At 39.7% G+C, this 288,358-nt stretch overlaps 6 protein-coding genes across 13 annotated transcripts; 4 read left to right on the plus strand and 2 right to left on the minus strand.

Moving 5' to 3' along the window:
- The first annotated feature begins 3,003 nt into the window (after window positions 1–3,003).
- Window positions 3,004–4,032, plus strand: LOC128745995 (uncharacterized). The gene has a single exon (XM_053843049.1). The coding sequence runs from the start codon at window positions 3,004–3,006 to the stop codon at window positions 4,030–4,032; it is 1,029 nt and encodes a 342-aa protein (XP_053699024.1).
- Window positions 4,033–24,374: 20,342 nt separating this feature from the next.
- Window positions 24,375–108,936, minus strand: LOC128732805 (uncharacterized). Of its 5 annotated transcripts, none has more exons than XM_053826213.1 (9): window positions 108,490–108,936; window positions 81,691–82,409; window positions 45,247–45,370; window positions 42,414–42,549; window positions 39,295–42,344; window positions 39,144–39,237; window positions 30,904–31,179; window positions 26,859–27,192; window positions 24,375–26,660 (listed from the first exon to the last, which is right to left on the minus strand). In XM_053826213.1, exons 2-9 carry the CDS (start codon window positions 82,386–82,388, stop codon window positions 26,303–26,305), a joined length of 5,070 nt encoding a protein of 1,689 aa, XP_053682188.1. In that variant the 5' UTR covers window positions 82,389–82,409; window positions 108,490–108,936; the 3' UTR covers window positions 24,375–26,302. The 5 variants fall into 5 exon arrangements, with proteins under 5 accessions (XP_053682188.1, XP_053682181.1, XP_053682196.1 ...); XM_053826206.1 differs by having other exon boundaries at window positions 108,317–108,936; XM_053826221.1 differs by lacking the exon at window positions 108,490–108,936 and having other exon boundaries at window positions 81,691–82,219; window positions 82,269–82,352.
- Window positions 108,937–117,008: 8,072 nt separating this feature from the next.
- On the plus strand, window positions 117,009–117,707 carry LOC128745996 (uncharacterized). The gene has a single exon (XM_053843051.1). It carries the CDS (start codon window positions 117,009–117,011, stop codon window positions 117,705–117,707), a length of 699 nt encoding a protein of 232 aa, XP_053699026.1.
- A 12,201-nt stretch (window positions 117,708–129,908) lies between these two features.
- Window positions 129,909–143,055, minus strand: LOC128739149 (dnaJ homolog subfamily A member 1). 4 transcript variants are annotated; one of them, XM_053834583.1, is made up of 4 exons: window positions 142,959–143,055; window positions 141,604–141,941; window positions 138,471–139,260; window positions 129,909–130,836 (listed from the first exon to the last, which is right to left on the minus strand). In XM_053834583.1, exons 2-4 carry the CDS (start codon window positions 141,906–141,908, stop codon window positions 130,720–130,722), a joined length of 1,212 nt encoding a protein of 403 aa, XP_053690558.1. In that variant the 5' UTR covers window positions 141,909–141,941; window positions 142,959–143,055; the 3' UTR covers window positions 129,909–130,719. The 4 variants fall into 4 exon arrangements, with proteins under 4 accessions (XP_053690558.1, XP_053690566.1, XP_053690551.1 ...); XM_053834591.1 differs by lacking the exon at window positions 142,959–143,055 and adding an exon at window positions 142,678–142,884; XM_053834576.1 differs by lacking the exon at window positions 142,959–143,055 and adding an exon at window positions 142,644–142,884.
- Window positions 143,056–162,101: 19,046 nt separating this feature from the next.
- LOC128735315 (uncharacterized) lies at window positions 162,102–235,795 on the plus strand. Its single transcript, XM_053829806.1, has 10 exons — window positions 162,102–162,439; window positions 172,558–172,657; window positions 196,274–196,320; window positions 197,256–197,660; window positions 204,994–205,149; window positions 205,211–205,339; window positions 205,398–205,692; window positions 205,748–205,978; window positions 206,038–206,129; window positions 235,148–235,795. The coding sequence occupies exons 2-10, from the start codon at window positions 172,558–172,560 to the stop codon at window positions 235,178–235,180; spliced, it is 1,488 nt and encodes a 495-aa protein (XP_053685781.1). The 5' UTR covers window positions 162,102–162,439; the 3' UTR covers window positions 235,181–235,795.
- Window positions 235,796–252,474: 16,679 nt separating this feature from the next.
- LOC128745201 (protein AAR2 homolog) lies at window positions 252,475–253,740 on the plus strand. Its single transcript, XM_053842222.1, has 2 exons — window positions 252,475–252,927; window positions 252,990–253,740. The coding sequence occupies exons 1-2, from the start codon at window positions 252,584–252,586 to the stop codon at window positions 253,738–253,740; spliced, it is 1,095 nt and encodes a 364-aa protein (XP_053698197.1). The 5' UTR covers window positions 252,475–252,583.
- The last annotated feature ends 34,618 nt before the right edge of the window (window positions 253,741–288,358 follow it).

The raw sequence follows: 288,358 nt of genomic DNA on the forward strand, positions 1-288,358 counted from the left end.
AAGTCGTCGCACGAACCATAGGGGTCGGATTCTGCTTGAAGCTCTGGCAAAGCTTAACGTAGATCTGGCCAACGTCGGCAACACAAGTACCTCCAGTAGGAACGGTGCGGAGTCTATCATCGACGTGACTTTCGGCAGTCCTGGTCTGATAGGAGACTGGCGGGTAGATAATGGCTACACTCACAGTGACCACCAGGCGGTCCGCTATGGTGTCGGTCAGATAACGAGGCGGCAGGCGGCGAGTAGGGCCAACACTCCAACCACCCGTGGATGGAAGACATCATACTTCGATCCCGAAGTATTTGTGGAAGCGATCCGGAGAGAGTGCGGTGATCGCGGTATGCCCGATCCGAACGCTGATCATTTGGTTGAGGTACTGTCGCGAGCATGTGACGCTACCATGCCTAGGAAAGGTCGTCCTAGGTATGGCAGGTCACCTGCTTACTGGTGGACAGATGAAATTGCGGAACTCCGCGGAGCGTGCTTTCGTGCGAGGAGAATTATGCAAAGAGCTCGTTCGGATGAAAGCAGGGCTGAATGTCGAGTAGCACTCGTTGCTGCACGCGCAGCGCTTAAGAGCGGGATAAAAGCTAGTAAACGAGACTGCTTTGAAAGGTTATGTGCTAGTGCCAATGCGAACCCGTGGGGTGATGCCTACAGAGTCGTAATGGCAAAGACCAAGGGTGTGATGGCGCCCGCTGAGCAATCGCCAGAGATGCTGGAGCGGATCATCGAGGGCCTCTTTCCGCGCCACGAGCCAAGGCCCTGGCCCCAGGCCGCTGAGTCGTCCCACGGCCGACGTTCCAGTATCACAGACCATAGCGTAGGATGGTCGGCCTCCCAGCCGAACATCCAAAGTAACGTGGGCGACGGCGGTTTGGAGGTCGGGGAGGAAGTGACGGTTACGAACGAGGAACTCATTGATATCGCTAAATCCCTAAAGGTGAGCAAGGCACCGGGGCCAGACGGTATCCCGAATATGGCCATTAAAGCGGCTATTTTAGAGGCTCCCGAATTATTCGGGGCAGTAATGAATAGATGCCTGGAAGCTGGCCACTTCCCGGACAGATGGAAGCGACAGAACCTGGTCCTATTGCCGAAGCCGGGAAAACCTCCGGGTGTCCCCTCGTCATATAGGCCGATCTGTCTACTCGATACTGCCGGCAAGGTGCTGGAGAGAGTTATCCTTAACAGACTCGTACAGTACACGGAGGGTACAAACGGTCTGTCAAGGAACCAATTCGGCTTCCGAAAATGCAAATCTACGGTGGATGCCATCTTGTCTGTCACTAAGACAGCCGAGGTGGCAATCCAGCCCAAGAGGACAGGTATTCGTTATTGCGCAGTTGTCACGCTCGACGTGAGAAATGCGTTTAATAGCGCTAGCTGGGACTCCATAGCCAGCTCGCTTCGGAACGTCCAAGTGCCGGTGTCGCTGTACAGAATTCTGGAAAATTATTTCCAGAATCGTGTGCTATGCTACAACACGGAGGATGGTCAGAAATGCGTTCCAATCACCTCAGGGGTTCCGCAAGGTTCCATACTGGGCCCGGTGTTGTGGAACGTCATGTATGACGAGGTGTTGAAGCTAAAGTTTCCGGTAGGGGTGGCGATTGTCGGCTTTGCGGACGATATCACCTTGGAAGTCTACGGTGAATCTATCAGAGAGGTTGAGTTGACGGCTGCTCACTCTATAAGCATTGTTGAAGATTGGATGCGATCCAGGAAACTGGACCTAGCGCATCAAAAAACGGAGGTTATCGTGGTTAACAACCGCAAGTCGGTGCAGCAAGCAAATATCAGTGTCGGGGACTGCACTATTTCGTCAACGCGGTTCTTAAAACTCCTTGGAGTCATGGTCGACGACAAGCTCAAGTTCGGGAGCCACGTCGACTATGCCTGCAAGAAGGCTTCCACAGCTATTTCGGCATTGTCTCGTATGATGTCTAATAGCTCTGCGGTATATGGCAGCAAGCGAAGGCTTTTAGCCAACGTGGTCCAGTCCATACTCAGGTATGGCGGGCCGGTGTGGTCATCGGCGTTAGGTACCAAAAGCTATCTAGCCAAGCTGGAAAGCACCTATCGTCTCATGTGCTTAAGAGTGGCGAATGCGTACCGCACAGTTTCACATGACGCAATCTGCGTCTTAGCGGGTATGATGCCTATTGGTATCATCATCAGCGAGGACGTAGAGTGCTTCAACCAACGTGGAACTAGAGGCATACGGAGTACCACAAGATCGGCCTCGATGATCACATGGCAGCGGGCATGGTCTGATTCCACAAAAGGCCGGTGGATACATAGACTTATCCCGGAACTATCCGGATGGGTCAACAGGCGTCATGGCAAAGTCAACTTCCACCTGACACAGATTCTGTCAGGGCATGGTTGTTTTAGACAGTACCTGCACAAATTTGGGCATGCGGAGTCCCCCGAGTGTCCTGAATGCGCGGACGTTGAGGAAACTGCAGAACATGCTTTCTTCATATGCCCTCGTTTCGAGGGCGCGAGAAGCAACATGATGGCAGTTAGCGGACAGGACACTACTCCGGATAACTTAGTCCAAAGGATGTGTTCTAGCTCGGACGTCTGGGGTGCGGTCAATGCGGCTGCTACCCAGATCGTACTTGAGCTACAAAATCGTTGGAAAGCCGATCAACGGCGAATAAACAGCCTAACTACCATAGTCCAGTAGTTATCTAAGAGCGTGCGTTAAGCACAATAGCCCCTCCCTGAAGTAATACCGATAAGATGGTTCCAGGGGGGATTGAGGCTGGAGACTCGAGTAGGGTTTTAGTGGGTCTGGATCTCCACGATCTTCACGGGATGCCAAACCCCACTCCCTGAGCTGTCTTTTCAGGTGTCTGATAGCAGATTTCCCTACTCGTTACAAAAAAAAAAAAAAAACACACACACACCCACACACACACACACACACACACACACACACACACACACACACACACACACACACACACACACACACATGATGTGTGTCACATGATGGAGGTGACCCAGATTAATCTCAATCATTGCGACATAGCACAACAACTGTTGTGGCAGTCGACAACGGAGTCGTTGTGCGACGTCGTGATAATTGCAGAGCCGTACCGAATTCCTCCCGGTAACGGTAACTGGGCAGCTGATAAAGCAGCAATGGCTGCAATACACGTAATGGGCAGTATCCCCATTGAGGAGGTGATTTCCAGTTCGTATGAAGGTTTCGTGATTCTCAAAATCCAGGGAATCTACGTATGCAGCTGTTACGCACCCCCAAGATGGACCATGCAGCAGTTCCACCAGATGCTTGACGCGCTGACCGAAAAGCTCATTGGGCGAAGGCCGATCATCGTCGCGGGAGACTTTAACGCTTGGACTGTGGAGTGGGGGAGCAGATGCACCAACGCCAGAGGATACAGTCGGTTAGAAGCCCTGGCTAAGATGGAAATTGCACTGTTCAACGAAGGTACCGTTAGCACCTTCCGTAAAGACGGCCGCGAATCCATCATTGATGTCACTTTTGGCAGTCCATCCCTGATGTCGAACATAAATTGGAGGGTCTACGAAGGATATACCCATAGCGATCACCAGGCGATTAAATTTAGTATCGGCCGACAAAATCCGGCGATAAGACAGAGAGCCAGAACCTACGAGCGGAAGTGGAAGACGACGGCCTTTGCCAGGGATCTTTTCGTCGAGGCGCTCCGGGTGGACAGTGGAAGATCGATCCTGAATGAGAACGAGTTGACAGATATATTGGTCAGGGCATGTGATGCTACCATGCCCAGAAAACAGGAACCGAGAAAAGAGCGGCAACCGGCTTATTGGTGGAATGCAGCAATTAGTAACCATCGTGCTAGTTGTCTCAGAGCCAGAAGACGCGTCCAAAGAGCCAGAACTGAAGCAGATCGGGAAGAACGTAGCGCGGTATTTAGAGTGGCCAGGGCTGCATTGAAACGGGAGATAAAACTAAGTAAACGCAACTGCTTCAAGGAGCTGTGCCGAGATTGCCATTCGTTATGGCAAAAGTAAAAGGTCCTGTGACAATTAGGGAGTTGTGTCCGAATGAGCTGAAGGTTATCGTGGAGGGACTTTTTCCGACGCACGCCCCTACGATGTGGCCAACAATATCGTACGGTCCAGAAGAGAGGGCTAGCGCTGATGGTCTGCAAGTCTCAATCGATGAAATAGTAGCAGTGGCAAGACAGCTAAAAATGAAGAAGGCCCCTGGTCCTGATGGGATTCCTAATGTGGCTCTTAAGGCAGCAATACAAGCGTTCCCGGATTTGTTCAGGACCGTGCTGCAGAAATGCTTAGAAGATGGTAGCTTCCCGGACCGATGGAAGATCCAGAAGCTAGTGCTGTTGCCGAAGCCAGGGAAGCCTGCGGGGGATCCAGCGTCATACAGACCGATATGTCTACTGGATACATGCGGGAAACTCCTGGAGCGGATAATCCTGAATAGGCTTACGAGGTATACAGAAGGTGAACACGGTCTGTCAAACATGCAGTTTGGGTTCCGAAAAGGGAAGTCCACGGTGGATGCAATTCGGACAGTGATCGAGCGAGCCGAGAAGTCGTCAAAACAGAGGCGAAGAGGAGATCGTTTTTGTGCCGTTGTAACGATCGACGTAAAAAACGCCTTTAACAGCGCCAGTTGGGAGGCCATTGCCGAATCGCTGCATAGAATGCATGTCCCGGGATATCTATGCAGAATACTGAGGAGTTACTTCAGGAATCGGACGATTGTTTACGAGACCGCCGAGGGGCGCAAGACGATGAACATTACGTGTGGAGTCCCACACGGCTCCTTCCTTGGCCCAACGCTCTGGAACGGGATGTACAACGGTGTACTGTCTCTGAAGCTGCCTAGAGGCGCGGTGATCGTCGGCTTTGCAGATGACATCGTGCTATCGGTGACAGGCGAGTCACTGGAGGTAGAAATGCTGGTGACAGAGGCGATTAGAACCATCGAGAACTGGATGCATGGTGCAAAGCTACAAATCGCCCACCATAAAACGGAGGTTCTGCTGGTTAGCAACTGTAAGGCTGTGCAACATGCAGTCGTCACCGTCGAAGAGCACATTATTACTTCAACGCGCGCGGTCAAGCATCTGGGAGTAATGATAGACGGCCGGTTGAACTTCAACTGCCACGTCGACTATGCTTGCGAGAAGGCGGCGAAGGCTATCAATGCGATAGCCAGAATCATGCCGAATTGTTACGGGCCGAGTAGTAGTAAGCGGAGACTGCTGGCTAGTGTGCCATCATCGATACTGCGGTATGGAGGTCCAGCCTGGATCGCAGCACTACGATCGAAGCGGAATCGCGTGAAGCTGAATAGTACCTTCCGACTCATGGCTGTAAGAGTTGCCAGTGCATATAGAACAATATCGTCGGAGGCAGTATGTGTTATCGCTGGAATGATCCCCATCAGCATCATGCTCGTGGAAGATAACGACTGCTACGGACGAAGAAACATCAAAGGAGCGCGGCAGCTGGCGAGAGAAGAGTCGCTGAGCAAATGGCAGCAAGAGTGGGATAGGGCCGAGAATGGTAGATGGACGCACCGACTCATACCGGTTCTGTCAACCTGGTTGAACAGGAAACATGGAGAAGTCGGGTTCCACTTAACGCAGTTTCTCTCGGGTCACGGTTGCTTCAGGCAATACCTGCACCGGTTCGGGCACGCTGCGACACCATTCTGCCCGGAATGCAGAGACGGTAGAAACACCACAGCATGTGGTCTTTGGATGTCCTCGATTTGCCGCGATACGAAGGGAGATACTGCCCCTGACGGTGGAGAAAATAGTACGCGAAATGTGTCGGGAGGAGAGCGTGTGGAATGCCGTCACCGGCGTTGTAGCACAGATTATGTTGCAACTGCAACGACAGTCGAGAGACGACCAGCGAACTAACAAAATCCCGATTAGCAGACAATCTTGACAGACGCATCGGTGGAGTGACGAGCGTGACGGAGCAAACTAGGCTTGGACAGAAACACTACGAGGGCGGCCGTGAGAGGATAGATATTATGTTGGTCGCTATTCCTGGATCGGTTCGCGTCTTGATAAATGAAGTGATAGTGTGTTGGCGAAATAGACGGAGTAGTGCTGAGCCCAACAAGAAACCCTGCGAGTGTGGTCGTGAGGAGATGGAAGTCATGACGGTCGCCATCTCTGGATCGGTACACGTCTCGACAGGTGCAAGGAAAGTGGAAGGTGAAAGAGCATGTAGTAGCATCAAGGAGGCCAATACAAAGATACGACCGGCGTGAGAATGTGTCGATAAAAGTCGCGGATTAAATTGCTACAAAAGTGAAGTTCACTCGTTTTTACACCACCGAAAATCGTTCCATCGCGATCCGGAGAGTCCGTATTATTTCGGGTCATGTTATCCCGTTTGTGCGATCGAAAACAATTTGTTTATTGCTGATCGAAATTGTGCCTTCACTAGACTGCTATTTCTTTATCGCTATTGCGCTATTGTCCCGCATAACACCAACAGACGAGACTCACTCACTAGTGCCTCACACACGCGCATAGAATCTGTGGATTTTCACTGTTCCATCTCACACACGAGACACGAGACACGACACAATGTCGAGCGTTCAACGTACACCGCCAGCTGCTGGTGCTAGCACAAATACTCCGTTGACAAACAAACGACTGCGGACTGACGAATGTGATGCAAATGCTTATCCGATCACACTAGAAGGTATGTTGCGGACGATGATGCAGCAATTTTCGGAAACGAGACAGCTGATCGATACGGTACGAACTGAAATTAGGGATGTCAACAGCAAAATTGACTCCGTTAAAGCTGATTTGATGGATGAAATTAAATTGGTAAAAAACGAATGTGCAGTGAAATTTCAGCAACATGACAATGCACTTGATCAGCTTAACGCAAGGGTGGAGAGTATGACGCAACAGTTTGGAGCTTTACAAAATCGAAACGAGCTCATTGTAAGCGGAATTCCTTTTAAAAACGGTGAAAATTTACATTCGACGTTAGAGGCAATAGGACGACATCTAGCAGTGAACGACACGGCCACCACGTTGGCGCAAATCAGGCGTTTGAAATCCGGCAACAAATCGGACAGCGATGGGCTAATCGTTGTGGAATTTCCGCTGAAGACCACAAGGGACGAGTTCTACAGTGCATACTTGCGGAAACGAGACCTTAAGCTACGACACATTGGACTGGACTCAGATCGTCGTGTGTACATCAACGAGAACCTCTCCATCGAAACGCGTAAACTCAAATCGGCTGCACTTCATCGAAAGAAGGCGGGAAAGCTGGTATCAGTTTACACTAAACAAGGTGTCGTCTACGTCAAGATTGAAGCTGGTGGACCACCCATAGCCATTCAGTCCGAGAATGAGCTGGATAAATATTCGTAACTATGTACATTCGTTCATTTTTGTAGTAATGTTTAAGTAGTATTTTTTGTATTCTTGTGAGTTGACTAGAAGATTGTATGTTAAACATTTTTAATTCCCGTTCCACCATAATTATGCAGCCCTCTAGAAATTGCTTCCCATACTATATTTGATGCCTCCCTCTTTTAACCACACCTCAACGAACATTCCTAGAGCAGTGCTGAACGCTGTTCTATCACCTGGGAAGCTGAACATCTGTCACGGAAATTCCCAAAGCCTTTGTGCACGTAACTGTAGTAAGCTTGATGAGGTTCGAGACATCTTATGGGACTCTAAGGTTGAAATTGCGTGTTTCCCCAAGTAGCACTTGTAACTAATCATAAAAATAAAAAAATACAAAAAGGTTGCACAGCAGTTACATTTAGGATACTTGTAACGAGTTAGGTTACATAAAATTAAAAATAGTTACTTTTTAGTTTTCTAGTGACAAAAATCTCAAAAAGTTACCAGGTAGTTACCAAATGACCAAATTGAAACCTTTTTTTCGAACTGTCAACAACTTGGTCGTCGCAAAACAGTCACCTTTCAGTTACGAGTTACCAAATAGTTATCAAGTGACACAAATGAAACCTTTTTCCAAACTGTCATCAACTTGCTGGTCGCAAAACAGTTAATTTTCCGTTACGAGCAGTTACGAAGTCAAAAAAAGTCGGCTAGTAACATTTTCGCAACAATTTGTTCACTGTTCCTTGTAAACACAACGGATTAAGGAAAAACTAGACCTGAAGAATATTGCTAATGGTAAAGATAAACAATTGGTACACGGGTTGTGAAATGCTCTTGTAAATGCGTTTATTTACTTAATTGATGGTACTTGGAATCTTCTCCGCCCAGACATTGGTATTAAGTAAACAAATGATGATTATTCTCAAACGTCAAAACGATCAAGTTACATCGAAACGAAACCGGCAATGAAAATAGGTTACAGTGTAACTTAGAAATGACGACATAAGAAATAAGTGACTACAACAGATTTAATATTGGTTACCGTATAACCGATACCGTAACCAGGTCGAAGGCTAAGGTTACGTACAACTAGAATGTAACTGAAATGTAACCTTGTAGCATGATCATCATTCTACAATTTTTACGCATCATACGCCACTCACGCTCACTGTCCAAAACTGCAGAAATCACGTTTAGTCCGACGCTTGTATTTAAATATCTCCGTCGCGTTCAAAATTCAGCGCTTTTCAAAAACTTATCCACTGTTTCCGTCTCACCAAAGCCGAATCGTGCAAAAGAAGGGAAGCGCGATTGAACCGACATGCGAAAGAACGGGATGATACCACTAAACCTTTAGAAAGACACGAACGTTGAAGAGTCGTTTTCTAAAGAAAACGTACTTCCGTGAAAAGAATTTGAATCCCTACTATTTTATCTGAGGATTTCCAAATTTCTGCCCTTTCATTTCGATCCAGATCGTGGAAGAGACTAGTGGTATTTTAGTAGTTACGCGTGCGTTATTTTGTAAGTTGATTCAAATGTGAGAAAGTTTAACGGTCGATTTGTAACAAAGTTCCTTTTTTTTGCTGTTAGGTAGAAGTATTAGCTAGTGCGGTCGAAAGCTTAGGCAGTGCGGTCCTTCGTCTACGGACGATTTTTCGTGTGTTGTGTGACAGACAAGAAGGTAAGATAATTTAAAAAAGGTGTGTGATGGTAAAAATACTTAAAGGCGTCGACAGCCGATCGACGGCTTCTTTTGTCAGATTTTCTTTTGCTGCGACCGTTTCCTGCCAACCCGCTTCTAGCGACGCCTAAGCGGTACCACCACTTCACGACGACCTCGAAAAGCAGCGCTAAGCAAACCACGCGCTTCGCTTTCTTCTGGCAACGCTCAACCATCGCTAGTGCAACGGCTAAACACTGCCGCGCCGTCATCGTAGCATCACGTTTCCGAACGACGCTGTTCGACGCCATCGCAGATCTTGTTCGGCGCCATCGCAACGACGCCATCATTGCAACGGCCGACGCCGTGCTTGTCATCAGTTACAGCCAAAAAACAACTGACCGATCAGCTGATCGGACCGTGAGTAGACAAACGTGCACGTAAAACCTAAAATCCACACACACGCCTTTTCAAATTTTACCGCTCGAAGAACGAGCTCGAAAACAAACGAGTAGACATTTGTGCCGTTCTGTGACTATTACCAGAACGAGCCGACAAAGACCGCACTGTAGGAAAGAGGGAAAGAGATAACCAGGGTTAGGTCTATTAATAGAACTGAAGACGTCGATAAAGAAGGCCGAATTAAATAAACCCTCGTTGTTGATTGTATAGCGGTATTTTATCTGTAACCCTCGATACTCCCTAAGTTATAAGTCGCCCCTGAGAACATTTCTCACATTCGCGTCCGATTTTGAATTTCACTTTGTTTTTTTTACTCCGCTTGGCTGGCGGGAAGCAGCCACACTATTACTCTGAAGCGAGAAGGAGAGAAGGATAGGGAGATCTTTGCCGGTGATGATAACATTATACTTATAGGTTCTGTCTTCTTTGAACCGGTAAGGCGGTCGTTGTCTTCGCTGAAGGTAATAGTGGCACCATCTGGACGCGGGTAGATTAACGTTCCAGGTGTGCAAATCAACCGTTCCTTTGCGCGATTCGGGACCCATTTTCCACAACCTGCCCTGAGGTTAGGTTTCGTGCCGGGCAACCTTAACCGAGCGAGTGGTCCTCTTTCAGAGGTGGCGCTTAAGCCACTCGTCTTAAACGGCCTGAAGAGCTCTGGTGAACGGAAGATAACTCGCGGGCAAGCCGCCCACGTTATATTGGCGCCCAACGTTTAAAGGCTGAAATTTTGAATTTTTTAGTCAGATATTTTTCCTACATTTTTTTGGCGCATATTTGACATAGTTTTTTTTTCTTTTGAAAGGAAACAAACTGGAGATAATTTCGGATTGTTTCATTTCATGAATTTAGATTTAGATAAATTATATATATATAATCTATTATTATTACTTCTATACTTAAATTTGAATACACGTCGACTGTTGATTTCTGAATTTAACATCTACTACACTATATTATTTAATTTTTACATTACATTATTATACTTATAAGTTTTCAAACACATTTCAAACATTATTTATAGTTTTCATTTTTGGTCAACACCATAGTATAATCTAAAATTAGTGTGAACGGTGATCTAGCGTAAGGGAATATCTAGAACAATTATCCGGCTAAATTTTCAACATGGCTATGAAATTTCCATACGCGAATCATTTGACGAACGAAGAGGTAGATTATGAACTGGTGTTGCGAAATCAGTTGGAGGAGAGGCAAAAAGAGTTGCCAAGCAAAATGCGATTGTTGCGAAGGCTGTTTAAGGAAGACAATAAATCGGGAAGAGAGTATCTTTCTCCTTACCAGTTCGAAACGGAAGTAGATCTGATAATCAATCGGGTCGATCAAATTGAACGCCTTCTTCAAGACGCTGCACACCCAACTTTGCTGTCTCGTTTGAGACATTATTTCCTCCGAGTACAGAGGAACGTGGCAGCAAACGAAGGTGGCGAAAAGGGCCGTCAACAATTGTTGAGGAGAATCGAACAGCTGTTACAAACAACAGCTAGTAAATTACCTCCTTCAGAAACCGAAGAAGAAAGCACCTCGAACGAATTAGCCAGAGCAGAGGGGGTTGATATCGCGGAAGGTGGGGATACCACTAAAGGAAACGCGAAAAATAAATCGTTAGGAGCAATTCCAAAAAGCATCCAAACACCTGCCAAGAAGATTGCCCCGGTCGATTCGAATGTAACAGAACCTTCGTATGAAGAAATGAGAAACCGCGTGTTCGAGCTCGAGAAGCTATTAAAACAATTGCAGATGTCAGTACCAAAAAGTATATCCGGTTTCGACGCTCCGCCTCGGGTAGGGAGTGAGCCAGGTTTTCAAAACGAACCAGATGGGTTAGACGCACAATTCCGTGTGCGAAATCGAAATTCACGAGTTCACTTGCAAAGTTATGGGGTTCAACAACAAAATTTGGAGCAGAATCGACAAACAAGCAGAGTGGCGAGGCAGGCCCAGGAGTTTAGCGACAGCGATTCAGAAGAAGAGCAACGACAGGTATCAAGAGGTTGGCGAAGAACAGATGGAAGGCATAGCTTAAACGTAAACGAGGGTAGGCGTGAATCGTGGGGTTCTAATTCCAGTTACCAACGAGAGCGAGAGTCTAGACACTACCGGAGAATAGAGCACTGGAAATTATTCTTCTCGGGAGACACGAAGTCCGTATCTGTCGAAAACTTTCTCTACAAACTCAAGAAGATTGCTAGAAGAGAAGGGGTATCGGACAGTAATTTGCTTAGGGATATTCACCTTGTCCTAGAAGGACAGGCTTCGGATTGGTTCTTTACATATGTCGATGAATTCGAGCACTGGGATGATTTCGAAGAACGGATCCGATACCGGTTTGGAAATCCAAACCAGGACCAGGGAATAAGACAAAAGATTCAGGATCGGAAACAGCTAAGAGGTGAACCGTTTATTGCGTTTGTGACGGACATAGAGAGGCTAAACAAAATGCTCTCTAGGCCACTTTCCCGCAGAAGGAAATTCGAAGTAGTGTGGGACAATATGCGGCAACATTACCGTTCAAAAATCGCGACCATCTCCGTTCGAGACTTGGACCACCTGGTGCGGTTGAACCACGGGATAGATGCCGCCGACCCGAACCTCCAACAGTTTCCTGACTCTCGTAATCAACACCGCAACATCCACCATGTCGAGTGTGAAGATTCCGACGAAGAAAGGGACAGTCCGGAAGAAATAGGTGCAATTAGGTTAAGAGCGGACGAACCGAACCGACAGCGGATAGAAACGAGACCGGAACGACAAAATTTAGAGAGGACAGAACAAAACCGTCAAAGCTTGTGCTGGAATTGTAAAAGAGCAGGGCACAATTGGCGGGATTGTCGCGAACCGAAAAAAATCTTCTGTTACGGCTGCGGCGAACTGGGACAAACAATTCGCTCTTGTACAAAATGCGGTATGCGAGGTGGGAGACAGTCGCAGTACAACCAGGGAAACCGGTAAAGGGGTGCACGATTGGGAACACAATCATCCCTATCTCTAAAAACGTTCCCGATGTACAAAAATACGACCCAGTCGACCAGATACATACAATCAAAATAGAAACAAGAAACTGTCCCTATCTGTCCGTAAAAGTCTTTGACAATGAATTTACAGCCCTTCTAGATTCAGGTGCCGGTATTAGCGTAATAAATTCGTTGGAGCTCGCCGAAAAATACGGGTTGAAGCTTCAACCAACAAGATTAAAAGTCAGCACGGCGGATAACACTCAGTACAAATGTTTGGGATACCTCAATATACCGTATACTTTTAAGGGAATAACAAGAGTAGTCCCTACAGTTGTCGTCCCTGAAATCTCGAAGCCGATACTAGGATGTAATTTCTGGAAAAGCTTCGGAATTCAACCAATGGTAAACTTGGGCCGAGGACCAGAACCCGTTGGACAGTTTGAGGTAGTCAATGAGCTCATTGCATTTACGTTGGAACCGGTGGGATACTTGCCACAACTGCCAACGTCCGAAGACACGTCTTTGGACATACCGACGTTCGATATACCGGAAAAAGCACAAATACCAACGGAAGAGTCCCTCGAGGTGGAACACGTGTTGACAAGCGATGAGCGAAAGGAATTGTTGGGAGTCATAAAGCATTTTGAATTCACCTGCAGCGAAAAACTGGGCAGAACAAATATGATCGAGCACGAAATTGTATTGAAAGAGGGAGCGAAGCCAAAAAACCAACCAACATACCGCTGTTCGCCTAGCATTCAGAAGGAAGTGGATGCGGAAATAGAACGCTATAAACAGATGGGCGTGATTGAAGAATGCTACAGCGAATGGACTAATCCGTTAGTTCCGGTCCGGAAGTCGAACGGAAAGATCAGAGTTTGCTTGGACTCGAGGAGGTTGAACGCAATGACGGTTAAAGACACGTATCCAATTCGAAACATGTTAGAAATTTTCGGAAGGCTGGAGCACGCAAAATACTTCTCGATCATAGACCTGAAAGACGCCTATTTTCAAATACCACTGAAAAAAGAATGTCGGAACTTGACAGCGTTTCGAACATCAAAAGGGCTTTACAGGTTCAAAGTCTGCCCGTTCGGCGTAACAAATGCACCGTTTACCATGTGCCGCTTAATGGATAAGGCTATTGGATTCGACTTAATGCCGTCGGTGTTTGTTTACCTAGACGACATCGTTATAGCAACAAAGACGCTAGAAGAACACCTCAGGTTATTAAAGGTAGTTTCTGAAAGGTTACGGAAGGCAAACCTAACGGTGTCCCTGGAAAAATCTAAGTTCTGCCGCAAACAGATAAAGTATCTAGGATACTTGCTGACAGAACAGGGTGTCGCAATTGACGGTTCCCGAATTGCACCGATTCTCGATTACGCACGACCGAAAAACGTGAAGGATGTCCGTCGGCTGCTAGGCTTGGCAGGCTTCTACCAACGGTTCATTAAGAACTATAGCCGCATAACCGTTCCAATAACGGACCTGCTTAAAAAAGCTAAGAAGTTCGAGTGGACAGAGGAAGCCGAACAAGCGTTCACCGAATTGAAGTCGGTTTTAACATCAGCACCGATTCTGGCAAACCCGGATTTCGAAAAGCCATTTACCATAGAATCGGATGCTTCTGACACAGCGGTTGGAGCGGCATTGGTCCAGGAACTCGACGGAGAAACGAGAGTGATTGCCTACTTCAGTAAGAAATTGAGCAGGACACAGCGGGCATATTCAAGTGTCGAAAAGGAATGCCTTGGAGTGTTGCTCGCAATTGAAAATTTCCGGCACTACGTAGAAGGTTCGCGGTTCAAAGTGGTCACTGACGCACGGAGCCTCTTGTGGCTGTTTACCATCGGAGTGGAGTCTGGCAACTCAAAACTCCTTCGATGGGCGCTCAAGATCCAGTCTTATGACATCCAGTTGGAGTACAGAAAAGGAAGCTGTAACATAACGGCCGACTGTTTGTCAAGGTCAATCAACCTACTCGATCTAACATCCCAGGACATCGACTACGAAGAACTGGCCGAAAAAATCAAAGCAGAGCCAGCGAAGTTTCCCGATTATCAAATAACAGACGGTGTTATCTACCGGTACGTGAAAAGCGAGACGTTGGTGGATGATCCACGATTTCGATGGAAAATGTACCCCCGAGTTGAAGAACGATCGCCAATCATCAGAACTGAGCACGAGATTGCACATCTCGGAGCGGAAAAGACCCTACAAGCGCTAAAGCGTCGTTACACATGGCCAGGTATGGCAGAGGACGTGAAAAAGCTATGTCGAGAATGTCTGAAGTGCCAAACCTCGAAAGCCGGCAATGTCAATACACTTCCGCCAATGGGAATACAGAAAGAGTTCGTTGAATACCCGTGGCAATTTGTTACGTTGGATTATGTCGGTCCGCTCCCGGCGTCCGGGAAAGGTCGTCACACCTGCTTGTTAGTCGCAACGGACGTGTTCAGTAAATTTGTGTTGATCCAACCATTCAGAGAAGCGAAAGCGAACTCGTTAGTAGATTTCGTGAAAAACATGATATTTCTCTTGTTCGGCGTACCAGAAGTCGTACTAACAGACAACGGTACGCAATTCACGTCGAAAATATTCCGCGAATTGCTAACCGAGTTCAATGTAAACCATTGGCTTACTCCAGCCTATCACCCACAAGTGAATAACACGGAGCGTGTAAACCGGGTAATAACAACAGCCATCCGAGCAACGATTAAGCAACACAAGGATTGGGCTGACGATTTGCAAACGATTGCCTGTGCAATTCGAAACGCAGTACACGAATCGACCAAATATACACCGCAATTTGTTGTCTTCGGTAGGGAAAGGGTGTCGGATGGCCAGGAATATGCGAAAATGCGCGACCAGGTCAGAAACAACGTTTCACCAGCGGAAGTAGAGGGAAGGAGGAAGAAACTCTTCGAGGAAATAAAAAGCCAGTTGACGAAAGCCTATGAGCGTCATAAGAAGCAGTACAATTTGCGATCGAACCCCGATTGTCCAACTTACTCAGTTGGCGAATCTGTTTTAAAACGAACTTTCGAACTGTCGGACAAAGCAAAAGGTTTTTGTGCAAAGTTAGCGCCGAAATTTGAACTCGCCGTAGTTAGGAAAATATTAGGAAAACACTGCTACGAGCTTGAGGATACAAATGGAAAGCGACTAGGCGTCTTCTATGGGAATCACCTAAAGAAGGCAAACTTGCCTAAGAATTAACAATTTTTACAGCTATGTAGTCCTACGGGATAACCAAATGTGTAGGCATATGAAAACACCTTTGGGATTAAATCCAACCAGTTTTACAGCTATGAATCTTGATGAGTGACAAACGAGACAACCATTGAATTAAAAAAAAAAAAAATCTTCGAGGTCAACTTTCCTCATTTTCCAAATGACCAACTAAATTTGTTCAAGCTATGGCAACTCTACGGAGAAACACAAGGAAAATTTATGTGAGGGACCAATAAAAAAATTTCCAATATTCACACTGGTCATTGGCTCGATTTGAAGTTGATTGTACAGTCAAGAAAGGGAAGAGGAAATACCTGGCCAAAGAACTCAGACACGAAGCATAAGAAGGAGCCTGGGCGATGACCTGTATTAGTAGTGATACCATGAATGAAGCGAGCCCAAAGGTGATGATCTCGCGCTTGAAACAGTAAATGTTCTGGTTCGACTAAAGGATTTCCTCGCCGAACGTTCGAACATTGTACAACGACCAAAAATTTAACCAATTCCCAACCTCACATGTGGGAAATTGGCAGAGTACATCAGCAATGCACACTTCGGGAGAAGCAACAACGGGAAATATCCAAACAAAATACCAAAAAGGGCAAAGAACCTAACCAAAAAGAGACCTTCAAGATCCTACCTGATCCACTGTATATATGTACATATGTAAATAGTTAGATTAGTCGCGCCTATCATCTTATTTCTATGTTAGTCTTAAGCTAGGGTTAATCAATAGTTCGTAAGTTACCAAATTTTCATTTTTTTTCCTCCTCGTAGTTGTTGCTTAGTTTCCATATAGCATCCTTATTTAGTACTTTAGTCCTTTCATTGATATTTTTCATAATAATTTTCCATTTTTTGCATGCCATTATAGTTTTAAATTTATTCAGTAAGATTATCCAGTCCGTCATCAAGTATAGTAGAGACTTCTAAAAATAGATAGGAAAAAGTAAAGTGAGAATCTTCATTACCGACAAGTGCGGATTGTTGACATCCGTTTTCTGCCCTTTTTCACCGCATCTGAAAAAGAAAAATAGTTCAAATTAACAAAACGATAAAACGATACATATTAAATAATACTTCCCGCAATAATTTTGATCCAAGCAGCAACACAATTCCTCATAAATCGCAAAATTCCACCAGGAAAACAAATTTCACCGTCCACCTTCATTAAAATATTTTTCTATTTTGACGTTTTCGTCATTCTTTTGATCTCGTGTAGTTGGCAACGCTGACAGTATGGAAGGGAGAATATCGATATATCGATTTTCTCATCATGAATATCGAGGGGTACTGTAAAGTCAGTTTGAAATATTTCAAGGAAATATTTCCTGCTTAATTTTTTTGAATTAGATTTGCGTTTATTTAAAACAGAATTTCGGAAATAATTTCTGGAGTATTTTGATAAACCAAATCGGGATTAATGTGAAAAATGAACACGATCAGGATCTCGGAATTTATTCGGGGAGGATTGGTGGTCAGAATTCACAAGTTTTGAGAATTTAATGTGGAGAACGTACATGATCGTTTGGTCGGAATTCATTCTGATGTGATCATGATTCGAAGACCCATAAGTTTAAGTATTTTACGAATTGTTGTACAGGTGTTCGGAAATGATACCGGATAAGTAAACAATTCCAGTTGTTACTTTAGTACCTTTCGAAATTATTGTGAGAATTGGGGTTGGGGAAGCTTGCCATCTACTGTAGAGATTTCATAGTACCATAGCCTGGATAAACTACGTAAAATGTAACCCTACAAAAATTTGATTAAAATTGTTCCAATTTTAATCAAATTTTTGTACAGTTAGTGGGGGATGATGTAGCATGATCATCATTCTACAATTTTTACGCATCATACGCCACTCACGCTCACTGTCCAAAACTGCAGAAATCACGTTTAGTCCGACGCTTGTATTTAAATATCTCCGTCGCGTTCAAAATTCAGCGCTTTTCAAAAACTTATCCACTGTTTCCGTCTCACCAAAGCCGAATCGTGCAAAAGAAGGGAAGCGCGATTGAACCGACATGCGAAAGAACGGGATGATACCACTAAACCTTTAGAAAGACACGAACGTTGAAGAGTCGTTTTCTAAAGAAAACGTACTTCCGTGAAAAGAATTTGAATCCCTACTATTTTATCTGAGGATTTCCAAATTTCTGCCCTTTCATTTCGATCCAGATCGTGGAAGAGACTAGTGGTATTTTAGTAGTTACGCGTGCGTTATTTTGTAAGTTGATTCAAATGTGAGAAAGTTTAACGGTCGATTTGTAACAAAGTTCCTTTTTTTTGCTGTTAGGTAGAAGTATTAGCTAGTGCGGTCGAAAGCTTAGGCAGTGCGGTCCTTCGTCTACGGACGATTTTTCGTGTGTTGTGTGACAGACAAGAAGGTAAGATAATTTAAAAAAGGTGTGTGATGGTAAAAATACTTAAAGGCGTCGACAGCCGATCGACGGCTTCTTTTGTCAGATTTTCTTTTGCTGCGACCGTTTCCTGCCAACCCGCTTCTAGCGACGCCTAAGCGGTACCACCACTTCACGACGACCTCGAAAAGCAGCGCTAAGCAAACCACGCGCTTCGCTTTCTTCTGGCAACGCTCAACCATCGCTAGTGCAACGGCTAAACACTGCCGCGCCGTCATCGTAGCATCACGTTTCCGAACGACGCTGTTCGACGCCATCGCAGATCTTGTTCGGCGCCATCGCAACGACGCCATCATTGCAACGGCCGACGCCGTGCTTGTCATCAGTTACAGCCAAAAAACAACTGACCGATCAGCTGATCGGACCGTGAGTAGACAAACGTGCACGTAAAACCTAAAATCCACACACACGCCTTTTCAAATTTTACCGCTCGAAGAACGAGCTCGAAAACAAACGAGTAGACATTTGTGCCGTTCTGTGACTATTACCAGAACGAGCCGACAAAGACCGCACTGTAGGAAAGAGGGAAAGAGATAACCAGGGTTAGGTCTATTAATAGAACTGAAGACGTCGATAAAGAAGGCCGAATTAAATAAACCCTCGTTGTTGATTGTATAGCGGTATTTTATCTGTAACCCTCGATACTCCCTAAGTTATAAGTCGCCCCTGAGAACATTTCTCACATTCGCGTCCGATTTTGAATTTCACTTTGTTTTTTTTACTCCGCTTGGCTGGCGGGAAGCAGCCACACTATTACTCTGAAGCGAGAAGGAGAGAAGGATAGGGAGATCTTTGCCGGTGATGATAACATTATACTTATAGGTTCTGTCTTCTTTGAACCGGTAAGGCGGTCGTTGTCTTCGCTGAAGGTAATAGTGGCACCATCTGGACGCGGGTAGATTAACGTTCCAGGTGTGCAAATCAACCGTTCCTTTGCGCGATTCGGGACCCATTTTCCACAACCTGCCCTGAGGTTAGGTTTCGTGCCGGGCAACCTTAACCGAGCGAGTGGTCCTCTTTCAGAGGTGGCGCTTAAGCCACTCGTCTTAAACGGCCTGAAGAGCTCTGGTGAACGGAAGATAACTCGCGGGCAAGCCGCCCACGTTATAACCTTCTATGATTAACACTGGTGGTAACTGTTTTATTCAAACTGAAACTATTCTTTGATATTAAATTAACACTTTCTTTTCACAACAATCACTAAAAAATACCTTTTCCCGATATCAACAATGTGAACAATGAACAATGGCTGCTTAAAATCATTTCATGCAATATGCCGAAAACGATACAAAACTTCAAGGACGATGGTGTAGTAGTTAGAACCAAAGGCAAAATGGCTATGAATTTTACTGTGATAGAAGTGATAGCGAAAACAACTTTTTTTTAATGGTTTCTAGGTGAATGCTCCACTAATTCATTATTGCTAAGAATAAATATAAAAAATCAAAAAATTAAAATTTAAATTTTTATATTTGATTTACAAAACATCAATTTTTCAAAGAAGTAAGTAACGAAAAGCGCTCTTATTTATAAGAGCGCGTGAATTTTTCAAAGCTAGAATCATGCATTTCACCATAAATTTGAAACTGCATTAAAATTTGTGTTGAAATAATAATTTATACACTCTTCTATATTCAACAGTTAAATTTACTGCTTGACGTTGACAGCCATAGATTGAAATAATAAACCTGCTACATTTTCGCTATGCAATAAAAGTTACAAGATAACTAATTTGCCACCAATTGAAAGTCAATTTACAGTTTATGTGTAACTTCAATAGTAACCATTTTGTAACTATACATGTTACATATTGGTTATTGAGTAACTGTTAATGCAACCAGATTTAGTTACATAAGTTGCGCTATTTCGGTTACACAACTGTTATATTTTAGGTTACTGTAACCGAAGTTTAACATTTAAATTTGTCGCATATCAGCCGCTGCGACTCAATTGTGACAACGTGTGCTACTTGGGTCACTGAATCTTGGCTTAATTCGAAGATAAGCGATCGCAGCATCGGTGTTACAGGCTATCGTGTTGTGAGGAATGACAGAACATATAAGCGTGGGGGAGGTATCGCGGTTTACTACAGGGAGTATTTAACCTGTTCTAAAGTTTTTGGCACAACGCTTGCAGAAGATGCAACGGATAAAACTGAATGTCTGGCATTGGAGTTTCGAGTGGCGGGTCGGAAAATTCTACTGATAGTCATCTACAATCCTCCGGAAAACGACTGCTCGTCTTTCCTGGAGGAAAAGTTGTCTAATCTTGCTGTACGCTACGACAATATCTTTCTGGTGGGGGATTTAAACACTAACATACTTCAGCCTAGTAGCAAACGTGCGCTTTTCAAATCGGTGCTCAGTACCTTTTCTTTGACATCCGTTAGTGAAGAACCAACATTTTTCTATGATGGAGGATGCTCGCAGCTCGATCTTTTCCTAACCACTAGAAACGAGAAGGTCTTGCGATTCGGACAAGTCAGCTTTCCTGCACTGTCACAGCACGATTTAATTTTTGCGTCATTGGACTTTGACATCTCACCACCCTCCAGCCTGTGTTTTTACCGAGACTACGTCAACTTCGATGCTTATGTCCTGGAAAACGAAATTTTGGCCATCCCCTGGAACCGGTTCTATGCGATGGAAAACCCGAGCGACTACCTGGATTTTTTCAATGCGCATATCAAAAGAGTGCATGAAACATGCATTCCTCTTCGTGTCAGTACCAGTCGCCGTAGGAACAACCCTTGGTTTTCTGATAGCGTTCGTCAGAGCTTGCTCGAGCGTGACTTGGCGTACAAGGACTGGTTGCAAGCTCCAACACATTTGAAGGACGTGAAGCGGCAGCGATACAAAGCGCTGAGGAATCGTGCTAACACGAAAATCGCGCAAGCCAAACAGCAGTATCTGCATCGTTTTCTAGACAGCAGAGCTTCATCGAAAACCCTATGGCAGCGAGTGAAGAGTCTTGGAGTTGGCAAGGATAAACAGCATAGTCCCTGCGAGTTCGATCCAGATGAAGTGAATCGTACCTTCTTAGCTAACTTCACGAACAGTACTCACCGCAGACCAACACCAGAGAGTTCAGCACCAGCATCGTTGCACAGTTTCTCCTTTCAGCAAGTACATTACTGGGAAGTCGTGAACGCTATCTGGGACATTAAGTCTAACGCCGTTGGGATGGACGATTTACCAATTAATTTTGTGAAGATCATCTTACCGTTAGTTGTGCAGCACATTACATATTTATTTAATATGTTTATCGAACGGTCCACCTTTCCTGACTCCTGGAAACACGCGAAAGTCATACCGCTGAAGAAAAAAGCGCACCTGAACGATATCACTAATCTAAGACCAATAAGCATCCTCTGCGCGTTGTCAAAAGTGTTTGAGAAGCTTCTCAAGCAGCAAATGACATCTTACATAGAAGACAGTGGCTTACTGACGGACTACCAGGCTGGTTTCCGCAAAGGACAGAGCATCAAAACCGCAGTTCTAAGAGTGTACGATGATCTAGGAGCCATTGTTGATAAGAAAGGTGCTGGTATACTGTTGATGCTCGATTTTTCGAAGGCCTTCGAATGATGATCTCGAACGTGTTGCGGATTGGTCACGACGGAATAAACTCTTTGTGAATCCTGCTAAGAGCAAAGCACTATTCATCACAAGCAGACGTCGAAGAGCTGGAAGTATCGTTTCACCAGTACCTGGACTTCTTCTCGATGGTTAGAGTATCCCGTGGTCAGAAAGCGCCAGCAACCTGGGATTTATTTTTCAATGCGATCTGCAGTGGGATGGCTTGATAACACAACAATGTGGTAAAATCTATGCTAGCCTCCGAACGCTTTACTGTTGTACTTCCTCTGCATCGACTGCCGTTAAGCTGACGCTTTTTAAATCCTTGATCCTGCCGCATTTTCTATTTGGCGATGTGCTCCTCATCCGGCCCAGTGCAAGCTCCTTCGATCGATTACGTGTGGCACTAAACTGCTGTGTGAGATACGTGTATGGACTGAGCCGCTACGATCACGTGAGCCACCTGCAACAGAGCCTCATTGGATGTCCGATAAAAAACTTCTACGCTCATAGATCGTGCGTCTTTCTGTGGAATCTGCTAAAAACTCAGGCCCCCAGTATTCTTCATCAGAAACTGATCCAAACTCGTGGACGCCGATTGCAAAACCTTGTGGTACCAGCCAACAACACTGCATGTTACGCTGCTTCACTGTTCGTTCGAGGTGTGGTAAGCTGGAACTCGCTACCGCCCGAAGTAAAACGTTCATCGTCGGAGGCAATATTCAAGAGAGGCTGCACTCGAACTCGACGGAGCAGTGCTTAGCCTAACAAGAAACGCTGCGAGGATGGCCGTGAGGAGATGGAAGTCATGACGGTCGCCATCTTTGAATCGGTACACGTCTCAACAGCTGCAAGGAAAGTGGACGGTGAAGGAGAATGTAGTAGCAACAAGAATGGCAGAACCCTGCGAGGGTGAATGTGAAGGAGTGGACGTTATGACGGTCATCTCCGGATCGGGGTGTACAGACACAGCCTCCTCCCGAAGTAATACTTAACGGTAGTCCTGGGGGGTTAAGGGCAGACGCTCGTGAGGTTTTTAGTGGGTTAGAGTCCCACACTGTGCCACGTGATGTAGCAATATATCATTAGTGTGCCTGGCATTGAGCGTTTCCTCACGAAAAAAAAAGCACACACACACACACACACACACACACACACACACACACACACGCACACACACACACACACACACACACACACACACACACACACACACACACACACACACACACACACACACACACACACACACACACACACACACACACACACACACACACACACACACACACACACACACACACACACACACACACACACACACACACACACACACACACACACACACACACACACACACACACACACACACACACACACACACACACACACACACACACACACACACACACACACACACACACACACACACACACACACACACACACACACACACACACACACACACACACACACACACACACACACACACACACACACACACACACACACACACACACACACACACACACACACACACACACACACACACACACACACACACACACACACACACACACACACACACACACACACACACACACACACACACACACACACACACACACACACACACACACACACACACACACACACACACACACACACACACACACACACACACACACACACACACACACACACACACACACACACACACACACACACACACACACACACACACACACACACACACACACACACACACACACACACACACACACACACACACACACACACACACACACACACACACACACACACACACACACACACACACACACACACACGAAATCGAGCGATCTGCAGTTCCAGGTACCAAGACTCCATACCATGTCCTCAACCCTTAAATGTGCACGCTGAAAAAATTCATTTAAAAAGAAAACTTACTTATCTAAAGGCGGTAAACATAGTTTACTTTGGGGATGTTTTTCACTATATTGTTTTAAAACAACATTGCTCATTTAAGGGTTAATTCGTCGCCTTTGTCCATGCCGAATGTTCCGAGTAACAGAGAGCTACATAGTTGAGAATCTTCACAGACTGTGAGAGATAGAAGACGATGTCGGTTATATTGTTATTCAAAGGCGCACTCATCCAAAATAAACTTGTGCTACTGTTTTAGCTTGGTGTATTGTTATTCTGCATTGAATTTTGTTTTAAATGTAAGCCAAAAGCCCCCCCCCGCTGGCTTCGTGGCTGATGACGACTGACTTGTTAGAACAGTATTGTACCTCGAAACCAACTGAGCAGGCTTTATCCAATAATATTTTGGTTGAATAGTTGATTATGAGGCTGGTGCGTAACGCCTGCCCAAAATACATAAATCACCCTACCCGCAGTAAAAGTTTGCCGTACAACGCCCGGGACATACATGCAAAATGTTCATATCAGTGTCAGTGTCCAAAACTAACTTATAGTTTTCAAAAGGATAGTCGAACTTTATTTAGAATTAATGATTATAAAACTAAAATATAGTTATTTCACTTCATTTTATTTCAACAACACTTCAGAAAATTAACTGGACTGGGTTTAAAACAATAAATAATTTAGGATTTGTACAAAAAATGTTAAATAGTACGAAAACAAACCTTTACGTTTAGTTTATTATGTCTAATTACTTCCAGCTCGAATCTATAATATCTAAGCAACAAATAAAGGTGAAACAAATAATTAGCCAAAAACACATTTCATAACTTACAAGTATTATCTTATTTTACTAATTTAGAACCTACTTCAATAATTTAGATAACATACTTTCAATTTTCTTTCTTTTTATACACATGGGAGCTATTTTATGGCTGTAGCTCAAAACCAACACTAGTTTTGCAACACTTATAGTATAGGTGACATTTTAATCGAATTTATCCTTTCTCTCAATCACAACTGACGCGCTGCACGAATGCTTCTACAAAAAGACTGAAATCTAATAAATTGATCAACAACGTCTCATCTTAATAGCATTTGCTTTTAGAAATTGGTTTTACCAAATAATATAATCACACATCATTGTAAAATGTAAATTTGTATATGGAAAATATGGAAATATGAACGAAATAAACTGAAAACAGTGGTCGGCAAAATTATTTACATGCAGTCGGATACACGAAAAAAGATGAGTGTCGAGAAATTGTAACGATTCTGAGCCGGTATTACGTAAAGAGAATTGATAAACTAATCGCTATTTCCTTTCATCTCTAATAAATCAAAACAAAAACCGGCTTAGTCACATTTAAACAGATAGTGGCGTACTAATGTGTAGAACTATTAATACCAAGTTTTAGAATTGCATTAAAACGAATGTTTTTAGTTATGAAATGCTGCGAATCGCAAATTCCACAGCGCCTGGTGCGAAATTACCATCCTCCTAATAAAAATAGCTACTTTGTAAGAATAAGACCGTATAATCATATTTTATTAATTAATGCAAATAATAACCATTTTGTGAAAAAACTGAATACGTTGAGAACTAAAGCTTTGAGAAACTGTGTGTGCAAACAAAGTTGTTACCTAAACTTGATTTGAAAAAGCCGAATGGATGCATATACTGATGACCATTGATTATACAAATTCTGTTTCATCAATTTTTGATTATCAAAACCTATATACTTTGAATGATTCGCTTCATAAAACAATTTACTTATTAATAACAAACTTTCTTATAAATGTTCCAAATATACCCTTTTTATTTATAGATTACATTTGAATTACATCTCGTAGACTTCACAGACAACAGTCAGTGCAGTAGCTAGAGTATGATGGTCTCGAATTAAGAATGAAGCTAAATCAAAGATTCAAAACAACGAGCCAATGAAAAAACTTGAATTCGAAAAATTGTGGAAGAGAAACAAATTGAAAATTTCACAAGCTTGTTAAGCACTGGCAAGGAAACATTTTTGCTATCAATAGCTCAGAACGTTTTAAGCCAAAGTTCGGCGTATGTGACTCTCTATAAAATTTAAACCCGGGTATATCTTTCAGTTATGCTTCAACGGGCATTTCTTAACCATGAACTTTTAGCACGGCATGCCGCCAATTCCTAAATTTATTGAATTGGTAATTGTATATTATAGCGAACATATATGGGATTGTACCCCTTGTATAGCTCAACATTTATGGGCCATTATTAATCGTGGCGTTATTTGCTACGCGTTGATATATCCTTTAAAACATCGACATAATACATAGGTTGTTGTAAAATGGCAGAATCCAGCTAAAATACGATATAATGCTGTAAAAAGTTTTCGAGATGAGTAATCTTCACTTATTCTGGTTTATTGTCAGTCGGATGTTCATTCAGTTGTGTAAAATCACCTTTGGGCGCATTTTGAACTCGATATTTAAAATATTCAATTCAATTTCAAGAATTTGCTCTAAAAGTTATGGTCACGTATTTATACTTTCCTGTATAAAGTAGATAGGGTTGAGTGAAAACTGAAATACAGATGACAGCACTTTCAGCAACCTTCTGCTTGCAAACAAGGTTGTATCATAGGGCTTTCTAATCGCATGCCTATTTCATTCTAGCACGACTCACTGAAGTATTACTAGAACTAGTAACGCTTGTCGACGATGAAGTTGTTTCCGTAGCTATAGGTGGTGCTGGAGCAATTTTCACAAGCTTCGCTTTTGGCCCCCGATTTGCTTTGAGTGGCCGGCTGCATGTTGGAAGTGTAGATCCATTTCCGTTTCCACTAGCCACAATAGCATTGCTACTTGTAGGTGATACTTTAATGGTTTCAGTTTTTGTCGCAACTGAATCCGATATTGTTGCACTACCCGCGAAAGCAGAAGGTATTACAGTGGCTCGGTCAAGCTCCATCATTGCTTCTTGGATCGCACGTTCTAGTTGAGGATTTAATTTTCGTCCCCTAGGAAAAAGAAATAGTATTAGTTTTACCAATCTAATTCGCATATCCTTCAACTGGCTACTAAAGGTTCAACGGAAACTGGAAGTTTTATACGAAAATCTAAATAACTATAAGCTCTGAGAAACTAGTGTGCATCTAACTAAGTTTAACTATTGTCGCGGCCAAAATTTGCTGTCTTAAGTACTACTGTTTTCTCACTTTCTAGCATCCTTCTGGGCCCGATGGTGAGCCTCAAGACCATCTGATAAGCTTTTCAATCCACTGACAGCTACCAGCTCCGCGAGAGGCCGACCACCAAACCAGCGAACCCAGACACAATCGATTGGAACCGTAGTAGTTTGTCCATCTCCTGACGGTGGCTCTATTACCTTTCCAGGCCATGCCGGAAAACACCGGACGGCTCCCCAGACCAGCTCACCGACGTTAAATGTTTTTGTCGATGATCCGATACCACTCTGGACGACGGGAGATGTTACCGCTTTTTGGCTTGTATTGGCTGCACTTTCATGCACCGAAACTTTCGTTGTGGATTCTAACGTATGAAACATGAAATTTTATTTTCTTCATCACTATGGATGCGGAAATTTGTTAATACTGTAAAATCGGTTAGTGCCACAACACACTGTACAAAAGTGAATAATAACATGAACAAATGGATATGCTAATGAAGCCTCTTGCACCACCGGTAAATTCCAAGCACCTAACTGTAATTCCAGAACGTCTTTTCGTACAAGATTGGAAGCCATAACAATAAACAGAATTAACCGATATTTTAAGAAAATTGATACAATAGTAAATAGCATAAGTAAATATGAAAAACATGATTTTACATAACGCCGAAGTTCAGCCATCCTTAGCTTTTAAATACTTTTATCACAGTGCATCTCTGCTCATCACAGCTCATCGGCTATTGTTCACAGTTCTGATAACTCTGATTTTTTTCAACCGGTTTTTTTTCTCGAATGGCTTACCATGACCAAGTTTCAATAAATAAATGACGAGATGTATGTTACTACCTATCAAAAAGATTTTATAGATGCGATAAGCGTGTACCTCACACGCTTGCTGATCAATGGGTCTAGCTCTGTGTAAATTGTTTTCAGTTAGATTGCAATTCATTGTCGATTTGAACATAGAATTCTCGCATAACTTTTCAAAAGGACCTAAGTAACAATGAGATTCTCTATGAACTTTTTCTCTTACGCATGCCACGGCGATGCAAATGTGCTTTAAACCATCACCTTCGCATGAGTCGCTTGCTAGCGATACACGCGTTAAGAAAATTTAATATAATATCAACAATATCAAATCACAAACGCCCGCATCCTCTCCGATGATTTTAATCTCCCCTCTCAGGGTGCCACCAAAAACACTCCATCAAGAAGACTGGCAACTTTGCCAAAAGTCGAGAGAGATAGTAACAGCAATGTTATCTACCGAGTTAAAGTTGAACTGACACATACTACTGTTTTACCTAACTCACTGTGAATATACGTGTTAATATTGAAATAAAACGTAACCATAAGTTTCATTCATTTAAAACGCGTATGTAGCTAATATCGATAACAAACGATTTTTTATAAGTTGTGCTTTTGTTATTGCATTTAACTTGGAAAATGTTGCATAAGTAACAATTCAGTTTCACAATACGATTATTACGTACTACTGGCACTTGAAATATAACGTTTAAGTAGGTTATTTTTAGAGATCAAAATTAACAATATTTTCGATACAAGGGCGATATTTTTCGAAACCTTTCGAACCAACACGATCCCGCGAACACAATGCATATTCGCATTAAGTCAGGTAACACAGTAGTCTGTGCGAATTAGAATATGGATGTACACAAACACATACGCAATGCATTGCCACACTCGCACACATCTTTTCCCACCAATACCAATATATACACACAATTTCAACTTTTGTCGGGAGGGGTGCGCCGTTGCTTCTGTTGCTTGTCAGTTATATGGGCGCGAGAAAGAGATGCCAGTCTACTTGATGGAATGTTTTTGGTGCCACAGAGTGCATGTCGCTAGATCGTAGTCCTACTTCTGGGGGAAAAGAGCTGAGCATACAACTGCAGCAAGAAAACTCGCGTCGCGTTGCCGGTTGTTTGCGCTGGTGGTGCCCTCAGTTAATGTCATTCTCATTACTGATGTCACCGTGGAGATCTCCATTGATTTGTTGGTCAATCTCCAATTCGGCACTAACCTTTCAAAAGGGCGTAACTGCAAACACAAACCGTGTGAGAGTTATTTTCTACTGCACTAGGATAAAGAAGGAAACCCTCACTCGATCTGTTTACATTTTTAGGTAACGCCCATTCGGAAAATTGGTGCCGAATTGATTCCTCATGCAAAGTAACAGGGTATATTAACAGAACCTATTTTTTTATTTACGACTGAACGGTTGGTGACGAGACAAAATACTTCATCGGATTTTATCACCCCATCGACATCTCTATATCGAGCTGCAGTAAACGTCAGCGACAGCATGTCCGGGGCTCAAAATTTGACAGCGGGCCCAAATCAGACTGCTGGCAGTTGAGTGAAACGCAGTGCTGAATTGCTATCTCATTTTCGCACACACGAGATGTTGGCGGCGAGAACATGGTTGTCTGCCAGGGGCTTGGATTTTATCGACTTTTTGTTCTGGCGACCCTTACCCTTGCCGACCTTTTGTCTTGTTGATCCTGCCATAACACCAACTCCAAACTTTGGACTATCAAACGTGCAAAACCAACACCAAAATGTACCTATTGTTTTTTTATTTGTTAGTTTTCTATAAAAAAAAAATCAATGTAGAGTGACTACGCAATGCAGGCAATCGATTGTGTTAGATTCACTTTGTAATCACTAACTAATTCACCCTATAATCTAGTAAACAGCTCCTATAAAAAGCAAAGTAAACCACCAGCATTGGAAAGCAAAGTATGCCACTGTCTTTAATGACGCAGGCGCAGCACAAAAAAAAGATAATATATGAATAAATGGGCTTGTGTAAACATGTATATGAACAATACAGGTGCCTATGTTATATTGATAAGTTGCTTATTTAACAGAATACAAATATTAACATAAAAAACACGTCACTTAATTGCCCTAATGGCTTCCGAATATAAAATGTATTCTGGCATCAAAAACAAATAAAAGTGAAACTAAAACGAATTCGCTGACTGTTGAAGCGTGCTCAAAGAAATCGGGGTAAATTTTGAAGAAAACGGATTCCTTATATTTTCGGTTTATATATAAACATATGCAATAAAGAGGCCTAAGCATCAAATATCCTTTCGATTATTAAAACCGTATCGCGAAGGAATATAACAAGGTACAACAAAACTCGGCAATAACGTGAAATGTATCGTCATACATGCAACAGAATATTTATTAAAATAGTCAACGTTTCTGCAAAGATTACCTCTAGGATACCGAACAATTCGCTATATTCAGCAGGTGTTATATGAGGTTCAAAAGCTGGTTATATCAGAACAATTATGCAACAGCAATGCAACATACTAATGAAAAATTCAGTAATTTCACCCAATAACTAATAATTCGCGTTAATAGAATTTATCCGCTTTTTTACAGCGCCTGGACCTCAACAAAAACGAATTCGCATTACGATGAAAAATTTATTACTATAAATATAAAAAAGTTCAAATACTCAAAATAACTTTTAAATAATTCACGATCCTTGGGTTTTCTTTAGACATCTACTACAGAACATACGAACATCATAATATTTCTAAGAACTTGGGCATAAAAAATTGTTTATGTCACGTAAATGTACTAACATTGTTTAACAAAAATAGATAGGCAGTTCATCTATTAGAAGCAGTTTCATTCTCGATACAATCTATTGAGAATATTTAGCGCATATGATATCTCGTCTTGCCTGCTAACCTCATCTGTAGAATGTGGCCCTGAGTCTGTCGGTGCTGCGACTGCTGTTGTTGCTGCTGGTGGTATGGCTGACTTCCTTTTGTAACCCCGTAGCAAAAATAAAAATGGGTTAACTCTTACATCACAAATTTGTGAGTACGGAAATTTCATCCGGCCGCGTAGCTTTATTTGGATAGCAAAGTATGGCACTAAGCATAAACATGCAAAAAGTGATTACAAATAATGGGTAAAACTAGAACTATGAGTGAAAAAGTGAAATAAAGGCAATAAGTGTATTAACACCAACAATCTCACAGATCGAAAATCAATACAAAAAAGTGATCAAATATAATACTTACCATGGGAATCAGGTTGGATGCTATGAGTTGATGTAGCTCCATGTATTATCGTTGGTTGATGACTGCTGTTATGATGACGAGTTGGTTGCTGTAAAGCAGTTTGATTCGGATATGACAAGGTATTGCTATTGTTACTAATAACGGTTGTGGAGCTACCAGCGTTTCCATTGTTGCAACTATCACCCACGGCATTATGAACTTGTGATTGTTGTGGATGTGATTGCATACGTCTGATTTTCGAAGACTTGTAAACGGTACGTTGGTATGGTGAGATACCTTTAATAGATAACATATGAATTATTCACACCATGCTAGCTATTTGAACCTATTTGCTACACATAAAAACGTTCAATATCTTTTCTCGCGATGATTTTTTGACGTAGGATTACGTCTTTCAGAAAGGTAGCTGGTATAAGGTGTCATTCCAAAAAATCTTTCTCGAAAAGTGGTCAGGTTTTGAACGCTAATAGCTTAGTGGTTTCCCGAACGATTTTCAATATTCTTACACCAATCGATTGGAAAATTTTCTAAGATTGGACCCAAATGAAGAAAAGTACGGATTCTTGATGTTGAAATATTGAAAATAATGAACATATGTTTTACCAGAATTTTCGCTTCGTGATTGGTTGGAAGATTCTTTACGATGATCCAAACCTATACCAATTTGATATCTGTGCTTGGAAGGAAGCCAAAACAAGTGACAAAGTTTCCTCATTTCAAGATTTCTTAACACCGCGATTAAACCTAGACCATTTTGATGTCCTTGCTTGGGAAGTACGCCAGAAAAAATGACAAAGCTCTCTCGTGCCTACAGATTTCTTACGAACGTGATTAAACCTAGTCCAATTTGATGTCTGTGTTAGGGAAGTGTGCCAGAAAAAATGACACAAGTTCGTTGTCTCAATAGATCGCAAATTATTTACTGCAAGACGATTGAATCTAGGCGAATTTGATATCTGTGTTGGAAAAATGTGCTACAGCTGTAGTGTTCGGTTATAATATGACTCTGTATGAATACGCATGCTTGCCGTTTCATTAGAAGTGTGGTTAAAAGATGTGCTATTGATAAAATAGGATTGAATAATTGGTAAAATCCCTTCTACGTGGGGAACCATGAGTAATAAAAACAATCTTTAATTTCTGTAAGGTAACAGGAAAGCAATAGTTTGTGTTCTTGATTTTGTTAAATTGTTTCCAAATGCACATAGAAATAACTCTGAAATCTTTTGAGGATTGAACGTATGCAATGTTACTACTTTGATAAATGTTACATACCACGCTTGTAGCATGTATATATGTTGCATATAGCATGTATACATGAAGAATCGAATGATTACAAGCATGGATACATGCTACTATCACCACAAAGAGACTTACATAGTCCTACGTCACCTATATATGGGGTCGTGTCTTGTACTTTTTGACATATAACTGCATCTTATGGAAAAGCAGGATGTTGCTCTTAAAAATCTAATAATGCGAGTATCCCGAAAAGTGGTTGGGTTTTAAAGATTCCATTTCTTGACAGATTAGTAAATAATTTCTGATGGAATTCTTCTACGAATCAATTGGCATAGAAAACAAGATGGCATTTCAGTTGCTAAATAGGGAAAATTAATAATAAATACGAAGGTTCAGCTTCTAATCATAGTCGAAACATAAATACGTGAATTGGTTACTGTGTATTAACAACATCATTAACAGCACAGCAGCTTGCACTCCCCACCCCACCCACTGAACAAAAGTCGAAGTGGAAATCCGAACGATTCGACGATCAAAAATGGTGGTCGCTTTTATTTTTCTTTTGGGAAGGTTTTCGCATGGAAGGGAATAACAGCAATATAAGCAGAACACTCGCTGCCTATCATATAGCGGCTTCCACATGCTTTCGTGTGCATTCGTATGCGTTCGTGTATTTTCGTGAAAAAAAGTGATTCGCCACCGCCAGGTTCGCTAGTCTATACCTATAAAGAAGGATTTCTGTCTGTCTGTCTGTCTGTCCGTATGTTCCTTATAGAATCAAAAACTACTGAACCAATCGGCATGAAAATATGCATGTAGAGGTTTTTTGGGGCCAGGAAAGGTTTTTAGTGATGGTTAGAAACCCCTCCCCCCACTAAGAGGGGGGGCTCCATACAAATGAAACACAAATTTCTGCATAACTCGAGAACTAATCAAGCAAATAGAACAAAATTTGGCATGTGGGTGTTTTCGGTGACAAGAATTTATTCTATGGTAAATTGAGACCCCTCCCCTCTTTATAAGGAGAATTATAACTCCTCTCCTCTTTAAAAGGGGTGGCTTCCATACAAATTTCCTCATAACTCGAGAACTAATCAAGCAAATGGAACCAAATTTGGCATGTGAAGGTTTTCGAGGGCAAGAATATTTTCTATAGTAAATTAGGACCCCTCCCCACTTTAGGAGGGGGGGCTCCTGTACCAAAGAAACACAATTTTCCTCATAACTCGAGAAGTAATTAAGCAAATGGAACCAAATTTGGCATGTGGGTGTTTTTGGAGACAAAAATTTTTTCTATGATAAATTGGGACCCCTCCCCGTTTTAGGAGGGGGGGATCCTATACACATGAAATACAAATTTCCTCATAACTGAAGAACTAATCAAGCAAATGGAACAAAAATTGGCATGTGAAAATTTTCGAGGGCAAGAATATTTTCTATGGTAAATGAGGACCCCTCCCCACTTTAAGAGGGGGGGCTCCTATATAAACGAAATACAAATTTCCTCATAACTCGAGAACTAATCAAGCAAATGGAACCAAATTTGGCACATGGGTGTTTTTGGAGACAAAAATTTTTTCTATGATGAATTGGGACCCCTACCCACTTTAGGAGGGGGGGAGCTCCTATACAAATGAAATTCAAATTTCCTCATAACTCGAGAACTAATCAAGCAAATGGAACCAAATTTGACATGTAAGTGGTTTTGGACGCAAGATTTTTTGCTATGGTGAATTGAGACCCCTCTCTTCTTTAGAAAGCGAGTTATGGCCCATCTCCCCTTTACGAGGGTGAGCTTAAATACAAATGAAATTCAAATTTCCTTAAAGCTTGAGAACTAATCAAGCAAATGGAACCAAATTTGGCATGTGGGAGATTTTGGAGTCTTGAATTTATTTTACGATAGTTAGAGACCTCTCACCCCTGTGGTAGGGGGATATGGACTCTCATACAAATAAAACAGAAATTTTTGCGAAACTCAAAAACTAATCGAACTCGAGAAATTCGAGACTCTTCCATAAAACATTAGTCAATACAAGACCACAAAAACTATCTATAGTAACACTAGATCATTCAGGACGAGACGGTCGCGAGTGTTGCCGGTGACCCGCCGTCGGAAGCGCCGCCCACTGGGGGGCTTGCAAAACTCGAGATTGTGACAAAGATCATCCGAGATTCATGATTTATGTACAACACAGGTTAATTTGTGGCAATACGAAGTTTGTCGGGTCAGCTAGTATCTGTATAAAGTAGCATGTACGTGTTTGGATTTCAACCTTTACTTCAGTTCTGTGCCCCACCTCCAGATGTGGCTCCCGCGAATAGACAAAACAGACTATAAAATGCGACGGAAAGAACATGGGAAAGTAACTATTTCGACAATAAAGACTAAACGCGTTATGCTCGAAAAAAGGTACAAGTCTTGTTGTGTGCGCTCCGATCCGCTAACAGAACAAGTATGTATACAAACCAATGTGCATATAATAAACAAGATGACACAGTTATCTATAGTTCAGTTATGTATCGTTGTTTAGTATATCCCTTTAAGCCTGAGCCCACACAGCTGTGTTGGTGAGACATGACTACTTTTAAATTTTTTTCGTATGCTTTCTAAACGTCAAACTTGTACCTATATGGCACACATCTCTTGAGTAAACTTCATTACTCGTAGAAAACATAAAAAATAGCAGCAAAGAAGTTTTCTTTTGTGATTGGATTAATTATTGTCTAATCTGCGAAATCTTGTGAAAACAGCAAAAAGTTTTATCTGTCGTATTTTCTTATTGGATCCGTATTTGGAAATTGCTTAGATAAAAAATATTTGTGATAAGTATTTCTGACCGATTTAATTAAAAATTCACGGGAAATAACTTTTACAACTTACTTATGCACATTGTTTCACTTACCTACACAATTGTGTAGGTTCGGCCTTATTGTATACTTACTCTAACCTTTACGTTCGCCCCGCGACTTCAAAAATTATGGCACTTGCCGTTATACTTTGGTGAAAATATATATTAGCAAATTTTGGTACCATTATCCTGGATTCCAGATCGTAGTGAGATTATTTTTTCTCGTCATAAGGCTTATACAAATTTGAAAAAAAGTTTATGTCACCCCCCCCTTCAAAAATTTTCGAAATTTGAAGGGGCGAAAAAATAAAGTGCAATAATGTTGCATTCTGTAATGGTGACCAGATTTTTACAATTCAACAAGTTTACATCTCTAAATTACCCAATTCGTGCAAAGTTGAAGTAATTATCCCGTTAGTCTCGATCAACTATCCTACACCATCTATGCTTTCTGATTCTTGCTACAAGTCACAGGCGACTATTGTGCTTAACCTTTAAGTTCCGACGCCGACAATTGGGGTGCTTGGAATTAGACTTTTGGCTCCATTTATTTTAAATTTTGTTCCATTTTAATTCAACTTGCTTCAAAAGAACCGAATTAGATTGAGGCATCAATCAACTAAACAATGTATTAGTGAAATTTGCTACCACTTTTGACGGAGATATTCCGAATGGCTGTGGGATTATATTTTGCTGTCTTATGTAGTAGATAAGATTAAAATAGAAATACAACAAATTACACACTCCGGAACATCAGATTTCGGTGTTTTCGGGGCTCCAAATTGATCGTTTTATTCCGTAATGTCCTTGTACCTACCCTAATTTTGGATGTAAGGGACGAAAAACTTAAAAATACAATTTTTTACCATGCATTGGACGCATGCAGAAAGGATGTCACTGAACGGTTAGAAACTTTTCTGACTATTGTCATGTTGTGATTATCATTGGGATCGACTGCGGCCCCGACCATTACATCAAATCAAGTCATGTTAAGTTATATTGCTTTTTTACTGAGCTTTATTATGGAAATGTACGAAGGTGGAATTAAATTGGAATAACACTTTCATTGCTAGGCAGTCGAAACAGTTTATCTCTCCAAACATTTCAATAGTTCGCAAAATCCTAGAGCTTTCGAAGAAAGATCTAAACATTTATACTGATCTTATAACAGGACATTGTCCAAACCGCTATCATCTGAAGCTTATGGGGAAACTACAAGGTGATATACGTCGATTCTGTGGCACAGAAAAAAAGACTCGGAACACCTGTTATGCCGATGTCCGGCATTTTTCAATTAAAGATCAAGGTTCTTCGACAGAGGGCTGTTAGAAGCCCTGATATTTGGAAAACAACTCCCAGCACAGTACTGCACTGCATCCGAAGTGCAGCACCGGACTGAACAAATGCTATTAGTCAAACAATGACAATCGATTCTGATAGCGGTGCGTTTGCATCCTTAATATATCAAATATAGACACGTTATTGTTGAGAACCAGCATCAGCTGAAGAATGGGCTGATATTCATATGACTAAAAGGTTGACCAAGTAACAAGCGGTTTCAAACGTGAATGGTGTCAGAGATTTTTTTTCTTAAAAAATGTCAGTAGCATAGCACATGCGTTCCAAGTAAAAAAGTTTTAGGAATTTAAATTGCCATTTTTACGAGAAGATCAGATTCCGATACTATTTCGTGGTTACCGAGTTCTGAACTAGTAAGTGACACAGATTTGGATTATTCTAAAATACAAGGTGGTAACTAACCGAGTGACATGCAAGTAAAAAACAAAATTCAAATGGAGATCAAGTTACACGCTTATGGCTCTCTAAGGTGATCCTGTAGCACTCCACTATTTTCAAGTTGATTCATCTCTGCCGGAATACTTACTTTATTTGTAGGGAATTTTTTTTTTAAAGTTGTTTTGGTTTGAACTAAAATTTAAGTACTGTACAACTTTTTAGTATTGAGCTTTTATTAATCAGGAAAAATATACACTGGTTTCTTCTCCTTTGTTTAGTTATTGAAGGTTCGATTTTATTATTTTTTTCTTGCCCCCCCCCCCTTGAACAATATTTCGAGACCAGGACATAAACTTTTTTCCAAATTTGTATAAGCCTAAGTAACAGATGAATAACACGAAATCTGCTACTGCCATTTCATTTTGGGTCATTAAGAATGCATGTATAATCATATAGCGCACTGGTTCATGCTCCACACTACGGAACTTTCGTTTAAAGTACTATCAGAATCCAAAATTGGTCATTTATAAGTTGTAAAATAATAAAAAAATATGTCAAATGGGGTGTTCAACCACGGGATTTTCTAAGACAAATTCTTGGATACACATTTGGATGTATTTTGAGCAAATCTGGACATTCCGGAATATGTGTTGTATTAAGGTTAGTAAAAATTTTGCCCATAAAAAATTCCGTATACTTCCATAACTACTTCACGTTCCGCTGCTTCAGAAGCTGAAGTCTATGAGCCTCGAAGGGACCGAAACGATTACAATAAACAGAGATGGTAGTACAGTTAGTAATCAGTGGACAATCATGGGTCATACACAGTTGTGAGTTATTTTAGCTTTAACTTACGATTTATGTTTGATATTATGCTTATGGATTGACAAAATTATTATTCATAGGTAGCACCACAGAGAACAGACATCCATTCAGGAACAAATTTTTCAGGAATTCTTGGATAAAATTTCAAATTTAAAACACGTAATATGCTAGCGTCACCCTACCACCACTACAGTTTCCCAACTAAATGATTCTTTTGATTTGCACACTGACAATCTTTGGCTCCTCTGGCGCTAGTATGTATATGGACTAAAAGTGTGACACTAGCGCCAGAAGTTAGCTGTTATGAGTTTATTGTAGAATTTTATGCGTCCTTAGCGACACCATCACTATAGTTTCCCAACTAACTTGGCAAAAGCTTTATCCAAGTGGGGACCTTTTGCTTGGATGTCTGTTCTCTGTGGTAGCACTATTAATTTGGTCAAACAATAAATTGTATACAAACATAAATCGCCAGTTAAAATTAAAATGACTCACAATTGTGTGTGACCCCTGATTGTGTACTGACTGTATTTAGTAAGCCAAATTGAAACGCGAAGAAAGCGCGGAACATGTTTCTAGACAAAGACGAAAACTTTGTCATCGTTGAATGGTTAGATTCAACTAAAGTTGTCATAGCGTCCACAAGTCTACATACTGAGTGAGTTGTGTTGTAAAGTGATCTCACTTAATGAGTTAAGTTGTAAAACGAGGGTCTAAACAGTGTGTTGACGTGTCCTATCCATCTACTATCACAAATTATAATTCTTATATCGGGTGAGATTTTCAAGAATAGACTGTAAAACTAAAGCGCATTATCATATTGTATGTTTAATCAAAGTTTAACTAAGGTAATGTACCTTAATTATATAATTTTGAATAAATAAATAAAATCCCAAGCAGTTTGGAGTTGTTTGGCGAGTTTCATTCTGGAACCTAATATGTATTTAAGACAGAAATTACATAGTTACTATTCGATTTTATTAGGCATCGCAGTTACACAGGTTAGTCTGTGGTATAAGGTTGGTATAAGATAAGGCCGCTATATTTGGCAAGTATTTATTGCAATGTGTAGAATATATTGGTTTCGTTATCTTGAGAGATAAATAAAATTTATTTTGATCGCAAAACCAAAAACATTATAACTAAAACCTTCCGTTCTTAAAGGGATATCAGAGACGAGCCAGTGATCATTCTATTCCCACATAAAAGAGCCTAACGGTTGCTTTGATGGTCCGTCATAGCAAAAGTAAAAGATGACCTGGGTTTCCCCTTCATTTAGTTTTTAGCATTCAAAACCAGCCGTTTTAGACTTTTTGGAATAATCCCTTCTTTCCCGTAAGATGTAGATCTACGTCAAAACTTAACGAGCAGAGTTTAACATCTGTCAAATATATAAATAAATAAATGAAACTTCCTTTGCATAGAGTATTGTGGCGAACATAAGCATGTTAAAAAATTTGCACCACAAATCTATTCTAAAATATAGTAAACAAGCTAGTGGCATTATAGGTCTAAAGACTATAATGTCGTACATTGGAAAGTGTGCGAGTTACAATCGAAAAGAACAAAGTGGACGTGACTTACTTTCTTGTTCAACGTATTCAGTTAAATCCGATGGTGAATGTGTTCCTTCAGTAACAAGATCAGGTTCAGAGCTAGACACGCACTGTACCATAGCCTAAAAAGTTATTTGACGATTAGAATTGTTTAAGAAACAATCGTAATAAGGGCATACCACGTTGACACTGTCTGCGCTTCCGACGCTCTTCTCACTGGATGCGCAATCAGGACTATTTGGACTGTGTGTAGTCGTGTCTGGCGGTGAAGTTGTTCCAGAAAGGTAAACTGAAAGATTTTTCTGTACCATTGCTGGCGGTTGCGGTGTTGATGGCAAAGAAAGGCTTTCATTCGTACTACTTGCTGTGCTACTACTGTCGGTACTCGTATTCATTGTAGCCGCTATCTGTACCGATTGTTGCTGCACAATGTGTTGTTGTGGTTGTTGTACGATCGTTGTATTCTGCTGAACAAAAGAAGCTGCAGGTCCAGCCTGCTGCTGTTGAGGTACCATAATATTTACTGGGCCTCCATACAATTGCGGTCCCATGGGACTAACTTGACCATTGTTATTCATTATATACTGCTGGCCAGTATTAGCCGAGAGGAAGCTTTTCTGTTGGTGAGGACTTTGTGCTCGGATTAGCATACCTTGAGGAGTGGTTATAATACTGCCACAAGGTGACGCTACGTTTTGGATTTGAACCAATGTGGTGTCGGGAGCCATTACAAACCCAGTTGGAAGCAGTACCTGCTGACTAATGATGTTATAAGGCTGAGTGATAATCTGACCATTTTGCAAAAGAATTTGCTGCTGCTGCTGCGCTGGTTGTTGTGTAGCTTTCTGTGGTAAAATTGTTAGGCCAGAAATTCCAGGGTTCAACTGATAACCCTGAGTTTGATATTGCGGAGCTAGCTGCAACATAGTTCCGGATTGGTTAACCGCTTGTATCGTTTGCGACTGTTGCTGTGTTTGTTGTGATTGCTGATGTTGTTGAGATACAATTACATGTCCTGTCTGCGGCTGAAGCAGAAGATTGTTTGGCGAAATTATTTGGCCAGTGTTAGACGATCCGTTGCTTTTTCGCTTTTTCGCTCTCCGTTTAGAATCCGGAGAGATGAGTATTTGCCGCTGCGGGTTCTGTATATAGGAAGTTGTCGAGCCATCTTGATTGACTATTTGATTGACTATTGTGTCACCGGTCATAGAATTATAATTTGGTTGCTGAATTACGATACTGTTCGTAGGTAAACTATTCAACACAACTTGTTGATTCATCACACCCCCGGTGCTGCTCTGCTGATTGTTAGGCATCAGCGGATTAACGCTGGATTGATTGGTAATTATACCAGGATTCGCCGCGCTTGATATTATTTTAGATCCGATGCTTGCTCCTGCGGCGGCGGTCGACAGCACGTTACCTGAATGAATAACTTGCGGATTGTTGGAAGTCAGCATTTGCTGCCCACCGTTAGATTGTATTACATTTCCATTATTCAATATCACAGTCGATTGCATGTTATTTGGGGAGTTGATCAAAAAGCTGGGATTTGCATTAGGTGAAGTATGATGAATGATGTTCGCTTGTTGTTGACTAATGTTTTGCGTAAGTCCACTATTATTAGTAACAAATTGATTAGCAGTGACGGCACTACTGCCAGGAGCAGTAGTACCTGCCGAAGCGGCAGTCATATTTACGTATTGAGTTCCATTCCCGCCGGTCACTAACGTTTGCTGAGGAATAAGCACATTTTGCGCTAGTGCAGCACCAGTACCGGTATTGTTGAGATTGTTGCCTGCAACAATCTGACTGGAGCTTTTGTTTGAATGTGATGACATTACAAGAATCTGTCCACTAGAGGTCATCAGCACCTGTTGGGGTTGACTAATTGTTTGTGAAGCTTGTTGTTGGTTGAAATTAAGTAAATTTTGTGCTCCGGTTGAACCAGTGTTTTGTAGAGAGACTTTTTCAGATTTAACATATCTTGCTCCGAGATTAACTGAAGGAGTTTCATATTCATGTTCTCTAATCACACTTTTACCTATTTTTCCCGCATGAGTACTAGTAACCGTTACTGGCCTACTGCTAGCCTGCACCGACGTTATAGTGTTACGTGGTGCCGATGAAATAGAGGCAAGGGCAACGCCACTATTTCGAGACATCTGATTCTTTTGAGGGCTAACGCTATATGAAGGACTCTGAACAAGATTCCGAGTAGAATAAACTTCAGGAGATCCTGAACGTAAGCCACAAGTGTTTACTTGAAGTAATGGACTCCGATTAGGCGCATCCTTTAGGTCAGGAGTACTTGAAGACGTGGACGTAACATCCGGGGTACGACTGGTAGTAAACTTTACGCTACTTGATTGAAGTGGTGACGTTTCAGCAACAGTCACGAAACGAACACTACCTTTAGTAGGATCTCTCTCTTCTGTGTTTTGCTGATGTTGTTGCAACAATTGCAGCTGTTCGTTATGTTGGCGTACGAGCTGATTTTGCCGCTGTAGTTGGTGTTGAAATTGTAACTGCTGCTGAAGTTTCATATGACTAATATCACAGTTTTGCTGTACCTGGACTATTCCACTTGTTATGTGAGTTACTGCTTGATCGGAAATAGTCATTGTTGTTGTACAACTTCGCTCTGCAGACTCTGCTGATTCCACTAACTCACTGCTCAAGGAGCCGCTGACTGCTTTTAGTTGTGGGCTCTCCTGAGACGACGATGATCCATCCGGACTGTGTAGAGTAGAAATCGAACTGTGCAAAATCGCAGTTTGCTGATTCAAATAACCTGTAGGATCGTCCTTGAAATTCGGCCGCTTTTTACTAGCTGCTTTTAATTTATCGTTGTCGAACGGCGTACACAAACTGGTTGAATTTGGAGGCTCATTTGTTATTCTAATATTTTTGACTTTCTGCTCGTTTTGATTTACGCTTTGTACGGAAGTTTTGACTGGCACTAGACTTGAAGAACACTGCACCTGGCGTTGATTGGACAACACCGAGGTTGTTGAAGAAGAGGGTACGTGTTTACGCCAGGGCGGAGTTTTTGAGAGTGGTAAACCTTTTATTTCTCGGTCCTGTTGCTTATTTTGAGATGATAACGAAATTTCTTCGCTTATCGCATCTGCCGAATCCGTTCCTACAATTTTTTGACCAGATTGAACATTATTAGAAAACATAAACTCAGCTTCCTCGGTAACAAGTTGAGCTCCATGACTGGCACCTACAAAAAATAATGGAGTAATTAAAGTAATACAGCCAATTCGAAAAGAAAGAGTAAACACAAAAATACCTGGTTTGGGAATGCTTCCTTTCTCAATCAACTTCTTTCCGCGTCGAACTAGTGATATCTTTTCTACATATCGAGAATGATGCAGACAAAAGTTGTGAGATATGTTGCTTTTTCCATCCAGTGACAGATTAGGAACCTTGAAAAAGAAAGATTTTATTAAGTAAAAACTTAAGTTAAGTGGTTTGGTTTGCCTAGATAGATGAGACGCGAGATTTTGTGCATAGTAAATGGATCGAGACTTGACCTTACGAATTTCGTGACCTTAAACACAAACATGCATCACAGAACCCAGCATGTTCTACTAATTCTATTTGCGACAACAGAAGTAGACATCGACTCATACAAATTGTAAAAATAAAAAATAAGAAAACTTATCCAATTTAATTCTACTATGTGTATTTTATTCACGACAGATACGTATTTCGCCTACGACTTGCAGGCTTCCTCAGTGTCTGTCTTCGAACTGAGGAAGCCTGCAAGTCGTAGGCGAAATACGTATCTGTTGTGAATAAAATACACATAGTAGAATTAAATTGGATAAGTTTTCTTATTTTTTATTTTTAGGTTTCGTATTCTACTAAGACGCTCCAAAAACTTCAGTCATACAAATTGTGTTCATCGTCTACAATTGTCGTCGATACTTGTTCCACAAAGCTCCAAGCGGCACGGCCCAATTTAATATCTTTTTCTATAATTCTTGCATAATGAGTTTGCCCGTCATAATCTTTGGAGCCAAGTGGATCGAATAACTTCGATATATCCGAGAGAATTGTTCGTTTGGTCGGTACTCCGGCAATCGACATAACTTCGAAACTGAATACGTCTTCATTGGGTTGCCTTATTAACCCTAGGGTTTTAGTTCCACTTTCCTTGTTCAATAGTACCTTTTGCTCCAGCCTATCTTCCGGAATCCAGCCAACTTCTGAGCATAGCAACTTGTTGCCTTTTCAACTATCGTGATTCCTCTAGTGTATCAGTACCAAATAAAACATCGTCGACGTATACTGATTTCTCGTCAACTTCTGCTGCGAGTGGGTACTGTTCTGCTTTATCTTCACACTTCCAAAAACCGAGCGCTGTCAGTACTATAGGTAACTGCCGTCAACTGATAAACACCGATTTTATCCTCGATACTATATCTCTAAAGAATCTGCTGGAAACGTCAATCTTTCTTGCGTACTAAAATTTGTCGAAACATTTTCGAAACAACGGATGTGACCACTACCTTGTATGTTCGAAAAAGAAGCAGCGCGTCGACGAGCCGAGGTTGGTTCCACCATTAGTTGATCATTGAGCGATTTTCCATTACTAGTTTTAGCCGAAGCATCGAACACCACCCTGAGTTGCGTCACACTACTGTCTTGCTTTTTCGATTGCAACTCTACTGGGTTGAACGTACCATCTTGTTCCATTTGGTGCAGGTCGATAAACTTCTGCATGAACTGCTTTAATCGGCGTAAAGTTTCTGATCCTTCGTGAGTGTCGCCTCTAAAAGAAGGAATCTACGGTGAGCCATATGTCTTGAGTCTCCCAGGGTCAATTTCAATGTTTCTGAACGGTAGCACTACAATATACCGACTAGTAATATCATGGCTGTGGTGATCTACCGCGGCTCGCTCTTTGACGGGCCAACTATTTTCGGAACCGTAATTTTCGATACACCAGAATTTCAAAACTTTTCAAATTTTCAAACTAAATAAAATCCTTGGCCTGATAGGAAATCAAGCACGATGTCCTATCGTAAGAGCTTCTCGGCTGATCAGATAGCCACAGAGCCTTGTGGACCACCTGGTTTTGAAACGTTGTGCTAATTGATGCATTTTTATAGCCTCTACCTGTTTTGAAAGCGTGCTTTTTGTACTTAGAATTAAAAAGGTTGATAAAATCAAAGAAATTTAAAAATTATACTGTTGTATTAATTCAAAACCAGTGACATAATAAAATGAGAAGACATTTTTTATTGCAGGTTGATTACTTTCTAAAAATTCACAACACAAAATGCAGAATTTCAGCACTTTAAGCAATTTTTCGTATTGCACATTTAAATCCCCTTCGCAAAGAATTCAAACGCATTCAAATAAGTGCATCACATGCAACCTCAGTCCCTCAATGTCCTCGCCACAATTAAAAGGGGTGCCAAAGCGATAAAGCAGGTTCAAACGTTGCCTTCTGCGATAAGGTTTGAATTCGTAAATAATTAACTACCTTTTTCTCCGGAAGTCAATATGGCCTAGCTACAAACCTAAGCTTGCATATGCAAACATAACCAAGTTATTCTGCAACCTCAGTAAGCGACGGCTGTGTGTGTAAGTGATGCAAAAAATGCCAAGATCTCACACCCCAACTTATGGCCAATTCAAACAAAATCATACGGTACACCCCATGTCCTCGCCTGGTCCTTATAGTAGCATGCGGTAATTATCGCTACCCCTTAGGCAAGTCTATCTAAAAGAATATTGCACCAGTTTACTCTGTTTCGTGCCCGACACCAACCATTAACTAGAACAGTTGGTTGAGTTGTCGGGTAACGATAAACTTGATCACTTGCAGGGTGGTACTTAAAAATCAATTATGTTTTACTTGTATAAGTGATTACTCACAATGGGTGATTTTAATGGTATAATTGATAGGATAACGCAAAATATTCGCATGAGTCGAACGGGAGTACCTATTACTCCCGAGTTGGTTTCTTGGGTTATTTGACGATTCAGCTGCGATTTAACTATTTATTGACGTTTACCTATGAAAAAGTTTGTAAATTTAAGTGGTGTAAAGCAATAGCATGTCTTAGTCTTGAAAACCACAAACCCAATAAAAAAATTCGTCTACTCACCTGAGAGTCAAACTCGAAAAATACTTCAGGACGAAAAGGACATGGCAGACCACATTTGCAAGTACCGCCTGTTAACAAATAGTCTTTGACCTGATTGAAGTTTCGCAGTGGAACACCGGATGGGCTGAAATATTTAAAACATTAAATGTTGAGAATATGAATAAAAATAGAATATGTCTCGAAAAACATGTCAAAAGGTCCAATGTGCAAACGACAGATTCTCTTTGTTACGCTTGTCCCGCTGATGCAAAAGCACTTTTGTGCATTAGTTTAGCACAAAACGGTTGCTGGCGTTTTTCTTTAAGAAAAATAGGGTTGAAATGCGTTTGTGCCACCGTGGAAAGCATAAGAGACGAGACGCAAAGAGAATCTTTCATTTGGATTTTTTGACATGTGGAACCAAATTAGAATTTATCAGCTGTATTTTATCTGAATGCTTGTAGAAGATGATTAGTATATCAGACTAAAACACGAAGCAGAGAAGATTGCGTTGAAGGTAACTACGTCTAAAACGAAATATATAGACCAACCTTGTGTTTTAGTCTAGACCTTGAAATGCGGTCAAGCATATACATATTAATATTTTTTGAAACGGTCGTTCTACAATTGATGAAGGGATGGTAGGGAAAACTAATGGCAATTTTTTTGGAATGGAGGGGAAAGCGAAAAGGTGTGAATGGGGGGGGGGCTATTAGTAGCTACGCTTAACGTCCTACCTTTTGTCCAATGCTGGAAGGTGCATGGGTCGAACCAAGCTATAATCTGAAATTATAATCGAATTCAAACCCACAACACCCGCCAGGGCATGTGACTCGCTGGTACCTATGTACCTTTGAACTGCAGAGGCGCTGGACAAAAGGAAACTGCACAACCCACTTATTAAGGTTGCGACGTATCTGGTTGCGTTATTTTTAGACACAAATTGTGGCTCTTCCTCCGTCTACTGTAGAAACCTTTCCGTTCTTTCCCTCAATTCCAGAAAATTTTCATTACTTCCCCTACCGACCCTTCATTAATTGAAGAACCACCGTTTCAAAAAAATATGTTGGCGAGTGAGACCGAACGCGACACGAGCCGCTTAGGAAGTACCGTGGTAATCAATGGGGATGAGTTCGAGGTAGTCGACGAATTCGCTCACTGGCAGCAGAGGATAACAATACCAGCCGTGAGATTAAAAGGCCTAGCGGAAGTCGTGCCTCCATTTACGGACGAACAATCTGAGCCTCCGTACAAAAAGCACATTGTAAACGCTAATTATGCCGCTTGTCCTTTACGGGCATGAAACGTGGATACTGCTAGACCTGCAAACACTCGCAGTTTTCGGACGGCGGGTGCTAAGAACGGTGTATGGAGGCGAACAATCAACCACGAATTCGCGCGCCTCTACGACGAATCCACTATTCATAAAGTGCAATAATGGCATAAGGTAGACGGACACGTTGGGCAGAACATGTTACTAGAATGCCAGGCAACTATCCTACAAGAAGGGTTTCGCATCAAATCCGGAAGGAACACGACGTAGAAGGGCAGAGCGAACAAGGTGGAAAGACCAGGTGGAGCGAGGTTTGGCGAACACTGGGTGCCGCGGAACTGGAGATCAGCTGCTATGGACCGAATTCAATGGAGGTGTTACGTTACGCAGGTGTTGTCATAAGACGTAAGACCAACTAAGTAAGTAAGTCTCGAGCTAGTCTCATGATGGCCGGATGCCTAGAAATTGTTACCGATCACTTTCAAATAGATCGGTACAATGAAGGAGTTTTTCAGTTTAGTGTTTAGTTTTAAGTTTGTAAATATTTTGCTTTATTTGTTTGATTGGCTCTTCATTATTGTTGTTAGTATATTAAATGTTTTGCTATTGAAATTTTGTTATTTTTTTGTTTAATATAGTTTTAAGTCATTACTAACACACAAAAAAACCGCTAGATCCCGGCACGCCCCTGGGAGCTCTCAACCGGTTCGGCTATCTGCAGACGCAATGAAACTGTGATAGCGCGCCCCTGTATCCGGTTTGAAGAGGGAGGAGGGAGATAGACAGCGGGAGGGAGAAAGGTCGAAGATGGAAAAGCAAAAAAGGAGAAGACAGTCGAGCTCGAACCATGCGATTGACTACGTCCAGCGTCAGACAGCTAAAAAGTTAAAACGCTGTAGTAGTTTCCGAAAGTGCAATTTTTCGGACAGCAAAAGTGCTGAATATTGCTAAGAAAGTTTAAAGCCAACCGTCAAAGGTTTGACTTTTATACCTGGCAAACCGTTGGTGATCGCACGCTAAAGCGGTCGAAGCAGAACATCGCCAGCTCTATGGCGAAATCGGCTAGCGAATTAACGGATGCCACGAGGAGTATCGTGGGTCAATGTGACAGTTGTGGACGACAACCAACGAAAGAAGACGCCACCAATTCCGGACGAAGAGAACGTAAGACAATTCTGAACGATCCGGAAAACGGAAGGCAGCGCTACCCACCTTGGCCGTTATACCCGGAGATTGTAAGAACCAAGGTAAACCGCAGCCTCGTGGTAGTATGTCATCGGGTCAACGCTTGGAGATTCGACCGTGAAGCGGTCGTGGTACGTACCCTCTCTCTCTCCTATCATCACTCTGCATGTCGTCGGTGGGCCCCAACGCGTCGTGATCGGTACCGCAACGAAAATGTTAAAAATCCAGAATAAATAGTTAGAATGGAATTCTATTTTTAAGCTTAAAGAGCCGATCCCTTTTCGTCTGAATACTCTTTCGTAGTTCCGCTTTGCTGATTGAGACGGTAAGTAGTCGAATGTGCTGAGTCCCCCGAACACGCTACGACTCTGAGGAGATAGAGTGAGCTAGCAGGGCAGTGTGAGCTTTCTCATACTTACAAAATGTCATACGGATAATTGTTATAAAGTAAATTATCAACCAACGGGAGAATCCGTCAGAATCTTCCGAAATCTATATACAGTGAGAATGAATTTGGCATGGTTCGATTTTTCCACGGTTCGATTTAGGCATGCCTCGATTTTGGTAACAAAAGTATCCGTTTTTGGCAACACTAAATATTTCACTTCCAAAAATATGCCTAAATATCTTTCAGTTTCCGAAATAACGAAAAAGTGATGCCCTGTGTTCATGAAAGTTTGCGGTTATAGCATGTTTCGAACAATAATATTTTTATTGCCGTAGGACTACGTCTGACCGCAGGCTGCCAAAAACTTATTTGCACCGGACAGATAGCTCTTGGCGGACCTTTTAAACCTTTTTTTTTGGTTGCAATCGTTGATTAATAATATTTAGTCAATTTCTGAAACATTTATAAACAATTTTTTCATATCGAAAAAGGGTCTCGATTTGGCAACATAGGCGACACGCATTTGTTGCCAAATTCGAAATCCTACTGTATGTAAAAGTGAGCGTGAATTTATTTGTATGTTCCACCATAACTCCAGAACGCCTTGACCGATCTCCACCAAACTTGGCATACATATTTCTTGATATATGGGAATCAGCACTGGGGGACTGATAAGAGGGGGTGTTCATAACAGGGAAAGGGGGGGGGCATAACTCCGAAATGCCTGGACGGTTCTTCACCAAACTTGGCATACATGTTCCTTGATATAAGAGAATCAGTACTAAGGAGGTTGACAAAGGGGGGGGGGGGTTCAAAACTGGGGGGAAGCCCTAACTCCGAAACGCCTGGACGGTTCTTCATCAAACTTGGCACGCATGTTCCTTGACATAAGAGGATCAAAATTGAAGGAGTTGACAACACGGGGGGTTCATAACAGGGGGGGAGTCGTAACAGGGGGGGTCGTAAAAGGGGGGAGGTCCTAATTCCGAAGCGCCTGGACGCTTCTTCATCAAACTTGGCACATATGTTCTATGACATAAAGGACTCAGAACATAAGGAGTTGACATAAGGGGGGGCGTCAAAACAGGGGAGAGGCCCTAACTCCGAAACGCCTGAACGGTTCTTCATCAACCTTGGCACACATGTTCCTTGACATAAAGGAAACAGAATTGAAGGGGATGACAAAAGGGGGGGAGTTTCATAACAATGGGGGATATTATAGTGATTTTCATAGAGCAAACCAATGCATAATTAGCTACGTGACTGAAGAGGGAGCTCACTGGGAAAGAATCGACAAGTAGAGGGACGAAGAACGTGAGTATGAATGTATGTTCCGCCATAGCTCCGGAACTTCTGGATTGTTCTTCATCAAACGTCGTTTGTCAAACACATGTTTTTTAGCATAAGAGAATCAGCGCAAGGGGGCTTATAAAAGAGGGAGACGGTATCTTATCAAGAGAAGAGAATGGTTCAAATGGATAAAGGGGTGCGTTACTTTTGCAATTGGAATGATAGCAGTTGTACAAGTTGCTGGATTTATGAAAGGGGGAATAGGGTGGTCAATAACAAGAGGGAGGTTCAAAAACGTAAAAAAGGCTTTGTGTCGATTAATAGGGATTACCGAGAAGAACACAGATTTACAACTGGCTGGGGGATAACATGAGGGGAACTGATAAAGGAAGTCAAAACATAAAAAAGGGTTTTGTTTCTTGCATTATGAGAATTTTCGTTACAATACCAGATGTGCAAATGACTGAGAGGCAAAGAGGCCCTGAGTAAGAACGGGTAATCAGCTAATAAGTTAAGAAAGCGTGATGCCTTTTGCGTCTGCCACAGTGGCAACGTGTAAAATGAGACGAATGTTCGAGTTTTCCCCTTAACGGCCGAGTGCACGTGTATTATTCAATATTATCGTTAATATCATTCTCGTCATGCTCGATTAGACTTAATTCACTGTAACCAGTAATCAGCAGACGTAGGGGGAAGTCGCAGGTTTGCTGTATTAAAGTTGAATAAAGTTCTATTCACATACATTTTTTGTTGAGGGGGCTGGTAATGTGGAATGCATGCAAAAATGTACTCTATTTACAAAGCATATCGATAGGTTGACATTTTTGCTGATATTTTTTACTGCAATTTTTTCTGATTTTTTCTACGTTTTGCATTGCTTAACTATAGTCTAATTTTACATATGAATCAAAGATATAGCAATTCTAGATGAAGTAACAGTATATTTTGCTGATTACTTTACTGTCCAGTTAAAGAAGACAGGTTGGTGTCCGACCATAGAGGCCACGACACAGTTTCAAAAAATTAAGTTTTTTCTTCAAAATCTTTTATTTTCATGTCAAATTTAAACTGTTTCGAACAAATAACTTTATCAATTATTCAGAAGCATTGCATCTTTTATTCATTAAAAACATTTGCAACTGTGCAACTGCGCTTGTATGAAATTTACTCGATTCTCTTTGTTTTAATAGTTGAACCGTTTGACAGTTCTCATTTGTTTACCTTTTGAAACAAAGAAGTCATAATTGGGACACCATAATATCTTGCAATTTATTATTGTTCCATGCTTTTCGAATATTTTTATCAATCTTTGTTTTTGAGAAATCTTAGTGCCCGACCATAGAGGCTGTCCGGCCATAGATGACTCCCCCTATTAAATATTGTGTTAAATACTGACAAATAATAAATAAGTGCTAATTAACTTTTCAAATGCGTACACGTGCTTAAAATCCAAACTATTTCTGAGAAGCTGAACCTCAGGTCTCATAAATTAATTTTTATATAATACTTAATTGCTCAATCAAATATGGGCATTTGTACGAACGTAAACGCAACGAAAAATTCTTTGGTAGCTACCTAACGCAAATGTGATACAGGATATTTTGTTGTTTATGCCATTTTCGCTTTTCAGATAGTAATTATCATCATTGAATGTTTATCTGGCCAAAAAATAAAGCGGGTAATAATACCGGACAATGTGCATTTTCCAATCTCTGTGCAGTCTCGATGCTGTTTGTACTTCAAACCCATTATTACAGCGTCTTCCTCTTTGTTTCTTTTGGAATTTGCTAGTAGATTGTCTTGCTGTGATATTTGAAGCTTTTGACAGAAAACGTTCGAATTGTTACTAACTTTGATCAAAAATGTAGAATTAGAGAACCTCAACAAGTTTCACGTATCTGACTAATCAAGAATTCTAATTTAATACTAAATCATTCAGTAAAATAGTAAACAAATATAATATGCTTTACCTCTGGATTTCAAAACCTGAAGTTTCCACAAAACTGATCAGTTAAAACGAAATACTGCAAAATGATCAATGCAGTACTTTCCCTCTTTGTTTCCATTGCCGATAAATGAATTGAGCGTGCTGTAGTGAAACAGGTATCTCCAGCCATGTAGGAAGAATTTCAAGTTTCTACACATAATAAATATGTTTTTTCGGCATGACAACGGAGTATTATTTGGCCTAATTTAAAATCATAAAAGCAAAGCCTGGGGCATAACGGTATTTAGACATTACCCTTCTTTATCGACAGACTACGCAGCCGACTGTTAGAGTACAGGACAGCTACGGGGCTAGTGCAACAATCCTACTGACTCTAACTCTATCTATTATAATTATTTGCTCGATCGTGCTCGAGATTCAAAATTAGTCTATGTTTATGTTAAACTGATCAAACATCCCGGGTTCTTCAGGACGGTCCCTTCTTTTGTCTTTTAGTCAATTTTCGGGTAACTTTTCAAATAGACCTATGTGACAATGAGAGATTCTCTTCGCGTCTCCTCTCTTCGTTTTTTACGGCGATACTAATGCATTTTAACATATCAGCTTTGCATGAATCGGTTACCGGAGCCACCAGTTAGCTAAATGTTTTGAACATTTTCTTTTCTAGGCATTTATATAGCCATGAAAAGCGGAAGAGAGGAGACGCGAAGAGAATCTCTCACTGTCACATAGGTCAATTTGAAAAATTACCCGAGAATTGTTCATCTGTTTTCGTTCCAAATATACCCATAACGCAAAAAACAAAACCCGTGTTTATCATTAAGACGTTACAATCCCTTCCCCCCTTTCCTTGGTCCCACAGCCATATGTACATGTTTTCTTTCCGGAAATCCCTATAAGGAAAGAATAAAAAACCCTTTTTTATGTTAACCCTTTCTCTTGTCATTGGCCAACTCTCCCCCATTCCACAGTGGTCAAATTTTGAAAAAACGCGGACATTAGCAATTGGCTAAAAAATGCGCAATTTTCTGCAATTTTCTGAAGCTAAATTTTTTTTTGAAATTATTTAAAAAAACAAAAGTTCGTATCACCCTAATAGGTGAATTCACGGTCACCCTAATAGTGCAGAAAGATGCGCTATATTTTATTATTAAACTTCTCCGAAGACACCACCCTTGAAAAGTTACGCATTTTTTACCCAATTGCTAATGTCCGCATTTTTTATAAATTTGACCACTGTGCATTCCAGACCTCACCGTCTTGCACATCTGTCATTTGTTGCCACAATAAATTTGAATGCTAGTTGCAGTGATTTCGTCTACTATAAACAAATAAATGAGAGACACTGTTCAAAAGCAAAGCTAAACCATCTTCGAAGAATATGCTCAAAAGCGCGTCGCGCACTAACCACAGCTCACGTACCATCCAAGAGACATTTATTAAATAACAAATCTCTCCACTTTTACCTAAAGTAAAAGCATGTTTTCTTACTTTGATCCAATATAACCTTTGCTATTGAAAAAATCGAATCGTCTCGGTTGCTAATTTTATATCAATGTTCTACAAATAAACATTCACTCCGAATAAAATCGAACGTGGATAGGTTAGAACCTGAGTCAACTATAAATACTGTTTAAAGAAATAAGAATATATCTACCAAAAATTTTCGGATGGGTAGATAAAATCGGTAAACCAATGTAATGAAATAAAATTGCCTCAAAACAACTCACCGTTTTATCTAAGAATCCACTCCTGTTAAACATTACAAAGAAAAAATTACCCAATGGTTAAAGAAATGCTAATTTACAACCGATAATTTACAACCGATTAGATTTGTTCAAAATAAACCAATGATTATTAGGTTGTAAAAGTACATCGATTTGAGCTCCTTACTTAAAACTTAATAATTTTGCGGTTAGAAAATAATTATGCTTTTATGATGCAAGAAGCCTATACCAAGCTGGTATAGTACACTGGATAGAAAACACGGTCAGTTGTGATATGTATGCCAAGTACGAGTTACCTATACAAACCAGCGATTTTATAAACCCTCCTATTCCAGGAGAAGGGGCATCATAAAAACATCAAAAAGGCAAATAGCGAAAGAGAAATCGCTAATAATCGGAGGTTACAACAAGCAGTGTAGCGTAAAGTTTAAGCACAAGCACTGAACCTTGGTATTTTGCCTTTAACAGTGTCGATCTGTTGGACGGTCTCCTTGTTGTCGCTTGATTATTGTTGTTGTTATTACTACTGTTGCTAAAACACGTTTCAGTGACCGAAAACGATCGGAACAAGTCTACATTAACGATACAAACGACGAAATCACGTTGCTGTTATACAGAGAGAATGGCACACGTGTCATTCAAGCGGCAATGAAATATTCACCTTATCAATATGATTGAATTAAGGGCCCAGGCATTTAAAAAAAACTGTTACTGAGAATTGTGAATAAAATTTTGAAAAATAAATATCATAAAATTTATTATATTATACACAACGCAACTGCTCCTCTTACACTCTATAATTTTATTCCACGTTTTATCAGAGGAATTGTCAATTTTGTTATCTGATGCTAGTATATTAATATAAAACTTCAACTGATTGCATTAACAAAGAGGGTATGTTGCTGCTTCGTCGTAATTGCCTATGCCCGTCCAATTCAACACAAATTAATAAAAATATCAGCGTTTTTATGACACACAATACAAAATTAGTTATTCCTCAATATTTTAGTTTGTTGACTATCATACGTGATCAATCAAAGCGAGCTGAGATCTATTTAAATGCTTTTTCTCAATAAACAATTACTAGCAGCCAAATTACCTACATTTTTTCATGCGACGAAGAAGAAAATGTCGGCTAATTGTTTCAATTTCCGTCATTCATAAAATGAAAATAACTAACGCAACGTGTTGTGCTTATTCTGCAGCCAGGAAAAGCCAGGAAACAGAATGACATTGGTCATGCCGTTCTACACAAAAACTTGCCCGCTAATTTCGTATACGTTGTTGTATTTAGTTCAGTGTTGTGTTTTAGTTCAGACGATGAAAAATGTTGATGGACGGATTTTAAAACGGTACGACGAATTTAAGAAATAAAGTCAGTTGCGTAATTTCAATAAAATGCTTTAATAATCTTTAATAATCGCTTTTTAGCGAATTCAAAGTGCACGGATTGGAAGATAAATGTGGTTGAATCAAATCAACACAAGAACTTTTAGAGTATTCATTATATCCATCCAAGAAATGATGAAAATTGGAGTGGCTTTACTTACTACAACGGGAATTAGAAATAAACTCTACATTCTTGATTTAATTTAGTAAAAATCTTGCAAACCTGCATCACCAAATATAACAGTGTAAATGCAAACGGTTTGAAGTAGAACAAGTGTAGAGCATCTTAATCTGATACAATATAGAATCTAAAAATAGACAAAACTTTTCACTTTGATTCTAGTATTTATCTATTATTCTAACAGATACGCGTTTTCCTTTCGACTTGAAGACTTCATCAGTGTCTGTTTGGTCAGAATCAGCCAGAATAATAAATAAATAGAATTAAAAGGGAAAGATGCACCCTTCCCTATCGAAGAACTTATTTTAAGTCGTTCTACTAAGTCATGATCGGACTGAATTATTATTTCTGTTTCACTAATGAAACCTTTAGTTTAGTTTGGATCTGAATTTAAGCTCGAATTAGTGAGACGTGTAAAAAATCATGATCAGTGAGCAAAATCAAAATATTTAACATTTTGTGTCCCAAAAACATATTCTAAAAATATGTGCTAAGTATTTTGTGCCAAAGAATTTGCTTTTACAAATTATTTTAAAGTGAATATTTTGGATACGAATCATTTCCGTGTGAATATTTTGTGAATTTATGATAAAAGTACAACTACATGAAAAAAAATTTACTCGTATTTGAGATCCAACCATAATAAAATTGACTCTTGAGCAAATATTTTGAACATTAGCAGTAAGATGAGTTTCATGACTTTAAAATGACATTCAATATCTTTCATTAAATAAATAATAATAATAAATAATTACATAATTCACCTCATATCATACTGCTTTATATATTGGTCACTTTTGAGGGGGGAGGGGGGGGGGGGTGAAAGTAAATTTTGTTGCGACCATTTCCAGGTGATTTTCAAATTAAATTTGCTACATGGCATCACAGTATAATCAATATATATAGAATGCCAATGTCGCTGGTGTTTCATGGATATTTTGGTGGCAAACATGTTGCCGGTTCGTGTCTTGGATACGGGAACAACATTGTCAAATTGCCCAATAGAAAATTTTCCTGCCGACGAAATACCCCAAAACGACCAAATCGGGTGATATATCCTACGTGATTTACAGAAAATCAAAAGGATTTTTTATTGGGTTGCCTTTTTAGTTTGACAATCAGATTCCCGTTTCGAATCAATCACTCACACATATGCGCATACAAAGTAAATACATAATATTCAAATGTGTGATGTTTACCACGCGCACTGCAGCGACACTGGTATTCTATATATATTGATTCTACTGGCATCACATAGTAACGAGAGACTAAAATCTAAAAAAATATGACAATCGAATTGTTTGCTAACCCCACTATTTCACTATTTTTTATATAACATTCCTATTGGGAACAATGGGACAAGCAGACATGTTTTTTTTTTTAATTTTTTTTTTTTATGTTAAATCATAAATTGATCCTTATGAATTTACTGTAAATGAATTCTGAAGTGTAAAATTATGCCTATAAGGTACCCCGGGGAAAATGGGACCTAAAAATTGCATAGTTAGAGTTTATTCGACTGTGTAATCTCCACCTATGATAATTTTAAAATTCTAGCGGCACAGAAACTCTTCAGTGGTATCACTTCGAAGGTTTAATTACAAAGAAGGACTATCGCTTTACATAAAATGAATCTGAAGAGAATTTTTCAAAATCATGGCGATAGGTCCCTGGTAAATAGGGCAAGTGGGACCTATATTCAAATTTGATTAAAAAGCTTAATATAACAGAAAAATGTGCATGTTATTAAACAGCAACGTGTAGGCATTGAAAAAAGTAACCAATAACAATGTTTTCACTAATGGTTCATCCAAAAATCCCGTAACAAAATTAGATCACTATCAAAACACAACGGGCAACTTTGTTGTTATTATTATGAAACACAATTCGTGAGCAATTACGCAGTAATGCAATATTGTAACGCTAGGTAGTTGAGCATGTAGTTGTATCCAGTTCTTGCCAGACGTAATTTATGTTTAACCATTCTTTAATAGCTTAAAAATACGATTATGATCTGTTTGTTCTGCCATGCCCAAAACGATAGAGCTGCTAGTGAAACTATCATAAGAAAGAGTTATGTTATAACAACCATAACCATAACCATAATTGTTTGACATCTAGTTGCAGATTTACTTAATTATGTCTACTCTGTCTTCCCAGAGTCAATTAACATCGTTTATGAATCTTCAAACAGTTTGCTCCCTCATAAGCCATGTTAATGGACTTTCTTTTTGGGTTCTCTTGGTTTAGTCCTTTTCGGTTTTATTTTAAAGCTTTACTGATATATATATATTATATAATCTTTACCTATAAAAATAGATTTCTGTCTGTCTGTCTGTCCGTATGTTCCTTATAGAATCGAAAACTACTGAACCGGTCGGTGTGAAAATTTGCATGTAGGGGTTTTTGGGGCTGGGGAAGGTTCTCTCGATGACAAAAAACCCCTCCCCCCACTCAGAGGGGGGGCTCCCATACAAATCTATACCTATAAAAATGAATTTCTGTTTGTCTGCCCGAATGTTCCTTATAGAATCGAAAACTACTGAACCGATCGGCGCGAAAATTTGCATATAGGGGTTTTTGGGGCCAAGGAAGGTTCTTATGATAGCTAGAGACCCCTCCCCCTACTAAGAAGGGGGGAGGGGGCTCCCATACAAATAAATTTCTGCATAACTCGAGAACTAATCAAGCAAATCGAACAAAATTTTACATGTGGGTGTTTTTGGAGACAAGAATTTTTTCTATGGTGAATTGAGACCCCTCCCCTCTTTAGGAGGGGAATAATGACCCCTCTCCCTTTTAAGAGGTGGGGCTTTCATACAAATGAAATACAAATTTCCTCATAACTCGAGAACTAATCAAGCAAATGGAACCAAATTTTGCATATGGGGGATTTTGGAGGCAGGAATTTTTATAATGATGGTTTGAAACCCCTCACCCCTGTGATGGGGGGATAAGGACTCTCATACAAATAAAACAGAAATTTTTGCGTAAATCAAAAACTAATCGAACTCGAGAAATTTTAGACTCTTTCATAAAACATTTATTAATAACAAGACCACCAAAAACTATCAATAGTAACATTAGATAATTTAGACGGCCACAGGCCACGAGTGTTGCCGGCGACCTGCCATCGGAAGCGCCGGCCACTGCGAGGGGCAGTCCCCCGTAGAGATCACCTCTATCTAGGTTTATTTATTTTCCTAGATCTACTGACCTCTATTACTTTCCTTCAGTTGGGTCACCCCTGCAAGATGGTACTTTATACGAAAAGATTTTCCGTGAAATGGTATTCGGCGAAATGGTTTGTAATGATGGCGAATATTTAAATGCTATCCGCTTTATTTTATTATGCTAAGCAATGAGGGGAGTTGTTTTCTACTTTACTGTGAGGAAAATTTGTATATTAAAACACTCATGAACTCCCCAGAAACTTGCAAAACTCAAGATTGTGACAAAGGTCATCCGAGATTCACAATTTATGTACAACACAGTTTAATTTGTGGCAATACGAAGTTTGTCGGGTCAGCTAGTCTTATATATAAAAATGGATTTCTGTCGGGATATTCCTCATAGAATCAAAAAATACTGAACTAATCGACGTGAAAATTTGCATGTAGAGGTTTTTGGGGCCAGGAAAGGTTTTAGTGATGGTTAGAGACCCCTCCGCCCACTAAGAGGGAGGGCTCCCATAAATAATTTCTGCTTAACTCGAGAACTAATCAAGCAAATAGAACAAAATTTGGCATGTGGGTTTTATTTGGTGACAAGAATTTATTCTTTGGTAAATTGAGACGCCTCCCCTCTTTAGAAGGGGAATTATGACTCCTGTCCCCTTTAAGAGGGGGGGGCTTACATACAAATGAAATGCAACTTTCCTCATAACTCGAGAACTAATCAAACAAATGGAACCAAATTTGGCATGTGGGTGTTTTTGGAGACAAAATTTTTTTCTATGATGAATTGAGACCCCTCCCCACTTTAGGAGGGGGGGCTCCCACACAGATGAAATACAAATTTCCTCATAAATCGAGAGCTAATCAGGCAAATGGAACCAAATTTGGCATGTGAAAGTTTTCGAGGGCAAGAATATTTTCTATGGTGAATTACGACCCCTACCCACTTTAAGAGGGGAGGCTCCTATACAAACGAAATACAAATTTCCTCATAACTCGAGGACTAATCAAGCAAATGGAACCAAATTTGGCATGTGGAGGTTTTAGGAGGCAAAAATATTTTCTATGGTGAATTAGGACCCTTCCCCACTTTAAGAGGGGTGGCTCCTATACAAATGAAATACAAATTTCCTCATAATTCGAGAACTAATCAAGCAAATGGAACCATATTTGGCATGGGGGTGTTTTTGGAGGCAACCATTTTTTCTATGATGAATTAGGACCCCTTACCTTTTTAGGAGGGAAATACAACGAAATACAAATTTCCTCATAACTCTAGAACTAATCAAGCAAATGGAACCAAATTTAGCATGTGGGTGTTTTTGAAGGCTAGAATATTTTCTATGGTGAATTAGGACCCCTATCCATTTTAGGAGGGGGGCTCCTATACAAATGATAATACAAATTTCCTCATAACTCGAGAATTAATCAATCAAATGGAACCAAATTGGACACGTAAGTAGTTTTGGAGGCAAGATTTTTTTCTATGGTGAATTGAGACCCCTCTCCTCTTTAGAAAGCGAGTTATGACCCATCTGCCCTTTAAGAGGGTGGGCTTCCATACAAATGAAATGCAAATTTCCTCTTATTTCGAGAACTAATCAAGCAAATGGAACCAAATTTGGCATGTGGGAGTTTTAGATGGCAGAAATTTTTTCTATGGTGAATTATGACCCCTCCCCTTTTTAAAAGGGGGGCTCCCATATAAATTAAATACAAATTTTCTTATAACTTGAGTACTAATCAAGCAAATGGAACCAAATTTGGCATGTGGGGCTTTTAGGGGGCAGATTTTTTTCTATGATGCATTAAGACCCCTCCCCTGTTTAGGAGGGGGGGCTCCCATACAAATGAAATTCAAATTTCCTTATAACTTGAGAACTAATCAAGCAAATGGAACCAAATTTGGCGAATTTATTTTATGATAGTTAGAAACCTCTCACCCCTGTGGTAGGGGGATATGGACTCTCATACAAATAAAACAGAATTTTTTGCGAAACTCAAAAACTAATCGAACTCGAGAAATTCGAGACTCTTCCATAAAACATTAGTCAATAACAAGACCACAAAAACTATCTATAGTAACACTAGATCATTCAGGACGAGACGGCCGCGAGTGTTGCCGGCTACCCGCCGTCGGAGGTGCCGCCCACTGGGGGGAGGCAACTCCCCGCAGAAATCACTACTATCTAGGTTTATTTGTTTTCCTAGGTCTACCTGGATTTCCTGAAACGAGCGACAGCGAGTAAGGAGAGGAGCACGAAATGGTACTTCCCACAAAAAAAATTCCGTGAAATGGTACATTCCGCTTAAGGTTTTTCGCAAAATGATATTCGGCGAAATGTACAATCATGGCGAATATTACTATCCGCTTTCTGGCTATGCAATGAGGGGACAGGGGAGTTGTTTTCTACTTTAGTGTGAGGGAAAATTGCAAACTTGTATATTAAACTACCCGTTCCTGATAACTAATGGCTGGTAAACGGCTGAATAATGCGTACCGTCGGTGCCTTGTGCACGTGTAGGCATAAAATAGACCCTACAGTGGTTCATAGCCTCTTATTCAGCAACTCCTATTCCTACCGCCTCGTGGTACCAGCCGGGATACGAGCAACTTTGGTGGAGATCGGGTAACCAACCCCGGTGGAAGCCAAGGTCGTATGCTGACAGGAAAGGAGGGCTCTTTCGAGCTTCGTTGGCCCTCCGGCGAAACAGGGGGTTGGTGTAGCAGGCTTTGCAAGCCGTCACCACGAAAAATATTAAAGCATGGAACGAAGAACAAATATATTCTTACTGGAACAATCGGAATAGACCCACGCGACGAAAAAGGACTATGGATTGGAAACTCGGGACGTGGAACTGCCGATCTCTCAACTTCCAAGGGAGCACTCGAGTGCTCTCCGACGTATTGAAGAGCCGCAAGTTCGACGTCGTAGCGCTGCAGGAGGTGTGCTGGAAGAGCTCAACGGTACGTACGTTCAGAGATGGGCATACCATCTACCAGAGCTGCGGCAACACACACGAGCTGGGTACAGCTTTCATAGTGATGGGCGAGATGCGGAAACGGGTGATTGGGTGGTGGCCAATCAATCCTCGAATGTGCAGGTTGAGAATCAAGGGCCGATTCTTCAACATAAGCATCATCAACGTGCACAGCCCTCACCTCAGAAGTACCGATGACGACAAGGATGAATTCTACGCGCAGTTGGAGAGTGAATACGACCGCTGCCCAAAACATGATATCAAGATCGTCATCGGGGATTTCAATGCTCAGGTCGGCCAGGAGGAGGAATACAAACCGGTGATTGGAAGGTTCAGTGCACACCAGCGAACCAATGAAATGGGCCTAAGACTTATCGACTTTGCCGCCTCCAAGAATATGGCCGTACGTAGTACCTTTTTCCAGCACAGAATCCACCATAAGTACACCTGGAGGTCACCAAATCAGACAGAATCACAGATCGACCACGTTTTGATCGACAGTCGGCACTTCTCAGACATTATCGACGTCAGATCCTATCGAAGCGCTAACGTTGACTCGGACCACTACCTAGTGATGGTTAAGATGCGCCCAAGACTCTCCGTTGTGAACAACATTCGGTACCGACGCCAGCCTCGGTTAGATCTCGCGCGGCTGAAGCAGCCAGACGTCGCCGCAAACTACGCGCATTCACTCGAAGCTGCACTGCCGGAAGAGGACGAGCTAGACGAAGCCCCTCTCGAGGACTGTTGGAACATTATCAAAACAGCCATCAGCAGTGTAGCGGAGAGCTCCATCGGGCATGTGGCCCGGAATCAGCGGAACGATTGGTTTGACGATGAATGTAGGAGGGTGATGGATGAGGAGAACGCTGCGCGGGCGGCCAAGATGCGCAGTGCCACACGTCAGAACGTGGAAAGACACAAACAGAAGAAGATGCAGCGAAACCAAATCTTTCGGGAGAAAAAGCGCAACCTGGAAGAGCAGGAATATGCAGAGTTGGAGCGGCTGCATCGTTCTCAGGAAACGCGGAAGTTCTACCAGGAACTGAACGGATCCCGCAAAGGCTTTGTGCCGCGAGCCGAAATGTGTCGGGATAAGACTGGCAGTATTCTGACGGACGACCGTGAGGTGACGGATAGGTGGAAGCAGCACTTCGACGAACACCTGAATGGCGCCCAGGCGGAAAACCATGGCGGCGGGGAAAGCGATTTCGACGGTGCAGCAAACGGGGAAGAGGTGCCAGCCCCAACGATAGGCGAAGTTAAGGAGGCCATCATGCAGCTAAAGAACAACAAGTCAGCTGGAAAAGATGGCATCGGAGCGGAGCTTATTAAAATGGGACCAGAAAAGCTGGCCGTTTGTCTACACCGACTAATTGTTAGAATTTGGGATACGGAACAGCTACCGGAGGAGTGGAAAGATGGGGTTATCTGCCCGATCTACAAAAAGGGCGACAAGTTGGACTGTGAGAACTATCGAGCGATCACCGTTCTCAATGCCGCTTATAAAGTGCTGTCCCAAATCATTTTCCGCCGTCTATCACCAATTGCGAATAGATTTGTGGAAACTTATCAAGCCGGCTTCGTCGAAGGTCGGTCTACAACGGATCAAATATTTACACTGCGGCAAATCCTCCAAAAGGGCCGTGAATACAGAGTTCCCACGCATCATTTATTCGTTGACTTCAAAGCCGCATATGATACCATCGACCGGAAAGAGCTATGGAAAATCATGGACGAGAACAGCTTCCCCAGGAAGCTCATCAAACTGATTAAATCTACGATGGATGGTACGCAGTGCTGTGTTCGGATTTCGGGTGGATTGTCAAGTTCATTCGAATCACACAGAGGGCTTCGTCAAGGTGATGGTCTTTCATGCCTGTTGTTCAACATAGCGCTACAAGGTGTTATGAACCGAGCGGATATCAACACGCGGGGCACGATATTCAACAAATCTAGTCAATTCGTCTGCTTTGCCGATGACATGGATATTATCGGCAGAACATCTGTGGCGGTGGCTGAAAAGTACACCAGACTAAAGCGCGAAGCAGAAAAGATTGGGTTAAAGGTAAATACGTCTAAAACAAAGTACATGCTGGCCAGCGGAACCGAGGCCGAACGACACCGCTTGGGCAGTAGTATATTGATCGACGGCGATGAGTTTGAGGTAGTCGATGAATTTGTCTACCTTGGCTCACTGGTAACGGCGGACAATGATACCAGCCGTGAGATTCGGAGGCGTATTATCAGCGGAAGTCGTGCTTACTATGGGCTCCACAAGCAATTGCGGTCGAGCAGACTAAGTCCCCGTACAAAGTGCACCCTGTACAAGACGCTTATTAGACCGGTTGTTCTCTACGGGCATGAAACATGGACAATGCTCGAGGAGGACCTGCGAGTGCTCGGAGTTTTCGAACGACGAGTGCTAAGAACGATCTTCGGCGGCGTACAGGAGAACGGAGTATGGAGGCGGAGGATGAACCATGAACTCGCACAGCTCTATGGCGAACCCAGTATCCAGAAGGTGGCTAAAGCTGGACGGATGCGATGGGCAGGGCATGTTGCAAGAATGCCGGACAACTACCCTGCAAAGATGGTGTTCGCCTCAAATCCGGTAGGAACAAGACGACCAGGAGCGCAGCGAGCAAGATGGTTAGACCAGGTGGAGCGAGATCTGGCGGAGAGTACTCGGTGTCCGAGGAATTGGAGAGCGGTAGCCCTCAACCGAGTTACATGGAGAAATTTTGTTCAACAGGCTTTGTCTTAGGACGGCAAGCCACCTAAGTAAGTAAGTCCTGATAACTAATAAGCATTAACATAAGCAGCAAATCAGCGTATCTGGCATTTTATAATGCACGTTGTTGTATATTAGCTTTTTGACTGCATAGGTGTTGTACATTGGCATCCAAAATTGTATTCAAATTCTTCGTGTCGGTAATTAGCTGTAAATTAGCATTGTCAGCACTATAAGAAGATTACCAGTAAAGTAGCTGTATATTTTGCCAAAATGGCATTTAAGTAGCATTTAAGACGACTTAAATGCTTATTGGCCTACATTTGAATAGCATTAGTGATGCTTATTGGTTACCTGGGATGCTTTCATAGTTACGTAACTGCCAAAATGAATCATCTAAGGTTGAACTCCTCAGAAACTTGCAAAACTCGAGATTGTGACAAAGATCATTCGAGATTAATGATTTATGTACAACACAGGTTAATTTGTGGCAATACGAAGTTTATCGGGTCAGCTAGTTGAAATATAAAATTTTCGAAAGCATATCTAAAAACCTGTTTTAATCCACCTAGTGGTGAAAGGAACCTTTGTTATACGGTCTTACTTGCTATATGAGATAGAAATCGACACGTCTTCGGAACAAAATTCATCTATTGGTTAACGATGCATGGTGCGTTGGTTTACATAAAAATTTTTGAAATTGAATAAGTTCACGAAATTTGAATAAAATAGGAGCACTTATAAATTTTGATAGATTCTTTTTTCAAGAAATTGCTGAGTAAGTTGTTCCTAATATGAGTAAGTGCAAGTAAAAGTAACTTGTAAAAGGAAATAATATTCTAATATAATATAATCTTTAACATATACATTGCGTAGTAAAGGTCTTTTAAATGCCATATTGTTATAAAGTTACAAATCATGGTTTAACTAACGTATGTTCTTCAATAAACTTGTTATGAGCAAAATGTTAGAATTATTCAATGCATTAATACTTTAATTTGTTAGGAAAATAGATATGCTGATCGGCTTATGCTGAAGCCGACATCACAGAAACGAAGCAAGCAGCATGTGAAGTCCGCAATTGATCTCAACTGGAACTTTTTCTCGTTTCTTCATATGGAAAAATGGGTCTGTATGCAGCGGAATTATCAGTAAATGTAAAAGATTTAAAATGTATCCGTCTGTTGGTAGTCAAGTAATTCGAGGTCAAAATTGGGGTATTTTTTATAATCAAAGTTCTACAGTTCCTAAACAAGCAAACAGAGCTATACTATATTCAGCAAAGTTGTGTATTTTTACTATTTGTACAACTTTGTAATACATGAACCAGTCATACAATAATTACAAAAAGAGCTAAAGTAGAAACACTGATTTTACAAATTCATTTACAATCAATAAAATTTTTCCATCTTCGCTGAAGACATAGAAGGTTGCTGTCTTCAGCAAAATTTCTTGTAATAAAATGCTCTAAAACTTTGCAGAACACATCAATGCGTAGTATTGAAACTGAAGACAAATAATTTTTTTATTTCACTTTTTGGGGGATTAATCAAAATTTAAATTCTACCAGACGATAGAGCTTTCAATTTCAAGAGACTTTTCCAAAGGTTCGATAAACCTAAGACCAAGTTTTCCCAGGCAAAACTATAGTGCGCACGTTTTTTTTTGGTTTTGGGCTATTGTGCGCGCGAATAAACCGTGTTACAAAAGTTGGCGCGAGTGTTCGAGGGTTAATATCTTTTGACCGGCAAAACCAATTCTTATGAAATTTCGCAGATACATTCGCAGTATCAAAACCTTTCGTTTGATACTAAAATAATTGAAACTTGATACATTATCTTAGTCAAAATTATTATAAATTATTGTTAATTTTGATGTGTTGTACACGATTGTCCATAACTTTCAAATTAAACGTCCAATCAAAAAACAAATCAATAGTGATCTATTAGGCTATATTGACTTTCAAATGAGACTAATAGCACAAAAATCGGTTTAGCCATCTCTGAGAAACAGGCGATAATTATTACCTTGTCAAAACAGGTTTTTTAAGGTTAACTTTTAAACTACTTGTCTGTTCTCAATAAAACTTCTTGACAATTTTTATATTATAGCAACAGCTTTCATTTGGTACTAAGATCATTGAAATCGGTTGTCTAGTTCCGGAGAAAATCGTGCCTGGTAGTTTTCACATTTTTACTCATAACTTTTAAACAAAAAGTCGGACCATGAAACAACACAATAGTGATACACTAGGCAATAGTACCTTCCAAACAAAAGTAAAATCGAACAAATTGGTTCAGCCATCTCCGAGAAACAGGGGATAGAAAATGAAGCGCACACACACATACATACATACACACACACACAGACATTGCTCAATTCGTCGAACCTTATCGATTGGTATATGTGACTTGGCCCTCCGGGCCTTAAATCAACTTTGTGTTTTTCGACCAATTTTTAAACCTTTGTTATAGTATAACAAAGGTAATAACAAAGGTAAAAATGTGTTAAGATAGGAAGTTTCGTTCTGAAACACTTTATTTATATTAGGTCCCACTTGCCCTGGGTGCTTTGCAGTGCCGCCATTATTCCGAACCATATATTTAATGCCGTTTGCCAAATTATACAACTAGTTTTTAGGTGTAACTTTTCCGGCGACCAAACTAGCATTTATAGAAAGGTGCACACAACTTGCAACGCCAATTGAAACTGACGCCCTAATTAAAAGTTCAATTTTGGAGTTTTGAAAGACAATTGTAATTACACTACAATTTTAATGTATACGTTGGAGTTGTATCTTACATTTCTAGAAAGGTTCAGATGGAGAAAATGAGATTGAAGAGAATTATCAGCGTCGTTCCCACTTACCCCGTATTTCCACTTGCCCGGGGTACCTTATATGAATATATATGTAGATGTGAAAATAATCGGAATTTTGTATTTGTTTTTGTATTTGTATTTGTATTGGTATTTAAATATAGGCTATGAGCCCGTTATCCTTTCTTATGATTAATTTACAAACAATTATTGGACAAATTCTTCATATAGAAACAAGTTGCATATTAAATAAAAATAGAATCACTAAAGCACTTGTCCTCTGTAGTATAACCTAAGCTTATTTTTAATGGTATTTGAGCTCATGTCAACGGTTATAATATGCTGAAGTTCGTTAAAGGCGTGCATGAAACGGGAAGTGGGTTCGTGCTGTGAGTAGTGCCTAGAACGAAACGGTGGATCGAAGATTCTACGTCGTCGAAGTGTAACTGGGCTATTGTTGAAAATTAATCTCATGGTCAATGGTTGGCTAACAAAGAGTATGTTCGTGAAGAACACGATATCTGCTATCTTATGTCTCAAGTGTACCGTGTCAATGTCCACCAAAGAACAGAGGTCATGGTAAGGTGGTAGCTCTTCTCCGTTCCATCCAAGATTCTTGAGAGCAAACCTTACAAATCTCTTCTGGATTCTCACGATGCGTTGAATATGCGTTACATACATACGGAATTTTCAATCATACCCAACAATAATGTACCTATCCTTTATACACACAATCAACAGCACGACCTCTAAACTATTCTTTATAACCAAAAAATATGGTTTAAATTTAATTCAAATCTGTGTCTCAGTATTGCATACTCGTTGTCTTACTCTTCCCACCTATTAGAGAACAGTGAAACAAAAAAACATCTTCACATTCAACCACAAATAACTACCTATAGCTTATAACCAAAACGACTGAAACTTTTTTTTCAGACAACTAGAAGAATATACCATTCAAATGGATTGAAGAGTTCGTTGATAGCTATCATAAAAAAGTATCTCACTGTAGACGTCTCTCCCCTATATCAGCCAAAATAAGATCAAATATTGATGTGAAGTTATTCAACTTTCATAACGTATTTATTTTGCCTTTCACCGCTCAGGAAATGTTTTACTTTTTTGATAAAAAAACTCAAGATGTTGGAATTTTCATCATGAATAAAGCAAAGTGGCTTAAGAGTTGTATTAGTTGCAAACCATTATGTTTGAAGATAGTGGAACACGCACAACAGCTTTTGAGCAGTATCGCTATCCGATACAATTTGCTCGATAATCGTGGAAATTTCACTAATCACTAATTGCAAACTGAAAATAAACAGTCACTAACATATCGCAACAACTTGCATTGTAATCTCTCACTGTATAAATTATTATTTATTTGTATATATTACACGGCTTTTCTTAATTAAACTAAGATCAAAACCAATTATAATGGATAAAATGCTTTACAGTTTATTAATTTTAAAATAAACAGCGGCACTTCATTTGGAATTATGGATCAGTAACAATTCGGCTAGTCTGAGTATTAATTATAAAGTGTAATTAGCGTTTCTCGATTGGTCGATTAGCGAATTAACGGTGCCCAACACTGCTTTTTAGTATGCTTTATAGTTTGTTTTAGGGATCGTTGCACTAGCCTCGTAATTGTTTTGAACTCTAACAACCGGTAGTTAAGTCTGTCGATAAAGAAGGGCCAAGTCTTCGAAAGACGTTGAAGCCCAAAGCTTTACGTTGTAGTTTATTTTGATTGATTAAATAGAAATTAGTTTTAATAATTGCAAATAAAACTTTGATTTACATTCATTCCAAAGGCCCGATTTTCAATATTTTGTTGCATAGCTCTAAGCAGTAATTTTCCAATGATAATCCATTGTACAGTGGCCCCCCATTCGTTTGAACGATTCCTCATGCGAACTAACGGGGTTAGCTTTTAATTTGAACAACTGGTAACCCTAAATATGCTGCAGCTTGTGTGAACTGGCCGCCCTGTTCTTTGTTATTGTTTTGGTGGTTTGATTCAGTTGGCAGTTGCAAGCAGCGAATATTTCATTCTCCGATCAGATTTCTACCATAATCGTTGGGAAAACGCATTGTGAAACAGATTGAACACGCTAGATCAGTACAAACAAATTGTGTTTATGTGCATTGTCTGCATAAGCAAATGATGTCATATTGAGAATGACATTCGAACCATTTTTAATTTGCACGTCGTGCAAACCAACGGGGTTCAAATTAAAAAGTGTTCAGATTAAAAACGGTCAAACGAACGGGGGTCCACGTTACATTGCTTATCATTAGGGCTGCCTAACCGGTAGTACCGGTAGTACCGAAACCGGTAATACCGGCCAATTTTTGGATACCGAAATACCGGTTTTGGAAAAGCAAAAAACCGGTATTTCCGGTATTTTCTAATCTGCTTGGTTTTTTCCAATTCCTTATTCGTATAAGAACTAAATTTGATAAATGAAAATATACTCTTAGAAAAACCACTTGGTGTTAATGCCGACGAGATTCTTCGACTACTAACAATGAAGAGAGTGAAATTGTGGGTCAAATAATTATAGCTCTTGAACTCGTTTAAAGTACAGTAACTTTGCTGTAAAAATGATTTATTGTATGAGCCAGACGTGCGTTTCAATTTATTTTTGAACAACTTGATATTCAAAAGCCACCAAGCTATTCGAAGCTCTCAAATAACGAATTTAGGAAACAAGATCAGGGCCCAGAAGCGTCACTTACAATAGTAAATTGTTATTCAACAATGAAGTAATGAAGCTTCAGTTTCAACAGAAGCAGCGCCGCTTCGTTTCAAAACTGGCTTCAATCAGCGTCATCGAAACGATTTTCACTTCATCATGACGACCGGTTTTAAAGTTTCATTTATATTTCTCTATCAAATAGTCAGAAAAAGGTCAGCCTAGACTTTGAATGCAATTGAATTGATTTTGAGTAACATTTCCTACAATTTAACGCATATTATGATTAATCTACACAACATCGACAAATGGTGCCTGACTGTCAATCGTCGTCATTTGACATAGTCAGTAGCTTCAGCTGAAACTCGCTTGAAACGTTCTGTTCAACAAATGAAACAAGTCGCTTCAGTATGAAGCGAAGGTAAGGGAAAGTTAGCTTCATTTATTTGTTTCGACGATGCCGGATTCTGATCAGAATACGGGGATCTTTGCGCTTTTTGAGCATTCTTACCATCAAAGGATCTGCCAGTAAAGAATTTGGCATATTTTTCAAGTCTTTTGAGTGATACAATGATTAAACAAGGAGATGAAATCTGCATCTCACTATCTTCGAATAGTGGGATTGGTAACAAAGAAGAGAAGATATTTGTGAACGATGATGAAGAGGATGACGTTATGCAGGAGTTCCGGTTTGGGGATAGAGAAAAAATTGTTGAGAGGCTGTAGGAGACCGGGGTATTAATTATGCTGGAAGCTACAAGATATTTTGTAAATAATTAAAGGCGGGTTTCCCTACTATAAATTTGAAGAAATGGAAGGAAAATTCCTGATGTGCTTAGAGCCGTTCGCCAGACATCGATGAAAGCGGAAGTTTTTTCAATTGTTTGAAGTGTTGGCAATAAAATTCGTTCTAGTAAAGGAACTAAATCGCCAAGAGTATTATATCTGCTTAAATTATACTTTTCTAAGCCACAATACTGAAGCTAAAGTTTCAAAAAGAAAAGATTTACTGAAAAACATCGACATTTCTCTTGATTTCGAATAATCTGCCAATACCGGTTTTTTACCGGTATTACCGGTATTTTCTACGCCAATACCGAAATACCGGTTTTCACCAAAAGCGCCCAATACCGACAGCCCTACTTATCATCATTATTGATATTGATACTTATATAGCATTACAGCAAATAGGGTTTTTTTCTAATTCCTGTCGTAGTAAGTAAGGGGCCATACATATACCACGTGGACAGCTTAGAGGGGAGTGGGGGTTATGAAAATGTCCACGCTTGTCCACGGAAGGGAGGAGGGGGTACGGAAAATGTTCATGTGGACAAGTTTTTTTTCATGCAATAGAAGTTAGAAACAGCAATATAGAATTAATTGTCCATATTAGCATTAACCATTGATCAGTGATTGTTTTTAAGTTCAAATAAAGTTTTATATTCTGATGAGGTTCACGTAAACACATGAACCGAGCACGAGAACACGTACTGTCATAAATCCTGTTGAAAAAATTAAGCCTGCGTTAGTACACAGTTGTTGATTGCCTAGCCTGACATTTACCGATGATACCGAGTAAATTGACTACATTGCACAGTGGTCCAGAAACGAAAGTTAAGTGGAAACTTACTTTTGCGGCTAAGCGTTTTATAATAGCTCCCTACAATGTTCAGCAAAGTTGTCCAACTCTAAAAGACAATTAATGCGAAATCAACGACTAAGTTCCAGTTTGGCTTGTAAACACATAATCCATAATAACTTTTTATAAGAAAGAGATAGAAGGATAATTTCTTCGACAAAGTTGTAGCTAAAGATTATATAAGTAACTTTGCCAAAGACATAGTAGGCGTATTTTTAGGCGTTTCTAACTTACAGGGTGTTTTACAACAAGACCTCTCAAAAATCACTTTTTCGCTGATTTCTTCAAATGCAGTGGTTTTATTGCATCATAATGTTTTACAAAGTTGGTTATCTTATCAAAAGACATATTTTTGTAGAACATTGTATGTTGAAAACTCATACGTATAACGAGTTCTAACGTTTTTCCTGTGTTTTTTTAGTCTTTTTTGGAATAGAATATCTCAAAAAGGGGCAAACGAAAAAAATCAAACTTGGCCGTTTCTGAAAGCTTGGAGTTTTATCTCAAGCATATGTGAAAATAAAAAACTGGTTTTTTCTCTAACTCGAGTAATTTCAATTTAATTATTTCATGTTTGACCATTTTCTACTATGCAGTATTTTCCAATATCTTCTTGAAGACGATTAAAGTCAACATGTCAATAGTAAAAAAGAAATTTGTCGTATCTTGACACAATTTCTTCTGATTGTCACGTAAAATAGTCTTCGAACTCCAGATATGACATCAGTTTTCTATCAGCACCAGCTGTTTTTGATAAATATCTATCTTTCAATTTTCATTATTTTGCAAATATGCTCAATCTACCATCAATAATGTTTTAAAATTAATTTTCAATAAAAAAGCAACAATTATTGGTTATTTCATACGTAATATTGTTAACTGTTATTTAAGTTTTATGACATTTTTTAATAGCAGGTAAGTATATCAAAACAGGCAAAGAGGTAAAAGAGAAAAAAACCTATAGATCCTTTTCGAACTTCAACCACCTTATATCAGTATATCGTTGATTTGGAAAAAAAAGCGTAGTCATTTATTTGAGAGATTCAATAAATGTTTTGTTTTCGAAATATTTTATTATTGTTAGCAATATAATAATTTATTATATTAATAATTAGTTTGCGCTTGGTGGAAGCTCCAGAGTACGTGTACAATAAGAACGATTTTGTATTGCAATGACTGGATCGGACGACAGCAGGAGGCGTTTGAACACATCCTCCAAATTGGCAATCCGGTTAAATTTTCTGACGTGAAATTCCCTGAACTTACAAATACATTTATTTCGCGTTTCCTGTACCTCTTCGCTTCATAACCCTATGAGTTGTGCCGAGGCCTTAATAATATCTGCGCCGTGTACTAACATTATATAGCTAATATGGAATTGAATGGGAAATAATCTCCTAAACTACCGAATTACTTTCACGAACATTTTAGATACTAATTTAAAATAACAGTAACGGTACCCTCAAATCTTTTGACAAAAAACTCCAGGACTCTAATAGGATTTGCTTGAAAATGTTCCTCCTTTTTTACTACGATCATAGTCATGTTCCTGTTCCTGAATACGTATAAGACATCAATTTTGAAGACTTCTCAGCTTTCTGACACTAAAGCAATTTAAAAGATTACTTTAGACTAGAATCAGAAATATCAATATAAAATTTAATTTCATGTGCATATATCCAAATGAAGATTTCCATGACTATTTGTAAAATAATTAAAATTGTAAGATAGATATTTATCAAAAACAGCTGGTGCTGAGCTCCATTTGCAGAGAGGACGATACGACAGTGATTATTTGAAATCCAGGATAACTGTTAACCAGAGTACAGTAGTTCTGTGGAGACCAAGGCCCTTCACTCTAAACCACCGTCGAACTAACTACGCCCGCAATGAACCAGCCTGCCGCTGTATGCAGCTAATGAACAATTTTAGAAACATACTAAACTTAAACATGTCGTCTGATACTATTAAGAAAAAACTTTCTGACTATTTCTGAGAGGTCAATTTCATGTACACTAATACCACTGCATTTTATATTATTTTGTATTTGGTATTATAATTTATATTTATATGTATGGATTGGATGACGGGCGAAGTCCATATATCTTGACAATAAACAATTGTAAAAACTACCGTTATAAAAACTTATTTGATGAATATTTCAGCAGTGGTTCGAAAACTAGCACAATGTCAAAAAACTAGATCTCTAAACTTATCCGGAGTTCGAAGACTATTTTACGTGGCAATCAGAAGAAATTGTGTCATGGTACGACAAATTTCTTTTTTACTATTTACATGTTCAAGAAGATATTAGAAAATACTGCATAGTAGAAAATGGTCAAACATGAAATAATTAAACTGAAATTACTCGAGTTAGAGAAAAAACCAGTTTTTTATTTTCACATATGTTTGAGATAAAACTCCAAGCTTTCAGAAACGGCCAAGTTTGATTTTTTTCGTTTGCCCCTTTTTGAGATATTCTATTCCTAAAAAGACTAAAAAAACGCAGGAAAAACGTTAGAACTCGTTATACGTATGAGTTTTCAACATACAATGTTCTACAAAAATATGTCTTTTGATAAGATAACCAACTTTGCAAGACATTATGATGCAATAAAACCATTGCATTAGCAGAAATCAGCGAAAAAGTGATTTTTGAGAGGTCTTTTTATAAAACACCATGTAAGTTAGAAACGCCTAGAAATACGCCTACTATGTCTTTGGCAAAGTTACTTATATAATCTTTAGCTACAACTTTGTCGAAGAAGTTATCCTTCTATCTCTTTCTTATAAAAAGTTATTATGGATTATGTGTTCACAAGCCAAACTGGAACTTAGTCGTTGATTTCGCATTAATTGTCTATTAGAGTTGTACAACTTTGCTGAACATTGTGGGGAGCTATTTTGAACCACAAAAAACTTTCCACTTAATTTTCGCTGCTGGACCACTGTGCATTGGCATGGATGGGTGAGTACTTTGACAGCTTAAATCTATCAAACATTTGTTGTTAACGAATCATAGTTGCTGAGTTATAAGTAAATCTTATTTTAGAACAGTTTTGATGTAATATTTCGTTGTACGGCAAATACGATTTCAACAGGAGGATATTACTTATTGACAATTTGTAGCAGCGTTTTACATCACTCAGACATCTCTCTTGAAATTGCGGTGAGAAGAATTTACAAAATATATTTTGCTTTTCCATAATTTAATCAAACCCCGTCAAGCGCCTAGCGGGGTAAAAGTTCGATTTATTGACGGGGTAAAAGTTCGATTCATGGATCGAGAATCTAACTCATTTTACTGGCGGGACGACGACACTATGCAAGTCCTTGCGACTTGTAAGCAGTGTTGCCACATGTACAAATTTATCTAGAAAAGTACAGATTTTTTCGAATTTTTTGGTACAGATTCTGTACGGTACAGATTACAGATTTTTGCCAAAAAGTACAGATAGGTACAGAATTTTCTGAGAGCCAAAAGCCCATACTATTTTCTCAGTGCTGTTTCTTGAAATCAGTAGAGAAGCAATTCGTAGTATGAATGAAAACAAAACAAAACATATTTATGCCTATGTTTGGCAGTGATATGTACAAACATCATCAAACAAATAAATGATTTGAGACTCGTGCATTTTTTTAATGCTAACAGACCAAAATTTTCTATGCAATAAATATTTTTAATGGTGCAGATTTTGGTACAGATTTTTGAAAGAAAAAGTACAGATGAAAAAGATTTTTGCCCCTTCCAGTACAGATGAATATGTGGCAACACTGCTTGTAAGGCTCTGCGCGCGACGCTGTTCGTCTGTCAGCGATCTCAACGGGGTTGTTCGGGGAAAGGTTTCGTTTCTATCACGGAGCGAAAAAATTCCAGTTTGTTTCAAACGAAATTTTTATAACAACTTAAAAATATTTTTGTTTCAAAACGAAATTCTATTTGAATCAAGAAAATAACAGTTTTGAATTAAAAGTAAAGTATTGTCAAATTGAGTTTTCGATGTAAATATTCCCATTTCAATCATACATATCAGTTTGGAACGAAATGAAGTTTCTGTTTGTGCGTAAAACAACCATAAATGTGGTTGAAACTACATTTTTACCTTTGTTATAGAGTAAGGAGGGGCAAAAATGCGATTTGATTAATTATCGGTGCAGATTCCGAGTAAATTGACTACATTGGCATTAATGGGTAGAGTAGACACCAGACTGCTTGAATCTAACGTAAACTTTGGTTGCTTACGAAGCATAGTTGCTGAGTTATGTGCAAATGTTATTATATTGCGGTTTTGATGTAATTTTTGGTTATACGGGTAATACGATATCAACAGGAGGATATTACTTGTTGAAAATTTGTAGCAGTGTTGTACATCACTCGCATATCTGTTTTGAAAATACGGTGAAAAGACTTTACAAAATATATTTCGCTTTTCCATAGTTTAATCAAACCTTGTCAAGCGCCTAGCGAAAAAAATTACAAGGTATACAGCCCTAAGGGTTGTACGAAAGGGTGACGTAGGACTATATCAGATCATTAGATCAAAGACTAATGTAAACTGCATTTCTGGCATATGTATGTTTATAAGAATCTGTGAGCAGGGTTGCCACATGCACAGATTATTCTGTGTTTAACAGATATTTGAAAGAAATCGCCTGTACAGAATCTGTATGTATAGAATACAGATTTTCGCCAAATTACACAGATTAAACAGATTTTTGAGCTTTTACATGAGTGTGAAAGAGATGGAAATAGTCAGCAAAATGACTCTCTATCTCTTTCACTCTCATTGTTTTGCATTGGACAGATTTTTGCACAGATATTTTTCCTCGTTGTACAGATTGTCAGATTTTTCCAACAAAAAACACAGAATTATATGTGGCATCCCTGTCTGTGAGTGCTATTGTTTAAGTGAATGTTTAAAAGAAAAGAGCGAAATATTAAGATTCAATTCTTCATTGAATGCAATGGGGGCTTTGAAAATACGTAGACGGGGGATCATAAGTACAACGCCTGCAACCATTGAGACACTAAGATTTCTTTTAAAAATCACTTGTGTGCATCATAAAGGTTGAAATAGTAATGAATGACCAGCTCACAGATTATTGTATTAAATATGATTATGCATAGCTTGACATGCTTCAATAGTCTTACTTTAACTCGTTTGGACCATTTAAACTTTACTTTAAACTTTAAAAGGACCATTGGTTACAAATAACATTAATGCCAAAGCACGTTCATCGCAAATATGACGTGCCATTCGAATGTCCTTCTCTTTTGACATGAATGACCTCAGGCACGTAAGTTAGCGGCGTCGATACACTGTCTTGTGCTCCGACAAGGTTTTACTAGTTTACTTTCACAGCTTACCGCTTGTTACATAGCAGAAAATATGGCACATACGCAAAAATTTCTGTTTTATTTGTATGAGGGTCCTTATCCTCCTGCCACAGGAGTGAGGGTCTCAAACCGTCATAAAATAAATTCATGCCTCCAAAAACTCCACATACCAAATTTGGTTCTATTTGCTTGATTAGTTCTCGAGTTATGAGAAAATTTGTATTTCATTAGTATGGGGGGCGGGGCGATCCCACTCTTAAAGAAGTCAAAGGTCCTAATTCACCATAGAAAAAAGTTCCTGTCTCCAAAAACCCCCACCTGCCAAATTTTGGTTCCATTTGCTTAATTAGTTCTTGAGTTATGAGGAAATTTATGTTTCATTTGTATAAGAGCCTCCTTAAAATTAATCTCTTATCCTTCCATAAAATTTCTGATTATTTTATCTATCCAACGATATATAAATTGTTCAGTTTCGTTTTGTAGTTTAGTAGTTATTAGCATTTGAAATCTTTCATTCAAATGTTACACTTCTATTTTCGTTTTCACAAAGTGCTACCCAGTCCCAGTATAGTAAACAAAGACGTAGTCCTACGTCAAAAAAGTGCGATTCACGGACGGGGCAAAATTGCGATTCATGGACGAGGCAAAAATGTATAGCTAATTATATACAGCTTTTGGCACTATACTACAGATACTAGAAATGGAAGATCTGCAGAAAACTGTGCTCTACAGTTGTTGGTCGAAGGAAAACAATGTTTTTCCGCTGATGAAACAAAAAACAAACGTTTACGAAAGTTTCGAGCTGTCGGAGGCTGCAATACACCAGCGCAAAATAGGAAAGGTGTAAATTGAGAATATTCCTTACCGAAACATACCGCAGGTTGACGATAATATGGTTTTGTTAGTTACTGCTGTGCTAATTTCATGGATTCGAGCTTCGCACTTTTGCTCCGCGGTATTCGCATTTTTGCCCCGCTAGTAGGGTAAAAGTGCGAATCGGCACTTGATCAGAAGAATGAAGAATTTATTTTCAATAACACTATTATTCCAGATGATTTATTGTTGAATGTAAAGACATTGAGTAGCTGCATCACTATAAAATATATTTTGTTGTTGTCCTTCTTTATATCTCGCGAAAATTGATGACAACTTCAAACTTCGCACTTATGCCCCGCCCTACTCTATTATTTTTTTACAACTCTTGCCTTCTAACGGAAGAATCCACGAATATTCACTGGTCACGTGACTCATTTATCACTTAGGTCGCGCTTGCACCAAATGATTGCATTTTTCCTCAAAATCGAATGCAGCTCGCCAAAAAAAGGTCTTCCATGGACAACCTATTTCCAAAAGGATTCGCCTTCAGAAACTTTTACGAATCACATTGCGTCGGAGAGGTCTTGTGTTGCGTTGAAATAGACGGCCAAGCTGAGATGTTCTGGTCAAAGATGCTCTAGCCAAAGATACTCTGGACAGAGAAGAAGATTTCTTGCAGTCGATAATAATTTGCAGTAGACAAGATCATAAGAATTAAGGCCATAACACCTTGCATACGGATTTTAATACACTGCGGAAAGTTGACGGAAAATCCATGGAAAAACTCAAATTTCCGTAACGACTAAAAAGCGGTATGCATTGCGTCGCGGCCTTTAGACTGACGCTTCCTTTAACGTAAGCTTTTTAATATATACTGCATAAATCAAGTTGAAAACAAAATTTAGAACAATGCATTTCTGTTTTGTTAAATTTGACATAAGAAAAAAAATATGTCCACATGGACAAACAAGGAAGGGGGTGGGGGTTGAGCGAATGTCCACGCTTGTTCACGGAGGGGGACGGAGGGTTTGAAAACTGGTATTTTTCTGTCCACGTGGTATCTGGATGGCCCCTAAAGCCAATCTAATTTTCATCTTTTGTTGGATGGATTTCATGAATACTCCAAAAGTACTTGTGCTGATTTGACTAAAACACACTTACCTGCCGATCCGTGAACTTTGAAATCACTGAAAAGCGATTTTTAAAGCATATTAATGAAATTACGCAACTGACTTTATTTCTTAAATTCGTCGTACCGTTTTAAAATCCGTCCATCCGTCCAAATTTTTCATCGTCCGAACTAAAAATCACAACTATGTTTACGAAGCTAACGCGCATGTATTTGTGTAGAACGTCATGACAAATGTTATTCTGCAAAATTTCTGCAGGTCAGGCAAGTTTTCCTGGCTGTAGAATAACGACAATGCCTTGCGTGAGTTATTTTCATTTATGAATGACGGAAATTAAAGCGATTAGTCGACATTTTCTTCTTCGTCGCACGAAAAAACGTAGGAAATTTGGCTGGTAGGACTGCTTTAATGATAAAAAGCATTTACGACGAAGCAGCAACATACCCTATGTTTTAAACATTCTACATTTTACACTTTTTTGTAACTTTCAAACAACAAGCTCAACCATCGTCAAAATTTGAATTTGAGGGCTGGAAAGATTCCTTTTTCATTTGCAAACAAACAAATTTGTTCGAATCGATTTAGAAACCTTAGAGAAAATGGAGTCACGAGTTTTGCACATTTTTATACATAAATTTTAAATTAAAAACCTGATCAAAATTGAATTTTATTGAGCTATGGAACTTAAGATCATTAAAATCGGTGCAGCTATCTCTGAGAAAATGCTCAGTTCGAGAAACTGGGTCGAATGGTACATGACGCATGGCTCACCGGGCATCCTTACGAAATTCGGTTTTCCGGGTGATTCTGGGTGCACTGAAGTCTCTTTTTACACGTTTTTTTACGATTTTTGAATTAACATTTTTTATATCATTTTTTACATAATTTTTTACACGGGTTTTTATCGATTTTTAAATTCGAGCTGTATTTTCGACCACTTTTGGATTTTAAATAAATAGCAGTTTCGGTAACTTTTTAATTGACGCAGTTTTTTTACAAGATTTTTCGAATTAACGCGGGTTTTCCACGGTTTTCTATTACGCGCCACGCATCTCCCGTGCAATATAAGACTACAGTGTATATTTTTATGTAGTAGATGGAAGCACCACTTCGATGAACACTTGAACCGCGATCAGGCGGAAAACCATAGTGGCGAGCAATTTCGACGATGCAACAAACGGGAAACAGGTGCCAGCCCCAACGATAGGTAAAGTTAAGGAGGCCATCGTGCAGTTAAAGAATAATAAATCAGCAAGGAAAGATAGCATCGGAGCGGAGCTTATTAAAATGGGACCAGAAAAGCTGTGCGTGTGTATGCACCGGTTAATTGTTAGCATTTGGAAAAGGACAACATGTTGGACTGTGAGAACTATCGTGCGATCACCTTTCTCAATACCGCCTACAAAGTTGTATCCCAAATCATTTTCCGCCGACTATCACCAATTGCGAACGAATTTGTGGGAGCTTATCAAGCCGGCTTCATCGAAGGTCGGTCTGCAGGGGATCAAATATTTACACTGCGGCAAATTCGCCAAACGGGCCATGAATACAGAGTTTTCACGCATCATTTGTTCGTAGACTTCAAAGCTGCATGATACTATCGACCGCAAAGAGGAATGGAAAATCTTGAACGAGAACAGCTTCCCCAGGACGCTTATCAAACTGATTCAATCCGTAGATTCGATAGTACATAGTGCTGTTTTCGGATTTCCGGTTGATTGCCAAGTTTATTCGAATCACACAGCCGGCTTCGTCAAGGTCATGCCTGCTGTTCAACATAGCGCTACAAAGTGGTATCAGCCGAGCGGATATCTACACGCGGGGCACGATCTTCAATAAATCTAGTCAATTCGTCTGCTTTGCCAATGATATGGATATTATCGGCAAAACATCTGTGGCGATGACTGAGCAGTATACCAGAGTAAAGCAGGAAGCAGAAAATATTGGGTTAAAGGTAAATACATCTAAAACAAAGTACTTGCTGGTCATCGAAGCCGAGGTCGACCGGCGCCGCTTGGGCAATAGTATAATGATCGACGGCGATGAGTTTGAGGTAGTTGACGAATTTGTCTACCTTGGCGCACTGATAACGGCGGACAATGATACCAACCATAGATTCGGAGGCGTATTATCAGCGGTAGTCGTGCTTACTATGGGCTTCACAAGGAATGGCGGTCAAACAGGCTAAACCCTTGCACAAAGTGTATCCTGTACAAGACGATTATTAGACCGGTTGTTCTCTACTAGCATGAAACATGGACAAAGCTCTAGGAGAAAGACGAGTGCTAAGAACGATTTGCGGTGGCGTACAGGTAAACGGAGTATGAAAGCGGAGGATGAAATACGAGCTAGAGCAGCTTTATGGCGAACCCAGTATCTACAGAGACTATAGATTACAGAGGCGCCAAGACACTCAAAATCCGCTAAATTTTGAAACAAAACGGAGAATACCATCATAAATGAAGGTAACTCTCCGCTTTCGTTCAAAATTTAGCGGTTTTGAGTGTCTTGGCGCCTCTGTAATCTATAGTCTCTGTATCAGTATCCAGGAGGTGGCTAAAGCTTGACGGATACGATGGGCAGGGCATGTTGCCAGAATGCCGGACAACTACTCTCAAAGATGGTGTTTGCCTCAGATCCGATAAGAACAAGACGACCAGGAGCGCAGAGAGCAAGATGGTTAGACCAGGTGGAGCGAGATCTGGTGGAGAGGAGTCGGTGTCCGGGGAAATGGAAAGCAGCAGCCCACAACTGAGTAAACTACAGTGATAGTGATTTCGCTATTTTCCAACATACTATTTTTATCATGTGCTTTTATAACATTCGTGAAATGCTTCGTACATTTTTTTAAATACAATGATTCGTACGGATAAACCCTCGTTTATATGTACGAAACATTCAGAATTGATTTTACGAACCTACTTCGTGATAGAAAACAAAAGATTTCTTGCTCGACTGGACCTGAAATCACATAGGTCGCATCAAAATTGATGTATAGCGAATTCGTTTATTCAATCCGGGATGGAACTGAATGAATTTTTTGTGTCCATTTGCTCTTATCTGACAGATAAAATTCATCCAGTTCCAACCCGGAATGAATAAACAAAATCGCTAATAGAATATTGAACAAGTTCGCAAGAAATTTGAACTTGAAATCATTTGTATTATCTCTAAAGATTTGAAAATTTTTGCTGATACATTACTAAAATGTGTGCTACGTCAGCAGCTGTCTGCTGCTACATGCAGTTCCGCACGACATAATTTTTCAGGGTTCAACTGACAATGAGGCTAGGTATCGAACCGACTAATGTCCCTATTTAGAACATTTCAACCACGCTCAGCATGACGGTTTCTAACATGTATACCATTTCTTTTTCTCAAGCATTACAATCCGAGAAACTTTCACATATTGCATTGTTGATTTTTAGCTTTCTTGTGCAAGCCTCTTTGCAGTAGATTAGTCCGTGAAAACTGTGATACGCTGCTTCCGCACATTCATTTTTTTATCTCAAAAAAAAACAAGGAAGCCTATTTGAAGTAGAGTTGATAAAAGTTAAAAGGACAAAACGTCCGATACCACATGCAGCACTCCTTTTACAGTCCATTTTGCACGGTACAATATGAACTGATTACCCTGCTGTTTTACCCTAGACTCTGGTACCATGTTAAAGCACACTCTGTAAACCATTGCATTGGAAATAAAAAGTAGGAGAGAAAGACGCAGTATGTAGCAAAGTGCAGTGTATCTCTTACCTGATATAGATGATTTCACAGTTGTACTTTATCCTACGCCAACCAGGCGCAACATTGAATTGCACCAAGTTGTTGATATCTCCAACATTAACTGCCGCTAAAGCAGGTTCACTATTCTGCACATTTTCCACTGGAATGTGACTGTGGCTGACATTGGGGATTATCCGGCTTCCAATTGGATTACTATTAGCGCTTACCACAGAGGATATGCTCTCTTTAGTAGTAAGAGTCACAGACTGATTTACACTAGCTAAATTTACAACCACATTATTTATGTCACTAGCAGTTGCAGTTGAACCGGCAGCAGAATCGGCTTCACCACTTGCTGCGGAAGAATTTTCAGTGGAAGCAAACATCAAGTTATTAATATTTCCACTATATGTGGAAACCTTGTGCTGCTGTTGAAATAACTGATCGGGATGGATTTGTGAAGACGACATATGCTGGCCTGAAGACTGTTGCACCCGATGATAGTGATGTATGGCATTGTGGGAAGATTGAGAATGAGGGTGATGCACTGCAATCGGAGCTGACTGCTGAGTTAGATTTTGTAGTTGTTGAATGTGGTGATTCGTTACCGGGTGCTGCTGCTGGTCAACCAAATTCGATGGCAGCTGATGAAGCTGCTGAATTGCCGAACTAGGTGGAACCGTCGCAGATACACTGCCATGCATCACATCGGCATTCGGTGCTGCCATTTAAGCAACGAAAAGCAAGAGCTGGAAGGACACGAATAAAAAAAAATAAAACTAATCATCTTTATTCGTATAGAATTATATAGGTCTACGCAGTATGTAGTTGCATACGTTATTCTTTTTCACAGTATATATAGACTATTTTCGGAGCATTTGCTTTTAAAGTACATTTTATTTATTGATACTTTGTCTTCGAATATACGCACAAATTGTTACTTAAATTAAATTCTTAATTCTATTTACAAAATCGTGCTTGCTAATATGAAAGTCAAACTGATCGCAGACAACGTTAAAAGCGCGAATACAGGCACTGAATGGGTTACTGTACCACTAATTTTGTCCTATTGAGTGACAACAGAAGTGTGGCATGAGTTCGACGAACGCGGCCTGGAGTATTACTATTAATGCTTTCATGTAATGATGGGCGGTTGCAGCGGTTTGTGAGAACGTCAAAGATAAATACTCCTTGCAATTTTAGGCGCCTGACGAAGAGCGTTTTCAAGCCAATCAGCAAACAGCGTGAGGTATATGGAGGCAACTCTGTAGGGCTAGACCGGCTAGTCCAGGGAAGTTAATGAAAGGCGAACCGTACAAAGTGTTTTTGGACTCTTTCTAACCTGAGGGCATGCGATACGTGATAAGGTGCTTCATACTCAAGTATACTCCGTACCGATGACCAATACAGTGACCTAAGAGCATAGACGTCTGTAATGAATGCTGTATGGCGATAAACGGCATCCAGAACAGAAAAAGCCTTGGCTGCAGTTAATGCAACATGTAAATTGAATCGCAATTTGTTATCCAATACCACACCTAAGAAACGTATGGAATTTACCCGCTCAAGGACGACCGATCCAATCTTTTATGGGAGCTCAGTAGTAGTAGTTAGGCAGCGAGTGAAAGATATTACCTTGCATTCCTTGATGTTTACAGCCATGCCGTTTTCGTCACACCACATCAAGAGTTGATCAGATGACAGATGGCAGAAGATGGGCAAGTTTGTGGATTACAAACGTGTGCGGAACAAGGTTGATAGCCTTTAAAAAATCTAAGTAAGTTGAATCTACTTGGCAACGGGACTCTACTGCAAGGAACAACGTGTTGGTATAAGCCATCAGGTTTGTCGTTGTAGAAGCTGCTGACCATGCTGAAACTCGCTGATCAAAGATTTTGCAGCATTGCTCAGGAAACAATAAACGACTATTTCGAAGACTTCAGCAAGGCCACAAAGTATCGATATTCCGCGATAGTTATCAACTAGTTGAATGTTTCCTGCTTTGTGGATTGCGACCCATTTAGCAGTTTTTCAAATGGACGGTATCGTCCATCGTCCAGTCAGCAAGAGAACGATTAAAAACAATGATATCGGTATAGCCAGTTCTTCCGCACAGCTCTTGATATTTTTATTTTTGCATTTCCCAATCCAGCGTAAAAGTTATATAGTTTGACACGACTTATAGCTAGAAACCCAATTTAATCCACCTAATGATGAAAAGAACCTTGGTTCAATCAACACATTTATCATTGAGATAGAAATTTGCGTACAATGGAGATTTGTACTAGGGTATTTTGCCTATCATTGAACGATTCCAATGATTGGACAACGTCCAATAAAACGCTAATTTTAGAATATATATACGATCAAGCCCTATCAAAGTGCACGAATTACTCACTTTGATCAGTTGTGGATCATTTCTTGTAACAATAGCGTTACATAAGGCAAGATCTAATAGCAAAGATTCAAGTTAAACATTGTCATATACAATATAGGCTATAACCCTCAATTTTGTTAGCATTTCAGATAAGAAACATGTCTCACTAATTAACGTTTAAAATACTTATATTACCATATCATGCTGTACACAGCTAATGATATTCATCTATGCACTATTTGTCAACATTTTCAAGCAAAATAAAAAATTACTTATAGTTTTTAAAGTATTAAGATTTGACTGTTTAATCATTGGACAATAAAGCAACGATTGTCCTAATCTTGTACAAGAACTGAAATAGCATGAAAAAACCGCATTACTTCTCATTATGCATGTGTATTTGACAGTTTTTATGTTTATGGCACTGTTTACAAATGGTTTTCATTTGTACGCAAAAGTTTTCCGATGAAAATTTATGTAATGGTATTAATTTTTTATTTTACATACATCCAAGCTTTTATTTTTTTTTGTTTTAATGCAACAATTTCGAGAAAAATAGTCCTTTTGCAAATTAAAGCTTGTACTTGTACCTTAACTGAGAAATTTTATTATCGTGTATTTTATTTGGTGCTAAAAGTGCCTGCTGCTGAATTAGGGTAATCACAAAAATCATCATTTTAGTCTAAAGACTTGAAGAAAATTAAGAAGTTTGAATCACCGAATCGTTCCGGTCTTAATGGTACTGACAGCAAACGTAAGATACTTCTATGAATATTGTAGAATAATATTGGGTTGAAACAATTTTTTTATACAACGTTGAAAATATTTTGTTTTCTAAATTTTCACCAACAATGGCGAGCTAGTTTTTCATATTTTTTGAGAGCTAAATAATTTTAGCTCTCAAAAAATATAAGCTAAATTTATCATTACTTTTGAAAAATTTTGAATTTTATAATTTTATTTCTTTTATAAATAAAGATTCGATGATGAAACGAAGATGAATGGTGTATTTTTTCAACTGTAAGGAAATGGATTTTCGCAGTTTTTCAGATTATTATCTCGCTAACAAATTTGTTTCGAGTAACCAGGAGAAAAACAAACATAGTTTCCCTTGTAAAAACAGTTCTTGCCATTAGACCGCAGGAAATAGAAGAATAGCTAAAAGTATACTTCGAGGGAACCGTAAAGAGAGAAAAATTTGCGGGAAAGCAACAGAAATGAAGGAGAAGAGCATCGAAGTTTAGAAGGGGAAAATAACATCCCTTAAGAAATATATTGATAAGAAATATATTAGTAACATGTTTACTAATTGCGGGTTATTTTTAATGAATATATCTTAAAATGTATTCATTCTTAATAGTAAGCTATAAAATTAACTTTGAGGTCGGTACAATATATTGCATGTCCAACCATTGGACAATAAGTGTCCAACTATAGGACAATACGGTTTCAGAACTGTTCAACGATTGGGCATTCAAGCGTTCTCAAAAAATCGCATATTTTTCCACAAAAAGCTTATTTATTTCGTGAAAATGGCCATGTAATGTGAACACATTTTGTATCTGATTCAGATTTTTATGTTTCTGTCTATTTGTAATTATTTGTTTAGCAAATATCGATAAAACTCAAAACTCAGAGGCTTAGCTGTGCGATCATTGGCAAATTACCCTATATAAAATCCGAGATACTGAATCTTGGGTAACCAAAGATTTGCACATGATAAACTTTTTATTTTTGTAAAGGTCATCGCATCTGGGCCTGGGATCAATTTCGTGTTTTTCGGCCAATTTCTAATCTAGAAAAAAAAACGAAAACTAAATAAAGAAATGTCTCAAATGTTGTTACGCAGTTCTGTTAAGCAAAAGTACGAAAAGCAATTATCTGTATATTCCTCATTTAATCGCAAATTTCTCGTTTACTGCAAACAGCAGAAAATAAAAATGTTACAGTACAGCACAGTACAGAACTTTTTTACTGGGGGAAATATTTGATTACATAAAGTTGTACTTAACACTAACTATCCTAAAGTGTTCAGTTATTCAGTTATAATTTGCTTGCTTATTTTTATTCATTGCTGTGCCCGTAGTTGTCACATTATGAAATTATTGACCGCTTTTTATCTGGATGGTTTGTTTATTCAGTAGTGAAAATTTCATCAAGATTAAAGTTATCGACGAAGGAACGCGAAAGGCGGGAAAAAAATTCACACACACACATGTTGAGAACCCGACGTAGTCAGGAGGAAAGATCACAAAATTCCTGAAATTTCCATAATCGACTGAAAATATCGTACTCAAACGTTCCCGACAGACCCTCTCGTTGGATCGGGCGAAACCAATCAGACGAGACGTAGAGGCGGAACAAATGACCGGGATCTACGAGCAAAAGTGATTCAAGCAGTCAACAACAAGCCTGCGACCACTTTACGGGATTTGGCGAAAAAGTTCATGGCGAGGCACGGTACACTTCAGCGAATTTGTATGTGAGAAGGCTTGCCCGCCCATTAGCTCCGGGGTACGACGCTGGCCTAACAAGCCAGTCGTCGAATGTTGGAGTCTCACCTGGGTGGTGCTGCTTACAGAGTCAATAGGGCACTAGTTCCGTAGTTTTCCTATACTCAAATAACCGTCCATCCTCCATCCTCCAGCATTGGACAAAAGGTGGGAGTCATCACAACGATTACTTTGTTAAATTGCTGCTGTCGTTCCAGAGGCGTCGTTTACAAAATCTAACAATACCACTACCGCCTAACAACACGGCTAGTTATTCCGGCTCGCTGTTCGCCAGAGGTGTAGTCAACTGGAATACATTGCCTGATACAATCAAACGCTCAACGTTGGAAGTAGTTTTCAAGAGGGACTGTCTCGAATATTGGAATCGAAACTAATTTAGAATTTTGTGCATGATACTAAGAAATATGTTGTAAACATCCATGACAAAATCGTTGGTAGCAAATTATAAAGGGTTTCCTTTACGCTACTATGCAAATAAACAAACAAACAAAGCGTAGCTACTAAATACCTTTCCGCTCTTTCTCCTTAACTATTAAAAATTTTTCATAACTTTCTTCTACCGTCTCTTCGTCAATTGTAAAAGAACTATCGTTCCAAAAAATATCCAATAACCGGCTGCGAAGTCTGTCGATAAAGAAGGGTCAAGTGCTTAAGGACGTTTATGGCCATTCTGGTGTAACCGGAAATAGATAGGCTGATGAACTTGCAAGATCTGGAACAGAAATATCAGTTTCCGATCCAGAATCTGCATTACCAGTTGCGGCATTTTAGATAAAACAAAAGATTCGATCTTGATGTTTAGATGAACGTTGTTGGAAAAATCTTGAAACATGTCGTCAAACGAAAAGTTCCAACGCTAAGCCTTGTGACAAGGTGGTAAAATTTCTTTTGCAACGCTCTAAGTTAAATTACAGTGTTCTTGTAAGATCACTGACTAGTTACTGCAGACTAAATTACCATACAGCTACGATTTAGCGAGCTAAATCTTTTCATTATGATTTATGTGAATCCGCCTACGGTAAACCGTATGGAGTAAAGGCCCAGACACAAAGCATACGGATTTTACTACGTTGTGGAAATTTGACAGAAAACCCATGGAAAAACTGTCAAATTGCCGCAACGTAGTAAAATCCGTATGCATTGTGTTTAAGCTTTAATATACAACTGTCATGCAGTAGCACAATTGCGTCAATATGATCTTTGAATCCTACGTCTTAAATGACTCGGACTTTGGGGAAGTGAAATTGCGAGACATTTTGATGTTTCTTACCGTGACCGATATATAGCTATAAGCTCTAATAAGTATACCTCCTAGGGGATGTAGTATTGATAAGGTAACTACCAAGGATTACAGTATCCCGTCGGGGTACAAAAATCACTCGGTATATACGCATTTATGTTGTCCAAATTCCTTATCAACCCCTTCCTATTCCTTCTGTTTTCCTTCTCGTCCTCGTCAGATAAATGAAGACACGGGCGAGATAGACAAGGCACAAATCTTCACCATGATTGTGAGGAACGTGCTACTCGAGCCGCAGACCGATAACAATTCGTCGCCGTTAGCAACATAGAGCCGGGGAAGCTCGAGCTGTTTCAAGCAGTCGGGTCTATTGAACCCGATCTTGGCCCACGCGTCACCAATTTCCCAGTCGTCTCAAAAGTCGTAAATTACTGTCGTCCTGGTCGTGCCATCTTGCACGTTGAGCCCCTTTTTTCTTGGTGCCGATGGGGTTGTTGAAGAGAACTATTTTCGTCGCACTGTCATCCGGAATTTTTACGACGTGTCCCGCCCACCATAGCCTACCGACTTTCGCCAGATGTACGATGGGAATCTCTCCAAGCAGTGCCTATAGCTCGTGCTAAATACGTACATACACCAGCCTCCGTTTTCAGTTTGTACTCCGTCAAATATCGTCTGCAGCATCTTCCGCTCGAACACGGCAAGGGCGTGTATGTCCTCCGTGAGCAGCCTCATGGCTTCAAGTCCATAAAGAACTATTAGTCTAGTAAGGGTTTTGTACTCCGCTTTTTATGCGAACCATGTTAATTCAAAAATCGACGTAAAAAAACCGCGTTAATTCAAAATCACCAAAAAAGCCGCTCGAATTTCAAAATCGCTGAAAAAACCGCGTTGATTCGAAAAATGATTTAAAAACAAACCGCGTTAATTCAAAAATCGTCATAAAAAACCGTGTTGATTCAAAAATCGTCATAAAAAAACCGTAAAATCGTAAAAATAAACCGTGTAAAAAAGACTTGAGTGTAATTGAGCACAACCGCGTGAATTCCGAAAATCGCGTAAAAAAACCTCGTAAATTCCGACATTCGCGTAAAAATAATCACATAAAAAACAAACCGCGTAAAAAGCGACTTCATTGTAGTTTCCTTTGTTTATAAAGGGACTCTTCGTTTTGATTCAAAATTTGGCGCTTTATGTTTGCGCCATGACATTTTCTAACGTCGCTAATATCCGAGTCGACAACAATTCTACCTTTTCTGTCAACGTACAAAGGAGGTTCTGCCGGGGATTGATAGACAGATGTTTCTTGCGGTTCCTCGTACCCCAAGAATCCTGAGGAGGCATAGGCATAGTAGTTATTGCTCGAAAGCTGTACGAGCGGGTGCTAACCAAGTTCAACGGGTGTCTTCTGATGGACGATGAAACTTATGTCAAGGCTGACTTCGGACAAATGCCAGGTCAAAAATTTTACTTGACAACGACTAGGGGGATGTTCCCAGCAAATTTAAATTTGTTTTTGCCGACAAATCTAGATAGAATTAACAAAATGGCGAATGTCGCAAATGTAAACAAAACGAGTGAGAGTTATTTTTTGCTTGACCAGCATAGGAAAATCAACCCTCACTCGGTTTGTTTACGCTTGCGACATTCGCCCTTTTGTTAATTCTATCTTCAAATTTGCACGAAAATTTAAGATTTGACAGGGCATTTGCAGCTATGACAGAAAAACGAAAGTTTTCGTTACAAATAAGACAATGACGGCGGAACTGTACCAAAAGGAGTGTCTCCAAAACGCATTTTGCTGTTCATTCGATTCCACCACCATCCCGTGATGTTTTGGGCAGATTTGGCAAGCTGTCATTGCAGCAAACTCGTTCAAGAATGGTATGCAGAGAAAGGGGTCCAGATCGTTCCGAAAGACCCTGACCCACCAAATTGCCGCCAGTTCCGCCCTATTCCGAAATACTGGGCAATCATGAAGAGGAGACTCAAGGCAAAGAGAAAAGTTGTCAAAGACATCATCAATCAGATAAAGACCTGGTGGAATAAGATAGTCAAAACGATGGACGAAGAAAGGCGGTGCACAGCCTAATGAGCCATATTACAGGAAAAGTTCAAGAATTCCTTCGAAACCGTGACGAATAATTTCATCCGTATTTTTTCTTAAGAGTATGAAGAAAAATTTTTAATCATGGAATGCAAAAAATGCACAATGCAAGTAGTAGAATCGGAACGTATTTTTTGCCGCGGAATCTTCGGTTCTGCATTTCACTTGGTCTGTGCGAACGTCGATCTTCCCGTCCTGGATGTTCTGGGCGAATACGAGAGAAATGGATTCTGGATGTGCAATGCGTGCGCCGATCTTTTTCCAGTAAAAAAATCGAAGGCTTCAGTGGTCGAGATGAACTTAACCGTGAGCATGTACCCGACGCCACGCAATCTATGCGGGCGGATATATCCAAATTGAGTTCTGCAATCGATGTGATAACAGCAAAGGTGGATAGCAACCTGCAACAATCTCGACCAACTGCTGTTACTTCCACAATACGACCCAATCTAAAAACTGCACATGCCAACACTCCTAAGCGGAGACGAATGGACGAAGACAAACCAGTCGGGCTTGAGTGTTCGTGGGACAAAAGCAGCCAGTAATTCGATTAGAACGGTTCCGTTAAAAGACGATCTTTTCTGGATTTATCTTTCCGCCTTCATTCTAGCACTTCGGAAGACGACATCAAAGCTTTGGTTGGCGAATGCTTAACTATGGAAGCCGAAGCAAGACTGAAAGTGATAAGGTTAGTCCCGAAAGGAAAGTACTCAGCGTTGCTAAAATTTGTCTCCTTTAGAGTTGGTCTGAAGATTACCACTCAAAAAACGTGATGAAGGTTATTGGGTTGAATCGGAAGCTGAACGGTGCATCTACAGCAGAAGCTTAAGCCAGTGCCAAAACCATCCTCTGCTCTCTGATGTCATCTCGTCACAAGTGCCTTCACATGTAACTCGGCAAGCTGCAAATTTGCCTCGCCATTTGAATCATTTTGGTTCTGGAGTTGGATGTCAGAAATTGAGCGAGAATCGATCATCGGGACGCATGATAGCAACCAGTACTAGGGGAGCCAATGGCAAGTATAATTATCCGTTAACCTCGTCAGATGTTGATCCGTTCCGTGTTTCCAGCTAAACGGCTAGCAGACTTGACCAACTTCGCTGCACGCTCGCCAAAACGTGAACATTTTGGATACCGTAAATCGCTTCCTCGCTTCTAGCCGCTTATTCGACGATTATAATGCGAGATATATTGATCCTGACCAACCAACTGTATCGACCAACGTTTCATCATCTGTCACTGTGAAACCATTCACCTCTAATCTGCCGCTATCGGGATGCACGCCTGCAAGCACTTTGGAAGCCCCTGATCCCCTCAGTACAGTCGAGTTACTCCCGCCAGCGACCAGCGGTCGTCCCGGTCCTGTACTTGAGCATGGAGAAGGGGTCTTCCTACCGGTTATCGCAGGCAAGTACACGCAACATCGTCGCCTTGAAACCTCTCCAGTTTTGTCCCATTCTTCTAGTCAACAGCCCAACGTTAAAGCGTTGCAATGAGAATTCGGGTGTTTCCACGCTGCTGTGTCTGAATGTATAGTCGACCAAAATTCAGAAGCTGTTGGCTCAATTCATCGTTCGCCGGGATGCACTGCTGTTGGCATGATGGAAACCCCGGAGCCCCCCAGCACAGTCGAGTCATGGGATCCAGCGTTCTTCAGTCGTCCCGGTCCTGGTGTGGAAGTGGTGATGAGGTCTTCCAGCCTGCAACGTCAGGCAAGTATATTCGTCAATCCGAATTTTCGATATCCGATGCCGCTTCATATCCTAGCACCTCGGCTTCTACGTCTGGTAGGAGTAATGCCAATAGCGGACCACCCATCCCTACGGATACTCCAATTAGCAATCTTACGTCGTATCATGTTGCAACTAACGCGGCAATCATCCCTGCCGATACTCCAGTTTGCATCCTTACTTCGGATCCCGGTGCACCTAGCGCAGAAGCCTGTACATTCCATCGCACTCCTTCTGTGTACTATCAGAATGTAAGGTGCCTGCGGACTAAAATTTCTCGACTACGATTATTGTTGTCCAGTTGTGAGTATGATGTACTTGTCTTTACGGAAACATGGCTTAGGCGACATCCATTTAGTACGTCACGCAAATTTTGACCAAAATCAACCCCCCCTCCCCCCCTTGTCACATTTAGTCACACATTCGTGACCCCCCCTGAGAAAGTACGTCACGTCACGGAAACCCCCCCCCCCCCTTCACAACAAAAAAATTTTCATTCATTTTCAAAATATTCATTCCAACCTTTTTATTTAAAGCTATCAAATGAAATTCAGCGAATAAAAAAAGGAAAATTTTCGAGCTTATAAGTCATCGATTCACGGATTTTGAAGATGATCTTCAATTGCTACAATCGGATAGGCTTCAGAAGTCGCTGATGTGCCGTCGATTAATGTTTCGCGCATATTCACGCCCTTTACATTCATCCACTCAAATTCGTCTGATCTAGTTGAAAGAATCAGGACTTCCTGCTGACGTCTTGCAGCAACACACCTTGGAAGAACTTTTCTGACGGATTTTGTCATTTTGTGTATTTCTTCAATCGTGTAATCATTCAACACTAACTTAGATGCGAAATTTAATCCGCAAGTGGCTTAAACTCTATCTTTCAGAGAGCTTTTGAGTGAGGGGCAGTATAAATTATACCGAAAAACCTTAAAAGCAGCCGTGGAACTTCGGTATGAGTTTTTGTTCTTCGATTGAGTTCAGCACGAATATCAAGGTAAAACATTGCCATGGGTCTCTGGCAGCTTCCAGTAACCCTTCAGGAGTTTGTGCGACTGCTATTTGCGGTTGCAAAAATCTTTTAGGCAGGACGGTACTCAAGCAGCTCTTCAGCGGAGTACTGCATATTCTGTAAAGCCTTAATGGAGAGTTCATACTACATAGAATAAATGAGAAATGAGAAAAATGAAAAAGTGTTCATTCAAAAAATTTTACTATTTGTTTTAAAATCCATCAGTACGTTAATTTTATAGAAGCCTTCAATAGTTGTATCTTAAAATGAAGGCTAAATAATAATTTCCCGAATAAATTTTCCATATGATTTTTTTTCATGTGACGTCACATAACTTCATACCCCCCCTCCCCCCTACGTCACAAATCGTCACGATTAGGTCAACCCCCCCTCCCCCCTATAAGCGTGACGTACTTTATGGATGCCCCCTTAGGGCTTATATCGACAACAACGAAATAACTCCGGACTACGTTCTATTCCGTTGTGATTGTAACGAATTATCTAGCAATCACTCACGGGGCGGTGGAGTATTGATCGCAATCAATAACGCTATAGAATGCAAGTCCATTGTCCTGGCGGATTGTAGTGAACTCGAACAAATCGCAGTCCGTATTAATTTGCAAAGTCGCTCGATTTATATAGTTGCTATTTATCTCCCGCCCAACTCAAGTACCGAACTATACTCGGCTCACGCAAAAGCGGTACAATGTGTTGCGAACCGTCTCACGGAGTCTGATACAATTCTATCAATTGGGGACTTTAATTTACCTGACTTGATCGTCGATATGCCACGATGACATCAACGGATATATTCCTTCGCACGTCTTAGCAGAAATTGAGCAATACTTCACAGACCCAAAATTGAAAAAGGGCTTGAGACAAATTAATCATTTTGTCAACGTGAATGGCAGGCTCTTAGATCTTGTATTTACGAATCTCCCGGAATGCTTTGACATAATCGCGCCATTTTCTCCGTTGTTGCCTGTCGATTGTCACCACGCACCATTTATTTTACTACTTGACGAGGTGGACGCACCGATTTCGGACGACCGAAGTGAACAAATCAAATTCGACTACTCTGCATGTGACTACGACATACTGAATTCAATTTTTGCAGACGTGGCTTGGAGTACAGGGATACCTCCATATAAGACAATTTTTGTCTTATATCGAACAAATCCCTTTGACATAGCTGGTAACAATACCAGAGCTAAGTTTCCATTCCGAAATCGGCGCCATGACGATGTTCATTATTTCAAAATAACCCTAAAAATTGTAAAAACCTAATAGTTCAAACAATAATAAATAGTTCAAAAAACGTAAACACACAACACAGAGCAAATTTGGCGACCGCTAAAGCAAATTTTTTTGAAAAAATTCATGTTTCGATATAAGACAATTTCGATATAAGACAACTTTTTAAAATTATAAATTGTCTTATATCGAGGTATCCCTGTAATCATCTTTCTGCTATTAGTTCAGTCAACCAGATGCTTTTAGATTTTTATGATTTGCTCTTAGACGTTGTAGCTCGACATGCACCCAAAAAAAGACAGAGATTAACTTCTAATTTCAAGCAGCCGTGGTGGACTCCTGAACTTCGAAACCTGCCTACTAACCTTTGTAAAATGCGGAACCAGTACTTCCAAACTAAAAACGAGTTTGATAGAAACAAGCTTCATGAACATGAGGCAGAGTACAAAGTCGTTATTTCTGCAACGCATGAAAACTACCTGCAAAGGATTCAGTCTGCTGTCAAAGAGGATCCTTCGCGTTTCTGGGATTTTATTAGGAAACGGAAAGTCGGTAATAATGTTGCTTTGTCCGTCAACCTCGACAAAACAACTTCTCACTCCAAATCGGAAGCAGCCAATCTGTTTGCCTCATTTTGACGTAGCACTACGTCTTACGGCAAGTTTTGAGATAGGGTGTCATTCCAAAAAATCAAAAAATGCGAGCGTCACGAAAAATGAAAGGTTTTGAGCGCTAATACCTCAGCGGTTTTCCGATCGATTTTTAATATTCTTACACCAATCGATCGGAAAATCTTCTAAGAATTTACCCAAATGAAGAAAAGTATGGATTCTTGATGTTGAACTATTGAAAAATTGAAAATAATGAACCTATATTTTACCAGAATTCTCGCTTCGTGATTGGTTGGAAGATTCTTTGCGATGATCTAAACCTATACCAATTTGATATCTGTGCTTGGGAAGTAAGCCAAAACAAGTGACAAAATTTCCTCATTTCAACAAGATTTCTTAACACCGCGGTTAAACCTAGACCATTTTGATGTCCTTGCTTGGGATGTACGCCAGAAAGAGTGACAAAGCCCCTCGTACCAACAAATTTCTTACGAACGCGATTAAACCTAGTCCAATTTGATGTCTGTGTTAGGGAAGTGTGCCAGAAAAAATAACACAAGTTCGTTGTTCCAACAGATCGCAAATTCTTTACTGCGAGACGATTAAACCTCGGCGAATTTGATATCTGTGTTGGAAAAATGTGCTACAGCTGTAGTGTTCGGTAATAATACGACTCTGTATGAATACGCATGCTTGCCGCTTCATTAGAAGGGTAGTGAAAAGATGTGCTGTTGATAAAATAGGATTGAATTGGTAAAATCCCTTCAGCGTGGGGAACCATGGGTAATAAAAACAATCTTTAATTTCAGTAAGGTAGCAGGAAAGCAATAGTTTGTGATCTTGATTTTGTTAAATTGTTTTCAAATGCACAATCTTTTGAGAATTGAACCTCTGCAATGTTACTACTTTGATAAATGTTACATACAACGCATGCAGCATGTATATATGATGCATATAGCATGTATACATGAAGAATCAAATGATTACAAGCATGAATACATGCTACTATCACTACAAAGAGACTTACGTAGTCCTACGTCACCTATATATGCGGTCGTGTCTTGTACACAACCCCTCTGATTTTTTGAGAGTGAATATAGCAAATCATCACCCGTCCAGCGACAAAACTGGTCCGCTCACATACCGTTCCTAAACATCAATCTGCCGCTTATACAGTTTTCTGCAGACGAAGTTCAGAACGCCCTGGAAGATCTTGACTCAACGAAAGGACCCGGAACAGCCGACCTGCCACAAATTTTTATGAAAAACTGTGCCGTTTTGCTTGCGTTACCGATTGCCGCCATTTTTAACCGCTCGCTCTAGGAAAGGAAATTCCCAGACACATGGAAAATGGCATCCATAGTTCCAATTCACAAGTCGGGATGTCACAATTCGGTTGCCAATTATCGTGGCATATCTATATTTTGCTGCCTCAGTAAAGTATTTGAAAAACTGATTCACAGAACTTTGTACAAAGCAGTGGTACCGATCATCTCGAACAGTCAGCACGGTTTTATGAAACATCGCTCTACAACATCGAATCTAATGTGCTATGTAACAGCGATATCACATGAGATCGAACTTAAGCGACATGTGGACTCGATTTATAATCACATAATCTCGTCATCGACAAATTAAACCACATGGGATTTCCATCATGGTTCACTGAATGGCTAGGCTCATACTTGTCTGACCGCAGAGCCTTCGTTAAAGTGAATTCTGTGCACTCCAAAATATTCTGCATATCATCTGGGAACTGCTTTCACCATCAAAGCTTTCTTTTGCCGATGATCTAAAATTTTTTCGTGTGATAGCCTCTCCTGTCGACTACGACGCATTACAAGCAGATATCAACCAACTGCTTATTTGGTGTGATGACAACGGCATGCGTGTTAATAGCAAAACATGCAAAGTAATTTCCTACAGTCGCTACAATACTGTTTCTCTGCATCAGTATAAAATGGGATCGGATTGTCTGGAACGTGTCAGCTTTATCCGCGATCTAGGAGTTACAATCGACTCGAAGCTGAGGTTTAACGAGCACATAAGCCTAATTACTGCCAAAGCTAACATAGTGCTTGGTTTTGTGCGGCGACATACTTCTGGATTCACGGACGTTTATTGCCTCAAGACACTGTATTGCTCGCTTATCCGAAGCATTTTGGAGTATGCATCCCCTGTTTGGGCGTCTTCCCAAATAACGCAATCCCATGCGATTGAGCGTATCCAGATTTTTGCGATTCGCCTTGCGTCAGCTGCCTTGAAATGACCCAGTTAATCTTCCAAGTTATCCAGGCCGTTGTCAGTTGATTAACCTGGAGATACTCGCAGCCAGGCGAGTCAAACAACAGCGGCTGTTTGTCTTTGATCTCATAACAGGAAACGTTGAAAGCTCCGAGCTCCTGAGTCAGATGCGATGGAATGTACCTCCTCGGTGGCTTCGTAATCCACCATTATTTGTAATTCCGTTTCACAGAACAAACTACGGCTATAATAATTGTTTTAGTTTTTGTTTACGGTCTTTTAATGATGTTTGTAATGTGTCTAGAAATGTCTAGAAATGTGTTCAGTGTTAGAATAAGAGATTTAAATTAGCAATAAGCTAGTAATCTGTACGACGTAGTCGGAGATGATACATAAAATAAAAATGCTACATTTGTGTATGACAAGATCTTGAATTCAATAATAAATAGGGTAGAGGCTCCAGTAATGGAGGAGTTATGTCAGGAGATAGTATTTAAAGGCAATTAGAATGCTCAATTTACCTCTAAATGAATTATATGATAGTATAGTGCACCATAATGTTGGCTTTAAATACATATCAAAATTATACGATTCTGTTGGTTAATATGTCTAAAATGTTGCTTTTCCTGGTCTGTGCTCCTAAAGTAGTGGTAATGTTCCCCTAATAGTGGAAAATTTGCCTATAATAGTGGAATTTTGTTTACTGCCCTTAGCAACGCTTCCAGTGAGCATGTAAACAGGTGGATAACAGCATAGGCTTATTAAAATGCTATGAATTGTTGCGAATTTCTTAGCCATTTGCACCTTATTGGTCTGTTCAAAAGGAATTTATCATATCTGTACCAACATCCTAAATTTTAACTACAAGTTTCTTAGATAAAACTGTTGACAAAAATATATTTAATAATACAAAATTTAAATTCCAGTTTAATTTAATGGTAAAAAAGCATGAAGCATCCTTATGCACAATAATGAAGGTATGCAAAAACGGTATACCCTTAACGCCCAGCGTTGCGTTTTCGCAACGTACAGTTGCGGGACTCAGAACCAAAATTAAAAATACATGTCAGCGGCTTTTTCTTAGTTGATCTAAAAGAGAATTTTCCTGAAAGTTTCAACTTTCTATCTCTGCTGGAAAAAGTGTGGGGCTTAATGGGTTAATCCGAAGCGCAAAAAATCGTATATGAAAATAGGCCATCCGAACGTTTTCCAATAAAGAACCAAACTGATAGAAATCAAGTAGCAGTTTTTGACAAACCTGCAGTTCTGTTTAAGTCAACCGCTCCCGCGTTTCCCGCGGCCCGCACAGAATTGGTACTTTGCGGTTGCGTTTGCGTTAATCTGACAGTTCACCCATACAATTTGACAGATAATCTGTCAAATCTACGCAACCGCTACCATAAAGCACTTATTCTGCGCGGGCTTTAACTGCATGAGAACATAAGTGAGTGACACTATTGCGATTGGTCGTAAGTTATCTGAGGTTATGGCTTTGTATTTCACGGGAACAACCCACCACTGTTCTTTTTATTCGGTCGGGGTATGCTATATTAGGTCAATGATGGGATGGGCCAAATATTACGCGCAGTTCAAAATTTGTCACAAATAAATGAGTTGAACGAGTTAATATACGGGTCTTAAGTTAAAGCAGCACTATTCGTAGAAAATGAAATTTGTGAAATACATACAAAAATAATTCACTAAACTTGGAAGCATGAGTTATCGTGTTTTACTGACGTAGTTTTGAGAAAGTGAAAGTTTTTATTCGGTTTTTATATAGTTTTTATTCGATTTTAACCTTGGAAACAAGCGACACTATGATGGCAACAGTAAAAATAACAACAAATATTATTACGCAGCATCCTCCTTGCCAATAAGTAACATGACAATGTTCGTGAGAAGGTGAATAATACAGTGTAAATCATGGAAATAATCTCTTCTTAGTGATCGTAGATGAATCGGTTCTCTGTGAATATTTTTTTCCATGTTGGGTATTTTTATCACTGCGACCATTTGTTTGATCTATTGTGATATATCCCCCATTTTACTATAGCTATGTTGTCAAGATGACGCACCACTATTAGAAGCGACCGTCATTGTTTGACTAATAGCATTTGTCCAGTCCGGTGATACATTTCGGATAAAGTGCACTACCGTACTGGGAATTGTTCTCCAAATATCAAAGGGTTCTAACAGCCCTCTGTCGAAGAACCCTAATCTTTTATTAAAAATTGCCGGACATCGGCATAACAGGTGTTCCGAGTCTTCTTTTTCTATGCCACAGAAGCGACATATATCATTTTCAAGTTTTCCCATAAGCTTCAGATGATAGCGGCTCGGACAATGTCCTGTTATTAGACCAGAATATGCTTCAGAAACAACAAATGAACTGCCTTGCTCGATGTCGATCTAAATTTAAAGAATAATGCAATTGATTTTTTCACAAAACTTCAAAGCTGGGTATTGTGCAAAAACAGGAAATATCGCGCATCTGCGGAAATCTGAAAAACGACCAGTTTCGTTTATCAGACTGGTGATTGGATATTTAATCGACTTGATAATGAACCGTTCGATTTATGAATCTCACAAGGAACTCAAGCGGGCAAAGAATCTACACTCCCAGGTGCAATGAAATTGTGAATCCGTTGAGAACTTTTACTAATGCGCGAAGCATGAAACGGGAACCACGCACAAAGTAGATAAGCAAGGTAGATAAAAAGTAATATAAAATTCTTGTGGTGGAGTTGAAAGGGGAGAGAAGAAAGTAACGGTGTACCATAATGACATTCGAACGAGTTTGGTAGTTTATATTCGAAAGTTTGTTATTTTTCCTACACCGCCTGATAAACATCTTCAAAGGCCAAAACATATGGAAAGTAAAAACTATCTGCTTATAACAGGATCCTTATGCGAATTAATCGGAAAGACATGAATCAGTCTAACCCTATTAGTTAAGTCGTGTACGTTTTCTACTTACTTCTACTGTCATTATCCGTACATTCACGAAACGTAAAAGAACGATAAATATGCATATATGTATATCTACGATGACGTATAAAAGCAGACACAGAATTACTAATTGTGCGACCATATGGTTGGTAGACGATCTCAGAGGGATGATATATCGGACACATTGAACCCGCTCAGCCGAAAGTAGTGTATAAAGGGTGAACCAAATAAAATAAAAAACTACAAAGTATACAGCCCTAGGGGTTGTACGAAAGGGTAACGTAGGACTATATCGGATCATTAGATCAAAGACTAATGTAAACTGCATTTCTGGCATATGTATATTTATAAGAATCTATTAGTGCCATTGTTTAAGTGAATGTTTAAAAGAGAAGTGCTTTTTCTTTTTTTTTCTTTTAAAAATCACTTGTGTGCATCATAAAGGTTGAATGAAATAGTAATAAATGACTAGCTCACAGATTTTTGTATTAAATATGATTATGCGTAGTTTAACATGTTTTAATAATCTTACTTTAACACGCTTATGACCTTTCAAAGGGCCATTGGTTACAAATAACATTAAAACCAAAGCACGTTCATCGCAAATATGACGTGCCATTCGAATGACCTTTTCTTTGGACATGAATGGCAACAGGCACGTAAGTTAGCGGCGTTGATTCACTGTCTCTTGCTCCAAGAAGGTTTTACTACTAAATTCATGCTTCCAAAAGCCCCCACATGCCAAATTTGGTTCCATTTGTTTGATTAATTCTCGAGTTATGAGGAAATTTGTGTTTCATTTGTATAGGAGCCCCCCCCCCTCCTACACACCCTTGGCTCTCTTACCCTGTCCATAAAACTGCTGGTCATTTTATCTACGGTCATATAAATTATTCCGTTTCGTTCAGTGGTTTAGTAGTTATTACCATTTGAAACCTTTCATTCAAACGTTACACTTATATTTTCGTTTTCACAAAGTGCTACCCAATCCCAGTATAGTAAACAAAAATGTACTCCTACGTCAAAAAATGATCTAATTAATGAATACTTACTTACTTACTTATTCAGCCGAGAGCCGGGGTGGCTGTTGCCGTATCAAGAATTCCTCTCCATTGTACTCGATCCTGGGCTACTCGTCGCCAATTCGTTGCGCGTCTCGACACACGCAAGCCGGTTTCAACCTGGTCGAGCCATCGTGCACGTTGAGCCCCTCTATTCCTGGTGCCGGTGGGGCTCTTGAAGAGAACGGATTTCACTACACAGTCGTCCTTGCGACGTGGCCGGCCCACCGTAATCTTCCAACTTTCGCCAGGTGTGCGATGGGAGTCTCTCCAAGCCGTGCCTGTAGCTCGTGATTCATACGTCTCCGCCACTCTCCGCTTTCCATTTATACTCCGCCAAAAATAGTCCGCAACACCTTTCGTTCAAAAACGGCAAGTGCACGTATGTATTCCGTAAGCAAAGTTACTGTCTCAAGTCCGTAGAGGACTACCGGTCTTATTAGCGTTTTGTACATAGTCAGCTTTGTGTGGCGGTGTATGCTCCTAGATTGAAACGTCTTGCGGAGGGAAAAGTAAGCTCGATTTCCAGCTTGAATGCGTCGCAGGATCTCCTTACTCGTATTATTATCGGCGGTGACCAGAGATCCCAAATATACGAACTCATCAACCACTTCCAGTTCATCGCCGTCAATAGCCACTCTCCGTGGGAGGCAAATGTTACTTTCTCGGGAGCCTCAGGTTTTTGACGCATTAATTTGTAACCCTATCCTCCTAGCCTCCGTTTTTAGTCTGGCGTAGATTGCCTCCGCCGTCCCACGGTTTCTAGTAATGATGTCGAGGTCGTCTTCAAAGGCAAGGAGTTGACTACTCTTGCTGAAGATCGTTCCTCGCGTTTCGATGCCCGCTCGCCGGATCACACCTTCAATAGCGGTATTGAATAACATACAGGACAGTCCATCCCCTTGCCGTAAGCCACTGGCCGATTTTAAAGGACTTTAGAGTGTCCCCGAAACGCGCAGGTAGCACATCACTCGTTCCAGAGTAGCTTTGATCAGCCGCGTCAGTTTGTCCGGAAAACCGTACTTGTGCATTATCTGCCATAGCTGTTCTCGTTCAACTGTACTGTATGCTGCCCTGAAATCCACGAAAATATGTGCGTGGGCACGTTGTACTCTCGACATTTCTGGAGGATTAGTCAGAGAGTAAAAATTTGATCCGTAGTAGCACGGGCCCCCACAAAGCCCGCCTGATACTGCCCTACGAATTCTCTTGCTATTGGGGATAAACGACGCAACAAAATCTGGGAGAGCACCTTGTAGGCGACGTTGACTAATGCGATACTGCGGTAATTACAGCAATCCTGCCGGTCGCCCTTTTTGCAGATGGGACAGACTACACCTTCCATCCACTCCTCCGGTAGTTTCTCCTCCACTCAAATCCTAGAAATTATCCAATGAAGTGCCTTTACTAGCGGTTCTTGGCCATTTTTGTAGAGCTCTGCCGGGAGTCGGTCCTTTCCGGTGGCTCTATTATTCTTCAGTTGACGAATTTTATGCCGGATCTCTTTGAGATCGGAAGCCGGCGTGCTGCTGTCGTTTGTACGCACTCCCAGGTTAACTTCCTTTGCGTCTCCTGTAGCTATATCACCGTTGAGGTGCTCATCGAAGAACTGTTTCCACCTGTTGACCACCTCGCGCTCGTTTGTGATTAGATCCCGATGTGATTAGATTAGCGTTTTATACTGTAGGTTGCTGTTTATCAGCCTTTTGAGTGCATAGCTGTTGTAAATTGGCATCCACAACTCTATTTAAATTCTTCTTGTCGGTAACTAGCTGCAAATAATCATTGTCAGCGTACCTGGGTACACTTCAAAATTTCCACGTAAGATCCCGAAAAAAATAACCATATCATGAAGATAAAAATTATTTTAATAGCAGGATACAAAATACAGTAAAAACAAATAAAACTTATCGTCAGAAAAGACAACCCAACCATCAAACTTATTATAGTTTACTATAACTTTGATGGTTTTGAGAGATTCTACCATATAAATATCGGGTTATTAAAGTAGAACCAATATATATAGAATGCCAGTGTCGCTGTTTTTCCACAGAGAACAGACATCCATTCAGGAACAAATTTTTCGAGAATTCTTGGATAAAATTTCAAATTAAAATCACCTAATATGCTAGCGTCACCACCACTATAGTTTCCCAACTAAATGATTCTTTTGATTTTCACACTGACAACCTTTGGCTCTCCTGGCGCTAGTATATATGGACTATATGCGTTATGCTAGCGCCAGAAGCTAGCTGTTGTGAGTTTAGTGTAGAATTTTATGCGCCTTCGGCGACATCATCACTATAGTTTCCCAACTAATTTGACATAAGTTTTATCCAAGTGGGGACCTTTCGCTTGGATGTCTGTTCTCTGTGGTTTTTCTACAGGATTCATTGTGGTAAACATGATGCTAACAATCTGTATCAAGTCTGTGAATCGGGAATTTCATTGTCAAAGTTGCTCATTGTTATTTATCTGTGCGCTGGTTGGTGCTGTCATCAGTGCGCTCATCGCTGTATTTTCATGCCAGTGAAATGTTTTTAAACGCTCTTTTTCTTTTCGTCTGGATGAATTGAATCTCACAACTGCGTCCTTTTGCACCGATTTTTTCAGAAATTTGAAGACAACGAAGTTTCCAACCACATTACTTGGCAGCCATATATGAAATTTTAAACTGGTTGTCAAAGTTTGACAATGAGATTCCCCTTTTGATGAATCTCAGGTACACACACACATATGCATATAATGTAAATACATCATCTGAACATGTGTGATGTTTACCACGCGCACTGCAGCGAAACTGGCATTCTATATATATTGATTATACTGTTATTAAGTATCTTAACAATAAAAAAAACCAACTTTTTCGTGAACAAAAATTTGCATTTACAGTAAAAATTATCGTCCTTTTGACGTAGGACTACTATACTTCTTTGCTTACTATACTGGGACTGGGTAGCACTTTGTGAAAACGAAAATAGAAGTGTAACGTTTGAAAGAAAGATTTCAAATGCTAATAACTACTAAATTACTGAACGAAACTGAACAATTTATATGTCATTGGATAGATAACATTACCAGCAATTTTATGGGTGGTAAGAGAGCAATTTTAGGGAGGGCGTAAGAGGAGCGGCTCCTACACAAATGAAACACAAATTTCCTCAAAACTCGACAATTAATCAAGCAAATGGAACCAAATTTGGCATGTGGGGGTTTTTGGTGGTAAGAATTTTTTTTATGGTGTACTGAGACCTCTTCCCCTGCTAAAAGGGGGGGGCGCCCATACAAATGAAATACGAATTTCTTCATAACTCTAGAACTAATCAAGCAAATGGAACCAAATTTTGTATGCGGTACCCCTGTGGTATGAGGATAAGGACTCTCATACAAATAAAACAGAAATTTTAGCGTATAGGCCATATTTTCTGCTATGTAACAAGCGGTGATAGAACGGATAGCAACGGTGATTAGCTGTGAAAGTAAACTAGTAAAACCTTCTCGGAACAAAAGACAGTGAATCGACGCCGCTAACTTACGTGCCCGTTGTCATTCATCAAAAAAGTTGTCAAAAAAGGACATTCGAATGGCACGTCACATTTGCGATGAATGTGCTTTGGCTTTAATGTTATTTGTAACCAATGACCCTTTTAAACGTCACTAGCGAGTAAAAGAAATATCCCTTCAGCTGTGTTTCTTTGTATGACAACAGTTCCGAAAATTTTTTGTACACTCAACCCCCGCACGTCTAATATGCGCGAATTCTGAAGATACAGATAGCAGAAGAGGAAATTGGCTTCATAGTATCAACTAAAATGGTCTATTTTGAGTGCTGGAGAGAAATAAGTTGCATATGAGCTAAATTGCCAAAGCTGCTGAGCAAGAGGAAACGTATTAAGTTTTTTTGCTTTTTTTAATTTGCCCGGTTAACTTAACCGTCAATTGTATATGACGTTTGATCAGTTTTTAATGTGAACGCATTCATACCAACGGGGTTCAGTTAAAAATGTTCATATTAAGGATGGTCATTCCAGCGGGGGCACACGGTAGTACTTATTCGCGACTGGAAAGCTAGAGATTTTTAATCCTGTTCGCACTTCCACGAAAACCCATTGTCAAAACTTGCGTGAAAACAAACAAATATCTCACGCAAAAACCAAACAAATATTAGCAACTTCGTAGTCGCGAATGTGGATACAATCTGGTAAAAGGAAAGGTTTGCTGCTCACTTCTCTGTGAGGTTTCACCTTCAGGACATCAATTTAGACTAGATTCAATGTTTAAAAATAAACTAGGTTGAAAGGAAGGAGTGGTTTTATGCTTTATGAAAATTGTTTACTTTCAGGACAACAAACTGGACTAGGTTTGTCGCAGTCCAAAGAAATCTTGTTAGGACGAGAGGGCTTTATCACTCTTTATGGCATACTTCCCAAGCATAGATATCAAATTAGTATAAGTCGAAACGTCGTAAAGAATCTTCGACCTATTGGGACGAGGGAGTTTTGTTGCTTTTTCTCTAAACATGAAGTAATCGAAATCACAGCAAACAGACTGTGTATTTAGCTGTCGTCCCTGCCTGTGGAGCAAGGCGATCACAAAGAAAATGTATGGGATAATTTGACCTTGGAACTGCTCGGTAATTTTTACTAATCCGTGATTGAAAAAGAATGTTACAATAGAAATCACATAAGGTCTCGTTCAAATATTACATAACGCAGCAGGGGGTGGGGGTTCCTTAAATTTTTGTTACAGATTGTTACGCAAATTTTACGGGGAGGGGGCTTTGAGCGATAATGTTACGCGTAACGTTGTATATAAAAATGTCGAAAAATATATATAACGTATAAATTTACGCAAAAACTAATCACCTGACATTTGTGAGCTAAATTTAAATAAGTTAAAAGCAAAGTCTAGTGCTACATTCCGTTATCGAAACTTGACCTGTTTTTATATGACAGACTTCGCAGCCAGTTGTTAGAGTACAGGACAATTGCAGGGCCAGTTGCTACGATCCTATTGACTCTAACAGCCTCTCCCGGCCGAGATTCTATTTAAATAAGTTACTGTGTCGCAATCATTGCCCAGATAACACAAAATCGTAATAGAAAGTTCACATTAAATCGTTTCCATTTCAATTTCACATTGGAATTGTATAAAGATTAGAGTATGTCAAATCGAAGTGAACATTAAGTTGTTTTGCAGTCGTGCGTGTCCTCATATACAATTCATGACTGTAAATTATAAAGCAGTATAGACAATTGCAATATTTGATTATATCTTAATCGTATATTCAGGAGTATTTAGTAGCGTGTTATAAAAACTACGCAAAATAGAATTACAAATAGTTGTCAAAATTTTCGCACGTATATCGCCTCCACTTTGGTACATATATGTTCTTATATGGCGTGAAATATAACTTTTTCGTTCAGATATGATTTCGTATATCTCAGTTGCAATCGGTTTACTGGGTGGCAGAGCGATCGAGCATATATACAGCTGTATAAGTTACGTGTTACGGGAATGGGTGGGGGTGTAAGAAACAATTGTTACAAATCGTTACCAGAGGATGGGGGGTTCACGAAAATGGCGTTTCTGGCGTTACGATATATTTGAACGGCTCCTAATTGCTACATCTTTTATGAGTCGATCGGTATCTAAACCTTGAAAATCCATTCGTAATTGGCAGAGCTATTAGCGTTCAAAATCTTTCATTCTTTCGTGACGCTGGGTTTAATCCAAATTTTGGATTGACACCCTGCGGCAACACGTAGTTCTACGTCAAAAGGCAGTAAATTTGTGGTGAAATATGGCCAATTCTATTGCTTGAAATAAAAAACAATACGAAAAAAAATTGGAAATTGAAACTTTTACAATAAATTTACCATAAGTCTCAATGTCCACAATAAAAGCTGTTGCAGATTTATTTCTACTGCTAAATGTATTGTAAATTTTTTTCTGGAATAGCGTTAGGGCTTGGTGAATCAATCACCATAGAAACCTACTCGGTAGTGACAACCTTACTCCTATAGACCAGTGGAACATGATGGAGATTGCAACTTAAGCATTCGTTCCTACTGAAGCAGATTGGGTCGATGAGTATGAAGTCACGGTTGGTAAAGTGATCAGAATCAAAATAATGATCAGCTGCAATTTCGATGTGCGGTGTACTCTTTTGCTGAATGGGAACCAGTGCGCCGAGTGGAGCAAAAATTTCTCTGTGTATAGCTTCCCAGGTAGGGACGACAATCAAATACACCATCTGTTTACTGTGATTTCGATTACTTTCCAATTTGATGCCGAATGTCTACGCTACCTATAACCAACATTCAATAGCTTAACACACAAGTTAGTTGCACATTAGTTAAGGCTTAAAGGTGGCTCCATAAAAGGTGCTTTATTTATCAGAGGATTATTACGCATAGCTATTTGACACTCAGAATTTTAAAAGAAATGTTCTTGTTTGAAATATTGCGATCCAGAAAAGATAAACACACAAAGAAACGCACAATATGTAGCACATTTCAATACGTTTTGCTATTTTATGAAAAGAAATAATTCATAAACGGATACAAGAACGAATAATTCCAAATTGTCATTTTTAAAACTTATTTGCACTCATCGATCAGCACGAAAAGAATGGAGGTTTAAAAGCCTTATCTATTATGATAGATCATTTAAAATAATAAAAGCCTTTTAACTAACACCCGATCCAATTAGTAAACGGCCAGTTCAACGATCATTTCATTGCATTTTGCAATAACCTTGCAGCAATGCTATCGGGGGTGCGACAACAATAATATCGGAGGTTTGTAAAGAATTGTCAACAGTTAACTGGTGCTTGGCCCATGACATCAAAATCGTTTAGGTTGGCATGACTTCAAACTGGATGAATTTTATGTCTAAAAGGCTTTAATTCATTTTTCTAGCAATAGAACAAAAAAATTCAATTTGAACTCGGTTTGAATAAACAAATTATGTATTATTCATTACAGGGCTAGCATAAAAAAAAGAACTTGGTTTGCATTTTGGACCTAGACCCTTTGCAATCATTAGTTATTATTTATATTTGGTTTTTATTTTTGTTGAATTACTTCGTCACTAGTTTATATTCCAACATAATTAATTGATCCGATCCCACTCCCGTTGTGCTTTTTCGAAATTGCCTTCTGATCCTTCAATACTCTGTATTATCACTCTTTAATTTTTGCTCTTTATGCGATACACCATACCATACACCATTTCGTTCGTAAAGAACCATCTGTTAAAAAATATCAGAAAGACGAGACTATCGACTTGATTCACCAGCATGTTTTCGCCCCTATGGATTTCACCTAAATTCTCAAGGTCGTTCACTCAAGATCTTTATTCAACAACTAAACATCTCTAAAAGGGGTTCTTATGTTGCTTTTTATCTTCCTCAAACTGTTCAGACTATAACTGTTTATACGTAAATCATTCAAAATGGAAAACTATTTTATAACGCATATATCAGCATATATCTTACGCAGTAGCGGTTCTTTGTCTACAAAAATCGATATCATGGCGTAGCAATGTTTACCTTTTTATCGCAGATTCATTTACTGCACCTTTATATCTAGCTGCTCGAGCATATTCCGCTACATATTTGAATAATTTTCTTTTCAGCCAGTCGGCTTTGCACTCATATAGTTTTTGTTAGCATAATCACACATAGTAAATTACTTTTTAATTTTAATTATGGAATTTCTATACCTTTAAATTTGATTGGTTAAATGCACTATTTCTACCATAACTAATCACCATTTGTGCCATGAATCACTAGTAAACGAACTTAATTTAAATCTCACTCATTTCATAGAACACCTGCCTTTTTAAACTGAATTTCCAACATTCATTTTTCTAGCTTTGATTTCTTTAGATTTCATTCGCCTGCTGCACAACTCATTAACTACAGCCACCAGCTTGCCCCGAATCTTCCCCTTCCACAAGCTTTTTTATTACACGACTTCCAACACCACTCACGAGCAGTTTTAAATATAAAGAGGAGTAAAAATTAAGTCACCAGCCAGCACACGATTTTTCATCTTATCGCGAATCAAATCTATACTATTTGCCACGGAACGATTTGATAGTACTACTATCAAAATTTAATTTCTCATAAAAGTTTCTGTTCGCAGAAAAAATCCAAACAAGAAAAAACAGTGACTACACAACAACTTCACACCTCAAACTCATTTTTCGATATGACACTATAATAGACAGGCATAGCACAAGCACATAGAGAAGAAGTTGAATGAAAAATTGTGCAATGCTGCATGCGCGAGAGAGTAGGTATGCAAATACCTTTCCATCCATCCATCTCGTTCTTGCATATTTATGTTGCGTTGACAGCTATTGACAGTATTCGACCAGTGTTACCGAGGCTTAATACTAACCAAAGTATATTGAACAACCAAATTATCCCTCCGTTACTCGCGCTGTTGTAAATACAGCCTGAATTCGTTAATTGGGCCACGACTGCACTCCAGCTGATTCGCTAATTGGGCCGACTGACAGTTGTTAGAAAATTCTAAACTCGAAAATTCCATACAATTTTGACATTCAAGTTGTCACATAGCCCAATTAGCGAACGCCCAATTAACGAACCGCCCAATTAACGAACCACCAATTAACGAAACTTTGCTGTATTTTGTACAACGCCTGTGAACCGTTAACTTTATCTCGGTATATCTCGGGATTCCAGCAATTAAGAAAATTACTGTTTTCAGCAAAGTTGATCCGCAGACCATGATCTTTCAAACGGTAGAAAAAGTATTCATACTTCATACGTTCATAAGTTTTCCACACCCCATCGACATCTGTACACAGAGAACAGACTACCAGGGAATTGACAAAAAGTGTGTAAAAGGTTTTTATGTAATCTACGAGTAATCCTTCAATAGAGCACCCCTCGATCAGTAAGTGGCAAACTAACCCGCTTAAGCGCGTCCGGCAGAAATCGAACAAAAATCTGGCAGCGAAAAACTTTTTCTGCCAGACATTCTGCCGGATTTCTGGCCGGGTGACGGCAGACCCGTGAAAACTAGCAGAATTTTCACCTCGGTTTTTCTACCAGATTTCTGTTCGATTTCTGCCAGAGGTTTCGAATAAAAACGGTTTTGTCAAGGGTTTTGTACCAATTCAGCTTTCCCTCCTTTTTTGGAGAGTAGCAACAGCGGACTGTAGCAGCACGAAGCGTGCAATAAACAGGTTAACAATTAAATTATACCTGCTTTGCCATGCTCCATATTATTCTCTTACCTTTTGCCCGAAACTGCAAAACTGATGAACCGCTTTTCTCCTGCCTCAAAGTGTCACATTTGACATAAAGAGAAAAATGAAGACTGCTCGCGTCACTTTTGATTTCGCCCAATGTAACAATTCCACCATATTGAGAAGAACGAGATCGAAGTTCTTCGAATTGAACTTTAAATTGTTTCAAAATGAAATAATGTTCAGTCATTCACTCAACGTGATTGATGAATAATAACATTCAATATTTAACGGATATTTTAAAAATTTAATTAAAACTAAGCAGTTTTGGTTTATTATGGAAAAAGTTACTTTGGACTGTTTACCATCTCATGCTGTACTTTGGACGTTTTTATTTTTCCAGGCTATTGCACATAAATTAAGCGAGATCACCGTAAAGTACGTGCTTTGCCGTGCTACCACCTCCACGACATCACTATCTTGGTCTACAGAGTTTGTCAATACCCCCATTAAGTTGGACCCCTCAGTATTGTATACCCCAAACAACAATGGCGTCGCATTGTTTTTCTATGGAGTGATTTCGCGCCCAGTATTTTTGACGTTTCAGATTCAGTCACAGAAAAATGGCGACGTGTCGGGGGGTCGCGTGCTACGCTATTTTCGAGGCTATTTTTCAATATTAGGCCGCTTGTTTCACTTAAAATGCATAAATAATGCGAAAAAAAACTTTCACTTGCTCAACGTCCAATGTACAGATTGGGTTTATTTTATTTTTTTTTTTTTGCACTTTGGACATCAGATGAGAACGACCGAAGTAACAATCAGTCATCCGTAATTCGAATGTGCACATTGGACATTTTGATAATGCTAATTTTTTAACCTCAAAATAATTCTATTTGGGCAGGTGTTTTTGTATAACATAGAGTTTAAAAAGAGCAATAATTTGTTGTGAAAAACCGGATTTGTTTACATTTGTTACATTGGACGAAATGAAAAGTGACGCGAGAAATATTGATAAAGGTTCATGTAGAGTGACTATATACAGAGTGGCGACAAGTCATCCCAAATGTATGCAATGCGGTTTTTCCAAGGTTTTTCTTTCTCTTTCCTGCATACGCGTTGGATAGGTCGTCTGCTCGATTGGAATGACACTGACAGATAATTATCATTCCAATTTTGACATTGTCGCCACTCTATATATAGTCACTCTACCCGCTTAGGAAAAATTCGGATGCCCAGCAGAAATCGAACAGAATCAATATGGCGCCGGCAAAATTTGACATTCAGAACCGGTTCGTCTTCTTCGTTTTTCGCTCGCTTTTCTGTATGTCAAAAATGACATTTCATTCAGCTTCTGAAATGCACCGAAAACTAACAAAAATAAGCTGAACGTAAGAATGAACAATAAAGTAGTGTGAAATGCGCAAATGTATGTATTGTATTTATTTATGATGACAGCTTTTTTTAATCAAAAAGTTACGCAAAAAACAAACCGGTTGAATCGGTTTCGGTATCGGTTCTGTTCGACATGGCTGACAGAAATCGAACAGAAATCTGGCAGACAAAACCGTTAGGCGAAATTTCTGCCAGAATCGGTTGTTGCATTTCTGCTAGTTTTCACGGGTGACGGCGGTCAAAAATCTGGCAGAATGCCTGGCAGAAAAAGTTTTTCGCTGCCAGATTTTTGTTCGATTTCTGCTGGACGCGCCTAAGCGGGTAGGTTCATGGATATTTTTTGATCCGTTTGGCCAAGGGGTTTTCAGTAAGGCATATTAGTGTGTAGTAATCAGAGATTACTTTTGTAATCATTTACGAATTAATAGGTAATCAATAGTAATCAGTAGAGTAATCAATGATAATCTTAAGTAATCATTGGTAATCATGATTAATTTTTAGTAATCACAAGAGATTAATTACTAGTAATCAGAGGTAATCAATAAAGTAATCAAAAGTAACTTTTTTCAAAGGTGCGTAGTAATCATTGCTGTTGAAAACCCCTTGGTTTGGCAAACTACTATACACTGATAAAAATAGACACGCCGTTACCAAAAGATCTTACACATGAATTTCAAAGTGCAAATATTGATAATCTTGTTTCATATGTCAATCATTAGGGTATCAAAAGCGTTTCCCTTCGATTTAACGTGAAATGAAATATTGTGCATTGCAAGAAATCTTTTCATTCTCGGAAAGTTCATAGCAAGCTGTCAAAATAATTCTGTATTGAGCGAAGCTGACGAATTTTCGTTAATTGAATATCGATATTTTTCACATATCGATACGTATAGTCAGCTGAAAGCATAATCAGTAAAATTGCTCGCATCACGTGACGATCTGCATTTTACATTTATTTTTAACACTCTGTATAACGTGTTAACATTTACAAAGCTGTTATATGCATGCCGAAATTAACTATTTCGAAAAAAACTATATCGAGATCTCGTCCACGAATATCGATACCAGTTATATCGATACATTATCGCCCAATGCTGACCTCGCCAAATATTGAAGGATGTGCTTTTGTCCAGAGCTGCCATACAAATAGATTAATTTCTATTGTTTAGATATTTGCAACTTCTTTCCGTACTTCTTAAATTGTGTTACTATTTACACATATTTTTATACTTATGATATTCAATGAATTTATATAATACATATTTTTGAATGTAAAAGGTTAAAAGACGTTTTACCTTTGTTATACTATAACAAAGGTTTAAAAATTGGTCGAAAAACACGAAATTGATCCGAGGCCCGGAGGGCCAAGTCACATATACCAATCGATAGGGTTCGACGATTTGAGCAATGTCTGTGTGAGTGTGTGTGTGTGTATGTATGTAATGATTTTTTCTATCGCCTGTTTCTCAGAGATGGCTGAACCGAATGATTCGCTATTACTTTTGTTTGAAAGGTGTTATTGTCTAGTAGATCACTATTGAGTTGTTTCGTGACACGACGTTGCGTTTAAAAGTTATAAGCAAAAATGTGAAAAATACGTGACACGGGTTTCTTCAAAACTACATGACCGATTTCAACAATCTTAGTATCAAATGAAAGCCCTTATTAAAGCTAAATTGTTTAGGAATTTTTAATTGAAAACAAACAAGTAGTTTAAAGGTTATGCTTAAAAAACCTGTTTTGACAAGGTAATAATTATCGCCTGTTTCTTAGAGATGGCCAAACCGATTTATGCGCTATTAGTCTCATTTGAAAGATAATATATCCTAATAGATCACTATTGAATGGTTTTTTGATTGGACGTTTAATTTGAAAGTTATGAGCAACCGTATATACCACACCAAAATTTACAATAATTTATAATGGTTTTAACCAAGATAATTTACCTAATTTCAATTATTTTAATATCAAACGAGAGGTTTTGAGACTACGAATATATATGCAAAATTTCATAAGAATTGGTTTTACCGGTTAAAAGATATTAACCGTCGAACACTCGCGCCAACTTTCGTAACACAGTTACTCGCGCGCACAATAGCCCCAAACCAAAGAAAACGTGTGCACTAGAGTTTTGACTGGAAAAACTTGGTTTTAGGTTTATCGAACCTTTGGAAGAGTTTCTTGAAATTGGAAGCTCTATCGTCTGGTGGAATTTAAATTTTGATTAATCCCCCTAAAAGTGAAATAAAAAAAATATTTTTCTTCAGTGTCAATATAACACATTGATGTGTTCTGCAAAGTTGTAGAGCATATTATTACAATAAATTTTGCTAAAGACAGTTACCTTCTATCTCTGCAGCGAAGATAGAAAAATCTTATTTATTGTATATGAATTTGTAAAATCAGTTTTTCTATTTTTGCTCTTTTTGTGATTGTTGTATGACTTTTTCATGTACTACAAAATTGTACAAATAGTAAAAATACACAACTTTTCTGAAAATAGTATACCTGTATGTTTGCTTGTTTAGGAACTGTAGAACTTTGATTATAAAGAATACCCTAATTTTGACTCCGAATTACTCGACCATCAGCAGACGGATACATTTTAAACATTTTACATTTGCTGATAGTTTTGCTGCATAAATTTTCCCAACAATTAAAATTATTAATGCATTGAATAATTATGATATTTTGCTCACAATAAGTTTGTTGAAGAATATACGTTAGTTAAACAACGATTTGTAACTTTATAACAATATGGCGTTGAAAAACCTACACGTGTTGTATAAAATACAACAGCGTGAGTTAATAAAAATTGATGAAAATTATTCAAGAAAACTCTATTGATGTGATTCAAATAGAATGGCATTACAGGAAACTATGCATAGTTCAAAAACCTATAAACTAGACCTTTACTAGACAATGTATATGCTAAAGGATAAGATTTCCTCTTACAACTTACTTTTATTTGCACTTACTCAGATTAATAACAACTTACTTATCCTTACTCAGCAATTTCATGATCCTTTTTTCATCAAAATTTAAAAGTGTTCCTATTTTGTTCAAATTTTGTAAACTTATTCAATTTTCAAAAATATTATGTAAACCAACGCACTACGCAACTACAACCAATAGATGAATTATGTTCCGAAGACGTGTCGATTTCTATCTCAAATAGCAAGTAAGACCGTATAACAAAGGTTCCTTTCACCACTAGGTGGATTTAATCGGGTTTTTTTATGTATTTTTAATTGCTAAAGCATCAGTAACAATTGCACATATAAACCAAAAAATATTTGGCCACCTTTCGTTGTTCTCTTTGCGGTGATTGACGATGCGGGTTACCGCCGCAACAGGATGAAAATTTATGTAAATAACCGCAATATTTCATATGAGAAACGCGTTAAACAACCATGTTTTTCCAACAAACCTTCAACCAACATGGTAGTCACTGCTTTCGCACTGCAAATCCACGTGTTTTACCATTAAATCGTATCCTGTTGCAATCCACATGAAATTAAGGTGTAAGTTTTTATAAATATTTCACTGGATTTACAAGTCGAATTAAAGGGTAACTCTGATGAAATGTCATTGTATTTGAAATTCACGTGGCTTTCACGATGAGTTGATGTGAATATCAGGTCATCTGAAAGTGTTTTACCCATGGTTTTAACATTGAATATGATTCATGTGTTATTCCTATGAAACTGTAGTGATTAGCACCAGGAGAATATCTATGTGATCTGCACATAGAACGCACGTGTATAGTTTTTTCGGTGTATACGTTTACAGGAATTTTACTACCCTTCCGTTAATAAAGCGGTTCATAAAATTGGATCTCTCTCGTTGTGACCAACATCTTATAAAATTCTTTTACGAATCGATCCCGGGATGTCGAAGAAATCCACCAATCTTGGACAGGTAACGCTACTGTGTTACCTGACTCACTGCGCATAGCGTTGTATTCGCGGTATCGTGTTGGTTCGAAAGGTTTCGAAAAATATCGCCCTTGTATCGAAAATATCGTTAATTTTGATCAGTAAAAATAACGTACTTAAACGTTATATTGCAAGTGCTAGTAGTACGCAATAATTGTATTGTGAAACTGAATTGTTATTTATGCAACTTTTTACAAGTTAAATGCAATAACAAAAGCACAACTTATAAAAAATCGGTTGTTATCGATATTAGCTGCATATGCGTTATCAACGAATAAAACGCATGGTGACGTTTTATTTCAATAACACGCATATTCGCAGTGAGTCAGGTAAAACAGTAGTGTCATCGTTGTACCTACAACCAATCCCGTCGGCTTAGTTCCGCCTCCCAGCATAACGCAGGTAAATTCAAGTCTAGTTAGAGCGCAATCGGCACCAATTGTTCAAAATACTGGTGCGTACCCGAAGGCACAAGACTCCGACGCCGTCGGCAACAAGCCAAGGTCAATTCCGTCCGCACCCGAAGTTAGACGAAATCCGGTTCGCGAAGTCAGAAGGAAACTCCATTTCCATTGTCAGTTATGTAGCAATCGTGACAGTGATCAAATGGTGCAGTGTGATGGCTGTAAGCCTTAGTGGTTCCACTACGAGTGTGTGGAAGTTACGGATGACGTTGCGAACGTGTCCTGGATCTGTCCTATTTGCAATACCGCAAAGGATTCAACACGAACAGCGATTAATCCCCCCACCAGTGCCAACACCAACCAGAGTCATCACGACATGACGAATGTGCAACAGCAAAGACAGGGCTAACCAACTAAGAATAACGTTCGCGCTGGTCGACCGAAGAGTAATGCGGGTTCAGGCAGAAGTAAGGCGAGTTCAGCAAGAAGGATGAAAGAATTAGAGCTACAACAGCTCAATGACGAGCATGAGCTAGAGAAGAAGTTTCTGAAGAAGAGGTACACGATCCTGAAGGAGTACGGTAGCGAAACGTCATCAAGCTTCAAACATCCCATCCATGAATCCAGGTACCTTGGTAGATGGAAATAATTTCCTTCCCGGGCAACGTTCAACACCACTTCACCGGCCAGCTATGCCACCTCTGACCGTTAACGACGAGACGGTGTGCCTTCTGAATCGAAGTCAGCTCGCCGCAAGGCAAGCGGTTTCCAAAGATATGCCAGAATTTAATGAAAATCCGGAGGATTGGCCACTGTTCTTTTCTATGTTTAACTCTTCAACTCAAATGTGTGGGTTCTCGAACGAAGAGAACATGTTGCGGCTGCGGAAGTGCTTAAAGGGCAAAGCCCTCGAGGCGGTAAGGTGTCGTCTACTCCATCCATCCAACGTAATTGGAGTAATGTCGACGCTGAAAATGCTCTACGGAAGACCGGAAGCTATTGTGCAAGCTATTATTCGAAAGATTCGTTCGCTACCACCACCGAACATGGAAAAGTTAGAAACGGTAGTAAACTTTGCGCTTACGGTGGAGAATCTTGTTGCCACGATTCAGGCGTGCGAGGGCAGTGATTTCGTGTACAACTCGTCGCTTCGGTACGAATTAATCGAAAGACTTCCGTCATCTCTCAAAATGGATTGGGCCAGATTCGTGGAAAACCGAGCCCAACGCTCATCGATTTTAGTGCATGGTTGTAAACAACGGCAGAGGACGCAAGCACAGTGATGATCGGTAACAATAGCAGCGAACAGCGACCTCGGGGAGGTAAAACGGACGGCTTTCTGAATTTTCATTCCGAGTCGGAGTCGATAAGCGGCATGACGGAAACGGCGGCTAAGCCTGCTGTTGTAATTAAAGAGCAATGCGCCGTATGTAAGGGGAACTGTCCATCCGTAACGAAGTGCAAGAGGTTCGAAGAATTCAGCTACGAATCTAAGTGGGCACCGGTGAAGGAGTGCAAGCTGTGCCGGAAATGCCTGCGAAAGCACAACGGATCATGTAAGCAGTCGAAACCCCTTGAAACGAATGAATGCGAATTACTTCACTATCCGTTGCTCCACAACACGCAGAAACACGAAGCTTCGAGATCTGTGTTACCGGTAGCAGCCAGCTACCCCAACACTAATACGGAACCGAAAACAGATCATTGTTGCAACATTCACCAAGGTCAGTCGGAGATTATGTTTCGAATCGTTCCGGTGATGCTGTATGGACCTACAAAGACGATACGCACCTACGCGTTCGTTGATGATGGATCCGAGCTCACTCTAATGGAGCAAAGCCTCGCTGATGAGTTGGGCGTGCAAGGACCGATAAGATCATTATGCCTAAGGTGGACCGGCGGAACACAGAAAATGTCGCAGTCTCAACAGGTCAACCTGCAGATCTCCGGTGTGCATAGCTCGAAGAGGTACGAGCTATAAGGAGTGTACACGATGTCCTCCCTGCAAATTCGTCCGCAAACACTGCTGCTTCCGGAACTTCAGAAAAAGTATCCTTACCTGGAAGGATTACCTCTTGAATCATATAACGACATTAGCACTCGAATTCTCCTCGGTCTAGATCACGCTAGGCTTGGCCATGCCGTCAAAAGTCGTGAGGGTCACGACAACGAACCTATCGCTGTCAAAACACGTTTAGGGTGGATGGTGTTCGGAAATTGTTCCAACGCGAAGAAAGCTGAACGGTACGTGAATTACCACAGCGTGAAAAGCTGCGAATGCAACAGAGATTCCGATGAGGATCTACACAAGATGGTGAAATCATACTTCTCGCTCGATAGTCTCGGAGTCGTCAAGCCGGATAAGCTACCCAGGTAACCAATAAGCATTAAAATAAGCAGTAAATCAGTCGTTTATTAGCATTCCTGGCGTTTTATATTGCAGGTTGTTGTTTATCAGCTTTTTGACTGCATAACTGTTGTAAATTGGCCTCCACAATTCTATTTAAATTCTTCTTGCTGGTAACTAGCTGCAAATAAGCATTGTCAGCACTATAAGAGGGCTAGCAGTAAAGTAGCCGCATTTTTTTTGCCAAAATAGCATTTAAGTAGCATTTAAGGCAACTTAAATGCTTATTGGCTTGCTTTTAAATTGCATTGGAAATGCTTATTGGTTACCTGGGTATTGATGTCGCAGCAGGATCAACGAGCACAAATGCTCCTAGTAACTCATACTCGTCGGACAAGTGCCGGCCGATACGAATCCGCCCTGCTCTGGAAGTACGATAATGTTCGGCTTCCGGACAGTGAAGCCATGGCGCTGAAGCGGTGGAGATGCTTAGAAAATCGTATGAAGAAGGATCATGTCCTGGCCGTGGCGATAAAGTCGAAGATCAACGACCACGTTAGCAAGGGCTACGTCAGTAAGTTAAATCCAGAAGAACTCCAGATTTCCAAATCTCGCGTGTGGTATCTTCCGATCTTTCCGGTCGTCAACCCAAACAAACCCGGTAAGATGAGACTGGTATGGGATGCAGCGGTCACCGTCCACGGAGTGTCGCTCAATACCTTTCTACTGAAGGGACCTGACCAGCTGACATCGCTTTCCGTGCTGGTACAATTTAGAGAGTTCCGGGTTGCGGTGAGTGGAGACATCCGCGAGATGTTCCACCAGGTACTGATGCGTGTAGAGGACCAGCACTGCGTGCGTTTCTTCTGGAAAGACGGGATTATCCGAAAGCGGTTGATGCAATAGTCAAGCGTCACTATGTGGACGACATGCTCGTGAGCATTGAATCCGTGGAAGAAGCAACCCAGTTGGTGCAGGACGTGAAAAGAATTCACACTTCAGCCGGCTTCGAAATGCGGAACTGGATATCGAACTCCGATACAGTCAACTTTCGCTAATTGCACTAAGCTCTTAACCCATTTAGTGAAAGACTTTCGTTAATTGGGCTGAGATGTCAAAACCGAGGGATATATCGATTGTTTTTGTCGAAATCGTCGTAGAAAGGTTTATACAAATATACACTTATATTAAATACGGAATCAAAGTGGAAACTAATCTCTCTGTTATTGAAATTTATTTCTAGATTATTTAACATGCAAATAGTAGAATTTCATGCGACAATTTCAATATATATTGGCATTTTTAACTGTTTCACCGTGATGCTAAAAATGGGAGGGTCAAGTTCATAATTGATCGGAAAACGATGTGATGCAATTGTATTCCATTTAATTAATTTTAATATTTTCTACATAAAATATTTTCCACACTTGAATCACAGAGAACAGATTACCAGGTAATTGACAAAAAGTGTGTAAAAGGTTTTCATGTAATCTACGAGTAATCCTTCAATAGAGCACCCCTCGAGCAGTAAGTGGCAAACTAAATCTTGATGTCGCTGCCGTCGCTGCTATGTAACTCCAGCACAAAGAAATATTGATAAAGGTACATGAATATTTTTTGATGCGTTTGGCAAACTATTTCTGGAGGGCGCAACCGACAGATTTTACACACAAAAAATCGATTACTTCCTTCGAGCTTGTTAATCTGTTCTCTGTGCTTGAATGAACTATATTCAAGAGCCCCTCAGAAGAAAAAATACGCTGGCAGAAATGACGTTTGACTTCGTTTTAGATGGGCTATAGCCCAATTAACGGGAGCCCGATTAAAACGTAGCCCACTTAAAGATAGCCCAACGAACGAAAGTTGACTGTAGTGTGTTGGCCGCGATTAGTGAAAAAACCACCAAGGAGAAAAACCTTGACATCGACGACGAATGCGCCACCGAAAAGGTGCTCGGGATGTGGTGGGATACCTTGAAGGACTGCTTTACCTACAAGGTTTCGGCCCGATATGACCAGGAGCTCATGCTAGGAAATCGTCGACCAACGAAAAGAGAGGTTCTTCGTACGCTGATGATGGTGTTTGATCCACTGGGGCTCATCACACACATATTGATGTTTCTGAAGGTGTTGCTTCAGGAGACGCCCATTTGTATAACGTGGTCGAAACGAACCAAAATCGCTCGAAACGAGATGCGCAATGTCACCCCTGGCGAACGACAGTTGGCTGGGATGATCCAATTGAGGACCCCCAGTACGACAAATGGCTATCGTGGCTGGCAGTATTCCCACAGATCGCAACGATTGAGGTTCCGCGCTGTTATCGTATACGCTACTGTGTTACCTGACTCACTGCGAAATGCGTTGTATTCGCGGGATTATGTTGGTTCGAAAGGTTTCGGAAAATATCGCCCTTGTATCGAAAATATCGTTAATTTTGATCACTAAAAATAACGTACTTAAACGTTATATTTCATGTGCCAGTAGTACGCAATAATTGTATTGTGAAACTGAATTGTTATTTATGCAACTTTTTACAAATTAAATGCAATAACAAAAGCACAACTTACAAAAAACGTACGTTTGTTATCGATATTAACTGCATATGCGTTATAAACGAATAAAGCGCATGGTTACGTTTTATTTTAATAATACGCATATTCGCAGTGAGTCAGGTAAAACAGTAGCGCCCGTAGATTCCGTAGTGCAGATGCATACATTCGTCGATGCAAGCGAGAATGGATTTGCAGCTACGGTATACCTTCGATTTGAGAATGACGAGACCGTCGAATATGCGTTGGTCGGCGCCAAAACAAGAGTCGCGCCGCTTAAGTTTTTATCTATTCGATATTGAAATCGCTTTCGATCCACGTTAGTCAGCGAACGTTCTGGACAGATTCGAAGGATGCACTCTGCTGGATCCGTTCAGATCACCGGCGGTTTAGCCAGTTTGTAGCATTCCGCATTAGCGAAATCCTCGAAACGACAGATGCAGTTGAGTGGCGATGGGTTCCGACGAAACATAACGTTGCCGACGAAGGGACGAAACGAAAGCGAGCGCCTGACCTAGCGAGTAACAGCCGTTGGTTCCGTGGCCGGAATTCCTTCGTCACAAGGAAGATGATTGGCCGGTGGATCCGTTTCCTGGGAGAACGACGGAAGAAGAACTTCGACCGCATCTGCTTATTCACAGTTTACCCAGTGATCCGCCAATTCGTACACAAAACTTCTCGAAGTGGTCCAAGCTGCTACGCGTAACGGGATATGTTCTACGGTACATTAACAATCTCAAACGTAGCTGCTATGGGAAGCCACGCGTACTTGGGCCGTTGCAGAAACAGGTCTTCTTCGACGCAGAAAATCACCTGTACCGCTGTGCACAGTTAACAGCCTTCGCAGAGGAAACCGCCATCCTCACAAAGAATCGTACGTTGTCGAATCCAGTGAAAACGATTCCTAGATCAAGTTTACTCTATCAGTGGTGTGCCTTCCTGGATGAAAATGATGTACTACGTGTCAAAGGTCGCACGAAAGCATGCGCATTCATCGCTAGAGATGCGGCTGAATCAGTAATTCTTCCGCGGGATCATCATGTTACCCGCCTCATCATCTCATCAGTCCATGAAAAGTTCAACCACCAGAACAACGAAACAGTGATCAACGAAATACTCCAACGCTACCGTATTCCTCGCCTGAAAGCAGCGTATCGCCAGATCCGGAAAGACTGTCAGATGTGCAAAATCCTTCTCGCTAAACCACACCCTCCAGCAACGGGTGACCTCCTTCCAGCTCGGCTGGCCGCATTCAGTCGACCCTTCACGCACATGGGAATCGATTACTTCGGTCCGATCTCGGTGTCAAGTGGAAGACGTATAGAGAAACGGTGGGGGGTTATCGCCACCTGCTTAACCACTCGTGCCATTCACCTGCAGATCGCTTACACACTGACAACTGAATCCTGCGTTATGGCTATCCGAAATATCATGGTTAGGAGGGGAATTCCTGCGATGATCTACAGTGATCGAGGAACTAACTTCCGAGCTGCTAGCAAGGAGTTGCAGAGCGCAACAGCGAAAATCGACCACGACGCCCTGAAGAGCGAGTTCGTCTCGAGCAACATGGAATGGTCTTTCAATCCTCCCATCACACCTCACATGGGTGGAGCGTGGGAACATTTAATCCGCAGTGTAAAGCAGAACCTCGAAGCCATGCAGACGAGCAGACATCCAACACACGAAGTCTTGGAAAACACTTTAATAGAGATCGAGAACATCGTAAACTCTCGCCTGCTGACCAACATTCCTGTGGATGGAGACGATCATCGGGTATTGACGCCCAACCACTTTCTGTTGGGGTCAGCTAATGGTTTGAAATCCTGGGTCACTCTGGACGATAGCCCTGTCCTACTCAGGAACAGCTGGAGACATTCGCAGGTGTTAGCAGACACCTTCTGGAAGCAGTGGGTCCGAGACTATCTGCCCATGATTACTCGTAGGACCAAGTGGTTCACTCCGATGAATCCGATTATGATCGGAGATTTGGTGATCATTGTTGATTCGAAGCTTCCTGGAAATTGTTGGCTGAAAGGTCGTGTCATCGCTACGTGTCCGGCTCCAGACAGCCAGGTGAGAAAGGCGACAGTAGAGACCGCATCCGGCGACATCTACGAGCGACCAGCGGTGTCTCTGGCGGTCCTCGACGTAGGCGTAGGAAGGAATACGCTTCATCAGGAGCCTTTGCGCATTCCGGGGGGAGTGTTGGTTACACCCCGTCGAAGATCGTCGAAAATAGTGTTAAAACTAATTCCTTAAACCTATTAGTACATCTATTCGCTAAGTGCGAGTGTTCTTATTGCTATATTTGCCAAAACGGGGAGAAAGATTTAAAATACCGTGTACCCCCGCTGGAATGACCTTCCTTAATCTGAACATGTTTAATCTGAACCCCGTTGGTATGAATGCGTTCACATTAAAATCTGATCAAGCGTCATACACAATTGACGGTTAAGTTGACCGGGCAAATTGAAAAAAAAGCAAAAAAAAACTTAATACGTTTCCTCTTGCTCAGCAGCTTTGGCAATATAGCTCACATGCAACTTATTTCTCTCCAGCACTCAAAATATACCATTTTAGTTGATACTGTCGAGCCAATTTCCTCTTCTACAATCTGGATGTTCGCAATTCGCGAATATTCGAAATGTTTTCAAAACGTTTGTTTTCGTCAAATCAAAACAACAAGGTCATAGCGTGCGCGTCTTGCGCGTATGTGAAAGTGAATAGAGTTACCAAATATTCAGATTAAAAATGAATTCGCCTGATCTGAACGAGGTGTTTTTCATATTAGCGGGGGTTGAGTGTAGTGAGTTTATATGCTTAACCTATTGTTCTTAAATTTCTAAAGTGCATAGAATAGTGAATCAGCTACCACAGCTCGGAATTAGATTATTGCGGCTAAACGGATAGCACTGCTAATCTTAATCTAATTGTGCTATTATCGTTGAGATGTGAGACTTATATCTATAAAGTAAAACTGATTAGTAAACAAACTTAAACCTATAGATTACCTAAGCCTAAAAGAACGGTGGGATATCGTTTCGAATTAATTGGTTAGTCACAAAGACAGCGAGAATCACTAAAAGTATGCTATGAAATATGTTACTTAAATCCTAAATTAAATTTAACTGTACGTTTACAGGAATTTTATAACCCCCCAGGTAACCAATAAGCATTTCCAATGCAATTTAACTGCAAGCCAATAAGCATTTAAGTTGCCTTAAATACTACTTAAATGCTATTTTGGCAAAATATGCGGCTACTTTACTGCTAGCCTTCTTATAGTGCTGACAATGCTTATTTGCAGCTAGTTACCGACAAGAAGTATTTAAATAGAATTGAGGATGCCAATTTACAACAGTTATGCAGTCAAAAGGCTGATAAACAGCCACCTGCAGTATAAAACGCCAGGGATGCTAATAAACGATTGATTTACTGCTTATACTAATGCTTATTGGTTACCTGGGCCTTCCGTTAATAAAGTGGTTCATAAAATTGGATCTTTCTCGTTGTGACCAACAATATTTCCTTTGATTAGGCGGGGTACGCTGCTGAAAAGAAAACAGCTCAAGAAATAGTCTTGCTATTTACTGAAGAAATTTTGACAACTCCAATGCAAGCAACCACCTGTCATTTTTTCTTGTAGTAATAACACAGAACAGATAAACAGGCTCGAAGGAAGTAACCGTTTTTTTGTGTGTAAAATCTGTCGGTAGCGCCCTCCAGAAATAATTTGCCAAACGCATAAAAAATATCCATATACCTTTATCAATATTTCTTTGTGCTGGAGTTACATAGCAGCGATGGCAGCGACATCAAGACTAGATAGAATTAACAAAAGGCCGAATGTCACAAATGTAAACAAACCGGGTGAGAGTTACTTTTTGCTGGACCAGCATAGGGAAATCAACCCTCACTCGGTTTGTTTACGCTTGCGACATTCGCCCTTTTGTTAATTCTATCTTCAAGATTTAATTTGCCACTTACTGCTCGAGGGGTTCTCTATTGAAGGATTACTCGTAGATTACATAAAAACCTTTTACACACTTTTGTTAATTACCTGGTAGTCTGTTCTCTGTGGTTTGACTGCCGGATTATCGAGTCTAAATTCGTTAATCCGGCCATGAATTTGTCGGATTAGCGGGGTGGTACTGTTTCGTAAATGATTACATTGTAATCTCTGATTACTACGCACTTATACGCCTCACTGGAAACCCCTAGCCTAATTAATTCGAAAATGATTACAAAAGTAATCTCTGATTACTACGCACTTATATGCCTTACTGGAAACCCCTTGACTCTTTACGGGGCCTTACTGGTAAGTGGAAACCCCTTGCGAATTTGTGTTGTAAATATCGATTTAAATGTATCGATATTGCGCTTATTGGCCTTGCCACAGGGGCTTGCGATGGGTGCCATGTTTTTGTTGCCAACATCTCGACAAGGTTGGCTGTTGCTAGCGTTGACCGTTGAAAGAGATTTCGTAGGCTGCTCGCACTTACAAGATATCTCGTACCGACCTGTCAACGCGTGAGTGTTGACAAAAGTAAAAATACTTCCCTTTCTTTTTTTCTCACGCAAAACCCTGAACAATATCAGCAACGCTGGCAAGCAGGGGCTTGCGATGGGTGCCATGTTTTTGTTGCCAACATCTCAGCACATCTCGACCAAGGTTGGCAGCAAATTTACCTGTCAGACGGGCGCTTTTCTTGCAATAGCGCCCTTCGTTAAGTCGACTGTCAAACACCGTTCGTTAAGATAGGGATAGCACCCCGCTGCGTAAAATGCCATCTGTCAAACTTTTTATGGGGTAGTTAGAGTGACTATATACAGAGTGGCGACAATGTCAAAATTGGAATGATAATTATCTGTCAGTGTCATTCCAACCGAGCAGACAACCTATCCAACGCGTATGCAGGAAAGAGAAAGAAAAACCTAGGATAAACCGCATTGCATACATTTGGGATGACTTGTCGCCACTCTGTATATAGTCACTCTAGGGGTAGTCACTCTAAGCGAGGGATAGCACAGCGCATCCCGTCGGCTATTCGCGTTGACGAACGTAAGCTGCTGCCACCTCCAAAAGTTTACTGTAGTGGTGAAGTGGAATAGAAATTTCGGAAAGAGCGCAAGAGACCGAAACATTTTGGCAGATTTCACCCACACGTACATACGGGAATTTCTATATGAGTGTGCAAGAGATCGTTTAATGCCGTCAACGCGAATGACGGCGTTGCTGATATTGTTCAGGGTTTTGCGTGAGAAAAAAAGACAATATCAGCAACGCTGTCATAGCGAATACGGCATCGCCCGGCCAACACGAAAATTCCGGTTTCCGCATCCCGCATGCACGGAGCACGGTAACGGTAGAGCGACGCTCGCATTTGCATATCCTGTCCTTTTACCCTGAGCTACTCGACAAATCAGGTTCTATATACACGTTTCGGAGTGCCAGAGCGATTTTGCTTGAAGGTAAGCATAATTTTTCTTTTTGACTAATACCTGTATTTTTTTAATCTTAATGCAAAAACTCTCCCTTGCGTTTTTGAAAAATCTTTCTACGACTAATATATTTTATTTATTAAACAGGAAAATGTATTGGAAACTCATAAAGAAGAGACTTTCGGCAAGATGCTTTTTATAAGCATCATGCCGAAACGTCCCAGCTTTGAAGAGAATCGCAAACTCATTCATCTATGAGTAACCTAGAATATAATTTTTAAGGCTAATTTCCTGTCCTATGTATACTTTGTATGTGTAAAGCGTGATAAATAAATAAAATGGTGATGTAGTTTCAATTGTTTTTTCTTTCCAACAAAAACTACTGAAATCAAGAAAACGGAAGCTTTCTGTACCAAGTGTAAGAAGTGTGCTTTGCGCAGTGTTTAGGGACTAATTTTATATCCATAAGCCTGGTGGCCGGTTAATTCGGCAAAGGCGGATTTCTCACACAAGTAGCTGAAATCTTATCGCCTCGATTCTACATTCCGATCAGAAAAGCCCTGATTGATGTGTATTATAGGTATTATAGCATATATGTTATATTCCGAGCGAAGCGCAATTTCTGATCGACTCGGCTCCGATCGGTATGTACAATAATGGCGTATAATATTTAATAATTAAATTAAATTATTAATACAATTATTGTTAATTCGACTTCTAGCAGTTTTTTTTTTCAAGTATCTATTTCATTTCGAATTTTCGATCAATTTCACGATGTTGGCCACATTTATGACGGAGCTTAGTTATCTAGCGCTGCGTTAGAAAGGTTAGAAATAGTGATGTCCGTTAATCGTTCGATTAATTCAACTAATCGAATAATTATAAAAATATTCGAATAATTTTTAATCGAATACTGCCAGCACGAGTAGTTGAATTAATCGAATAGTTCAAAAGAAATAATATGAATGCGAATAATCCACGAATAATGGCCGCTAATCGTTCATAATCGTTCGATTAATCGAATTAATTAAAAAAATATTCGAATATTTCTAATCGAATACCACTAGCACGAATAGTTGAATTAATCGATTAGTGCAGACAACGCTCGCCGATTAATCGGTAATCGAATAATTGAATATTTCGGACATCACTAGTTAGAAACCTTGAAGAAAAAAATGGTGATCAGAGAAATGACAGAAACTGTAGTTCAGCTTTTTATGGCGATTTCATGCAATAATCATGAGCGCATGTGTGTTTATGCATTGTATAGACTGGTAAATTTGAATCTCATATTTAGTCGCAAAAAATTGTGCAAAACTAACAGTAAAGAAGAGGAAAAATATGAATTCAAAAAACTGGAAGCTCCAGTGAAAATTAACGTTATTTAAATATGGTTTTGATCGTGAGAACAAAAAGTTGCACTTTTTTGGAAAGCAGTGTCGGTCGGAAATTTTTAGACTTGGCACTCATAGAAGTGTTGGCCGCTTAAGGCCGAAGCAGTGCAAGCATCAAATAGCGTTGGTGCGATCGAGAAAGATAGCATTTTGAAAATCTTGAATTTATTTAAGAAATATTCAAGATTTTCAAAATGCTATCTGCTGAAATATAGTTTTTCGAATACATCATTGTGTGTAAAACCTGCACCTGATATGATATGACACTACAATTGAGTATTCAAAACCATCTAATAAAAGCGCACTCGTTGAAAATTTTGCTTCGTCTCTTTTCTCTCTATAGTGCAGATATTTGTGCATGCATAAATTTGGGACCCTACCGTTTTCTCCGGAGTATTTGATTTTCTCGGTCTAATCTTTTAAATAAAATAAATAGTTTATGGAGTACATTCTTAAATGATTCTACCTGTAAATAGGTCGGAATTAGTTAAAGCTAGGTTGAAACTAGGTCGGTAGTAAAGATCATTTAGAAATTGGGCACTTCATTTTGGCGATAACTGCGCTCCCACCCATCAAACATGTTTGCTGCATAATTGCCTATTAAGCGTTTGTTTTCTGGATGCTGGCTATATAGCAGTTAAATAGGCTACTATTCAAATAAAATGTTTGTTGGGCAGTGACCGTGGATGCTAGCTTTTGTTAGCGTTATGTTATTTGTAAACAGTTCTGCTCGGTACCTATATTTTCTTCGCAGTTTAAAGGTAACGCGGTTTCGAGATATTCATGATGCAGGAGGAGAAATGAAAGTAATTGTGTGCGGTCACCTGCAGAATCCGTCAGCGTCGGCTTGGGGCCTGACGGGATTGACGCAATATCCTAAAAAAGCTGTGGTGTGAGTAGTTGAGGGGTGCATGGAAACTCTTAGGGCTGTCCGCAAGGCGCAGGCCAGACGTTGGAGTTGAACTCTTGATCGTCAACTACGGTTGAGGGTCATTCGGAAAGTCAAGGCTGATCTCAGCATCACGGATTGTGCTTTGGCGAAAAAACTGAATACTGACCGCTGTACTGTACGGCGAATCCGCCTCGGAATGGCTACAAGTGTTACCAAGCACGCGCGAGGCCCAATAATAAACAAAGGCTAGAATCCGGTATCATGGGGTGTGCGGCCGGGTGGTGACGAAACACGATGCATGTGTCTGACTCGATGATGAATAAGCTTAGTAGCAGATTCGGGATTGGTTTTGGGGATGGGTAAAAGATCACGACTTGGCAAGGGAGGCTGTGTCATTGGCATCCATGTAAAAACCACTGTTTTGTGACGGATAAGAATTCGGAGATACACAGGGGTAGATGCCTCACCAGACGGATTTTGCTCTTCATTAGGTCCCATGATAGCCTGCCGCAGTTTCAGCTACAATGGATAATGGACTGCAGTTCATCTCAAAAGAGCTGAGTGCACCAAATTGTCCCCGGGTTCGTCCAGTATTGAAATACTGAGGGATAATGAAGCGAATGCTCAAGATGAAGAAACCAGATACGGAAAAAATCGTCACCTTAAGTCGGATTTTTTTATTTAGATTATCAATTTTCATTTATATATCGTAGAATCCATCGTCATTTGGTTTTCATTTTAGAGACGAATTAATGATATTGTAATATATCGTGACTTACTAGCTTCCGTTCACATTTTTACGGGTCCTATTCTCGTCGACAAAGTAATTTGATGGAGCAAGCAAACGTGACGTAACCTCATTTCTGCTTAACTGAATTAATTCACCTAGTTCATTTTATAATTGAAGTTCATACACAAATAGTGCCCAATTCGCGTTGACGAACGTAAGCTCCTGCCACCTCCAAAAGTTTACTGTAGGGGTGAAGCAGAATAGGAATTTGTTGAAGAGCGCAAGAGATCGCAAAATTTTGACACATTTTCTCCCGCACTCACATACGGGAATTTCGATGCGTGTGCAAGAGATCGATTAATGCCGTCAACGCGAATAACCGTTGCTGAATATTCTCGAAATGTAGGCATGTTTTCACCGTTTTCACATCCGGTACTTATGGTCAGGTCTATTTAATCCGTCTGTCAGTTCCGCCCGTGACGTTAGAAATAAACACGCCTATTTTGTATTTCGAACGTATCCTTATTTCGTTCTACTTGTTTTGTACAATTTGATTTGCGCATTTGATTTTGCTGTCGTAATGAAGAATACCATCCACTTTCGTTCGCAATACAGAATAAGGACGTACTTTACACACACTCGCGTAAAATGCGGTATGATAGAATAGACCGATGGGACCCGGATCCAAAATTCGCGTAAAAAACAAATTGAGTATACATAATATGCATGTTGACAAGAAAGTAATGCTTGTGATTGCAGGCTACGTTCTGTTAATTTATATTTTTAGATAGAAAATCTTTTATTTTTTTCATGCGCTGCTGTCATCACAAAAAGAATTCTCTATTTACGGAAGTTGACAATCATAAAATGTTTTATTTTTTTTAGTTAATCCCCTTTCAAATAAAGGCAGAATATTCAAAACAGATTTTACTTGTTTCATACTTTGCGGTATAGTTGTTGCATGTTTTCCATTAAATATTCTTTTAACTAGTAGTTGAATTTTTAAATCCTGTTGATTACAGTGTATCATGTACAATCTTATTAATCTTACTATTTGCTGTTTCTTGCTACTGTTGTTTTAGAGCTTATGTGCTGTTTTAGCAGGAATTGGAAAAATAAATTAGGTTGCAGGTATGTAGTTTATTAAATCGGGTTTTTCATTTGATGTACTAAATAATCAGAAATATGAAATGATAAAAACTAACAACGGAAACTAATTATGCCAGCTTTACCATTTTTTACTTTTTCACTTCGTTCAATATTTTATGTTAAGTTTCCCAGTGATGAATTAAATTTACGAAGCTACTTTGGAATGAAATACAACCAAAAAAAACTCATTACGCAAGAATGATTTTCGCTTTGCAACTGTAATAAATTCAATTTATTATTCCGCGTCAAACCAATTTAAATAAAAAAAAAAGATACAAAATATTCCATAGCTTTACATGATATTCTCCAATCTATTGAAAAAAACATGATCAGGGCATGTGATAAGTTTTCGGCGACTTGGTTAAGGGAAAAACTATGTGTCTAATTAGCATCTAATGCGCACACACTGACATTTTACGACCATTCCTACTCTTTCGTGTGTCTCCTACGCAGTGGCAATTATTCTCTGGCAATGCAAGAGAATAAATTTAACTGGAGGCACATTGCTGCACTCGCACTCCTGGACCATGATGGTGTTCTTCGTCCTCGTCGTAAGCGTTCTTGTAGCCGTAACTCCGACGATCACTTTCGGGGTCCAATTCCACCTAAAAAAAAAAGACTTAGTTAATGGGGTACAAGTTATTTTTTAAATTCATATTCGAAGGGGCTATTATGTATTTTGTCGAGCAACAAACCAAAAAACCTTCCGTTTCCGTTTGTATCGCCGGTGCCTCCGGTGAACTTTTTCAAGGATTTTTTTATGAGCGCAATATTGTCCGTTTCTTTGGTAACAAAACGCGCTGCTCACTTTTTTGATAGCTTGAAATCGTCGCAGAAAGAAAATGCTTGGCTGTATGTAAGTTATAAGTATATATTATGCTTGTCTAGCACGTAAGCTATTGATCTACTTGACAAATTAAACGATATTTGCCCCCGCGACGATTCCGGCGATGGTTTCGCCCGCGACGGTTATAATTCATCGCGTACGAAAGGGTGGGCAATTGATAATATCTCCGCGAGTGCATGCGAATTTTTCATAACCGTTTCAATATGCAAACTGTATATTTTCAAGGTCAAACGGGTTGGCAAAGACACAACCCACATGCACATATGGTTTGCCACTTGCCGTTCCGTTTATGGAACCTTATAGTTAGCCCAACGCATTCTCAAATACAGGTTATAAAGAAAATCGGATTTTCGTTTATGCCGTGTAAGCATAACTGCCCCATGTTTTGCCACTTGAGAAACTAAAAAAACTGAAGACAATTTTTCCCACTGTACAAATAGACGCATATTTGTCTCACTGCATATATCATTTCTTGTAAAATGTTTACAAGTTGAATACAAAATTGATGTTTTGTTTTTTTTTTGTTTCTTAATATTTTCTCAAACAGGGACAAATAATAAATTCGAAACTAAATAGTTTTCGCAAAATCAACTTTGAGTACGATCTACTCTTTCTCATTTTTTGTAACATGGGATAGATGCAGTTAGTCCACAATTAAGGGTCGCACACAATTATGGATCATTTTAGTTTATCTGCCGATTAATGCGTGAATATTATACTAATTGATTGATAAAATGGTTATTCACACATACTGCCCATAAACGCATAACAGTCCCATGTGACTTTCCAGCACTTTTGAGATAAACCTGGGAATCATCTTTAAATTATCTATTCTTTTAATATTTCAAACAAAAAAGATAAGTTTGTTCCCAGTTTTGAGAAAAATATCAAGCTATGTCAGTCCCATATTAAAAATAAACGCATAACAGTCACAGTAGTGAAAATATATCAATAAGCATCTGTTTTTTGAAAATGCCTGGACCGATTCGACTGCTACAACTGTCAAACGGACGATTTTATGGCCTAGCCTAGAATTGAAGAGAATTTGGATCGGATGTACGGTTCCGAAGTCATAGTGGGAACAAGTTCCGGAATATATGGAATTTGAACATAGAAGCACCTTGAAACAACAAACCCATCATATGACACCTATAAGTACACGGATTTGCAAATGTAGACTATTGGTAGTCGTATAAAGTGTTCAGGACGTCATTGGCCACATCTAAACATGTCCGTGAATGTTCCGGATACCTCTACGGGGATCAGTTTCTGAATTTAACTAAAATACAACATGTGACATCTTTATGTCGGTACTCGAAATTGCAAGACTAGTTCGAATTAGTTCATTTGTTATCACATACAGTTTCCAGAATCACATTGGTCATACTCGGACACGTTCTGCGGGTGTTCCCGACACACAGAAAAACGACCAGCTTCTGAGTCGAAAAAACCCCATCATGCAACCCCACTATAAACTCAAGATAACAAATTTCAAATGAAAGGAGAAAAAACCAGGAAGAGATTTGAATCAAAACGGACATTTTGAACAATTGAATTGAACGAGCACGTGAATTATCAAAACAACAACGACACGTGATCTTGAAAATACTGCCGAGTCACCGGCAACCCAAGGATCAAGGCATGCTGTGACTGAGACTGTTATGCGTTTATTCTTGCTTATTCAAGTACAAATAAACGCATAACAGTAACCTCGGCAGTTTTTATAAGTTTTGTAACAAATTTTAAGTCAATTATGAACAAATTGCTTGTATGTTACGTTGCTGTTATGCTGTTATGCTATAATTGCTTGCTGTTATGTACATTCAAGTGATATGACAATTTGGACGATTTGTTTCCAAAATCGATTCAATGTTAAAGAAAAATTATCGCGGTTTCAATAGCATTTTTCGAAGTTGCATGATTTTGCAGATGTGACTGTCTTCCATTTGTGGGCAGCATAGCTCTAATAATTTGATCAATCATGATATGTGTGTGACTTATGATTGTGGACTGACTGTATATGATTCCAGTGGCAGTGTAGTGCTTTATAACAGCGACCCTGGTTACGATGTTGTAGTGTTCAAAATAATGTCCGTAGGGTAAGGGAAAACGTGACTTTTGAATTTTCAAACGGGACTTTATAACGGGTGACAACTATTGGATTTTTTTCGCGGCACCTATGCTCAACAACAAACGAACTCAGAGAAAAATGAAATCGTGTATGTATGTGTTAGCTTTATCTCTCTCTCTCCTCTTTCTGCCAGTATTTTTGTTGCAGAGAAATCTTAGCAAAACGCACACGGTATATTTTTCAAACGAAAATGTTGCGGCTTCAACTATTTACCATATCCTAATTCCTAAGATCCCTAACAACTACTCGCAAGCAAGGTGGTGGAAGACGAGCCTAAATTATGGACGCAGAAAGAGTTCGTTCTTTTTCTCGTACCTTCTACAACCAGAATTCCGTGAGCCAACGGGATTCCGCAAAAAAATTCTACATTACATTACAATTCTACAGTACATCTTCAAAACATTGAAGAGTTGAAAGAAGACAACTAAATTAAACTAAACTCCAATGCCGCTGCTTAATAAAAAAATATTCCGGAAAATGCTTTGTATTGGACGACGAAATTTACTTCCCTCTTTCGAAGACGCATATTCCCGGAAATGATCGATACTATTCCATGGATAGTTCTACTGCATCTCCGAACATAAAATAAAAGTTTAAACATAAGTTTGAATTGAAAGTGATGCTGTACATTGCCATTTCCGAGAAAGGTATGCCTAAGGCCATGGTTCAAGCGCTCTGAGTTGGCTATCAATCAAGATGTATACCAGAACGAATGTTTGAAGAAAATTTCGATCCCGATTCTACAAAAACATCATGCAGATGGACAATATGTTTTGGCCGAATAAAGCAGCATCGCATTACACCAAAAAACACAATCGCTCCTGAATAGAGAATAGCCATTTGATTCCATTTGTACCCAAAAACCAGAACCCGACAAATCTGCCTCGGGTCGCCCAATCGAAGATTTCTTCGAAATTTTGTGCTCCTTGGTGTACAAAAATAACTGGGAAATCGCAAATTGCAAACAGTTGATTGGTAGAATCAAGAGATGCATTTGCAAAGTTGACATGATGGCCGTAAAACCACAGAGGACAGATTAACAGGCTCGAAGAAAGTTATCGATTTTTTGCATTTTGTGTGAAAAATCTGCTGATGGCGCCCTCTAGAAATAATTTGCCAAACGCATAAAAATATGCATGCACCTTTACCAATATTATTCTTGGGTTACATAGTAGCGATGGCAGCGACATCAAGTTTTAGTTTGCCACTTACAGCTCGAGGGGTGCTCCATCTACTGTTTTACCTGACTTACTGCGAATATACGTGTTATTGAAATAAAACGTAACCATACGTTTTATTCGTTTATAACACACTTCTCGTCAATTAGTTGGTAGTCTGATCTCTATGGTACACCCAGAGGGGTGGTGTGGCTGTCAAACTAGAAACTACATACATTGTTCATGTCCCAGTCATTGGTTTTGGTACTTTTGGTTTTTGTACCTACTTAAAGGTTGTTTCATCTTAAAACAACTGAAACTAGTTAGAAAGCAGTTAAACACAGCGTTTTAGTTATAATTTACCTATTATTAACTGTTTATTTCGATATACTGGCAGGTTCCAAATTGTCGCCATCCATGGTTTGACAATTTCACAACCCTCCCTGGGTACAACGCTCCGGTTCCGACTTCAAACGGAAGCTTCGCCGAACAGCTACGAACCGTTTTCAAATATTCACTAATTTTTTCAAAAATAAACAATGTATCTTTAATTTCAGTAAATCAGATCTTCTTCGAATAGGTAGCTTTGTTTTTTTTAATAGCTTGAAAAATAAATTCCAAAATTTTAGTTGTCACCCGTTACAATGTTGATTTCGAAGAAAAAAAAGCACAAATTTCAGCTTAAGGGGGCATAGTACCTTTTGCACCATATTTTTTGCCTCAGTTCAAATATTGTTTCCTCGATAACGCGCTAGGCGATTCTACTCGGGTTTTTCTATGGTGAATTAGGACCTCTCCCACTTTAGGAGGGGGGCTCCTAGACACATGAAAAACAAATTTCCTCATAACTCGAGAACTAATCAATCAAATGGAACCAAATTTGACAGGTGGGGGTTTGGAGGCATGAATTTTTCTATGATGAATTAGGATCCCCCATTTTAGGAGGGGGGGGGGCCTACAAATGAAATACAAATTTCCTCAGATGATGGTTTTAGCCGCCTCACGCCTGTGGTAGGGGGACAAGGACTCTCATACAAATAAAACAGAAATTTTTGCGTAACTTACAAACTAATCGAACTCGAGAAATTTTAGACTCTTCCATAAAACATAAGTCAAAAACAAGTTCACCAAAAACTATCCATTCTAGGTTTACTGACCTCTATTGCTTTCTTTCAGTTGGGTCCGAACGAGCGACAGCGAGTAAAGGGAGAATAAACCCCTGCGAAATGGTACTTTCCACGAAAACATTTTCCGTGAAATGGTACATCCCGCGTAAGGTTTTTCGCGAAATGGTATTCTGCGAAACTCTATATGAAGTATTCCACCACGCACACATATAAAGATTTTTTGACATTAGCTGAGGCCCTCGCTGAAGCTGTTTGCAGTGGGAATAATATCAAGAACATCAAATATCAAACTCCCGGATCTTCACCTCTACTCTTCGCTCCCCTCTCACTCCTACATAAACGATCCGCAGCTAATGTCATTCTCTTTAGTGACGAAACCGCAAATTACTTCATTCCGCGTTATGGTCAACCGAAAAATGGTGTTCCGCAAAACGGTATGCGGCGATATGTTATATAATCATGGCGAATATTTTAATGCTATTCGCTTTATTTCATCAGGCTATGCAATGGGGGGAGTTGTTTTCTACTTTACTGTGGGGAAAATTTGTATATTAAACCACCCATGAACTCCTCAGAAACTGGCAAAACTCGAGATTGTGACAAAGGTCATCCGAGGATTCACGATTTATGAACAACACAGTTTAATTTGTGGCAATACGAAGTTTGTCGGGTCAGCTAGTAATTAATAAAAAAAATCGATTTTTTGGAATTGAAAAAGTTCTATGCCCCCTAAACAGATAAAATAATTCTCAATGCTGTAGAGCCGTCAAAATCATAATCCCGTTTATATTGCTGTTATTCATTTCTATGCGAAAACTTTCCCAAACAATAACGCCGTACCCGGCGGGTTCGGATATTGAAAAAAAAAATCGGTTTCTGATCGGGTGCGGATTCTCAATTTTTTTTAAACCGGGCACGGGTCGGGTTCGGTCATTCGAATTTTTATACACGACCATCACATTGAACACTAAAGAGGGTCCGGACGGGTCGGATAAATTTACCCGAAACCTGTATACAACAGATTTGGATATCCTTTTTTTCCTTTTTTCCTTTTTTTCGGGTTATCCAACTGGTCGCTTAATAGCGTATAAAACTCTGCGCTGGGCCCTTTTGTGATGTCAACAAAGTGTCATGGAGACCTCAAACATCAGTTCTACCTGACGAGACAGGCACTGTCGCCCACTAAAACACAGGTAGAGCCCCAAGCATAGCCGTCACGCCTATACCCGCAGGCGGAGGCGTTTCGGCTCTGCGCGGACTCCACGAACTGACTCTAAGATCTCTCTGCCAAAGGCCGGAATGTCATATAATGATGATGATGATAATGATGATGATGAGAAGAAAAATAATAGATCGAATTTGTAAATGTGCTTTGGACTTTTTGTACCACTCGAGTTGCAATATGTGGTATAGTGAAGAAGTGGAGGACTCGTCAGCCCCGCCTGACACCGGTCTTCAACCGCGCACCCGCCCTCAGTCTTCCAACACAAACAATTACAAATGAACCAATAGGTAAGACAAATTTCGGAGCACCAGTGGTTATCAACTTATCAGGGCAAATTTAATCTTTCATCCCCTTAGTATTCACAGTGTATTCCCACGATACAAAGTAAATTGAGCGCAGCACAAGCTGGACGCTCGCGGTAGTCGACAGAAGCTTCAAAACACAGAGACTCGCCCGCCTTTCAACCCTCGAGACCAAAGTGCTGTAAAGCTCTGGGCTTAAACGTCTCTTTAAGGCTCGATCCCTTCTCATCGCTCAGGACAGCCACGGGGCCAGTGCAAAAATCCTACTCTATCTAGCAGCACCGCCTAGCCGAAAATCGAACACGCGACACGAATTGATCTAATTTTCCCATCTGCTACCTAAGAAGTGCTATTACCCGTAATCATTACAGAGTGGTCCTTCGGCATCCAATCGGATCTGGTATCTCGCTTACATCCCCTTACTAACCCTAAGCCCCCGACCAACTCAATCAATCCGACATTTTTCGGAGATATTTGTGACAGTTGTGATAAATAGGGATGAATCCCAGAAAACTTCATCTATTGTCAGAGATCCCCATACTGGCCTTATTCTTAAACGGAATAAAAGCACTTTCTGAACAACGCAACAATCACATTTGGTAAATTTTTACCCCGAGTCCCACTTGAAATCACAAAAGTATTTTGATATATACCCACATTCAGAAGTAAACGTGACCGCTGTTCATTTACTGATTAGTTAAAAAGCCCTACACCACGACAAGGTTCAGTTTTATCGTAGGGTGTATACAACAGATTTGGATATCAAAAAAATATATTTTCGGGTACGGGATTTTAAACTTTTTATAATATTCAAATTTTCATACCCAACTAACTGTACACTTTTCAACAGAATTCAACGTTTGATTCTCCCATAATTAAATAATTGAATATTGAACAAAGATATGGGACGAAAGCAGTCAGTACCCACCAAGATCAAACCACAAACCATGCTAAAAGCAAAGTAATGGGTCTAAACGTCCTAAGAACTTGACCCTTCTTTATCGAGACTCCGCAGCTGGTTATTAGAGTACAGGAAAATGCTATTGATCCTATTGACTCCATAGCGGCACCACCCAGTCGAGATTGGAACATACGACAACTGGCTTGTTAGGCCAGCATCGTACTCCGATGCTAACTGGGCGGGCATGAACCATACTAATAGGATATAAAAACTTTTACTAATAACACATTGAGATTGAACAGTAAACCTAATTCCGAAGATATATGTTGATACTGTAGAAAAATAAACTTGCAAAAACTTAGCAAGTGTATCCAGATATCAATAGCATTTGATGTTGCATTACAAAAGTACTGTCATTTGGTTCCGAAGCGGAAGCATAAATGCTTTTTAGGATAGGCGGACCCAAACAACATTGCGTAATATATGCTTTATTACGACATATGTTTTTGAAATGCAGATAATAAAAGTTAAAACGGAAGATAGACTTACCAGACTGCACTCTTCTGCGTTTGCAGGAATTTTCACCACAGGCCGTGATGGTAAGCATTGTTCAAGGGCAGGTAACATCTCGAGAGGCATCGATTCCGGAAACACGACGAAGAACTGAATAATAAGTCGCCCTTTCTCGAATGGATTCTTGTATTGAGGCATACCTTCTCCGGCAATGAATTTAATTGCCTCATTCTTTACTACTTCACCGGGATAGGACGTAATTGCTAAATTTCGATCATCCAAAGTTCTAATAATTCTTTGGAAACCGCAAAGTGCTTCAACCAATTGCAGCTGCATGTGCATGATCAGATCTTGTCCGGATCGTTTGAAAATAGTATGTTCTTTTTCATCCAACACTATCACAATGTCACCGGGTTGCAGTTCGGGATCCTGATCACCTTCACCGGAGAATACAATTTTCTGGCCATCGCGCATACCTTTTTCGACGTTTACCTCGAGAATTTTACGATCACGCACCGTCTTTCGTCCGTTACATGTTTTGCATTTGTCCTTCTCATCGATAATTTCGCCTAGTCCTCGGCAAGTACGGCATGCTTCTTCATACTGCTGCACAAAACCGGGGGCCAACTGCTGGATTTTGGTTACTACACCGGAACCACGACAAGGGCTACATTTTTGTACGGATCCTTTTTTGCCGCCAATGCCCTCACATTTATCACAGATAACATTCTTTTGTAAAGCTAATTTCCGGGTTGTACCCGAGTACAACTCCTCCAATGTGACCGAAAGCTGGTGAACCAAATCCTTGCCGCGTCGTTCCCGTTTGCTAAAAAATAGATCAAATAAATAATATAATATCATAGCATCAATCGTTTTGAATTTAAATTTATCTTTCGTTAAATTTCAAATACTAATTTTGAATTAGTTAACTTTTAAGTTACGCGCGATTTATACTCTCTGCTGAACAAGCTCTTTTGCACACCACAATAGATCAAAGAACTGGTCGCAGTGGTCCAAGATCCCCAACAAGCAAAAAAAGCTCTTTTGCACAAGCTATTAATACAGGCATACCTCGATATAAGACAGCCTCGTTATAAAACAACCTCGATATAAGACAATTCGATATAAGACAATTTTTGTCTAATTTTCCATTCTAAAATCGGCGCCATGAAGATGTTCATTATTTCAAAATAACCCCAAAAATTTAAAAAACTAATAGTTCAAAACACGTAAACACACAATACAGAGCAAAATTGGCAACCGCTAAAGCAATTTTTTTTTTTTGAAGAAAACATGTTTCGATATAAAAAAATTTCGATATAAGACAAATTTTTGAAATTATAAATTGTCTTATATCGAGGTATCCCTGTATTTGCTAAAAAATTGTAGGTACGTCATTTACCAAATTAATGATACAAATACAAAACGACCTGATAAAATTTTACGTCGGATACGTATGAGAAAATGCAGCGCACGGCTACAGATGGTTTAAACACTAAATTGACCTGAAAATGTAATTTACAAGAAAATTTTACAAAAGTTGTGAATCATAATTGCTATAAGCATTTGGAATAAGATGCCATTTAAACCATCCATCAAAAGGTTTATCCATTTACCTTTACGAAAAATAAATTGACATCGCACACAACTCATTTTTAATCAGAAGATATTTGGACAAAGTTATCAAGCTTACATACGTACTACATACCACTATTACAATTGGGATTTGAAAACGAACTTTCCACTGACATGTTTCCAGATTGCAATTTTGACTAATGGTCTGTGCTAATAGCTTAGCAATTGTTAGAAATTGACATTAAAATTTTGATTATTATGCTCAGGAATGGCTCGATTATTTTGACTGAAATTTGCTTCATTTGACAATACCGTTTAAGCCAAGTAAAATTTAAAAATTTATACTATAGATATCGAACATTTGTAGAACTAGTTATTATGTATCTACAAATTTCCTAAATAAAGCTAAGTTGTATATTTTGTTTTCAATGCTGTACGGTTGCTACCCCGTTAGTAATCAAATGAGCGTTCATACAACTGCCAACGGGATAGCAGCATTTTAGTACCGAAAGATACAGTAAAACTTCATTCAGCAACTTTATATTGTAGATATACAAATATGTCCCATATTGAACCTTTGCAAATTTTGCTTGGCTTGGCTTTTGCTTGGACGATACTGCCAAATGAATCGAAATTGAGTCAGAGATCGGGCCATCTCTTAATAATGCTGCATAAAGAAGTACGATCATAAATTTTAAACATTTAAAATTATTTCATCAAAAATAGAATTTATGTAAATAACTCTTTAGCATGAAATTTTATCATTCAAAATCAAATAAGAACAGTTTTGGTGCGAACCAACCACCGGTTGAAAGCCCCGTTAAAAAGTAAATAAATATTGCGTTTTTTGCATCATTTTAAACTCCTGTACAAAAAATTTCTGCGCAGTGAAAATTTTTGCACGCAAACCTCTCATACTTGGACTTTGTAGCGCTTTGTACAATTATACTTGTACTGTTTTAATCTATTGTCAGACAATTTATAACTTACAGTGTTAATCAAAATGTAAACATAATCAACATTATTGATTGTCACCACAAAAATTTAGTAGTATTAGTGACTGCGAAAGCTTAACTGCAAGTAGCTTAAGGTGAAATTAGTCGTCATCGATTCTGCCAATTTCAAAAGCAGTTTTTTTTGTTTGAAACAAAAATTCTGTATATCAGAATATATTCGCTGTGTTCAGACTGGCAAGAAGAATGCAGTATTTACATTTTTATAAACAGAATTCCGCTTTTGGGCCCAAAAACTGCTTTCGAAATTGGGCTTTCCGACGCAAAGTTAATGACTGCTAGTTTACCGTTAACTGTCATTGGAATTATTTTGCAGAAGTCTAAAGATTCTAGCGATCATCAATAAATAAATAAAATAAGAATAGCGATTGACAAATCCGACGCGGCGTAGTTTTTCGAACATTACTGTTATGAATTATATATGGCTGCCGATTACAAAACACAGCAATCATAGCATTAATCATTATTTTTTCTAGCATCTCAAAAGAATCGGCAACTTTCTAGTATTGAAAAAGTTGCGATGAACTGCACAGGGATGCGCCGAATGATCTTGGCAAGTGAAACAACAATCTACGACCTACCTGCGCCCACTGAACCCGCCATTGAAGAACATCTCAAAGATATCCATTGGGCTGTGGAAGCCCCCGCCACCGCCTGCTCCGCCTTTTTTGATGGCCGCCTCACCACCTTCATCGTAAACGGCTTTCTTTTCCGGGTCTGACAGTACCTCATACGCCATTGAAATTTGCTTAAATTTTTCACCTTCATTCGGATTCTTGTCCGGATGATATTTTAAAGCTAGTTTCCTGTACGCCTTCTTGAGGTCATCTTGAGAGCAACCAGGCTTGACACCTAAAATATCGTAGAATCCTGTCTCCTTAACCATTTTGTGCCGCTTTCCTTGTTCGGTCTTGATTTTCTGTGAAAAATATTATCTACTGTTAATAATCACACAGAACAAACGTCGCGAGGCTAGATTTCACACATTACTATCACACTAGTTTTGCTTTGACTTATTTTGGTAACTATTCTTAAACGTAAACACTTAACACCAGCTGATGGAGTAAGTAATGCAGACCTGCTGCGACCTGGAACAAATTGAAAGATGACTTCTGAGTCATGCCACCATATCTCCCTCGCTAGTAAATATTCAATATTCGCTGAGCAATGGATGTTTCGCGTGATGAAACAAAATGGCGACAGTACTATAAAACCGAAGTTATCTCAAAAAATAAATCATGTTTGGCAAAGTATCGTTAAAAAATTACTTCTAGAAATATTTTGCTATAAACATCAACTGTTTAACGTTATTGAAAGCACTTTAACTAACGAATAAAAAAAATCAATTTCCGAAACACGTTTTAACCGCAAGGTTCATCCCGTCATAGCTATCACATATCTGTTCAAAAGTACAAGATAAATGTGGATAATTTTCACTAACGGGGCAATGATAGTTGCCTATAGGTAATCAATACAATTCTGGCACACTATTTTTTTGTTACCGATGCAAAAGATGAAAAATTGAAATAATAACCATTTCTACTGTCTGAGCACGACTATCTGAAGGGTCACTTATGCTGCACCAGAATTTTCGTTACACTGTGAACTACTAGGTACTTACGACTTCTGTACAAGTTATCTAATTGAAAAAGCACCTCAAATTTTTGCTTTTTATCGCCACGTTATATAAAAAGGCAACTTCCGTTATCGGGTATATTATCGATTTTATAACTTTTCACCAATCCTAACCAAATTATTTTTCCCCAATTTTTCTAACTAGGCTAAACTTCGTGCGACTGGTACTCAGTTTTGAACTCTTTGTTTAAGATTTAATAATAGAGTATTTCCTCCGTTTTCTAGAAACTCTGTTTGGATACTGATTGAATGTACCAACACGAAGCATACATTTCGCTCCTCTACCATCGCTTATACCTACCCACACACCAAGCAACAGCCGACCTAACCAGGGAACGTTCTGGAACTCTACTGTAGCCTAGTGCAAGCCGCAGAAACTTCTTCTAGAATGTTCGTATCGAAATCCATCCGAGCATATACGAGAGACCGAATACGCGTCAACGAAATTGAAAAAAATATCGAGACCTGCTCACACCTGCAATACATACCTTTAAAATCTGTCAATATATGTTAGAGTGTGATGACTAAGCAGCTAAAATATTGCTATCCTTTGTTGTCTTACGCGAAAGCGAAAAAAAAATATCAGATTCACAAGGGGTTTGAAACAACAATGATTACTACGCACCAAATGGTTTCCAGTCTCAGGTTTCCAGTAAAGCCCCAGACACAATGCATACGGATTTTACTACGTTGCGGAAATTTGACAGAAAACCCATGTAAAAACTGCCAAATTGCCGCAACGTAGTAAAATCCGTATGCATTGTGTTTCGGGCTTAAGCCTAGTATCGACCTGAAAAGAAATGGGCAAAAAGATAGGCCAAGAAATGCTAAAGAAAAGATTTTCCGTTTGCTTTACCAGTATGCACCTTACAAGAAATATTGTTTCACTTTCAGATGGCGCAGTACAGGCAAGTAAATTGAAACGTCACTTTTCCGTATACGGAATAATATCCGGCGCAATTATTACCACAAGAAAAAATGACAGATAATTGCTTGCCTTGCAGTTGTCAAAATTTCTTCCGTAATTAGCAAGATTTTTTCTTGAGCTATTTTCTTTTCACCTGGATACTAGGCTTTAAGGGGTACAGACGGTAGATAATCTACAGACGCGCAAAGAGAAAAATTACCAATTCGGCAACACTTTTTTTTTGTTTATTTTATTTAAACAGTCTTGGCAACCAGTAAGAATTGGATCAATCTTCCTATAATCAGCAGTAAGTTGCGTGAATCGCGAGATACGTTTCGTGGAACGTGCGAGTTACCACGCATATTTTGCAAATTGAACAAGCCAATCGAATTTTTTATAGCATTATATGATATATTAAGGGTGACTAATCCATATGTTGTTAGTAAATCAATAGTTTAAGTTTGAACATTTCAGGTAGATTACAAAACTTAGTCTTCCCCGGCTATACGAAACAAAAGTTTGTTTACTTTGATCATTCGCGTTGACGAACGTAAGCTGCTGCCACCTCCAAAAGTTTACTGTAGGGGTGAAGCGGAATAGAAATTTCTGAAAGAGCGCAAGAAACCGAAACATTTTGGCAGATTTTCACCCACACGTACATACGGGAATTTCTATGAGTGTGCAAGAGATCGTTTAATGCCGTCAACGCGAATTTGGTGCCTCGATTTGACGATTCGATTGGTGTTTTATGCCACGCTCTTTGTGCGTCTGTAGATTATCCACAGAGAACAGATTAACAGGCTCGAAGGAAGTAATCGATTTTTTGTGCGTAAAATCTGTCGGTAGCGCCCTCCAGAAATAGTTTGCCAAACGCACCCCATCGACATCTCTATATCGAGCTGCAGTAAACGTCAGCGACAGCATGTCCGGGGCTCAAAATTTGACAGCGGGCCCAAATTAGACTGCTGGCAGTTGAGTGAAACGCAGTGCTGAATTGCTATCTCATTTTCGCACACACGAGATGTTGGCGGCGAGAACATGGTTGTCTGCCATGGGCTTGGCCAAACGCATCAAAAACATCCTTGTACCTTTATCAATATTTCTTTGTGCTGGAGTTACGTAGCAGCGATGGCAGCGACATCAAGATTTAGTTTGCCACTTATTGCTCGAGGGGTGCTCTATTGAAGGATTACTCGTAGATTACATAAAAACCTTTTACACACTTTTTGTCAATTACCTGGTAGTCTGTTCTCTGTGGATTATCTACCGTCTGTAGTAAGGGCACAGAGAACAGACTACCCAAGTAACAATTTCAGGCTGATCAAACGCTTTTATAGCTGATTTTATTCAACCTGTGGCTGATCTATGGTTTAAGTTTAGAAATAAAAACCTTTTTTCAGCTCTTAAACATCTAAATTTGGTGATTTTATCAAGCTTTAGGCTAATTATTAGCTGTTTTCGAAGCTGCAATGAAGCTTAATAGAAACTTTTTTGCGCTTTTAAATAGCCAATTTGCCCCAATGCTGTCAATTCTTTTTTTAGAATGAGAAATAGTTTTGCAATCTGCTTTTTCAGTCGCTTAATCAACGCCTCATCAACCTTTATACAGCCAAAAAAATCTTTTTTAAATTTAAAAAGATGGAACGCGTCATTTTTATTTTGCCGTAAACATTGTCGAACGCGATATTTTTTAATTTCAAAAAACTTTAATTCGTATAAGTATAAGCGCTAGCTAATTGAAAATGCATGTTTTTTTCGGGAATTGAACCCGCCATCTTTTGATTCATAAGCACTCACCGTATGATCCGCCCCAATTGCATCTGCACAACAGACAGTGAGAATATCTTTACACCTAAAGCCTAGCCCGCCTAGCGTGAAGCAGTCGATAATGTCGATAACTGACAAACTTTTGCTGTCAGCCGAATTGCGAAATTCTATGATCTCACAGTATGTGTGCTGTGAGCCAAAAGAAAACTTGGTAGAAGTTTGTAAAGCCACTTTAACACCCTTGAGCAGCCTTGAAGTAGTTTGAAAGCTGTGAGCCTAATGAAAGCTTCCACTCTACACTTCAACATCTTTAAGCAGCCGTAAAACGGTTTGATGTTTATAGCTGTTTAGAAGCAGATTGTTTAGCAGAAAAATCCGCTATTAAGCTTGTTTATCAGCTTTTGGGAGAGAACTGGTTTGAAAAACATGAAGTAGCTTAAACCACAGAGAACAGATTAACAGGCTCGAAGGAAGTAATCGATTTTTTGTGTGTTAAATCTGTCGGTAGCGCCCTCCAGAAATAGTTTGCCAAACGCATAAAAAAATATTCATGTACCTTTATCAATATTTCTTTATGCTGATGCGATGGCAGCGACATCAAGATTTAGTTTGCCACTTACTGCTCGAGGGGTGCTCTATTGAAGGATTACTCGTAGATTACATAAAAACCTTTTACACACTTTTTGTCAATTACCTGGTAGTCTGTTCTCTGTGCTTAAACATCGCTTATGTAAACACCATTTGAGTGCTTACTTTATCCAGCTTTGATCACCTTAAACCAACCCGTAAACAACCATTGCTCTTGCAATTCAGCTACCGTTGTTACTTCCCAAGTAACAATTTCAAGCTGATCAAACGCTTTTATAGCTGATTTTATTCAACCTGTGGCTGATCTATGGTTTAGGTTTAGAAATAAAAACCTTTTTTCAGCTCTTAAACATCTAAATCTGGTGATTTTATCAAGCTTCAGGCTAATTAATAGCTGCTTTCGAAGCTGCAATGAAGCTTAATAGAAACTTTTTTGAGCTTTTAAATAGCCAATTTGAGCAATGCTGTCAATTCAATTTTTAGAACGAGAAATAGTTTTGCAATCTGCTTTTCCATTCGCTTAATAAACGCTCCATCAACCTTTATGCAGCCAAAAAAAAATTTTTTTTTAAATTAAAAAAATGGAACGCATCATTTTTATTTTGCCGTGAACGCGATATTTTTAATTTCGAGTAACTTTAATTCGTCTAAGTAAGCTAGCTAACTAAAAATGCATGTCTTTTTTCCAGGAATTGAACCCGCCATCTTTTGATCCATAGCACTCACCGTATGATCCGCCCCATTTGCATCTGCAGAACAGACAGTGAGAATATCTTTACACCTGAATCCTAGCCCGCCTAGCCTGAAGCAGTCGATAATGTCGATAACTGACAAACTTTTGCTGTCAGCCGAATTGCGACATTCTATGATCTGACAGTATGTGTGCTGTGAGCCGGAAGAAAACTTGGTAGAAGTTTGTAAAGCCACTTAAACACCCTTAAGCAGCCTTAAAGTGGTTTGAAAGCTGTGAGCCTAAGGAAGGCTTCCACTCTACACTTTAAGCAGCCGTAAAACGGTTTGATGTTTATTACTGTTTAGAAGCAGATTGTTTAGCAGAAAAATCCGCTATTAAGCTTGTTTATCAGCTTTTGGGAGAGAACTGGTTTGAAAAACTTAAAGTAACTTGAACATCGCTTATTTAAACACCATTTAAGTGCTTACTTTATGCAGCTTTGATCGCCCTAAACCAACCCGTAAACAGTCATTACTCTTGCAATTCAGCTACCATTGTTACTTGGGTTGGGTACCAGGTAATTGACAAAAAGTGTGTAAAAGGTTTTTATGTAATCTACGAGTAATCCTTCAATAGAGCACCCCTCGAGCAGTAAGTGGCAAACTAAATCTTGATGTCGCCAAGGTTAGTCAAGAAAGGTTTTCTGATGTTCAAATTTGTTTTTCACCCCCTCTAAGTTACCCTTGACGACCACCGAAATTTCCAAAGCGGAATCTGCTGAATGTATAAACAACGTTGATGGTTGCTAACCAATCGTTCCGCACACTTCTGTTCTACAAACTGTGAAAACTAGATCACCTATTTTAACTCACCTTGGATGTCGCTGCCATCGCTGCTATGTAACTCCAGAACAAAGAAATATTGATAAAGGTACATGCGTATTTTTTGATGCGTTTGGCAAACTATTTCTGGAGGGCGCTACCGACAGATTTTACCCACAAAAAATCGATTACAGCAAAGTTTCGTTAATTGGTGGTTCGTTAATTGGGCGGTTCGTTAATTGGGTGTTCGCTAATTGGGCTATGTGACAACTTGAATGTCAAAATTGTATGGAATTTTCGAGTTTAGAAATTTCTAACAACTGTCAGTCGGCCCAATTAGCGAATCAGCTAGAGTGCAGTCGTGGCCCAATTAACGAATTCAGGCTGTACTTCCTTCGAGCCTGTTAATCTGTTCTCTGTGGTAAGGGGTATAAGCACAGAGAACAGACATCCAAGCGAAAGGTCCCCACTTGGATAAAACTTATGTCAAATTAGTTGGGAAACTATAGTGATGGTGTCGCTAAAGGCGCATAAAATTCTACACTAAACTCACAACAGCTAGCTTCTGGCGCTAGCATAACGCATATAGTCCATATATACTAGCACCAGAAGAGCCAAAGGTTGTCAGTGTGCAAATCAAAAAAATCATTTAGTTGGGAAACTATAGTGGTGGTATCGCTAGCATATTAGGTGATTTTAATTTGAAATTTTATCCAAGAATTCTCGAAAAATTTGTTCCTGAATGGATGTCTGTTCTCTGTGGTAAGCACAGAGAACAGACTACCAGGTAATCGACAAAAAGTGTGTAAAAGGTTTTTACACAGAGAACAGACTACCAGGTAATCGACAAAAAGTGTGTAAAAGATTTTTATGTAATCTACGAATAATCCTTCAATAGAGCACCCCACGAACAGTAAGTGGCAAACTAAATCTTGATGTCGCTGCCATCGCTGCTATCTAACTCCAGCACAAAGTAATATTGATAAAGGTACATGGATATTTTTTGATGCGTTTGGCAAACTATTTCTGGAGGGCGCCACCGACAGATTTTACACACAAAAAATCGATTACTTCCTTCGAGCCTGTTAATCTGTTCTCTGCTAGGACAGGACGTGCCAAGTGTCAACCGCGGCGTTGACCCAAAATTGACCCAATTTCTGATTGGCTGAAAGTAACGAGCAACCGTTGACTGGAAAATATAACGCGGTATCGCTTTCAGTGTTGCTGGAACTCATTAGTGGGAATACGTCAATAAGTTATTATATCCGAATTTTAATTTCTTTTGTATTCTGTAGTTCTATGCTTGGTTTTATATTAGTTTTGTTTGTACACGAATTTTAATATTCAAAATAAAATGCAAAACATGATTTTGGTCGCATTAATTATGGCGTATTCGGGAGCTGATTTTCGGCAAACGAAGTTATTTTTAAAACAATATGGGCAGGCAATAGTGGTGCAGAGTGTACTAAGAATATTCAATCGGGATGGCGGTCATAATGAAAAGAAGAGTAAGAAGCCAGATGGCACGTCCTGTCCTAGTGTTCTCTGTGGTTTTTATGTAATCTACGAGTAATCCTTCAATAGAGCACCCCTCGAGCAGTAACCCAAGCAACCAGAAGTTCGAATATTACTTGACACGCGACCTCAAAAGTTCACAATTAGTTCAAATTCAGTTCCGTGGAACTTTCTTGCTGATTAGTATTGTGCATTGCAAGAAATCTCGCGTCACTTTTGATTTCGTCCAATGTAACAATTCCACCATATTGAGAAAAACGAGATCGAAGTTCTTCGAATTGAACTTTAAATTGTTTCAAAATGAAATAATTTTCAGTCATTCACTCAACGTGATTGATGAATAATAACATTCAATATTTAACTAATATTTTAAAAATTTAATTAAAACTAAGCAGTTTTGGTTTATTATGGAAAAAGTTACTTTGGACTGTTTACCATCTCATGCTGTACTTTGGACGTTTTTATTTTTCCAGGCTATTGCACATAAATTAAGCGAGATCACCGTAAAGTACGTGCGTTGCCGTGCTACCACCTCCACGACATCGCTATCTTGGTCTACAGAGTTTGTCAATACCCCCATTAAGTTGGACCCCTCAGTATTGTACCCCAAACAACAATGGCGTCGCATTGTTTTTCTATGGAGTGATTTCGCGCCCAGTATTTTTGACGTTTCAGATTCAGTCACAGAAAAATGGCGACGTGCCGGGGGGTCGCGTGCTACGCTATTTTCGAGGCTATTTTTCAATATTAGGCCGCTTGTTTCACTTAAAATGCATAAATAATGCGAAAAAAAACTTTCACTTGCTCAACGTCCAGTGTACAGATTGGGTTTATTTTATTTTTTTTTTGCACTTTGGACATCAGATGAGAACGACCGAAGTAACAATCAGTCATCTGTAATTCGAATGTGCACATTGGACATTTTGATATTGCTAATTTTTTAACCTCAAAATAATTCTATTTGGGCAGGTGTTTTTGTATAACATAGAGTTTAAAAAGAGCAATAATTTGTTGTGATAAACCGGATTTGTTTACATTTGTTACATTGGACGAAATGAAAAGTGACGCGAGAAATCTTTTCATTCTCGGAAAGTTCATAGCAAGCTGTCAAAATAATTCTGTATTGAGCGAAGCTGACGAATTTTCGTTAATAATATTGTGCTTTGCAGCTGTACCTGGATTAATCCAGATTATTTTCTCTAATGCCAATGTATATGACAAAAGAAAACAGCAACATTGCAGTTGTCACTCTTTCTCTTTTTCACTCACAGCATTCGCATTGTCGCACTTTTTGTGCCAGTCGCACTTTTAGACTGCGGTGTCCAGTAAGGTGCAAAATGCGGGATAAATAACCGCAATACTCTAACTCAGAAAGGGCCACCCTGGGCCGATGTGAAGTAGTAGAGGTGTGGAGCAACGTACTGTTTGTTTGTGTTAGCAGCGCAAATAATGTAAACAGCAGGGGTGTCGTCAATTTCGCACTATTCTTCTACGGGATAGTAGGATGTATCCATGTATGTAATAATACGATTCTTCATGTATACAAGCTATATACGTAACGTTTATCAAAGTAGTAACATCACAGAGAACAGACATCCAAGCGAAAGATCCCCACTTGGATAAAACTTATGTCAAATTAGTTGGGAAACTATAGTGATGATGTCGCTAAAAGCGCATAAAATTCTACACTAAACTCACAACAGCTAGCTTCTGGCGCTAGCATAACGCTTACAGTCCATATATACTAGCGCCAGAGAAGCCAAAGGTTGTCAGTGTGCAAATCAAAAGAATCATTTAGTTGGGAAACTATAGTGGTGGTGACGCTAGCATATTAGGTGATTTTAATTTGAAATTTTATCCAAGAATTCGCGAAAAATTTGTTGTTTGATTGAATCTATTTTATTAAAACGAAACGAAGTCACTCTAAACCAAACAGTAAATAAGTTTTTATGATCTATTTCTACGTTGAATAATGCATTTCCTCTGGTAATCGGTAGACGGTACGCGCGAGTTTTCAAAACGTTGGAAATTTTGCGCTTTTCTGTGGCTTACAAAATAACACTGATAATAAAGCATTTACAACCTGCAGACGTTTTGGAAGTCGCAGAAAATGTCGCCCGTGACCAGAAAACTTATTTTCGTCATTTGTTGGTCGTCCGCAATGGCAAAAAATTCAACTTTTCCCTCGTTGCCTGTGTTATTATGGTGTGAACTGGGCAAGAAAATATAATAAACTCTTCAATCGTTGTGTGATCCTTAAAAGGACCGATTGTTTGATTATCATAACTCTAGCTTGCAATAAACTTGTACTAACGCACCTAACGTAATTCTCTTTTCGGTAAATTGAAGTACCGTTAACCGCTAACTAGGCATGGCTTGTTGCAACGGACCAACCGGAAAGCCTCAGCAGCTATGCGATCGACCTAGCCGTTCGTGTATGGTCCTGAGTCACGATGAAATACCACTCCAAGTGGCCAGCTGCAAGTGACGTGGGATGATTCTGGTCGTTTTGTTGTCGCGAGCAGCATATTTCCTGCCAATTCCAGAACTTCAGCAGCCAGATATTCCATCACGGCAGCGAGACGATTGCTCCAGCTCCAACACACGCTCAACATACTTTCCTTTCCTCAGCAAGCGACAAGAATCGGTCACCCCTATTTTTCATGGTTCTTCATTCTATCATCTACGTTAAATAAAATGGAGCATTTCAATTTCAGTCTGAACCGAAGAGCAAAGTTACAAGTGAGCCGTTCGCCTTTTGCTGCCAAAGAAAAATTACGCTACGTATTATTACTGTAGCATTGGTGATGGATAAATTTGTGTTGCTAAAGAAAACCGATTGAAAAGCCCTAAGTTCCAAATTTCCTAGGTTTCTTCAATTACCGAAAACCGTTCTTTAAAGAACGAACAAATTCTTATTGCGATTTCTGACAGCTACCGTACGCACACTATGCCGTGTATACGTACACGCGATATGTTGCTGCTACTATTGGTTTTTCCATGACGTTTTTCAAACTAGGGGAAAACAAATCACTAACACAACCGCAAATTAGCAAGCTCTATATGAAGATGCAAAAGATGTTACAAAAATTATTTCATTTTTAAACCCATGGGTTCATGCATTTTGACGCTTGAACGAACACCTTTACTTGGAGCTTGGAGGTATATTTGTTGGCTGCTTTGGTACCTTCCAAGACGGCTAACTCAACCAGCAGTAACAAGCGAACAGAAGCGCGAGAGCTGATTAACCGATTATTTGATAAGAAGCAAACATTAGAATCAATCGCATTAAATAGAATTAGAATTCCTCAAATCTTCATGAACATTATGTTTCGTCTTTAAAAGAACATTTTGTCAACGTGATATGTTGGAAATTTAAGCCTTCTTTTCCGTCTTCTTGGGCAGCAACAAAACAGCTGGGATGTTCGGAAAAACACTTCTCTGAGCAGTGGTGACACCGGACAGCAATTTGTTCAACTCTTCGTTGTTGCGGATGGCCAGCTGCAAGTGGCGATAATTCTGATCGTTTCGTTGTCGTGAGCAGCATATTTCCTGCCAATTTCAGAATTTCAGCAGCCAGATATTCCTTCACGGCAGCGAAACGAGTGCTCCAGCTCCAACACACGCTCAGCATACTTTCCTTTCCTCAGCAGCCGATGAATACGGCCGACCGGGAACTGCAGACGTGCACGAGAATCCATTTCTTCATTTGGGTCAATTCTTAGAAGATTTTCCAATCGATTGGTGTAAGAATATTGAAAATCGATCGGAAAACCGCTGATCTAATGGCGCTCAAAACCTATCATTTTTCGTGACGCTCGCATTTTTCGATTTTTTGGAATGACACCTGATCTTAAAATTTGCCGTAAGACGGTGTCCTACGTCAAAAGCAATTTTAGGACCAGTGTTCTACCATTGTAAGCAATTCATCAACGATTCTCAACATGGATTCATGTTCCTCCTGTCATTTACTACTTATGCTGTTGAAATGGCAACCACTGCTCGGTTTGCCCTGTACAATTGGTAGTTCTGCGTAATGACAAATGTCACCCAAGTAACAATTTCAGGCTGATCAAACGCTTTTATAGCTGATTTTATTCAACCTGTGGCTGATCTATGGTTTAAGTTTAGAAATAAAAACCTTTTTTCAGCTCTTAAACATCTAAATTTGGTGATTTTATCAAGCTTCAGGCTAATTATTAGCTGTTTTCGAAGCTGCAATGAAGCTTAATAGAAACTTTTTTGCGCTTTTAAATAGCCAATTTGCCCCAATGCTGTCAATTCTTTTTTTAGAATGAGAAATAGTTTTGCAATCTGCTTTTTCAGTCGCTTAATCAACGCCTCATCAACCTTTATACAGCCAAAAAAATCTTTTTTAAATTTAAAAAGATGGAACGCGTCATTTTTATTTTGCCGTAAACATTGTCGAACGCGATATTTTTTAATTTCGAATAACTTTAATTCGTATAAGTATAAGCGCTAGCTAATTGAAAAAAATGCATGTTTTTTTCCGGGAATTGAACCCGTCATCTTTTGATTCATAAGCACTCACCGTATGATCCGCCCCAATTGCATCTACAGAACAGACAGTGAGAATATCTTTACACCTAAAGCCTAGCCCGCCTAGCGTGAAGCAGTCGATAATGTCGATAACTGACAAACTTTTGCTGTCAGCCGAATTGCGAAATTCTATGATCTCACAGTATGTGTGCTGTGAGCCAAAAGAAAACTTGGTAGAAGTTTGTAAAGCCACTTTAACACCCTTGAGCAGCCTTGAAGTAGTTTGAAAGCTGTGAGCCTAATGAAAGCTTCCACTCTACACTTCAACATCTTTAAGCAGCCGTAAAACGGTTTGATGTTTATAGCTGTTTAGAAGCAGATTGTTTAGCAGAAAAATCCGCTATTAAGCTTGTTTATCAGCTTTTGGGAGAGAACTGGTTTGAAAAACATGAAGTAGCTTAAACATCGCTTATGTAAACACCATTTGAGTGCTTACTTTATCCAGCTTTGATCACCTTAAACCAACCCGTAAACAACCATTGCTCTTGCAATTCAGCTACCGTTGTTACTTGGGATTCTTTTCATTCGTTTCATAACCTTAAACGTGTTCAAACGTATTATATTTCTAACGTGATTTCCTATTATATAAAACTATAAAAGTAGTCCGCGTTCTCTTCTCCTGCTGCATCCGAAATCTCATTAGGTTATTGGCCCAGGACGTATCGGTGGAAACAGTAAAAACGTCGCGGAAATGGAAGATTTAAAAAGTGATCGTTTTCTAGTTGCTTTGTTCGACGGAACAAATTACGCCGAAAGGAGCGAAAATGTAAATCGATTTTGATTTCGCGGATTCATGATTCTCAGCTTGAATACGTTCGGGATAAGGCCAGTCCGAAGCAAGTCTGGGATGCATTAAAGCGAGTGTTCGAAAGGAAGAGTATTGCCAGTAGAATGTACCTCATGCGTCAAATGCTGAGTATGCGATTCGAAAGTGGGCAACTACAGGAACATTTCCTTCGTTTTGATAAGCTGCTGCGTGAATATCGTGGAACCGGTGCGAACATGGAAGAGTTTACTCTTGGCTCATCGTACAACACGGTCGTCACGGCTATCGAAACAATGCCGGAGGAAAACCTTTCGGTGGAATTCGTGAAGTGTCGATTGCTTGACGAAGAAACGAAGCAAAAGAGTGTTGATTCCGAACAGTTTTCTGCTAACAGTGATACCGCCGCGTTTTCGGGTATGATAGTCCGGGGTCCGGAAAAGAAGAAACCGTTAGATCAAAAAGGGCATCACATTGCGAAGGCGAACTGTGTCGAATCGGCTAAACATGCTGATATTTGTTTTGTTACTGTCAGTGGCTGTGCGTCACAGCAAGCACAGAGAACAAAATGGTTCATTGATTCTGGTGCATCTGATGATTTGGTTCGGGACAAAGATTTGTTTACGGAACTTCATCGATTGGAAAAGCCGGATTGGACGGTGAATCGCTCGTCGCAGAGCACTGCGGAACAGTGAAAGTGTTATCGTTTGTTGATGGCAAAAACATTGAGTACACTGTGAAGATCACAGTTTATACCACAGCTACGATACAATTTGTTTTCGGTATTCCGTGTCAAAAAAGCTGGTATGCGCGTCGTGTTTGAGCAAGGAAAAGTGATGATCTATAAAGATTCTGCAATTGTTGCCAGTGGAACACGGCACGATTCATTGTATGAATTGGATTTTCGACCGATCGGAAGAGGTAAAACCGAAAAATCGCTGTCGTGCGGTAGTATTCGAGAAGATTTCGTATTGTATCATCGTCGGTTCGGCCATATATCAGCGAAAAACCTGGAAACACTCGTTCGGAACGGTATGGTATCGAGACTGGATATAAACACTGACAAGAAACCGAGTGTTATGATTACGTGTGAACCGTGCATCGCCGGAAAGTTGAGTCGACAACCGTTTTTACCGGACGAAAACAGCCGATCGGATTGTTTGGTTCGAGATTTTTCGTCACCTTTATCGACGATTGGACGCACTTTACCATGGTGTTTCTGATGGAGTCGAAGAGCGAGGTGCTGAGTTATTTTAAACTGTATGAAGCAATGGTAACGGCCAAGTTCGGTGAGAAGATATCTCGACTGCGATGTGATAACGGAGGTGAGTACACCGGTAAACGATTTAAACGTTTTTGTGCCAGTCAGGGTATTCAGATGGAATTAACGGTACCTTACACCCCTGAGCAGAACGGTGTCAGCGAGCGGAAGTCCCATTAGTGCGTTACCAATGAAAAAGACACCTGCAGAGTTATGGAAAGGCAGAAAGCCCGATGTTTCGAAATTGAGAGTATTTGAGTGTTCCGTATTTGTGCACATACCATCACAGCGTAGAAACAAGTTGGACTTTAAATCGTGGCGAGGAGTTTTTCTCGGTTACTCTAACAACGGCTACAGAGTTTGGATTCAGGTGCAGCACCGGATTGTGGTCACTCGAGATGTAGTATTTGTGGAGACAGAACGCAGAGAAGAGCAATCCAGACTTGATGATTAATGTACGGAAGTTTTAAGCCCTGTTCCGATGTGTGAGGAAGATCCAGCCGATGACGGAGATTCTGTATCATCTGAGAACGATTCTGAAAGTTTTCAATCTGCTGAAAGAGAATGGGGAATTCAATGCACCTGTGGATGGAACAGCCGAAGAAAGACCGCAGCAAGATCGTGCGCCACCGTTTTGGCACAGAGACTTCGAGGTTGAATACGCTGGATTTGCGCTAAATGCAATAAGTTACGTGGATAACATTCTGAATGCTATTGAGGGACTCCAGCAACGTGGCGACTGGGACAAATGGAAAGCGGCCATAGAAGACGAAATGGATTCGTTGCAACGGAATAAAACATGGACGTTGACAGAGCTTCCCGTAGGTAGGAAGGCTGTATCCTGTAAGTGGGTGTTTTGCATTAAGCACGGTGATGGTGAGGTTCCTGATCGGTATAAGGCGAGGTTGGTTGCTAGAGACTTCAGCCAGAAGCAAGGCTTTGACTATACTGAGACCCATTCTCCGGTGGCAAAATTAGACACTCTCCGAATGGTTCTGGCGTTGGCGAATCGTGATCGTTTGCACGTCCATCAGATGGATGTCCGTACAGCGTTCTTAAATGGTGCGCTCAAAGAGGAAATTTACATGACCCAGCCGGATGGGTTTCAGCAGGGGCAGAATTTGGTTTGCCGTTTGAATCGATCCATTTATGGACTCAAACAGGCGTCTCGTGCATGGAATCAAAGATTTCATGAGTTTACCGAAAAAGTGGGTTTAAAGCAAAGCGTGAATGATCAATGTCTGTACTTTAATTGCGAGGGACGGCAACGGATCATCATAATCGTTTATGTAGACGATATATTGATTAACGGAGCGTAGTTACAGATCGTTAATGCGTATAAGCTGAGATTGAGCAAAGAGTTTGACATGACTGACGTTGGGGAGGTCAAACAGTTCCTCGGGATGAATATCAAGAGAGATATTCAAGCTGGCATCATGAAGATTAACCAGAGAGGATACCTTGAGAGCTTGCTGAAACGGTTCGAGATGACGGATTGTAAGCCCATTTCGACTCCCATGGAGAATCTTCTGCTGTTGGAGAAAGGAGTGGAAGAGCGGAGAACGGAGAAACCCTACCGAGAGTTAGTGGGTTGTCTTATGTAAGCTTCGCTTACTGTTAGACCTGGTTTGTCTGCAGCCGTGAACTATTATAGCCAGTTCCAGGCATGTCCAAACGAGGAACATTGGGTGCATCTTAAAAGGATTCTTCGGTATATAAAAGGGACTCTTGATTTTGGTTCAGCATACAAGGCTGACACGGAAGAGGAGCTGTTAAAAGTTTTCTCAGATGCTGACTGGGCAAATGACATCATCGATCGACGATCAGTTACCGGATGTGTATTTAAGGTCTTTGGATGTACGGTTAGCTGGACAACAAGGAAGCAACACACAGTTTCATTGTCATTTACGGAGGCGTGCTCCATGCCATACTCTGTGGATGAAATGAGTTCTTCAGGGTCTTGGTCACGAGCTCAATGGTCCCATACCGATTCATGAAGACAATCAGTCTACCATTAGAGTTGCTGAGGATGCAAGAGACCATGGACGTCTGAAACATGTGGACACTAAATATCGATTTTTGAGAGAGCTGATTCAACAAGCAGTGATTACAGTGCGGTTCGTGTGTTCGTCCAATCAGCAAGCGGATATAATGACGAAGGGTCTACCTTCGGTTTCCTTCAAGAAACTGCGTTCAGAGCTAGGAATTGAACCTTGCTGTGGTTGAGCAGGGGTGTTGAGTTGAGATGACAACCACTGCTCGGTTTGCCCTGTACAATTGGTAGTACTGCGTAATGACAAATGTCAATTCTTTTCATTCGTTTCATTACCCTAAACGTGTTCAAACGTATTATGTTTCTAACGTGATTTCCTATTATATAAAATTATAAAAGTAGTTCGCGTTCTCTTCTCCTGGTGCATCCGAAATCCCATTATATCCTAGGGATACCATTTCGAGGCGTTTTCAAATATATGCAATCTACACCTACCAGAGAGGTTTTTGATACGTTAAATCATGAAATATCGATTCCAAACTCGTTCCAAACTGGCGGCACCCTACTACACTGGCTGAAGTCCTACATGGCTGATCGGTATCTGGCTGTTAAAATCGGAGAAACAATATCCAGTGAGTTTATTGTTACGTCCAGTATTCCACAAGGTTCATAGTGGTTCATATTCGTGCTATACTTCAACGATGTAAACTTTTCGCTACGAGGACACAGGCTTTCCTTTGTAGATGATCTTAAGATCTATCTCGTGGTCAAAAAAGTGGAAAGACGCCATGTTCCTGCAATAGCAACTGGAGAGCTTTTCTAGATGGTGTAACGAAAATATAATGGTGCTCAACATTAGCAAATGTTCAGTTGTGCCGTTCTCCTCGAAAAACGGCCAATCCTTTTCAAGTATTCTAAGGTCTAGGCGGTGAAATAATTAAAAGAGAGTCCTGCATTAAGGACTTGGAAGCTCTCCTAGACTCACAGCTCACCTACAAGCAGCACATCAGCTACATCGTTGCTAAAGCATCCCACAGTCTTGGCCTTCTCATGAGAACTGCGAGAAGCTTCACCGTGTTACTTACGAGTCGGAAGGACCACGACAATCGATGGTTCCCCACTCCATGGTTGAACCACTGGGGACTATCCGGGGCTGGGCTCCGAAGGCCTCTTTTTATGGCTAGCTCGAGCGTGAGGTCCGGAGGCTCAAGGTCGGCTCTGGGACAATGTGACACCAATCGGAAATCCAAACACGGTCTAGTTTTTCAATTAAACTTTTTATTCTAACTTACTGGATGTGGGATAGTGTAAGTGTACGGTGGGCCGGCCGGCTGATGCTGGATCTGGCTGTGTCGAATAGGGCGGTGGTGGCGTCTGGTGGGTTTGCAATCTGCTTCTCGCAGCGTGGCTGCTGCTGACGTCTGTAGTGGCCAGGTCTAGTAGCCAATCTCAGGCTAATGGTAATGCTGGCACTCGGCTCGTTTGAAAAGCACTGCGGCTTGCCAGCCACGCGGTTGAATTCCAGCTAATGGACAATAATGGGTTCTGTAGGTTGGGGAGGGAGGAACAAAATGAAACTTTCTATACTTCTGCCTTCAATTTTCAATCTTTTTGCCATTCATACCTGATTCTATCAAATTTTGCTTGTCTTTAACTTTTATCTAACCTTTATCACTTCATCTTTCTTCTCTTGTATCTCACTATTTTTCCTCTCTTCCAATAGGCATATCTTTTTTCTAAATTTCTAATTATTTCACTCCGTTATCTTTGGCGGTTTAATGACAAATGGCATGACATAATTGGCATCTACATTTTCTAACTGTCCTTTCCTCCCTTTTCCAACCCCCTTTCTTCCTCTAACATATCTCCTTCCAGTGTTTATTCCAGTCAGGTGTTTCCGCTTTCCCATATCCAGCAAATTTCGTGTTTAGTGTGTTTACAATTTTTATATTTATTCTAACTCTAGCTTTAGACCGTAGATTAATTATTCTAGTACCCAATTTTGCCCTATCTCCTATAATACAAATAACATTCATTACATTTTATTTGAAAAAACTAGCAATAACAAATATGACGGAACTTTAGACTAATTATAGCAACCAGAGATGCCATATTTTCTAAAAAAATGTCTGCAACTGCTCGAAAACCGGAAAAATCGAGCAGTTTTCCGGCTACTCGAATTTTCTGGTTTGAAAATAATCTGCGAAAATCTGCACACTTTTTTAGGAAGTCTGTGAAAGTTTAAAGAGCTTCGAACAAAAATCTGCAACAAAACAATAAAAGTCATAAAAACTGCAAATTTCTGCAAATTTATAATGATCTGCAAGACCGTTCCAAAAATCTGCAATTTGCAGACAAATCTGCAAATCTGGTATCCCTGATAGCAACATTAAATTGACGCAAATCATGCTGAATAGCAGTATACCCGTTCTCTCGCGTTGCTATTCCTGTGTGGTGTATGGGGTAAAATGTGCAAACGGTAACAACCGATATACATTGCTTGAAGAATTTGTACTGCGGGCTTGTCTATTCGACGCTGGAATATTGCTCGGCGGTCTGGAATCTCCAAAAATACAACGCAGATTCATTCGATTCGCCTTCCGTCGAATGCCATGGAACAAACCGCTCCAACTACCAAGTTACGAAGCACACCTGGTGCTAATTGAAATGGACATCCTAGTAACCCGGAGAAATCTGTGCCGAGCACTCCTTGTAGATGATGTCCTGATGGCGAGGGCCGATTGCCCGTGGCTTCTCAACCATATTAGTTTATGAGCTCAACCACGATCTCTTCGTAGTAGAATGTTTCTCTAAGCACCGTTGCGAAGGACAAATTATACAGCAAACGGGACCATTGTCGGACTTCAACGAATTTTCAGTCAAGTGTCTGGGTTCGAGTTTCACCTAACTCGTGGGACTATTCGTAGGGAACACCGACAACTGTTCATCGCAATGGGCTTGCTTGCGCAAAGGAGGAAAATGATTAACACAACACAAAACGAAGTTTGGCACATAAAAATTATCATAAACTTTGTTTCTTGCTGTTTTATACAACATGATACGTAACAATCGAAAGATAAAGAAGAAAGTTTTATTCGGTTATCTAGCAGCAAACGTGTTGTAAACATTGTTGAAAGTTTGCTCCAATTGTGCCACAGTATCTAGTTAAATAGAGAGAAAATTCCATTCTGTATCGTAAATGAATAACTGGGACCGCAATTAACAAAGTATTAGTAGGTAACAAGTTTAATAACACTTCCAGGTGGACAAAAAAGATTGACTTTAGAAACGCTTATTACATTACAAAATGAACCTTTTTCAAACCATATCATTTTCTTTTTGGTCTGTTACTTAAGTGTTCAGGAAATGCACAATGTACCATGCGCCTCCATTGATCCCCATTCCCAGACAAATTTCAAGTAAAATTTTCTCAAAAAGGTTCCTGAGGTTACACCTATAGAAGTAGCGCAGTGAAATTTTGGATCGACAGGACTACATTATGGTGTATATGGTTAAGCTTAAGCTTTAGACCTGTGACTGATAGTGATGTTTCCTTATCAGTTTGTATTGTCAATTGCAAGGAAAATTGTACCATCCAAAGTGCGATATCGCTCATAAAAGTGCTATTTTGCATTAAATCGTTTCGGTATCTTCGGCGCACTTTTTCGTTATTTTCGAAGCAATAAGTGCGCCGAAGATACCGAAACGATTAATGCAAAATAGCACTTTTATGAGCGATCTCGCACTTTGGATGGTACAATTTTCCTTGCAATTGACAATATTACATATTACATTGTAACAACATTTTATCACATATACTGTAAAATATTTTCTTTGATTAATTGGTTGAAGCTACTTAGAATCTTCTTAAAGTGAGAATTTCAGATTTGTAGTAGTTTTACGTCAAAAAATGGGCACGAAAGATTTAAAGTAGGTTATATATTACCATAAATTGTCACAAAATGCCGAAATCAGACAAATTTTCTATCTGAAATCTGAATTTATACAATTTTACAAAACTCCGAGTAATTTCAATCAGCTTTAAGAGTGCAAAAGTTATATTATTATGTTATTGAATGTACATGTACGATTTATAACTAATGCTTAGAATGCTTTAAAAACTCATTTAATTGTACGTCTTGACCAAGTTCACATAGTTGACCACAATTGTAAAAGTCGTGCGAGCCTCAATAGATACTAATTCGCCATTAGATCTAAATCGGATGAACATCGAAGGCTATGTGAAAAAAGCATACATTCACTGTTGGATGGACTAAAAGGCACATTTCCTTCATAAAAGCTTTTTCGGTCATACATTTTCATCCTTGCTTCTTATATATATATACCAGCGTATCTGCACGACAATTTTCAAGTGTGCTGTTTGTGTTTTCCGCATTCGCTATTTCCACCGTAGATATAGCATCGGGAACAATCGACGCATTACGAGTTTTGTTTTCCATCGCAGAAGACGTGTTTTTACGTGGTTTTTCACTTGTTCTGTGTTGAATGCGGCTGATCGAATTAGTCACTTTTACAATCTGCAGCATAAAATAATAATTGAGAAAATTGAACAGTTTTCTCCAGTGTAATTTGTTGTAACTTAAATAGCTGCGTGAAATATTAACACAAAAACCGAAACTAAATGTGTTGCACATTATATGTTCTGAGTTAAAACTTAGTTTCCGTGCTTGAACAAAACAATTGTGAATCCTTTCATCAGTCATTTTAGGAGAGCCCGAAAATCAATGTTTTATAATTAAATATTACAGACTCTAAAGTGCGTGAATCCGTGCAGGAAGTGACAGACATTTTTATCCTTTACTTTCTTGTGTTCTGCTTGGAACAAAATACGGGGTGGCAGAAAGAACTGTGTCTATAAGCACGGAAGTAGAAAGGCACTAGAATACAGCGATCGAGTTATCAGTTACTCCAAGGTGAGGAACTATTGGTAGGGTAAATAAAGAAGATGAATCCTTACACATGTCATGTCCTCCACTCTGAGGGTTGCTAGTTGCTGGTAAATCTAAACATACGTAACAGAGAAAACGGAATATTATAAATAATCTGTGCTAAGCGCTTTGTTTGCGTAACATAACATATATAAAGAAAAAATAGTTAAATAGCTGAAACCAAAATTGTGCATGTTCTCAAACAAACTGCTCATACAAAAGAATAAAATTCGTATGCATTTAATAATTAATTTAGTTGAAGGGAGCCGAAAGATTTCATTATCAAAAATGAATTGTAAACGGGTTATAGAATTTGTTTCATGTGACATTTTGATATTCATTATTGAAGAGAATATCTTGTATTCATCATAATCATTAATAAGGCAAGCTTTCGTTTCTAGTTAGCGTATTTGTAAAAAATAATCGTGGTACTTTTTGACTGGAACTGGAAGGTAGCGTATCATTTCAAAAAATCTATAAATTTGAGCGTCACGAAAAGATGATCGGGTTTCAGCGCTAATAACTCAGCGATTTCATAACCGATTTTCAATATTTTTCAACCAATCAATCGGAAAACTTCTACGCATCGACTTCATACAGAGCACATGATTTTTAAACTATTGATAATAATTAAGCCTTGAAATCCTCGCTTCGTGATGTGTTGGAAACGCATTAGTAATTTGTTTTGCGACGGATTTCACGCCAACTCGTCTATGGGGTTGGCAGCCCCCTCTCAGAATTCATTGAAACTTTGTGTGTGTAAAAAGTTCAAGTAAATAAGGAATTTTGCTACAATTGGGCTCAATTTTACTTTCTCTTTTTGATTAAAAATATAACTCGAAAATTATAGAAGCAGCAAAAAAGATCTATGGGTAAATTTTAGCAACTGTCCTAAATTTTCATAAAAAAATACTGAAAAGAATTAAAATAAATTTCGACAATGAAAAAAAAAAACCATTTCAAAAATTACAAATCGATTTTCCAAAATAGACCATTTCGGAAATTGATATTTTTTTCTAAGATAGTTTATTATGTGGCATATAAAAAAGAGAACAAAGATTTTCTAACAAAAACTTAAAGTAAAATATCAGCGCGAAACCAAAAGTTTGATGCTCTGAAGTAATTATTTTGTATAACAAATAAAATTTCGTAACTCATAACGCCTAATTTCTGCAATTTATGTTTATTTTTTGCCATATTAACTCTCTAACCGGTAAGGTTGTTGGTCGGTAGATGGCCTTCGCTTTTAGAGCCTCAGAGTCACGCGCGAAATTCATTTTGAATGAATGTTCTGAACAGATTACTTGGCATTTTGATATAAATTTCATATCATTCTGACCATGCGTTCAATAATTAATTTTTCAAAAACAATAATTCCAATTATGAAGGAAATAATAATTGAGTAAATTCTGGGAATTTTGGCCAGTTTTACTTTCGAAGAAAACGAGCATCTAGGATGAAATGATTGACGTATGATTGATTAATTTACATGCTTTATTTGAATTCTGTGATAAATATGATTTCAAATAACTGTATAGAGCTGGACATCAAAAACAAAAAAAGTTATTGCTTGGACGATCGCTGGGTACAGATTATCTTTCATGAAAATTAAATCTTGAGCTTCTTTTATGTAACTTTCATGAAGCTTGAGCTTGAGAGGGTTAAAGGATGTACAGAGCTTAAACAAAATGATCGAGACAGGTAAAATTTTGGCAAAAATTTCAAGATTTACACAACTAGCGAATTATTCGGGGGTATGTCAAAAACTGATTTTCTCATCGATTGTACTTTCTTTTATCATGGAGATCTAAGGGGAGACTCTACTCTGGAAAGTCGGAATAATCGATTTTTTTTTGCATTTTCGAGACGCTTATACCACACATAAACAGAAGAGACACTCGCGATAATTCCATCGTCCAATCAAAAACCACTCATTTTTCAAAAAAGCATGTTTCGCAACAGGTCACAACGCAGCGCGCGAGTGTTGCTTTGAGTTTTCAGTATAAAACCATTCCAATGTACAAACCCCTACAGCAGTGGTGCCCAGGCATAAGCATAGTGCGGGCCAAATCAGATCGCCCATGAATGCCGCGGGCCGCAATAATCTCTGACCATTCCTGTGCATAACAAATTGTAAAATATGCGACATCGAAAACCATTTTCTAGGAATCACCCCAAGATTTAAACCGGAAAGCATTCAACATGCATGAGGCATTACAACTAAGCCGAGGGACTACTGTGTCATCAAAAAAATTTCGCATAAGTCGACCATTTTTAAAAGCAGTCCGCGGGCCGCACGAATCATCTCGAAGGTATTTGGTAAAGCATCACTGCCCAGCATAAAACCCTGCAAATGCAAGCTACTTTGCAACATGCATAGCAGAGGGTGCCAGCAAGCACCCAAAATGTGCAAGACGATGGTTTTTAAAGGATTTTCTTCTAAGTGTCATGTCAGTTCGTCAGTGCTTATACCTTCAGAAATATTATGCCCTAAGAATTTATTGATATCTCATATCGTTGAAAAGTAACGGCAAAATTATGAAGTGCATTGCTGTATGAAACTTTAAACGCGTTTCTCCCGATACCGTGTTTTGACGTAGTACTACGTTTTACCGAAGGGTGTTATTCCAATATTTGGATTGGGACCAGCGTCACGATAGAGTGAAAGATTTTGAACGCTAATAGCTCTTCTAATACAAAACGGATTTTGAAGATAGGCGTACCATTCGATTCATAAAAGATGCAGCAATTGTGTGGTTACTATTAAATGAACGTTCTTTAATTGTTATATTATTGTTCTTTAATTGTTATATATTGTTATATATTACAGTCATGAAATTCCGCCTGACTATGCTATATTCCGTTGCGATCGTAATGAATTGACCAGCAATCACTCACGAGGTGGTGGAGTGGCCATATTCCTTCGAGTGCCTCAGCTGAAATTGAATTACACTCTACAGACACAATGTTTTCCAATGGCTTGAGACAAATTAATCATATTGTCAACACGAATGGTAGGCTCTTGGACCTGGTATTTACCAGTACTCCAGAATATCTTGATATAGTAGCACTGCCCTCTCCACTGTTGCCTGTCGACTATCATCACGAACCATTCATTTTATTACTTGACGAGATGGACGCGACAATACCTGACGACCAAGTTGATCAGGTCAGATTTGACTACTCTGCATGTGACTATGATCTGTTGAGCTCTATTTTTGCGGACATGGAGTGGGACAATCGATTTTCTAACACTGACTCAGTTGACCAGATGCTACTTGCTGTCTATGATTCTCTTTTAGGTGTTAAGACAAGTGTTGGTCTCCAACTTGAAGCAACCGTGGTGGGCCCCTCAGCTTCGAAAGCTTCGTAACAACCTCCGTAAAATGCGCAACCAATATTTATTTACTAAAAGCGAATCTGATAGAGCTAAACTTCGGAAGCATGAGGATGAGTACAAAGCTGTCTTTACCGCAACATATGATAACTATTTGCAAAGGATTCAGTCTGCCGTTAAAAAGGACCCCTCCTGTTGCTGGAATTTTGTTAAGAAACGTAAAACTGGCAACAATATTCCTCCGTCGGTCAACTTCGAAGGAACAACTTCTCACTCGAGCTCAGAATCACCTAATTTTTTCGCTACGTTTTTCGAGGGCGTATTTGGTAAAGCATCACCCGTCCAGCGACACAGCTGCTTCGAGCATAAACCGTTCTGTGATATTAATCCACCACTAGTGCATTTTCCTATAGACGAGGTTCGGAAAGCTCTTGAAGATCTCGATTCAACGAAAGGACCCGGAACAGACAGTCTACCACCGATATTAAAAAAAAACTGCGCCGTTTTGCTTGCATCGCCGATTACCGCTGTTTTTAACCGCTCAATCGTGCCCAATTGCATGGAAAATGGCGTCCATCGTGCCGATCCATAAGTCCGGAAGTTACAAATCGGTCACCAATTACCGTGGCATACCCATACTTTGCAGCCTCAGCAAGGTATTCGAAAAACTAATCCATTCAACTATATACAGGTCAGTTGCACCGATCATCTCTAATCTGCCCCTGCCGATTGTATCGCATTACAGGAGGATATTAATCGTTTTCTAGTCTGGTGCAGTGACAACGGGATGCATGTTAATAGCAATACAGGGATACCTCGATATAAGACAGCCTCGTTATAAAACAACCTCGATATAAGACAATTCGATATAAGACAATTTTTGCCTTATATCGAAACAAATCCCTTTGACATAGCTGGTAACGATACCAGAGCTAATTTTCCATTCTAAAATCGGCGCCATGAAGATGTTCATTATTTCAAAATAACCCCAAAAATAGTAAAAAACTAATAGTTCAAACAATAATAAATAGTTCAAAAACCGTAAACACATAACACAGAGCAAAACTGACGACCGCTACTGCAAATTTGTTTTGAAAAAAAAAAAACAAGTTTCGATATAAGACAATTTCGATATAAGACAACTTTTAGAAATTATAAATTGTCTTATATCGAGGTATCCCTGTAAGTATAAAGTAATATCATACAGTCGCCGTCACACGGTTTTTCTTCATCAATACAGCATGGGATCGGATTGTCTGGAACATGTCAACTCTATTCTCGACCTAGACGTTACTATCGGCTCTAAATTGAGGTTCGACGAGCATATAAGTAGAGCCACTGCTAAAGCACACACCGTGCTTGGTTTTATGCGACGCCATGCGTCTGGATTCACTGACGTTTATTGCCTCAAGACGCTTCCCAGCAAACATTTTGGTCTGTATAACTTAATTCTAAATGAGATAAACGTCAGCATATAAGGTCTGTCAAATCATATATCATGCGCACAAACGGCATATACATGCAAAAGTGGAGGCGATATACATGATTTAGTTCTTCAGAATAATTGAAATGCCGACAAAACAAAACAGTTTATACGACTGAGCCGATTGACTGGATTGCATTTCGACACAGTTACGATAATATTTCTACTCTACCCTTCGCCTTTCCCCATGTGGTAAATGGTGTTTAGCGGCATGAAGGCTCAACAATTGCATCAACAAACTGCGCGACCACGACTGGTAAGAAACAACCGAGCAACCAGGTGCTGGTTATCGCCATCTCACTTGGTTTTCTGCTGTTAGTAGAAAACTGTCTTTTTAAAGACAATCGGTAATATTTTGAAGAGTAAGATTGATTTTTCTATCCTGAAACGCGAATGTGGAAAATTGGTCCACATACACCCATAGAAACTGCTAAGGGAATTGCAGCTTATTTTCAACTCTATCTTCGGCGGGACCACACCACCCGAGAACGGCGGCAGCAGCGAGCAACTTTACCGGCAAACGGAACACGAACAATTTCTTTTCCATTCAAATTTCGGCGGAATTTCGGTAGATCAGATCTTCTCCATGTATCATTGTCTTTTTTTGACAGCTCGAGAAAATTTTATTGTCACCTGTTACATTCGTAAATGTATGTATGTATGTATGGGGGAAATCCACCATTACACATAAGAAGGGCTCCATATAAAGTAGCGGCCAAAATTGCCGAATGTAAAATTTCACATTTAGCACATGCCTAAACGCGGTTTTGTAGTAAATTGTCTATATTTTTATGATTCGTGAATAAAATTTTGAAAGAAAAAAAATGTCATGTAGAAATAAGCCGTCAAAGTTGCCCATTTCAAAAGTTTGAAAAATGAGTCATTTTGAAAAAGTCAAAAAATTAAATAGTTATCGTGGATGTAAATATTATTGTTATATATTATTTTAAAACTGATATTTTAGCCTATTAAAAAATGAAATGAAAACAAATTTAAACTCAATGTGGTGCGCCATACGCTACTTATAATAAAAATGAAATTTTCACAAACTTTAATCAAAAAAACAACTCTTGTCGCCTCTTGTCGGCGCAGTTTCTAACAGTGCGTCTGAAAGCTCGAAGTATGTTGTATCAAAACATGAATTGAAAGTTTGCTATAATTTGACGTTTTCCGAAAAAAAAAAAATTTTAAAATTGTCATATTTTTAGTAAGTCTTTGAAATTTTAAGTACTCTTTCAACAAATTTGATTATCTTTGTTACTAAATTTATTTAGTACCTGAAGAGAGTTTCAATGTCAAAATGGGAGAATCCCCGCGAGAAAGAAAATTTTTTTTTGTCAAGCAAATATTTATATCGGTAACATTTGATCATTTTTCCCCAAATCACCCTAAATATGAGTTCTTATATGTTTAAATCATTTCTTTTGTTACAAATATAATCTAGAATCAATTTGAAACTAAAAAATAATTTTGGCCAAAAATCGCAATTTTCCGACTATTGTGCATTAGTTCAAGGTCCTGCCAGTGTATGTGGATAGACTTACAGTAGATCCAAATTTGATTGTCAAATGAATTTCACACTAAAGCTGTTGTAGAAGGACCAAAAGGGATTGGGCGGACCTACAAGCAGAGACACTTGTGCGCATTTCGGGAGTATAAGAATGTCTTGCCAGCATTAGGATCCTTCCATGTAATAATCAATTTCGCTGCACTAGCTTTAACCCACGTGATGGTTTGTTTGTTCGAAGAGTGAAACATAAATATTGTTTCAGACTTTCAGGAGTTTCATCCTAGTGATTCCGGTTGACTCTTCACTCCATCCTCCAGTCTTCCACTCATATGATGCCTCTGTATTCTGATTCTCCCATGAATTTATCATATAATGCATATAATGAATTTATCACAAAATATAGAATGAAATGAAATTAATATGGATAAGAATAGAATGAGCTCACCAGCAGTCCTTTGAATGAGATATAGTTGCATCGTTTGAGTTTCCATCAGTCCTACATCTAATATCCATGTATATTATTAGAAAATTTTAGGTCAATGTTTCCATTGTATAGTAGGTGTTTGAAGAGCTAGAACGAAACAAATAATTAGAATATATGTTGAGGCTTACCTATCAACACGGCCGAGTGGATTAGCTGTCTGCACAAAACCACAGTTTTGATATCAAGTAGCCGGGATCCACGCAGCATCACACTTTCTAGCTTAGCTACTCAATCTTAACCCTGTAACGAGCAACATCGTAAAAATGATGCAATCAAGCTAATGACTATTTTTTATGAAAGTACATTCAAAAGAAGCTCAAGTGTTGATTTTCGTGCAAAAATAATTGTCTGGAGGAGCGCCAGGTCAAAAAAAGTCTACTTTCTCTTTTTATTTCCCCATGTATAACGCATGTTATTCGACTCATGCACCTTCCAGTATTGGACAAAAGGTAGGAGTCAAAATGACTACTTGTCAAGCATAGCTACCAATACCCCCTCCCCCCTTCCTTTCCGCTCTTCCCCACCTTCATCAAAAAATTTTCATTTCTTTCCCTACCGTCCCTTCATCAATTGTAGAACCATCGTTTCAAAAAATATTAATATATATGTATGACCGCATTTCAAGGTCAAGACTAAAAACTTGAGATTAGTCTATGGCAATATAGTTGCCACTGGCCTAAACCAAGGGAACCCAAAAAGGAAGTCCATTAGCATAGCTTATGAGAGAACAAACAGTTTGGTCACATTTTGGTTACACCCAAACTATATTAATTGACTCTGGGAAGGCAAAGTTGATATAATTGGGCTAATTTGTAACTGGAATTGTAACAATAAAGTATTATAGTTGTTGTAACGTAACTATCTCTTATGATAGTTTTACTAGTAGCTCTACCGTATTGGGCATGGTAGAACAAACATATCATAATCGTATTTTCGAGCTAGTAAACAGTGGTTAATCATAAATTACGTCTCGCAAGAATTGATACAGCTACAACTAAATTCAACTACATTTCATTACAATAATGCATTATTGCGTAATTGCCCATGATCTGTGTTTCATAGTAATTAGAAAGTCATCCGTTGTGATCTGATTTTGTTACGGTATTTTTGGATGATCCACTCGTAGAGATGTTGTCTTTGATTGCTTCTTATAATGCTTTTACGTTCCGTTTGCTTTCACGTCAAAATTTTCTGTTTTTTTATGCTTTTTAATCTTTGAATATAGGACCCACTTGTCCCGGTAAATGAGACAAGTGTGACCTATCGCTATGATTTCAAAAATTCTCCTCCAGACTCATTTCATTTAAATTGATAGGCTTTTTTCGTAATTTAACCTTCGAAGTGATACCACTGAAGAATTTCGAAATAATCATAGGAATAGATTACACAGTTGACTAAATCCTAACTATGCATTTTAAGGTCCCACTAGCCCTGGGGTACTTTATATGTAAATAGTAATTGATGTTAAAGAGCACTTCAAAACTTATCAAATACATAAAAAAGCCTTAACTAATACTTGGAGGAAAACAAAAAAAAACTTTCGAAAAGGTTTCCAATAATTTTTGACGTAGGACTACGTCTCACGGCAAATTTTGAGATAGGGTGTCATTCCAAAAAATCGAAAAATGCGAGCGTCACGAAAAATGAAAGGTTTTGAGCGCCAATAGCACAGCGGTTTTCCGATCGATTTTCAATATTCTTACACCAATCGATTGGAAAATCTTCTAAGAATTGGTTCAAATGAAGAAAAGTATGGATTCTTGATGTTGAACTATTGAAAAATTGAAAATGATGAACCTATGTTTTACCAGAATTCTCGCTTCGTGATTGGTTGGAAGATTCTTTAGGATGATCTAAGCCTATACCAATTCGACATCTGTGCTTGGGAAGTAAGCCAAAACAAGTGACCAAGTTTCCTCATTTCAACAAGATTTCTTAACACCGCGATTAAAGCTAGACCATTTTGATGTCCTTGCTTGGGAAGTACGCCAGAAAGAGTGACAAAACCCCCTCGTGCCAACAGATTTCTTACGAACGCGATTAAACCTAGTCCAATCTGATGTCTGTGTCAGGGAAGTGTGCCAGAAAAAACGACACAAGTTCGTTGCCACAACAGATCGCAAATTCTTTACTGCGAGGCGATTAAACCTAGGCGAATTTGATATCTGTGTTGGAAAAACGTGCTACAGCTGTAGTGTTCGATTATAATATGACTCTGTATGAATACGCATGCTTGCGTTTCATTAGAAGTGTAGTGAAAAGATGTACTGTTGATAAAATAGGATTGAATTCGTAAAATCCCTTCAACGGTAAAAACTCAATTTCTATAAGGTAGCAGAAAAGCAATAGTTTGTGTTCTTGATTTTGTTAAATGTGAAAACAGCACATTGAAATAACTCTGAAATCTTTTGAGGGTTGAACGTATGCCATATTACTACTTTGATAAATGTTACATACAACGCATGTAGCATGTATATATGTTGCATACAGCATGTATACACGAAGAAACGAATGATTACAAGCATGGATACATGCTACTATCACTACCAAGAGGCTTACGTAGTCCGGCGTCACCTATATATACGGTCGTGTCTTGTGCACAACCGCTCTGATTTTTTATGACCCACTCGGCTTACAAAGAAAATATGCATCTAGTTTTTTCTAAATCAACTCGAATGTAAGGAAAGGCTTAGATTTGAAGCTTAGAGTAAGATTTGGGGCGCTATTTACATTCATTTAAAAATAATCGAATTTTCTCAACATGCAGCTAGTCTCAACCTGCAGCAGGTTACCGTACTCATTAATTGCCTCCCAACTACCAAAGATACAGCACCAGTGCACTGGAACAACCCAGCATCGTATGTTCGAATCTCGACTGATAAAATCAATATGATTGTAGCACTAGCTCTGATAAACTGTAGGTAACAGTGTTTACGAATTTACGTAATTTACGTGTCTAAGAATTTACGTAAAGTTATCTGAAAATATCTCGTGGTATGGTGCATGGTTGTAGAGTACGTCAATGGTAGAAAAAATCGAGAAATTAGTCTTTAAAAATCGTTAAATGTTCTCTAGAGAAATCAAGTCGCAGAAAAAACAAGAAATCACTCAAGTCAAGAAATTAACGAGTTATTGATTTAATCACCATTTTATTTTATTTGAGACAGGACTATGTATTATATTTAACTCCAATCAATGCAAGTTTCATTAGATATATATTTGAGTGCAATACATAAAAGTATTATTCTTTTGTCTCATCGTTGTCATTTTATTATTCATGTATTTTCAGATGACTTCATTCAAGAACACTAGTTTTGTGTTGGCTCTGGTTTTCTTTATGTCCATGACAATACATGACAATATCGCAGCACCTACATCAAAAGAACCTGGTAAGCAGTAAAATGTTAGCCCGATTTCCATTATATTATGATCAATATCGTAGTTACACCACAAAGAACAGATTAACAGGCTCGAAGGAAGTAATCGATTTTTTGTGTGTAAAATCTGTCGGTAGCGCCCTCCAGAAATAATTTGCCAAACGCATCAAAAAACATCCATGTACCTTTGTCAATATTTCTTTGTGCTGGACTTACATAGCAGCGATGGCAGCAACATCAAGATTTAGTTTGCCACTTACTGCTCGAGGGGTGCTCTATTGAAGGATTACTCGTAGATTACATAAAAACCTTTTACACACTTTTTGTCAATTACCTGGTAGTCTGTTCTCTGTGGTTACACGCAAATTAGGTGGCTGCGGCACTTATTTAATTTTATATGGCTGCGGCACTAGTTTTTTGGCTTAGGGTGATTTATGTATTTTAAACAGGCGTTACGCGTACGCTATTTTTGACATTTACGGCAAAATCAAACACGAAAACAGAGTAGGCCCAATAATTAGAAGCATGCCGAAAATACCATCCAATGCCCTATATGATATCGCGTGATTGATCGTGGTTCGGTCTATTCGCATTGTTTCACATAGCACCCAACAAATGCATGTATTTCCATCATTATCACCATGTTTTTCGAAAAAAATTAGAATGTATGGAAAGAATAACTAAAGACGATTCTATTTCTTAATTTAGAAGAAACCTTAGAAGACCAATTGATTTATAATTTGATTTTTAATGACAGTCAAATTATGATCCTGGTTCGGCCTATGTTGATTGTGGTTCGGCCCATCGATGATCTTGGTTCGGCCTATTCCGATATAAAGTTTCTAAAACGAATGTTTTTATATATTAAACAATCAAAAATGGTATAAGCTTATTTTTGGTGGCTAATATAGTATCTTACTTTAATTTATCTACCTAGCAGTGTTAAAAATGAGCTTGTACATGGTCAATATTCTAACTATTTCGAGCTATATAAATTCAGACAATTTTTTACTTACTTCGGTCATATTCAATGGAATATTGAAGCATTACAAGTAGTACAGATGTATTTTTGTTGCTAAATATACCCGGTCATAACATTAACCAGATTGTTACGTAACTGTGTAATGATTTGAGGTTGTAGTTACGTAACCTAGACTTTTTTACATAACATTGTTACATTACAATGTAACATTGCGATAATGTTTATGTAACATTCCGATAACATTAAAGCAATGTAACGTTACGTCACATAATTGCCATTGTTATGCAACAATCCTATTATTTCTGTTATGTAACAATATAAATGTTTTTGTAACATCACAAAAAATACTTAAAAGTAACACCTCGATAATACTTGCCACCATGATGTATGTAAAGCGTCGATAATACTATGCGAATTGACTAACTACTAGCAAGTGCACTTCAGAGTTGATCATAAACTCACGCAGTTTACTATCAGCTTGCAAACTCATTTACATTCAGGCCTCCGTCACCAATCTTTGTTCTTTAAATGGTCATTTTGCTCATAACAAGTTTATTAAAGAATATACGTTAGTTAAACAACGATTTGTAACTTTATAACAATATGGCATTTAAACAAAATTTGTACAAAATACATTTGTACAAAATACAACAGAGTGAGTAACCGAAGGTTAATAAAAATTGATGAAATTTATTCAAGAAAAGTTTATTGATGTGAATCAAATAGAATGGCATTACAGGAAATTATGCATACATAGTTGAAAAACATATAAACTAGACCTTTACTACGCAATGTATATGTTAAAGAATAATGACACATTCCAGCGTTACACACTAGCCCTATTATGCAGATCGGTTCCTGTTTCACAAATACCTGGCATTCTAGTGGAAAATGAAGTCCTCTTTGAACAACTATTTTACAAGGCACTTGCCAAAAAATTGGTAAAACAGGAAGCGATTCACAGAATAACAATGTGTACGAATTGTGTCCCGTAACGCTGGAATGTGCCAATATTTCTTCTTACAACTTACTTTTACTTGCACTTACCCATATTAGTAACAACTTACTCAGCAATTTCATGAAAAAAGGAACTACCAAATTTATAAGTGCTTCTATTTTGTTCAAATTTTGTGAACTTATTCAATTTCCAATAATTTTATGTAAACCACCGCACAACGCAACGTTAACCAATAGATGAATTATGTTCCGAAGACCTGTCGATTCCTATCTCAAATAGCAAATAAGACCGTATAACAAAGGTTCCTTTCACCACTAGGTGGATTAAGGGGACACAAACGACTAAAAGTTTTGGAAAAATCATTTTTTTATTTCAGATTTTGATTCTGCAATCTTTTCCGCTTATTTTGATGCCAAATTTGTAATGATCCGACCCCGGGAAGTAGCCGAAAAACGATCATACACATAAGCATTCCAGACTGCTGAATCAAAATATGAAATAAAAAAATAATGATTTTTTCAAAATTTTTGGTCGTTCATGTCCCCTTAAATCAGGTTGTTGTTATTAAATTATTATTATCATTCTTTATTTAAGAGGTTTTCAGCCAGCGGCTGATTCGCTTCTTTGTTATTAAACTTTCGAAGTGATACCGTGGACCCCCGTTCGTTTGACCGTTTTTAATCTGAACACTTTTTAATTTGAACCCCGTTGGTTTGCACGACGTGCAAATTAAAAATGGTTCAAATGTCATTCTCAACACGACATCATTTGCTTATGCAGACAATGCACATAAGCACGGTTTGTTTGTACTAACCTAGCGTGTTTATTTTGTTTCACATTCCGTTTTCCCAACGATTATAACCGAAATCCGATCGAAGAATGAAATATTCACTGCTTGCAAGTGCGAACTAAATCAAACCACCAAAACAATAACAAAGAGCAGGGCGGCCAATTCATACAAGTTTCAACATATTTAGGGTTGCCAGTTGTTCAAATTAAAAACTAACCCCGTTAGTTTGCATGAGCAATCGTTCAAACGAACGGGGGTCCACTGTACCACTGAAGAGTTTCTGCGCAGGAAAAATCTATCTATCTATCCTCTATCTATCTATCTTCTATCTGGCTTAATTCGAAGATAAGCGATCGCAGCATCGGTTTTGCAGGCTATCGCGTTGTGAGGAATGACAAAACATATATGCGTGGTGGAGGAATTACTGTTTACTACAGGGAGTATTTAACATGTTCTAAAGTTTTTGGGATAACGCTTGCAGAAGATGCAAAGGATAAAACTGAATGTCTGGCAACTGGGTTTCGAGTGGCAGGTCGGAAAAATTCTATAGTTCTATCTGATAGTCATCTACAATCCTCCGGAAAACGACTGCTCGTCTTTCCTGGAAGAAAAGTTGTCTAATCTTGCTGTACGCTACGACAATATCTTTCTGGTGGGGGATTTCAACACTAACATGCGTGCGCTTTTCAAACCGGTGCTCAGTACCTTTTCTTTGACATCCGTTAGTGAAGAACCAACATTTTTCTACGATGGAGGATGCTCGCAGCTCGATCTTTTCCTAACCACTAGAAACGAGAAGGTCTTGCGATTCGGACAAGTCAGCTTTCCTGCACTGTCGCTGCACTATTTCATTTTTGCGTCATTGGACTTTGACATCTCACCACCCTCCAGCCTGTGTTTTTACCGAGACTACGTCAACTCCGATTCTTATGTCCTGGAAAACCCGAGCGATCTGGGACATTAAGTCTAACGCCGTTGGGATGGACGATTTACCAATTAATTTTGTGAAGATCATCTTACCGTTAGTTGTGCAGCACATTACACATTTATTTAATATGTTTATCGAACGTTCCACCTTTCCTGACTCCTGGAAAGACGCGAAAGTTATACCGCTGAAGAAAAAAGCGCACCTGAACGATATCACTAATCTAAGACCAATAAGCATCCTCTGCGCGTTGTCAAAGGTATTTGAGAAGCTTCTCAAGCAGCAGATGACATCCTACGTGGAAGGCAGTGGCTTACTGACGTACTACCAGGCTGGTTTCCGCAAAGGAAAAAGCATCAAAACCGCAGTTCTAAGAGTGTACGATGATCTAGGAGCCATTGTTGTTAAGAAAGGTACTGGTATACTGTTGATGCTCGATTTTTCGAAGGCCTTCGATACCATTTCGCACAGCAAACTACTAGCCAAGCTATATACGCAATTCAACTTCTCTTCTGTTGCCGTGAGTCTGATAGAATCGTACCTGTGTGAAAGAAGACAGACTGTGTTTTGTGGTGGTTGCTGCTCCCGTAGTGTGGAAGTACCATCTGGAGTACCTCAAGGCTCAGTACTCGGCCCTCTACTATTCTGCTGTCATATCAATGATCTACCGACTGTGTTGAAGCACTGCTCTATTCAGATTTACGCCGATGATGTACAACTCTACGTCGGCGGACGTGGTCCCTGTGTACATGAGTTAGTCAGAATGATGAATGATGATCTCGAACGTGTTGCGGATTGGTCACGACGGAATAAACTCTTTGTGAATCCTGCTAAGAGCAAAGCACTTTTCATCACAAGCAGACGTCGCAGAGCTGGAAGTATCGTTTCACCAGTGCCTGCACTTCTTCTCGATGGTCAGAGTATCCCGTGGTCAGAAGGCGCCAGTAACCTGGGATTTATTTTTCAATGCGATCTGCAGTGGGATGGCTTGATAACACAACAATGTGGTAAAATCCATGCTAGCCTCCGAACGCTTTACTGTTGTACTTCCTCTGCATCGACTGCCGTTAAGCTGACGCTTTTTAAATCCTTGATTCTGCCGCATTTTCTATTTGGCGATGTCCTCATCCGGCCCAGCGCAAGCTCCTTCGATCGATTACGCGTGACACTAAACTGCTGTGTGAGATACGTGTATGGGCTGATCCGCTACGATCACGTGAGTCAACTGCAACAGAACTTCATTGGATGTCCGATAAAAAACTTCTACGCTCATAGATCGTGCGTCTTTCTGTGGAATCTGCTAAAAACTCAGGCCCCCAGTACTCTTCATCAGAAACTGATCCAAACTCGTAATCCGCTTCCCTGATTCTACTGAGATTGAGAGCCCAGTCAAATCGTTTAAAATAGTCTTCCACCGATGAACAGTCCGCTGTCCTGTATTCGCCAATTGTGAACGCTGCTGCTTTTGGGGCTCCTTCCTGTGCTGCATTGGCACCACCTTGAACTGCTTCAACTGCTGTTTTTAGCGCATTGGCGAAAACAGCCGTGAGGTTTTGTAAAATATCCTCCGGAATCGACATTTTGACTCACTTCTGACACCACTTTTACGTATCTATTTTAAGATTAAGCATTCTTTCGGGAATAATTTAAATCGCGAACTAATTCGTTTAACCACGTTTTGCCTTTCTACTATATAAATATATAGTATAAAGGTACAGAAATCACTCGAAAAACCGGAAATTGAAAGAAGGTCCTGCGGGCCGAATGTCATATACCATTCGACTCAGTTTCGAAAACTGAGCATTTTCTGTGTGTGTGTGTATGTATGTGTGTGTGTATGTGTGTGTGTATGTGACGCTTTTTAATCTCACTCACTTTTCTCGGAGATGCCTGGACCGATTTTTATGATCTTAGTGTCAAATGAAAGGTCTAGGTGTCCCATTGGTCGCTATTGAATTTCATACTGATCGGACTTTTAGTTCAAAAGTTATGTATAAAAATACGAAAAATATGGGACTTCATTATCTCATAGGTCCCTTAACTGATTCGAACAAAATTGATTGCATTTGAAAGGGAAGCCTTTCAAACCCTTAACTTCCAAATTTCATGATGAATGGGCTTGTGGTTTGAAAGTTACATAAAGAAATGTGATACAAAAGCATTTAAAACATATTTTTGTTATATATAAGCATTAATTCAATGGGAAATACTTTACAATTTATTGTTATTTGAAAATTACTGTTGATAGATCTCCGAGTGTTGATGAAACCGAGTTATTGAAAATCGGATGATTCCTTCAAAAGTTATTCAAACTTTCGCACTTAAAGCAAAGCCATGGGTTTATACCGTCTTTAGACATTACCCTTCTTTATCGACAGACTTCGCAGCCGGCTGTTAGAGTACAGGAAAATTACGGGGCCAGTGCAACAATCCTACTGACTCTAACTAGCAAGCACCGCCTAGCCGAGATTCGAACATACGACGACTGGCTTGTTAGATCAGCATCGTACCTCGAAGCTAGCTGGGCGGTCGCACTTAAGCACTGTATATTAAAACTTTCAAAACGTGCAGCCAAAATGTATCAATTAAGGGTCGATTGTATATAATGTATGTATGTGTGCATGCGAGTATGTATGTATGTATGTATGTATGTATGTATGTATGTATGTATGTATGTATGTATGTATGTATGTATGTATGTATGTATGTATGTATGTATGTATGTATGTATGTATGTATGTATGTATGTATGTATGTATGTATGTATGTATGTATGTATGTATGTATGTATGTATGTATGTATGTATGTATGTATGTATGTATGTATGTATGTATGTATGTATGTATGTATGTATGTATGTATGTATGTATGTATGTATGTATGTATGTATGTATGTATGTATGTATGTATGTATGTATATATGTATGTATATATGTATGTATGTATGTATGTATGTATGTATGTATGTATATATGTATGTATGTATGTATTTATTTATGTATGTATGTATGTATGTATGTATGTATGTATGTATGTATGTATGCATTTTTTTTTTTTTTTTTTTTTTTTTTACGAGTTGGGAAATCTGCTGAGCACCTTAGAAGATACGGTACTATCAGACACCTGAAAAGATACCTCAGGGAGTGGGGTTTAGGTATCCCGACCCCCCTAATGGGGCGTGAGGATCCCGACCCACTAAAACCCTACTCGAGTCTCCAGCCTCAATCCCCCCTGGCACCACCTTATCGGTATTACTTCAGGGAGGGGCTATTGTGCTTAATGCACTCGCTTAGATAACTACTGGACTATGGTAGTTAGGCTGTTTATTCGCCGTTGATCGGCTCTCCAGTGGTTTTGTAGCTCGAGTACAATCTGGGTAGCAGCCGCATTGACCGCTCCCCAGATGTCCGAGCTGGAACACATCTTTTGGACTAGGTTATCCGGGGTAGTGTCCTGTCCGCTCACTGCCATCATGCTGCTTCTCGCGCCCGCGAAACGAGGGCATATGAAGAAAGCATGTTCTGCCGTTTCCTCAACATCCACGCATTCGGGACACGCGGGGGACTCCGCATGCCCAAACTTATGCAGATACTGTCTGAAGCAACCATGCCCTGACAGAATCTGTGTCAGGTGGAAGTTGACTTCGCCGTGGCGCCTGTTGACCCACCCAGATAGTTCCGGGATAAGTCGATGTGTCCACCGACCTTTTGTGGAATTAGACCATGCCCGCTGCCATGTGGTCATCGAGGCCGATCTTGTGGTACTCCGTATGCCTCTAGTTCCACGTTGGTTGAAGCACTCTACGTCTTCGCTGATGATAATGCCAATAGGCATCATACCTGCTAAGACGCAGATTGCGTCATGTGAAACTGTGCGATACGCACTCGCCACTCTCAAGCACATGAGACGATAGGTGCTTTCCAGCTTGGCTAGATAGCTTTTGGTACCTAACGTCGATGACCACACCGGTCCGCCATACCTAAGTATAGACTGGACCACGTTGGCTAATAGCCTTCGCTTGCTGCCATATACCGCAGAGCTATTAGACATCATACGAGACAATGCCGAAATAGCTGTGGAAGCCTTCTTGCAGGCATAGTCGACGTGGCTCCCGAACTTGAGCTTGTCGTCGACCATGACTCCCAGAAGTTTTAAGGACCGCGTTGACGAAATAGTGCAGTCCCCGACACTGATCTTTGCTTGCTGTACCGACTTGCGGTTGTTCACCACGATAACCTCCGTTTTATGATGCGCTAGCTCCAGTTTCCTGGATCGCATCCAATCTTCAACAATGCTTATAGAGTGGGCAGCCGTCAACTCAACCTCTCTGATAGATTCACCATAGACTTCCAGGGTGATATCATCCGCAAAGCCGACAATCACCACCCCTACCGGGAACTTTAGCTTCAACACCTCGTCATACATGACGTTCCACAACACCGGGCCCAGTATGGAACCTTGCGGAACCCCTGCGGTGATTGGAACGCACTTCTGACCCTCCTCCGTGTTGTAGCATAGCACACGATTCTGGAAATAATTTTCCAGGATCCTGTACAGCGACACCGGCACTTGGACGTTCCGAAGCGAGTTGGCTATGGAGTCCCAGCTAGCGCTATTAAACGCATTTCTCACGTCAAGCGTGACAACTGCGCAATAGCGGATACCTGTCCTCTTGCGCTGGATTGCCACCTCGGCTGTCTTAGTGACAGACAAGATTGCATCCACCGTAGATTTGCCTTTTCGGAAGCCGAATTGATTCCTTGACAGACCGTTTGTACCCTCCGTGTACTGTACGAGTCTGTTAAGGATAACCTTCTCCAGCACCTTACCGGCAGTATCGAGCAGACAGATCGGCCTATATGACGAGGGAACACCCGGAGGTTTTCCCGGCTTCGGCAACAGCACGAGGTTCTGTCGGTTCCATCTGTCCGGGAAGTGGCCAGCTTCCAGGCATCTCCTCATTACTGCTCCAAATAACTCGGGAGCCTCTAACATAGCCGCTTTAATGGCCATATTCGGGATTCCGTCTGGCCCCGGTGCCTTGCTCACCTTTAGGGATTTAGCGATCTCAATGAGCTCCTCATTCGTAACCGTCACTTCGTCCCCGACCGCCAAACCGCCGTCGCCCACGTTACTTTGGATGTTCGGCTGGGAGGCCGACCATCCTACGCTATGGTCTGAGATACTGGAACGTCGGCCGTGGGACGACTCAGCGGCCTGGGGCCAGGGCCTTGGCTCGTGGCGCGGAAAGAGGCCCTCGATGATCCGCTCCAGCATCTCTGGCGATTGCTCTGAGGGCGCCATCACTCCCTTGGTCTTTGCCATTACGACCCTGTAGGCATCACCCCACGGGTTCGCATTGGCACTAGCACATAACCTTTCAAAGCAGGCTCGTTTACTAGCTTTTATCCCACTCTTAAGCGCTGCGCGTGCAGCAGCAAGTGCTACTCGACATTCAGCCCTGCCTTCGTCCGAACGAGCTCTTTGCATAATTCTCCTCGCACGAAAGCAGGCTCCGCGGAGTTCCGCAATTTCATCTGTCCACCAGTAAGCCGGTGACCTGCCATACCTATGTCGACCTTTCCTAGGCATGGTAGCGTCACATGCTCGCGACAGTACCTCAACCAAATGATCAGCGTTCGGATCGGGCATACCACGATCACCGCACTCTCTTCGGATTGCTTCCACAAATACTTCGGGATCGAAGTATGAAGTCTTCCATCCACGGGTGGTTGGAGTGTCGGCTCTACTCGCCGCCTGCCGTCTCGTTATCTGACCGACACCATAGCGGACCGCCTGATGGTCGCTGTGAGTGTAGCCATTGTCTACCCTCCAGTCTCCTATCAGACCAGGACTGCCGAATGTCACGTCGATGATAGACTCCGCACCGCTCCTACTGAAGGTACTTGTGGTGCCGACGTTGACCAGATCTACGTTGAGCTTTGCCAGAGCTTCAAGCAGAATCCGGCCCCTGTGGTTCGTGCGACGACTTCCCCACTCTACCGCCCAAGCGTTAAAGTCGCCCGCCACAACCAACGGCCTTAGACCAGTCAGCACAACTGATACTCGGTCTACCATCCGCGTGAACTGCTCGATAGACCAACTCGGCGGAGCATAGCAGCTGCAGTAGAACACTCCACCCACTTTGGCAACCACGAATCCCTCGTCTGCAGTTGACACAACATCTTGAACCGGGAACCTGCTTGTCGTCCATATAGCCGCCGTCCCGGACCTATCCGACACCCAGTTACCGTTTCCGGCAGGGATGCGGTATGGGTCCGAGATGATTGCAATGTCCGTCAACGACTCAGTAACTGCTTGGTACAACAGCTGCTGAGCCGCGTGGCAGTGGTTCAAGTTCAGTTGCGTTACCTGCACTACGCCCGGGTTTTAGTCGCCAGCGCGCCAGCCGGGCACTTCGGGCCTCCTGTTGTGTGCTTAGCGTCCCGTTGGCCGGTACATATCAGGCACTTGGGTGGCGCAGTACAGTCCCTCGCTATATGACCCGTACCGCCACATCTCCTACACAAGTGGCTTCGGTCTGGCCCCTTACAGCTCCAGGACCTGTGCCCTCTCTCAAAGCACCGGAAGCAGGCCTCCGGCTGCTGGAACACGCTCAGTGGGCACACGGACCATCCCACCTTCAGCTTAGCCACTTTCAGGGCTGCATTTCCGTCTTCCAGTGGAAGTCTTATAGTTGCTACCTGGGTTCCCGCCGGTCCCTTACGCAGACGAACTGCCTCGGTAGTCACCACCACTTTGCATTGCTCGTTGAGAGCTCGTGCTAGTTCGCCCGCTTGGGTGATCTCGTCCAGGTTTTTAAGCTGGAGAGTCATCTCGGGCGTTAGTGCGCGGATCTGCACGCTATCGCCAAGGACCTTTTCTGCCAGCACTTTGTAAGCGGAACCCTTTTCAGTGGCGTTCTTTTTGAGTTCAAGAATCATGTCGCCTGTGCGAGAGCGGCGGATACTCCGCACATCCGCGCCAAGACCCTTCAACTGATCATGCCCTCTCATGGCCTTTAAAACTTCCGCATATTTCGGCCCCTCAGTTTTGAGGATAAGGGCATCGCCTTTGCTCCTTTTTTTCCTAGCCACTTTCGGTGGAGCTCGATCCTCCTCTTTCTTCCTGGCCTTCTTCTTTTTGACCAACTCCCACTGGTTGTCGGACGCTAACAGCGTCTTGTTACCCTCAGTAGGTTCTTCAGTTGGCTTACGACCCTCTGCTATCATGCGCTTCTTTGGACCCGTGGGGGTTTCTTCCCCTGGGGACTGCCTTGCGCGTTTGGCGGATGCCTTGTCGTTAGACTGCTCCGTAGTCGCGAGTGCCACGGAATGGTCGGTCATTGACGGGCAGGCATCTGTTTGTGCAGACCTTGATACAAGCGTCTTCTCTTTCTCTGCAACTTTTACTCGCGCTTCGAGTTCGCTGTGCTCCTTCGTCGCAGCACGCATGGTGCTCCGAAGCATGAGCAGACTTTGTTTCAGGTCCTTCGCTAAGGTGCTGCGACCTGCCACGAACTCGATAATGGCATCGAGTTGATGAGACGCCGCTACCACTCTTGGTAGCATGTCTCTCTTGCCTGCCACTGCTTTTATTAGCGACGGGCCGTTCATTGCTGCGTCCGGCGTAGATGCAGTTGGAGCGACAGGTGTGCCGTTTCCTTTTCCGCTTACGCTGGCGCTTCTACTGGTATCCATCGGCGGAGACCTCTGGATACCACTTCTTGCGAACGGATTGTCTAATCCGTCCGCGCTCACTGAAGTTATTATTTTATTTTGATTGCTCATATAGAATCCCACGAGTTGAGGGGAAAGAAGAGTCCGCCGCATCAGAGCCCCTCATGATGCGGTAAGGGCTGTTTACTGTGGAGGGCGCTCTGGTACTCCACAGGCTCCGTTTGAGGCTGAGTATTTATGAAACCCCCCCCCACCATTCATCCCTCGGCACGGGTCGCATGACACCTTGGATTAGGGGTTTATCCATTCTTGTTTTTACTTTTAGCCATGGATAACAGCTATTAAAACCATCCTCCTTTGGGGGCTTTGGACCCTCTGCTCAGGTTCTCAGTATTTTGAGGTTCATCGAACATGCTTCTACTGAGATCCGTCATTTGCAGGCGGAGAGTTTACACTCAGCCTTCGCGTGAGTGCCCCCTTCTCTGTCCGCATACGACCCTAGTTTCCACCGGTTGTCCGATTTCCACTAAGGAACGTATCCCGGATGGTACCACGGGGAGGTAGAGAGAGGAGTTGCTAAATAAGAGGCTGTGGAACTTCGTGGTAGTTCTGGAGCGCATTATTCAACCATTTACCATCCTGTATGTATGTATGCATGTATGTATGTATGTATGTATGTATGTATGTATGTATGTATGTATGTATGTATGTATGTATGTATGTATGTATGCATGTATGTATGTATGTATGTATGTATGTATGTATGTATGTATGTATGTATGTATGTATGTATGTATGTATGTATGTATGTATGTATGTATGTATGTATGTATGTATGTATGTATGTATGTATGTATGTATGTATGTATGTATGTATGTATGTATGTATGTATGTATGTATGTATGTATGTATGTATATCTGTATGCATGTATGTATGTATGTATGTATGTATGTATGTATGTATGTATGTATGTATGTATGTATGTATGTATGTATGTATGTATGTATGTATGTATGTATGTATGTATGTATGTATGTATGTATGTATGTATGTATGTATGTATGTATGTATGTATGTATGTATGTATGTATGTATGTATGTATGTATGTATGTATGTATGTATGTATGTATGTATGTATGTATGTATGTATGTATGTATGTATGTATGTATGTATGTATGTATGTATGTACAATTTGCAGTTTTGTAATTTGCATTGATATACAGTATTTGGTAGCACTGCTGTTAAAAAAAATAATATTTTTTAGGATTTATTGGTCAATTTCCTTAGGAAATGTAAAGATGATTTTTTTTTTAAACCAAATATTTTCGGAGATATAAGCAAAATAATTAAGAGGGTTTAACAAAAATTTCTTTTCTGTGAAAAGGATGTGCTCCCATCAACCGTGGGGGCCAATTTTGGGTTTTTGTTTTTTGACCTAAGACGAATAGTGTTACAAAATTTGCTTTAAATCCGTAAAAGTCGATTACACGGTTTTTGGATACCTCGCGTAGAATTACCCTAGGACATAATTTTTAGATTTAAACATTAACTTGAATTAACAATAACTTAAGAAAAAAGTTTATGTGACATATTTTGTTCAAAATCATACGTAGAATTTGAGTTTTATTAAAAGAAAGTAAAATTAGGGTATTTTCGAAAAATTTATCAAATTTTAAAGATTTTTTTCAAATTCGAAGGAGTATCCGTCTCGATAACACTTCACCAGATTTTAGGGCATAATTTAGGCTATATATTAAATATTAACCTCATTTCTAAATAAGCCCTTTTGAACAGTTACGCTTGATGAACAAAAATTAAGTTTCATAGAAAATGAATCCTTACGTGGCATCCAACACCTCAGCTAAATTTCTTTTCAATTAAAAATAGTCGAAACAAAAATGGCTCTTTTTCCAGCGCTTTTAAGCAGGAATTGCTCTAAAACATTTGAATCGTAATTTTCTTCTCTCACTGTTACCTGCAATCGGAACTGTTTGTGGCACTTCGGTTTTTGAATTATTGATTTACTACATATATTCATTCTGGAGTCTAATAAGGAAAATACAATAGTTGCTCGCAGTAAATTGAAGTTTAAAATATGGCTAACTGAATTATAAATACATATTCAGAAACTAATAAATAAAAATGATCTAGTAGAAAGGCCAGGTCACGCCGCTAGGTGGATTAATTCGGGTTTTTATTAGAGATAATGTAAACATTGAGAATGTCAAGAAACAGATAGTGTTGCCAGGAATCGGGAAACCAGTGCGCGCAGATATATTAAATTGCGCATCAAAACATAACATAAACTAAAATATGGTAAGACAATGTAATTATCGTGAATTAGAGTTAATTAGTTAATTAAATTATTATAATGATGTACCTTTTATTAGAACCGGAAGTAGCAATTTTAAAAAAGATATTAATCTTACGCTACTGGACGATAAACAAGTAAAACATATTAACAAAAAATATTTTCATTTGAGCAGAACCTCTTGATCTTTGATGATTTACAATTTTAGGTCAATGCATTAAATCGTTCACGTAAATGAATACTTACTTGTCATGGGATAGTTAGTTTCACTTCTTGCAAACCATACAACACGAACAGATGTATTGCGCTACATGGGGTCAAGTGCATAGCATTTTATTACATATAAAAACGGCATTACAAGTAAATTTACTCGAATAAACCACAGTTTGCTCATACGTTATAGTACCGGGAATGAAATTAACTATATTCAACACTGTGTAAAGATATTTTGAACACGATAAGCCTAGGCTCACCACCATTGTATGTTGATAAGCTTTGTTATTGAAATACTGAAGTGTTCTAATGAACGCAGTGCGTACCTACATTGTGAGAAAGCTTTTTGGCGAGAATACTAATTGTAAGCAATATTTTTTAACTTAGAAGTTATAAATAAATTAAATCCATTTGCGTCCAACCCATTCATCCACAATATGCTTAAATATTGGTTAAGTTCGGAATTAAAAAATGGAATCGCAGAGTAATAAGGGCATCCCTGCAGTTTATGTTGAAAAGATTACGATCGTTTTATTTCATTTTCATTTTTTAGCGCATAAGGGGGTCTAGAAGACCAGGTCGCTAGTAAGAAATATCTATGCCTTCCATGCTGTGCTAAGGTAGAGGGAAAGATTTGGCATCTCAGAATAATAATCCTGCTGATCAAGTGAATCCTGGCGCCCGATGCCAGATAGGGAGACGATAGATCAAAACGTAACGTAATGGATAGCTGAGATAAAGCTGAGAATAGTGTTGAATATATAAACAGAATGAGATTGCAGCGTGTAGATGACATAGATACCGTGTAGTTTTCTCATCAAAATGTTGTTGGAGACACATACCCTACCTTGTACCTACATACCTGCAATACAGGTTACCTGTATATTCGCTACCAACCTCCGTTTGTCGGTCCTACTTTGATGTTTGTATTTGTTCCGGTTAATCTTCCTTCCTTCCTGTCTATCTTTTGGGTTTTAATTCTAGTGCGTTAGAGCTGGTTAATTATGCGCCCTCGGTACCTGTTACGGCTCGCTAATAGGAGAAGGAAGCAGAAAATAAAACAGCGTAAATAAAAAAAACAGTTTAAAGGAGGTAACCTACCTTCTGCCGAAGAACCGAAACACAGCCGATCCAGCCAAATACAGACCAATAACATGCTTGTCAAGTCTGTACAAAGTGCTATCGTCGGTAATTAGTAGTAAAGTGCAGGACCATTGTGATGCCAACGGAGTGATGACAGAAGAACAGAAAGGCTACCGAAAAAACACACAAAGCAGCAAAGACCAAGTCATCATCGATGCAGTTATGCAGGTCAGGCAAGCCAAAATAAACGAAACCTTGGTATGGCGTACATCAACTATAAAAAAGCATACGACTCCGTACCACACACGTATCTCAGTAAGGTACTGGAATTGTATAAAATAGACGATGGCGTCATCAGGCTAATGAAGCACGCAATGAGAATGTGGAACACATCGCTGCACATTACCGACGGAGCAACAGTGTTACGGTCCAGAACTCTTAGCATAAGAAGGGGGATCTTCCAAGGTGATACCTTTAGTCCTCTATGGTTCTGCCTTGCGATGAACAGAACACTTAACCGGACCAGTTATGGCTACAAGTTGAAGAGTGGGACAACGAGAACAAAAATTACCCACACCTTTTATATGGACGATTTGAAGCTGTTTGCGGAAACGAAGGATCAACTGCATCAATTGTTGCAGGTGGGTTCGACGTTCAGCAATGATATCCGGATGGAGTTGGGCATCGATAAATGTCGACTATGTCGAAATACAATGGGTGTTTTCGTCGCAAACAGAAACCGCCGGACTCAAACCACTAATCCGGGTAATGTCACAGCTAATAATTTTACCAAGAACTCCAGGATCGAGATTATATGGTCATAAGGCGAAAGAGCAACGTAAAGAATCGGGATTAGCCTCTACGATGTCCAATGGTCTGTTCGAAGCCGACTCCGCCGCTGACATTGCCGACTTGTTCCGTTCTCATTTCAATAACGTTTTCACCAATGAACATCTCGAACCGCAGGATGTAGCCGTCGTCATCGAAAATGTTCCTCGACTTTCTGTACCTTTGTCGTAGTTTGTGATCTCCATTGAAATGGTTACGTCAGCTGGAAAAAGACTAAAATCATCCACGGGATATGACCCTGACGGTGTCCCGTCAATCATTCTGAAACGCTGTATGGAGACGCTAGCGGCACCGCTTGCAGCGGTATTCAACCTATCTTTGGCTACAGGCATTTTTCCAAACTGCTGAAAATAGTCATATGTTTTTCCTGTCTTTAACCGTTATGTGTACGGGAAATTTAACACCCATAAGTGTTCGGATGGGTACCCGGATACCCACCGAAATGAAATGCTTCTAACTTTATCAATTCTTGACCGATTTTGGATCTTGAACCGTCAAAAGATTGGAAAATTTGTCTATTTTTAGAGCATGAGACTTATCAAGCCAGGGACCACGTCTGGATCCCGTAAATCCGGATCTCCAGGACCATGTTCCGGATCCAAAACAAATGTGTACAATTGTCAATAAAACCACACAATATTGGTATCAAAATTCATGAAATCACTCCAGGAGTTGATGTTTATCCAGTTTGAGTCCATTTAACGAGTTGTGGTAGGAGTCAAAAACTATTCTACTTGCGCATAACTAAGGCTGTTGCTTTGACTTATCCTCGAAGACGACTTTTGACGATCCAAGTGGCCTCGGCCACGGTAACTAGATAGTACGGGATCTCGTGTTCTTCCCGTCATGGTAAAATCGACAGCCAGGCTACCGATTACACCGGTGTTTTAATTGCAGGCGGCAGTTAAACTACCCACATCGGGGCTTTCGCTGCTCGTACTACGGGAGCCGGATGGTACTGGGTCTCGGTCTATACCATAGGACCGATGGCTAACAAACAAATCTATCGCGCTGCGCTGAATGCTGGCTGGCACGCAGGCTTCATCGGGATACAGATGCGCTGCTCTTCTGCGCCTATGGAATAAAGTCCAAGAACAGGTCCCTCGAGGACCTGTTGTTTTCTTGTATATTTTCACTGGTAGTTTTACAATCTTTTGATTCACGTCTGTTTCTTTGTTACGTGTTCGTAAATTGTGCGTTTTAACAAATTTTGTTGTATAATTGTTTGGCACTAGTGTTGTCCTTTTAACTACATACAATAAACGATATCATCTTAATTTTATCTCACAATAAAAAAAACTGTTTTTAATTTAAAACAAGTACGATCCTCGCGCACTGATCGTTAAGTGTTCCCACCAACTAATGGTCCGCTGTTTATCGAGCCTAACCCTTTTATAATTTCGGTCAGTTAAAAATTGGAATCTTCTAAAGACTTCCAATTTTTAACGATCTTTTGTCCTGGCAACAATTATTCATTTGATAATACCCTAGGTTTTGAATAATTTGGTTGTATTCCTAATGGTATCTGTGAGCAACCCTGTAGGGGGGATCCCTCCGTCTAACGTGGACGTGGAGGGTTGTCGCACTTGCAGAGGAATCTTCTGATTGTATTAGAAAAGGCCTTCCCGAGAGAATTGCCCCTCCGTCCCAGACGTGAGACGCCAGACGTGGAGGAATATAACTCACTCAGTCGACCGTTTCTCTTGCAGATTATTGAGAAAGCTTTCCACCGTGAGTGACCCGTCCGTCCCGGTTGCGATGCGACAGACTTGAAGGGATATCGCTCACCTCGTTGACAGTTTTCTCAAACCTGTTTAGTTATGTCCGAGAGAGCTTTCCCAAGTGAGTGATCCGTCCGTCCCGGTCGCGATGCGACAGACTTGGAGGGATATCACCTACTCAGTAGACAGCTTCCTCAGGTCGTTTTAGATATGACCGAACTTTCCCGGGTGAGTGACCGCTCCACCCAAAGGTTTGGAGCGCTATCATTCAAACAGTCGACAGTTTGCTCAGAGATGGACTTAGGAAATTTGGATTGGGATTTACGAGCAGATTGAAAAAAGCATTTTAAATTGGCAGTGCTAATTTTATATAAAATATTTAACCAAAGGTTACATATTGAAGGAGGAATAGGTGTGATTGATGTCCAGGCACTTTGTGCCTCACAGATCCAACAGTTGCGGAGATATTTCGTAGAAAGCCAGAACCGTCATGAAATCTACCACACTGTTTGCGAGGCAGACCACGGGTTCAGCGCTCTGCACCTGGCGCAGCATGACTATCAGCTGAACTGCGTTCTTAAAACCGACGAGGAAAAGATCGCAACGTGGAAGCAAAAAGAGCTGCATGGGACGCACCCCCATAAGTTAGAACAATCACACATAGGCAAAGCAGCATCAAACACGTGGTTGATGCGAGGTGATCTCTTTTCGGAGACAGAAGGATTCATGGTAGCCATCCAGGACCGGGATATTGCAACGAAGAACTACCGCAGGTACATATTTCACGAAAGCATAGAGGATCGTTGCCGAAAGTGCAATGTAATAGGGGAGTCGATTGAGCATGTTGTTGCAGGCTGCCACGCGTTAGCAGAAACAGCCTACCTCAATCGCCGCAATACGGTTGCTAAGATTGTGCACCAACAACTTGCTTTGAAGCACAACTTGGTAAACTGCTACGTACTCTACTACAAATACATGCCCCACCCAGTCCTGGAAAATGACTGTGTAAAACTGTACTGGGATCGCGAGATCATCACGGATATCCTCATACGTGCCAATCGCCCTGACTTTTGTCTACAACAAAAGGATGAAGCGGGTATCCCTCATCGATATCGCTGTACCGCTAGACTACAATGTGCAGTCAACTTTCTCGACCAAAATCACGGAATACCATGATTTGGCCGAAGAGCTACGGCAAATGTGGCACCTTGAGGAAGTACGTATAGTTCCAGTAGTAATCTCTGCTACTGGACTAGTTCCCTGTACCCTACTGCGCTCCTTAGATGAGCTGGAGCCGCGCGACGACCTACAACATATCCAGAGAGCGGTGATTCTTGGTACCTGCAACATTGTGCAGAGGTTCCTGAACCACCATAACTGATCCAACCGTAGCATATAGTTAAACATTTAAAAAAATATAAAACTTATGAATGAGACCACAGAGCCTAACCCCTTTGGCAAAACGGATAGCCCGGGGTAGGTGAAAGTTTCCAGCGTTACTGCTGAGAAGTGAAAAATTCTGATAATAATAATAATAATAATAATAATAATGGTAGGACCCTAAACCTCTAAGGAAGTACCCTCTCTTACCTTTTGCCTTTTCGTTTTACCGGAGAATATGACTCCTCGCGTCACCTGGATTTGTCATTGTTCTACACTTTCACTCTCTTCTGATGTAGGTCGTCAAATGATACTTCACTACACTACAGTTTCTTCTTTGTTTTAGGTCGTCGAAGATTGTCGATAGATGTTCAGTCGATTTTCCAGCAAATAAACCAAACTGAAAGAAAAGTGAACAAAAAAACACAAAACGCCTTGGGCTACTGCCCTGGATAGATTAAAAATTCGCGACTCGGGTAAGCCAAGTCAAAGGTAATATCTTTGTGATGACGCTCACCAATGCCTGAATCAATGTAAAAAATTCAACATCGTGATTCGTAAGTGGAATCTTCATACATCTTGCTACATTAGAAGTTAAATTAATTCCTCTGACTAGAGATGCCAATACCGAGAGGTATTTTGAAAACCGGTTTTTCGGTATTGATAAATGCAATACCGGTAAAACCAGAAAAACCGGTAAAAGTTAACTCTTGAAAACTATATTTAAAAAACATATGATTTGAAGAAGACCCTTCCATAATCAATGATTCTAAATTTCTGTCACATAGTTAATTGACTAGTTCATTAAAAAATAATATTTAACAATGCGAAGAGAATTTACTGTGTCATCTTTTAAACGAGAACAAATTTCAATGAAAAACTTCCGGAGGCAATACAGTAACTCGAACAGCAGTTGTGCGATACTTGAAATATGTTCCGAGAGTAGTTTTAGAGTTAGTAGTTCGTAGAGTTTGCAATTTTTCCGCTACAGCGATTCGACAGCAGCCAAGGCTGGTTCTAGCACTGCGACAATTTCTTATTTCTTCATGAATTCTTCATTGCTTAAGTAAAGCGTATCCTTGTTTCTCAGCAACGAAAACAGTTCTCTTCAACGACCCCATCGACATCAGTAACAGAGGAACTCAACATGCAAGATGGCATGATCACATCGATAGCGATTTGCGACTTGTGAGACGACTGAGAAATTGGCGACGAGTAGCCCATGGATTGGAACGAGTTGAATGGAGACGACCGCATGAGGCACTTCGGGTCTATGCTGACAGCGGTGAGGTATTTCAGGGTTTTCCCTTTGGAAGAACTACATAATTGAGTTATTTTTTGTAGAACCTTCAATTATGAATTTAATATTCCCCGTGCTTTAAAAGTTTTACCAGCGATTCAGGCTTCTTGAGTTGTTATTTAATCATGCAAAAAAATACCGAAAATACCGGTTTTTGGTCTTGGGAAAACCGGTAATTCGGTATTGAAAGATAACTCGGTAATACCGGTAAAACCGGTATAGCATCCCTACCTCTGACCGATACCTCTGGCACACTATCACATTTGGCATCACTAGTGTGCATCTTTCATTTATGTAAAGATACAGACAAGCCCTGGAAGCGTGCTAGTCCGCGTTTCTCAGCGCGGGCCTTCGGAGAAAGGCTCCGTTCCTATGTTCCTATGAAATTGACCGAACTCGTGTTTTAGTCTTTGACCTTGAAATGCGGTCAGGCGTTAATATTAATATTTTTTTTGAAACGGTAGGGCCTTTCTCCGAAGACCCGCGCTGACAAACGCGGACTAACACGCTTTCGGACGAACAACGTCACACGCAGTACCTTGCAAGTCGTAAGGACCTGCATGGTGTCGTCGTCCTGAAAGTAAAAACAAGTTAGATTAAAACTTCTCGGTCGGTGGTTTCTACAGTAGGTGGAGGAAGAGGCACAATTTGTGTCTAAAAATAGCCCAACCCATGTCGCTACGTTAATAACGGGGGTTGTGCAGACTTCTTTTGCCCAGCGCCTCTATGGTTCCAAGGGACACGGGTACCAGCGAGCCACACGCCCTGGCAGGTGTTGTGGGTTCAAATCCGGTTATAATCTCTGATTATAGCTTGGTTCGACCCATGCACCTTCCAGCATTGGACAAAAGATAGGAGTCACAACGACAACTTGTTAAGCGTAGCTACCTATTACCCCCCCCTTCCTTACCACTCTTTCCCCTCCTTTCCCAAAAAATTTTCATTACTTTTCCCTATCGTCCCTCCATCAGTTGTAAAAACCATCGTTTCAAAAAAAATTAATATAAATGCCTGACCGCATTTCAAGGTCAAAGACTAAAACACGAGTTTGGTCAAGTTTTTGAATTTAAATGTTTTAACCAATCACATCCAAGCACTCTTTTGCTTCCTTTGTCCCAGACGACTAGAGATGGGCGAACGCTCACGAACCGTTCAAATGCACCGGTTCACAAGAAAGAGCGTTCAATCGAACGGCTGTTGAAAAAGAACCACTAAAGTGACAGGTAACTCATTTTCGGTTCGTCGAAACCAAGTGCGCATGAATCTCAATGAAAACTTCTAAATCTTTTGCTCGAAAACTTTCGGAGTAGCAGTCGATGAACGCGGCAGAAAATATTGACTGCAAGCAAAAGGCAACAAATCGCATCATCGTATCATCACGAAATCGATCTGTGCTGCGTAACGAAAACACCAGGTAATCAAATTTGTAGCGTACAGTTCATAAAATCGCCCAAATGTTGAGTACGAAAAAATATTGTTAGAACTTTATCGAGCAAAACTGAGCAGACTCCCGCACAACAATCATCGTTGAGCAAATTAGATTTACTGATGACAGGTGACCGCAAGTGACTGAGCTCCAATGTCATTTCTTTAGTCAGTTTCTTTAAGAACCACGGTTCTTCGAACGCACTCGAGACCCGAAGATAACACGAAGTTTGGTTCGTGGAGCGCAATCTATCCAACTGTCAACTTAGTGAATAAACAGGACAAACCTACCGTGAGCCATGAGCCGCTGATTTGAGACGGTTTGCAGCAGAAAATGAACGGTTCAGAGCCGCTCATATGAATGATCTACAGACGACGGTTTTATACACCTGCGATTTCGTTGGCTTCGGTTCCAAAAAATAGTGACCAAGCGAACCCCTTCCTGGTCATATTTTCCTAGTGTATTAGACGAAGTTGATGTCCAGAAAGTAAATCGTATCGAAGAAGTGCCCAACCACCCCATTTCTTCAACCAGTTTTACCCAGCAGTCTAGGGATGAGAAAATTATCATTAACTACCGATAGTTATCAGTATGCAATAATATCACTAAGTATCAATAAAGTTTCGCTATTAATAATATTTACTGATACAGTTACGTCATCCCGTTACACTGGTATGTGGGTAGTTGCGTACGATAACGAGGATGACACAATGTGTCGTCGTTGGTGTCGGTAGCTTCAAGCAGTCGACTCCATTCAACTCAATCTTGGGCTATTCGTTGTCAATTTCCCAGACGTCCCATTCAACTCAATCTTGGGCTATTCGTTGTCAATTTCCCAGACGTCTCAGAAGTCGCAAATCACTTTCGACTGGGTCGACCTTTTTTCACGTTGAGCTTCCTGCTCCGAGATCCGGTGGGGTTGTTGAAGAGAACTGTTTTCCTCGCATTGTCGTCCGGCATCCTTACGACGCGCCCGGCCCACCATAACCTGCTGACTTTCGCCGGATATATGATGGGAATTTCTATAAGCAGCGCATGTAGTTCTTGATTAACACACCTCCGCAACTCCGCATTCAGTTTGTACCCCGCCAAATATCGTTCGCAATACCTTCCGCTCGAACACGACTTCAAGTTCATAAAGAACTACAGGTTTAATGAACTTGTGCGTTGTCAGCTTCATACAGCAGCGTATGCTTCTTGATCTTACAATCGTTTTGCCAAGGACAAAGTGGGCCCGATTTCCCGCTTGAATGCGCCGCTGGATCTGGTTACTAGTGTTGTTATCCGCGCTCACCAGCAATCCCAAATACACGAACTCATCTACCACTTCTAGTTTATCGCCGTCACCGGTTACCGTCTGTGGGAGGCACACGTTTGTTTGCTTTCAGCTTCTTCCTTTCATGTATTTAGTCTTCGATGTCAGTTTATCAAGACAACCAGTTTCGTGCATTATGTGCCATAACTGGTCTCGATCGACTGTATCATATGCTGTTTTGATATCAATAAAGATATCATGCGTAAGCACGATGTACTCTTGACATTTTTGCAAGATTTATCGGATGGTAAAAATTTGATTCGTAGTTGCACGAGCTCTCATGAAGCCAGCCTGGTAAACTACAATATAAACTTACAATGACTAACGCGGTATTAGTAATACAATTTCCTATTTTTTGCTGCAATGTCGCGATGGGTAAAATTACTGATAATTACTGATAGTTATCTGTAAAATACTAAAAACTACTGATAGTTATCGAATATCGGTAACGATTTTTAATGATAGTTCCCATCCCTACCGCAGTCACTAAAATCTAATCAAAATTGAGTCTTGTACGAACACTTAGTTAACAGAATATTATGAAGCATTTTTTATGCGGCCAGATATTTCCTTGTTCAACTTTTGTTATCGGAAAGCTGTCAAGATTTATACAAACTGAGTAGATATTTCATGAGTAACTTAATAAAAATGTAACTTGGCTGAATTTTTTTTCCACGTTATCTACTTGTAGATCCCGTCGTGGACATGGACTCACACAAAGAAGACGATACGAGCGAGGTAAGTACACCGGTATTGATGTGATGTTGCAGTTGTAAACCGTAATAATCTACGCGCGATACAGTCAAATTTGCACTAATCGTCGATTTTAACAAAAACCTCAATTAATTAATCTGAGCTGTTTTCACTAACAGTTTAAGTGTTGTTCATATCATCTTTTGGCTTAATCAGATCAGCCCGTCTAACTAAAGTTTTTCTCAAAATCGACGATAAGCTTAGTGCAATTAACGAAATTTGACTGTATTCGGTTTTATTCTATCCAGCTTTTTACGAGCCATAATGGCGGACGTGTTCGTAATATTTGATCAGCATTTTTGACAGTTCCCTAGTACATCGCACGTTTTCTTTCCGCGCGTTCACGGTAAAACTAAAGGAATGCACGAAAAGAAAACGTGCGATGTATTTGGGAAATGTCAAAAATGTTGTTCAAATATTACGAACACGTCCGCCATTATGGCTCGTAAAAAGCTAGATACAAATATAATCTATAAAAATTCAGTGATGCCAGTGCCCGTACTTGTCTAGCAGCTATAAGGTCTATTGGTACCCAGGTGATCAATAAGCATTACCAATGCTATTCAAATGCAATCCAAGAAGCATTTCGGTCACCTTAAATGCTACTTAAAAACTATTTTGACAAAATATACAGCTACTTTACTACTAATTCTCTTATAGTGCTACCAATGTTTATTTTTGCAGCTGATTACCGACAAGAAGAATTTAAATAGAATTTTGGTTGCCAAATTAATGCGTGTCAAAACTAATAAACAGTAATGCTTTTTGGTTAGCTGGCTAGCATACATATACTGTAGACATAGTTGAAAATGTTAATATGCAATGAAAAGGATGAATATTTGCGATTTAGATTAACCAACTCGATTTATTCATGTACAAGGTAGAATAATATACTGCTTTTTGTTATATTTTTTACATAGAATATAGATGAAGAAGTGCTGGAACTCGAACATCTAAAGCATCAAACCACTGCAGGACCAGGAGCAAACACTAAGGAAGAAATCTTACCGCAACTAGAAAAACAATTGGAAGAGGAAGCAAAAGCGTCCGCAACTATTTTGTCTTCTAATGAAGAAGGTTTGGAAAGTGCGGAGAGTGATGATGGCGGCATTGGTGATGATGTAGATAGTAGTAATAAAAATGTTGATTACGCGGAAAAGATAGCGAAAGCTTCCGAAAACATGTTGCTGAAAACGTTGGCCGAGTATCATCATAAACAACAGCAACAACAACATATTGAAGACCACCACTTTATTTCTCACACACAAAATGCCGGCATACGAAAACACCCAGACAGTATAAAAGACAGCAGTATTTTGATGAAGGTAATTTTACATATCGGTGCGAAGCATTACGAAATAGAACAAATGTACACGCAGAAAAATGATGGTAGTTTGAAACAGCAATTCCCTGTTGTTGAGTTCAACTTGTACCATATTTTTGAATCAAAAAAAAATATTGTTTAACCCATTATGCCCCACACTTTTCCCAGCAGGGATAGAAAGTTGAAACTTTCAGGAAAATTCTCTTTTAGGTCAACTAAGAAAAAGCCGCTGACATGTATTTTTAATTTTGACCCTGTGTTCCGCAACGCTGGGCGTTAAGGGTATACCGTTTTTGCATACCTTCATTATTATGCATATAAATACTTCATATTTTTTACCGTTAAATAAAACTAGGGATTTTTATAATGTTTCCGGGATATTTTGAACAATCGAAAGATAAGATTTACATGCATTTGTTTACTAAAAAGCAACGACTTCAAATGAAACATCTGCAGCGAACGAACGAAAACAAACGTTCCCGTTGCAAATTTTGAATATCGTTTCTTCCTAACGTTGCGTATTTGGCAACGCAAGGCTTAGAACCTTTCATAAAATTACAAAAGTATAAAAGTAGGGTAGATGATCCATTAGTTGCGCCACTAAGCACAATATAACTTCATTTTGCTTGTTTATTGAGGTATATGCTTCAATTAATGCTTGTGGGATATAAATTTATCAAAAACAAGGTATTTGTCACAAGGCAAGTCAATTGCATTCGTTGTACGAGAAGCTTTATAAAGAAAAATTGAATTTTCCGATTCAATTATATTGTACCAACAGTTGCGCTAATGCTTCCTTAATTAAGTTTAATGTTTCTTTAATTGTGCTATTCCATATACATTGCTAGGTTGCTAAGTGAAAAAACATTGTGGCAAAACTATAGATGAGCGCCTATAGTTGTGCGCTCCAACTGCACATTAGATTTTGGAAAATTGGTATTTTAGCAAATAATGCTTTAATTTTAAATGGTGTAGTGTAACTACCAATGCTTCTTAAAGCCTGTTTTATATAATGAATGTAATTGTTTTATCTAAAATGCTACGGTAACGAAAATATGCATTAATAATGAATAGTAGCGGAACTATTGGTACTACCACAACTATTGGATCAACTTCCCTAATCAAAATTATGAAACAAAGTGTTTTTTGGCAAGCAACCGATTCTTACTAACACTGATTAACAGGTCAGACGTAAATAGAGGTAAAATCGAGTTATATGAGCATTTTTCCTCAACTGTCTGAAAAATAGCAAAACCTGTTGTTTTATCACAGCTGTAATTATGTTACATGTAACATCTGACCTTTGAGCAAAAACAAGTCGATTAGATTTTTTTCTTATCTTTCTTTGTTTCTCAGGGTCCAAGTTGATATCTTAAACAGAGTCTTCTCTAGAATCGAATGAAAGTGCGTTGCGTTTTCGCAACGCTGGGAGGAAATTTGATAGAAACTAGCAATAATTCGAAATAACAAACCTTATTGTTGAACTAAAAAGTCAAACAGGTAGAATCAAAAAAATATCTGGTTTAGCCTTCAGTCTACAATATTTTTTGTTGAATTTATACAGAATTTTTTTGCATTTACAATTTTTTTCTATGTGTATAAGGTATACCGGGTCAAGTAAAAATCCCAGGTAGTATTTTTGCTTTTGTTTTCATGCAAGTTCTGACAGTTCGGCATGAGTTTTCGTGTAAAAGCGAACAGGCTTAAAAATCATGTTTACCTTCGTAGTTGCGAATTAGTAAACTTTTCATTCAACTTCAATACCATAACCGTATGCTGGCACCTTACGCTTAACACCACTCAAAAAGTGTTGTACAACATGCAGCTTCTTCTGTACGGAAACCCACTTTTTCTTCATGTCTTTCTCAGGTTTGACCTCCTTGGGACGTTTCCGTATTGCCTGCTTCATAATAGCATAGCATAATATTTTTTGATGGGCCTTAGTTCCGGTGCGTTGGGAGCGTTTATGTCTTTGGGTACGAAAGTGACTCCGTTGGTTTCGTACCACTCCAATACATCCTGTAAATATTGGCGCGAAGGTAGATCCGGCCAGAAGATCGTTAGGCCCTCGTGTTGCTTCGAGAGAGGAAGCAGACGCTTCTGTAGACTCTCCTTGAGGTAGATCTGCCCGTATTCAGTCCCGGTAGTCACGAACGGCGTACTCCGTTTGCCACATGATGCATTTCTTGACCAAATCAGGTATTTCTTGGCAAACTATGAAAGTTTCTGCATCCTTACCTCCTCCGGAACATCAAAGTTGTGCTGGGTGGTGAAGTACAGTAGCCCCGGAAGCTGCTAGAAGTCCGCCTTGATGTAAGTTTCATCATCCATGATGAGAGAGTTGAGGATTTTCCAGGTGCTTGCGCAAAATAAATTCGCTACGTTGCTTTTCGGGTGATGCCATTTTTCCAATTTTTCGAAAAACTGACCACCATGAAAATACAGTGTAAACAATACACTCTAAACTACTTCTAACCAAATTTTCAAGAGAAAATACCCAGTGGGTAATTTTCTACAGCGTTTCTTCTGTGATGCAATTTATTTATTTATTTATGTATATATTTATTTATATATTTATTTATTTTATTTGATACACTCATCTGACAATGTCTTAATGAAGGTCACACAAACTCTTACAAAGCATATGTTCTTGACAATTTTTGAACAAAAATTCTAGTAGGCTCTACAAATTCGTACAGTTCTTCAACCCGAGTGAACATCCGGATGCATGACGTCACTGGTTCGTTGTACCCAAACGTGGTTCGGTGGAATTCCGTGTGCAATAAAGCTGTAGTTTGCAGAGATCTTTGAGATGCTCGAAAATTCATCTTAGAAAGCAGCGTCGGCGAATCAATATCGTTGTTCAAAATTTTTGCTAGAAACGTTGCCTGCTGAACATTTCTGCGCCATTCTAGTGTGTCCAAACCGAGCAGAAAACAACGTTCACGATAAGGAGGAAGCTTCTCAGGGTCTCTCCAAGGCAAATCTCTGAGGGAAATGGCCATGGCCATGACGGAGGGAATTTTTTCGAGTGCGTGGAAGACTGCCGCAATTACGCCCGTCCATAAAGCAGGAAGTACCCATGACGTCACCAACTACCGTGGTATTTCGATTCTGAGCTGCTTACCGAAGGTTTTCGAAAGTCTTATCCACGATTCGCTTTACCCGAAGGTTCATCATATCATTTCGGAATGGCAGCATGGGTTTGTGAAAAAACATTCTACGATTACAAACTTGATGGCGTATGTCACTTCATTGACAAACGCACTTGAAAAGCGTCAGCAAGTCGATGCCGTTTATGTCGATTTTGCTAAAGCGTTCGACAGGGTGCCACATTTTCTGTTGGTATCGAAGCTAGAAAGGATGGGATTTCCTGAGTGGCTAACACGGTGGATACTGTCGTATCTAACCGATCGCAGTGCGTTTGTACGTATAGATGGAACTAGTTCGCAGTCATTTGAGATTCAATCCGGTCTGCCCCAAGGAAGTCACCTTGGCCCATTGCTGTTTATCCTTTTTGTAAATGATTTGTGTAGCATCATAAAATCTTCCAAGTATATGTACGCTGATGACCTGAAGTTCTTTCGTGTAGTAGCATCAAGAGTTGACTGCTGTGCTTTGCTCGACACATTGCCGTTACTACTGCTAAGGCTTGCTAGGCTTCATCAAAAGGAATACGCAGCAGTTCAACGATATCTACTGTCTGAAATCGCTTTACTGTTCAATCGTGCGCAGTATTCTTGAATACGGGGTGCTTGTGTGGGCACCTTATTATGCTGTTCAAATCAACCGGATAGAACGAATCCAGCGTCAATTCGTTCGGTACGCTCTGCGCAGGTTACCCTGGGATGATCCTGTTCGTCTACCTCCGTACGAAAACAGATGCGTGCTTATACGTCTACCCACTCTGACAAATAGGAGAAGTATGTTGCAACGATTATTTATCTACGATTTTCTGGAAAATAACGTGGATAGCCCGGAGCTACTAGGTCAAATTCGGTTCAACGTACCTCCTAGGCTTACCCATCGAGCGGATTTCTTCCGGCTTCCTTTACACCATACTCTTTTCGCCCGAAATAACCCGATTGATGTGTGTTCCCGCGAATTTAATAGTGTATCTGACTGTTATGAGTTTAATGTAACTAGAACAACTTTTAAAAATAGAATAAGTTTACATTAAGAACTGTCTGTACGATATAATCGAAGACCAGGAAATAAAAGAAAAAAAAAATACAGATAAATCGTCTTTGGATGCGTTCGATTCTTAGAATCCAGATGAGCTGGTGTGGTTGCTAAATCACGCAGGCGTTTTCAAGCAAAGGATGGACTAATGCACAGTATAAAAATTTCAAGCAGTGAGGGTTTTTAAAATCTCTTCCGATTTTAGAGATAAATCCTAGCTGTCGGGATGCTTTGGAAATAATAGCAGACCTTGCTCCACCCTCCGGAGAGTATTTCCGTTTATATTGTAGTCAAAGATGACAGGGTTTTGAGCGCGATGGAACGTTATTATCTCACATTTTGCTGTGCTCACTATCAAGTAGTTGATCTTACACCAATTCACAAAGGCATCTAACAATCTTTGGAGCCGACGACAATCGTCGATGGAGCGCACGGAAACAATTTAGCATCGTCAGCGTAGATAAGTGTGCATCCGGATTCTAGTAGCATAACTACATCGTTAAAAAACAATATGAACAGCAAGGGCCCCATATTACTTCCTTGACACACTAGATTTGTTTGTAAACACAGATGAAACAGTAGATTCTAACTTGACTTGCAAGACTCTATCGCGTAAATATGATTCAATCCAAGCCAATAGCTGCTCTGAGGCTCTCAAACGATGCAATTTCCATAGAAGGATGCGATGATCGGTCGAATGCAGCTTTTATGTCAGTGTAAACTGCGTCGACTTGTGCTTTTTCTTCAAGTTGCGTGATGCACAAGGAGGTAAAGTCGAGTAGGTTGGTGGAAACCGATCGGCTAAGCATGAACCCGTGCTGGTAGGCTGATATATAATTTTTGGTACGGTTTAGCATGGCAGTGCCCACAATAATTTCAAAAAGTTTGAAAGCTGCAGACAAGCTGATAATTCTTCCGAAGTTCCTAACATTCCGACGATCGCCACTCTTATGAACGGGAAACATGAAGAATCGTTTCCAAATACTAGGAAATTTTCCTTGTGGAAAAGACTTGAAAATACAACAAAGTGGTAAAGATAACTCAAATGCGCAGCGACAAAAAATAGCGGCTGAGATTCCATCAGGTCCGGGGGAAAATGATCGCTTCAATCTACGGACTGTTTCAACAATCATCACTGAAGTAATTTCGAAAGTGTCGAGGTCGACGAGTCCTTCGGGAACATTCACTGCAGCCAATCCAGCTTCTGCGTCGGAGGCGAATTCATTTGCAAATACCTAAGAGAAAAAGGATGCAAACATTTCGCCGGAGTCTAGTGGAGCACGATTCTGAGTCATCAAAACAGACGTTGGCGGGAATAGAATTGCATTTGCGTTTCGAGTTTACAAAACTCCAAAAATCTTTCGGGTTTCTTCTCAGGTTAGTTTGCACACGGAAAACATATGAGTTATACAGGGAGGCGTTAAGCTGACGAGACTCGTCACTGGTACGTTTATATTCACGTTTTAATTCTGCGGATTTACGGCTTCGGTATTTACGTTAAGTATTGCGCGAACGTTTTAAGTCTCGTAAAAGATTAGTACTCCAGGGCGGTGTGGAACGTTGCTTAACCCATTAAGCCCCACACTTTTCCCAGCAGGGATAGAAAGTTGAAACTTTAAGGAAAATTCTCTTTCAGATCAACTAAGAAAAAGCCGCTGACATGTATTTTTAATTTTGACCCTGTGTTCCGCAACGCTACGTTGCGAAAACGCAACACTGGACGTTAAGGGTATACCGTTTTTGCATACCTTCATTATTATGCATATAAATACTTCATGCTTTCTTACCGTTAAATAAAACTTGGGATTTTTTTTTGGGATTTTGAGTATTAATAAAGATTAAATGAACGAGTAAAAGTATTACCACAGAGAACAGACATCCATTCAGGAACAAATTTTTTGGGAATTCTTGGATAAAATTTCAAATTAAAATCACCTAATATGCTAGCGTCACCACCACTATAGTTTCCCAATGGCCAACTCATTCCGCGCTCGTCGTTACTTGGTTACTTAGATAGTTTTTCCAAGCTCTTTTTTCCTCTCTATACCTCTTGTTGGCATTCCCTGTCAAACCAATAATTTCGTGCACTCGAGGTTTCCACTCATAGCACCGAAGTTGCGGCCTCGTTAATGGCCGAGCGTATCATACTCCATCCGTTTTCGAGGGTCGAAGCATCTAGCTCCACAGAAGAAGGCAGAGCTTCATCCAGTACGCGCACGTAGTTTTCAGCAACTGGCGGGATGTTTAACTGCCGAATGTTTACCCGAGAAGGGCGGCTTTGTCGCGAGGTATAAACCGTCGATAGTTTTGAGCTACTATCTAGGTAATGGTCCGAGTGGATATCCGTATCCCGTAGGGAGCGTATGTTGGTGATTTTCGAGAAAAACCGGCCCTCGATAAGAATATGGTCGACTTGATTCGAAGTTCGTTGGTCAGGTGATCTCCAGGTGGCTTTGTGGATCTTTGTGGGAAAACAAAGTGCTTCTGGTCACCAAATCTCGGGAAGCTGCAAAGTTGATGCATCGCTGGCCGTTGTCGTTCGTGTCGGTGTGCAGGCTATGGGGCCTATCACCGGTGTATACATTGCTTCCCTGCCGACCTGGGCGTTTATATTCCCGATGACGATCTTGAAGTCCCGTGATGAACAATTATCGTACGTTGCCTTCAGCTGCCTATAGAACGCTCCCTTCTCGTCGTCGGGAACTTCAATCTGCGAAGAGTGGCGTATCTAGTTCTTCAATCATTTAGTTTATTCTTAGACCTTTGCAACGATGAATTTAGATTTTTGAAACTTGTTTCGAAACGGAAGTTATGGACGAATGCCAAAAGATGGCCCAACCTGGACAACATTCCCTTATCAGAACAAGTGAAACATTGCCCTATAGGCATCTCTATTTGCAACTACGGAGTTGCTGATCTTTGTTTGGTTTTTGTGCGAGAAAAAAGAGAAGGATGTATTTTTGCAACCTAACTAGACCCTACCTTAGGTAAATTTGTGGTTAGCGATAATAACAATTTCCGTAATTCTAGATTATTTAGTGACAATCGAGGTATCTCAATGTTTTGGTCATCGATACTACTGGTTAAATTAATGCAGATTTCCATGTACAAGGAATTTTATTGACAAATAACCTATTTTCTATTATATTTAGTTACTTCCAGGTGTATCAAGATATAATTACGGTCAACAAAGTTCTGATTCCACAACACCGGCGGTGTCAGAATTATCCATTGCATCACAATCCGAGCACAATTCGAATTCTTACCATGACACCAATTCCCAGACTAGCAACGGTCAACGACGCAGTGTAAGGCTGTTTTTGGACAATTCATTGGTTTTTATAATTGTTATATTGTTTGCTATTCCAGAATGCTGAGGTGCTGTTACGACATAGCGGCGGGCAATATTCTGCTTTTGACATGGCTCAATACGTTTTTTGGACTGGAGATGAGGCAGGTGTAGCGCGTGCGGTAGAAGAACTGATCCAGAAGGGCCTGGTAAATCTCTTCAAATTATTACTACAATAAATATGAATATATTAATATTTCTGACCAGATGACGCGAGAGAATGCAATCAAATTTCTTCGCGACATTCGTTTAGGCATCGACTATCTCCAAAATACGTATTCCAGTAGTTCTCTGAAATCGGACTCTCACTTGCATGTTGAACGCGATAGCAGTACATCAATGACCGCTGCTACCGAAGCTCCAACCACAATGGCAACTCATACAGAAGCTGTTGTAGACAACAGCTTGATGGAACAGCCAGCTACTCTCTCACCAGAAATTATTAAAGTAATAGAGCGATTACCAAGTTTGCTGAAGCTAAATGATTTGAAAGAAGAAGCTGGTAATGTTAATTTTACATTGTCTCAGTCCCAATTTTAAATATACTCGTTCAACAGAATCTACACAAGACTACGATGATGTTGTTGGGCGTCTGCGATTAGCAGATTTTCTATATGCGGAATATTCACTTGAAGAGGTTATCTATCAACTGTCCAAGGTAATGTTCACGCAATCGCTGACTCGTGGTTCCGAACCTGCTCAAAACGCGTTAGAGAAGCTAACAGTATTTCTAGAATCTGAAGGCACCCATGGGCGTATATCACCTGCACTTCAGAAGAAAATTCTAGGTTCTTTAATTTGGCTTATGAATTCTAAAGAAAAAAAATAAAAAAGGTCTATTTTGTAGATGTACTTCTAGCTGCACTTGCTGATACGCTAGCTGAGAATCCAGAACTCATGAAGGCAGCAAGAGTAGCTTTAGGCAACCACATGGAAAAGGTATGTGAGGATTTACAAATTACAAATTTTGCTTTTCGAGAGCCAGCATGGCTACAGAGACGACAAGACACCGTTTGAATCAAAGCAGGATATTCCCCACTTGTCAATTTCCTTGTCAAAAATTCAGGACCCACAAATTAATCACGTACCTAATACAAAATTCGAGTGCCGCGAGTGGAGTTTTTTTAAGCATATGATTCCGCCCGTGTACTGCTACTACGTTATTGACTATAGGACCAGGAATGGCTGGAAATAGCATACTTGGGAGCCCGCCTAGTTAGCTCCGAAGTACGATGCTGGCCTAACAAGCCAGTCGTCGTATGTTAGATCCTCGACTGGGCGGTGCTGCTTATAGAGTCAATACGATCATCTGCACTAGCCCCATTACTCTCATAATCGGCTGCGAAGTCTGTCGATAATGAAGAGTCAAGTTCATAAGGACGTTTAAATCCATGGCTTTGCTTTGCTTTTATCGTGCTCGAACAATGTTCACGGCAAAATAAAAATGACGCGTTCCATTTTTTTTTTAATTAAAAAAAAGGTTTTTTTGGCTGCATAAAGGTTGATGAGTCGTTGATTAAACGGCTGGTAAAGCATATTGCAAAACTATTTCTCGTTCTAAAAATAGAATTGACAGCATTTCGCAAATTGGCTATTTAAAAGCGCGCAAAAACGTCTATTAAGGGGGCATAGTACTTTTTACACCATATTTTTTGCCTTATTTCAAATATTTTTTTCTCGATAACGCGAAAAGCGAATCGATTCGGGTTTTTTGCATTCTAAACATTGCACTTTATACTAATATTTACAATTTTGTTTGCATATGTGAACTTCTTCCCCTCTCCCCTACGGCTCCTTGAACATGATCATTCGAAAAAAACATGATTTGCGGTACCATGGATTGGAGCTGGTGGGCTTATCCGAATTGAAAAATTCCAAAACGACATGAAAGTAAATTAAATTATCTCGTGTTTGACCCATCCTTTTTTTAAAATTCGAACGCATAACAAAATGGCGGACATTCAAACATAAAAGTAAGGTTGTTAGTCGAAAAAATTGACTTTAAACATTTCTAAAAAATACAAAAATTGTAATATCAAAAAAAGGATGGGTCAAACACTAGATAATTTTGTTGGCTTTGAAACAAAAAAAGAATCATGAGAATTGCTTGAGTCGTTCTTGAGATATTTATGGTGCCGACTTTCAAAACCTGGTTTCGAGAAAAACGGCGTTGAAGTTTTTATACGCTGTGTAATCGCTCCAGACATGCGCGGTACAAATAGATGTAACTTTGCCAATTTTTGGAATTCATCGAAATGACTTGAAACACATATGGTCAAAATGTTAATCTTTCGAAATAATCAATAAAAAAAATTTCGATTTTTTTAAATTGAAAAAGTACTATGCCCCCTTAAGCTTCATCGCAGCTTCGAAAGCAGCTTTTAACAAGTCTGACGGCTTGATATTGTCAATTGCAAGTAAAATTGTACCATCCAAAGTGCGATATCGCTCATAAAAGTGCTATTTTACATTAAATCGTTTCGGTATCTTCGGCGCACTTTTTCGTTATCTTCCAAGCAATAAGTGCGCCGAAGAGACCGAAACGATTTAAGCTAAAATAGTACTTTTATGAGCGGTTGCGCACTTATTGATTGGACAATTTTCCTTGCAATTGACAATAAAATCACCAGATTTAGATGTTTAAGAGCGGAAAAAAGGCTTTTATTTCTAAACCTAAACCATAGGTCACAGGTTGAAGAAAATCAGCTATAAAAGGGTTTGATCAGCCTGAAGTTGTTACTTGGGTAACACGAAAACGGAGTAGGCCCAATAATTAGACGCATGGCGAAAATAACAACCAATTACCTATATTTTAAAAAATTTGTTCAAAAGAAACTACATAACTAGAAAAATTCTTCCTTCCTCCCTTACTAAACGGAAACACTTCTTGAAACAAAAACCGATTTCCAATTATGGCATCGTGAGAAAACCAACAATTCATCGCTTTTAAAATAACAGAAAATTGTGTAAGTTAATATACAGCAATGTTAAAGCATTGCAAGAAGCAATCAACAACAAAAATAGCGTAACAAAATCAGATCACAACGGGCGACTTTTTAATTTATATAAAACACAGATCGTGAGCAATAACGTTATAAAGCATTATTGTAATGAAATGTAGTTGAATATGTCGTTGTATCCAATTCTTGCGAGATGTAATTTGTGATTAACCATTGTTTAATAGCTCGAAGATACGATTATGATCTGTTTGTTCTACCATGCCCAATACGGTAGAGCTACTCATAAGAGATAGTTACGCTATAATAACCATAGCACTTTATTGTTTCAATTCCAGTTGCAGACTTGCTGAATTCTATCAAATTGGCTTTTCCAAATTCAGTTAACATCGTTCAGGTGTAATCAAAATATGACCAAACTCTTTGTTCCCTCATAAGCTGTGCTAATGGGCTTCTTTTTGAGCCCCCTTGGTTAGTTAGTCCTTTTCGGTTTCATTTTAAACCTTTACTGATGTAAATATTATGTAACTGAACTGAAAATGATCGGTAGTATATCTGAAAAATGTATTAAGACAGGAAGTTTTGTGCTGAAACACTTTATTTTTAATAGGTCCCACTTGCCCCGGCCCCCGGGTGCTTTGAAGTGCCGACCTTATTTCGACCCATTTTTTAAATGCCGTTTGTCAAATTAAACAACTAGTTTTCGGGTATAATTTGTTAATACACTCATTATGTTTACCTACTGTCAGAAAAACATGTACTTTTACGTAAAGCCTGTGGCCAAAATATCATTTATAGCTAGGTGCGTCAAACTTACAACGCAAATTGAAAATAACGCTCAAATTTAGAGTCCAATTTTGGTATTTGTAATGCCTGTTTTAAATAATCTATAATTTTAATACATGCGTTTGAGTTGTATCTTTCATTTTTAGAAAGGTTCGGTAAGAGAAAATGAGATTGAAAAGAGTTATGAGCTTCGTTCCCACTTACCCCTTATTCCCACTTGCCCCAGGGTACCTTATTCCCACTTCGTTCCCACTTACCCCTTATTCCCACTTGCCCCGGGGTATCTTATTTGACAGTATCTAGTTCGATTTTACATCGCATTTTTCCATCGTAAACGAATTCTTAATCTGGCTGGTTTAATTCTTTAAATTTAAAAATTAATAAATTATTAACTTTCACGAGGCGCATGAAATAATACAAAGCAAAATTATATTTTGCACGATACATTTTGAATGGCATGAAGATTAGCTCATAATAGGCCCGAAAAAACTAAATTTTTGTTTCGCATGATATTAAAGTAAATATTGTTGTTGCAGTTGAAAACCGTAATAATTGACGTGCGATATTTGGTTTTATTCTTGTTCTGTGTGTCGCAACTACGTCGCACGTGGTGCGCTGTGTTCGCACATTGATGCGCTATACAGCGCACCACCTGCGACGTAGTTGCGACACACAGAACAAGAATGACACCGAATGTCACACGTCGATTATTACGGTTTTCAACTGCAACAACAATATTTTTCGTCTTGGAGACCTGAGAGGAGATTTGTTTCCCGCTAAACATAATTCGCGATTACGAAGTTACTCATAACTGTTTGGTTTTTGTGCGAGGAAAACAGAGAAGAAAGTATTTTTGTTTTTGTTTTCACGCAAGTTTTGACAACGCTACATCCCAGTAAACCATTTGGTTTGTATATCTCGATTGCAGCTGAGGTATACGAAATCATATCTGAACGAAAAAGTTATATTTCACGCCATATAAGAGCATATATGTACCAAAGTGGAGGCGATATACGTGCGAAAATTTTGACAACTATTTGTAATTCTATTTTGCGCAGTTTTTATAACAAGCAACTAAATACTCCTGAATATATGATATAGATATAATCAAATATTGCAATTGTCTATCCTGCTTTATAATTCACAGTCATGAATTGTATATGAAGACACGCACGACTGCAAAACAACTTATTGTTCTCTTCGATTTGACATACTCCAATCATTATACAACTCCAATATGAAATTGATATGAAAACGATTTAATGTGAACTTTCTATTACGATTTTGTGTTATCTGGGATATGGGATTCCTGATCAGGAAGAAGTAACAAAATTATAACAAGTTATGTTACCAATGGACTAGTTTGTTACCAACTTTTCTAACAACGGTTGTTATAAATTAGATAAATAATAACAACCGTTGTTATAAATGAGCGACGGTTAGTGGTTAAAATAACAAAAATTCTAACTAAATATATACTAGTCAATATCTGATTCTGAACAGGCCTTGATATGGTTATATCTAAATTGCAACACATTTTGTTAAGAATTATTTTTCAAAATTTCCAGATATTTCAAAAATATGACAGTAAATAAAAATATTTTAAGAAATACAACAAATGTTATGCGACGAAATTCATTTACTATTGAAGTAATCATATTAATTAGACTAATTTTTTTCGCAAATAACATTTTTTTTAGGTATAAGGGTGATATTTAGCATGTTTAGTGGCGAAACCTATATTACTCATTTATATTTAAACTAGCTGACCCGACAAACTTCGTATTGCCACAAATTAACCTGTGTTGTACATAAATTATGAATCTCGGATGATCTTTGTCACAATCTCGAGTTTTGCAAGTTTCTGAGGAGTTCAACCTTAGATGATTCATTTTGCCAGTTACGTAACTATGAAAGCATCCCAGGTAACCAATAAGCATCACCAATGCTATAGGCCAAGAGCATTTAAGTCGCCTTAAATGCTACTTAAATGCTATTTTGGCAAAATATACAGCTACTTTACTGATAACCTTCTTATAGTGCTGACGATGCTAATTTACAGCTAATTACCGACACGAAGAATTTGAATACAATTTTGGATGCCAATTTACAACACCTATGCAGTCAAAAAGCTAACATACAATAACGTGTAGTATAAAATGCCAGATACGCTGATTTGCTGCTTACGTTAAGGTTTATTAGTTTTTTTTTGTATGCCAGAAGGGCATTGGGTTAAAAGGCCACTGCGACAGTCTTAATGATCGTCTTTTGTGGCAGGCCCCGATTGCTATACACAGTTTACGGATCGCTCATACCCATTGATGGAGTTGAGCGGAATAGTTGTAATCCTGTGCCCCAATTCGGTACTACATGGATTATAAAGCCAATGACCGTTTTGGGATTTAGGCTCCATACCTGATATGGAGTAAGAAGGACACTTCCTAAGAAGTTGTGCCTTGATAATGCAAGAGCTCCGCAATAGCAGAGCAGATGCGCTGAACTTTCAGGTTCAGAGTTACAAAAGCGGCAGGTGTCAGATGATACCTTGCCGATATTCTTTAAATGATAAAGAGCGGGGCTGTGTCCTGTTAGGAGTCCCGTGATCGTGCGTAGTTCACTACGAGTTAAATGGAGTAGTTTTTTAGCTACTGCAGGGTTTGGATAGATAAACTGTTTAGCTTGTCTACAACCCTATGTTTGATTCCAACGGGATGCTATTTCTAGCTTTTCCCATGTCATCAGTTCGCCTTTCACGGCGGATGTGGAGGTGCCCAGAAACGGTTCAGGACCAATAAATTGCTGAGCTGATCCTTGTCTTGCTAGGTTGTCAGCAAATTCATTGCCCTCGATTCCGCAGTGACCGGGCACCCAAAGTAATAAAACTTTGTTTTGGCGGGAGAGTTCCCTCAATGCTGTGCTGCACTCCCAAACTAATTTGGACACGCATTTGGCGGACTTGAGAGCCAGTAGTGCTGCTTGGCTGTCCGTGAAGATACCGATTTTCGCATGCCTGTACTTTCGTTTCAAGCATATTGTCGCACAGATGTATATGGCATATACTTCTGCTTGAAAAACGGTGGGCCACTTTCCTAATGAGATAGTTTCCCTGATGCCGGGTCCGTAGACTCCGGAGCCTGTGCAGGCCCCCATTTTTGAACCATCTGTAAAAAAACAGATAGTTCCAGGTGGAAGATCTGGCCCTCCATTATTCCACATTGAGCGATCTGTTTCAATCACCTCATATGGAACGTCCATATTGGGTCTGGCTTCCATGCAGTCAGAGACTGAAGTTACTAAGGGTGTCAGATTGAATTCCCGAAGTATGCGAAGATGACCGATTTGGTCACCTTCGAGTATGGTTTTACTCCTTTGCAACCGTAGTGCGCCGAGCTCTGCTTCCTTCTTCACATGAAGATGCAAAGGCAGTAAGCATAGCATTGCCTCCATGGCTGCAGTAGGTGTTGTATGCATGGCACTGGTAACTGTAAGACAGGCCAGGCGCTGAACTTTGTTTAGTTTGGCTTGGGCTGTCACCTCATTCACCTTTGGCCACCATACGACTGCAGCATAGGTTATCCTAGGCCGTGCAATAGTAGTATATGACCAGAAGGCTAGTTGAGGTTTCAATCCCCAGGTTTTGCCAAACTGTGACCTGCATGCCCAGTTCATTACTGAAGCCCAGTCTGACACCATTCAGTATAGGCGGAGTAATGGTATGTTTCCTTCGCCTAGTGAATGGTATAACGACTGTTTTGGTGGGATTTACATTAAGTCCCTCTTGTGAGCACCATAACATGGTGGTGTTTAGAGCTCCTTGCAAGCGACTTGACAGTACTGCGTCAAACTTTCCTCTGACGATAAGTACAACGTCGTCGGCGTAAGCAATGGTCTCATAACCAAGCTGTGACAGCTTGTGAAGGAGTGCGTCGGCCACCAGTGACCAGAGCAGGGGAGAGAGAACTCCTCCCTGTGGACATCCTTTGATCACCGAAATCGTGACCGACGTATCTCCCAATGATGCTGTAATTTGTCTGCTCGAGAGCATTGCTTGAATCCAGCTCATTGTAGTGTGGTCGATTCTCTTTTGACAGAGAGCCGTATTAATTGACGCAAAGGACGTGTTATCGAAAGCGCCTTCAATATCAAGAAAAGCACAAAGTGCCGTCTCTTGATATTTGAGCAATTTCTCAATTAACGTCACTAAGCAGTGCAGTGCGGTTTCCGTAGATTTACCGTGTTGGTATGCATGTTGATTTACATGTAACGGAGAGTTTTTAAGAACTCATTGCGGATATAGTTATCCGTGATTTTCTCCATCAGCTTAAGAAGCGTTGAAGTCAGACTTATCGGTCTGAAAGCCTTAGGCATGGTTTTGTCTTTTTTGCCAGCCTTAGGTATGAACACCACCCTTACTTTCCGCCAATTCTCTGGGATATACCCCAAAGTGAAACTGGCTCGAAAGAGGTTGATGAGCTCGGACATTATAACACCGTCCGTTTTTTGTAAGAAAATGGGTAGAATACCATCCGGACCTGGAGATTTCATTGGTTCAAAAGAGCTGAGTGCCCAATTGATCGAGGCCTCCGTAAACAATCGGCGTGCAAGTAGAACCGAATCATTTGGCACATTGTGTAATGACCCATTCCACTGTTGCCCGCCTATGTTCTGCCCAGTGGTCACTGTCGAACCAGGGAAGTGCGTGTTCATCAGAACTTCCAGAGTTTCCCTGGTGGTAACAGTGAGACTCCCATCCTCTTTTTTCAACTGCCCTAGACCATTGCAATGGTCCTTGGACATCGCTTTCTGCAGACGCGTAGCCTCTGGCAGAGTTTGAATGCTTTCGCAAAATTTAACTCGTGATTTCCTTTTGGCTTTACGTAGCTCAGCGTTGTATTTGGTGAGGGAAGCTCTGTAGTCTTCCCAGTTAGACGTGATTTTGGCCCTGTTGAACAGACGCCTTGCCTTCCGACGGAGATTGCTAAGCGTCTCATTCCACCAGGGCACATCACGGCAAACTGTTCGCGTGTTTACGGGACAGTTTGTGTTATACGCGTCTGTGATCCTACATTGCAGGTCACTAGCGGCGATATCCAGCTCAACTGGAGTTCGTATATTATTGTGACAGGAATTACGTGAGGCAATCAGATGATCCCTAAAGGAACTCCAATTGGTTTTCCTCGGATTCCTGAATTGTTCTCTCTTTAGAGGATTAGCCTCGATGTCGAAAATGATATGTCTGTGGTCTGATAAACTTGGTTCATCAGAGACATGCCAATTTTTGACTTTCTCAGCTTTAGAGGCGCTACATAGAGTAAGGTCTAGGACCTCTTGTCTGATAGCGTTTATAAAGGTGGGGTCATTTCCTACATTGATTACATTGACATCGTTAGAAGTAAGATATTCAAGTAGGTACTCACCCCTGTTGTTTGTGTCCGAGCTGCCCCATATCGTGTGGTGCGCATTTGCGTCGCAGCCTATCACGTACGGCTTGTTGACTGCTCTGCAGTACCGCACAAGTTCAGCAACCTCGGGCGGTGGTATTTCGTCCTTGTCCCCTGGAAAGTAGGCGGACGCAACGACTATCTCCTGCTTCCCTCTAGTCGTCGGGACTACCAACGTTATGGCAACGACATCGCGTTGGATGAATTCTGTAATTGGAGAAAATGTTATTTTCTTATTTAACAAAATGGCAGTCCTCGGCTTGGACTGTGTATTGCAATAGATCAACTTACCATTAGCGCCGGATAGACCGAGGATCGTGGTATCGTTGATCCATGGCTCCTGGATCAGAGCAGCACTCAGCTGCTCTTTGGTGAACCTCCGGCATAGGACACTAGACGCGCCCTTGGCATGGTGGAGGTTCACCTGAATGCAGCGAAAGCTGCTCATTTGGAGGCAGGATTGCCGTTTTCAGCTTGATCCAGTACTGGATCGAGCCTTGGCGAACGGGTACCAGCAGCGTTTTTGCTGAGTTGAGCGGCTGGGTCGCTCACACCGGCAGGCTTCGGTTGCCGCAGGCGACAGGCCACAGATGTCCGACCCGCACTTAACGGCGGATTGAGCCTCTGAGGTCTGCTATCGACTGGTGATTGCTGCGTACGCTTCTTGCGAGGTTTTCGCGGCGCTCGCCTAGTCTTCGCAGGATTGCATTGTTTAGGTGGCGGCGGGGCACTTCCAGTGGGAAGTTCCGCATTTTCCACCCTCAACGTTGCAGGATTGCATTGTCTTGGTGGTGGCGGGGCGCTCCCAGAACGGAGTTCCGCTCGTACCTTCCTCGACTTTGCAGCAGAGACTGTTGCGCCTGTGTTGATCAGACCTCTGCCAACCTGTCGCATGCGTGCTTTGCCAAACATAAAATTTAGCGTAAAGCGCTGCTCAGTGATCTGACTTGCCGACTTTTGGTCAACCTACATTAACAGTTCCACGGTATTTCCACGCACAATGCGACGACGTATCTGCCACGCTTGCGTTGAAAAGCCGTCGTTCTGATTCTGGAGGAATCTCAGGATTTTCTCGTCCGTGGTACCGACACTGTCCTGGAAGTACCCTATGAAGGTGTGAGCCTTCGGCAGGTATCAGGTATCAGCATTTGTGGCTCGAGCAGCACGTTCTTCACAATCGTGTGGAAGATTTGTACCTTGCCCATCTTGCCCGTGTCATCATTTACCTGATGAGGACGGGAAGGAAAACAGAAGGAATAGGAAGGGGTGGATAGAGGATTTGTGTTTGTACAAAAACACATAGATACCTAGTGATTACTGTACCCCCGAGGGGGTGCTGTAATCCTTGGTAGTTATATTATCAATAGTACACCCCCTGGGGGGTATACACATGATAAATAAGAGCACATTAGCTCAATACCGGTTTCGGTAAGAAACATCAAAATGTCTCGCAATGTCAGTTTCCTGAAATTTGATTCATTTAAGATGTAAGATCCGAAGATCTTCTGACGTAATTGTACTACTGCAAGACAGTTGCAAATTACGTGATACGGTGATACAACTACGTGTACCGTAGCTGGATTCACATAAAACACAATAAAAGATTCAGCAAGCTGAATGATAGCCGTGTGATAATTAAGGTTCAAACACGCATCATGAACTCCAGGAAATTTCAAAAGCAGTTTCCGCGCTCAAAAACCAAAGATATGTTCACGAAAATTTATCATGGTGTTCTAACAGATGCAAAGTACAAAATGATAACTTTCCCCGAACACCCCCCATATTCCGAGCATGAGAACCGCCCTTGAATCCCCACAAATCAATTATGCATGTTTGAACCTTAAGTATGCAGCGACTGGTCAGTGATCTGACAAGTACACTGCAATTTATCTTAAGGTGTTGCAAAAGAAATTTTGCCACCTTGTTACAAGGTTGATATCCGCCGCTGAGCAGCATTTACACTTCTTCCCCCAAAATCACTGAAAGACGTAGCAAACAGAATAGGGGTATTCACGTAGCGCCCGCTACGTTGCGCATGCATGTATATACTGCCGCTACTCGCATAACAGCTCCAACTCCATAGAAACTGGGACTGTAATGCGAATAGCGGCAGTGCACACACGGAATACACCGTTTACGCAACACAGCAAGCGCTACGCGGACACCCCTAATATGTCTGTTAATATAGTCAATCAGCTGATAAGATGAAAGAGCACTGTCACTGCTGCTAGTGGAGTTACCTGTACGGTAAATGCCATATTCACGCATTTTTCATTTGCGCACGAACTGAACCGTATCGAACTAGAACATCCACGTTCTTCGTTCTCTGTTCAGTTCGAACGCAATATTGTTTCACTGCCGCGCGCCGTGGAGAAATGGGCAGTAGTAACAATTGAAGCACTTCCCCCCACTAACAAAGCTGCCAGCAAGAGCCGCTTCGTCAGACACCGTCCGATACAAGCGAACCGTTCGCTTGCATTCGTCCGATGTCGTTCGCACAGCTGGACTGGACTGATCACGTTGTCAGATGGAGCAAGAAAGAGCGATAGATAAATGCATACTAATCCAGAGGGGTTCCAGCAGAGTTGAGTCTGCAGGTCGCCCCGGGAGAATCCACACATTTATCTTGTGTGTACAGCGTGCCACACTACTAAGAAGTGGCACGGTAGTAGGTGTAGAGTTGCCGAAGAAACCGTTTTTCTTTACTAGCCCTAATGAGACTGAGTGCGCATGCGCTTGTGTGACTCAAGTGGGGGTGTTCAGAAAACAATGCTAATGAGCAATTACAATTCATATTTTTATTTATGACGAGTACCGTCGGAATATGAAAAGGTTATAATTTACCTGAATTGGTGAATTGGAGGGGTAGACATACTTACTATCCTGGGATAATTTATAATCCTTACCCCTATTTAGGAAATCTTACCATTCAGAGCAACCATCTCTATGTGAACGGACAATTCGCACTGGTGCGTAAGTAAAACAACATGCCATCTACTTACTACTGTTATGACGCGCCGTTCCATACTATACCATTGCGATTTCCGTCACGCAAGATTTGTTACTCTTGTTGATTTAATTTCGACCACCAGAAAAACACTGCAAAAATGTATTTGCTTTGGTATCCTGAAATTAGTATTCAATAATTTGCCCTTTGAATACATTTTTCGGCACTTTTGGTGCTTTTGACCATATAAGATCACTTGATTGAGAGATATGCGAGAGGCATTAACACAACAGAATTTGCCTTTAGCGGCAATATGGAGCACACTGAGAACACAATAAAAAGCCCCGCACTGATGGCGGTAGCTTTCGTTTGATAGAAATCAGAACATTCTGATTCTATTTTGGGGCGCGTTACGAAAACACTTTAACGCGCGAAATTTTAGATTACGTTTTCGCGAACACTTGGCATACCACAGCGGCACTTTAATTCCCCGTCTTCGCGACTAACGACACATCTAAACACGACGATGCAGACAGCACGTCCACCTCCAACGAGCTCTCGGCTCGAATGTCCCTTCGAATGAGCCTTCGGCAGGTCCTTCGTGTCGTAGGCCCGTAGTTGTGCTCCTTCCCACGGGACGAGAGTAGATGCCGTTTGCTCCAGCCATTTGACCGTGTTCTGGTCAGAGCAAGCCAGTATCAAGTAGCCGTTCTTGAACTGGCAGCTCCTGAACTTGGGTCTAATGGCTGGAGTCTCCTGGTCAGCTATTTGATCCAGAAGAACGGCGCGGACAGTCTGGAGCTGATCCGTAGTGAGCAGGGAAACGGGATAATCAGCCGTAGTTGATGTGATTCAAATAGAATGGCATTACTGGAAACTATGCATAGCTCAAAAACCTATAAACTAGACCTTTACTAGACAATGTATATGTTAAAGAATAAGATTTCCTCTTACAACTTACTTTTATTTACACTTACTTTGTTCAAATTTTGTAAACTAATTCAATTTTCAAAAATTTTATGTAAACCAACGCACTACGCAACGATAACCAATAGATGAATTATATTCCGAAGACGATTTCGATTTCTATCTCAAATAGCAAGTAAGACGTATAACAAAGGTTCCTTTCACCACTAGGTGGATTAAATCGGGTTTTTTAGGTTTAATTTTAGGCAATTTTAGGTTTAATTAGAAGGAATGCGTCCGACTTTGAAGACATATATGCCTTGAAAACGCTTTACTGCTCCTTGGTTCGAAGTGTTCTAGAGTACGCAGTTCAAGTCTGGGCACCATACGCCACTGAGCATTGTCGTCGGATTGAGAGTGTTCAACGTTCTTTCATAAGGTTCGCACTTCGACGTCTTCCAGTTCCAGCTGGATTCAGTACACCTACCTGAATACGAAAATCGATGTCAGTTGATCAATCTAAGCACTTTAGCTACACGACGAAGACTGTTGCAAAGGCTATTTATTCGCGATCTTCTGATGGGAACAATTGTCAGTAGTTCATTACTGGAGCAAGTCAACTTTCACACACCTCAACGTCGACTACGAAATCCCTCACTGCTATGGACACCCACGCATCGTACTACATACGGCCAAAACAATCCGCTAAACTTTTGTTGCAGACTTTTTAATGAAGTGGGTCATTTATTTGACTTTAATTTAAGTAAAATTAATTTTAAATATAATATTACAAACATTAACTGAATCTAGTCTGAACAGCATTAAGCTGAAGACAGTACGCAAATAAATAAAAAATAAAAAAAAATTATAAATACTATAAGGCTTTAAGATGGTATGTATGCCAAAAATTGCCTTATAAAGTACCTTTAATAAAAAAACTGATATAACCTTGTTATGATCTCCTGATCGGGTTTCGTGTGAGTGTGAACAGACTTAAAACCTCTTTTAGTATCGTATTCAAGTTTTGACAACGCGACATAGGATTTCGTGTGAGTGCGAACAGGCTTAAAATCTCTTTTAATAGCTGCTTGTATTGTGCGCGCATTCCCTTACTAGACACGACGGTTGAAACAGTCGTGTTTCTGAACGGTCGTAAAAAGGGTCGTTTTTAGCTTTTGACAGATAAAATGTCAAATTGTGTCATCATCGCTGTTTCATTATTGGAACCAATCGAGCAAAGTAAATAAACCTAGGAATTACCGTTCTATCAGAAGAAACGGAATGAAATTCAGCATGAAATGAATTTGTATTTTCAACGCCGGTTTGCCGAAATTTCATAGTGAATAAAGTGTAGTTTATCCTTCATTATCCAAACAAGCAATAACAAAGCAATAACGTTCGTATTCGAAAATTTAATTTAATTTGTTTAATGCTTTTGTATGATTAACACGAAGTCACGATCAAGGTTGCGACAGAAACGCAATGAGCCTGTGTTGCCAGTTATGGCGATAAAACATTAAGAACTGTGTTGCCAATTTAGTCATTTTTTTACCTTTGGAACGTTTGAAACAGTACCTGAACTTCCCTCGGAATCCATCGATCAAGTAAATGCACAATATGCAAAGTAAATTGATATATACCAGGTATGTGACCATCGAGGGTTGCATTAGTGTGTGTAGAAAGAAGAAGAAATAGTTCTGAAATATGGTGGAACTTGCATGAAAATTAAAACTAAATTAATTGTAATTAATGAATGCAGCTATATTATTCCAGAGAAATATTTGAACATTTACAATGAAATGTAAGGAATATATTTCAAAGTCATTTGCACTTGTAGCCTTCTTTATTATGCGCAAAAAATTTGAGAACATGGGTGACTAACTATTTCGATGTGCAATTGAAAAATGAATTAATGTTTCTAATACTTCACGATCAATACGGTATACGGTTGCTTAAATTAAAACACGTTCCATCCAACATTTTGCTTGCATGATGCTCTTGAATATCTGCCTTTGATGTCTTCTTTTAACAAATAGTTTTATTCGAATAGATGCTTGTGCTACTGCTTGAAAATCCTGAAGTTGAAGTCACTGTTCCAAGATGATACCTTTTTATCATAAATTTACCCGTCTCAACACTACGTAGAAAACCATAAAAAGTAATCTTAGATTGCTACAAAACGGTCTTAGAAGATAATTAACACTTTAAAAGCTTACCAGAAATCAGACGAAAAATATCGCGGGCGGATAACAATGTTGCTCATGCTGCTTATTGAACAATCATGTCCGAGCATTTTAAAAAAAATCTTTTTTGTTTTACGACATTTCTTTGAGACATCTTGATACCGTTTTGACGAAAAAATTTCCGCTTGCAATTTGGAATGTTGCACTTCATTGTATTCATGAAAATACATACTAGAAATAGTGTTCTAAGCATAAACATAAAAACTGTGAGAAAAAAATAGACAAATCTTGCGTATCCAACGATTTTTTTTAAAAATTAACTAATTTTCCATACAAAATGCTCGGAATCTCAGAACTAGTGTAGATGTGTTAGTGCAAAGTGTATATGACAGCTCGCATTGTCATATACAGTGTGCAAACTGGAATTTATCCCATACAAAGAATCGCCCAAGTCTCACTTGTCCAACCAACCGCAATCGACTGAGCTGTGGTCAGCAGTCAGCACTTTGACCACGGTCGGAATCTAGACGATACCGATGATTGCCGACACGATAATGAACCGAGCCGCTCAAACCGTCTGTTGCAGAGAGCATCACTGCGGAGATGCGTGATGCATATTCTGATGCTGGTCTAAGCGATATTCTATACGAAGGGTACTCAACCCCCACATCTCTCCTCTTCTCACAAGATAATGGCATGGTAAAAAAACTACTTAACATGAGAATATATAAAAAAATGCAACTTGCACACCTCAAAACGATTTTATTGACGAATTTGCCATTCATTGTATTTATTTGAGAATAAAACCCGGCCTTACATTCAACTGGTATCCACCAAGTGCACGAAATCCTGAAGAAGGTTTCCTGAATCATCCTCTTTCTGAAATTTGCGAGCTAGGTCATCGAAAACTGAGACACATTTTTGTAGCGGAGGATAATCTCTTTAGCTCGTCGCCTAGAGGACAACAATTTGGCACAATTACCAGTATTAGCGTTGTTAAAGTCCTTAGCAACTTTGAAATTCGTTTTAAATCGACACCATTCAGAAAACAAATTACAAGTACCTGTACTGAAGACGGACGGATGTCTTATTGCATTCCCACCCATAGCATTGCCTTTTTTCTCTTTTAGCTTTTTGGCATACTAAATATTTTTTTGCCAGAGAGGACAAATAGCTGCATGCTATTCATTATAAATATTTAGCACCTAAGTACATTGCAGCTTTCTGAATGCAATACAATCCAAAATAGATGAACAGCTCAAACCAGTATCACTATTTATGTACACAACCTAAGACTTTAATGTACGACGGTCATACTGAACCATATTTTCGACTATGATCATACAGAACCAAGCCACTCTATTTACCAATGGTCGTACCGAACCATATACTTCATACAACAATGATCGTACCAAACCGTTTTTCTAATCAATAGTCGTACCGAACCATTCCAATAATCTATGGTCGTACCGAACCATATACTTTATGCAACAATGATCGTACCGAATCATTTTTCTTATCAATGGTCGTACCGAACCATTCTATTCATCTATGGTCGTACTGAACCATATACATCATGCAACAATGATCTTACTAAATCATTTTTCTTACCATTGGTCGTACCCGACCATTCCATTCATGTATGGTCGTACCGAACCATATACTTTATGCAACAATGATCGTACCGAATCATTTTTCTTTTCAATGGTCGTACCGAACCATTCCAATAATCTATGGTCGTACCGAACCATATACTTTATGCAACAATGATCGTTCCAAATCATTTTTCTTACCATTGGTCGTACCGGACCATTCCATTCATGTATGGTCGTACCGAACCATATACTTTATGCAACAATGATTGTACCGAATCATTTTTCTTATCAATGGTCGTACTGAACCATTCCATTCATCTATGGTCGTACCGAACCATATACATCATGCAACAATGATCTTACTAAATCATTTTTCTTACCATTGGTCGTACCCGACCGTTCCATTCATGTATGGTAGTACCGAACCACATACTTTATGCAACAATGATCTTACCAAATCATTTTTCTTATCAATGGTCGTACCGAACCATTCCATTCATCTATGGCCGAACCAAACCATATACTTTACCGATAATGTTCGTTCCGAGTCATTTCAATTTTTGACCATACAGAAATATTTTAGTTACTAATGGTCATACCCAATCATTTTGATTAAATGCCATACAGAAATATTTTAGTTGCCAATGGTCGTACCGAACCATTCCCTTATATTTAATTATGGTCGCATCGAACTGTACATTTATATTCGGAATTTGGAGTCATCAATTGTGTTGGTTATGTAGACCAAGATTTTTATCGGAATAGAAGCAAGATAATTAACAAGCGTTATTATTGAAGGTTGTCGCGAGCTTCAAAGACTTTTCAACATCTTCGTCGTTTGGTGCAAAACGAACGAGCTTCTCATCAGTGTGCGTAAATGCTCGGTCATCTGTTTCAAACGCAAAAGAGTCCGATTCAATGGAACCATGATATTGATGGCGAGTCACTGAAAAGTCTCCGTCATCAAAGACCTAGGTGTACAGCTGGACGAGAAGCTCTCGTTTCGTGAGCATTACTCGTACTTAAAAGCGAAGAACATAAAAAAATCTGGGATTTCTTTCGAGTCTCCAAGGAATTTCGCGATCCATATTACTTGCGTGCGCTTTACTATTTTCTCGTGCGACCGTAATTGAATACGCAGCTGTATTGTGATGCTCTTATACAGGTATTTGGTCGTCCAGATTGGAAGTCATCTAACGCAAATTCATTCGATACGCGCCTAAATATCTTCGATGGAGAATTACAATCTGCCTCCGTATCAAGATCGCTATCGTTTGTTGCATGTGGACACATTGGAAAGAAGACGTAAAATTGAAAGGCATTAGAATTTTTTTTTAGCGAATTGGATTGCCATGCGATCCTGTTTCGAATTAACATCGAAGCCATCCCAAGCTTTCTACAAAATAGAGAGTTTGTTTGACCGGACTTCAGACACACCGAACATGGCCAGAATGAACCCATTCGTTTCATGATGTATACAATTATTTTGTTTCCATATTTCTTTTAGTAAATTCAAGCAACAACTGCTCAAGAGCTTTAGTTAAGTTAGTAAGCGTTTTTATTCAAGTAGACAACAGCGTCAGATTGAACAAATAAATAAATAAAAACATTCTCTAGAAGTTCAGTTGTTCAAGTTCAAGTTCTTATCCATTCTGGGATTATGCATTCATAACAAACAACCCGTGTAACAAGCAATAATATTTCAATACACATGTGAGTAATATTTTTTTTACTAAAATGGACGGATTTTAGCTGAAGCACGTCGCGCACGCGCAGTTCAAGTGGCCGAATACAGCCCTGACCCTTGCAAAACAAATTGCCTTTTCCCGGCTAGAAGACAACCCCTGATGACGGTTACCTATTTAGCCTAATCCCACCAGTAAAGCCATCAGTACCACACTCTGCTTCGTTTCTCCCAGGTACAAAGCGAAAAGATTTGTATACTATCTCGCTATACAACTCCTGTTTTAAAACAACAATGCAATTATCTGCGCTGGCCAGCTCGTACACTTTGGCGCAGCTGTTTGGCAGGCACGAGGCCAGTCGGCTACTCAATACATTACAAGTATCAAATACTCACCATCAACGAACAACCAGCGCACAAACAGTGCAACACTTTTCTCCATACTCCCAGAGAGAGAAGAAAATAATATAAAACACTTACGTTCAGAATCCAACATCGTCCGCTATTTGAAAAAAAAATTTGCCTCCCCAAGAACAATAAAACAATACTTGACTTACCTTCAGCAACGTTTTAATATTCACGATCAAGTCGTGACGCAGAGAAAACGACACTGGTGGCGATCAACCAAACAGAAACACCTATCTTGCTAGTTGTTGTCGTCGACCAGTTTCTCTCTCTTCAATCGCGATGGCGAAGTTGAAAAAGGTTAGTGACCGGTTTTCACACAATGGCAATACAATAGTGCACTGTAACTGTAACACGTATTTCGTACAAAAAAAAAATGCACCAAAGCTGAAAAAAAAACTATTAAACTATTACACACTTTTTCATACTCGGTCTCTAGATATTAGCTTTCTTGGGCGATTCTTTCACATAAAACCGAACAAACAATTTGAAAAAGAATCTGTACGGTACTATTAAAATAGGAACTATCCTGTCACGTTCGCCATTTGTGCAAACTGGAATTTATCCCATACAAAGAATCGCCCAAGTCTCACTTGTCCAACCAACCGCAATCGACTGAGCTGTGGTCAGCAGTCAGCACTTTGACCACGGTCGGAATCTAGACGATACCGATGATTGCCATTATCGTGTCAATGAACCGAGCCGCTCAAACCGTCTGTTGCAGAGAGCATCACTGCGGAGATGCGTGATGCATATTCTGATGCTGGTCTAAGCGATATTCTATACGAAGGGTACTCAACCCCCACATACAGTAGAGATTTCTATAACGCGGATTTGTAGAACGCGGATTTCTATAGCGCGGGTACCATGATATTTCTATAACGCGGTTTTCCGCGTATAACAAATACACGTAGCATATGGATATTGAGTTAATTGGGGCTAAACTCGAATTTTGAGCGTTTTTGAACAGATATGACCATGGTGTCTTTTAAGAAGTTGTAGGGCATATAACAGTTGACTCTCTAAGTGATATACGGAAACCACAAAGTTACGGGTTGGCCTGCTGGAGATTCCGGAATATCCGTTGAAATTATCTTATTGGTAAAGTTGGTTAAAATTGGTAAAATATTTTTGAAGTAACTAAAGTCGGGTAATTGATACGAATTAAAAACAAAGTAATAAATAAGCGACCTTAGAAAGCCATAAGGTGGTCCTCCGAAAAATTCAGAACATATCGTGAATATTTCGAGTGTAATTTGACTACACTAGAAGTATATTTCGACTATTTGTGATCCAATTTGGCCATTGGATGGTTTACCGGGAAAAAATTCAAAGCTTACCTGAAATTGGTCACTGGAAATGCAAATTTTTTTAATTTGTAACAGATCAAAATGAAATGGAATATCAGCAATCCTCAACTAAATAGGCCGCTCACGACACGACTCGACATAGCCGCCAAAACGTTCACTGGAAAATTAGGATTTGCCGTCAAAGTGAACAATAAGTGAAAATTCATGTTGAAGTCCGCGCTACAATTTGAAAAAGGTTTGTTATAAAATGTTCGCTGACAAATAAACGAGGTTATTTCGCCAGTTTGTTGAAATTTCCAATTTTGCTAGTGTAATTTGATAGATGTGGTATAGTAAACTGAACTTCCGGTAACATTTACTATACTTACAAATCTAATAGCAAATATATCAACTTTTGTATAAACTCTTCACCAAGTATTGTGCATTTCTGGGAAAATTTTAACAGAAATCTAACCATCGTAGTTAGCCATGGCCATTCCGAAATCCGCGTTGACGGTATCTAATATTTTTATGGATTTTACCTGAGAAAAAGTGAGAGAGAAGTGTTATTGCTTTTGTTTTCACCTTTTCCTGGACAATTCAGAATGGGGCATCTTGTAAGAGCGAACAGGCTACGAAAACTTTGTTGCTTTAGTCAACGCGTTGAATTTATATTCCCACTTCATATTGTTCAATTCGAGGTTGGATAAACATAATTCCGAACTCAAAGAACAATTTCGCTCGTTGACCACTTTTACGGATGTTCCGTATTTGTCGGAGAATCGCATGTTGGCTTTGGAATAGCACGTATTGTTTACTTTACTTATATTACGCCAAATAATAAGCCATAGGAACTTTAAAAAGAATTTTGAAGCTATGAGAAGACTTCACAGAAATGAAAATTTACCGGATGTTCCGGAAGCTCTGGAAGACCAAGAGGCGATTTTTTCTGTCTCACCAAGCATCAGTAAGATGGAAAAATATTTACTTGACATCTTTCCCAAAGGAACCATGGTCGTGTTGATTCGAAATTTTGTAAAATTCAGGTATAGCCCCAATTAACTCAATTTCCATATGCTACGTGTACTTGTATAACGCGCTTCTTATAACGCGGTCCCAATTACCCGCGTTATACAAATATCGACTGTACCTGGTATATAGATCATTTTGCGATGACGTCATTTTTCCGTCAAATGACACCACTTGGTGGTTTGTTTACATGTTTTTTGTCACATCCAGCAGGTTCGATTTGAAATTTCGTGAAGGATTACTGCATAAGTTTTAGTAAAATGCATGTACGGCACTTTCTCTTAAATAAAAACTATAAATTTTTATCATTATCTGCCGGACGAAGATAGAAAACTCAATTCAAAATTTAGCACCATGTAAACAAACCACCAAGTGCTGTCAAAAAAGTGTGGTTAGGAGCTCCCGTGTAATGATCTATATCAATTTACTTTGGCTTGTATTGTGCTTCCCGAGAAAATATTTCGTTTTCCCTTGCGTTTTCCAGTTTAATATAGTTGTGCGCAAAGGTAAATCATATATTATTGACAGTGTAAGCACGTGTAAGTTTTTTATGTTTATGCTCTTATTCTTTGCTTAGATAACATTTGTTTTGTCTTACTACGTACAGACTAACAAACAACACAGTTACAATGTCTTACGTTAACCGAAAATGATAAAATTTAAATGCTGGTTGCGTTTGTGAAAAATTTGGCCATGTTTGAACGGGCAAACACGAAGCAAGCTACCCTAGCATTCAGCTGATGAGCGAGAGAGAAATATTGTTGTTTTTCTCATCACTCTTGCGTTGACAGTTTCTTACGAGATTTCGTAAGAGTGTAAAAGAGATACTTTGACTGCGAGCAACCAGAACAGAGCTGCGCGCAACTGTTAGGCGCACAACTATTGTGCATTTACTTGATCGATGGATTCCGAGGGAAGTTCAGGTACTGTTTCAAACGTTCCAAAGGTAAAAAAATGACTAAATTGGCAACACAGTTCTTAATGTTTTATCGCCATAACTGGCAACACAGGCTCATTGCGTTTCTGTCGCAACCTTGATCGTGACTTCGTGTTAATCATACAAAAGCATTAAACAAATTAAATTAAATTTTCGAATACGAACGTTATTGCTTTGTTATTGCTTGTTTGGATAATGAAGGATAAACTACACTTTATTCACTATGAAATTTCGGCAAACCGGCGTTGAAAATACAAATTCATTTCATGCTGAATTTCATTCCGTTTCTTCTGATAGAACGGTAATTCCTAGGTTTATTTACTTTGCTCGATTGGTTCCAATAATGAAACAGCGATGATGACACAATTTGACATTTTATCTGTCAAAAGCTAAAAACGACCCTTTTTACGACCGTTCAGAAACACGACTGTTTCAACCGTCGTGTCTAGTAAGGGAATGCGCGCACAATAAACCGACGAAAGAAAAATTTTAGATAATAATCGCAATATGTATTTAAATAACGCGCATTGGTTTTTGAGCGAGAAAAAAAGAGAAGGAAGTATTTTTGTTTTTGTTTTCACACAAGTTTTGACAACGCGGCATAGGATTTCGTGGGAGTGCGAACAGGCTTAAAATCTCTTTTAGTATCGTAGTCGCGAATGGATAGATAACGCGCATTGATGTTCCATAAAACACCTGTGTAACAATTGGTTGCATAAAGGCTCCGCCTCTTACGCTTTTTTAGTCACACAGTCACAGTTCAATAAAGGTAACTGATGCGAATTTTCATTTTTGACGTAGGACTACGTCTTACGGCAAGTTTTGAGATAGGGTGTCATTCCAAAAAAACGAAAAATGCGAGCGTCACGAAAAATGAAAGGTTTTGAGCGCTAATAACTCAGCGGTTTTCCAATCGATTTTCAATATTCTTACACCAATCGATCGGAAAATCTTCTAAGAATTGACCCAAATGAAGAAAAGTATGGATTCTTGATGTTGAACTATTGAAAAATTGAAAATAATGAACCTATGTTTTACCAGAAATCTCGCTTCGTGATTGGTTGGAAAATTCTTTACGATGATCTAAACCTATACCAATTTGATATCTGTGCTTGGGAAGTAAGCCAAAACAAGTGACAAAGTTTCCTCATTTCAACAAGATTTCTTAACACCGCGGTTCAACCTAGACCATTTTGATGTCCTTGCTTGGAAACTACGCCAGAGAGAGTAACCAAGCCCCCTCGTGCCAACAGATTTCTTACGAACGCGATTAAACCTAGTCCAACTTGATGTCTGTGTTAGGGAAGTGTGCTAGAAAAAATGACACAAGTTCGTTGTCCCAACAGATCGCAAATTCTTTACTGCGAGACGATTAAACCTCGGCGAACTTGATATCTGTGTTGGAAAAATGTGCTGCATCTGTAGTGTTCGGTTATAATACGACTCTGTATGAATACGCATGCTTGCCGTTTCATTAGAAGTGCAGTGGAAAGATGTGCTGTTGATAAAATAGGATTGAATTGATAAAATCCCTTCAACGTGGGAAACCATGGATAATGAAAACAATCTTTAATTTCAGTAAGGTAGCAGGAAAGCAATAGTTTGTGTTCTTGATTTTGTTAAATTGTTTTCAAATGCACAATCTGTTGAGAATTGAACGTATGCAATGTTACTACTTTGATAAATGTTACATACAACGAATGTAGCATGTATATATATGTTGCATATAGCATGTATACATGAAGAATCGAATGATTACAAGCATGAATACATGCCACTATCACTACAAAGAGACTTACGTAGTCCTGCGTCACCTATATATGCGGTCGTGTCTTGTACACAACCCCTCTGATTTTTTCATGCATATTTGAATGTTTCGATCATAGTTGCCCCTACTAGCACAGTTGTTACCAACCAGTTGTGGCAACCGATTTATGACTAATTTCAGTCATAAACAAGTTTCTGCAACCATAAGTGCGAAAAGTGTGCTGCTTGGGGCGTAACCCTTCATGCAACAAATGGTGCTGCTTGGGGTGTGTGTAGCTCATTTCCTATCGCCTGTCTCATTTGAAAGGTAATACAGCCAGATAGATCACTATTGAATTGTTTTTTGATTGGACCTTTAGTTTGAAAGTTATGAACAATTAAAGTTACACGTTAAAATTTACAATAATTTGTAGTGATTTTAACCAAGATAATTTATCTAGTTTCACTTATTTTAGTATGAAACACTGCAAATGTATCTGCTAAATTTCATAAGAATTGGTTCTACTGGTCAAAAGATATTTAAAATTGATTGATGAAATTTATACAAGAAAACTTTTATGACCAAACCTTTAATGGAACCAAACCTCAAAAACAGAATAATATAGTAAAGATGTGTAATTTTTCAACGGGTGTTTCTTTGGAGCGATTAATTAATAAAATATAGCACATTTTCTTAAAACTTTTAGAGTGACCGTGAATCCGCATAATAGGGCGACACAAATTTTTGTTTTTTAAAGGAGGTACTACCACTAATCGTAAGGGAGTATCAATCGGCACCAAATTTAAGATGTTTGCTATCTGACCTAAAATAAACAATCTGACCCAATTTGGTTCAAATCCGTGAAGGTCGATTACACGGATACTTTGCATGAGTTGACTCTAATAGATAATTTATAGATTTCACATTTGAATAACTTGAGAACGGATGGCCTAAGAAACTTTATATAAGAATTCAGTTCAAAGTAATGCGTATAGAATTTGACTCAAATTCAAATACAAATCAAAAATGATATTTGAGCTGAATATGCCCATATCAAATGACTAATAAAATGGTATAACAAACGTTCCTTTCACCACTAGGTGGATTAAGTCACGTTTTTATCTAATTTCAGGAAAAATTAAATTAACATTGGATGTTAGATGCACTGATGGAAACTCAAATTATATTTCATTCGACGGATTGCTGGTGAGATTGTTCTACTTTTGCCTATATATGCTCCAATTCATTTCATTTTCATGCTTATATATTCATATCGTATATTACGGGGTACATGAACACCTATGAAGATTGCGTGAGTTTTTGCGCATCCTCTTAAAGTAGGTGTTCAACCAACGTACCCATTTCTACAACCGTAAGGACATGACCAGGTGCATGGTGTACTTACGGATACACCATATCAACCACCCATGGTGTGTGCGGTGTACGGTCGTTGTCTATAGGGTGTTTGCAGAGTGCATATGTATTGGTGATCTGTTGGGCAGGCAAAAGTGACAGCTCCATATAAAGCACACGGGCTGGGAAGAGCAAAATTTTTTAAATGATTTATTTTCTTCATTTAAAACAGAAATTACAAATTGCTTCATACATATGGCAAGGTAATATATCTGTTTACTAAATAAAAAAATTATTTTCAACAAATCAACTACGACGCGGTAGCAATGATCAAAAATGTAACTATGACCTATGTTAGCGGGATAAAACTAAACAAATATTAAAAGCCAGCAGTTGCTTTCGGCTAAGAAAGCAATTTATTATGCTAAAACCAATTTTATATTCCGTTACTTTCAACTTGGCCTATGCCGTATACTGCTTCGAAAAACAGTATATTTGGGACACCGATTTAACGCGAATTCACCGAAACCCAAGTTATCAACAGTCAGCATATATTTCAGGTAACATTTGTCGGTTACATTAACTATTAATTGCTTTAAAATGATGAATAATTTCCGAAAAAATGATAATTCTATCCAGCACGTTTTTGCTGCATCTAATAGGAAAATATGCAATGTGTGCCCAACAGATGTCTTGCATGTGTGTGTAGCAAAAGCCCTATGCTATGCTACTAATACCTGCAACCAGTACCGCTTACTTAATACTACTATACTAGCTCACAACTCAATGCGAAGTAAAACTGTTTATTGAACCTATACTCATGTGCTCGGACCCAGCATTGCCTTCTAATGCATATAATAAATTTATCACATCTATTTATATAAGAGACTTATGTCTGTCGCCAAAACGAGGGGCGCGATTTGTATTTTCGTGGTAATAATCGCCCACATTAAGCAAAGACTCAAACCAATCATACCAGATTACATACAAGACGTGCAAAAATAATGTAGTTGCACCTCGAGTTACATAGCGGCAGCGTTACATAGCATACCTCTAATTTGCTCCCAATGGATCAATGAAAAGCTAAAAAAATTCACAGATGGCTCCAGCATAGACATGTTCTGTCAAACACTCTCGACGAACATCTATGACCGACTGTCAAACTGTCTTGACATCTGATTGGTCCACCTAAAAAGACCGGTTCAGATTAATCGTTATCAACCGTCAACAACAACGGAACGACAAGAAATTATGACGTGTAATCTGTATCAGCCTTAAAGTTTACTCTAAATGTGCCACGTGGAGCTTTAGTGTCCATCTAGTGGTAAGCATGAGCAAAAGCTATCTACAATGATCCATTAGACGCGAGGCGACGCGCGCGCTATTTATATAAGAGGCTTATGTCTGTACCGAAAACCAAGTCGCTGACAGGACGTCATAAGAGGCTTATCGGTAACTAAAACCAGGTCCCTGACTGACTTCCTCATGCTTTTGTAGCAATGGGTTGTATTCTCAGCCACCTCACTGGTCGACTGCTGGACTGCTCGATTGCTCAACTGGTTGACCAGACTGCTCGACTGGACTGGTCGATTAGACTGCTCGATTTGATTGCTCGACTGGACTGCTCAACTGAACGGCTCGACTGGACTGTTCGATTCGACTGCTCGACTCAACTGCTTGATTGGACAGATCGATTTAACTGCTTGAGTGGACTACTCGACTAGACTACTCGATTCGACTGCTTGATTTACTACTCGACTTGACTGCTCTACTTAACTGTACGATTGAACTGCTCTACCGGACTGTTCGATTCGACTGCTCGACTGGACTGCTTGACTGGATGGCATGATTTATCTGCTCGACTAGACTGCTTGATTCAACTGTTCGATTCGACGCTCGACTCAATTGCTCGATTCAACTGCTTGATTCCACTGCTCGACTGGACTACTCGACTCAACTGCTCGACTCGACTGCTCGAATGAACTGTCTGACTCAACTACTCGTTTGGACTATTCGAATCGGCTGCTCGACTCAACTGCTCAACATGATTGCTCGATTTAACTGCTCGACTAGACTGCACGATTTGATTGCTCGACTCAACTGACAGTTTGATTCTACAGCTCGACTAGACTGCTCGACTTAGCCACTCAACCCGACTTCTTGACTCAACTGCTTGACTTAACTGTTTGATTCGATAGCTCGACTTGACTGCTCGATTCTGCTTGACTGGACTACTCAACTGAACTGCTCGACTTAACTGTTCGACTTAACTATTCGACTTAACTGTTCGACTTAACTGTTCGACTTAACTGTTCGACTTAACTACTCCACTAAACCGTTTGACCCAACTGCTCGACTAGACTGCTCAACTCAACTGCTCGACTAGACTACTCGATTCAACTGCTCGACGGGACTACTCGATTAAACTGCACGACAGGACTACTCGACTTAACTGTTCGATTAAACTGCTTGACTGGACTGCTCGATTAAAGTGCACGACTCTACTGCTCGGTTCAACTGGCCATCTCGACTGCTCGGCTGAACTGCTTGATTTGACTGCTCGACTCAACTGCTTGACTTCTGTTTGATTCGACAGCTCGACTTAACTGCTCGATTCAAAGGCTCGATACAACTGCTCGACTGGACTACTCGACTCAGCTGCTCGACTGGACTACTCGACTTAACTGCTCGACTGGATTACTCGACTAGACTGCTCGACTCGACTGCTCGACTCGACTGCTCAACTAGACTGCTCGACTCAGCTGCTCAACTGGACTACACGACTCAACTGCTCGAATAAACCGTTCGACTGGACTACTCGACTCAACTGCTCGAATAAACCGTTCGACTGGACTACTCGACTCAACTGCTCGATTCGACTGCTCGAATGAACTGCTCGACTCGACTGCTCGAATGAACTCCTCAACTCGACTGCTCGAATTAACTGTTCGACTCGACTGGTCGAATGAACTGCTCGAATGAGCTGCTCGATTCAACTACTCAAATGAACTGCTCGACTCGACTACTCGAATGAACTGCTCGAATCGACTGTTCGAATGAACTGCTCGACTCAACTGTTCAACTTAACCGCTTGACCCGACCGCTTGACCTGACTGCTTGACTAAACCATTCGATTCGACTGCTCGACTAGACTACTCGTTTCAACTGCTCGACTGGACTACTCGACTTAATTACTCGATTAAACTGCTCGATTTAACTGCTCGACTTAACTGCTCGGCCCAACTGCTTGACTCGATTGCTTGATTAGACTGCTAGACTCGCCTACTCAACTCGATTGCTTGTTCGCGATATCAGATGGTCGGTGTTAAATCAGACCGAACCAAGTCGCAAAATTTTAAAAAAGGAGTTAATGATAGCAAACGATCAAAAATTTTCTAAGCAGCATTTTACTCTAATCAGACTACATAAATGTTGCAAACAGTCAGACGTTTTTATTCAGTTAAATAAAATCCAATACTACCATAAAAACTATTTGTTTCAGTTGACTCTTTTAGGTGCAACTTCTTAGAGCTATTGTGCATTTACTTGATCGATGGATTCCGAGGGAAGTTCAGGTACTGTTTCAAACGTTCCAAAGGTAAAAAAATGACTAAATTGGCAACACAGTTCTTAATGTTTTATCGCCATAACTGGCAACACAGGCTCATTGCGTTTCTGTCGCAACCTTGATCGTGACTTCGTGTTAATCATACAAAAGCATTAAACAAATTAAATTAAATTTTCGAATACGAACGTTATTGCTTTGTTATTGCTTGTTTGGATAATGAAGGATAAACTACACTTTATTCACTATGAAATTTCGGCAAACCGGCGTTGAAAATACAAATTCATTTCATGCTGAATTTCATTCCGTTTCTTCTGATAGAACGGTAATTCCTAGGTTTATTTACTTTGCTCGATTGGTTCCAATAATGAAACAGCGATGATGACACAATTTGACATTTTATCTGTCAAAAGCTAAAAACGACCCTTTTTACGACCGTTCAGAAACACGACTGTTTCAACCGTCGTGTCTAGTAAGGGAATGCGCGCACAATATATTATGCAATATAAGAACTCAAAGAACTAATACAAAGATTAAACATCTTCGCATACACTGGCCAATGGAATGTATCCACAGTCTTCGGAATTCTGAAGAAACATTTATATTTTCCGGATCGTAAGATTCGAGCTCAACTAGTGATATATAATGAAATGAAATTAATATAGATAAAAATAAAACGTGTTCACCATCAGTCCTTTGAATCAGATATAGAACTGCAACTTTGCATCATTTGAGTTTCCATTAGTCATACATATAATATCCATGTTCATTATTAGAAAGTTTTAAGTTAATGTTTCCATTGTATAGTAGGTGTTTGAAGAGCTAGAACGAAACAAATAATTAGAATATATGTTGGGGCTTACCTATCAACAGGGCCAAGTAGATCAGCCGTCTGCCCAAAACAGCATCGCACCTCCTAGCTTAGCTAGTCAGTCTTAAGGAAAGAGCATTCCCGGATATGACCACGTGGAGGCGCTAGGTAGGAACTTGGGATGGCTAGAGCTATTTTGGACGCATCTTCATTGTCTTCCCCCTTTTATACCCTTATTTTATTTAGAAAAAGTGTTGATGATATTTCATCATTTCATCATGATATTTCATGATTTCATAAATCACTATTTGTTTACTTTTAGATTCCGCAACGTGATTCTGCTAACAACCACTAGACGGGAGATGTTAATGGTCACTTTTCCGTAATAGGCTTGATTGTTATTGAATTTAATGATATTTGTTAATATATTATGTAGAATTTAAATGTACGATTTTGATAAGTGCAAACATTTGATGAAACAACTACAATGAAGCATTATTAATTATAAATACAAAGCTAGCTTACAAAATCTTGATAAATAATTAATGGATAGCTAATAAATATAGACACAAAACGAAAAGTGTAGCTTTTGATGAAAACACAAGCTCCAATAACTATGTGCGACATAAAAATGAACAAGAGAATCTTCTCAACAACATTTGGAATATTTTTACAAGTTAAAAAAAATACCAGCAGTTTGTCTATTGAACCGTGCATACTATCAAGTAAAGCTTAGCTTATATTTAAAGAGAATGTATGAAGACTAGTATGAATATGGAAGGAACAACAATTTCTGCGAAATCAACAGAACTATATGAATATTATGAGATCATCATGTAGTGCATAGCATACACCTCTATTTGTAATATACAAATCTTGTTCAACATACATAGGAATATTTATCATTTAAACATATATTAATAGATAAGTGCTGAAATGCTATGAATCTAGCAAGCTGATTTTTAATTCCTGCGAGTATAAATAAACAGAGAAGACCAATAAAAGTAGCAGAAATGTTTGAATTTATTCCACACTACAGCATACTACAACTAAAAGTTTAGTAAATAAACCGTACTACTACTTAAAATTTCTTAAATACAGTAGCTTTCAATCCGAAAAATTCATAACAGGTCGATATTCATATTCTAATTATCGAATATTTCCCAGCGATTTAGGAATCCGTTTATATGTAAATACTAAACATTAACACACTTAAAATCAAAATACAATCTCGGTAAAGCAAAATACCGAACTACATGAAAACATGTGTATTTTCCCGTGATAATGGTAAACACGTTTCGTTTACCGTAATTTTGAAAAACAGTTTACTGAGATATCGGAAAAGAAACGTTTTCACCGAGATATTGCAAACTGCTTTGCCGAAAAAATCAGAGGGGTTGTGCACAAGACACGACCGCATAGGTGACGTAGGACCACGTAAGTCTCTTTGTAGCGATAGTAGGATGTATCCATGTATATAATACGATTCTTCATGTATACAAGCTACATCCGTAACGGTCATCAAAGTAGAAACATTGTATAAATTCAATCCTCAACCGATTTTGGAGTTATATCCATGAATTGATTGAATCTATTTTATTAAAATGAAACCAAGTTAGTAACTAAACCAAACAGTAAATAAATTTGTATAGAGCTTTCCAGTTATGTGTGTATTGGTGCTTGAAAATGAGGCAAACAACAACAGTAAACAAAAGATATGCATTCCTTTGTCACCAAGGTACAGAATGAATTTCGTCTTCCGCTGGCTTAAATACTAGCAAATTTTCAAAATATGTGCTTGAATTTGGAACAGGATGGAAAATTCGAACGGAATATATGCTCTGCAGTGTAGAAAACGGAGAAACACAACTAGTAATCGCTATTTTTCGGTTTGTTCCTCCAGCATCGGCTGTTCCCCAAAATGAGGTAAACATCATGTACATACACGCGTATTTCGTGTTAGCTAGTGTGGGTGTTTGAGCTATCAGAAAGCTCTATGATATGTTTCTACGTTGAATAGTGCTTTTCCTCTGGTAATCGGTAGACGGTACGCGCGAGTTTTCAAAAAGTTGAAAATTTTGCGCAACTCTTCTGCGGCTTACAAAAGGACACGGGTAAAGCATTTACAACCTGCCGACGTATTGGAAGTCGCAGAAAATGTCGCCTGTGACCAGAAAACTTATTACCGTCATTGGTTGGTCGTCCGCAATGGCGAAAAATTCAACTTTTCCCTCGTTGACTGTGTTAATTATGGTATTAACTGGGCAAGAAAATATAATAAACTCTTCAATCGTTGTGTGTCCCTTAAAAGAACCGATTGTTTGATTATCATAACTCCTGCTTGCAATGAACTTGCAGTAACGCATTTAACGAAATTCTCTGTTCAGTAAATTGGAGTACCGATAACCGCTAACCAGGCACGGCTTGTTGCAACAGACCAACCGGAAAGCCTCAGCAGCTATGCGATAAACGAAACAGTTCGTGTGTGGTCCTGAATCACGATGAAATACCACTCCAAGTGGCCAGCTGCAAGTGACGTGGGATGCTTCATGCTTCTGGTCGTTTTGTTGTCGCGAGCAGCATATGTCCTCCCAATTCCAGAACTCCTGTCGCCAGATATTCCATCACGGCAGCGAAATGAGTGCTTCAGGTCTAACACACGGTCATACGGTCAGCCGCCGATGAACACGTGCACGAGTCGAACGTGACTCCCGTTTGCCCTGGCAAACGATGTTAGCACTAGCTCAGCTAGCGTTTGAATAATGCTGTACACCGGCTTACCACGTGTTATGTACCAGAGCAAGCGACAAGAAACGACCACACCCATTTTTCATGGTCCTTCATTCAATCATCTACGTGAAATAAAAAATAGAGCATTTCAATTTCAGTCTGAACAAAAGAGCAAAGTTACCAGTGAGCCGTTCGCCTTTTGCTGCCAAAGAAAAATTACGCTACGTATTATTACTGTAGCATTGGTGATGGATAAATTTGTGTAGTTAAGATGCAAAAGATGTTACTAAAACTCTCATTTGATTAAATCCAATTTCATTTATTTTGACGCTTGGCCGAACACATTTACTTGGAGCTAGTATATTTGTTGGCTGCAACCAGCGCAACCAGCGTCCAGCAGCAACAAGCGAACAGAATACAGAAGCGCGAGAGGTGATCGGGTAAAATTATTTGATAAGAAGCGAACAATCAGATCAATCTAAGTTAAATAGAATTAAAATCAGTGAGTGAAATTTCTTCATGAACATATGTTTCGTTCTTAAAAGAACGGTTTTTCGACGTGATATGCTGGAAATTTAAGCCTTCTTTTCCGTCTTCTTGGGCAGCAACAAAACAGTTTGGATGTTCGGAAAGACACTTCTCATAGCAGTGGTGACACGGGACAGCAATGTTCAACTCTTCGTTGTTGCGGATGGCCAGGACGATAAATCTGATCGTTTCGTTGTCGCGAGCAGCATATGTCCTCCCAATTCAATTCAAAAACAAAAATTTTTCAAATTCAATTTCAAAAACAAAATAGTTTTCTATATTTTCAATATTTTCAATCAATTTCCCGATCAATTGGTGTAAATATCCTGGAAATCTATTGAAAATTGACTGAATTATAAGCCGAAGCGTGAAAACGCGTTTCTACTTTGATGACGTCAATTCCAATAACCAATCACGAAGCGAGAATTCTGGTAAAATTATTTATTATTTATTGGTAAAATTATTTATTATTTTCAATTTTTCAACAGTTCAACCACAGAGAACAGACATCCAAGCGAAAGGTCCCCACTTGGATAAAACTTATGTCAAATTAGTTGGGAAACTATAGTGATGGTGTCGCTAAAGGCGCATAAAATTCTACACTAAACTCACAACAGCTAGCTTCTGGCGCTAGCATAACGCATATAGTCCATATATACTAGCACCAGAAGAGCCAAAGGTTGTCAGTGTGCAAATCAAAAAAATCATTTAGTTGGGAAACTATAGTGGTGGTATCGCTAGCATATTAGGTGATTTTAATTTGAAATTTTATCCAAGAATTCGCGAAAAATTTGTTCCTGAATGGATGTCTGTTCTCTGTGGTTCAACATCAAGAATCCACACTTTTCTTTATTTGGTTCAATTCTTAGAAGATTTTCCAATCGATTGGTGTAAGAATATTGAAAATCGATTGGAAAACCGCTGAGCTATTAGCGCTCAAAACCTTTCAGTTTTTGTGACGCTCGCATTTTTCGATTTTTGGAATGACACCCTATCTCAAAACTTGCCGTAAGACGTAGTCCTACGTCAAAAATAGTAAAACAACAAATCTCCGAGGTCAGTAAAATAAAATGCTGATTCTCGGTTTTTAATACCGTTCTGATTCAAACCACAGAGAACAGACATCCAAGCGAAAGGTCCCCACTTGGATAAAACTTATGTCAAATTAGTTGGGAAACTCACCCCATCGACATCTCTATATCGAGCTGCAGTAAACGTCAGCGACAGCATGTCCGGGGCTCAAAATTTGACAGCGGGCCTAAATCAGACTGCTGGCAGTTGAGTGAAACGCAGTGCTGAATTGCTATCTCATTTTCGCACACACGAGATGTTGGCGGCGAGAACATGGTTGTCTGCCATGGGCTTGGGGAAACTATAGTCACAGAGAACAGACATCCAAGCGAAAGGTCCCCACTTGGATAAAACTTATGTCAAATCTGGCTTTAGTTTTCAGAAGGTCGCATAATGCATGCAAAAGGGTTGATTATGCGTCCTTTTGAAAACTAAAGCCAGAAATTAGTTGGGAAACTATAGTGATGATGTCGCTAACGGCGCATAAAATTCTACACTAAACTCACAACAACTAGCTTCTGGCGCTAGCATAACGCTTATAGTCCTTATATACTAGCGCCAGAGGAGCCAAAGGTTGTCAGTGTGCAAATCAAAAGAATCATTTAGTTGGGAAACTATAGTGGGGATGACGCTAGCATATTAAGTGATTTTAATTTGAAATTTTATCCTAGAATTCCCGAAAGATTTGTTCCTGAATGGATGTCTGTTCTCTGTGCTATAGTCACAGAGAACAGACATCCAAGCGAATGATCCCCACTTGGATAAAACTTATGTCAAATTAGTTGGGGAACTATAGTGATGATGTCGCTAACGGCGCATAAAATTCTACACTAAACTCACAACAACTAGCTTCTGGCGCTAGCATAACGCTTATAGTCCATATATACTAGCGCCAGAGGAGCCAAAGGTTGTCAGTGTGCAAATCAAAAGAATCATTCTGTGCTGGAAAACAGTGAGAACTCAGATTTTAACTTCGTTCGCACACTCTTAGCACAGAGAACAGACATCCAAGCGAAAGGTCCCCACTTGGATAAAACTTATGTCAAATTAGTTGGGAAACTACAGTGATGGTGTCGCTAAAGGCGCATAAAATTCTACACTAAACTCACAACAGCTAGCTTCTGGCGCTAGCATAACGCATATAGTCCATATATACTAGCGCCAGAAAAGGGGCGGACTGGCCCACCGGGCAACCGGGCAAATGCCCGGTGGGCCCCAGTAAAAATTTCGTCGTTACACAAAATGAGATTTTCCAAAATTTTTATTTCAGTTAAACTCTTTCTACGACTCACGAATGTTCAATTGCTGGGGCCCCATGATTTATGAAATCAACCGATTTGGTGATTGAAAATTCAGCTTCAAATGGAACTGTTGGGGCCCCGAACTTTAAACCAAAATTTCTCTTTCAATCAAACTTTTTCTATGACTCACGAATGTTCGATCGCTGGGGCCCCATGATTGATGAAATGAACCGATTTGATGATTGAAAATTCAGCTTCAAATGCAACTGTTGGGGCCCCGAACTTCAAACCAAAATTTCTCTTTCAATCAAACTTTTTCCACAGACAAACAGACATAACTCTTGGAAGAAAAATCACCAAAAATTATCGTACCTCACATTTAGCCTGAACACTAGCACCATCTATGATCGACATTCCCAAATATCAAATAGTAACATGGGTATCGCTCGAAGTAGCAAGTATTTTTTATGGGGAATTCTCCTTTTTTCGTCAAAAAGCGCCACTTTGACCAAAACGGAGACATTCCCAACTAAGAACAAATTTGAAATGACGGTTTAATCGGTACGAAGAATGGAAAACGAGTGTTACGTCTGTTTGTCTGTGCTTTTTCTATGACTCACGAATGTTCGATCGCCGGGGCCCCATGATTCATGAAATGAACCGATTTGATGATTGAAAATTCAGCTTCAAATGCAACTGTTGGGGCCCCGAACTTCAAACCAAAATTTCTCTTTCAATCAAACTTTTTCTATGACTCACGAATGTTCGATCGCCGGGGCCCCATGATTTATGAAATCAACCGATTTGGTGATTGAAAATTCAGCTTCAAATGGGACTATTGGGGCCCCGATCTTTAAACCAAAGTTTCTCTTTCAATTAAACTTTTTCTATGACTCACGAATGTTCGATCGCTGGGGCCCCATGATTCATGAAATCAACCGATTTGGTGATTGAAAATTCAGCTTCAAATGGGACTATTGGGACCCCGAACTTTAAACCAAAGTTTCTCTTTCAATCAAATTTTTTCTATGACTCACGAATGTTCGATCGCTGGGGCCCCATGATTCATGAAATGAACCGATTTGATGATTGAAAATTCAGCTTCAAATGGGACTATTGGGGCCCAGAACTTTAAACCAAAGTTTCTCTTTCAATTAAACTTTTTCTATGACTCACGAATGTTCGATCGCTGGGGCCCCATGATCAAATGGGACTATTGGGGCCCCGAACTTTAAACCAAAGTTTCTCTTTCAATTAAACTTTTTCTATGACTCACGAATGTTCGATTCTATGACTCACGAATGTTCGAATCAACCGATTTGATGATTGAAAATTCAGCTTCAAATGGAACTGTTGGAGCCCCAAACTTTAAACCAAAGTTTCTCTTTCAATTAAACTTTTTCTATGACTCACGAATGTTCGATCGCTGGGGCCCCATGATTCATGAAATCAACCGATTTGGTGATTGAAAATTCAGCTTCAAATGGGACTATTGGGGCCCCGAACTTTAAACCAAAGTTTCTCTTTCAATCAAACTTTTTCTATGACTCACGAATGTTCGATCACTGGGGCCCCATGATTCATGAAATGAACCGATTTGATGATTGAAAATTCAGCTTCAAATGTGACTGTTGGGGACCCGAACTTTAAACCAAAATTTCTCTTTCAATTGAACTTTTTCTACGACTCACGAATGTTCAATTGCTGGGGCCCCGTGATTCATAAAACCATTTAAGTTGAGCTGTTGGGGTCCAAGCTCAGAAAATATTACTAGCTTCAATTCTGAGTATTTAAAAGTAGAATTAGCATTTCATCCGCAGTTATTTGACTACTTATAAATATCGAACTGTCGGGTTAAGCTCCATACTTAGTTTACTTCAGTGGCGATGTCTTCTCTGAAGTCTACGGTCTCTTCTTGATTCTATGATTAAAATAATTTTGGTTACTCTTTCGTCGGGTATTCTAGACACGTGACAATCCCAGCGCAGACTGTCACACTGTACTATCTTCATTATAACAGCATATTTACATTCTTAATACAGCTCGTGGTTCATGCATCTGCGCTACACGCCATTTTGGATTTTGCTAAACTTTACGCTAAAACCCCAAGCATTCGTCGATCAGCTTCTTTTAGCGTCCATGATTCATGTCCGTAAAGGGCCACCGAGAGGATTAGTGTTCTCTAGAGCATCAGTTTATGCGAATTTGCAAGCTACAGGACTTCAGCTACAAAATGTAATGCCTCCGTAAAGGCCAATTCGCAGCTGCAATTAGTCGTTTTATTTTGCGACTTACTTCGTTGTCACATATCACGAGCATATCAAAATATATTCAGTTCCTCTTCGACACCAACACCATTTGGATTTCCACGCCATGTACTTCGTTTTGGCGGTGTTAATTTCTCAATAGTCCCAATTTCTCAATAAATGACCTAAAGGCTTCTTTCGCTGCTGTACTTTTGATTTCGGTAATATCGACGTCATCCGCAAAATCAAGAAGCACGTGAGGTCTCATCTGCTATTCTGACTTATAATTTTTACTCATCCAGCGTCACACGAATCAACGTAACTAGTTCTGTGGGAAAACCATGTCCTAGCGTTAACTGTCACAGCTCATTTCGTCTTATTGAATCGTATGCCGCCTTGAAATCCATAAAAATATGATGAATCTGCAAGTTGTATTCCCGGAACTCGTCAGTTACTAGACGCAGGGTAAATAGCTGATCCATCGTGAAGCGACCCTCATGAAAATCAGCTTGAAACTCGCCGACGAAGAACTCAGCTAACGGACTCAGCTACACACGATAGGGAGAGCACCTTATAGGCAAAATTGAGCAACGTAATGTCTCGATAGTTTGTACTCTCAAGTCGATGTCCGTTTTTAAAATTATGGGAAATGAAGCCAATCAACCACTCCTCCGATATTTATTTTCGTCCCATATTCTATTCCTGACAATGAGGTGGCGAATTGTTTCGTACAGCTGCTCGCTCCTCGTTTTTAGAAGTACAGCCAGGATACCATCCTTTACAGCAACCTTACCGTTTTTCAGCTCACTGATTGCTTTTTTGACCTCCTCCTGTGTTAATGGCTCCACAGTTTGGCCGTCGCTAAAAATTCTTATCCTGTACCTGCTGATCTTCCTGTTTACTTCTCTATTCAACAGCGTGTGGAAATACTCTTCCACCTGGCTGCTACCGTCGTTTTGTCAGTAAGCAGGTTGCCAGCACTATCATTGCATATCACAGGCATGGCAAAATTCTTGCACCTGACCGCTTTGTAGAAACTCCGTGTGTAGTTGCTGGCGAACCTCTCCTCTGGACTGACGAGCACGTGCTCTTCGTACTGACATTTTTAGACGGTGGGTTCTTTTTTCCGCAGCTCTATCAGGACGAACCAAAAAGATTCGCGCAGAGTATCGGGCATTCCTCACATTGGAATCGTGAGAAGAAATTCTGCAGAGCATTCGCACAGAATACCTTACTTATAGAAGCAGAATTCTTATAGGAGAATCCAAGAGTTTAATCCCAGGGATAGCTATAACTCGGCACGGGAATCGCCTGCACTATGAACTGTTTTGTTCTGATGTGAAGACGCAGTAAGCTACTTATCTATATTGAACTGTTGACATCCTATCATTTATAAAATCCGCTTATTTGGTACTTTGATACTTAATTTGATTTGATAGGCTTATTTGAAATATGAATGGGTGATAGATGAGGAAAACGTTGCATTGCTGGCAAAAATGCGCAGTGGCACTTATCAGAATGTGGAAAGTTCTCTTCCGGGTTCGCTGAAGCACGGTCAATAAAGAATCAAATATTCACGCTGCGGCAGATCCTCCAAGAAGTTCATGAATACAAAATTCTACGCACAATTATTTCATTGATTTCAAAGTTGCGTATGTTACCATCGACCGTAAAATCATGGCCATTCTAACCTCGCAGTGGACTTTATTAACGTGATGGTCCCTCAGGTGGGCTGTACAACATGTCGTTACAGGATGTTACGAAAGGAGCAACACACAGGCACAATCGTCAGCAAATCTAGTTAGTTCGTCTGCTTTGCCAATGAAATGGATATTGTCGATAGAACAACATCTGTGGTGGTGGCTGCAAAAACTAAAACTCAAAGTAGCGAAGATTGGGTTGAAGAAAAATGCGTCCAAACTAAAGTACCGTGAACCGCTAATATGACGCACACGCTAAAAGCTGATAACTCGGTCCTAATAACGACTGAGTTTGTTTTGTTTCGAGCATCGAGCCGCTATGCTGTCCGTTCTCCCGATACTCGACACTCGACGTGCCTGAGTCGAGTCAAGTTGCACGGGGCCCCTAATCTCAAAGGCCCGGTGGGCCCTTTGGCTCCCAGTCCGCCCCTGCGCCAGAAGAGCCAAAGGTTGTCAGTGTGCAAATCAAAAAAATCATTTAGTTGGGAAACTATAGTCACAGACAAACAGACATAACACTCGTTTTCCATTCATCGTACCGATTAAACCGCCATTTCAAATTTGGGCTTAGTTGGGAATGTCTCCGTTTTGGTCAAAGTGGCGCTTTTTGACGAAAGAAAGGGGATTCCCCATAAAAAATACTTGCTACTTCGAGGGATACCCATATTGCTATTTGATATTTGGGAATGTCGATCATAGATGGTACTAGTGTTCAGGCTAAATGTGAGGTACGATAATTTTTGTTGATTTTTCTTCCAAGAGTTAGGTCTGTTTGTCTGTGCTATAGTGGTGGTGTCGCTAGCATCCCAGGTAACCAATAAGCATTAGTATAAGCGGTAAATCAATCGTTTATTAGCATCCCTGGCGTTTTATACTGCAGGTTGCTGTTTATCAGCCTTTTGACTGCATATCTATTCTAAATTGGCATCCACAATTCTATTTAAATGCTTCTTGTCGGTAACTAGCTGCAAATAAGCATTGTCAGCACTATAAGAGGGCTAGCAGCAAAGTAGCCGCATATTTTGCCAAAATAGCATTTAAGTAGCATTTAAGGCAACTTAAATGCTTATTGGCTAGCATTTAAATTGCATTGGAAATGCTTATTGGTTACCTGGGATATTAGGTGATTTTAATTTGAAATTTTATCCAAGAATTCGCGAAAAATTTGTTCCTGAATGGATGTCTGTTCTCTGTGCTCTTAGCGTTTCGTGAAAAAGTAGCTGTTTTTTCGATTGCATTATTTTACCATCTTTAGAACATTTACCTTCCCATTGCGCGATTATTAGGTAAGTGCAAGATAAATATGTACTAAAGCATGGTTAAAATACAATATTTCATGCATTATTTTAAAGATATTAGATAAATAAAAAGTGTTCGAAGTTTGAATCACGTTTTGAGGTGTGATTCAAACTTCGAACACCCACGAATAATATCCGGTTTTCCGGGTTTTCCTTAGGGAAAATTAATTGTCTGCGTTGATAAAGCTGTAGAAAGTAAACTTCCTTTAGATGTGGTTCATGGAGTTCGAGAATATTAGCAATTGACTTCAGAAATACGGATTGAAACTAATTATTGTGTGAAAAATTTAAATTACACTGTTCGGCGGAATTTTTAAATTTTTTTGCTTTTAGCACAGTGTTTAGAAAAAGGATGTAATTTCACTCATTTAAGTTGAATAACACTAAAAGCATTAATACCACAGAGAACAGACATCCATTCAAGAACAAATTTTTTGGGAATTCTTGGATAAAATTTCAAATTAAAATCACCTAATATGCTAGCGTCACCACCACTATAGTTTCCCAACTAAATGATTCTTTTGATTTGCACACTGACAACCTTTGGCTCCTCTGGCGCTAGTATATATGGACAATAAGCGTTATGCTAGCGCCAGAAGCTAGCTGTTGAGAGTTTAGTGTAGAATTTTATGCGCCTTCAGCGACATCATCACTATAGTTTCCCAACTAATTTGACATAAGTTTTATCCAAGTAGGGACCTTTCGCTTGGATGTCTGTTCTCTGTGTTAATACTTTGCAAAGTAATACAAGTAGTCGATGTCTGAGACTGAAATATTCGAGCTTTGAAAGTCGACCATGAAAGTGTTTGAAGTTTGAATCAAATCCGAACAGCAGTTTTTTAGTGTTTTTTCATTATAAAATAACATTTTATAATAATTATTTTCCCATGAGAATAAATAAATTGTCATGCTATTGAACCATTCATGGGTTGGTGAATGACCCTTTGGGTTAAAACCACTCAAAAAAAAAAAAAAAAAAAAACCATTCATGGGGGTAGAATAACCCAAGTAACAATGGTAGCTGAATTGCAAGAGCAATGGTTGTTTACGGGTTGGTTTAAGGTGATCAAAGCTGCATAAAGTAAGCACTTAAATGGTGTTTCAATAAGCGATGTTTAAGCTACTTTAAGTTTTTTAAACCAGTTCTCTTCCAAAAGCTGATAAACAAGCTTAATAGCGGATTTTTGCACTAAAAAATCTGCTTCTAAACAGCCATAAACATCAAACCGTTTTACGGTTGCTTAAAGGTGTTAAAGTGTAGAGTGGAAGCTTTCATTAGGCTCACAGCTTTCAAACTACTTTAAGACTGCTTAAGGGTGTTAAAGTGGCTTTACAAACTTCTACCAAGTTTTCTTTCGGCTCACAGCACACATACTGTCAGAGCATAGAATTTCGCAATTCGGCTGACAGCAAAAGTTTGTCAGTTATCGATCAAAAGATGGCGGGTTCAATTCCCGGAAAAAAAGATATGCATTTTTAAGTAGAGCTTAATTATACGAATTAAAGTTATTCGAAATTAAAAATATCGCGGCTGTGCTCCATTTTTTAAATTTAAAAATAGATTTTTTTTTGGCTGCATAAAGGTTGATGAAGCGTTGATTAAGCGACTGGAAAAGCAGATTGCAAAATTATTTCTCGTTCTAAAAATAGAATTGACAGCATTGCGTAGATTGGCTATTTAGGAGCGCAAGAAAGTTTCTCTTAAGCTTCATTGCAGCTTCGAAAGCAGCTATTAATTAGCCTGAAGCTTGATAAAATCACCAGATTTAGATGTTTAAGAGCTGAAAAAAGGTTTTTATTTCTAAACCTAAACCATAGATCAGCCACAGGTTGAATAAAATCAGCTATTAAAGCGTTTGATCAGCTTGAAATTGTTACTTGGGAAAGCTCTTTTCGAACATTTTACCACAGACAAACAGACATAACACTCGTTTTCCATTCTTCGTACAGATTAAACTGTCATTTCAAATTTGGGCTTAGTTGGGAATGCCTCCGTTTTGGTCAAAGTGGCGCTTTTTGACGAAAGAAAGGGAATTCCCCATAAAAAATACTTCGAGGCATACTCCTGTTGCTATTTGATATTTGAGATTGTGGATCGTAGATGGTGCTAGTGTTTAGGCTAAATGTGAGGTACGATAATTTTTGAAGATTTTTCTTCCAAGAGTTATGTCTGTTTGTCTGTGATTTTACTTTGAAGAAAGTTTTAGCATGGCTTAAGCACAGAGAACAGACATCCATTCAGGAACAAATTTTTCGGGAATTCTTGGATAAAATTTCAAATTAAAATCACCTAATATGCTAACGTCACCACCACTATAGTTTCCCAACTAAATGATTCTTTTGATTTGCACACTGACAACCTTTGGCTCCTCTGGCGCTAGTATATAAGGACTATAAGCGTTATGCTAGCGCCAGAAGCTAGCTGTTGAGAGTTTAGTGTAGAATTTTATGCGCCTTCAGCGACATCATCACTATAGTTCCCCAACTAATTTGACATAAGTTTTATCCAAGTGGGGATCATTCGCTTGGATGTCTGTTCTCTGTGACTATAGCACAGAGAACAGACATCCATTCAGGAACAAATCTTTCGGGAATTCTAGGATAAAATTTCAAATTAAAATCACTTAATATGCTAGCGTCATCACCACTATAGTTTCCCAACTAAATGATTCTTTTGATTTGCACACTGACAACCTTTGGCTTCTCTGGCGCTACTGTGTTACCTGACTCACTACGAATATGCGTTGTGTTCGCGGGATCGTGTTGGTTCGAAAGGTTTCGAAAAATATCGCCCTTGTATCGAAAATATCGTTAATTTTGATCACTAAAAATAACGTACTTAAACGTTATATTTCATGTGCCAGTAGTACGCGATAATTGTATTGTCAAACTGAATTGTTATTTATGCAACTTTTTACAAATTAAATGCAATAACAAAAGCACAACTTATAAAAAATCGTTTGTTATCGATATTAACTGCATATGCGTTATAAACGCATATTCAATAATACGCATATTCGCAGTGAGTCAGGTAAAACAGTAGTATATATGGACTATAAGCGTTATGCTAGCGCCAGATGCTAGCTGTTGTGAGTTTAGTCACAGAGAACAGACATCCAAGCGAAAGGTCCCCACTTGGATAAAACTTATGTCAAATTAGTTGGGAAACTATAGTGATGGTGTCGCTAAAGGGGCATGAAATTCCACACTAAACTCACAACAGCTAGCTTCTGGCGCTAGCATAACGCATATAGTCCATATATACGACTGTTTTACCTGACTCACTGCGAATATGCGAATATTATTGAAATGAAACGTAACCATACGTTTTATTCGTTTATAACGTATATGCAGTTAATATCGATAACAAACGATTTTTTATATTGCGGTTATTTACATAAATTTTCATCCTGTTGCGGCGGTAACCCGCATCATCAATCACCGCAAAGATAACAAGGAAAGGTGGCCAAATATTTTTTGGTTTATATGTGCAATTGTTACTGATGCTTTAGCAACTAAAAATACATAAAAAAAACGTCTTTTAACCTTTTACATTCAAAAATATGTATTATATAAATTCATTGAATATCATAAGTATAAAAATATGTGTAAATAGTAACACAATTTAAGAAGTACGGAAAGGGGTTGCAAATATCTAAACAATAGAAATTAATCTATTTGTATGGCAGCTCTGGACAAAAGCACATCCTTCAATATTTGGCGAGGTCAGCATTGGGCGATAATGTATCGATATAACTGGTATCGATATTCGTGGACGAAATCTCGATATAGTTTTTTTCGAAATAGTTAATTTCGGCATGCATATAATAACAGCTTTGTAAATGTTAACACGTTATACGGAGTGTTAAAAATAAATGTAAAATGCAGATCGTCACGTGATGCGAGCAATTTTGCTGATTATGCTTTCAGCTGAGTGTACGTATCGATATGTGAAAAATATCGATATTCAATTAACGAAAATTTGTCAGCTTCGCTCAATACAGAATTATTTTGACAGCTTGCTATGAACTTTCCGAGAACGAAAAGATTTCTTGCAATGCACAATAAGTTGTGCTTTTGTTATTGCATTTAATTTGTAAAAAGTTGCATAAATAACAACTCAGTTTCACAATACAATTATTGCGTACCCAACCCAGGTAACCAATAAGCATTAAAATAAGCAGTAAATCAGTCGTTTATTAGCATCCCTGGCGTTTTATACTGCAGGTTGTTGTTTATCAGCTTTTTGACTGCATAACTGTTGTAAATTGGCATCCACAATTCTATTTAAATTCTTCTTGTTGGTAACTAGCTGCAAATAAGCATTGTCAGCACTATAAGAGGGCTAGCAGTAAAGTAGCCGCATATTTTGCCAAAATAGCATTTAAGTAGCATTTAAGGCAACTTAAATGCTTAATAAGCATTGCTTATTGGCTTGCTTTTATATTGCATTGGAAATGCTTGTTGGTTACCTGGGAAGTAACAATTTCAAGCTGATCAAACGCTTTTATAGCTGATTTTATTCAACCTGTGGCTGATCTATGGTTTAGGCACAGACAAACAGACATAACACTCGTTTTCCATTCATCGTACCGATTAAACCGCCATTTCAAATTTGGGCTTAGTTGGGAATGTCTCCGTTTTGGTCAAAGTGGCGCTTTTTGACGAAAGAAAGGGGATTCCCCATAAAAAATACTTGCTACTTCGAGGGATACCCATATTGCTATTTGATATTTGGGAATGTCGATCATAGATGGTGCTAGTGTTCAGGCTAAATGTGAGGTACGATAATTTTTGTTGATTTTTCTTCCAAGAGTTATGTCTGTTTGTCTGTGGTTTAGGTTTAGAAATAAAAACCTTTTTTCAGCTCTTAAACATCTAAATCTGGTGATTTTATCACAGAGAACAGACATCCATTCAGGAACAAATTTTTCAGGAACTCTTGGATAAAATTTCAAATTAAAATCATCTAATATGCTAGCGTCACCACCACTATACCACCACTGCTACTGGCACATGAAATATAACGTTTAAGCACAGAGAACAGACTACCAGGTAATTGACAAAAAGTGTGTAAAAGGTTTTTATGTAATCTACGAGTAATCCTTCAAAAGAGCACCCCTCGAGCAGTAAGTGGCAAACTAAATCTTAATGTCGCTGCCATCGCTGCTATGTAACCCCAGCACATATAAAGCACAGAAATATTGATAAAAGTACATGGATATTTTTTCATGCGTTTGGCAAACTATTTCTGGAGGGCGCTACCGACAGATTTTACACACAAAAAAATCGATTACTTCCTTCGAGCCTGTTAATCTGTTCTCTGTGATACAAGGGCGATTTTTTTCGAAACCTTTCGAACCGTGTCGGTCGTGTGTCGTGTCGATCCCGCGAACACAACGCATATTCGCAGTGAGTCAGGTAACACAGTAGCATATTAAGTGATTTTAATTTGAAATTTTATCCAGGAATTTCCAAAAAATTTGTTCCTGGCAGACTGAATGTCTGTTTGTGGTTTTGTCCCAATTGTCAATTGCAAGGAAAATTGTCCAATCAATAAGTGCGCAATCACTCATAAAAGTGCTATTTTGCATTAAATTGTTTCGGTCTCTTCGGCGCACTTATTGCTTGGAATATAACGAAAAAGTGCGCCGAAGATACCGAAACGACTTAATGCAAAATAGCACTTTTATAAGCGATATCGCACTTTGGATGGTACAATTTTCTTTGCAATCAGCAATATGTATAGTCACAGAGAACAGACATCCAAGCGAAAGGTCCCTACTTGGATGAAACTTGTGTCAAATTAGTTGGGAAACTATAGCGATGATGTCGCTGAAGGCGCATAAAATTCTACACTAAACTCACAACAGCTAGCTTCTGGCGCTAGCATAACGCATATTGTCCATATATACTAGCGCCAGAGAAGCCAAAGGTTGTCAGTGTGCAAATCAAAAGAATCATTTAGTTGGGAAACTATGGTGGTGGTGACGCTAGCATATTAGGTGATTTTAATTTGAAATTTTATCCAAGAATTCCCAAAAAATTTGTTCCTGAATGGATGTCTGTTCTCTGTGATATAGTTACTCTAGTCCAAGGGGTTTCCAACAGCAATGATTACTACGCACCTTTGAAAAAAATTACTTTTGATTACTTTACTGATTACCTCTGATTACTAGTAATCAATCTCTTGTGATTACTATAAATTAATCATGATTACCAATGATTACTTAAGATTATGATTGATTACTCTACTGATTACTATTGATTACCTAATTAATTCGTAAATGATTACAAAAGTAATCTCTGATTACTACGCACTAATACGCCTTACTGGAAACCCCTTGCTCTAGTCAATCCGAAAATTTTATCGATATTTTTGATACCTCGGAAATATCGATATTATCGATATGTTTTCCATCCCTCATTTGACGTTTGATTTTTTCCTCCTCGTGAATCGTTCAATTTTTGACGTATGAGTACTATTACGGAGTTTCCACCTATTTAGAGTCCCACGCGAAAATTATTAGCGTGGTTATTTTCTGCGTTTACCACGCACGTTTGCAATTTAGCAATTTGAACTATCAGTTTTTCGTTATTGCCTCCCCACTGCACCCCTCCTTGCTTGACCATCATATTTTCAATGTATTTAGTAAGTACATGATAATTATTATTAAAAAAAGAATTTGCGTAAGACTCGTTAAATTCCTGCCAGGTGCAATATAACTTTTAATTTAACTTTTACGTATTGCCCCTTTTATGACTATTTAGACTACTGTGATAATCATTTAATGAAACATATCGCATTTTGCACTGATAATCTGACATTAGATTCGACTGTGATAATCGTGTAAATCGGGGTAGTCTAAATAGGGGCAAATGTCGCAATATTTAATATATAGTTTGTTGCCTCTTGCGAATACAATCATAATCATTCGTAAAGGATGTCGCCGGAAACTTCTTCAAAAGTTTTAGAAAACTATGCGTTTCTCATTATTGCTGGCGTTCCATCGGGAACGCAATTTGGAATTGATCTTCACAGTTTTTACGTCGGTGATAATTTTCGTGGAGTTAAGCTGATTCCCCCGGGAATGCATTTCGTTTACTGTGCGTCGCAAGGTGCATATGGAGATGCAGCACCCAGAGTGGGATTCCCACATTACTTTAAACGTGGGGAAATAGTAGTTCGTGAATGGGATTATAGTACTGAAGAACTACGATTTCGTAGCCATCAGAACATTGATACTGAACTCAATAATATTAGAGAAAATATTGTAAGCCTTGCTAGGTATGAGTGATTATAAAATTGTTAAATCCTGCCAATTATATGTTGCCAATTTTTTATTTTAGATACATGGCTGCTTACGACCATGAAGCCAATGCTAAATGGAGTAAAATATCAAACATCACAGAAAAAACTGTTCAAACGCTTTCACCCGATAGTGGGGTTGTGCGGAATACTGTAGATCTACTCTCATGTTCGGATTCAGATCGCCCAAGAGGCAATGATCAATCAACTAGTAACACACGTCATCCAGTTCGCATGCGAGCTTCGCTTAACGAGGATGATTTGCTTCCACATTTAAAACCAGTATCTGGTAGTATTCCAAATTTCACACTACTCCCTCCTAGATGTCCAAAAGACGCTTCACCTGCAGAAATTTCTAAACATTATATAGACTGCATAGATGCGATTGATTCGCTTTTACAAGGCAGAGAACAAGACATATATGAAGAAATTCAATTTTCATTTATTCTCTTCCTTTGCGGTCATTCAATAGATGGTTTAAGTCATTGGCGAAAAATGCTGCTTCTATTTAGCTATTCAGAGAAAGCAGCAGAAAAATATCGAAATTTTTATAAGAGTTATCTTGTATTATTGCAATTTCATTTACCAGAGTTACCAATTGAGCTTGTTGAACAGTCGAATAGTAATACGGTCTATTTGGATGTGCGTCGATTGATATTAAACTGTTATCAAGTTGGAATTACATCAGCTGCACATGCATTAGAAAACTGTTTAAAAAACACTCTGCTGTGGACCTTTGATGATTTATTTATGGAAGATTCTGATGAAATGCCTGTCGTAGTAGAGCTTTAATAAATTAAAAAAAAATAATTATAAATAGTTATAATTTATACTAGTAGTGCCCATGTTGGCATGGTACGGTCCGATCTTCCCATGAAAACCGCGGGCCGCATTGACTTCTGATGATGCTTATTCGGCTGCAGCCGAATGCATGATACAGTCATTAACAAAAAAACCCGAATTAATCCACCTTGCGGCGTGACCTGGGCTTTCTATACTAGATATTTTTTTTATTTCTTACTGTTTTACCTGACTCACTGCGAATATGCGTATTATTGAAATGGAACGTAACCATACGTTTTATTCGTTTATAACGCATATGCAGTTAATATCGATACCAAACGATTTTTTGTGCTTTTGTTATTGCATTTAATTTGTAAAAAGTTGCATAAATAACAATTCAGTTTCACAATACAATTATTGCGTACTACTGGCACATGAAATACAGCAAAGTTTCGTTAATTGGTGGTTCGTTAATTGGGCGTTCGCTAATTGGGCTATGTGACAACTTGAATGTCAAAATTGTATGGAATTTTCGAGTTTAGAATTTTCTAACAACTGTCAGTCGGCCCAATTAGCGAATCAGCTGGAGTGCAGTCGTGGCCCAATTAACGAATTCAGGCTGTATAACGTTTAAGTACGTTATTTTTAGTGATCAAAATTAACGATATTTTCGATACAAGAGCGATATTTTTCGAAACCTTTCGAACCAACACGATCCCGCGAATACAACGCATTTCGCAGTGAGTCAGGTAACACAGTAGTATCTGAATATGTATCTACAATTCAGTTAGCCATATTTTTAAACTTCAATTTACTGCGAGCAACTATTATTGTATTTTCCTTACAAGCCTCACTAGACTAGACTAGAATATATGTAGTAAACAGAGATGCCATATTTTCTAAAAAAAATGTCTGGAACTGCTCGAAAATCGAAAAAATCGAGCAGTTTTCCGGCTACTCGAATTTTCTGGTTTGAAAATAATCTGCGAAAATCTGCACACTTTTTTAAGAAGTCTGTGAAAGTTTAAAGAGCTTCGAACAAAAATCTGCACCAAAACAATAAAAGTCATAAAAACTGCAAATATCTGCAAATTTATAATGATCTGCAAGACCGTTCCAAAAATCTGGAATTTGCAGACAAATCTGCAAGTCTGGTATCCCTGGTAGTAAATCAATAATTCAAAAACCAAAGTGCCACAGACATTTCCGACTGTGGGTAACAGTAAGGGTACCGCCAGAGTGCAAGCGACACGCGACGCGATGCGACACTTGACAGATTTGACAAGTCGCATTACGACGCGCGACAAACCTTTGCGCATTTGTCTGCAGCAAAAATTGGGTTAGCCTGCCAGAGTGGACGAGATTTGTCGCGACGCACCAAGCGACAATACCTGCGACTTGCGACAGACTTCTGCTTGCACTGTTTTTTTGAACCGACATGCGATTTGTTTTGGTTGCTGATTCAAAATGGAAGCAGAAAATTTGGAAAATTTCCAGGATTTATTATTGTCAATTGCAAGGAAAATTGTACCAACCAAAGTGCGATATCGCTCATAAAAGTGCTATTTTAGCTTAAATCGTTTTGGTATCTTCGGCGCACTTTTTCGTTATCTTCCAAGCAATAAGTGCGCCGAAGAGACCGAAACGATTTAAGCTACAATAGCACTTTTATGAGCGATATCGCACTTTGGATGGTACAATTTTCCTTGCAATTGACAATAATTAGTGCCGTTTATGCTTGCAAAGAACTGTGGTACCAAACCTCAGTGGCACATCGAAATCGTGTACAGCAAAGTTTCGTTAATTGGTGGTTCGTTAATTGGGCGGTTCGTTAATTGGGCGTTCGCTAATTGGGCTATGTGACAACTTGAATGTCAAAATTGTATGGAATTTTCGAGTTTAGAATTTTCTAACAACTGTCAGTCGGCCAAATTAGCGAATCAGCTGGAGTGCAGTCGTGGCCCAATTAACGAATTCAGGCTGTACTTGTAGAAAATACGTGGAAACAACATTGGCGGAACTAGCGCTCATTTCTAGGGGGGGCTATAGCCCCCGGCATTTTTTCGACCAATAAAATGGGCCCTTGGCATATTAAAATTAAATGTATATTGATGCATAGGAACTTTAAGTTGTGATGCATATAAAAATTACTCTCAAGTTTTTATTATGTAAAGTTATCTAACTATAGTTTTTTCTTAAATTTAAAAATCCAGCTTAATTTTTCTAGGGGGGGCTAAATGTCTTCTAGGGGGGGGCTTAGCCCCCCCTAGCCCCCCCTAGTTACGCCAATGGGAAACAACTTGCGGAAGAATGTTCTTGCTCTGGTAAGTATGCGCAGCAGCGTGGAGGGAATATTTGCATTCTAGTATTTCTTCTTGAACCAGTACAAACCGTTAAGAGAAAGTGCCTGACAGAGTTTATACTTTTTTTACAGCGAGTACAGCAAAGTTTCGTTAATTGGTGGTTCGTTAATTGGGCGGTTCGTTAATTGGGCGTTCGCTAATTGGGCTATGTGACAACTTGAATGTCAAAATTGTATGGAATTTTCGAGTTTAGAATTTTCTAACAACTGTCAGTCGGCCCAATTAGCGAATCAGCTGGAGTGCAGTCGTGGCCCAATTAACGAATTCAGGCTGTACTCTGAAAGGCAGGTGGAAAAATTTGCGAGACGCCTTTATTGTGCATTTACTTGATCGATGGATTCCGAGGGAAGTTCAGGTACTGTTTCAAACGTTCCAAAGGTAAAAAAATGACTAAATTGGCAACACAGTTCTTAATGTTTTATCGCCATAACTGGCAACACAGGCTCATTGCGTTTCTGTCGCAACCTTGATCGTGACTTCGTGTTAATCATACAAAAGCATTAAACAAATTAAATTAAATTTTCGAATACGAACGTTATTGCTTTGTTATTGCTTGTTTGGATAATGAAGGATAAACTACACTTTATTCACTATGAAATTTCGGCAAACCGGCGTTGAAAATACAAATTCATTTCATGCTGAATTTCATTCCGTTTCTTCTGATAGAACGGTAATTCCTAGGTTTATTTACTTTGCTCGATTGGTTCCAATAATGAAACAGCGATGATGACACAATTTGACATTTTATCTGTCAAAAGCTAAAAACGACCCTTTTTACGACCGTTCAGAAACACGACTGTTTCAACCGTCGTGTCTAGTAAGGGAATGCGCGCACAATACAAGGGAGCTTAGAAAACAACCTGTTTCACTTTCAGGCAGAGATGCCATATTTTCTAAAAAAATGTCTGCAACTGCTCGAAAACCGAAAAAATCGAGCAGTTTTCCGGCTACTCGAATTTTCTGGTTTAAAAATAATCTGCGAAAATCTGCACACTTTTTTAGGAAGTCTGTGAAAGTTTAAAGAGCTTCGAACAAAAATCTGCACCAAAACAATTAAAGTCAGAAAAACTGCAAATATCTGCAAATTTATAATGATCTGCAAGACCGTTCCAAAAATCTGGAATTTGCAGACAAATCTGCAAGTCTGGTATCCCTGCTTTCAGGAGACGCAGAATTCGAAAACTGCAGTACCTGGCCTTATTTCCAGCAGATGCCTTTTCTAAAGCATCAAGTAAAGCCTCGAAAGTCCACCGGCAATTTGTCGATTCCGGCATGCCAACCAGAGTACGGCGAAATTGAGCTCTTGGATGAGTGTGTTGGTGAAAATTCGTCTGCACTGGGAGATAGTGGTGAAGTGTCCGAGAAATCTCCTGAAGCAATATCTGCAATCAGAAAACGAGCAAAAATGTCATGCAACTCAGTTACTGGAGATCGAAAATCGTAAACTAGAAATCTTGGAGAGAAAAACTACAAGGTATACAGCCCTAAGGGTTTTACGAAAGGGTGACGTAGGACTGTGTCATATAATACTCATTATATTGATAACATGTTTTAATCGACGAAGTATAACTTTATGTCTGATCATTAAATCAAAGACTAATGTAAACTGCATTTCTGGCATATGCATATTTGAGTATTTGTGAGTATCATTGTTTGAGTGTTTATTTGTAAAAGAAGAGCGAAATATTCTGATTTAATTCTTCATTGAATCAATGGTGGTTTTGAAAATAACCGTTTGAAATTGTTTGGTGGCCTGAAAAGAACTATGTTTGAGCTGATAGCACTTTTTAAAAATCAGTACTATAATTACTGTTGCCAATATATAGATGGATGTCGCTATTCGGTCCTTTAGACTCTAGGATGATGGTTGGGCAACCAACGTCAAAACATCCAACGTTCGAGATGAGGATGAAGCATTTTTCGACAGCTTGCTGCCTCACATCCGAAAGCTGGAACCAGCGCGAAAATTATACTGCCGAATGGAGCTTCAGAAAATTACAATGGAACACGTCTATGTGACAGAGGAACAACACGTTGACACTCCGGAAGATGCATTATTTTAATGATATATAAACTCGCTGGAGCAAACTTGTATCTTCTATCAATATACCACAGAGAACAGACTACCAGGTAATTGACAAAAAGTGTGTAAAAGGTTTTTATGTAATCTACGGGTAATCCTTCAACAGAGCACCCCTCGAGCAGTAAGTGGCAAACTAAAACTTGATGTCGCTGCCAGCGCTGCTATGTAACTCCAGCACAAAGTAATATTGATGAAGGTACATGGATATTTTTTTATGCGTTTGGCAAACTATTTCTGGAGGGCGCCACCGGCAGATTTTACACACAAAAAATCGATTACTTCCTTCGAGCCTGTTAATCTGTTCTCTGTGAATATACCGTGGACCCCCGTTCGTTTAACCGTTTTTGATCTGAACACTTTTTAATTTGAACCCCGTTGGTTTGCACGACGTGCAAATTAAAAATGGTTCGAATGTCATTCTCAATATGACATCATTTGCTTATGCAGACAATGCACATAAACACAATTTGTTTGTACTGATATAGTTGACCCATTTCCTCCCAGCGTTGCGAAAACGCAACGCACTTTCATTCGTTTCTAGAGAAGGCCCGGTTGAAGATATCAACTTGGACCCTGAGAAACAAAGAAAGATTGGAAAAAAATCTAATCGACCTGTTTTTGCTCAAAGGTCAGGTGTTACATGTAACATAATTACAGCTGTGACAAAACAACAGGTTTTGCTATTTTTCAGACAGTTAAGGAAAAATGCTTATAAAACTTGATTTTACCTATATTAACGCCTGACCTATCAATCAGTGTTAGTAAGAATCGGTTGCTTGCCAAAAAAAAACTTTGTTTCATAATTTTGATTATTTTTGTAATTTTCAGATAGGCTTGAAGCTTTGCGTTGCGAAAACGCAACGCTAGGAAGTAACGATATTCAAAATTTGCAACGGGAACGTTTGTTTTCGTTCGTTCGCTGCGGTGTTTCATTTGATGTCGTTGCTTTTTACCCAGGTAACCAATAAGCATTTCCAATGCAATTTAACTGCAAGCCAATAAGCATTTAAGTTGCCTTAAATACTACTTAAATGCTATTTTGGCAAAATATGCGGCTACTTTACTGCTAGCCTTCTTATAGTGCTGACAATGCTTATTTGCAGCTAGTTACCGACAAGAAGTATTTAAATAGAATTGAGGATGCCAATTTACAACAGTTATGCAGTCAAAAGGCTGATAAACAGCCACCTGCAGTATAAAACGCCAGGGATGCTAATAAACGATTGATTTACTGCTTATACTAATGCTTATTGGTTACCTGGGTAGTAAACATATGAATGCAAATCTTATCTTTCGCTTATTTAAAATATCCCGGAAACATAAATTTGCATAACATACACGGTAAAAAATCGTCACGTTCAATTCAGGTGCTTTTGCATTTGAATCAATCTGTTACGCAGCATTGCATATTGAAGTGATTTAGTGTTGATTTTTGAGAGATTTCCCTTTTTCGAAGAAGAGATCTTTCGTTGAATATTATTCAATGGAAATTACCATCGAATCATAATGCATATCTATTGAATTTGCAACTAATTATTTTTCGCATTTCACAACTGTCAAAAACTCGCGAAGTAGAAAAGTATCCTTCAGTGATCGAAAAAAAATCATAAATCCAGATGGTGAAAATACGTTTTCGCATGAAATTATTGCTATTCTAGAGTGTAAGTACAGCTAGATTATGTATGTTGTTAAAATTAATAAATTGCTATCTGTTTTCAATTATGGGATTCATCACACCACCACGGTTATGACAACAATGAACCATATTTGGACGTGCCAGCATTACAAACAATAATCCACTTTATTTATCATCAACTGAGATTTATTTTTTTATTTGTATTTTGTTTTTAATTAAACAATAAAAAAAAATTAATTCGAATACATTCAATTCATTTGACAGCTCAACAGTTTAAAACATAGCGCATTGGAAATTAAAGTGATTTTCTGTTGATTTCGTTTTGCTTTGTGTTGATTCATTTTCAAGGGATTTTCATTTCGAATCGTAATGATAGGCAAGTAGTGCGAATCCAACGGTAAATCACTTCGCTTCAACGTGTTATTTTTTTACCGTGTAGAATTCGCAACTTCAAACACTGATGGCAGATGGAGAAGCCGTTGTGATAAGAGCGTAATAAAATTGTTAAAGTACCTTTGCCTCCGGAATATCTGGAGGAATTGAGTGATGGCAACGACAGTTTCATGAACCCAAATTTAATGTTACAATATTTCCGAAACGTGTTGGTGGGCGTTTAATCGTCTGCGATGACATGCATTTAGCATTCAAACTGCATACTATGCGACTAGTGCAAAGTTGGTCTCCAACCCAAATGTTTCGATATCTATCATAAAACATAACATGTAATACTCTAAGTCGTTCATTTAATCTTTATAAATACTCAAAATCACAAAAAAAAATCCCAAATTTGATTTAACGGTAAAAAAGTATGAAGCATTTATATGCATAATACCCAGGTAACCAATAAGCATTTCCAATGCAATTTAACTGCAAGCCAATAAGCATTTAAGTTGCCTTAAATACTACTTAAATGCTATTTTGGCAAAATATGCGGCTACTTTACTGCTAGCCTTCTTATAGTGCTGACAATGCTTATTTGCAGCTAGTTACCGACAAGAAGTATTTAAATACACTGAATAATCACTGAATATCAACACGGGTTTGTAAAAAATCGCTCCACTGTCTCTAATCTCATGTGCTTTGTAACTAACACGTTGAGGCGCATAGAGAAACGTCAGCAGGTAGACGCAATATACATTGACTTCGCTAAGGCCTTCGACAAGGTTCCACACGCGCTAGCTGTTGAAAAAATGAGGCGTCTTGGTTTGCCGGATTGGATTATGTTGTATTCTTATTTGACTGGCCGGACGGCTTCCGTGAATGTTCAAGGAACTAAGTCATATAGCTTTCCCATTCCGTCCGGAGTACCTCAAGGCAGTATTCTAGGACCATTAATCTTTGTACTTTTCGTGAATGATATTTGCGATTGGATCGATTCCGAGAAATTGTTGTTCGCTGACTACCTAAAAATCTTCCGTACTATCACTTCCTCTCTCGATCGCGATGCTTTGCAAAGTGATATTAACAACCTGCTTCGTTGGTGCCTCGTAAACGGTATGGAAGTGAATGTATCGAAATGCAGCGTTATTTCTTACTGCCGCCTTCGCAATCCACACCGATTTTCACACTGCATACATGCACACGACATAACACGCTGCAGCTCCGTCAAGGACCTGGGGGTTACAATCGACAGCAAGATAAAGTTCGACGAGCACATTAACACGATTTCGTCCAAAGCGTACGCCATTCTTGGTTTCATCCGTCGGGTTGCCGCCGATTTTGAAGATATTTATGCTTTGAAAACGCTGTATTGCTCTCTTGCTCGCAGTATTCTGGAGTATGCCGCACCGGTATGGTCACCATATAATGTTACTCACGCCAATAAAATTGAAAGCGTTCAACGTGCATTCATTCGGTATGCTCTGCGCCGTTTGCCATGGCAGAACCCGCTACACCTTCCTGCTTATGAAAATCGTTGCCGGTTAATAATACTAAGTACGCTAGCAGAAAGAAGAGTATTGTCGCGAAGATTATTTATTTTCGACTTACTAACGGGGGCCGTCGATAGCAGTTACCTCCTGGAGCAGTTGAACATCCACGCGCCTCGTCGTAGTCTGCGAAACTACGCGTTACTTTGGATCCCGACGCATCGAACAACGTATGGCCATAATAACCCGCTTCATGCTTGTTGTAGGCATTTCAATGAAGTAAACCAGTTATTCGACTTTAATATTAGCAAAAGTAGGTTTAGAAATGCAATAATCAATTCAGAAAATTAGATCAATATGAGTAATACTAGTCTGTACTGTACTGAAGACTGTAAATAATAATAATAATAAATAGAATTGAGGATGCCAATTTACAACAGTTATGCAGTCAAAAGGCTGATAAACAGCCACCTGCAGTATAAAACGCCAGGGATGCTAATAAACGATTGATTTACTGCTTATACTAATGCTTATTGGTTACCTGGGTAATGAAGGTATGCAAAAACGGTATACCCTTAACGCCCAGCGTTGCGTTTTCGCAACGTAGCGTTGCGGGACACAGGGCCAAAATTAAAAATACATGTCAGCGGCTTTTTCTTAGTTGACCTAAAAGAGAATTTTCCTGAAAGTTTCAACTTTCTATCCTGCAGGGAAAAGTAAAGGGCTTAATGGGTTAAAGGCCACCAATTCCATTCTTGTATAGTTTTTAAATTTCGCTGGATCATTTAATAAATCAGCATAGAGATGATGATATTCCCCATACTCGTCACGTTTCCGGTTGATCGGATGGATACCATATTCTTTTAAACCAAAAAAGAAATCTCGTACGCCTTCCGACATAAAATAGTCAAAACATTCTTCTATTTCCATTGTAACACAATAATTTTACTTCGAAAGTGGAATAAACAAGACGAATAGCTTCTGTGGTAACTTTGATTGACAAATGATATCGCTATTCTTGTCGCTGCTAGTCGCGCTCACTCTGGCACCCTGGTCGCGTCGTATATTTCGTCTCGTCGCTTGTTCTGTCGTGTCGCGTCGCATGTCGTTTGCACTCTGGCGGTACCCTAAAAGAGAAAAAAATTACGATTGAAATGTTTCAGAGCACTTCCTGCTTAAGGTGAAGGTCGTCAGAGTCCAGTCGTATTTGTTAGTGATTTCGGTGATTTCAAGTCTTTCACGACGAGAACAGAGTTACTAGTATTGTGCATTTACTTGACCGATGGATTCCGAGGGGAGTTCAGGCACAGAACAGAAGTGGAAGTAGAAATCCAAACACGTACATGTTACCTTCTACAGATACTAGCGAACCTGGCGGTTCTTTTTTCCACGAAAACACACGAACGCATACGAATGCACACGAAAGCATGTGAAAGCTGCTATGCGATTGGCAGCGAGTGTTCTGCTTATATTGCTGTTATTCGCTATTATGCGTAAACCTTCCCAAAGAAAAATAAAAACAAAAATCACTCTGTTACCAGTTTTTACGATTCGCCGAATCGTTCGGACTTCCACTTCTGTTCTGTGGTTCAGGTACTGTTTCAAACGTTCCAAAGGTAAAAAAATGACTAAATTGGCAATACAGTTCGTAATGTTTTATCGCCATAACTGGCAACACTAACATTGGGCGATACTGTATCTGTATCGAAAAAATCGATACTTTTGAGCCGATACATCGATATTTTGGATCGATACTGAGCGTCCCGATACCGGCCAGTATCGATGCTAAAACGACGATATTTGTATCGATACCTTTATAGTAAATGCTAGGGAAACTAAAATACTTTATTTATCCTAATGCGATGTCCATTAGGATTTCACCTGCATAACAATGTTCCGCCAACAAACTCGATCCTTGGCTGTCCTCCTCCAATTTCTCGAATGTCCCACACTTTCCAGGACTTGCTCCATATGGTCTAACCGTCAAGCACGCTGCGTACCTCTGCGCCTGGTACCAACCGAATTCGAGGCAAACATCATTTTTACGGGATTGTTTTCCGGCATTCTCACATGTCCCGGCTATTGTACTCTTCCAGCCTCAGCAACTTTCTGAATACTGGGTTGGCCGAAAAGCTGCTCCAGTTTGTGGTTCATGTTTTTCATCCATAGACCGTACTCACATACACCACCAAAGATAATCCTAAGCACACGACGTCCAAAAGTGACCAGTCTCCGTCGAGCATTGTCCACGTTTTGTGCCCGTAGACTATCGGTCTTATTTGCGCTTTGTACATGGTACATTTGGTACAGGGATGAAGCTTGCCAGATTTTAGGGTCTTGTAGAATCCGTAGTAAGCACGACTTCCGGCAAGAATACCTCTGCGTATTTCTCTGCTGCAGATGTTATCCGACCACCTCGAACTCGTAGAAATTAAAATAAGAGGTGTACCTACTTAATGCGGCAGCTAATTTTTTTTTTCGATAAATAAACTCTGCAAAAATAGATGCATTCCTAGTTCCAGTCTTAAATCAAATTTTAAGTAAAACTTCAATTTCAATTTGAAATCTAATTTAAAGTCGGATTTCTTGGGTGATGTAAAAAAATCAAATTCAATTTCAAATCCTATTTCAAGTCCAATTATAAGTCCGATTTAACTCCAATTTCTGGCAAAGTTGTAAGTATAATTTCTAGTCAAATTTTTCATCCAATTCACTATTAGTTACTAGTAAAATTTTAAATTCTTTATTATGTCATATTTCAAGTTCAATTTCATGTCTCATTATAAGTCCTGTTTCATGTGTAATTTGAAGTCCAATTTATATATTCTAGTCTGAATTGGTCCAAACTTGAGTTTAACTTCGCGTCCAATTTTAAGTGTGATTTGAAGTCCAAATTCAAGTTCCACTCCAAGTTTAATTTTAAGTTAAATTTAAAATCTTACTTCCAGCTCAATTTAAAGTAAAGATTCAAGTTGAAATTGATTCAAACTGAAGTCCAATATCATTTGATCATCAATAACAATTTGAAGTACAATTTTAAGCATAATGCCATGCTCAATTCTAAGTTAAATTTCAGTTCCCATTTCAAGTTCAATATCGAGTTTAATTTCAGGTTCAATTTTAAGTAAAATTTCAAGTGCAATTCCAGCTCCGATTTTAAAATTAATTTCAAATGCGATCAATTAGACAACTCGCAAGTTGCTGAGTGAAGCTCTGCTTTCCTCAATGGAGGTAGCTATCTTGGCACTCGAAGATGGATGTGGTTGGATACGCTAAACCGTCAATGAAGCCGCAACTGCGTTGTTAAGTGAAGAAACCCTGAGTGCATGAAATGACTTTTGACGGAGATGAAGTGGAAGGGGTTGATGAATTCATAAATTAGGGATCTCTGTCAACCGCCGTCAATCATACGAGTAAGCAGATTCAACGACGCATTCTAGCTAAGTCAGGTCTACTTTTCCCTTCGTAAATCATTTCGATCAAGGAGCATAAACCGTACGCAAAATATAAAAGCATTTGCTAGCGCTTGGCTGAGTGGTCGATTTCTGGTCGGCCCGGCCGGTTTATCACTTGCAAAGCCGGTGACCGATCAATCTGGCAAAAAGTCGGTTTACCAACTTAAGAAAACGGATTTGTACTTTTTGTCCGATTTTTAAAATTTATTTTTCATTTCCATCATTCCACTAGATTTTCTAATAAATTTTGTAGCAATCCTGACCAATTCGTTGCAGTTTCCGGTCAAAAGAGTTTAAAACCGCAGGCCTGACCAGTCCGACATCAGCTATTATTTCGTTCCTAAAGAGATTTCGTATGAGAACGAAAGAGAATCAACAGTAGTAAAAGCACACGCATACAATTTTCTAAAAAATTAAGCTAAATAATAAACAAAAGTGTGGTTTTCGTTGCACCCTGTCAGTGTATCGATACCGATATCGATACCACTGGTATCGATACTCGCCGCCCGATATTTCAACGGGATCGATACCTTTACAAAAATTGTATCGATATTCGAATATCGATGCTTTTCGCAGTATCGCCCAATGCTAGGCAACACAGGCTCATTGCGTTTCTGTCGCAACCTTAATCGTGACTTCGTGTTAATCATACAAAAGCATTAAACAAATTGTTTTCGAATACGAACGTTATTGCTTTGTTATTGCTTGTTTGGATAATGAAGGATAAACTACGCTTTATTCACTATGAAATTTCGGCAAACCGACGTTGAAAATACAAATTCATTTCATGCTGAATTTCATTCCGTTTCTTCTGATAGAACGGTAATTCCTATGTTTATTTACTTTGCTCGATTGGTTCCAATAATGAAACAGCGATGATGACACAATTTGACATTTTATCTGTCAAAAGCTAAAAACGACCCTTTTTACGACCGTTCAGAAACACGACTGTTTCAACCGTCGTGTCCAGTAAGGGAATGCGCGCACAGTACACCGAAAAAACTATACACGTGCGATCAATGTGCAGATCACATAGATATTGCGGTTATTTTAGTAATGGGCGATGTCGCATCGATAATCGAAACATCGATGTTCCGGCACCGATTTTTCGATGTTTCGATTCGATGTGAGCTCACAGAAAAATCGATCACATCGATGTTATTTTTTCGATTCAAATCGATGTCCTGATATAGAACAAATTGGATGAATCCTGGACAATTCAGATCGGCGCGATTTACTCAGTTGACGGCGCTGCTGATTCGAATTTACTTCGTAAGAGTATGAATTTTTTATTCAAATCTTGCAAAACTTCGCATATATGCGAACCGAATGACTGCACCATTAAGAAGAACGGCGAGTAAGTATAACATCATACCGTCACTTTGTTTTATTTTCTGCAATAAATTGCTCAAGTGGACTCCATTAAAAATTCCCATTCCATTCAAATGAGAAATTATCTATTTCCAATCTTGATCCTTGATACAAAAAGTTCTTAATCTTTGATACAAACCGGTGGGAAAAAATGGAACTCTTTTTTGAAAGTTAAACTTTAGAAAGGCAGCTGGCAGCCAACCAGCAGAAGCTTTTGTAGGGAGTCTGGTTTATGTGTTTCTATAGATTTATAATTTTCTTAGTCAGGAAAAATCAGGATTTTTTCTCAATATCAGCTAAAAGCAAGGGTTTGTCAGGATATCACCAGACGCGCAAAAGAGTCTGGCTAATGTTGAAAGATCAGGAACATCGGCAGCTCAATTTCCTTCATTTGCCAACATCGAACATCGATTCAATTAACATCGATGCCGCACACTCGATTTAATCGATGTGCCGATGTTTTCGAGACTATTGACATCGATTTAGCAACATCGATTATTTTTGTTTCGATGCCCAATACTAGGTTATTTACATAAATTTTCATCCTGTTGCGGCGGTAACCCGCATCGTCAATCACCGCAAAGAGAACAAGGAAAGGTGGCCAAATATTTTTTGGTTTATATGTGCAATTGTTACTGATGCTTTAGCAACTAAAAATACATAAAAAAAACGTCTTTTAACCTTTTACATTCAAAAATATGTATTATATAAATTCATTGAATATCATAAGTATAAAAATATGTGTAAATAGTAACACAATTTAAGAAGTACGGAAAGGGGTTGCAAATATCTAAACAATAGAAATTAATCTATTTGTATGGCAGCTCTGGACAAAAGCACATCCTTCAATATTTGGCGAGGTCAGCATTGGGCGATAATGTATCGATATAACTGGTATCGATATTCGTGGACGAAATCTCGATATAGTTTTTTTCGAAATAGTTAATTTCGGCATGCATATAATAACAGCTTTGTAAATGTTAACACGTTATACGGAGTGTTAAAAATAAATGTAAAATGCAGATCGTCACGTGATGCGAGCAATTTTGCTGATTATGCTTTCAGCTGAGTGTACGTATCGATATGTGAAAAATATCGATATTCAATTAACGAAAATTTGTCAGCTTCGCTCAATACAGAATTATTTTGACAGCTTGCTATTGTGCATTTACTTGACCGATGGATTCCGAGGGGAGTTCAGGTACTGTTTCAAACGTTCCAAAGGTAGAAAAATGACTAAGTTGGCAACACAGTTCGTAATGTTTTATCGCCATAACTGGCAACACAGGCTCATTGCGTTTCTGTCGCAACCTTAATCGTGACTTCGTGTTAATCATACAAAAGCATTAAACAAATTGTTTTCGAATACGAACGTTATTGCTTTGTTATTGCTTGTTTGGATAATGAAGGATAAACTACGCTTTATTCACTATGAAATTTCGGCAAACCGGCGTTGAAAATACAAATTCATTTCATGCTGAATTTCATTCCGTTTCTTCTGATAGAACGGTAATTCCTAGGTTTATTTACTTTGCTCGATTGGTTCCAATAATGAAACAGCGATGATGACACAATTTGACATTTTATCTGTCAAAAGCTAAAAACGACCCTTTTTACGACTGTTCAGAAACACGACTGTTTCAACCGTCGTGTCCAGTAAGGGAATGCGCGCACAATATGAACTTTCCGAGAACGAAAAGATTACTTGCAATGCACAATATTCTCCTGGTGCTAACCACTACAGTTCCATAAGAATAACACATGAATGATATTCAATGGTAAAACCATGAGTAAAACACTTTGATATCACCTGATATTCACATCAACTCATCGTGAAAGCCATATGAATTTTAAATAGAATGACATTTCATAAGAGTTACCCTTTGATTAAACGTGTAAAACCAGTGAAATATTTATAAAAACTTACACCTTAATTTCATGTGGATTGCAACAGGATATGATCTAATGGTGAAACACGTGGATTTGCAATGTAAAAAACTACAAGGTATACAGCCCTAAGGGTTGTACGAAAGGGTGACGTAGGACTATATCATATAATCAACCAAAGACTAATGTAAACTGCATTTCTGGCATATGTATGTTTATAAGAATCTATGAGTGCCATTGTTTAAGTGAATGTTGAAAAAAAAAGAGCAAAAAATTCAGATTCAATTCTTCATTGAATGCAATGGTAGCTTTGAAAATACGTGGACGGGGTTTAATAAGTACAACGCCTGCAACCTTTGAGACATAGATTTCTTTCAAAAATCACTTGTGTGCATCATAAAGGTTGAAATGGTAATGAATGACCAGCTCACAGATTATTGTATTGAATATGATTATGTGTAGCTTGATATGTTTCAATAATCTTACTTTAACTCGCTTGTGGCCTTTAAAAGAGTCATTGGTTACAAATAACATTAAAGCCAAAGCACGTTCATCACAAATATGACGTGCCATTCGAATGTCTTACTCTTTTAGATTCACTGTCTTTTGTTCCTAGAAGGTTTAACTAGTTTACTTTCACAGCTAATCGCTTGTTACATAGCAGAAAATATGCCACATACGCAAAAATTTCTGTAGTATTTGTATGAGAGTCCTTATCCTGCTACCACAGGAGTGAGGGGTCTCAAACCATCATAAAATAAATCAATTCAAAATAAATTCATGCTTTCAAAAACGCCCACATGCCAAATTTGATTCCATTTGCTTGATTAGCCCCCCTCTTACACAGTCTCAGTACACCATAGAAAAACATCTTAGCTCCAAAAACCCCAACATGCCAATTTTGGTTCCTTTTGCTTGATTAATTCTCAAGTTTTGAGGAAATTTGTGTTTCATTTGCGTAGGAGCCCCCCCTCTTACGCCCTCCCTAAAATTGTTCTCTTATCCCCCATAAAATTGCTGGCCATTTTATCTATCCAACGACACATAAATTGTTGAGTTTCGTTCAGTAGTTTAGTAGTTATTAGCATTTAAAATCTTTCATTCAAACGTTACACTTCTATTTTCGTTTTCACAAAGTGCTACCCAGTCCCAGTATAGTAAACAAAGACGTAGTCCTACGTCAAAAAGTGACTACCATGTTGATTGAAGGTTTGTTGGAGAAACATGGTTATTTAACGTGTTTTCCATATGAAATATTTCATTTCACGTTAAATCGAAGGGAAACGCTTTTGATACCCGAATGATTGACATATGAAACAAGATTATCAATACAGCAAAGTTTCGTTAATTGGTGGTTCGTTAATTGGGCGGTTCGTTAATTGGGCGTTCGCTAATTGGGCTATGTGACAACTTGAATGTCAAAATTGTATGGAATTTTCGAGTTTAGAATTTTCTAACAACTGTCAGTCGGCCCAATTAGCGAATCAGCTGGAGTGCAGTCGTGGCCCAATTAACGAATTCAGGCTGTATTTGCACGTTGAAATTCATGTGTAAGATCTTTTGGTAACGCCGTGTCTATTTTTATCAGTGTAGGTAATAATCTGTTTTGAAAATAGACCTATGAAGTATTCCACCACGCACATATATAAAGATTTTTTGACATTAGCTGAGGCCCTCGCTGAGGCTGTTTGCAGCAGGAGTAATATCAACAACATCAAATTCCAAACTCCCGGATCCTCTCCTCCACTCTTTGCTCCCCTCTCACTCCTACATAAGCGATCCTCAGCAAATGTCATTCTCGTTGGTGACGAAACCGCAAATTACTTCATAGTGACAAGCCCCTGGCAGACAACCATGTTCTCGCCGCCAACATCCCGTGTGTGCGAAAATGAGATAGCAATTCAGCACTGCGTTTCACTCAACTGCCAGCAGTCTGATTTGGGCCCGCTGTCAAATTTTGAGCCCCGGACATGCTGTCGCTGACGTTTACTGCAGCTCGATATAGATCATTACACGGGAGCTCCTAACCACACTTTTTTGACAGCACTTGGTGGTTTGTTTACATGGTGTTAAATTTTGAATTGAGTTTTCTATCTTTGTCCGGCAGATAATGATAGAAATTTATAGTTTTTATTGAAGAGAAAGTGCCTTATATGCATTTTACAGAAATTGATGCAGTAATCCTTCACGAAATTTCAAATCGAAACTGCTGGATGTGACAAAAACATGTAAACAAACCACCAAGTGGTGTCATTTGACGGCAAAATGACGTCATCGCAAAATGATCTATAGAGATGTCGATGGGGTGTATGTCCTAGAGTGACTATATACAGAGTGGCGACAAGTCATCCCAAATGTATGCAATGCGGTTTTTCCAAGGGTTTTCTTTCTCTTTCCTGCATACGCGTTGGATAGGTCGCCTGCTCGATTGGAATGACACTGACAGATAATTATCATTCCAATTTTGACATTGTCGTCACTCTGTATATAGTCACTCTATGATGTCCGATTTTTTCAGTTAATCGATTAGTTAATAATCGATTACTTTTTCGGCGGCCAATAATCGACATCGATTAATCGGCGCTGCATAATCGATCCCGGTCCGGCTAGAATACCTCAGGGCAGGTCCATCAAACGCTCAACTATAAACTTACGAACGAAATGCCGACGAACCCAACATCGGTTGAATCCGTTCGGTCGACTCACCAGGGGGACAAGAGCAACCATCGGTTAGTGCAGTGTCCCCTAGGCGTCCTACACTAACCTACCGGGGGCTAACTCGCGAACCGATCTGGCGGGGAGCACATTCGGGGAGTTACACTTTCCGAGGACACATATCGTAGCAAACACCATTTCGAGGGTTAACAGATCTTCATTTATATGTTTGGCTTTAATCTAGTGGTTACTTTTCTTCAGTTTTTCTTACGGCCTGCTGCTTCTTGTCGACGAAGGGTCTCTGATGTTCCGATGAACAGGTGACTGTACTAGACTAGCGGTTTCGAAGACCGCTTACAGATAGCCCATACCAGATACGGGGTGGGTGGCAAATAGTGAATCGCATGTTTTAGTTCGACCGGGTCCGACATCCGGTAGCCGGTACGAACAATGGTGAATCCACGGACAGTAACGATTGCCTCCCGAGCAAAGATTGACAACAAAAGTATATCAAAATTATTGCATATTCTGCTGTTGATATCAAATAGAAAACATGTTTTGTTACCAACTCAAAATGACACTGATGACATATCAGACTTGTGTTGACAGATTCTATTTATGATGTAAATAAACCATCAATATTTAAATTAATCTATTTTTACATAATTTTTTTTCTAGTAAAATGGTTGGTTCAAATTATATGATGATAGCAAAATTATGATGGAATGATAGTAAAATGACAACTAATTCTGCTTTTTTATTAATATTCTCTAACAGCAAAATTAGTATTCCGTTTGATATTTTTGATAGCAAAAGTAGTATTCAATTTAATTTCATGGCGTGGAATTTTTGCTATCAATTTTGATATTTTAACCGCTAAGTCGACCAAAATGAAATCACATCGAGTATTCAAAATCCGTTACATCAAGATATCAAATTTTGTTTTCAATTTGCTCTAAAACCCTGCTCGGGTAATAGCTCGTAAATACGATTATGATCTGTTTGTTCTACCATGCCCAATTCGGTAGAGCTACTCATAAGAGATAGTTACGTTATAATAACCACAACAACTCCTTGCAACTAGGAGCAGTATCGATCATTTCCGGGAATGTGCGTGTTCAAAAGAGGGAAGTGCATTTTACTATAAGAGCCATTTTTGCACTGTCAATATGCCATATCGGGATAATATAGAACTCAGCATGAAGGAAGGGTGATGAGGGTACTGAGATTAAACCCATGTTAAAGTCACTTTGATATCGAATGATCTAATTCTACTAAGATTCGAACCCATGACCATTCACTTGTCAAAGCAGACCCGGTAACCTTGCGTTGCGGCTACAGAGCCTTTTTCTGTATAATGGTCGAAGAAACTACTCTTCAAATAAAATGTTTGTTGGTTAAGCACGAGAAAGAGAATGAAGTCCTCCTGCGTCCATAATGTTGGCTGGTCTACCACTACCTTACTTGTGAGTAGTTGTTGGGGATCTTCAGATATGGTAAATAGTCGAAACCGTAACATTTTCGCTTTTTAAATGTTGTACCGTATTCTTTTTGTCGAGATTTCTGTACAGTTCGTAGAAGTGTACGACGCGCTCTCAAAATGTTACTTGTTTTGACGCCATTTTAAGCAAAACTGGGCGAGCATAAACAAAACAAAAAATACTTGCAACAAGAGGAGAGATAGAGCTAACACATTCACACTCTCATCTCTTTCTGAACTCGTTTATTGTTGAGTATGGGGGCGAAAAAATCCAAAATTTTAATTGCCGCCCTTTAAAGCAAGGATCCTGTTTATGTATGACGTAATATATCTTGTATTGCCTTATTCTGTCACCCAATTTCCTGTCAATTGCCTTATTCCGTCACCCTATTTCCTGTCAAACAATATCTATTCACCATCCAAATAAAAAAGCAGAGCCTAGGTGCTACATTCCGTTTTGGATATTTGACCTTCTGTTTAGATTCGACAGACTCCGCAGCCAGCTGTTAGAGTACAGGGCAATTGCGGGGCTAGTGCTACGATCCTATTGACTCTAACAGTCCCTCCCAGCTGAGATACGAATCTACGACAACTGGATTATTAGTCCAGCGTCGTACTTTAAGTTCATCTGGGAAGATTGGTCATCCAAATATTGGTACTAAATGATGGAATTAGCAATTAGCTAGCCCCCCCCCCCTTACCTTTCTACTTTTTCCCCTCCATTTTCCAAATAAATTTTCATTACTTCTCCTACTGTCCCTTAATCAATTCTAGTACCACCGTTTCAAAACAATATTAATTAGCTAGAAGTGTTAAATTTGTCATGTGATGCCGCATGACATAACCGGGCTGATTCGGGTTAACCAAGTTTTATATTAGTTCGAAACCGAATTTCTTGACTAACGAACCAGCGATACAAGAACCTTTAATAACTTTTATTCTAGGTGGGTTCTCACATAATACGTCGCTTTTACTGTGAAAAGTGTTCCTGAATATTTTTTTTGCGCACAACTCCAACTGCATCCACGGAGGCAATGTTGTGCTTGCTGCCTTTACATCTTCATGTATCTGTCGGGCATAAATATAAATAGCAGGATTTAATTTCGAAAAAGTTTTCTTCTTTCCTTTAATTTCAGGTTTCGTATTCTCCTAAGACGCTTCAAAAGATTCAGTCATGACTTTTGTGTTCAACTTTTACCTAAAAAGATTCGTTGGAATCGGAAAGAGTTGGCACTTGTTGTCCGATACTGCGTAAAACTGTGCAGAAGGTCTTACATGTTCAATGATACTATGCTTCGCTATTATATCTATGAATTACCATACAATTAAGAAATGATGAAACAGGCGGATCATGCACGCTTTATAGCACCAATAGCGCTATCTAAGTCAAGCTAAAATTTCTTACTTAAGGTGCGAAAATATGAGATAACACTTCAGTTACACATTAAATTTTGGCTGAAGCACGACGCGTAAAAGTTCGATACTGCGTAATAACGGGATTTTACTCCATAATGGTTTACTTGCTTGTGATAATTGGATGCTGTGCTTTGATATTAACTATTGTAAACTGCAATTCATTGGAGTATGAGTGTCAAGCTGCTGGTTTTTTTGCAATACAGTCTGAAAATTGTAAAGGATTCTATCACTGTATCAAAAGTTCCAGTGGTGTTATATACGGAATAAGATACGAATGTCCTGTTGGCGAGAAGTTCTCAGATGTGCAACAAAAATGTTTGTTAGAGAATACCGTTAACTGTACTGGAACACAAGAAGAGATTATTGGCGATGTTCCAAGCGAACCAATACAGTTTGTTTGTCCAACTAAAGGACGTTTTCCAAATGACGAATCTGAAGATTGTAAATCATATTATTCCTGTAGCCTGGAAGCTAACGGTGAACTTGTAGCTGCATTGGTAACATGCCCGATTTCAACTGTATTTTCTTGGGAGAGCAGCAAATGCGTTGCCGAATCATTGTACACTTGCCCCAATTTGATAACAACCATCACTACAGAAGTGTCAACGAGCACAGACAATGCATCTCCACAAAACAATTTCAAATGCCCTGGATTGGGCCGATATCCCAATAAAGAGTCAATAGATTGCAAATCATATTTTTTGTGCACGATGGACATAACTGGAGTACTCAATAGTGAATTGATTGACTGTCCATCTTTCGAAATCTATTCGTGGGATGATAATATATGTATATCAGAGTTTTTATTCACTTGCCCAAATTCTATTCAGACACCATCTGGCTCTACAACTGAGTCTACCGAACTGTCAACGGATATTGCAACACTACCAACTTCCGCAATCGATACTACTACAACACATAGTATGTCAACGGAACCCAGTATCTTCATATGTTCTTCCATAGGACGCTATCCAAACTATAGACAACAAGATTGTCGAACCTACATATACTGTCTCCAGACTTTACCAGGAAACTTTTTGCAATACGTTTTTCGTTGCCCGGAGCAATATTTATTTGATCCAACAGAATCTCGCTGTTCGTCAAGCTACATATGTCCACAAATTACAACTACTGTCACTACAGCATTATCTGATATTTCAACAATTAATAATTCTAATGTCTGCAAAACTGAGGGACGCTTTCCAGATACAAACTCCGCAACGTGCGAGACATATGTGTACTGCTTAAAAACAGTAAGCGGTAGCTTTTTCAAACACACATTCAAATGCCCCGCAGGAACTTTATTTAGTATTAATGTAGGAAAATGCACCCCCAACTATGCATGCTCGCAGTAACATCAGTTACAGTTGCTGTCTGAATAAAGTCAAAATCATGGTTGTGTAGAACAATTTTACTATTAAGTTGAAACTCGAATATATGAATGCCATTATTCCAGCTTACTTTGCATGATAGTTTTTTAGTTTATGGTATGAATACAAAAATAAATTACTAACGCTTCGGTTGTATTTAATCTAGAATTGTATGAATTATCAATTACAAAATTCCTTGATTTGATGTTGAACTATGTTATACGGGAAGCTGCGGAAATAACGGAAATCTCATTTTGTCTTTTTTCCTTCTATAGCAACTTAGAGACGGGGTGACTCGTGCTGTATATAGACTCTCCGCTCTATCTTGGGCTACTCGTCACCAATGACTTTTATATCTCGACACTTACAAATCAGCTTCGATCGATGATAGAACTATCTAGCACTTTCATATCTCCTATTCCTGGTGCCTTAAAGAAAACAGACTTCGCCGCACCGTCATCTAGCATCTAAGCGACTTGGTCGACCGACAGTAACCTCTCGTCTTGCGCCAGGTGTGCGATAGAAATCTGACCAAAGTGTGCCTGTCGCTCCATTAGCCAGCATCCCTCTCTGTTTTCCGTTTGTACTCCACCAAGCCTAGTTCGCAATATTCATTCATTCATTCATTCGAATACGGCAAGCACACTAATGTCTTCCATTATAGTGATTACAAGTCTAAAGAGAACTGGCGGTCTGATTACCGTTCCGGAAAATTTCGATTTTTTTTTCGTGTAGTATCATCAGCGGTTGACTGTTGAGCAATTCAAACTGACATTGATTCGTTAATAAACTGAAGCACGCTTAACGGGACGGAAGTGAACGTACGGAAATGTAATGCTATTTCTTTCTGTAGAAAACGCAACGTAATTACATTCAATTACAGAATGTCAGCAGCAAGTATCAACCGTGTAAATACAGAGAAGGATCTGGGTATTCTACTAGACAGTAAATCACACAGCACTTTGCGTATATTACCGCCAAGGCCTATGCAGTATTACTCGAGTATGGTGTCCCTATGTGGTCGCCTTATCATGCTGTGCAGATAAATCAAATCGAAAGAAACCAACGCCACTTTGTTCGGTATGCTCTATGACTCCTGCATTGGCGCGACCCAGTTCATCTACCACACTATGAAAACCGATGCTCGCTTATTCATCTACCAACGCTGACAACTAGAAGGTTGCTGCTGCAAAGGCCTTTTCCTTCTTGGTAATAATCTCAACTGCTCCGTGTGGCTGAGCCGTGTTCCAATCAACGTGTCCCTAATGCCTACCCGCCAGCCTCACTTCCTTCGGCTTCCTGTGTACCGTACTCAACATGTCCCAAACAATAGGTCGTATGAATAAAACAGTTTGCTTTGCTTTTCCCGTGTAAATCTTATGGGAGCATTTGCTCTAACTCTTTTATTCATATGGCCTAATGTTTGTTGTAGAGAGTTTGACAATAACTCAGAGTGCAACGATTTTAATATAAGTAAAATAACCTTTAAACATAGAATAAGTAATATGTACGAATAAATCGAAGACTTGTACAAATATTAAATAAATTAAATGAAAGTTTTTGCGGAGTTTCCACCTATTTAGAGTCCCACGCGAAAATTATTAGCGTGGTTATTTTCTGCATTTACCACGCATGTTTGCAATTAAGCAATTTGAACTATCAGTTTTTCGTTATTGCCTCCCCATGACAGGAGGACAGACCTGAATGACCTTCTTCTTCTTCTTCTTCTTTTTTTTCTGCTTCTTCTTCTTCTTCAGCAGCAGCAGCATAGAGCCGGGGTGGCTCGTGCTGTTTCAAGCAGTCGTCTCCATTCAACTCGGTCTTGGGCCACTCGTCGCCAATTTCCTAGTCATCTCAGAAGTCGCAAATCGCTTTCGACCTGGTCGAGCCATCGTGCACGTTGGGCTCCCCTGTTTCTGGTGCCGGTGGGATTGTTGAAGAGGACTATTTTCGTCGCACTGTCGTCCGGCATCCTTACGACGTGTCCGGCCCACCGTAGCCTGCTAACTTTCGCTAGATGTACGATGAGAGTCTCCCCAAGCAGTGCCTGTAGCTCGTGATTCATACGCCTCCGCCACTCTCCGCTTTCAGTTTGTACTCCGCCAAATATCGTCCGCAGCACTCTCCGCTCAAACACGGCAAGGGCGCGTATGTCCTCCGTAAGCAGCGTCACGGCTTCAAGTCCATAAAGAACTACCGGTCTAATAATGGTTTTGTACATTGTTAGCTTCGTGCGGCGGTGTATGCTTCCTGATCGTAGCGTTTTACGAAAGGCAAAGTAAGCCCGATTTCCCGCTTGGATGCGCCGCTGGATCTCCTTACTAGTGTTGTTGTCCGCAGTCACCAGCGATCCCAAATACACGAACTCCTCTACCACTTCTAGTTCGTCGCCGTCAACGGTTACCGTCCGTGGGAGGCGCGCGTTTGTTTCCTTTGAGCCTCTTCCTTTCATGTATTTGGTCTTCGACGCATTTATTTTTAGCCCAATTCTCCTAGACTCCGCTTTCAGTCTGGCGTAGATTACCTCCGCCGTTGCAAAGTTCCTGGAAATGATATCGAAGTCATCTGCAAAGCCTAGAAGTTGGCTGCTCTTGGTAAAAATCGTGCCTCTCGTTTCGATGCCCGCTCGTCGGATCACCCTATAGTGGTTTAAAAAGCTAAAAACGCGAACCTAACGTTTTTAAGCGGAAAAACGTAAATAAAATGCTATACTATCTATAGAAAAGTTTTTGTATGTCATCAAACACAACTTTTGGCATGAATGAATTTTTTATTAATCCACCTAAAAAGGAGATAAAAATTTTATTTTTTCAACGATTTGATAAAACAATATGGTTTCTTCGGCAAACTTGTAGAAAATAAAATTTGAAAAATCTTTGCCGAAGACACTTTGGTTCTATCTCTTCAAATACACGATCTACAACATTTTCTAGATGAGCAACATCTAAAAACTAAAAAAATCCATTAAACTATTTTTGGTGGGATTTTGAAGGCCCACTATGTTCTAGAGACTTGTCTATATTTTCAAAACATATCGTTTTGTCATAATATCCTAACAATATCTTGATGCTTCATGTTAGTTTAATGATTTTTTTGCCGGAAAATAGTACTTTTCCGTGCCACAATATCTCCGAAAGTGGCCAATAGTTGTAGAAAACATAATAATCATCTGAAAGATGAACATTTTGGCTTCCACTCTCAGGTATATTCATTAGTATCCCTTGGTTAGTTTGAGACTAAAGCGTCTCTCAAAAATTGTTATTTACAACCTTCCATCGATATTCTTTAATTCTGCCAGCCCAAAACTGCTCGATATAATTACATACTATTTTGAATTACTCTTTTTTGAGTGTCCGCGAGTGAGGCAGATGAAAAAGCGATCTATCGATAGTGCTAGCTCTCTTTTTCATCGTGATGTTAAAGTGTTTCGCAAAAGTGTGTACGCAAAAGAGTGAATAAAAGTATTATGTTTCTCGTTCTTGGATAAAACTAATGAAATACAAAATTTGGTATTTTGATTGCTTATTAACGTAAAACTTACGTTTGCCTTACGAAGATTCCAATCGTAAATTTTTTTACTTTACTATATAATTGAACTGGAGTAATACAAGAAGGAGAACAAGGCGTACCGCAAAAAAGTTAACGTAAAGAAGTAATCAAAATGCCAAATTTTGTATTTCATTAGTTTTATGCAAGAACGAGAAACATGATACTTTTATTCACTCTTTTGCGCACACACTTTTGCGAAACACTTTAACATCACGATGAAAAAGAGAGCTAGCACTAAGGATAGATCGCTTTTTCATCTGCCTCACTCGCGGATACTCAAAAAAGAGTAATTCAAAATAGTATATAATTATGTCGAGTAGTTTTGGGTTGGCAGAATTAAAGAATATCGATGGAAGGTTGTAAATAACAATTTTTGAGAGACGCTTTAGTCCCAAACTAACCAAGGGATACTAATGAATATATCTGAGAGTGGAAGCCAAAATGTTCATCTTTCAGATGATTATTATGTTTTCTACAACTATTGGCCACTTTCGGAGATATTGTGGCACGAAAAAGTACTATTTTCCGGCAAAAAAGTCATTAAACTAACATGAAGCATCAAGATATTGTTAGGATATTATGACAAAACGATGTGTTTTGAAAATATAGACAAGTCTCTAGAACATAGTGGGCCTTCAAAATCCCACCAAAAATAGTTTAATGGATTTTTTTAGTCTTTAGATGTTGTTCTTATAGAAAATGTTGTAGATCGTGTATTTGAAGAGATAGAACCAAAGTGTCTTCGGCAAAGATTTTTCAAATTTTATTTTCTACAAGTTTGCCGAAGAAACCATATTGTTTTATCAAATCGTTGAAAAAATAAAATTTTTATCTCCTTTTTAGGTGGATTAATCAAAAATTCATTCATGCCAAAAGTTGTGTTTGATGACATACAAAAACTTTTCTATAGATAGCATAGCATTTTATTTACGTTTTTCCGCTTAAAAACGTTAGGTTCGCGTTTTTAGCTTTTTAAACCACTGTGGACTGGTTCGTGTGATGCGTAGGCACGATGTGCTCCCAACATATCTGCTGGGTGGTAAAAATCTGGCCGTAGTTGCGCGAGCCTCCATAAAGCCCGCTTGGTAAATTACAAAGTAAATTTACAATGAAGAACGCAGTTATAATATTACAATTTCCAAGGGGTCGGTCACTCGGCACAGCCGTTTTTATGTTAGGCGACTTGAAACGAACCGAACTGTGCCGATGCTGTACCGAAAGTGCCGAACTGCAAGATTTGTTAAATTCGTTAAAATCTGATAGATCTGGCAACCGTGCGAGATGATTTTGACAACTGGCAGTGCTCCCATTTCATATGTAAAATTGAACCGGAGGTGTGTAAAGCCCTATAAATGTTATTTTTATAAGGCTTTAGAGGTGTGCCGTTTGATATCTCTGCAGTGCCGGGGCACTATATGTGCTGAGTGTCCGACCCCTTGACAATTTCCTATTTTTTGCTTCAATGCCCTGATGAGTGAAATTACTGATATTTACTGATAGTTATCAGTAACGTACTGGAATTACTGATAGTTATCAGTAACGATTTTTAATGATAGTTCCCATCCCTAAAACCTAGTCCAATTTGATGTCTGTGTTAGTGAAGTGTGCCAGAAAAAATGACAAAAGTTCGTTGTCCCAACAGATCGCAAACTCTTTACTGCGAGACGATTAAACCTCGGCGAACTTGATATCTGTGTTGGAAAAATGTGCCACAGCTGTACTGTTCGGTTATAATACGACTCTGTATGTATACGCATGCTTGCCGTTTCATTAGAAGTGTAGTGAAAAGATGTGCTGTTGATAAAATAGGATTGAACGTGGGAAACCATGGATAATAAAAACAATCTTTAATTTCAGTAAGGTAGCAGGAAAGCAATAGTTTGTGTTCTTGATTTTGTTAAATTGTTTTCAAATGCACAATCTTTTGAGAATTCAACGTATGCAATGTTACTACTTTGATAAATGTTACGTACAACGCATGTAGCATGTATACAAGAAGAATCGAATGATTACAAGCATGAATACATGCCACTATCACTACAAAGAGACTTACGTAGTCCTGCGTCACCTATATATGCGGTCGTGTCTTGTACAAAACCCCTCTGTTTTTTTTTACGATTTGGGAAATCTGCTGAGCACCTTAGAAGACACGGTACCATCAGACACCTGAGAAGATAACTCAGGGAGTGGGGTTTAGGTATCCTGACCCCCCTAATGGGGCGTAGGGATGCTTTACCGGCTATTTTTCAATACCGAAATACCGGTTTTTACGCGATCAAAAACCGGTATTTTCGGTATTTTTTTACATGGTAAATTTAATGAAAATATAACTCAAGAAGCTTCCATTGCCGTTCAGACTGTTAACGTATAGGGCGAATTCAATTCAATGCTTCGAGGTTTTGAAAATAACAACTCAATTATATAATTTTAACAAACGGAAAATATTTATCTAAATATCTATGGAAGTGACTTTAACAAAAATACAATTAAGAATATTGCGCAACAGTAAAAATTTGCGATACACATTGTAGCTCTTCAGAAAAATTTCAGTGAAAAATTACGGAGTGCTTTAAAAATGTCATAGCATGTCACGGAAGAAGAGTTCGTTTATGGACCCGTTGTTGGCAATCCTCAACGGATAGACAGGATGCCTGTTTTCTGAAACCACCATCAAAGATTGCATCGCTGCGAGCGTAGACTGACTTGTAAGAACCATTCATACTGCGAACTGTGAAACGAGCTATGTTGGCTTGCTGCCATTCCGACCATGTTGAGTACCTGATCAATTATTTATCCTCCGTCTTAAAATGCGTGTCTCAAAATTCACTAATGCTCTATGTCACTCAAAATAATTCGAAAAACGAGTAAATATTTCAATTACCTGGCACCACGTATCACAGATGTTTCAGCATGAACAGGGCTTTAAAAAAATTAATAAGAAAATAAGCTGTCAATGTGGACCACAAGACCATATATTTTGGTATTACTCAAATTGTATGCAGTTTCCCAGTAAAGTCTGTCTCGTTTTAGAGTTGACACGATAAACACTCTTTCCGTATTTATTTCTTTTTAAGAGAGCTAGTCACTTAGCTGTTTCAAAAAATTGAGTGCCATTGATTAATGGAAACATTAATGCAAACATTTTCTATAAATTTAACAATTTTTAAATTTATTTTTCAAGAATTGACTTTTACCGGTTTTACCGGTATTGAATTTATCAATAACGAAAAACCGGTTTTCGAAATACCCCCTCGGTATTGGCATCTCTAATTGGGGCGTGAGGATCCCGACCCACTAAAACCCTACTCGAGTCTCCAGCCTCAATCCCCCCTGGCACCACCTTATCGGTATTACTTCAGGGAGGGGCTATTGTGCTTAATGCACTCGCTTAGATAACTACTGGACTATGGTAGTTAGGCTATTTATTCGCCGTTGATGGGCTCTCCAGTGGTTTTGTAGCTCGAGTACAATCTGGGTAGCAGCCGCATTGACCGCTCCCCAGACGTCCGAGCTGGAACACATCCTTTGGACTAAGTTATCCGGGGTAGTGTCCTGTCCGCTCACTGCCATCATGTTGCTTCTCGCGCCCACGAAACGAGGGCATATGAAGAAAGCATGTTCTGCCGTTTCCTCAACATCCACGCTTTCGGGACACGCGGGGGACTCCGCATGCCCAACCTTGTACAGATACTGTCTGAAGCAACCATGCCCTGACAGAATCTGTGACAGGTGGAAGTTGACTTCGCCGTGGCGCTTGTTGACCCACCCGAATAGTTCCGGGATAAGTCGATGTGTCCACCGACCTTTTGTGGAATTAGACCATGCCCGCTGCCATGTGGTCATCGAGGCCGATCTTGTGGTACTCCGTATGCCTCTAGTTCCACGTTGGTGGAAGCACTCTACGTCTACGCTGATGATGATGCCAATAGGCATCATACCTGCTAAGACTCAGATTGCGTCATGTGAAACTGTGCGATACTCACTCGCCACTCTCAAGCACATGAGACGATAGGTGCTTTCCAGCTTGGCTGGATAGCTTTTGGTACCTAACGCCGATGACCACACCGCACAGTGGGACGGATTCAAAAGAAGACGGACATCAATATTTGTGACGAAACTATTAAAGATATCAACTTACTGTCTTCTGCGATGTTTCTTTGATTTGTGAGAACTTTCTAATAGTATTAGAAAATTAGACGTTAAGGAGATAACACAACAGATAGAAAAAATAACTTTTTAGTTTCAAGCTTAACGTCTTCGATTGGTAAGAAACATTTGTTGGCAATATTGTTTTGAGCAACTTCGCTGAACAAAAAAAGTAGCTATCTCTTAAGGGAAAAAAGTTACGGAGCAAAACTGGCGGGAACCCCCTTAATATTGGTTTTTCTCACATAGCTCTTTTATTTCAACTTCTATAAACATAAAATGTTCTGTAAAGTTGTAGACTTTGCTAATTTGCATATTTTTGTAGAATATGTGGAAACTCTACAATCGCCTGTTTTCAAGTTGCTTAAAATTTTTGGTTTATTTAGTGCAAACTTTGAGGGGGTGCTTCTTGAGTAGTAGCACAATGTAGCAGCTGACTTATAATGTTTTCGCAACATCCACTCTTCATGTATAAGAATATGCATAAATGACAGTGGTATCTCTTGGGTCATATGAGTAAACTGCTTTTAAGTTTTTCAGTTTTGAAGATTTAACTCTTCAAATAGAAAGACCGCCAGTGGACCTTGATCCTCAGAGCAACATATGGAATTTGTTTTGAATGAACAATATAAAATGTTTGTTTACAACAGAATTCTCGACAATTTGGAAACAAGATTACAACATTCTGACCATGCATTCAAGAGTTATCATCTTTCAAAGCCAAGAATTCATGAGAATTGTAAAAAGGTTTTTTCCGTCATTTTTACTTTTAGAGAATAGAACAAATTAATAGACCTCAACATTTTTGTGAGTTGTTCATATGCTTTATTTAAATTTTGTAATGCATTTTATTTTAAAAAAAATATTTAGATAAAGCGTTAGAGACACGGAAACTAGGAAAAAGTCATTAGCTCGAACGTTTTTTTCGATGTTACTTGTTAGAGAGTTAAAGTGAAAAATATCTACCTAACAAGCCAGATGTCACCTGTTCGAATCTCTACTGGGAGGTGCTGCGATAGGATCCCAGCTCTATGCCTACAATTGTCCTGTATTCATACAACTGGCTGTGAAGTCTGTCGTAATAAAAAACAAAAGGCCAAGTTTTGAAAATAGCACCTAAGCTTTATTTTACTTGTTACCCTGGCTATGGTATTCGTGCTTAACTTTGTTTTATGTTTATGTGCATATAAGCTATGTTTAGTAAAAGAAATCAACTAATTTAAGGTAAAATGAGATTTGTACGACTTAAAATGTTTTTTGTGCTGTAAAACTAATAAACTTAAATGCAGTTTACTCATATGGTCCATGAGATCCCACTGTCATTTATGCATATTCTTATACATGAAGAGTGGATGTTGCCAAAAAAAAATATAAGTCAGCTGCTACTGCTACTACTCAAGAAGCACCCCCTCAAAGTTTGCACTAAATAAACCAAAAATTTTAAGCAACTTGAAAACCGGCGATTGTAGAGTTTCCACATATTCTACAAAAATATGCAAATTAGCAAAGTCTATAACTTTACAGAACATTTTATGTTTATAGAAGTTGAAATAAAAGAGCTATGTGAGAAAAACCAATATTAAGGGGGTTCCCGCCAGTTTTGCTCCGTAACTTTTTTCCCTTAAGAGATAGCTACTTTTTTCGTTCAGCGAAGTTGCTCAAAACAATATTGCCAACAAATGCTTCTTACCAATCGAAGACGTTAAGCTTGAAACTAAAAAGTTATTTTTTCTATCTGTTGTGTTATCCCCTTAATGCCTAATTTTCTAATACAATTAGAAAGTTCTCACAAATCAAAGAAACATCGCAGAAGATAGTAAGTTGATATCTTTAATAGTTTCGTCACAAATATCGATGTCCGTCTTCTTTTGAATCCGTCCCACTGTGCACCGGTCCGCCATACCTAAGTATAGACTGGACCACGTTGGCTAATAGCACTGACGAACTGACATGACACATAGAAGAAAATCATTTAAAAACCATCGTCCTACACATTTTGCTTGCACACTAGCACCCTCTGTTATGCATGTTGCGGAGTAGCTTGCATTTGCAGGGTTTTACATTTGCAGGGTTTTATACTGTAGGTTTTTTACATTTATACGGTTTTATACCGAAAACTCGAAACAACACTCGAATGCCGCGGTGTGGCGATGTTGCGAAACATGCTTTTTTTGAAAAATAAGTAGTTTTTGAATGGACGATGGAATTAACGCGAGTGTCTCGTCTGTTTGTCTGTGCTAATAGCTTTCGCTTGCTGCCATATAGCGCAGAGCTATTAGACATCATACGAGACAATGCCGAAATAGCTGTGGAAGCCTTCTTGCAGGCATAGTCGACGTGGCTCCCGAACTTGAGCTTGTCGTCGACCATGATTCCCAGAAGTTTTAAGGACCGCGTTGACGAAATAGTGCAGTCCCCGACGCTGATATTTGCTTGCTGTACCGACTTGCGGTTGTTCTCCACGATAACCTCCGTTTTATGATGCGCTAGCTCCAGTTTCCTGGATCGCATCCAATCTTCAACAATGCTTATAGAGTGGGCAGCCGTCAACTCAACCTCTCTGATAGATTCACCATAGACTTCCAAGGTGATATCGTCCGCAAAGCCAACTATCACCACCCTTACCGGGAACTTTAGCTTCAACACCTCGTCATACATGACGTTCCACAACACCGGGCCCAGTATGGAACCTTGCGGGACCCCTGCGGTGATTGGAACGCACTTCTGACCCTCCTCCTAATTGTCCAGAATCCTGTACAGCGACACCGGCACTTGGACTTTCCGAAGCGAGTTGGCTATGGAGTCCCAGCTAGCGCTATTAAACGCATTTCTCACGTCAAGCGTGACAACTGCGCAATAGCGGATATCTATCCTCTTGGGCTGGATTGCCACCTCGGCTGTCTTAGTGACAGACAAGATTGCATCCACCGTAGATTTGCCTTTTCGGAAGCCGAATTGATTCCTTGACAGACCGTTTGTACCCTCCGTGTACTGTACGAGTCTGTTAAGAATAACCTTCTCCAGCACCTTACTGGCAGTATCGAGCAGACAGATCGGCCTATATGACGAGGGAAGGAGTTTTTCCCGGCTTCGGCAACAGCACAAGGTTCTGTCGCTTCCATTTGTCCGGGAAGTGGCCAGCTTCCAGGCATCTACTCATTACTGCCCCGAATAGCACGGGAGCCTCTAACATAGCCGCTTTAATGGCCATATTCGGGATTCCGTCTGGTCCCGGTGCCTGGCTCACCTTTAGGGATTTAGCGATGTCAATGAGCTCCTCATTCCTAACCGTCGCTTCGTCCCCGACCGCCAAACCGCCGTCGCCCACGTTACTGTGGATGTTCGGCACGGAGGCCGACCATCCTACGCTATGATCTGAGACACTGGAACGTCGGCCGTGGGACGACTCAGCGGCCTGGGGCCAGGGCCTTGGCTCGTGGCGCGGAAAGGGGCCCTCGATGATCCGTTCCAGCATCTCTGGCGATTGCTCTGAGGGCGCCATCACTCCCTTGGTCTTTGCCATTACGACCCTGTAGGCATCACCCCACGGGTTCGCATTGGCACTAGCACATAACCTTTCAAAGCAGGCTCGTTTATTAGCTTTTATCCCACTCTTAAGCGCTGCGCGTGCGCAGCAGCAAGTGCTACTCGACATTCAGCCCTGCCTTCGTCCGAACGAGCTCTTTGCATAATTCTCCTCGCATGAAAGCACGCTCCGCGGAGTTCCGCAATTTCATCTGTCCACCAGTAAGCCGGTGACCTGCCATACCTATGTCGACCTTTCCTAGGCATGGTAGCGTCACATGCTCGCGACAGTACCTCAACCAAATGATCAGCGTTCGGATCGGGCATACCACGATCACCGCACTCTCTTCGGATTGCTTCCACAAATACTTCGGGATCGAAGTATGAAGTCTTCCATCCACGGGTGGTTGGAGTGTCGGCTCTACTCGCCGCCTGCCGTCTCGTTATCTGACCGACACCATAGCGGACCGCCTGATGGTCACTGTGAGTGTAGCCATTGTCTACCCTCCAGTCTCCTATCAGACCAGGACTGCCGAATGTCACGTCGATGATAGACTCCGCACCGTTTCTACTGAAGGTACTTGTGGTGCCGACGTTGACCAGATCTACGTTGAGCTTTGCCAGAGCTTCAAGCAGAAACCGGCCCCTATGGTTCGTGCGACGACTTCCCCACTCTACCGCCCAAGCGTTAAAGTCGCCCGCCACAACCAACGGCCTTAGACCAGTCAGCACAACTGATACTCGGTCTACCATCCGCGTAAACTGCTCGATAGACCAACTCGGCGGAGCATAACAGCTGCAGTAGAACACTCCACCCACTTTGGCAACCACGAATCCCTCGTCTGCAGTTGACACAACATCTTGAACCGGGAACCTACTTGTCGTCCATATAGCCGCCGTCCCGGACCTATCCGACACCCAGTTATCGTTTTCGGCAGGCATGCGGTATGGGTCCGAGATGATTGCAATGTTCGTCAACGACTCAGTAACTGCTTGATACAACAGCTGCTGGGCCGCGTGGCAGTGGTTCAAGTTCAGTAGCGTTACCTGCACTACGCCCGTGGTTTAATCGCCGGCGCGCCAGCCGGGCACTTCGGGCCTCCTGTTGTGTGCTTAGCGTCCCGTTGGCCGGTACATATCAGGCACTTGGGTGGCGCAGTACAGTCCCTCGCTATATGGCCCGCACCGCCACATCTCCTACACAAGTGGCTTCGGTCTGGCCCCTTACAGCTACAGGACCTGTGCCCTCTCTCAAAGCACCTGAGCAGGCCTCCGGCTGCTGGAACACGCTCAGTGGGCACACGGACCATCCCACCTTCAGCTTAGCCACTTTCAGGGTTGCATTTCCATCTTCCAGTGGAAGTCTTATAGTTGCTACCTGGGTTCCCGCCGGTCCCTTACGCAGACGAACTGCCTCGGTAGTCACTACCACTTTGCATTGCTCGTTGAGAGCTCGTGCTAGTTCACGCTCTTTTTGCTACCAAGAGGGTAGCAGCCTTATAGCGCCATAAATACAAAATGCACAGTAATGCTTACTTCAGCAATATTGTAGACAATGACAAATTCTATAAACGCCCCATACATCACTTTTCCAAATTTTGCTTGGCTGAGATGCAGTAATCAAAAGAGCAAAATCGAAGCGAAAAGTGTATGCCAAGCCTGCTGGAGATCTGATCTCGGGCGTTAGTGCGCGGATCTGCACGCTATCGCCGAGGACCTTTTCTGCCAGCACTTTGTAAGCAGAACCCTTTTCAGTGGCATTCTTTTTGAGTTCAAGAATCATGTCGCCTGTGCGAGAGCGGCGGATACTCCGCACACCCGTG

This window comes from Sabethes cyaneus, chromosome 1, assembly GCF_943734655.1.
Source record: "Sabethes cyaneus chromosome 1, idSabCyanKW18_F2, whole genome shotgun sequence".
NCBI lineage: Eukaryota > Metazoa > Arthropoda > Insecta > Diptera > Culicidae > Sabethes > Sabethes cyaneus.

Coding starts and splice junctions, on each gene's coding strand:
- LOC128745995 (XM_053843049.1), top strand. CDS start 3,004: ATGGAGGTGACCCAGATTAATCTCAATCATTGCGACATAGCACAACAA.
- LOC128739149 (XM_053834568.1), bottom strand. Junction 139,261..141,603: donor GGCGGGTTCAGTGGGCGCAG/GTAGGTCGTAGA, acceptor TCTATTTTTTAG/CAAACGGGAACGACGCGGCA. Junction 130,837..138,470: donor ACGCAGAAGAGTGCAGTCTG/GTAAGTCTATCT, acceptor TTTTTTTTTTAG/GTGGAATTGGACCCCGAAAG.
- LOC128735315 (XM_053829806.1), top strand. CDS start 172,558: ATGACTTCATTCAAGAACACTAGTTTTGTGTTGGCTCTGGTTTTCTTT. Junction 172,658..196,273: donor ACCTACATCAAAAGAACCTG/GTAAGCAGTAAA, acceptor ATCTACTTGTAG/ATCCCGTCGTGGACATGGAC. Junction 206,130..235,147: donor TAGGCAACCACATGGAAAAG/GTATGTGAGGAT, acceptor GTTTACTTTTAG/ATTCCGCAACGTGATTCTGC.
- LOC128745996 (XM_053843051.1), top strand. CDS start 117,009: ATGATCGGTAACAATAGCAGCGAACAGCGACCTCGGGGAGGTAAAACG.
- LOC128745201 (XM_053842222.1), top strand. CDS start 252,584: ATGTCGCCGGAAACTTCTTCAAAAGTTTTAGAAAACTATGCGTTTCTC. Junction 252,928..252,989: donor AATATTGTAAGCCTTGCTAG/GTATGAGTGATT, acceptor TTTTTATTTTAG/ATACATGGCTGCTTACGACC.
- LOC128732805 (XM_053826213.1), bottom strand. CDS start 82,388: ATGGCAGCACCGAATGCCGATGTGATGCATGGCAGTGTATCTGCGACG. Junction 39,238..39,294: donor GCGCAGACAGTGTCAACGTG/GTATGCCCTTAT, acceptor ATAACTTTTTAG/GCTATGGTACAGTGCGTGTC. Junction 31,180..39,143: donor TGAATACGTTGAACAAGAAA/GTAAGTCACGTC, acceptor TATCTATTAAAG/GTATCTCACCATACCAACGT.